This window comes from Dendronephthya gigantea, unplaced genomic scaffold (assembly GCF_004324835.1).
Source record: "Dendronephthya gigantea isolate DGI-Jeju-01 unplaced genomic scaffold, DenGig_1.0 000052F, whole genome shotgun sequence".
Lineage (NCBI taxonomy): Eukaryota > Metazoa > Cnidaria > Anthozoa > Malacalcyonacea > Nephtheidae > Dendronephthya > Dendronephthya gigantea.
In genome coordinates this window covers 1-267532 of record NW_021163062.1, presented here as the reverse complement: position 1 = coordinate 267532, position 267532 = coordinate 1, and the positions used below count along the sequence as shown (strand labels likewise).

Below are 267532 nucleotides of genomic sequence, written 5' to 3'. Positions count from 1 at the left end.
GTAAAATGTAATGTTTTCGGTCCTAAAAATATTATCATGTACCTCTTACATATAGATGTAATTTTGTCCTATAATACTAATCAGAGTGAATAAAGCTATCAGACGCTAAAGTTGTCCAGTAAAATTGCACTAAGTTGAAGCAGTGGAAAATCGCTGCATCGGCTTTTATCAGTGCCAGTGTTAACTTTTTCGGTTAATTTTCACAAGTAAAAAAAAACTTTAAAATCACCTAGCGCCAAGTATAGTTTGGAAACGAAGCACGTGGTGTCCCCCTAATACTCAGTTATTCACTTAAAGAGAAAAACTAGAATTATATTATAAATTTCGCCGGTTCTCTCGAGTAATGTTTTTTTGCATTATAATATATTCTTTTCCGTGCCGGAATTCGTGGAAGCGGGATAAAAATGCATGTAAAATTCAACATCGTAATAACGCTAGATGACGACAGCAACTGTTCACGTCAGTCATTCTGGAATTTTTTCAATTGGTTATATCCAAGTTCTAGGGGAGGGTTTTATATTATAAATATATTCTTTGGATCAATCGATCGGTATAGGAAAAAACATGAAAAAACAGAGGAAGGGAAATGCCCGAAAGTGTATCTAATTCACAATGCTAGGAAATTTCACAAGTTTTTACAATTCAAGGAAATTTCACAATTTCACAAGTTTTCACAATGCAAGGAAAATTCCAGTTGCAATTGACAACCACAAGGAAGGGAGGGATCTGTGTTGATAGGATACATTATACATTCTTTTCAAAAATTCTTTGTTTCTCTTTTTTGTCATCATGCTATCCCCCTATAAGGACAGTAATAATGTAACTTCATTATCATCACATTGTGCATTGTATGAATTGTATTCGACACGACCAAAATACCCGGGCGTACATATACAGGGAGGTTGAGCCCGCATTTTCAAAAGCATTTGTCACTAGTCATGACTCATACAAGACCAATCTTTCGACCAAACTTTACACGGGCGCTCACCTCAGGGCTTTCCTTATAAATTTATAATACTCACTCAGATGAATAATTAAGACTTGCCATTTCCTTGAAACTCAATTAAAATATCCCACACATGCAGCCAAACGATTTTTCATTTCAATGGAACTGTGTATCGTGTATTGGCGCATGGACATGATAAAATATTAATACGTACAAAAAAGAAGTGTGGCCAACATCCTCTGGGAAGCTAGTCCAAAATTAAAGTAGTACTTCGAATCGAAAGTGTGAAACAGCACGTATACGTGCACGCACGGAAAAGTTTAAAACCTTCGAAGTTGTTGTATAAATAGAGTTTACTTCATGGTTGGCGAGTACCGGAGTACGTACGATTTTTATGCGCGAACGAGTGAGTTTGCGATCTTTTACAACGAATTCATAATAAAAATCGTACAAACGAGCCAACCATGAAGTAATTTGTTTATTAAATATGTATAGAGATCAATTTGACAACGACAAGCTTTTAATATACAAAAAACAGCAAACAACAAAAATCGAAATTTTATGCATTTTTTTCACACGTGATTAACATCGTACGTCCAGTCAAATTGCCTGAAATTAATTTACACAGTGAAATACGATTTTAATTTTATCATTCTGCTGTGCATAAATCTCTATACACCTATAAAAATTAATCTTACGCCAGAAAAAATGCACCAAATCATCAAGAATCATTCATTGATTTAAAGAACTCTATATAGGTATACATACATATACTATATACATACATAAACAATATATTTAATGACGCATTTCTCATCACCATTGAATTGATGTTCTTCCCGAGAAGCGTCAAAGGAATAAAACATTTATTTTTAGAAAAATGAACACATAGATATTGATAAAAAACAAACAAACAAGAAACTTTGAATAGAAGGTTTCTTGCATGCAAACTTGCAACAATGTTATTTTTGTTCCTGTTAGCAACAGCAACGTTCGCAGTATGCCGAATTTCTAATCTTGTTTTTAAGCTTTTTCAGTGACAAACGAAAACCTATGCTCCAAAAATAATACACGACAGGATCTATGATTGTGTTTAAAACTGGCAAAGAAGCAGTATAACAAAATGCACGATAAAACTGAACGGGATCTTTCTTGCGGTCAATGGTTATAGCTTGAATTGTTATTGGCAACCAACATGCCCCAAAACTTCCAGCGATTATGAACAACGAACGTAATTTTTGAATTCATGTGAAGCCGTGAAGTTGACCGGTGACAGCAAATGCCTGTTGAGCCAAACTTTTGCGTGTTTTCTGCCCAAATTGTACATGTATACAAAGAGTACCGTTGATGAAATTATGTAGAATGAGACAATGTAGCGTTGAATATTCAGATCAGGTATCTCGTCAAAGATCCAAGTTCAATACAGCCAGAACAAAGACAAGAAAGGCGACCAACCATATAACGCCGGCCATGGCAAGAGCTCGTTTAAAAGTTACAATGGTAGGATACCTTAAAGGTCTAACCACAGAGATGTACCGGTTCACAGTCAAGAGGAAAACACTTCCGGTAATCGTTAAGGCAAAAAAAATACTTATTGCCCGTGAGGTACTGAAGGTGGAATAATACATATTGCATGCATACAATGGACCTAACACACAGGCCATTGCAGCATCTGCGCAAGCCAGGCTCAATACAAATACATTCGCGGGGTTGTCTGCAAAGCCCTCCGTTGAAATAACTGACAATATCAGTAAGAGATTCAACACGAATCCAACAAATGCAAATATCACAACAACACCAAGAAGGGTTATGGTTTCTTCTTCACTTAAATATTGCGACAACATTTCAATTCACCTGAGACAGATTGAGCTGGTAGACGTTTCTGAAGATGATTTTCGAAATGAGTCTTTATACATGAACTGGGCAATTAGATCCGATTTTTAATTAAATAGGATGTTGTAATTGCTGGGAATTTGAAAGCCGCTTAATAATTCATTCACTTGTATAATAATGGCCTGATATCGGTCATGTTTTTTCGTTGCCCCGAGCTGAATTTTCATTCGACGAGGCTGGGCAAATATCCATCGTGTAGCCACCAAGGTTTTTTTAGGCGGTTCTGGATAAGGATGACGATTTTACCCGGGCGTACATATACAGGGAGGTTAAGCCCGCATTTTCAAAAGCATTTGTCACTAGTCATGACTCATACAAGACCAATCTTCCTGACCAAACTTTACACGGGCGCTCACCTCTTCATCAGGGCTTTCCTTATAAATTTATAATATTCACTCGGATGAATAATTAAGACTTCCCAGGTCCTTGAAACTCAATTAAAAAATCCAACATATGCAGCCAAACGGTTTCTCATTTCAATGCAATATGTAACTAGTCGGCATAGGAAATAGCGCGATATCGATTAAGAATCGTTATTGAAATATTGCACGCGGTATATACCAGGAATTACGGATATTTCGGCAAACGCAAGCCTAATTTGTTTCTTCAATGTTATCAATAACAATTTTACACGGAATTGGTGACAAATGATTATTTACTGAATTTTTCAACCACGATTTTTACGAAATGCCTCCACGGAATGAGTTTTCCTTCCCGCTAGAAATTCGCTTCGGTAGAAAAGTCAATGACGTATAAATTAATTACCGGTATTATTTTTGCACAAGTGAATATAAAAAACCTACATTCTGATTGGTCAAATTGACGTATTTGCTGTTATATATTCACCTTCAAAATAGCAGCTAGCCGTTTTGGACGTTTCTTACAAAGAGATAAGCAAACAAATTCTGGACTTTCGTCTCGGTAAATATTTCCCAATAATCACCTCGCCTTCGGCGAATAATTGTTAAATGTTCAGCAATTGCTTCCTCTTATTTGAGCTAACCTAGTCAAAATGCGTTATTTCGCTAAGGTTTTTTTCATGTTAGTTAGTATAAGTGAAAATAATGAAACATAACCCTCACAATTCGGCTTCAAATTGTCAAGAATTAGAATAAGGTAAATAGCTAGCTTTATACCGTTGTATTCTAATGAAAAGTTGAAAAAGGAAATAAATCACCAGAGCTAAAGAGAGAATACCGAAATTAGTATAATTGCCAAGTTTGGGCGCAAAATGTCCAGTATTACGGAAATATAGCCATGGAAAGTGGCCAATTTTGTATACTTTTTTACTACGACCAGAAGCGTTTAACTAATTTACTTACACGCTTCCGGCCGTAGTAAAAAGGTATACAAAATTGCCAACTTCGCATGGCTTTATTTCCCGTACTTTACAATATTTTGCAGCCAATATTTCGGGGCATGTTGGTAATTTTACTAAATTTAGTACGCTCTTTTCGGAATCTTCCTTTTTGTTGATCTATTATGCAAAAGGTCCATTGAAGAAAGCGATTTCTTTGTGTCGCAGGCTTTTTCTCTTATTGACTCTTAATGACTAAACTAGATTTAGCAGATGGTTTAAACTCAATTAAAACTTCCGACACAGCTTTTAAAACGTTTTTAAAAACGATTGTAATTGTCTTGAATATATTAATCGTTTTCGTTTGTGTCAACCTCGTTCCCAGGGCATTTCCTTCCCTCCCCAATGACAAACTGAAGGGAGATGCCCTTGGAATGAGGTTGCGTTGGTGTCGTTTATTTTTATCTGTTAATATACATTTATTCATTATTATTATCTTTTGAAGACCTGGAGCCCGAGCGGAAGGTCTATAAATTATATGTTATATCGAAACAACGTGTAGGCAGCGCAAAAGCTGCGTGAAATGGCTTCTTTTGCCTCCATTTTGAAATTGTTGACAACCTCGAGTCGTGTGCGAGGCATCCACGCGTGGTACACGCAAACTCGAATACCCCGCTGCAGCGGGGTATTCGACTTTTATAGCATAATGTGAAAAAATTCGATGGAACTCCATGATTAATTTACTGATCACGTGGTACAAATCGAGCTTTCTGATTGGATGATTTACAGTTGAGATATAATATTAACATTTATAGTGTGCGCGTGCCGATTGGTCGGGAAGCGTATTTCTATAACTATATAGAAACACGGGACATTTCCCGTCGAACTTGACAAGCGAAGTAATGTAATGAGAATTTGTAATTGAATCAAATTATAATATTTGTACAAAATTTTTTTATTGAGTTATATTATAAAGAAATAGAAAAGTTGTTTCCTGTGTTTCTATAAGGTTGTAGAGACACTTGTGGGAGTTTGGGAGAACTCGAGATAACGTGAAAAAACTCGCTCTACGTGCTCGTTTTCCTACTGATTATTTCTCGTTCTCCCAAACTCCCACGCGTGTTTCTATAACTGTATAGAAACACGGAAAATGTTTTCTATTTCTTAATTACAAAAGTGTAAATACGTGGACTCCTTGTAAAATTTTACCCGTTTTCATACATTATACAATATATACTAATTTCACTTTGTATTACTACAGGTATTTCATAAGGATGATTTTACTAGCTCACTCGATATATATGTTTAAAAAATTAATTATGTTTAAAGATTACGAACACAGACTCTATCACTTTATCATTTCAGCCGATGACATACTAAAATTTGGCTACATTCACCCGTTTTTCGGAAACATGGCAGTGATGGGATATGTTTATTTGTAAACACAATACACGCACCTACATAAACTGAAATACGAGTTTTGTGACTAACAGGACACCACAAATAGCAATATTTTTTGTAAGTTTTGTTCCAATAAGGCAAACCGGATGAAACACTGATTGGCAAAATGAAGAAGGCTCTATTTAAACTGTATAGATACACGGATTTACGCGCGTGTCGTAACGTTTCCGTTTAAGGCTGCTTTCCACCTACGCGTTTTTTATACGCACGTACACGTGCGGAAAATTTTAAATGCTTTTAAATTTTCATTATTTAACATCTAGGTCAACTAATGCATACTAAAATAAGCAGGAAACTAAGTTCCTTCGATTTATTTACTTAGTTTTTTTAAAGATATCATGCAAAAGGATTTAGACTTTTACGTGCGTGTACGTGCGTATGAAAAACGCGTAACTGGAAAGCAGCCATAAGAAAGGAAACCTGACCTGACAGGCGGAACTGAATATTAGTTTCGTTACTAACTAAATTTATAATTTTTCTTTCCCAATTTAGTCCTGCCTGTCGCCATTGGACGTCAGTCTTTGCAACTGTTTGGCACCGAAGAAACGACCATTACAACTTTCTGACTTTTCCAGACTCTACCTGAAGAATATGCCTGATATAGATATGTCACTCCAGTGCAATAATTCATCCACGTGTATGCATGGCAATTAATTTAACTTTATTTATACGCAACCTTCGCTTGGGAGGAAAAACACCACTAATACCTGTATTACAGAAATACATTTTTAGCATAATTATGTCATTTTCCAAACCAAGCGGAAATAAATCTTCAAGCTGGCTGTACGGCCACAAAAAAAGCTCAACCTTTGAATCTAAACATACACAGTAGATAGAGATTTGCATGTATAATGCTGTACCTTACCTTTCATTGGGCTTGATGTTATAGGAGGCTTTGTTCCTGAACAAAAATATCTTAAATTTCAGTGGAATGAGGCTTCCTCTGATTTTCCTGATTAGTTCTAGAAAAGGGGGATGGGGGCGCACAACGAAGCATCTGTCTCCCTCCTAACTTTTGTGTTACGGTCTGCCTACACAGGGCCGAAGCCAGAATGATAATTGGAAGGGGGAGGAAGGGATGGAAGCGTGTTTATTCATATATTGAGTTTCGCCCAATTGAGTTCTTTCCTTTGTAAGTGAAATAGCTCACAGAAGAAATCCGTCTATATAGTATATAGGGGTCAATCCCTGTATGAAAAGATTTTCATTCCCGCGGAACATTACTCATTACAACTCCACTCCAGCTGGCAAAGAGTTACATTTAAGTAAAACTTTAGAAGTGCAACAAACTATCTAGGGCCAGTTGTTCAAAAGCTGCATGCATGGTTAGCTTAATTAACTCTGGGTTGAAAGCAAATTTTTACATGAATTTTTTAATCGCTTGTTTGTAAAGTTGAATAAGTTTTTCATAAATATTTTTTAGACCGAAAGATGTAATATTTTCTAAGCTTTCAAAAGTCGTATTTCGTATTTCGAGTTAATCCCCGGGGCTAAACTCGAATAATGAAATCGTGTTTCGTACTTCGAGTTAAGCCCTCCGCAAAAAGGGTGTGTTGGGCATTGTCGGGGCTTAACTCGAACTTTACCGACCTGTCTAAGTTGTTTTATAAAATCTTACGCCAGAAAAAACGCACCAAATCATCAACAGAATCCAACCCAATGGCGCTACGCATTTATTCAATCGTTGATTTAATAAGTATCATTAAAATGATTTCAAACTTTTACGTGCGAATACGTATACGTCGCATACAAGAAACACGACAGTGGAAAACAACTCTTTATATCAATCTGTTTCTAGTTCATCGCTGCTATAGCTTAACCCAGCTATGGTTTATGGCTCTATTATTATCTTTTAAAAAAGATATTGATATAATGAAGGAACTCCAGGTATAGCTATAATTATTATATATACAAAAACTTGTATGCTCCGAACAAAAAATTAAATTGTTAACGTTGTTCGTGCAAGTTTGCAACAATGTTATTTTTGTTCCTTTTAGCAACTGCAACGTTCGCAGTATGCCGAATTTCTAATCTTGTTTTTAAGCTTTTTCAGTGACAATCGAAAACCTATGCTCCAAAAATAATACACGACAGGATCTATGATTGTGTTTAAAACTGGCAAAGAAGCAGTATAACAAAATGCACGATAAAACTGAACGGGATCTTTCTTGCGGTCAATGGTTATAGCTTGAATTGTTATTGGCAACCAACATGCCCCAAAACTTCCAGCGATTATGAACAACGAACGTAATTTTCTGAATTCATGTGAGGCCACCTGAAGTTGACCGGTGACAGCAAATGCCTGTTGAGCCAAACTTTTTGCGTGTTTTCTGCCCAAATTGTACATGTATACAAAGAGTACCGTTGATGAAATTATGTAGAATGAGACAATGTAGCGTTGAATATTCAGATCAGGTATCTCGTCAAAGATCAAGTTCAATACAGCCAGAACAAAGACAAGAAAGGCGACCAACCATATAACGCCGGCCATGGCAAGAGCTCGTTTAAAAGTTACAATGGTAGGATACCTTAAAGGTCTAACAACAGAGATGTACCGGTTCACAGTCAAGAGGAAAACACTTCCGGTAATCGTTAAGGCAAAAAAAATACTTATTGCCCGTGAGGTACTGAAGGTGGAATAATACATATTGCATGCATACAATGGACCTAACACACAGGCCATTGCAGCATCTGCGCAAGCCAGGCTCAATACAAATACATTCGCGGGGTTGTCTGCAAAGCCCTCCGTTGAAATAACTGACAATATCAGTAAGAGATTCAACACGAATCCAACAAATGCAAATATCACAACAACACCAAGAAGGGTTATGGTTTCTTCTTCACTTAAATATTGCGACAACATTTCAATTCACCTGAGACAGATTGAGCTAGTAGACGTTTCTGAAGATGATTTTCGAAATGAGTCTTTATACATGAACTGGGCAATTAGATCCCGATTTTTAATTAAATAGGATGTTGTAATTGCTGGGAATTTGAAAGCCGATTAATAATTCATTCACTTGTATAATAATGGCCTGATATCGGTCATGTTTTTTCGTTGCCCCGAGCTGAATTTTCATTCGACGAGGCTGGGCAAATATCCATCGTGTAGCCACCAAGGTTTTTTTAGGCGGTTCTGGATAAGGATGACGATTTTACCCGGGCGTACATATACAGGGAGGTTAAGCCCGCATTTTCAAAAGCATTTGTCACTAGTCATGACTCATACAAGACCAATCTTCCTGACCAAACTTTACACGGGCGCTCACCTCTTCATCAGGGCTTTCCTTATAAATTTATAATATTCACTCGGATGAATAATTAAGACTTCCCAGGTCCTTGAAACTCAATTAAAAAATCCAACATATGCAGCCAAACGGTTTCTCATTTCAATGCAATATGTAACTAGTCGGCATAGGAAATAGCGCGATATCGATTAAGAATCGTTATTGAAATATTGCACGCGGTATATACCAGGAATTACGGATATTTCGGCAAATTTGTTTCTTCAATGTTATCAATAACAATTTTACACGGGTGACAAATGATTATTTACTGAATTTTTCAACCACGATTTTTGCGAAATGTCTTCACGGAATGAGTTTTCCTTCCCGCTAAAAATTCGCTTCGTTAGAAAAGTCAATGACGTATAATATTAATTAGTATTTATTTTTGCACAAGTGAATATAACAAAACCTACATTCTGATTGATCAAATTTGACGTATTACGCTGTTATATTCACCTTCAAAATAGCAGCTAGTCGTTTTGTGGACGTTTCTTACAAAGAGATAAGCAAACAAATTCCTGGACTTCGTCTCGGTAAATATTTCCCAATAATCACCTCGCCTTCGTCGAATAATTGTTAAATGTTCAGCAATTGCTTCCTCTTATTTGAGCTAACCTAGTCAAAATACGTTATTTCGCTAAGGTTTTTTTCATGTTAGTTAGTATAAGTGAAAATAATGAAACATAACCCTCACAATTCGGCTTCAAATTGTCAAGAATTAGAATAAGGTAAATAGCTATACTACCGTTGTATTCTAATAAAAAGTTGAAAAAGGAAATAAATCACCAGAGCTAAAAAGAGAATACCGAAATTAGTATAATTGCCAAGTTTGGGCGCAAAATGTCCAGTATTACGGAAAATACAGCCATGCAAAGTGGCCAAATTTGTATACTTTTTTACTACGACCAGAAGCGTTTATAATTAACTAATTTACTTACACGCTTCCGGCCGTAGTAAAAAGTATACAAAATTGCCAACTTCGCGTGGCTATATTTCGCGTACTTTACAATATTTTGCAGCCAATATTTTGGGGCATGTTGGTCTTTTCGGAATTTTCTTTTTTGTTGATCTATTATGCAAAAGATCCATTGAAGAAAGCGATTTCTTTGTGTCGCCGGCTTTTTCTCTTATTGACTCTTAATGACTAAACTATAGATTTAGCAGATGGTTTAAATTCAATTAAAACTTCCGACACAGCTAAACGTTTTTAAAAACGATTGTAATTGCCTTGAATAAATTAAGAGGAGATTTTTTTTTATGTCACATATTTTGGTGGGAAAACGCTCAAAACCTAAAATCTTTTCGGCGTACCACTCAAAATCCATTTATTTTACCTTTATTCTTTAGATTATGTTGTGAACTAAGTTTCGAACTGTATTTGGTGAATGCAAAACCGGCAAACAAAGGAGTTATTACAAATTATAATGCGGTGGCTATCAACAATGTTATAATGTCAACGCCATTATAACTGAAATGAATACAAAAGAAGCTTCGATTCAACTGTCATTTTCTTCTCGGCGTACCCCGAGAAATCTTTTCATTTTCACAATATTTTGAGATTATACAGTAAGCATACTTTCTGGATGCTTTTCAGGTTTGCAATTTGCAAAACATTTTTAATGCTGAAAATTTTAGTGCTGTTGCATGAAGATATAACTGAGGTTTTGAGCATATACAGGGTGTATCAAAAAAAATTTCCCAAATGTAAAATTTTCGTTTTTCAGGATATTTTACAGAATTTGGCAAATTTTTCTGTTCCTAGAGATAGTTAAGACTTATCTGGTATACCTAGGCCAAGTTTGGTTTTTCATTAACAAAATTACGTTACCGGGGGTGGTTCCTTTCCACTGATATTGAGAGGGCTTGCGCGCGAAAATGTGAAGCTGAAATTGAGATATTATTTAGCTGTCTAAAAGTAGGAAAGCTTTTTAATAAACTGTCAAAGTTTCAGGAAAAATAATGCATACTGGGAGCAACGCGCGACGCCTAAAGGTGACAAATATTTCATTGCGCGCAGTGGATTAAATGCATGGTTGATTTTAGCGTGACCGATCTCATGTAAGGCTGGGAAAATGAATAAATTAAAGTGAGAAACTGAACACAAAAACAAAGCGATTTATTCGTGATGTTAATCCTCAGCATGTCCACCATTTCATTCTAAGCAACTGAACTGCGGCTTGTCTGAGCATACTGAACACTGAACAGCGAACCATTTGTCTGTCCATTCGCCTAGATTTGCCGGTGGTAGCGTAGGCGATTTGCAAGAAAGAATTTCAAACGAAATGGAGAATTTGAGGCAAGACAGACAAATGGTTCGCCGTTCAGTGTTTATCATGCTCAGACGAGCCGCAGTTTGCTTAGAAAGAAATGGTGGAAATGTTGAGGATTAACATCAAGAATAAAAATCTTGTTATTAAATCGCTTCGTCTTTTTGTTCAGTTTCTCGCTTTAATTTATTCATTTGCACAGCCTTGCATGAGATCGGTCACGCGAAATCAACGATGCATTTAATCCACTGCGCGCAATGAATTATTTGTCACCTTTAGGGGTCGCGCGTTGCTCCCAGTATGCTTTATTTTTCCTGAAACTTTGACAGTTTATTAAAAAGCTTTCCTACTTTTAGACAGCTAAATAATATCTCAATTTCAGCTTCACATTTTCGCGCGCAAGCCCTCTCAATATCAGTGGAAAGGAACCACCCCCCCGGTAACGTAATTTTGTTAATGAAAAACCAAACTTGGCCTAGGTATACCAGATAAGTCTTAACTATCTCTAGGAACAGAAAAATTTGCCAAATTCTGCAAAATATCCTGAAAAACGAAAATTTTACATTTGGGAAATTTTTTTTGATACACCCTGTATTACGCGATATAGAAAAATATCTCCTCTTAATCGTTTTCGTTTGTGTCAACCTCGTTCCCAGGGCATTTCCTTCCCTTCCCAATGACAAAAAGGGAAATGCTCTTGGAATGAGGTTGCGTTGGTGTCGTTTATTTCCATCCGTTAATACATTTATTATTTATTATAATATAAGTATGATATAACGAGCAATTTGATTGGCTACCGCGCGTGCATTGTGAGGCCATAATGCACTCTTCTGGCTTTTGAAGTTTTTGTTGCTAAGCAACATTTTAAATAACATGTACGGAGAATTTCATTGTTGATCAAATAAATAAATTTTGTTGTTGCCCTATAATTTCTTCTTATATTATAAAAGAATTAAAAAAGCTCGTCGCGTGCCTTTATGGTGTAATAATGCACTCGGGGAAATGTTGGGAGAATACTCGAGAAGTTGGTTTACAAGCTTCTCTCGTATTCTCCCAACTTTCCCCCATCGTGCATTATTACACCATAAAGGCACGCGACTCGTTTTTTAATTCTTAATTATATAACATTTATAGTGCGCGCGTGCTGATTGGTCGTGAAGCGTAATTCTATAAGTACTATTTAAAACACGAGTAGGAGTGTTTTATGCGGTATAAAACGCGAGGCGCAGCCGAGCGTTTTATAGCGCATAAAACACGACCTACGAGTGTTTTGAATAGCTTAAAATACGACATTAATATTCAATAGACGTTGCGACCAATCGGATTGAACATGAACTTTATGTAAAGCCACATGTGTCTTTATATAAAACAGTGTCCTGATAGTGCTTTATCGAGTATAAAAGCCTACTCACGTGTTTAAAAAGGTTCATTGGATTGGTCAAAACGTCTATTGAATATTAATGAGTTTTTTAACTATATAGAAACACGGGACTTTTCCCGTCGAACTTGACAAGCGAAGTAATGTAATGAGAATTTGTAATTGAATCGAATTATAATATTTGTACAAAATTTTTTTATTGAGTTATATTATAAAGAAATAGAAAAATTGTTTCCCATGTTTCTATAAGGTTGTAGAGACACTTGTGGGAGTTTGGGAGAACTCGAGATAACGTGAAAAAACTCGCCCTACGGGCTCGTTTTCCAACTGATTATTTCTCGTTCTCCCCGGAACTCCCACACGTGTTTCTATAACTGTATAGAAACATGGAAAATGTTTTCTATTTCTTAATTACAAAAGTGTAAATACGTGGACTCCTTGTAAAATTTTACCCGTTCTCATACATTATACAATATATACTAATTTCACTTTTTATTGGACCAGGAACTGGTCCCCACACGCGGCTAATCTTGTTGTTGTTGTTGTTGCTGTTGTTGTTGTTGTTGTTGTTGTTGTTGTTGTTGTTGTTGTTGTTGTTGTTGTTGTTGTTGTTGTTGTTAGGGGGTGACGCTCTTTAAAAAAGCCTAAGGCTCCGTCAATTCGCATCAGATCGCAATTAAACTTCGCACAACTATCCTTAGCGATATTCCCCATCGATTGACGGAGTTATAATTTTGATTTTTTTATTTTAAAGAAATTTAGAAGCAACTCAAAATTGTAGCGTAGTAATCCGTATAGATTATATTCAATATTAGTATGCATAACTGAAGCAAGTTCAAATGGCTAATTAAGGCTCCGTCATTTCGCACCAGATCGTGATAAAACTTCACACAACTATCTTAAAGGTTATTCTCTATCGACTTACGGAGTTAAATTGTTTGTGCTTATATTCTTCAGACGATTTGCAAGCCAGGTCAGATTGTGGCGGGAGGCAAATTTTAATATTATTAATATTCATATACTATGAGTTCAAGCTAGAAGGTCGTGTATTTCCTTTGTTTTGTACACAATATATATTCATGACTATAGGACCATTGCGTTGAATGCGTTTCTCTCTGGGGCATTACTTATTTTTTACTTATTTGTTTAGGCTTTGTCCAGCATACATAAAGGCCGGCGCACACTAGAGCTATGTGCTTAGCAAAAAGTCATTCGTGGCCATTAGCGCAAGCCAGTTGCTCTCGTGTGCGGGCGACTTTTCCAGTGACTGTCGTCATTCGTGCCAAAAGTCGCCCGCACACGAGAGCAACTGGCTTACGCCGATGGCCACGAATGACTTTTTGCTAAGCACATAGCTCTAGTGTGCGCCGGCCTTAAAAAAGGACTCTAATGACAGTGGCACGGTGCACGCAACGCTAGCTTCTCACCAGCTAAAGCGGCATAGATTAGGACATAGATGTGCAACTCGGCACATTTTAAGTGTCCTTGCAGATGAGAAAATGTAGAAAAACGACAATTTTAACATAACCGTTCGCAAGATTGCCTAGGTTCATAAATATTTGAAATTTCATCCTGGAGAGAAAGATTGAATCTAAACTATATATATATACACCAGTTCCTGGTCCAATAGTACGATCGTACTTGTTACTATAGGCATTTCATAAGGATGACTTTACTAGCTCTCGATATATATGTTTAAAAAATTAATTATGTTTAAAGATTACGAACACAGACTCTATCACTTTATCATTTCAGCCGATAACATGCTAGCTAAAATTTGGCTACATTCACCCGTTTTTCGGAAACATGGCAGTGATGGGATATGTTTATTAATTTTGTAAACACGATACACGCACCTAAATAAACTGAAAAACGAGTTTGTCACTAACAGGTCACCACAAATAGCAATATTTTTTGTAAGTTTTGTTCCAATAAGGCTAACGGATGAAACACTGACTGGCAAAATGAAGAAGGCTCTATTTAAACTGTATAGATACACGGATTTACGCGCGTGTCGTAGCGATTCCGTTTAGAAATGAAACCTGACCTGACAGGCGGAACTGAGTATGCCCCCCATCACCACCAATAATAGCATTAGTTTCGTTACTAACTAAATTTATAATTTTTCTTTCCCAATTTTGCCCCGCCTGTTGCCATTGGACGTCAGTCTGCAACTGTTTGGCACCGAAGAAACGACCATTTACAACTTTCTGATTTTTCCAGACTGCACCTGAAGAACATGCCTGATATAGATATGTCACTCCAGTGCGATAATTCATCCACGCGTATGGCAATTTAACCTTATTTATACCCAACCTTCGCTTTAGAGGAAAAACACCGCTAATACCTGTATTAAAGAAATACATTTTTAGCATGCATATGTCATTTTGCAAACCAAGCGGAAATAAATCTTCAAGCTGGCTGTACCGCCACTAAAAAAAGCTCAACCTTTGAATCTAAACATACAGTAGATAGTAGATAGGGATTTGCATGTATGATGCTGTACCTTACCTTTCATTGGGCTTGATGTTGTAGGAGGCTTTGTTCCTGAACAAAAATATCTTAAATTTCAGTGGAATGAGGCTTCCTCTGATTTTCCTGATTAGTTCTAGAAAAGGGGGATGGGGGCGCACAACGGAAGCTTCTTTCAACCCCCCCCCCTAACTTTTGTGTTACGGTCTGTTTACACAGGGCCGAAACCAGAACGATAATTGGAAGGGGGAGGAAGGGATGGAAGCGTGTTTATTCATATATTGAGTTTCGCCCAATTGATTTCTTTCCTTTTTAAGTGCAATAGCTCACAGACGAAATCCGTCTATATAGTATATAGGTGTCAATCCCTGTATGAAAAGATTTTCATTCCCACGGAACATTACTCATTATAACTCCACTTCAGCTGGCAAAGAGTTACATTCCATAACTTAAGTAAAACTTTAGAAGTGCAACAAACTATCTAGGGCCAAGCAGTTGTTCAAAAGCCGGTTAGCTTAACCCAGGGTTAAAGCAAATTTTTATGTGAATTTTTGGACCAGGAACTGGTCCCCACACGCGGCTAATCTTGTTGTTGTTGTTGTTGTTAGGGGGTGATGCTCTTTAAAAAAGCCTAAGGCTCCGTCAATTCGCATCAGATCGCAATTAAACTTCACACAACTATCCTTAGCGATATTCCCCATCGATTGACGGAGTTATAATTTTGATTTTTTGATTTTAAAGAAATTTAGAAGCAACTAAAAATTGTAGCGTAGTAATCCGTATAGATTATATTCAATATTAGTATGCATAACTGAAGCAAGTTCAAATGGCTAAGGCTCCGTCATTTCGCACCAGATCGTGATAAAACTTCACACAACTATCTTAAAGGTTATTCTCTATCGACTTACGCAGTTAAATTGTTTGTGCTTATATTCTTTAGAAGATTTGCAAGCCATGTCAGATTGTAGCGGGAGGCAAATTTTAATATCATTAATATTCATATCCTGTGAGTTCAAGCCAGAAGGTCGTGTATTTTCTTTTTTTTGTACCCAATATATATTCATGACTATAGTATGACCATTGCGTTAAATGCGTTTCTCTCTAGGGCATTACTTATTTTTTATTTATTTGTTTAGGCTTTGCCCAGCATACATATACATAAAAAACGACTATAATGACAGTGGCACGGTGCACGCAACGCTACCTTCTCGCCAGCTACAGCGGCATAGATTAGGACATAGATGTGCAACTCAGTACATTTTCAGTGTCTTTGTATTGAAAGCAGATGGGAAAATGTAGAAAAACGACAATTCTAACATAACCGTTCGCAAGATTGCCTAGGTTGATAGATATTTGAAAATTCATCCTGGAGAGAAAGATTGAATCTATACTTCACCAGTTCCTGGTCCAATAGTACGATCGTACTTGTTTAATCCCTTGTTTGTAAAGTTAAATATGTTTTTTCATAAATATTTTTTAGACCAAAAGATGTAATATTTTCCGCTAAGCTTTATAAGTCGTATTTCGTATTTCGAGTTAATCCCCGTGGCTAAACTCGAATAATGAAATCGTGTTTCGTACTTCGAGTTAAGCCCTCCGCAAAAAAGGGTGTGTTGGGCATTGTCGGGGCTTAACTCGAGAAGCGCTTAACTCGAACTTTACCGACCTCTCTAAGTTGTTGTATCAATAATCTTACGCCAGAAAAAACGCACCAAAATCATCAACAGAATCCAACCCAATGGCGCTATGCATTTATTCAATCGTTGACTTAATAAGTATCATTTAAAAGATTTTAACTTTTACGTGCGAATACGTACACGTCGTATACAAAAAACACGACAGTGGAAAACAACTATTTATTACTTTATATCGATCTATTTCTAGTTCATCACTGCTATAGCTTAGCGCAGCTATGGTTTATGGCTCTATTATTATCTTTTAACAAAGATATTGATTTAAGAAACTCCAGGTATAGCTATATATATACAAAAACTTATATGCTCCGAACAAAAAGTTAAATTGTTAACGTTGTTCGTGCAAATTTGCAACAATGTTATTTTTATTCCTGCTAGCAACTGCAACGTTCGCAGTATGGCGAATTTCTAATCTTGTTTTTAAGCTTTTTCAGTGACAAACGAAAACCTATGCTCCAAAAATAATACACGACAGGATCAATGATTGTGTTTACAAGTGGCAAAGAAGCAGTATAACAAAATGCACGATAAAACTGAACGGGATCTTTCTTGCGGTCAATGGTTATAGCTTGAATTGTTATTGGCAACCAACATGCCCCAAAACTTCCAGCGATTATGAACAACGAACGTAATTTTCTGAATTCATGTGAGGCTACCTGAAGTTGACCGGTGACAGCAAAGCCTGTTGAGCCAAACATTTTGCGTGTTTTCTGCCCAAATTGTACATGTATACAAAGAATACCGTTGATGAAATGATGTAGAATGAAACAATGTAGCGTGGAATTTTCAGATCAGGTATCTCGTCAAAGATCAAGTTCAATACAGCCAGAACAAAGACAAGAAAGGCGACCAACCATATAACGCCGGCCATGGCAAGAGATCGTTTAAAAGTTACAATGGTAGGATACCTTAAAGGTCTAACAACAGAGATGTACCGGTTCACAGTCAAGAGGAAAACACTTCCGGTAATCGTTAAAGCAAAAAAAAACTTATTGCAAGCGACGTACTGAAGGCGGAATAATACATATTGTATACATACAATGGACCTAACACAGAGGCCATTGCAGCATCTGCGCAAGCCAGGCTCAATACAAATACATTCGCGGGGTTCTCTGCAAAGCCGTCCGTTGAAATAACTGACAATATCAGTAAGAGATTCAACACCAATCCAACAAATGCAAATATCACAACAACACCAAGAAGGTTTATGGTTTCTTCTTCACTTAAATATTGGGACAACATTTCAATTCACTTGAGAGAGATTGAGCTGATAGCCGTTTCTGACGGTGATATTCGAAATGAATCTTGATTATCTCCAAAAAAGTTCTGTATTTGTAGTGGTATTTGTAAGTATTTGTAAAGAAACGATAACTTCTGACAAACTGTATATCTAAAAACATATCATGCATGCCCTTGGCGATAATTTATACATGAACCGAGCAATTAGATCCTGATTCTTAATTAAGTAGGATGTTGTAATTGCTTGGATTTTGAATGTCGACTGATATATTACACATTCACTTGTATATTATCAGTATTTATTGAACAGCTTCTGAAATGTTTTGTTATATAAATAGTTTAATTTTCAATTAAAGAACAGGAATAAGATATAGTTTTAGTCATTCACAAGATGTATAAGAGTATTCATTTCTAAACTTTGGCTTATCCACCGTTCATGCTAAACGCCTTTCGAACAACCGGCCCCAGGCTAGTAGATTTTTCACGTGCCCAGCGAAGTCTTTGTAGATCTGGGGCCGGTTGTATGAAAGCCAGATATAGCGCTATCCACTGGATAGTGATTTTTTCAACCGTTCTAAAAATTCTTGAAGAGCAATACAACTTCAGCTTTGGAGCTAGCAATTGTTAAAAAAGAACTTCAATTTAGATTTTTAAGCGATTGAAAAAATTGCTATATACTCCGGCTCTCATGTAACCGGCTTTTGACTTTCCTTATAATATACACTCAGATAAATAATCAAGACTTTGCCAGGTTCTCAAAACTTAATGAAAACTTCTCACACAGCGAAATGGTTTTTCATTTTCAATACAATATGTAACTAGTCGGCATAGGAAATAGCACGGTTAAGAGTCGTTATTGTCAATATTGAGAAATTGCACGCGGTACCGCTACGAATTACGGATATTTCGGCCAACACAAGCCTAATTTTTTCTTCAATATTGTTCAATAACAATTTTACACGGACTTGGTGACAAATGATTATTTGAATTTTTCAATTACGATTTTCTTAATTTATATATTTTAATCACATAATGAATAAATTATGAAGGAAAATATCATTGCTGACGTGCTGAACTTAGCGGTAGTCAGGAAGAGTTAGGCTGGATTTCCACTTGCAGAAAAATGCGAGCTGCATGCATATCGTCATATCACAACCGTTTCCTTGCATGTCCGCCAGTTTTGTTGGTCAGAATAGATGATCAACCATGCAATTTGTATCGGAAAATACTCAACTGTACTGAATTAAAATCGTTTCAAACGCCATTAATACTAAATTAGAAACAGATTTTTCTCGTATAGTTACCATAAAGACCTATTTATTCCAGGTTATACTAACATGCTGCTGTTCACTCATTGCGAAAACAATCAATTTCTAAAGAAATGAAAAATTACGAAAATTTTGCATTAATTTTCAAAATTATATTAGCGCGCTGGCCTCATATAACTGCCAGGCTAAACAAATATATGACTTTTAACATTATTGATTTCCTGACATGTGCAATGTGACTTTAAAAAAGTGATATCGCGTACGCGCGCATTCTAATACAACAACCGCTGACAGTTGACAAATTGCTATATATTATTCACTACGTTCTTTTAGATTACGTGTGATTTCGACATATCTGCTCGGAAAATAGGCAATACGTCCACTTCACTGATAACTGATGTTCTGCAAAGGTATAAGATTTCTTTTATCTAACGGAGGCTCTTGAAATTAGGTAAAAATTCTCCAAGTTTCCCTTCTCGCTAGAAATTCGCTTCGGTAGAAAAGCCAATGACGCATAATATTAAATGTTCAGTGATTGCTTTTTCTCATCTGAGCTAATTTAGTCAAAATGCGTTATTCCGTTAAGGTTTTTTCTGTTGTTAGTCAATTACAGTATAAGTGAAAATCATGCAACATAACCCTCACAATTCGGCTTCTAATTGTCAAGAATTGGAATTAGGTGAATAGCTAGCTATACCGTTGTATTCTAATAAAAAGTTGAATTTTGATATATTTCTCCAGGAGAAAAAATACCGACGTTAATTGAAGAAAGCGACTTCTTTGTGTTGCCGGCTTTTTCTTTTATCGACTCTTAATGACTAAACTAGATTTGGCAAATAGTTTGAACTCAATTAAAACTTCCGACACCGCTAAATGTTTTTAAAAACGATTGTAATTGCTTTGAATATATATTAATCGTTTTCGTTTGTGTCGTTTATCAGTTCATCCGTTATTACTATTTTTAATTATAATATAACATTTATAGTACGCGCGTGCTGATTGGTTGAGAAGCGTGTTTCTATTTAACAATTAGACACGAAGGCAAGTTATCTAATTGTTTTAATATACACCCTGTACCTAGTTATATTAATTTCGAGAAAATAATCGATACACCGCAATTACAACGAAAAATAATTTAATTAAATCAATTTTATACATTCGCGCGAGCAAATTTTTCCCAAACGTTCACTATCACGACTAGACAATGGTGAGTAGCCAATCAGAATGTAGGATTTGTATAGACAAGAGTCGGGTGTATCTAAAACTGTAAAGAAACACCGAATGTTTTCTACTATCTTAATTGAAAAGTGTAATTAAGTGGACTCCTTGTAAAATTTTACCAGTTTTCATACATTATACAATAAGTTATATGCTAATTTCACTTTGTATTTTGTATTACTATATAGGCATTTCATAAGGATGACTTTACTAGCTCATTCGATATATATGTATATATAGATAGATACTCGAAATCTAATTAGAATTGCATATATGCTGTGTAATATGATTGAAATCCCATGCAAATGTAATCATATGCAATTCTAATTAGACTTCGAGTATCTATCTATCTATCTATCTGGGGCCAACGTTTTTGCAAATGGGTGTATATATATATATATATATATATATATATATATATATATATATATATATATATATATATATATATATATATATATATGTATAGGTTATCACATGAGGGGCGAGGTGATATCAGTTTTATCGCTTGAGGGACGATATCATAAATGTCACGAGTGAGCGCAGCGAACGAGGGTCATTTATGATATCGTCCTGAAAGCGATAAAACTGATATCACCTCGTCCCGATTGTGATAACCTGTTTATCACATACTTCCTTTTTTTCTATAAAGCAATCGACATCGACTGAAACAAACCTCGAACTGCTCGAGTCAGCCATCTTTGTTTTGAGTTTTGACAGCGGCAAATGCAGCGGGACAAAAAGCGATATCAGTGACAAAAAGCGATATCAGTGACAAAAAGCGATATCAGTGACGATATCGTTTTTATGTCACCCTGTTATCGCCCTGATAAAGGCACAAGTATGTGATAAATATATATATATATATATATAAGTAGCGATACCGTTTAGAAAGGAGACCTGACCTGACAGGCGGAACTGAATATGCCCCCCCCCCTAACAAACACGCCAATTATAGCATTCTTAACTATATTTATACTTTTTCTTTCCCAATTTAACCCTGCCTTTTGAACTTTTCCATTGGACGTTAGTCTTTGCAAATGATTGGCCGCAAGAAACGACCATTACAACTTTCTGATTTTTCCAAACTGTAACCGAAGAAAATGAATATAGATATGTCACTCCAGTGCGATATTCATCCATGCGTATGGCAATTTAACCTATTTTATACCCAACCTTCGCTTCGGAGGAAAAACGCCGCTAATACCTTTATTACAGAAATACATTTTTAGCATATGTCATTTTGCAAACCAAGCGGGAATAAATCTTCAAGCTGGCTGTACGCCCCAAAAAAAAACTCAACCTTTGAATCTAAACATATACAGTAAATAGGCATTTGCATGTATGATGTTGTACTTTACCTTTCATTGGGCTTGATGTTGTAGGAGGCTTTCTTCCTTGAACAAAAATATCTTAACTGAATTTCAGTGGAATGAGGAAATTTTATTTCAAGAGTCTGATTTGACTTCCCCTGATTTTCCTGATTAGTTCTAGAAAAAGGGATGTTAGTTACGGTTATACCATTGGATGTTAGTATGCTACAGAAGTGCTTTTTCACGAAAATCTGGTCCCCTTTGCCCTCGCATCGTTCCAGGGTCCCTGGGAAAAAACCCCTCAAAAGTCTCAAGCTATGCAATTCTTTAAGTCGACATTTTATGCTAAGTGGAAGCACCAAAAGTTTCTGTGATAATTCACGTGACTGCATGAACCAATCATACGATGGATTATTCTGCGAAAATTTGGCGCCTTCGAACATTCTCTCGAGTTCTTTTGCCGTCATTCCCGATCAGAATAAGACCTCGTGTTTATTTTTCCTGCTCATCCTACATTTCTTCAGCACAGTGTCCTTATTATCTCTTGTGAACGCTGCTAGCTTGTCATCTAATAAAGGTACGTTGTTTATAATACCATAATGTAAATAAAAAACTCGCTGCCAGAAACCGATCGTAAGTGAACTTGTATAAAATGAATATATACAGTATTTATATTAAAAATACAAGATGTACGTTTGTACAATTATTTAGTGTAGACTGTAGTGTACAGGTATGTACAATTACGATGAATGTGAATAACAAGGTACAGGATGGTTATTTGCCTGAACGACTTCATGTACCGTTAATAGGTCATCCCGTGGAAATTTTTCTGTGATTTACCACCATAAAAATACAAGTTTTGTATTAACCTGGTGGCTGGTGACCTGGTTCGGGTTTGAAGAGTTCTTCTTGAATTACAAATATGTCTGTTGTCTAAGGCCTAAGGGAACAGAAAGTTAATATTACGATCTAGTTTGAAGAACGCAACGGTTGTGATTAGGTTAGATTATGTAAATAGATAAGTATTTAGCACCTGTGATATACAAGATTTGAAATATAGAGTGTAACTGGCATGCAAATCATCTTAAATATGGCAGCTATGAATATAGTGTCTTCCTGTTGTAAAAATCCAGTTGTGTAGTCACCCAAATTAGTGACAGTCAACAGCAAATGCCACTGCCAATGCTGTCATTATTTGTTTTCTAATCACAACTGCCAACAAATTGGGATATCCTAGTTTAGGACTGAGCAACATTTTATGTAATGAATTTTTTATTGTTTTGAAAACAATAGTGATACAAATTTTGTACTGTTAAACATGTAAATGATGGGGGAATATTTCACGGTAATATAAAAGAAAACAAACTTGGAATTATATATTCTTGCAACTTAAAGATTTGAGAACATACACAATGCTGAATATTTCGACTTTATTTCAAAATCATTGTCAAACCAATGATCAATTAAAAAGTTAATTATAAAGAAATTGATGTAAATGGTAAGATGGCATGAATTATGAACTATTTATAATGTGACAAGAAAGGTCTACAGAAGTAGCAAATGCCTTGAACCTGACAAACCCTTCCCCAAAGAGATACTGGTTGGAAAAACAATATGAAAATACTACATTCACTTCAAAACTCAAACACTATTCTTGCCTTCCCAGGAGGTGCTTCATGTTGAGTTTAACTAGGAGACTTCAGCCCTCATTGCTGGTCTCAATTAAGCCTCTAAAGAACTTATTTTTAGCAGTGTAGTTTCACATTTCCTACCATCTCTGCATTGATGTCACTTTACTTCATTCAACTGGAAAAATGATCTGAGCACTCATAAATAGCATATTGGTTTGACAGTGACTTTAGAGTGAAGTTGAAATACCACCAGAATTCTGCTTCATGTGTGTTTCATAACACAAATCTTTGCAAAATGTTATTCAAAGTTTAATTTTACATTTCATCAATTAAGTTGCCTGCTGGTAAAGAATTCTTAGTAAAATAGCTAGACTATAGTCGAGTGAAAAAGGATTGTTAGAAAGTCATGAGACAAAAGTTATTTCTGGAAGTTCACCACAAAATATTACAGATCTTGATTGGAATTCCATGTATCATAAAGTCTCTATTGTTGCCAAAATCAGGCAAGATATATATAGCCACTGCAGTAAATTTGTTTTCTTTTCTTAAGGGAAGTGATGGGTGATAATATAGATTCAGCAGAGGGAAGCTCACCCCCAAAACGTAAGTCAATGTTTTATTTTGTGTCAGGATTCTATGTTTTAGGACATTAGAAACATTCTAGTTTTTCTTATTTTAGAGGAGAGCATTGTTGCAAATATGATGCAAAATCCACAGGTTTTAGCTGCACTTCAGGTAAATACCAATAATTAATCATTTTGGTCTATAATTTTTGTTCAATCACAAAAATGTTCAAGCTTCCTAGGGAGATGTGGGACAAAATATCAAAGTGCCCATGAGTTCTGAGGGGTCTGGGAGCAGAAAAACTCCATGCAAATAAAGGCTGCTATGAGCAGAATTTGGTTTTGCCCAGGCTGTTTCAACAGTCACTGAAAACAAAAAATGCTCATTCAATTGTACATACATTTCTTTAATATAGTAAGACAGTGGGGGGTTGGTCAAGTTTCATCCGTGTTAAAGTGCCTTTCAGCCAACCCTAACATCTGGTGTTTTGTTAGAATACAAATGCGAAAATAAATTCAGACATAATTGTGATCCAGGTTTTTTTTGCTTGTTTTAAAAGGAACAATTAGGAAGAGTTGTTGGAACATCATCAGGATATATTGAAAGGTAAAATATAAACTTTCATATTTAATTATGAAGGCCTGATGTTTGCAGTCATGTCAAGTTGATAGATGTATTCCTGGTGTATGCAATATCATCAGTGGCCATTTAAATAAAAAAAAAGTTCCACATGAAATGGTCAAAATGATTTGTTTCAGACAATTTTGACTAAATGGAACCCAGGCCTAACCCCATTACTGAATTTCTTTCAGACTAAACTGGTATACTAGTTTCTCTGTATTAAATTTGTATCACCTTTACATCCACATTTAACATTGCAACTAGTGAACCTAAATGTTGCCCTGCTATATACGCTAAAAAACTAGTCATAAGTACGCTTTATATTGTGTTGTCAAATGATTTGCATCAAATGTGGTATAACGTTGTAGAACTGTCTAAAATAGACAAAAAAACACTTCTTGAGTTTTCAACCTGAGGGCCTTTGTCAGGAGAGTTAGTGAAATGATTAATTATATTTCTTTAGCCTACCAAAGGCTGTTCAAAGGAGAATAAAAGCATTGAAGAATATTCAGGTATATCTCACATAGCTGTTAACTTTTTAACAGTATAAACGTACAATGTTTGTATCTTGGTATAAATATAGTGTGTTTGCCAAAAAATTCTAACCATGATCTCCAAAGATTCTCAAGTGATTCACATAAATGATAAATTACTGATTATTTTAAATTTTGTGTCTGTTCGTTCATTCACTTTCCTGCATTTCCTGATACAGAGTACAGTACATATAGTTTAAGCAGCGACATCTTCCTTTCTCGATATATTTAATATAGGTGTCTTGCATGAAACTTGAAGCTGAATTTTACAGAGATGTCCATGCTTTGGAATGTAAATATGCCGAGAAATCTAAACAACTTTATGAACAGGTACAGTTTACCTACAAGATTTTTATAATTGTTATAGATAACACGATTCGGGTTGGTATAATGTAAACTTCGGGTATCAGAGCCCATAAAAAATCAGAGCCATATGGAAAGCCGTACGTAAAACAAATTAAAACTGGGTTCCTAACACTATTGGCTGTTTTCATGCATGTCACATCCGCGCCGAAGATTTGATGCATCTTACATAAGGTCCCTATTAATTGTTTTCACAGCGAGATTCTGTGATCAATGGCGATTATGAACCGACTGACGAGGAATGCGAGTGGGCAAGTGATGACGAAGATGAGGAAGATGGTGGAGACAATGAACAAAAATTGTCGGTAAGATTAAGTGGAGATATGAGCCCTATTTTACACTACACTCAATTTATCCGCACGGCCGTATTAGTAGCCTCAGCACTAATACAATTGGGCACGGACATTTCTATCGCACAAGACAGCGCGAACAGGAAATAAGAATGTCTTTAAAGGGAAATTTAGACAGATATGAAGGGATTAGAATTAAAGTAATTCCGAAAAATGAAATCATAATACAAATTTATTCTGTATATTTCGAATCAAGATCGATTCATCTTCAGCAGAATGGTGTGTCTAAAGAAAAAACTTCTGCGCTGCCTTAACGTTAACGTACAAATAAGAACGAAAGTAACAACAACAAAATTGAACTTATTTACAAACACCAAAGACAAAGTTCCTAAACAAAGCAAATCCAACATTGTCTACGAGTTTACTTGTCCAAAATGTAACAAATCCTACATTGGTAAAACTGACAGAACGCTACTAGAACGGGTACGAGAACATGCATACAAAGACGAAAATAGCGCTGTCAACAAACATCTAAACTCCTGTTACATCGCAACTGATTTGGACTCTAAATCTAACAATGAACTGACAGAACTTGTTCTGACAAATACTAAAATCATCGACTACTCAAACAACTGGAACTTGTTACTTTATAAAGAAGCATTGCACATCAAAAGACGCAAATCAATATTAAATAATGGATTAAAGGCTAGTAGAGAACTGCAGTTATTTAACTAATGGCAAATATTGCTGAACAGAAGAATAGCGGTTAACATTTGAATCCGTTGTACGTCAAAATTCGTTTTAATTGTTTACGCGTGCTACGCTCACGCATGTTTTAAATTGTACACGCTTTATAGTTACGCAAATCTTGTAAACCATTCTGCTGAAGATGAATCGATCTTGATTCGAAATATACAGAATAAATTTGTATTATGATTTCATTTTTCGGAATTACTTTAATTCTATATGTGCTAAAACTATCAGCTGGTAAAGGATTATGAAGGGATTAGGAACGTAAAATATGGTTATCGCCCAGTAGGTCAGTTGATTGATATTGTACAAAGCAAAAAGACATGAAGTGGGCAGTGGACTGGGTCCAGTGTTATGTTTGGGAGGGCAAAAATAAGTAACATTTTTCCGGTTGGGTTACTGAAAATGTGAGCAAACTTGCTGATATTAGTTTGAAACGAAACTCCCCCTTGTTGAATTCCTGTCTGCATCCTGTCGCACGAAAGAGTGTGTTTTAAAAAAATGAAGGGACTTACATTTTCAAATGTGTTTTTTGATCGTTTAAGCAGAACGAGCTAAAAGATAAGGCAACATTGGACGAAAATAAAGTAGATACAGAAACTCTTCCAGGTAAACGTTAAACCTTCTTCCATGCAGTTTACCTGGGTATTTCTTCTAATATATTGCCTTTAAACTACCAATTGCATTTTTTGGATAAACTAGTAATGGTGTGGACCGTGGAGGAACTTACGTGCATGAAATTGTGTTGTATTTCTGTTGACCCTTGATGAATTGTTTTACTGTAGAAAATGTTCGAGGTATTCCAGAGTTTTGGTTAACTGCGATGAAAAATGTGGATCATATTGCGGATATGATTCAGGTACTATAATATACTCATTTATTATTTATTAAACAACTTAGCATCAAATGTGCTATAACAACTGCCTAAATAGACAAATTACTTCTTGACGTTTCGACCTGAGGGCCTTATACCACAGCTGATGCTAAGTTGTTTGAAGACGCTGCCACGCTGCTCCTTGCTATATTAGAACTTATTTATTAAACAAATTGATAGAAAGAACACCGCAAAGAACATTTGAGAGTCCGAGGTGCAAAAGCATACAGCAGTCGAGTTATTAGAATTATTTATGTCTTTAGAAATTTATTGTTTTCACAGTCAATGAACAGCAAAATATTAGCATAGCGGGACAAATCGTCAGGCTGGCTACTACTGTTTGCACCGATGGAAAAACCAACAGAATGAGCGAAGCTACGTTAACACGGACCGGACGAATTTGGGACCGTGCCTAAATTCGTCGACTGGTTTTCTCGTTTGAACACGTAGAACCAGTCAAATTTTCGCGTTTTTACCTTGTGAAGGCCTGGGGCGGGTTGTTCGTTCGGCGTGTAGCTTAAACGGTGAATAAGTTCAAAATGCAAAACAAAATAATCTATTTATTGGACAACTGAGCCAAAATATTTCGGTGTAAATAGTTTAATTTTCAATGGAAAGAACATTTTTAAACACAAGATGTAGTTTAAGTCATTCACAAGATATATGAGAGTATTCTTTTTAAACTTTGGCTTATCTACCGTTAACGCTAAACGCCTTTCGAACAACCGGCCCCTGAACAGGACGAATTCCAACTTCGTCCAGTCCCGTGTGAAAGTGGCCATATTTTGAGGCCTGGTTTTAATACTGAATGCATGTATAACATAATTCATCGGTATGGCTATTGTGGCTGCATAAAATGCTTTGCATGTCTATCGGAAGAAATTATCTACATTTTTTATCACCGAAAATGGATCGTATAAAAAATGAAGAAGGAACTTCACCGATTAATCAAACCAGGGTTAAAAACCAGGGTTAAAAAGCACCATGGATCATGCAATCGTTTTTCACTCACTTAATGCGAGTGGGTGGAAAAATGCTCTGCTTTAATTTCTTTATGAATTACCATTAACTATCAAAATAATATAAGTTATTTATGGGAATATTTTATCGCACTCTAGGAACACGATGAACCCATTTTGAAAAACCTAACGAGTATCGATCTGAAGTTTATTGACGAGGAGAAGACCTCGCAGGAAAGCGGTGAAGGAGAGAAAGAAGTGACTATGGTATGGAGGTTATGGGATAACATCTTTGTAGCAATATAGTGTAGACCCTACCATTCCTTTTTATAAAAATAACGCGTGTTGTGATTAGTCGAAGCCCGTGTTTGGATCAGGCCATCCAAACATGCACAGAAATTTAAAGTTCTAAAGAATTTAAATTTAAATTCAGGCCTTGTCGTTGTTATTTTATTTCGAGTTAAGAAAAGCTAGCAAAACATACGCCTTCGGCTCGTGACAACTCTCGCAACATTCCCGCGTGTTTGGATCAGGCCATCCAAACATGGAAACCTGAAACCATGCATTAGGTAATTGTATATTATCTTTCATGCGGCACAATCAGTTAACTTCTATATGTTAATTTGTTTTGCGAGAGCTGGGCATAACTAAATGCTATTTTGGTTTTTTTTGATTTCACAAGAGTGCTAACCTAATGTTTAACCATTCCTCTTTACCTTTCATGCGGCACAATGTTAACTTCTATGCTTTTAATTTGTTTTGCGAGAGCTAAGAATGACTAAATTCTATTTTGATTTTTTTGATTTCACAAGAGTGTTAACCTAATGTTTACTTGGTGAAATTATTCTTGCTATTATTTCTTTGGCGAAAGTCATATTTGACATTCAATTATATCGCATTATTTCATTTTATAGGGTTTTGTTTTAGAATTCCACTTTGCTCCAAATGCATATTTTAATAATTCTGTAAGTATAGACAATTGTACTCGTATATACGTTTTAAGCCCCTTCCACACTACGTGCTTTGACCAGGCCTAGACCTGGGCTAGGCCACAAAATCCAGGCTAACAGAAGAGGTGGCCTGGACCTGACCTGGAACACGATTTTTGTAATATGAACGGGCTTAATTTACCTAGCCCTGACCAATTTTCAACATATAATACTATTTGTATAGGATTCATAATAGTATTACCAATTTTTGGCGTGTTTTGGCCCTTTTGGGTCTTGTTCCAATTTTGTCAATTATATGTTGGCTTTCCGATACAAGAAAGACAGTGTGAACGTGGCACATATAACCTAGACTTGTCTTAGACCTGGTCCAGGCCAGGTCTGTAGGCCCCTAGTGTAGGAATATTCTTTTAGCATTCTCAATTAAATAACATTTGTCTAATGCTTCTCTTCCGTGTCATTGTTTGCCAGGTATTAACGAAGACGTACAAATTATCTTGTGAAATTGACAAGGAAGCACCGTTTGGATTTGAAGGACCGGAAATAACTCACACGACAGGGTAAATTTTGTTCTATGTACTTGCTAACGTCTCTGAGTTGCCAATCTAAATGTGTCCAGCATATCCACTGCAATACAAGATGGTTCATGGGCCGCCTTAATTCGCACTAGCTCGCAAAGAACAACAACCTTGAGAGCTTACTGTAAGATTCGTGTTTTAGATGTACGATAGATTGGAAGAAAGGAAAGAATGTCACTGTTAAAGTGATAAAGAAGAAGCAAAAGCATAAAGGTAACTCCTTTTTCACCATTGTGTACAAATTGATCGATTTTCTAAAGCGTGATATGTTCTGTCTTTGGCCTCTGCAAATCCTGTCATGAATTGCATAGACTTTGCATTTAAATTCGCAGTAAGTATCAAGATTAATACGTAATCGAAAAATGCAGTAAGGCAAAATCGTTGTTATTATTCCCACAAATAGATTTTGTTTGATTTCGTGGATTTATATAGGAAAAGGACAAGGAAAATATGTGAACAAGACAGTAAAAGCTGATTCATTTTTCAATTTTTTTACTCCTCCTGAAGGTAATCCCGTTATTAAGGGGCGTTGCATAGTTCACGTTATGTATTTGTGATGAAAGTGAGCTTAAGCAAAGTGGCGTTTTTGACAGAGCGTACGTTGACCGGAAGTAAAGTTTTTTTTTCACCAATCACAATCCTTGTGACCCAGTCTTTTGACGTTGCTCATGCATGCCGTTTGTGTTGTCACAAAAACATCACTTGCTTAAGCTTACTAAAAACATGTTAAACCCCCATCAATTCAATTATTCTTTAATTAAGAATTAAAAAACGAGTCGCGTGCCTTTATGGTGTAATAATGCACGATGGGGGAATGTTGGGAGAATACGAGAGAAGCTTGTAAAACACGAGGCGTAGCCGAGTTATTACACCATAAAGGCACGCGACGAGCTTTTTTAATTCTTTTAATAATATAAGAAGAAATTATAGGGCAACAACAAAATTTATTTATTTGATCAATAAGGAAATTCTCCTTACATGTTATTTAAGATGTTGCTTAGCAACAAAAATTTCAAAAGCCAGAAGCGTGCATTATGGCCTCACAATGCACGCGCGGTCGCCAATCAAATTGCTCGTTATATCATACTTATATTATAATGCGTTTTAAAACCTCTTTGCTTAATATATACTTTGCTGCTGTACTGATTATTTATCTGATTGCAATAAGAGCAGCCGGATTGTGATTTCACTATTGTGTTAAATTTCTTTTATTGCTCTATGTATTGATGCAAGAAATATAGTATTGTAAAGTAATGAGGCACAATTGTATGGTCTCATGGTGGCCCACTGTCGATTTAACATTTGAAACTTATTCTTACTTTTGTATTTGAATTTGCAGTACAGGAAGAAGAAATGGTACGTATTTTGAAAATTGGTTTCCAACCAATATTTAATTGTTTAGATAATATAAGGCAAGGGTCTTGCCATTGAATCAGGAGGACAGCATACCAAGTCTGCTCTGGCAAGACATCTGTAGTAGATCTCGACCCCCGGGCCGTATCTAGGGGGGTATTCATGTTTACATACCGTTGAAACAGAAGCTTTCAAAAGAAATACAATTTCAAAAGGAATGGGCATGCTCGACCCACATTTTTCTGTCGATGTTACCCAATAACTCCAAATTTTAATTTTGGAGTCAAGTGCGTAAACCGACTGAATGGGTTCAAAGTTTAAACATAACTATATTCAATTCCATTCCATTCCGGGAGAACGAATTTTATATAGTAACACTGTGATACTTTTGTTCAGGATGAAGAGACCGAACAGCTGTTAGAAGCAGATTTTGAAATCGGACATTTTTTCCGAGAAAACCTCATTCCAAAGGTACAGGCAAATGGAAGTGCGAACAAATTATAGTTTTACCAGATCTTTCTTTGTGTGAAGAAATATAACTAGGATATAAGTAATATATAACGTTTTGTAATTCTAGGCGGTTTTATTTTTCACTGGTGAAGCTATGGATGACGAGGTATTAAACTGGTTTATTTCATTATTTTGTACCTTTTTGCGTTAACTGTGGGAAAAGGGAGGGACAATTTTTTTAAAGTATAACTTAGATCCTCAAAAACAAACGTCCGGTTAAGTTCAATTCCTTTCATGTGGCATAGAGGCCGTGCTACACGATGCAATTTTTCTTGCAACTTGCAATGCAATTAATTCTACTTTGGAAAGAGTTAATTAACGGGGAAGTAACAAAGCTTTTCAAATCTATTCTTACTGAAAACTGTAAGTTATAACTTACAGGAACCACTTAGTATTTTTGTCAAATAAAAAGGTTACGCTGGTCGCTGGTTTAACTGCATTAATGTGGTTTTAATGAATATATGTGTCGATTTTACTCCTGCTCATCCATTGCAGGAAGTTCGAGTTCAGTCGGCAACGTTGATTTATTGTCATTGAAACTACAAAATGTTTTTCCGAGTTTATCTTTTTTTGTGCTGTATAGTGTAGTCAATGAAATCGTGACATGATAAATCATGGTCTTTGAGGAAACGACAAAATGTCACTGATTTTCTTGCTGGTTCTTTGCTTCAATTAATTGTTAATTTTATTTCAACAATTTCTTGTTTTTAGTTTGACGAGGAAGAAGAGGTTTGTAGCTACTCTCGGATAAATGATAAATGTATATCTGTATACAGTAGAGACGATAATGTTGGCATGTAATATAGACTAAAGTGAGACGTGCTTCTGATTTTCAACCTGGAGTGATGTTTTTTAATAATCAGGAGGACGAAGATGACGATGATGACGAGAATCAAGGAGAAGACGATGAAGATGACGACCCAGATTTTAAACCACCTGAGGTCAGTGTGGCAAACACCTCTAGCAAACTAGGGGCTCGACAGAACCGGCTTGAATTATATTAATTATTGATAACTGCAGATACTGGGCAGGCGAGAGAGTATCGAGGATTTGGGAAATTCTTACAAATCAGTGCTTTGGTTCAAAAATTTACTAGCAAATGTACTAGACTCTATTATAACCAGTCAAACATTTTTATATAGTTACCAGTTTATATAGTTACCAGTTTTGTTTTTGAGGTACCAACATTTGAACGGATTTTAACCCGCCGAAGGAATAATTCAGTCATGAACTGCGAAAGAAAGGAATGGAATTACCGGGGCGTGTTACCTAAACCCTCAAACTATACCCGGCAACTGCACTTTCCCTGCGAACCCCCCCCCCTGGATCCATCCCTATTTCTACCATTTCAAACGTGATCGCATGAGGCCTTGAATTTAGCTTTAGAAATGTTCGGACAAACTGATATATATTTTCTTAGTTGCCATGTGTTTTATGATGTAGACATTGAATTCTATCGAACTTGCTGTCATTGTTTGCAAAGACTTGAAAATGTGGTTTTTTTTCGCAGGAAAATCCTCCAGAATGCAAACAACAATGAAGGAAGCCACTTCAAGTGGTACTCTCTGGAACTGTTGCTTCGAACTTCGTGCAGAACCTTCAAGATAGAAATTCTTAGAAAAAATTCATTCGTCGTTTTAGACTCGAGATGGGTTTTCTATGCATATACGAGTATCATAGTATGCACATTACAGTCGAATAATTTAACAGAGTACTCAAATGTTAAATAGTAATTTACTACACATAGAGTCTGTGTTAATTTCTCTTTGTTTGCATGATTGTGTTATTTATTGACCGTACGCAAGCTAGAGTGGTATTTTTCAGTTGCTGTTTCAGAACGCACTAAACAGGGCTTGCGGAGCGTATCAGAGAGTGAGTGAGGGGTGGTTAGTAAGGAGGGGGGGGGGTTAGTAAGGAGGGGGGGGGGTTAGTAAGTCCTAAATAGAACCTCCCCAGTGAAATTTTAATCTTCTAGACCGATTAACTCTTTAGTACTAATTTTATTCAACTCCCAAAAATGTGGGGAGATCTACTACGTCGGTTCGCATTCGTACTAACAAGCCATCAAAGTATTAAGTCCGTAATGACAAGAAACCAAATACATGTTCGCAACAAAAGTCGCTTTAAGGCTGCTCTCCACTTACACGTTTTTTATACGCACGTACACGTGCGGAAAATTTTAAATGCTTTTAAATTTTTATTATTTAACATCTAGGTCAACTAATGCATACTAAAATATGCAGAAAACCAAGTTCCTACGATCTATTCACTTGGTTTTTTCAAAAGTAACATGTATAAGGATTTAGACTTTTACGTGCGTGTACGTGCGTATGAAAAACGCGGAAGTGGAAAACAGCCTTTATTTGAGGGCAGATTCAGCCTCGTTCCCGGGCGCTTTAAATAAAATAAGTATAGATAGACTACAGGCTCTCTACTGGAGGAGAGAGGACTACAGGTTTGCGTCAGTGGCTTGCGCTCGCTCAGCTTAGCCACTGATCTATATAAAAGCCTGTGGTGTTCGTATATTTATTTTATTGAAAGCGCCTGGGAACGAGGCTGGGGCAGATTACTGTGCAAACAATTTTGTAAAGCACCACTGTAAAGTACACTCGGGTTGGAATGCTAAACAGAAAGTTCTAGTGTCAGTAGTGTGCGCCAGACGATCGATAAACGTTCGCGAATACGGTATTTATTATGGATGTAACAGTGACACTCGCTGGTGAAACTTTACACCGCTTCCGCTGCAGCACTCGCTGAGGGCCAGACGTGCTAACGACGACCAATCAGAACGAGCGAATTTAGCGGAAACACTGGGTGCTGACTGCTGATTGGTTAAGTCAATGCCATGCCGGAGCATATGTTTATTGCTCACCTTGCCCCATACTTAAGCTGGTTTGTCTGCTTTTTCTCTGCGTTCCGCAGCGCTTCTTTACATTATTTGCGAAATGTAAGTATAAACTGTATAATCATACTATAATGTGTGCTTTAATTGTGTTTATCGCTGTAATAAACAATATATTGCCTAAACAAGATATTTTCTATTATCTGTAGCGTTGATATCTGTCTTGACTTGGCAGTCTTGAACGATTTGACTTGCACGTGCATTATTTCAACCTTTGAAATATATCAACTTCTGATCAATAACAGTTACTTTTATGTAAGTATAGTAAATATATATTTATGTATTATGGATTGACATAATGTGCTACGATACAAGCTCTATCATTTAGACGTTTTAGTCAAAGTGAAATGTTTATAGCCACAGGGCTTAGCTTTCACTAATGGTGCACGCATGAAATCTTTTGGCTTTGATGATCATGCTTCTGGCTTTACCTAAGTAAGGAAGTTTATATATGTCTGCTGAAATAACTATATTTTTGGTTCGCGCTGAACAAGCTTGACCAGTTTGCTTAATAACTTGAAGGTATAAACTATAATGTAAACTAGGAGTCTATATTTATTGATATATACAAGGTTTAAGGTGTCATGGCGTTTTGCTAAACATGCTACTAGCGGCTAAATCTAGGAATGCAGTCACTGCACATTTTTATGACGCCTGGGGCGATATTGCTACAGGATAACTTGAGATTATCGTGGATAATGATGGATTAGTAAAATAATTTCACAAAGGTCATGTGACTCATTGATAATGATCACTGAGCTACGATAATGTTATGATAATAATGGTAAAATAATTTCACAAAGTGCATGTGACTCATTGATAATGATCACTGAGCTACAATAATGTTATGATAATGGTAAAATAATTTCACAAAGGGCATGTGACTCATAGGTACCTGTCACTGAGCTATAATATAATTCAATTACTGAATTATTATATAGCTCAGTCTGTCAGTCATTAGTGGTGTGGTACCCTACTACCCATTCAGCTAGTGTTCATATTTGTCCACAGTACGGTACAGGATGTCAAACACTGAGCTAGTGATTTCAAATTATTAAAGTCAGTAAAAACAATATAATAAACAAAAGAAACAAAAGGCAAGTGTATAAAGTGCTAGTGTTAAAAGTATATATATTTTAAATACCTTTTAAGAAATATATTTAATAATAATGCTCTCTATTTCTCCATTATATATAACATAATTATATTACATAAATATGAGTGCCAATTGAAAGTTATTGACAATTGTCTCCCTAATTGTCAATTCTGATTGATTTACCAATTGTGCAGGTATAACCTATTGCTAATTGTCTACCTTATGAATTCTTTTGTGTGGATGAAGAATCATGAATTACCATTGAAATATATATTTTCACATACAGTATTTGACAATACCATTCATCATGTTCACTTTTGATTTTTACACATTCCCTAGATGTTTGAAAGGTAAAAAATTAATGCATCTATGTCCAGTGGCAGGCTGGAAACTAGCTAGTGGTCCAAGGTGGCATAACTGAGGGTGTCTTTGTGCTCCTAAGCTAGGGGGTTAGGCAAAGACAAAAAAATTTCAATAATGCTGTACCGAGATAGGTTAGGAATTCTTTAGTACAATGCCCTCACCTTTGCATTGGTAAAAAATGTGGGGATGAGTTAACATTATGCCACATTAATAAAAATAGTGTTTAAAGCTAACTGTAAGACACTAAAAATATAAAATTAATTTAATTAATTAGCTTTGCCAATATAATGGCCATGTTTTTTTATCCAAGTACTATTTGATGGATATTTAGTTGAAATTCAATGATTCTTCTCATTGATGTTTTTTGTCAAGGTGGATGTCTTTCTCTAAAAGAGGCTTGTTTGTCTCTCATCTTGACTAATTTGTTTGAAACACCAAAGCAACTAAGCAAGTCCTGAACTAGAAGTTATGTATTCATATTGTTAACTGTCAGTAATACTGTATTAAGCCATACAGTTGTCGAGAATTTGCCTCCAAATGTCATCCTCAACAAGTCACATAGTTTTCATAGTATATTTATATATTAACGAAGTAAAGAATTCCAAATGTCTGTTACAAATTTCCAAACGAATCTCACTACTCACACCGTCAGATAGATAGCACACGGACTATAACTTTCTCTCTCTTTCGCTCACTATAGTTCCTCACTCACTGAATGTCTCAGTCCGACTAACTCTCTCGCTCTCGTGACCACACCACATACACCTTCATCCTATCAATCACTGTTACATAACTAGAATATAATTAATCAAATATCGAATATTCGAATATTCGAACTCAATTAATTAATCGAATATTCGAACTCAACAACGAACGTACAACTAATAAAATTTAATCAACTAGAAACAAGGGCCTTTGAACCGGTATAGCACGATGTGTAACTCGTAGGTTAGGCGTAGATAGTATACTGTATAGATGCGTAGAATTGTAGCTAAATTTTTGATTGATGAATAGACGCAGACGTAGATATAGATGTGGCAGGTAGGTGGCAGGCAGGCAACTAAAATATGACAGTAAAAACTACTAAGCTAAACTGCTTAAACCATGCAGCAAAACACAATGTCAATGTCATTAACAAACTAACTATAAACAATAAAGAATATAACTATTAAATTTACGTATTTTGGTTTACACTTGTGCTCCAATTGTCGTAGAAAAATTTTAGTTGAATAATTTGCGCGTAATTAAACGTCTTTACTATACGACAGTCAAACGTAGATTTAAATGTGTGACCTGTGTCACGCAAAAGCTACCAAGGCAGTGTAGCCTGAAGGCAATTAGCTATACAATAGCACAATAAAGCACAATGCTGCATTACTTCGAACTAACATACAATGCTTGTGAAACAGCCCATCAAAAGGTAATTATTATTACATTCCATCATTAGTTTTTGGAAAGAGTGAAAGGATATCTTCTTTGCTTGGTTTTGTCAATTTGGATTCGTTGGCCGTTTTGGCTTTTTTCTTGGTTGATCGAAATCCTTTTTGCTTTTCAATATTTTTGTTAGCTGGTGTGTTAGATATTGGTTGGAGGCATGGTTGCTTTTGCAGCGATGAAAAGAGGTTCTGTGCAGCATTGATTTGTTTGTCTAACTGTTGCAATGCCTATTTGTTGATACATGACTCCGTTTGTTCTGACAATGTAAGAAGTTTCCTTGATGCCTTGTATATTATTTGGCACGTGGAGATGTGATGCTAAGAGTCCCAATTCCTCAGGTGCATATAGAAATCTTGTGATTGTGAACTGTTTAAAACTTTCATTGCAATATCATTTGTCTGTTTGGTGTCAACAGATAAAAAGTGTTGTAACAGGTGTATGTGTTTGCATATGGTGTGCTGAATGAGATAGTCATGACAGGTGCATGTATACTGGTGTATGCACACTGAAATGCTACATTCTGTGCATCTCAACTGACACGTGTCTATGCATGTATGCTGATACTGTATATGTGTCGGAACCATTTTCCTTTTTTATCAGCCATTTTGATTCGTCAACGATTAAACACTATCAATTTTGAATTTTCAATCCTTTGCTGTTGTTGTGGGGATCTTGTATGGTCTTTAATTTGTTAGTGCTCTTTCCTTTTATTAACCTCTTTTATTAACCTCTGAAACAGTTTGTCTCGGGTGTACTTAAGGAGGTTGAACAAGCAGTTGTCAACTCTTCTGTGTATTTCCCGTCCAGGTACTTATACTTGAAAACACGATGAAATGCCTTCACAAGCATATTGGTATTAATTCCCATTCCTTTCCTGTAGCAATATGCCCACGATTCTTCCCTGCCTTACCATTTATTTTGAAAATATTGACAGAATTCCAAGCTTAGTGATGGCAGGCGCTCAAGAAATTAATGTTCATCTAATGCATGTGCTTAGCTTGAAAAATTATTACTTTCTAAACATTTTTGATACTCTTTATTTGATTTGACTCCTTTCAGAATCACAAACTGTATATGGTTTAAGGTGTCGGCAGTATATAAATGAAAAAAAAAAGTTTCGCTCTGTATCGCTCTATTGCCGTCCTTTACTTAGTTTCTGACTATTTTCTGGTGCGAATCAATCAATTTTTTCGCCACTAGAAATGGCATAACTAATTTATCTACTATAATTAATGTATCCTAAACAACTTACAGTCTTTCTTAAAATGATAGAACAAGTCTCTCTCCGTTTAACGTTTGGCACGAGCTTATTATCGCCGTCTTTTGTGCCCAGTAATTTCAGTTGTTGATATGTTAATGTGATCTAGAAAATAAAAACGGAACTGCAGGTTGTCGGTACAATATTTTGTATACGTGGTGAGAAAGGTTGAAAAATCTGGTTACCAACATATGTCATGTACTTGGTATATTTGTACACAATATTAACCTCTCAATTGAGGTACCATAACTGTAGCAACCCACCACCGTGTTTGTACACCTACCTCATCCTGAAAACTCATTTCGTGACGGAAGCTCCCAGAACTGTTGTGCCTTGATGCAAGCCATAAAGCTCCCTCGTCTGACAAACCAATAAACAAGCGTGCATAACGCCCTTTAAAAATAGCCTTGCCAGGATGCTTTATAGATAATTCCTTAGTTGCCAAGATATTGTGGGTACCGCCGAGTACTTCATACACATATTCATTGATCTTGTTTGGGAAAAATTCATCTTTACCCTTCAAACCAACAATAGACAAGTAAAGAGGCTCATATGATCCATTTGGGTGTCTTTCCATATTCGCCTTTAGTTGGGCCAAGAAAACCTCATCAACTCTTCTGATCATTCGGGTAACAGGAGGCATTTTAATTTGAGAGACCAAAACATAGAACTGACCACCTTGGTAATTTAGCAAACAAAAATGTACAGTTTATATATGCATTAAATAACCAAGATTTCAACATTTCTGGTGTTCTTTATAAAACGTTTAAGCTGAGGTATATCTTTTTTCTAATATAGAAACACCTAATTAATGCAGCATGTTCAAAAAATTGGAAGGGAAAACTGAACATTGCATTTGCTTTTTCTGTGTTTATGTTAAATACGTTGCGCTACAGCTCATAACAGGTCATCGTGTCTTTCATTAAGAAGAAAGGAACAAATTTGATAAATACATACCAACTTCGCATTCACATGTTCTGTTTTGAAATTCTGTTTCTTTAGCTGCTAAGAGGACATCCGGTTCACACTTTTTCATCTATGCTTCAGTCTCGTAAACAGGAGTAAGCTGGTCCACAAGAGTCAAAGATGATTTTCGATTTTCCACTTCGCTTTGCTTTTCAGACGCACCAGTATCTGTTATATCCTTACTTTGCTGCGAAATCGTATCAGGGGAGAAGAGGTTCATATTGTCTAATATTTCATTGCACCTTCTTACCCATTCATAAACATCATCGACCGCAACTAGCTCTTTAAATTCACCATCACTTGTTGACCAGTCATATTTTTTATGCGTAAGATAAGCGGTCTTTCTTTTTTGCTCACGCCTAGGTGCGAAAGACAGCTATAGAAATAAAGAAATATTAGCCTCGTTTTGTTCGATATACAGTATCTCACGAAGAGCAATGTGTTGAAATTCAGCTTGGCGCCTTTCTGGTATTAAAGCGTCAGTTTTTATAATATTCCCAACAAATTTAAAGTGATCAACTAAAGTTACGTTTACGCTAGTGCAATTTACTTGCATGACCATGCTGTTGTAGCTAAAGCATCTCTCGCGCGCATAGGAGGTCACTTAAATCCATTTTACGATACAACGAATGTAGACCAATCATTGTTTTGCTTCGTTAAACAAGTAACTGTGCAGTAAAGGTGAGCAAGAAACATCATTGCGGCAAATCCATGGATGCTGCAGTTGCCAACAGCGTGTAAAAAACCTATGTGCATGTGAGCAACGCTAAGCCTAAGCAATAATATCATGTAGTGCATGAATATGCATGTGATTGAACATGCATGTTCAGTTTCATAGTGCGGCACGCACGCGGCATGCTGATATAGTGGATATTAGTCTTAATTTCGAGTGGAATTATACACACTTCAAATTCAAAGTTAAAGGAAAAATGAGTCAACAATAGGTCCCTGGCAGGAATCGAACCTATGCTTTTACGTGCATGTCGAAACCCCTAAAATTTACGTGCATCGAGTAAAAATCACAATTGATTGTGGATATACTCCACAGACTGGAACAGTCAGGAACACACACCCAATGGTGGGCGGTTGTCCAACAAATTAGTAACTATTCCATCTGTTTATTTTTATTTTTTACGCCCCTTAATTTACAAAAAACTTTTCAAAAAGTTACTCATGACGTTACCTTTTTGTCCACAAAAACCTACAGGTTATAACATACGTAGTGCGCGTAATATAGCACCACGATAGCTGCGATAGAGCCTACATTGACCCGTTCTGTTGAAATAATAATAATAAAATGGACCCCGTCCGGTAAAAAGGGGGACACAGACGTTTGCGCAAAACCCGTATGCTTCCAAGAAATAGCTTGAGCCGTCGTCTCAAGCACAACGCGCATAAATTGATTAAGGAGCGCGGCTTTATCGTTAAATTTGCCATGGGTATATGCGCGGCGTTTCACCGTCGCGCGTGGGGTAACTTGGAACCATATGACAAGACGTACGGAGTACTTGGATATCAAAAGCTGAATCAGTTCTTTTATTTGGGAACCTGTGACTTCGGGAGGCAGATTAGCCAAGTCATTCGTCCCTAATTCCAGGATAACAATATCAGACGCAAACTCCGACACAACGCCCAGATCAAACGCGTCGACTTTCTGCACAGTGCGTCCCCCACCCCATGCAGGCGAATGGACACTGTACCTTGCAAACCAAAGTCCGCCGCGGTACGCGCATCAAAACCAATATGCAAAAACACAATATAAAAAACGTTTTTGTTAAGCAATCGATTCTTGTCAGTTAACTTTGGCGACTGATTCTTCTAGCTTATGAGTCACCTTATTTTACCGTTCTGGTGATGCCGAGGCTCCTCTCTATCCGGATATCTGCCGGAACGCCATTTCTCGCCATCTTTACACTTGTCTAACACTATTATATAATCCTCACACTATCTTGACCCCTTAACCCAAATATCTTAACCAGCATTAATAAAGATAGATTCTATGTCTTCAAGTAGTGAACACGGGTTTAGCAGCAGCTCTTGCAGCGAAAGTGCCACAAATGAAAATTGCCTGCATGGTATAAAGTATATATCAAATATATTTTACCTATACATATGTAGGATCCTAGGTATGTGTTACCTCGTACCATGTGCAGGTTACTTTGCCAGTTTGCGTATCGCCAAAAGTGATTCACAACGTTGACTTTATACTCCAAAACTTTATTTAATTATAGTTATCAAAACTTTAACTCTAATAAATCTGACTTCGTATATAGATGTTGCTCCTTCAACGACCTGTGTCGATTCATTCATCCTCTATATATCTCATGCACTATTTAATTACTGATTAACTATTATTAACAATTACTACCTTTCTTCCTATTGGGTATGTTCTATAGTAATAACGTCATAGATTTAACTTATAAACATAAAAGACATTATTATGAACACTGTCTAACATATGCAGCATCAGAGCTTGATTACGTGTATTGCATGTTTATTTTGGTATTACATAAAATATTGCTCGATCCAAATGTAAGATAAAGATTACTCCAGATAAAGATGAAATAAATGTTCATGCATGTGCTTACCCTGAAAAATTATTGTACTTTCTAAGCATACTTTAAATTACTTTTTATATTAGATTAACTTTTTCTTGTTCCGGCACAGGTTTCTTGCTTTTGTTGTCTTTTTGCTCCACGCAACCTTCCCCGCCTTCCCGCATTTCTTCCGTCTGTCCCTTTGAAAATCTAAAATTTATAGAGTTTAGAAAATAAATAGTCGCATGATTGTTGAATACACCAATTTGTCATAATGTACAATTGTACACCAATTGTGGATAGTTCAAATCAGTGAAATGACTGTTGTTTTGTCAAATGAAATGATTGTTATCTTACAAATTCAGAGTCGTCAGTTTTCGAAATGTTTTCCGCTTCCATCACTTGAACATTGGCTTGTCAACATTGAGGTGGCCCTAAAATTTATACAGTAAAAGGCTTCAAATCTTCAGTGCGAGTATTTAAATAAACTAATGATTTAATATTCAGGGTGACCGGTGACTGCAAATGCTTTATTATTCAGGGATTGTGCGAACTGATTGGAGACTAGATTAACTGCAGGTCTATATCCTCGTGTTTCCTTCTTTTTGGTGTTTGATCAAGCTGCCTCCTTTCAGCGTGTGAAGACTTTTCCAAAAGTTTATCCAATTTATTTGAAATTGCATCAAGCTTGTCAACAATTTCCGCCATAAAATCCTGTGTGTGCGGTGCATGGCTTGGTTGACTCTATGCATCTTTTTAATATGAAATTTACAGAATTGGCGAGTCAATAACGCTTTCTTTGCCCCGTCGTCGAGGGATGGGTCTCCCTACAGCGTAGTCTTCTCCAGGTCTAAGCGACCGTGCTTTGAATTTCCGATAAAATTTCTCACGGTGCGCAGGAGGACACATAACTTCGGTCGAACCTTTAACGGCATCCTCGTAAGTCTTACGATCGTCTGCGTCGATGGCGTAAAAATGGCTTGCTGCCGGACCACGGAGAAACGCTGGTAGTCTTCGGGCTTCCAGCTGTTGGCATCGCAACATGCATCAAACTCTCTCAGCCACGTTGCCAAATCAGAACTACCATAAAATGTTCTTGGTAGAATAATACTCATCTTGTATAATTGTCTTTATTCCATGCGGAGATGTGATGCTAAAAGTCCCAATTTCTCAGATACAAAATTTTGTGATTGTGAACTGTTTAAAACTTCGATTGCCATATCATTTGTTTCTTTGGTGTCAAAGTACAAAAAATCTTTTTGGTCAATCTTGGCACTAAAATAGTTAAAGTTAAGTGCAGTTATGTGGACTCATTTTTCTTACAGTTCCACAACCAAATTTATTTTGTCAAATCAACCCACTTCACTTGGCAATGGACAGCGTTACCTGCATCTGGTTTCATAGATTTATGCAGAGTATTAGATCAGGCTTTGTAAGCTCATCTAGAATTTTCGATTACAATATTTACATAGCATAAAGAAGGAGTTATATTTGCTTTCCTTTGCATGCCGTCAATTAATTTTGATCGCTAATTTTTATTTTAAAAAAAATTATCGTATTTTGCTGTTACGAACTGTATCATTGACGTGTCATGTCGTTTCATTGGTCACGCCGTTCAAGATGGAAGTTAGTAGCAGAATCCTTACCACTAGCGTTCTGCGTTTGTTGGAATTGATCTCTTCCCACGTCGATCGCAACGCCGCCACCTAGCTATCGTCTAAAATCTTCCAATCGTTCATCGCTCCCCAGAATAATTCCAATTCTAGGTGATTTGGGGGCTCGTCTTTCTTTCGGCCGCCGCGAGCCTTTGCATGAGTTGCACTCGCTTGGTTCCCGTGTTCGCTTTTACGGCCTGCGCACAGAGAGGCTTTCTCTTCTCTGGCTGCTCAAAATGCACTTTTTTAGGTGGTGGTATTGGTGGTGGTGGTATTGGTGGTGGTGGTATTGGTGGTGGTGTCGTGGTGGTCTCCGCCGATTCGGTTGGTTTCGGGAGTAAATTTCGTTTCGGAGGCGTTCCCTCTACTACACCTGTGCTTGAGCCGGTCGTTGTCGACTTGCGCTTACGGCCGACGAATGCTTCGCTCGTGCGCGTCCTCTCTTGGCGTTTCGTCACCTTTTTCGCCAACTTCATTACAACATCATACCCAAGGCCATGAATTGATGGTGTATCATGCTTTGACCTGCCAATATACACATTGAAGTCAATTGTATACCCATTTGAGCTATCCTCTAATAGCAGAGCTTTATCTGCCATTTTGTGGGCTTGTCCTACCTTTGCATGCAACTATGTGTCCTGAGGAGCTAAGGGCGCGATCCCCAATATTACGATATTTGAAAAGGTATTTATGTATTTGTCATATTCAAACAAAGAATTGTGTTATATTTCGAATTCTGATCAGCGCTGAAGGCCAAACTTCAAGATTGCGTCGTATGTAAATATGACCCGTCATCCATGACACAACAATATCTGTTCGCTAAAAATACATAAATACTTGCCTTCGATCGCTATCAGAGTCAGCCTAAAGATGATTCTAAACATCTTCTTTATCACTGGATAGACCTTCGTCATTAGATTTATGATTTCTGAGGTGTAACATATCGAGAATATCGTTCGTCGATATAGCCATTTTCGCAATTGGAAAGCAACAAAAATGGCAAAGCATCACTTTGTGCGCAACGCCCTTATAGTATAAAAATAGTCACATATAGGGCTGAAATGCTTGGTCTACACAACTCAAATTTGCCAGGCTTGTTTTTCCATGACTTTTCATTTTGTGCCATGCTTTAACGCTGTCCTTCACCATGCATGCTTTACATCCTTGGTCATGTTACTTGCCAATACCCGATGGAAACAGTTGGCAAACAAAACAAAACGCAGCATCTTTTTTGACTGAATATTCCACATGTGAATATGTTTGAAACCACGAGGATGAAAAATGACACTGCTTTGACTGAGTTATATCAGGGTTTCGTGGATACTTAGCAAGTTTTGGTTGGAACGGATCTTGCTGGATGACATATACTCTATCTTTATCCGTCAGATTGGTTCTCCTGCTGCCGGGATCACGATCAACTGGGATAAACGCAGTAGCCGTTGACATTTCTTCGTTCTTGTACTTGTGTAAAAGACCATAAAACACACGCCTTACATATATATCCACAAGTGAAAACCTTCCGCAGCTCAGTTTTCTGAGCATTAATAATGACACATTAAATTTCACGCTGTTTTGGGATAATTTTTGCTAAGAGTAATGGTTCCCCTAGCCGCTTTATTTCTGTCAAACAAAACGATATTTATTAATACATTCCATTAAAATTCCAAATATTTATGCTCAGAAAAGGGTGGAGGCAAATTACCGCCAAAACAACGAAGCAAAGCAAGTTGAAAATAATAATTATATAAAATAATAAAATAATGATTATAAAAATAAAATAATGATTATAAAATCAAACGTTAGCAGGATGAACATGGCAGATCCGAAGATCCCCGCACCATTCACCCTATGGCCAAAAAAAAACTCACAAAAAGTGTGAGAATATAGATAAGAGATAAAGATAAAATAGATAAAGGCGCTAAAGCGCTACATAAGAAGTGATCACTAGTAAAGTTTGTCAATTGTCAAGGTTAGATAAGTAAATGTAACGTAGGACAGCTTCTTATATATAGATTTTTATAACATTTTAATTGCTTGAAGAATTCTCCCCCCCCCCGATAACTTCGGTATAATTTATATTGCCCGCTTCGATTAAAATGGACCCCGTCGGGTAGAAAAATGGCGTCACGGAAGGTCGTGTAATGCCATGGTGTGTCCATAAAACACTCTCGGTGCCTTCTTTAAAACTGTACCTGTAGATAATTATTCAGCATTAAACGCTGCTTTTCAAAACGAGGGTTTTTCTTTCGCGGGAAAAGCATGCATACGCATACCAATTTTACGCGATATTGATCTAGCATTAGAGCAACTAAGTCGTCAATGCGTTAACCGACTTTTTCGGGCCTTAAGGCGGACAAATCGTTTGTGCCTATTTCCAGAATAACAATATCTGAGACACACCGAGAAACTACGCCTAAATCAAATTTGCGGATCTTCTCCACTGTTCTACCCCCTATACTTTGTAGAGAAACTCTCGCTGTGCCTTGAGTTGAAAAGTTGGCCACATGCGAACATCCCGTTTACGTTTCAGATCGGGTGCCAAGATAGATAGGGCGCCAAGCCCATCATATAAGAGGTTTAATTATCGTCGGCAAGACGTATCCCCTTGGGGGCCTGTTGCAATGTAGCTATATTTTTTAACGAGGGCTAATTTCCCTAGTTTCATATTTCCGGTTCATAAAAAGTATTCGGTTAGTCGTTTCCAGTATGCTTGCGTATTCTGGGTTCAAGAGACGTCTTTAAGTGTTTAATCTAAGTGCATGTATTTTATTTTGTATACTCATTGTTTGTTGAGACCACCGTCTTCTAAGGGTAAAGCTATAGTGTATCATTTACCGCTGTTTTCACTAACGCGTTTCTCTTAGGTAGGTTCATGGCATATTTTACGATTTTCCCGCTATTTCTCAACAAATAACTGCTTTGCCTCTTTAATGGTATTTCTATTTTGAAGTATTCTTCTTCGTCAAGTCTTGACATATCTATAAAAAACAATTATTTATAACAAATATAGTTGACGTCGTACATCATACCATTCACTGTCAAATATTACCCAGGGTGGGTAGGGGCATGCATATATTAGTGAGTGTGTCATTAATATGCATTAATAATATACATATAAATTAATATGGAAAGCTCGACATAAACTTACACCAGCGAATGATCCTAAGGGTGGACAATTCTTCACAATATCAACAATAGGTGATATCTTATTTGTGATTTCATGTACGTCTGCAAGGTTATTTAATTGGCCTTTTGTTCCTGAAATGGAAGATTAACTTGGTTGTCCGACTGCGTGCGGCTCGAGGCATGATAAGAAATTTTTCGATTTGACGTAAATAGAAATTTTTCCATTTGACGTAAATAATACCTTTAAATTTTGCAAACTGTGTCTTTGAGCAGAGCGATTTGCCAAGTGAGAAGATCGAGCTTGTGCATGGTGCTTATGCGTGACCCTCTGAAATGGTGAGAATATCGTCATAACTTCTGTCTGTGGTCAAACATTTTACCTTTCTGATCTAATGCGTGTTTCGCCGTCCGTTCGCAGGTAAACCTTGTTCGGCGCAACGTTCTCGAAGAGCTGTTAAACTGATCTCGCTCGGTGGCTGATGTAGTTGGCGTTGTGTTGTTCGACTGTGTGCGGCTCGAGGCATGATAAGAAATTTTTCGATTTGACGTAAATAATGCCTTTAAATTTTGCAAACTGTGTCTTTGAGCAGAGCGATTTGCCAAGTGAGAAGATCGAGCTTGTGCATAGTGCTTATGCGTGACCCTATAGTTGACGTCATACATCATACTATTCACTGTCAAATATTACCCAGGGCATGCATGTATTAGTGAGTGTGTCATTAATATGCATTAATATACAAATTAATATAAATTAATATGGAAAGCTCGACATAAACTTGCACCAGCTAATGATCCTAAGGGTGGACAATTCTTTACAATATCAACAATAGGTGATATCTTATTTGTGATTTTATGTATGTCTGCAAGGTTATTTAATTGGTCTTTTGTTCCTGAGATGGAAGATTAACTTGGTGAAAAAGTAAAAAAACCCTTTTTACTGTCATCATAAAAACTTTACTATCCTAAATATTGTTGTATCTTTGGCTTTATTTACGGAGCGCTAAACCTAGGGCTATTCATCCAGCCTGCGTGTTTTTACATCCCTAGCCTTTGCCCAATTTGTAACTCTTCATCATTACAAACTACAAATTTTCTCGCAGCCACTGAACACATTTCTTCTTTTTCATTCACTGCCAAATATTACCCAGGGTGGAGGTAACCCGAGGCATGCATTATTAGTGGATGCATATGTCATGTGTATACATACATATAAATATAAATATAAATATAGAAAGCTCAACATAAATACTTACACCAGCGCATGTTCCTAAGGGTGAATATCTTTTTACAATATCAACAATTGGCGAGATTTTATTTGTGATTTCTTCTTTTCTTACATCATAAGTTGTTTTCATAATCTTGGAAATTTTTACCACGTTTGGCTTATTTAGCCGAGCTTCCTTCTGTATTGCCACTACAAGTTCTGAGTGAGTGGGACTGTGGACTTCCTTGCCTTTTTAAAACGCTCTCAAATGACAGGTCAGCAGGATGTAATAGCCTTTCTTTTTTAGTGTCATATTTGCGAATGTGTTTGAAGCGGTTCTTTATCGCCTCTCACCGAGAACCCTCGAATATTTTAGGAATATACGTTTTACAATTATGCATGAGTTGCCGCAGCTTGTATCTATGGAAATACATGCATTGGCGAAAGAGGCCAGCCTACATAGTGCCCCTATTTGCACATCTGTAATTCATTGTGTCGCCTCCAATGTTGTGATCTGTCGAAATGTATGTCTCATGCCGTTTCATTGGTCACGCCGTTCGGGATGGAAGTTAGTAGCAGAATCTTTTCCACTAGCGTTCTGCGTTTGTTGGAATTGATCTCTTCCCACGTCGATCGCAACGCCGCCACCAGGCTATCGTTTAAAATCTGCCAATCGTTCATCGCTCCCCAGAATAATTCTAATTCTAGGTGATTTGGGGGCTCGTCTTTCTCCCCGGCCGCCGCGAGCCTTTGGATGAGTTGTACTCGCTTGGTTCCCGTCTTCGCTTTTACAGCCTGCGCACAGAGAGGCTTTCTCTTCTCTGGCTGCTCAAAATGCACTTTTTTAGGTGGCGGGGCTGCTGGTTGTGGTGGTGGTATTAGTGGTGGTGTCGTGGTGGTCTCCGCCGACTCGGTTGGTTTCGGGAGTAAATTTCGTTTCGGAGGCGTTCCCTCTACTATACCTGTGCTTGAGCCGGTCGTTGTCGACTTGCCCTTACGGCCGACGAATGCTTCGCTCGTGCGCGTCCTCTCTTGGCGTTTCGTCACCTTTTTCGCCCTAGGCCGAGGCACGCCCGGAGAACCCTTGCCGAGGCCTTTCTAGCCTGTCTTGTAACTACAACATTTGGTTCTGGGTATTATCTTTATATTTTGTGACTTCAAAAGCAAATATTAAAATAGAAAAACACCAGACAGACAACCAAAATCACAATTGTCAAGGTTAGATAAGTAAATATAACGTAGGACAGCTTGTTATATGTAGAATTTCATAATATTTTAATTGCTTGAAGAATGGCCCCCGATAACTTCGGTATAATTTATATTGCCTGATTCGATTAAAATGGACCCCGTCGGGTAGAAAAATGGCGTCACGGAAGGTCGTGTAAAGCCATGGTGTGTCCATAAAAAACCCGATTATTTATAACAAATATAGTTGACATGCATATATTAGTGAATGTGTCATTAATATGTATTAATAATATACATATAAATTAATATGGAAAGCTCGACATAAACTTGCACCAGCGCATGATCCTAAGGGTGGACAATTATTTACAATATCAACAATAGGAGATATTTTTTTGTGATTTCATGTATGTCTGCAAGGTTATTTAATTGCTCTTTTGTTACTGAGATGGAAGATTATCTTGGTGAAAAAGTAAAAAAAAACTTTTTACTGTCTTCATAAAAACTTTATTATCCCAATATTGTTGTATCTTTAGCTTTACTTACGGAGCGCTAAACCTAGGGATATTCATCCAGCCTGCGTGTTTTTACATCCCTAGCCTTTGCCCAATTTGCAACTCTTCATCATTACAAACCACAAATTTCCTCGCAGCCACTGAACACATTTCTTCCTTTTCATTCACTGCCAAATATTACCTAGGATGGATGGAGGCAACCCAAGGCATGCATTATTAGTGCATGTGTCATGTGTATACATACATTTATGTCTGTCATCTTGCGCGAGTAATCTTTGTGTTATTTCCTCACATGTCGCCCCATGGATGTTGCATTTCCGTAGCTCGTTACTGGGCATTTTTCCCGCGGTCTTAATTACGATTGAAAGAGCCAAACACGAGTTTGGGATATTTTGAGCTAGGGGTTACAATTACCCCTAGCCATTTTATTAATAAAATGACGTAATATTTATTAACTTTAACAGAACTGATTAACTATATAACTTTACATATGTATCACATTGTTTTGCCCAGTAAGGTGAGGGTAAAATTTACAATAACGCCCCCCCCCCTAGCCCCGAATACCATCACAACCAGGTTCATGGATGCAGGCATGGGGAGGAGGTGGGATGTATGAAATTGTTTCGGAATAGTTTATGACTTGCTTCGCCAGCTGACTTTTAGCGACTAAGTTGAAATGTTTGAGTGTGTCTTATGACAGCACCCTGAAAATATAAATAAATATAAATGTAAATATAGAAAGCTCAACATAAATGCTTACACCAGCGCATGTTCCTAAGGGTGGGTATCTTTTTACAATATCAACAATAGGTAAGATCTTATTTGTGATTTCTCCTCTTCTTACATCATAAGTTGTTTTCATAATCTCGGAAAGTTTTACCACGTTCGGCTTACTCAGCCGAGCTTCCTTCTGTATTTCCAGTACAAGTTCCGAGTGAGTTTTTTCGTCGTGGGACTGGGGAGACCTTCTTGCCGTTTTCAGAACGCTCTTACATGACAAATCAGCAGGATGTAATAGCCTTCTTTTTTAGTGTCATATTTGCGAATGTGTTTGAAGCGGTTCTTTATCGCCTCTCACCGAGAACCCTGGAATATTTTAGGAATATATACGTTTTATAATTATGCATGAGTTGCTGCAGCTTGTATTTATGGAAATACATGCATTGGCGAAAGGGGCCAGCCTACATAGTGCCTCTATTTGCAGATGTGTAATTCATTGTGTCGCCTCCAATGTTATGATCTGTGAGCCGAAATAACGCAACCATCCGTTGGCTGTGCCATTGCTAAATAATATGTCCCCAGGCTTTGGCATTTTCTGACGTGTTTCGTTTTCGAGTTCGTTTGTCCAGCGTGTTTTTTGTAAGAAGACAACATCATATCTTTGTCGTTTAAAAAGGTCGAGGGCTGTTTGTCCCCTTTGTCTGTCTTTGTCTGTCCAGTCCTTGTGCGTTTATAGTTAAAATACCGACTACACATTAACACTTAACTGATTTGATATAGTCCAAAGATTGAATCTCAAAAAAATACCTGAAGCCTCTCCTTGTTTCTTCGTATTGTTTTATCTCCATTCTGGGCTGCTTGATTAGTAATTTTTTGCCGTTGCCTGTTTCGTCGTCCATTAGGTGAAGCGGTCATTCTCCAAGCCTGTGTTGTTGTCTGTTGAGTTCGTTTCGTTCGGTAAGACAACTGGGGTTTTGTTATTTTCTTCTACGTTTCTATTGCATGTTTTTCGCTAGAACTCTTCTTCGTCTCTCATCTTGTTGTTCCGCCTCAATCCTTGGGTGGTTCGTCATTTTCCATGGACTTTTCATCGGTTTGATCCTGGGGTTTAATTGGTTTTGGCTCTTTGTAGGACAATTAATGGCGATATGCATGCCCTAGTTCTTAAAGCGTCGGAACTGGTCAGCGCGCAATTTCTCCGACTGTGCCCGAATTCTTTGCATGTCGCACAGTATGGTTGTTGTCCAGAGTGAATTACTTTACCCCACTCTTCTTCTAGTTTAAACCGAAAGTACATTTTTAACCAAACAAATGCTATTTACTATTTTTTTCTAAAGTTTATTTGGGAGGTTATTTGTGAGAGTATCGATAATGTTTTAGGATGAATGAATAGTAAAGTGTTTGCATTTTTAAATAAAGATCGAATGATTCCAGTAAGTTGCGTATAGTTTTCAATGTCGATCAATTAATAACAAAACATTCAAAACACAAAAATTTTATTTCTATTCATTTTTATGCCAGCTCTACGTTATTAGGGATTTATTAAATCAATGTCTGTAATCTATAAAAAGTCAATATCTGTAATCTACAATACGAGTGATTTTAATACTCATTTAAAGAATTTATGCAACCTAAAAAGTTCGTTGCACTAAAAGACCTGAATTTTTTGAAAATAACAACCAACATTCTGCAATGGAATCACACTAAAACAGTACTATATATAGCAATTAAGTTAATGCGTTCTAAATTGAATTTTGAAAAAGTATTGTGATAGATGCCACCTAGCTCTTTGGTCATAAATGTAGTACTTGGGCGTGACCAGTTAATTCCTAAAACTGCTAGGGAGAGCATAATATCACGCTGTATAATATAAGAATAGTCATTCAAATAGGTTCTGTTTTAAATTGTGTATGATTCGGTACTCATGGACGTCGTCAGCTTCGAGTACACGCAAGATTCAATGAACAAGCATATTGAGCGTGAGTATCCGTATATGACTTGTTGCTGTGTGAGTTAGTCTAAAATACTCAGGACGCTAATATAATTTTGATATAATATAATTTGTTTCACATAGAAATTCGTCGATACAATCAATAGTTTGAGGAGATGTTCTCTTGAGAACATAAAGCGAGACTGTATGCTTACAAAAATTTTACAAGTTATTTTATACTCTAGTTAGTAAAGGCGAGGCGGAGAACAATTAAGATTAGTGTCAAGATAATTAAGGAGTGTTGACACCATTAGGCAAGAAGTGATAATGAGCTATAAATATGTACAAGTGTTGCTGCCAAGAGGAAATATAAGGTGAAAGATTAAGCTAGGCGTCTATTTCAGAATTATAAACTATAATCTAGGCGAGGCTATATCCTAAAAGAATTATACATTTAAATAATTTTGTTAAAAGTTCCTTGCGCGCCGTCCGGAAACCACATAGGAATGCGCAAAGTTATTCGGTGACAAGGCGCAACAGTAGCCCCATGCTCCCGGGTAGTGAGTTTGGTGAGGGAGTCGTATGGAATCGTTTGCAGCCGAAGCACTTCTTGATGACACGTCTGGAGGGTCTTCTCAGCCGTGGAATCCAGCATCTCTCGTACTTTCGTCATCGTTTGATTCACTCCCCGTTGAGGGAGTGAATCCATCCATCTAAGTACATCCATCTAAGTACTAACTTCACCCGACTTGTTTTAATTTCGGTGATCAGACGAGAACCGGTTTTTTTCCTATTTTATTTGTTATACTACATATTTACAGTTGTTTGTGTTTTACTACGTTATCTCGTTTGCCTTCTTTCTGCTAAGTTTATGGTCATAAATTATTTACATTTCTTTTCGCTATTCCTAATTGAGGCGTCGATCTATTTTACATGTCTTGTCTTTTAATTTTTTCTAATTTTTTTCCAAGTGTGGTTTGAAATATTAGCTTCCTATTTACAATTTTTGCGATCGCCTTTTTTATGCACCATTGTTCGTTGAAGGTGTTAACGTTCTGTCGTTTTTGTGCCAGTTTGTATTGGTATGTTACGTGGCTCTTGGCCGATGTGACAAAAAGTGAAAGGGGGAGAGTAGTTTCACCCCTCACATAGTGGTCTACAGTGGTAGACCATCTTTGTTGATGAGACGAGAATTGGTGCTTTCCAAGTGGTATGGACGTACCAAAAGAAGATATTGTTGAACAACACAAAACCAGATTAAACAAAAAACAGTGAAATACTTGTTCTTTTGGTGAACTGGGAGTCTTTGTTTATTGTGATGGTGAAGTCAAATACCTCAAATATTAAGACTGTAACAATAAAACTATTCATCAGGAAAATGAAATCCAACAAACACAAAGTCATCTTCATCACCTGGTGGTGGATAGTGTGCTCGAATACAGCTAACAGTACAAGATGGAAGAACAACTCGTATTTTTTCCCCTACTACTCCCCAACACCATCGTACTAGCTGACGGTACGCGACATGCCGAAAGACTTTATGTTCGGGACCTTCATAGCCTCTTCTTTCATACTTCTTTTTGTATTGTAACCAAGCGACCTGTAAAACCCATCGAATTAAACAGACTGCATGAAAACCTGGATTATCTGTTCTGCAGTGATATGGCGTGGTTGGCTTTTCCTGTACGAAAAACTCATCATTTTTATAAGCGACATGCTCAATTTCATGGCAGCAGACACATTCTTCCTCCCTATCAATTATCTGGCAATGTTCGCATAAACACCTAACAATAACAAATGATTATGCTGGCAGTGGTACACTTAAAGGACAAGAAGACTTAATTTGCCAAATATAAACTAAAAAAGTACGGTGTTTTACCAGTCAAGGTTACCCAAACGTTCTTCATTGTCAATCGACATACGCTCGTCTTCTATGTCAGCCGATGATTCATCACTACTGCTATTTGAATTTCGTCTTGGTTCGAACTGATAGCCCAGAACATCGCCCGTTTGTAAAATATTCAAATGAAATTCGTCTAAACTCTCAACTGAAGAACTAGAACAGCTTGAATCCCATGAATCCTGGATTGAGGAACTTAAAACGTGTGCATTCATGACAAACTCTATACAAAACACTTGTAAAGCGAAGCAACAACAAGCGTCGAAGCACGCAATGACGTCAAAAATGAGGGCGCTGACCGAATTCGCGTCTGCACTGGAAATAACAAAATTGCGTCGAAATATGCAAAAATCGCGAAAATTTGACGAGCGATTTCTGCTTTACTATAAAGAATTAGACCGAAATACTTCGGGAACAATCTGTTCAAGGTATTATCTTTCAAATAAACCCAACTTGTTTTTGGAGTGGAATTTCACCTTTAACCTCGATAATCAGACGAGACATTTCCTGAGAGAAAACAAAAGCTTTTGACGCGGCAAAGTCAAACAAATTGCAACAAAAGCTTCCCAGGTAACTTAATTAGTACGTTGGAATAATTTCCTGCCAATAAATGAAAAAAAGTCTACGACAAGAAGTATTCACAAATTGTCACCCATAACTTCGCCCGACTTCGCTTTAACTTCCATGATCAGACAACAAGCGGTGCTTTTCAAGTGGTATGGACGTAGACATTCCTAAGAGAAAACAAGAGCTTCTCGTGAACATTTCTCGGGGAAGTTAGGCGAACTGAAATAAAATATTCGCAGTTACTGTAACTTCATGAAAACGTGAGAATGATTTCCCACCAATAGATAAATAAATAAGTGGTTACCCGACCAAGTACTATCTTCGCCCGACTTGTTTTATCTTTGTTGATGAGACGAGAATCGATGCTTTCCAAGGGATATGGAGTAATGACGTACCAAAACAAGATGTTATTGAACAACACAAAACCAGATTGAACAAAAAAACAGTGAAATACTTGTTGTTTTGGTGAACTGAAAGTCTTTGTTTATTGTGATGGTGAAGCCAAATACCTCAAATATTAACACTGTAACAATAAAGCTATTCATCAGGAAAATGAAATCCAACAAACACAAGTCATCTTCATCACCTGGTGGTGGATAGTGTGCTCGAATACAGCTAACAGCACAAGATGGAGGAACAACCCGTATTTTTCCCCCTACTACTATCCAACACCATCGTACTAACTGACGGTACGCGACATGCCGAAAGACTTTATGCATGTTCGGGATCTTCATAGGCTCTTCTTCCATACTCCTGTTTGTATTGTAACCAAGCGGTCTGTAAAACCCATCGAATTAAACAGACTGCATGAAAACATGGATTATCTGTTCTGCAGTGATATGGCGTGGTTGGGTTTTTTACTGTAGGAAAACCTCATCATTTTTTTAAGCGACATGCTCAATTTCATGGCAGCAGACGCATCCTTCCTGCCTATCCATTATCTGGCAATATTCGCATAAACACCTAACAATAACAAATGATTATGCTGGCAGTGGTACACTTACAGGGCAAGAAGACTTAATTTGCCAAATATAAACTAAAAAAGTACGGTGTTTTACCAGTCAAGGTTACCCAAACGTTCTTCATTGTCAATCGACATACGCTCGTCTTCTATGTCAGCCGATGATTCATCACTAGTTCTGTTGGAATCTCGTCTTGGTTCGAACTGATAGCCCAGGACATCCCCCGTTTGTAAAATATTCAAATGAAATTCGTCTGAACTCTCACCTGAGGAACTACAACTACTTGAATCCGATGAATGCTGGATTGAGGAACTTAAAATGTTGGCATTCATGACAAACTCTATATAAAAAACTTGTAAATTAAAGCGAAGCAACAACAAGCGTCGAAGCACGCAATGACGTCAAAAATGAGGGCGCTGACCGAATTTATGCTTTACTATAAAGAATTAGACCGAAATACGTCAGGAACAATCTGTTTAAGGTATTATCTTCTATATAAACCCAACTTGTTTTGGGAGTGAAGTTTTCCTTTAACCTCGATGATCAGACCAGAACCGGTGCTTTTCAAGAGGTATCGACGTAGACATTTCCTGAGAGAAAACAAAAACTTTTGACGCGGGAAAGTCAAACAAATTGCAACAAAAGCTTCCCAGGTAACTTAATTAGTACGTTGGAATAATTTCCTGCCAATAAATGAAAAGAAGTCTACGACAAGAAGTATTCACAAATTGTCACCCATAACTTCGCCCGACTTCGCTTTAACTTCCATGATCAGACGACAAGCGGTGCTTTTCAAGTGGTATGGACCTAGACATTTCCTAAGAGAAAACAAGAGCTTCTCGTGAACATTTCTCGGGGAAGTTAGGCGAACTGAAATAAAATATTCGCAGGTACTGGAACTTCATGAAAACGTGAGAATGATTTCCTACCAATAGATAAATAAATAAGTGGTTACCCGACCAAGTACTATCTTCGCCCGACTTGTTTTATCTTTGTTGATGAGACGAGAATCGATGCTTTCCAAGGGATATGAAGTAATAACGTACCAAAACAAGATATTGTTGAACAACACAAAACCAGATTAAACAAAAAACAGTGAAATACTTGTTCTTTTGGTGAACTGGGAGTCTTTGTTTATTGTGATGGTGAAGTCAAATACCTCAAATATTAAGACTGTAACAATAAAACTATTCATCAGGAAAATGAAATCCAACAAACACAAAGTCATCTTCATCACCTGGTGGTGGATAGTGTGCTCGAATACAGCTAACAGTACAAGATGGAAGAACAACTCGTATTTTTTCCCCTACTACTCCCCAACACCATCGTACTAACTGACGGTACGCGACATGCCGAAAGACTTTATGTTCGGGACCTTCATAGCTCTTTTCCATACTCCTGTTTGTATTGTAACCAAGCGCCTGTAAAACCCATCGAATTAAACAGACTGCATGAAAACATGGATTATCTGTTCTGCAGTGATATGGCGTGGTTGGCTTTTCCTGTAGAAAAACTCATCATTTTTATAAGCGACATGCTCAATTTCATGGCAGCAGACACATTCTTCCTCCCTATCAATTATCTGGCAATGTTCGCATAAACACCTAACAATAACAAATGATTATGCTGGCAGTGGTACACTTAAAGGACAAGAAGACTTAATTTGCCAAATATAAACTAAAAAAGTACGGTGTTTTACCAGTCAAGGTTACCCAAACGTTCTTCATTGTCAATCGACATACGCTCGTCTTCTATGTCAGCCGATGATTCATCACTAGCTATTGAATTCGTCTTGGTTCGAACTGATAGCCCAGAACATCGCCCGTTTGTAAAATATTCAAATGAAATTCGTCTAAACTCTCACTGAAGAACTAGAACAGCTTGAATCCATGAATCCTGGATTGAGGAACTTAAAACGTGTGCATTCATGACAAACTCTATACAAAACACTTGTAAAGCGAAGCAACAACAAGCGTCGAAGCACGCAATGACGTCAAAAATGAGGGCGCTGACCGAATTCGCGTCTGCACTGGAAATAACAAAATTGCGTCGAAATATGCAAAAATCGCGAAAATTTGACGAGCGATTTCTGCTTTACTATAAAGAATTAGACCGAAATACTTCGGGAACAATCTGTTCAAGGTATTATCTTTCAAATAAACCCAACTTGTTTTGGAGTGGAATTTCACCTTTAACCTCGATAATCAGACGAGACATTTCCTGAGAGAAAACAAAAGCTTTTGACGCGGCAAAGTCAAACAAAATTGCAACAAAAGCTTCCCAGGTAACTTAATTAGTACGTTGGAATAATTTCCTGCCAATAAATGAAAAAAGTCTACGACAAGAAGTATTCACAAATTGTCACCCATAACTTCGCCCGACTTCGCTTTAACTTCCATGATCAGACAACAAGCGGTGCTTTTCAAGTGGTATGGACGTAGACATTCCTAAGAGAAAACAAGAGCTTCTCGTGAACATTTCTCGGGGAAGTTAGGCGAACTGAAATAAAATATTCGCAGTTACTGTAACTTCATGAAAACGTGAGAATGATTTCCCACCAATAGATAAATAAATAAGTGGTTACCCGACCAAGTACTATCTTCGCCCGACTTGTTTTATCTTTGTTGATGAGACGAGAATCGATGCTTTCCAAGGGATATGAGTAATGACGTACCAAAACAAGATGTTATTGAACAACACAAAACCAGATTGAACAAAAAACAGTGAAATACTTGTTGTTTTGGTGAACTGAAAGTCTTTGTTTATTGTGATGGTGAAGCCAAATACCTCAAATATTAACACTGTAACAATAAAGCTATTCATCAGGAAAATGAAATCCAACAAACACAAAGTCATCTTCATCACCTGGTGGTGGATAGTGTGCTCGAATACAGCTAACAGCACAAGATGGAGGAACAACCCGTATTTTTCCCCTACTACTATCCAACACCATCGTACTAACTGACGGTACGCGACATGCCGAAAGACTTTATGCATGTTCGGGATCTTCATAGGCTCTTCTTCCATACTCCTGTTTGTATTGTAACCAAGCGGTCTGTAAAACCCATCGAATTAAACAGACTGCATGAAAACATGGATTATCTGTTCTGCAGTGATATGGCGTGGTTGGTTTTTACTGTAGGAAAACCTCATCATTTTTTTAAGCGACATGCTCAATTTCATGGCAGCAGACGCATCCTTCCTGCCTATCCATTATCTGGCAATATTCGCATAAACACCTAACAATAACAAATGATTATGCTGGCAGTGGTACACTTACAGGGCAAGAAGACTTAATTTGCCAAATATAAACTAAAAAGTACGGTGTTTTACCAGTCAAGGTTACCCAAACGTTCTTCATTGTCAATCGACATACGCTCGTCTTCTATGTCAGCCGATGATTCATCACTAGTTCTGTTGGAATCTCGTCTTGGTTCGAACTGATAGCCCAGGACATCGCCCGTTTGTAAAATATTCAAATGAAATTCGTCTGAACTCTCACCTGAGGAACTACAACTACTTGAATCCGATGAATGCTGGATTGAGGAACTTAAAATGTTGGCATTCATGACAAACTCTATATAAAAACTTGTAAATTAAAGCGAAGCAACAACAAGCGTCGAAGCACGCAATGACGTCAAAAATGAGGGCGCTGACCGAATTTATGCTTTACTATAAAGAATTAGACCGAAATACGTCAGGAACAATCTGTTTAAGGTATTATCTTCTATATAAACCCAACTTGTTTTGGGAGTGAAGTTTTCCTTTAACCTCGATGATCAGACCAGAACCGGTGCTTTTCAAGAGGTATCGACGTAGACATTTCCTGAGAGAAACAAAACTTTTGACGCGGGAAAGTCAAACAAATTGCAACAAAAGCTTCCCAGGTAACTTAATTAGTACGTTGGAATAATTTCCTGCCAATAAATGAAAAGAAGTCTACGACAAGAAGTATTCACAAATTGTCACCCATAACTTCGCCCGACTTCGCTTTAACTTCCATGATCAGACGACAAGCGGTGCTTTTCAAGTGGTATGGACCTAGACATTTCCTAAGAGAAAACAAGAGCTTCTCGTGAACATTTCTCGGGGAAGTTAGGCGAACTGAAATAAAATATTCGCAGGTACTGGAACTTCATGAAAACGTGAGAATGATTTCCTACCAATAGATAAATAAATAAGTGGTTACCCAACCAAGTACTATCTTCGCCCGACTTGTTTTATCTTTGTTGATGAGACGAGAATCGATGCTTTCCAAGGGATATGAAGTAATAACGTACCAAAACAAGATATTGTTGAACAACACAAAACCAGATTAAACAAAAAACAGTGAAATACTTGTTCTTTTGGTGAACTGGGAGTCTTTGTTTATTGTGATGGTGAAGTCAAATACCTCAAATATTAAGACTGTAACAATAAAACTATTCATCAGGAAAATGAAATCCAACAAACACAAAGTCATCTTCATCACCTGGTGGTGGATAGTGTGCTCGAATACAGCTAACAGTACAAGATGGAAGAACAACTCGTATTTTTTCCCCTACTACTCCCCAACACCATCGTACTAACTGACGGTACGCGACATGCCGAAAGACTTTATGTTCGGGACCTTCATAGGCTCTTTTTCCATACTCCTGTTTGTATTGTAACCAAGCGGCCTGTAAAACCCATCGAATTAAACAGACTGCATGAAAACATGGATTATCTGTTCTGCAGTGATATGGCGTGGTTGGCTTTTCCTGTAGGAAAAACTCGTCATTTTTTTAAGCTACATGCTCAATTTCATGGCAGTAGACGCATCCTTCCTCTCTATCCATTATCTGGCAATGTTCGCATAAACACCTAGCAATAACAAATGATTATGCTGGCTGTGATACGCTTAAATGGCAAGAAGACTTAATTTGCCAAATATAAACTAAAAAAGTACGGTGTTTTACCAGTCAAGGTTACCCAAACGTTCTTCATTGTCAATTGACATACGCTCGTCTTCTATGTCAGCCGATGTTCCTTCACTAGTTCTGTTGGAATCTCGTCTTGGTTCGAACTGATAGCCCAGAACATCGCCCGTTTGTAAAATATTCAAATGAAATTCGTTTAAACTCTCACCTGAAGAATTAGAACTGCTTGAATCTGATGAATCCTGGATTGAGGAACTTAAAATGTTGGCATTCATGACAAACTCTATACAAAACACTTGTAAATTAAAGCGAAGCAACAACAAGCGTCGAAGCACGCAATGACGTCAAAAATGAGGGCGCTGACCGAATTTGCGTCTGCACTGGAAATAACAAAATGGCGTCGAAATATGCAAAAATCGCGAAAACTATGAAGAATTAGACCGAAATACTTGAGGAACAATTTGTGCAAGGTATTATCTTTCAAATAAACCCAACTTGTTTTGGGAGTGCAGTTCCCCTTTAACCTCGATGATCAGACGGGAACCGATGTTTGTTGTTTTATCTTTGTTGATGAGACGAGAATCGATGCTTTCCAAGGGATATGGAGTAATGACGTACCAAAACAAGATGTTATTGAACAACACAAAACCAGATTGAACAAAAAACAGTGAAATACTTGTTGTTTTGGTGAACTGGGAGTCTTTGTTTATTGTGATAGTGAAGTCAAATACCTCAAATATTAACACTGTAACAATAAAACTATTCATCAGGAAAATGAAATCCAACAAACACAGAGTCATCTTCATCACGTGGTGGTGGATAGTGTGCTCGAATACAGCTAACAGTACAAGATGGAAGAGCAACTCGTATTTTTGCCTATTACTCCCTTACACCATCGTACTAACTGACGGTACGCGACATCCTGAAAGACTTTATGTATGTTCGGGATCTTCATAGGCTCTTCTTTCATACTCCTGTTTGTATTGTAACCTGTAAAACCCATCGAATTAAACAGACTGCATGAAAACATGGATTATCTGTTCTGCAGTGATGTGGCGTGGTTGGCTTTTCCTGTAGGAAAAACTCATGGCAGCAGACGCATTCTTCCTCCGTACCCATTATCTGGCGATGTTCGCATAAACACCTAACAATAAGAAATGATTATGCTGGCAGTGATACGCTTAAAGGGCAAGAAGACTTAATTTGCCAAATGTAAACTAAAAAAGTACGGTATTTTACCAGTCAAGGTTACCCAAACGTTCCTCATTGTCAATCCACATACGCTGGTCTTCTGTATCAGCCGATGATTCATCACTAGTTCTGTTGAAATCTCGTCTTGGTTCGAACTGATAGCCCAGGACATCGCCCGTTTGTAAAATATTCAAATGAAATTCGTCTAAACTCTCAGCTGAAGAACTAGAACTGCTTGAATCCGATGAATCCTGGATTGAGGAACTTAAAACGTTGGCATTCATGACAAACTCTATACAAAACGCTTGAAAAGCGAAGCAACAACAAGCGTCGAAGCACGAAATGACGTCAAAAATGAGGGCGCTGACCGAATTTGCGTCTGCACTGGAAATAATAAAATGGCGTCGAAATATGCAAAAATCTCGAATTTTACCGAGCGATTTCTGCTTTACTATAAAGAATTAGACCGAAATACGTCAGGAACAATCTGTTTAAGGTATTATCTTTTATATAAACCCAACTTGTTTTGGGAGTGAAGTTCCCCTTTAACCTCGATGATCAGACGAGAACCGGTGCTTTTCAAGTTGTATGGACGTAGACATTTCCTGAGAGAAAACAAAAACTTTTGAAGCAGGAAAGTCAAACAAATTAAGCGGTGCTTTTCAAGTGGTATGGACGTAGACATTTCCTGAGAGAAAACAAGAGCTTTTAATCAAAGAAAATTCACTCGGAAAAGTTAAGCTAAACAAACTAAAACGAATGCTTCATGCAGGTAACTTATTGAGAACATTGGAATATTTGCTATACAAAAAATCAAAAGTGGCCTACGACACGAAGTATTCCCAAGTGGTCACCCATCCAAATACTAACTTCGCCCGACTTGTTTTACCTTCGGTGATCAGATCTTACCAAGTGGTATTGGAGTATGGACGTAGACATTCCCTCAGACAGAAGAATAGCTTTGATCCAAGAACATAACAAACTGCAACAAAATCTTCGCAGGTAACTTGATGAGGACGTGAGAATGATTTCCTACCAATAAGTGAAAAAACGCCTACGACACGAAGTATTCCTAAGTGGTCACCCATGAAAGTACGAACTTCTCCTGACTTGTTTTAATTTTGGTGTAATTTCCAAAAGATATGGTGGACGTAAGTATTTTATCAGAGAAAACAAGAGCTTTTGATCAAGGAACATTGGTCGAGAAACTCAAACATTAAATGAGAACATTGAAATGATTTCCTGCGAATAAATCAAAAGAAGCAAACGATACGAAATATTCTCATGTGGTCATCCATCAAACTATTAAGTTCGCGCGACTAGTTTTATCTTTGGTGGACTTTCTAAGTGGTATGGACGTAGACATTCCCTCAGAGAAAACAAGAGCTTTTGATCCAGGAACATTTCTTAGGAAATTCAAACGAACTACAACAAAAGCTTCCTAGGTTACTTAATGAGCTTTAAGCTTTAACTTCGATGATCAGACGAGAAGCGGTGCTTTTCAAGTGCTATGGACGTAGACATTTCCTCAGAGAAAACAAGAGCTTTTGGTCTAGGAACATTTCTTGGGGAAGTTAAGCAAACCGCAACAAAATATTTGCAGGTAACTTGATGAGAACATGAGAATGATTTCTATACAAAAATTCAAAAGGAGCCTACGGCACGAAGTATTCACAAGTGGTCACCCATCCAAGTACTAACTTTGCCCGACTTGTTTTATCTTCGGTGATCACACGAAGCTTTGATCCAGGAACATTTCTCGGGGAAGTTAACAAACTGCAACAAAATCTTCGCAGGTAACTTGATGAGAACATCAGATTGATTTCCTGCCAATAAATGAAAACAAGCCTACGACAGGAAGTATTCCCAAGTGGTCACCCTTTCAGAGCTTATACGTTCCACCTACTCAGAGTCATGGTTTCTAAATGCTAGACAATTGCATGTCTATAGACTACCATCCAAGTACTAACTTGGCCCGACTAGTTTTAATTTCGATATAATTTCCAAGAGATATGGTGGACGTAAACAATTTTCTCAGAGAAAATAAGAGCTTTTGATATAGGAACATTTCTCGGCAAATTCAAACAAACTACAAGAAAACTTCCCATGAAACTTAATGAGTACGTTGGAATAATTTCCTGCCAATAAATCAAAAGAGGCCCACTACAAGAAGTATTCACAAATGGTCACCCATACCATACAAGTAGTGACGTCGCTCGACTTGCTTTAATTTCGATGATCAGGCGAGAACCGGTGTTTTCCAAGTGGTATGAACGTAGACATTTCCTGAAAAAGAACAACAGCTTTTCATCCAGAGACATTTCTCGGGAAAGTAAAAACAAACTGCAACCAAAGGTTCCGAGGTAACTTAATCAGTACGTTGGTATAATCTCCTGCCAATAAATGAAAAGAAGTCTACCGCAAGAAGTATTCGCAGGTGGTCACCCATGGACCCAAGTCAAACACACGAAAACAAAAACTTCTCAGGTAACTTAATGAGAACGTTGGAATATTTCTATATAAAAAATCAAAAGAGCCATACGACACGTATTCATGGACATGTAGTCACCAGTGGCGTAGCCAGCCTGACGATTTGTCCCGCTATGCAAATATTTTGGTGTTCATTGACTGTGAAAACAATTAATTTCTAAAGAAATGAATAATGATAATAACATAAAATTTGCATAACATGACTAAATCGTCAGGCTGGCTACGCCACTGGTGGTCACCCATCCAAGTACTAACTTCGCCCGATTTGTTTTATCTTAGGTAATCAGACGAGAATCGGTGCTTTCCAAGTTGTATGGACGTAGACATTTCCTCAGAGAAAACAAGAGCTTTTGATCCAGATACATTTCTCGGAAAAGTAAAAACAAACTGCAAGAAAAGCTTCCCAAGTAACTTAACGAGTACGTTGGAATAATTTCCTTTCAATGAATGAAATGAAGTCTACGACACGAAGTATTCTAAGGTGGTCACCCATGCAAATACCAACTTGCACAACTTGCTTTAACTTCGTTGATCCGACGAGAACCGGTGCTATCTAACTGGTATGGACATTTCCTCAAAGAAAACAAGAGCTTTTGGTCCAAGAAAATATCTCGGGAAAGTCAAACAAACTAAAACAAAAGCTTCTCAGGTAACTCAATGGGAACGTTGGAATATTTTCTATACAAAAAATCAAAAGAGCCATACGACACGAAGTATTCATGCACATGTGGTCACTTATCCAAGTACTAACTTCGCCCGATTCGAGGAACATTTCTCGGGGAAGTTAAGCAAACTGCAACAAAATCTTTGCAGGTAGCTTGGTGAGAACATGGGAATGATTTCCTGCCAATAAATGAAAAGAAGCCTACAACACGAAGTATTCCCAAGTGGTCACCCATCCAAGTACTGACTTGGCTCGACTTGTTTTAATTTCGGTGTAATTTCCAAGAGGTATGGTGGACGTAAACAACTTTCTCAGAGAAAACAAGAGCTTTTGATCAAGGAACATTTCTTGGGAAATTTATACAAACTACAACAAAACTTCCCAGGAAACTTTATGAGTACGTTGAAATAATTTCCTGTCAATAATTCAAACGAGGCCTACGACAAGAAGTATTCACAAATGGTCACCCATACAAGTACTAACTTCGCCGGCTTGCTTTAACTTCGATGATCAGGCGAAACCCGATGCTTTTCAAGTGGTATGGACGTAGACATTTCCTGAAAAAGAAGAACAGCTTTTGATCCAGAGACATTTCTCGAGAAAGTAAAAACAAAATGCAACCAAAGCTTCCGAGGTAACTTGATGAGTACTTTGGAATAATTTCCTGCCAATAAATGAAAAAAGTCTAGGACAAGCAGTATTCTCTTATGGTCACCCATGCAAGTACCAACTCACCCAACTTGTTTCAATTTCGATGATCAGACGAGAACCGGTGCTATCCAAGTGGTATGGACATAGACATTTCCTCATATAATAAACAAAAGGTTTAGGTCGAGAAACATTTCTCGGGGAAGTTAAGAAAACTGCAACAAAATTTTCGCAGGTAATTTGATGAAAACATGAGAATGATTCCTACCAATAAATAAAAAGAGGCCCACGACACGAAGTATTCACAAGTGGTCACAAGTGGATATAGACATTCTTCAGAAAAACAAGGGCTTTTCATCCAAGAACATTTCTTGGGGAAGTTAAGCAAACTGCAACAAAATCTTTACAGGCAACTTAATGAGAAGATTGGAATATTTTCTATACAAAAAATCAAAAGAGACCTACGATACGAAGTATTCACAAGTGGTCACCCATCCAACTTCGCCCGACTTGTTTTATATTCGGTGATCAGGCGAGAATTGGTGCTTTCCAAATTGTAAATGAAAAAAACAAGACCTGTTGATCAAGAGACATTTCTCGGGAAAGTCAAACAAACTAAAACAAAAGCTTCTCAGGTAACTTAATGAAAACACTGGAATATTTTTTAAACAAAAAATCAAAAGAGGGCTACGAAACGAAGTATTTACAAGTGGTCACCCATAAAAGTACTAAACTCGTCCGATTTGTTTTATCTTCGGTGATCAGACAAGAATCGGTGCTTTCCAAATGGTAAATGGAGCATGGACGTAGTCATTTCCTAAGAGAGGACAAGAGCTTTGACCCAGGAACTTTTCTCGGGGAAGTTAAGCAAACTGCAACAAAATCTTCGCAGGTGATTTGATGACAACATGAGAATGGTTTCTTGACAATAAATCAAAAGAAGTCTACGACAAGAAGTATTCTCAGGTGGTCACCCATGAAAGTACCCAATCCCGCTAACTTGTTTTAACTTCGATGATCAGACGAGAACCGGTGCTTTTCAAGTGGCACAGACGTAGACATTTCCTGAGAGAAAACAAGAGCTTTTAACCAAGAAAATTGCTCAGGAAAGTCAAACAACAAACTAAAACGAAACTTTACAGGTAACTTATTGAGAACATTGGAATATTTTCTATACAAAATATCAAAAGAGGCCTACGACACGAAGTATTCACAAGTGGTCGCCCATGCAAGTTCTAAATTCGCCCGACTTGTTTTAATTTCGGTGCAATTTCCAAGAGATATGATGGACGTAAACATTTTATCAGAGAAAACAAGAGCTTTGATCGAAGAATATTTGTCGGGAAACTCAAACACTTAATGAAAACATTGAAATGATTTCCTGCGAATAAAGTCAAACAAACTGCAACAAAAGCTTCAAAGGTAACTTAATGAGTAAGCTGGAATAATTTCCTGCCAATAAATAAAAAGAGGCCTACGACAAGAAGTACTCTCAAGTGGTCACCCATTAAAGTACTAACTTCGCCCGACTTGTTTTATCTTCGGTGGTCAGACGAGAACCAGTGCTATCCAAGTGGCATGGACGTAGTCATTCTTCAGAAAAACAAGAGCTTTTGGTCCAGGAACATTTCGCGGGGAAGTTAAGCAAACTGCAACAAAATCTTCGCAGGTAACTTAATGGGAACATGGAAATGATTTCCTGCTATTAAATAAAAAGAAGACTACGATGCGAAGTATTCTCAAATGGTCACCCAACCAAGTACTAGCTTCGCCCGACTTGTTTTAATTTCGGTGCAATTTCCAAGAGATATGGTGGACGTAAACATTTTATCAGAGAAAACAAGAGCTTTGGATGAAGGAACATTTGTCAAAAAACTGAAACACTTAATGAGAACATTGAAATGATTTCCTGCGAATAAATCAAAAGAAGCCAACAACACGAAATATTTCCATGCAGTGGCGTAGGAAGGGGGGGGGCACTGGGGGCACGTGCCCCCCCAAGATTTTTCAAGGGAACAAAAGTGCCCTTTTTGTGAAAAAAAATGCCTTTTTGGGAAGCGAAAAGAAAGAAAAAAGTATCTCCTATTTCCCAATAATCCCTAAATTGAGAGGGATTTACGGCCATTTCAGAGGCCTATATCTCAACATTTTCTCGGGGGAGCATGTCCCCGGACCCCATAGCAGTACGAAGCCCAAGAAATACGAAAAATGTTCTGCGGTCGGCGGTCCCTGAGTCAAACCGTCCCTATATATATATTTTTATTAACCATTTTAACCGTCATTTTTATTAACCAAAAGTGCCCCTAGAAGCTGGTGCCCCCCCAACCTCTGGATGCTTCCTACGCCATTGTTTCCATGTGGGCATCTATCAAACTATTGAGTTCGTGCGACTTTTTTTATCTTCGGAATTTCTAAGTTGTATGGTCGTAGACATTTTCTCAGAGAAACCAAGAGCTTTTGATCCAGGAACATTTCCCGGCAAAGGCAAACAAATTCCAAGAAAAGCTTCCCAACTAACTTAATGAGTGCGTTGGAATAATTTCCTGCCTATAAATGAAATGAAGTCTACGACACGAAGTATTCTAAGGTGGTCACCCATGCAAATACCAACTTGCCCAACTTGTTTTAACTTCGATGATCCGACGAGAACCGGTGCTTTTCAAGTGGTATGGACGTAGACATTTCCTCAGAGAAAAAAAGAGCGTTTGATCCAGGGGCACTTCTCGGAAAAGTCAAACAAACTGGATCAAAACCTTCGCAGGTGCCTTAATGAGAACATTGGAATAATTTCATACTTATAAATCAAAAGAAACCTACGAGAAGAATTTTCTTAGATGGAGACCAATTCATTTACTAATTTGCTGGTTTTCACTTCGGTGTTCACACGAGAACCGGCGCTTTCAAAGTGTTTTGGTCGTAGACATTTGCTGTGAGAAACAATAGCCTTTGATTCAGAAATATTTCTCTGAAAAGTCGAACAAACTACAACGAAAGCTTCCCAGGTAACTTGTGATGAGAACATTGGAATAATTTCCTGGCAATAAATCAAAAGAAGCCTACGACACCAAGTATTCTCAAGTGGTCACACATCCAAGTACTAACTTCGCCCGACTTGTTTTAACTTCGATGATCAGACGAGAACTGGTACGGTGCATTTCAAGTGGTGTACACGTAGATATTTCCTCAAAAAGAACAAGAGCTTTTGATCCTGAGACATTTCTCGGGAAAGTAAAAACAAACTGCAACAAAAGCTTCCCAGGTGATCAGACAAGTACCGGTGCTTTTCAAGTGGCGTGGACGTAGACAATTGCTCAGAGAAGACAAGTGCTTTTGATGCAGGAGCATTTTTTTGGGAAATCTTCGAAGAAAATCTTCGCAGGTATGTAACTTAAGTGGAACATGAAAATGATTTCCTGCCAATAGACGTCTACGACACGAAGTATTCCCATGCTAGTGGTCCCCCAACCAAGTAGCTACTAACTTCGGCCTACTGGTGGAAGTAGACGTTTCCTTGAAGAAAACAAGAGCTTTTGATTCATGGACATTTCTTGGAAAAGTCAAACATGCTACAACAAAAGCTTCCCAGGTAACTCATTTTATTACAGTAAATATACCAAAAAAAAATTTTAAATATGTTTCCATAATCTGTTTAATAGCATTTTTGGTGGTTTCCAAAGTTTTTAACTGTTTACATTTTTGGAAACTACTTAAACTTAAACAGAAAATATATAAATTCGATTTCCATCACTAGATTCCTTGTGTTTTACGGAGTAGATTTCAAAATTCTGTCCTTTGCTAGATATTGCATATAATTATATATTAATATTTTTTGTTGTTATCGTATAGTGACAATTAACTATTTATATTTAGAAATGACGGACACGTGAACAGTGCATGCATATAATTTGGACAGAAATATGGAAATCGAGATATAAAGTGAAAAAAGAGAATGTCGATACAAAATCATTGCATTACGCGACAGTAGTGAATAACTTTCAAATCCTCATGGACTTAAGAATTTGGCAAACAGAGACGAAGTGAGGTGCTGTCCGAGGTCGCTCGTCCAGTCAAACGGCAGAATATTTTGTATTCACCTTTGGCTTTATAATTATATTAATTTCTATTGAATGATCAATTTCTAATATTCGTATTGACATCCTGGGGCCGGTTGTTTAAAAGCCGGTTAATTTAACCCAGGGTTAACGCAAATTTTTTCATCAATTTTTTTCATCACTTGTTCATAAAAGCTGAATATTTTTACCATGGGTATTTTCTGGTTCAATATAGAAATCTTATTTTGTAAAGTTTTGAAACAAGCGGCGGTGTTGAAGCAAATAAACTAAAACAGCGGATTAAAATTTAACCCAGGGTTAGCGCTAACCTCGCTTTAAACAACCGGGCCCTGGTTTTCATCAGCGAAATAGGCATAAGGAGAGAACTTTTGAAAACAAGGAAACGCATTAACGCAGGCACATGCACGCGAAACATACATACATACTTACATAATATGCGCAAATATATAGTGTTATGGTCGTGAATTGTATATGTATTGTTAAAGGAATTATTATATGTAAACGTAAGTTTAGTATTATACAGGGTGTCCCAAAAAACCCCGAAAACTATTGAAATGACTCATTGTTAAAATTTGAATGCCGTGTTCACGAATTTCAGCCCGTGCGGATTTAATGCAACTTTTAAAATTCTAAATGCTTTGTGTTGCTAGAGAAAGGGGACATGTCGAAAGTCATGGTCCTTGAGATGCAATTTAAATATTGTTATCCATATTTGTAAATTGTAAATATTGTTAATAAATATCATTTTTGCGAACAAGCAAATTTTACTGCATCATATGCATGCATAAAAATGAACATCTAAACACCTGTGGGTCCCAACAGAGTGCTTAGGCATTCAAACTCTAACAATTGCATTGTTATGGGTGATTTCAATAGTTTTCGTTTTTTTTGGGACACCCTATATAGCATAGGAAATGGAGGTTTTGAGGTAGCACGTAGTAGCAACCGCGAAACCAATGTTCCACATAATAACGTAAGCGGACGCAAATGTGGGCTGTGGTGGAGCGAAAACCACAGATTTTAACCGAGATGCGTCAGGGAAATGCATCATTGTTTGGTAAAGCATCCTGTTTTGTTATTATAAATATAGGTTAGAATCATTGCTGTAAGTTAGTTGTGTATTAGAGCGTGAATTGTTGTAAAGTGTCGATTCCTGAATAAATGTAAAATTATATACAGGTTTTGGACCAGCGAAGCGGAATTTCCACTGCTGTAATTTCTTACATCATTCTGGGCCAAACTAAATTTAAAAGAAGATATAGGCATCCTTTCAACTATAAAGCTATAGCAGCCCAAATTTGCGTGATAATTTGAACGCGAAACTTTTTCTGGCAATATGTCATCATGGAAGAAACAGTTGTAAAATCCACAAGTGTCTTAGGTACGACAATTACAAGAGACTTGAAATGGATCAAGCACGTAAGGTAATGTCGTTGAAAAAGCTTCTAAACGACTTTATTTATTAATTAAGGGAACTAAAACGCGCTGAGGTGGAACCCAGTTCTTTATATAAATTTTACGCCGCGTGTATCAGATCCGTTGTCGAGTACGCTTGTCACGTTTTCCTTTCAAGTCTTCCCAACTACTTGTCATGGGAAATTGAAAATGTGCAGAAACGAGCATTACGGATTATTCACCCTGAGTTGACGTATAACGAAGCTTTATATCATGCAAAGTTGGATTCCTAATATGAAAGAAGAGAAAAGTTACGTATATTAAACTTTCTCCAGGGTTGCGTTCACACGATATGAAAACGGATGGTATAAAAACGGAATGCTACTATGATATTACTCTAGATTCCATTTTGTCGTTAATGCAAAATCTGCTCACAATATCTTTTCTTTTCGCGAACATTGCATTCGAACTTTGAGAGTGATTGATTTAATAATTTTCGTTCGTTTTAGACCTTGGATATTTAGCTAACATATATTTTACACACATTTTTCATCAAATGATTTATCGCTGTGCATGCCACTAAATTTGATTGAAAAAGACAACCACACACACTGCACGTTAATGACTTATACCCACTCATTGCTATTGTCAATATAAAATTATGAAGAATTGATTTCGTAGTAAAATGTTTTTAAAGAAAAATGAACTCAAAAATCTTTCGCAACAGTAACTGCTACTCCAATGCTCTCGATTGACAATTCGTCTGTACCACGTCGAATCCTAAAATATCCATCTTCTCCCCATCCAGTACCCCAGCTGTTCTTAACAATCCAGTATTTCATTCCAGATTTTTCATCGACGCCATAGCCAACTACAACGACAGCGTGGTTGGTGATTTCAAATGGATTAAATTTATCTTTCAAACCTGCAGATATATAATATAAAACACCATTAATACAAATACACAAACATTCCTATATGAATTAGACATGAAAACGTGAAAATAGACATTTATAATAGCGCGCAGTTTACGTATAGTTTATAGACCATATAATAAAAAATATTTTGGGGGCAAATCATGTTTTTTTGCGGACAAATAACTTTACCATGTAGTTGACGAATTAAGAACGCGCTTGTCCGCCAACGGTATATCACAGATATCACAGAAGATTATTTAGAACTGCTTTTCCGAAACATGGCTATGGGAATACCACATTGTATTGGTGAATCTTCGCAGTTTGAGTAAGAATAAGCGGCAAATATGAAACAAAAATGGAGTTCAGTGAACACTTATTTGATTGATGGAACTATTTCAAACGTGGCTTTTAAGAGGCTTTGTATGACATGTTACATGACAATCAGGTGGTATGATTACAAGTATGACAACAAGTTTCAACAGCGTAAGCAAGTAGTTGATGGTTCGACAACAGTGCAAACAACACTGCTCACAGGATGAAGCACACGCACAACATTGTTCACTCCTGCTGCTACAACCTGATCAATTTTTGCCGTGTATCACAACTTCACCAGTTCAAGCAATTTAAGCGTCGACATGAAGACTTCAGGGGGTGAACTACATCAATTAATCACAGGGACCTTAAAATACACCAAATCTATACGACGTGGACGTGAAGTAATACTGTCGTCATTTTCACAGTTTCTAAATGTCTTATAGTTTAATCCGTGTAGTGTATGCCTGATTATATGTCATTTACTAAATAATATATACTGCTTCTTGTTCTTTATAGTGACATATAAGGAGAGGAATAAAAATTATGGACTCCTTTTGGTGATCAAGGTCAGTGCTGCACGTAAAACTAATAAAAACTTCGTTTTCTAACGCTACCGGCTGATTTCATGTCACCTCTATACGTACGTAGATTTGTGCATCTTCTATTAGATCCCTAATAGTAACTGTGACAGCCCGCACTCGCGATAGAAGATTTTTTCATCCGTCTACTTACCTGGATTGACATATATGCCACTTTTGTAGTGCATAAAATCGGAGGTCACTTCAAAACTTACGGAAAAAGGCCCGTTTTTTACGAGTTCTAACCGCATTAACGGCTCATTGCAGGCGCCATAGAAGCCGCCAACGTAGTGATAGTCGTTATTGCCATAATGACGAGCACATGAGGATGATTCGGTACACTTGCTGTCTTTTCCTTCATAAGGATAGCAAGATTCTTCAACCAAACCAAAGTCAATACCATATTTACTGATGAGATAAGGAAAACCTTAAAAATATAATGATTTTCTCGTTTAGCCTTCCACCATAGGAATTGTAGTTCCACTTTGATTTATAAAGACACTTTTGCGCTTTACTTAGGGGCTGTTCACATGAGCCTGACTACCGAGATCGAACTTGGCGTAAAATGGACTTTAAGGTATTGAAATGTGTAAATAACTCGATTTTGGTAGTCGTGTAATCATACTCACAATAGTATGCGATTGTTCTGTTTCAAAAAGACATTTTTCAATACTTTAAAGTTAATTTTTTAAATCTCGGTAACCAGGCTCATGTGCCCTAAAGACTGAGTTGAGGATTCAATTCCAAAAGTTTTATATTTGAAGATCTGTACTAATCCAAAATTAAACCATGGGCATGGGAAGGAAAATTTTCACGGTCATACTAATTACTCTGCTTCTTGTCGGTGTTTCTCAGCTTCTTGTCGGTTTTTGTCGGTTCTTGTCGGTAATTAGTATGACCCCATGGGAAGGAAATTTTGAAGCGGTAGACGAACGATTTCAGGAAAAGTTTTTGGAATTAGGTCAGCGCAAATTGCCGATTTATGCGAAAATTTGCCCGCATTTTAGTAGAATTCGATAGAAATTTGCTTAACTTCAAATGTTTCTAGGAGGCTCAGTACCTATAAAGCTAATCGGCTTTTAAAAACCCAGCACAGGTTATGAAAAAAATTACGCGTCACCTCCTTCACATCCTTGAGAGTACTCAGAACAGCTGACGATATCTTGGGTGGACAAAATGTAACCAGTGGTGAGATTAGAGCTAATACGTGACCGGGCTTCAAACATTCCCATGGTAGAAACGCATAACAACTGCCACATTGCAACTGATTTCGTATAGGACTGACGTAGTTTACGCCATTTACATCCCGCCAGTCAAAAGAAGTTGGTAGTTTATCAGCGGCCTCAAGGTCTTCTTTTTTGACGGGTCTAAACAAAGAAATGATGAGGCAAATGTGTTTTGGAACAGCCTTGGAAAGTAACCACAATAATAGTAGGTTAATAAATAATAATGAAAATAGCTAAATAATAAGAGTAGCAAAAACAATAAAAAATAATAAAATAATAAAAAAAATTATTAATAAAAGCAGCCAAAATAACTGCCAAAAGTAATAGCCATATAGTAGCTAAAATAATGAAAATATAGTAGCCAAATAATAGCCATAATAATAAAAGTAACCTAAGTCATAATTTAAGGCTTTGAAGAACAACTTCATTGAATCAACTGTACATTTATAGGGATTAAAGAAAAATAACCTACATGCCTAAAAATGATCAGGTTGATGCAATATTGATATGACCAGGATGGAGCAATGTTTTACTGACCACATTGTTCAGAGTTGTCATCAACATTGGAGTTGTTATCAACATTGAACAATATTGTTACACCTGATTCATTTTCAACATCATTGTTCAATGTTGTTGACAAGTGTGAACAATAATGGCAGCACAACATTGTTGCATGTTGATAAACTATAGGCTCAGAGTTTTTGCCTATGTAGGTTTAGTACATTTATTGCTATATATACAACTTCCTATCGCTACTTAAAGTAACATCCAGTGTAGTATACTTTTGGGAGAAGTATTTTGCCATACAGGATAGACTGTATGTAAGATGCACACCAACACCATCAATTACTACTGTACCTTGGAGGAGGTGATTGGAACTTCTTTGGTCCTCCAGCTTTATACATCATTTCTCGCAGTGTAAGTTTTTCATACTCCCTATACACCGTGGGAAACCAATGATTTTGTTTCTCAATGATGGCTACAATGAAGTCATTGTTTAGTCGGTATGGTTTGTCATATTTAGATGAACTCAGGAATGCCATGTTGCTAACTTTTGGAGCTTGAATGGAATTTATCTTTTTTCCTGTAAATCAACAAAAATATTGCGAGATAAGACTGTGCAAGATAAGAAATAAATTGGAAATCAACACATACAGGTTAGTATGGATGAAACCTAAGAAAATAATTCAGGACCAAACAATATGTTAACACAATTTGGCCCAAAATGATTCACCCAGACCCTAACAACATTGAAAACTGTTGTCATTAAGAGTACCACAAGGTTGGAAATCTAGTTTACTTACAAGTGGGGTAACAGTAAAATGCTATTTAAACCTAACACCAACCATTAGGTGACCTTGTATTGTATGATGACAATATATCCTGTCTAAAATAAATTGACAGTCTCGATCATGATTTCCTAGAGTAAAAATTGGGTTGAAGTATAGGTTAACGTTACACATGCTATCATTTGCCATCATCAGGCTGTCCGAAAATAAGCATGCTAAACATTGATGGCTCATGCTTACTTTTAGGCTGCCTATGACTTTACTTGAACTTACCATAAAACATGCCCAGTTCTTGCTAACATCTTGCGCATCATGTGACCAACCTGGCATTGTTTGGTCGCAATAACTCGTAACCTTACTTCCCGATGCAACATATTTTGAAAAAGCGAAAAATTTGGTGCCATTTATGACAACTTCAAAGCCTTGATTATATATCATTGTCCAGAATCCTTTGTTATAGTCATCATCTAAGGCGATGTCTGGAAACAGTAAGTGAACGCGCAGTTGGGTGACAGCTTTCCAACTTGTATTACAGTTCAATGTATTATCGTGGCCATTTTCACCGATATAAACGTCCACGTGCCCTGAACATCTTCAAATGTGCAATTTGCAGGGGTATCAGCTCGAATAGTCGTGAAAAATGTCGCAAAAACGAGAATCGTATTCAAAAGCATAATGAAACAATTCGAACAAAGGAGAAATCTTCAAAAATGTACAATCACAGTACAATCATGTGCCGAAGCAAACCGAATTTATGCAGAACAGATGATTGCAACATTGTTGCTTACATGACGTTTCGGATTGTAACTACATTTATTTACTTTTCTCCTCTGACTTTTTCCTGAGCTTTGTTTTGAATTCTCGGGCTCAATCGTAATGAATGAATAACTTTAAAAAATCCATAGTATTTATATAGAAATATCGTGACTTCTTTGGATGATTTTTAATAAAAGAAATCATAGGCTTTTAAGACAAAGATAATTCTGAAGTTAAACTTCAAGCTTATTTAACCAGCAAATCGTGCCAGTAATTTTCCCAGGTCGTAACACTATCACATGGAACACTGATGAAACAATTGCGAACACGTGTACCATAGCAGGCATACTGGCATAGCACTGAACCACGGACTGCTGCAGTCACGTACAGAATTACTCAAGGTTAAAGTGCAAAAGTTGAGGTGGAAAGCTCTGTTTAAATCTAAAAGAATGTTATGTAAGATGTAAGTAGATATCGCGTGTTATATTAAATCTTTCCTGATACTATTATAATATATATTTGTATAACGGAGTATCAAGTTGTCCCTGTATTTCAGGGCCTGACAACAGGTTCAAACCGGTTTGATTATTGAATAGAATTTCGAGGTTTGCATTTCGATTGCAATTTTATATTTATATTTGACGAATAAAAAAAATTACTCATAAACAGGGGCCTGTACATTTTTGGAAGATTATTGTAGAGCACTGCCAAGAGCTGTGTGTATTTTATTTTAATACGGCTAACGCAATTCACATTGATTGTGGTGAAACAATAGTTATTTGAATATTTCACATTCGGATACAACCATGTCCATGCGTTGCTTTGCATCTGCGTGCTTTTCTGACCCATCTGGTGTGCCTAATCTGGTCTGGAAGCAAACAAAAGGCACATTAATACCGTGTTTTTTTTAATCATTATTGGTAATTTATGACACACATCACTCCTGTCATATCCAATCATAATGGCTGATGTAATCTTACATCTACATTCAATATATGGTTGTTTTGAAGGTCTGGGTCTCTTCCTCCAACAACATCTTCAATTTTTCATTGATTTTTGTATCATAAGATGAGTATTAATATATATTCATAAAATGGGGGCTTTACTTTATTTTTTAGGCCAAGGGGTTAGTGAACTAGCATATGATATATGTTTGTATGTGTTGTAATAGTTAATTATCACAGAAATCATATCAGTTTAAAAAATTTCTGGCTTTATTCTAGATTTTAGACTCAATATTAGACAAACATAGGAATTTATTGTTTCATTCTGATACTGTTTGTGACCAAATAGAATACACATATTATTATACTCTTAATGTATGCTCCCAAGGGAAATAGCGAGTTTTGTTTTCCCAAGGGTCTGAAAACATTGAGACTCGAGGGAAAACAAAACTCACTATTTCCTGAGGTAGTTTACATTAAGTGTTTTGTTATATAGGAACAAAAACATGCATGTTACACAACTGAAACTTCATTTAAAAAGATCCCACTTTACTTTTTTATGACAAGAAGCAGCCATGCAACAATTTTTTTACAGCACTTGAGGATTCTACAAATCCTTAAGTGCTGTAGTTTAAAGGAGAACCATTGAATGCTTATATTTGACTCATTTGTGAACACTGTAACAATATACCATCATTACATCTGAAAATGAACATCTTGAGATTTAACACATTGTACTATTAAGCAGGGTATTTGATCAGTGATGAACTGCACAGAGTCCATTAGGATTGTCAGAAGGGACATGGAAGACAAATCCATCCATAATTATATTGCCTTAGGCATTGCATGACTTGTTATTTAAAGCCATGTCAATACTATATACTATACTGAATTTTATACTATATACTATACTGAATAATACCTAGGTGCTACATTCAGGGTGAAGTATTTTTGTTTAATGGGCCGCTTAAATGCTCCTCATAGTCTTAGCGTAGCCAGCCAAATGGAGAGTTATAAAGCGAAGACTTACTTTAGAGAGTTATGATTTTGGAGATTTAAATTTTGGCCTGGTCCAAACCACACCTCTTTTCCCAATGACCATGCCTAATTTCAACTCTGCCGATGATTCCTATCTCTAACATAAGTAACTCTCTTTTTAACAGTATAAAAATTTTAGAGAATCACAGAAAATTTCTAAAATGTTCTAGCCTTCACAATTCTGACTATAAAGAGAGTGATGATGTCAGTTTTGGAAAGTCTGTAACGTTTTTGCAATATTTTCCTTTAAAAAATTGTAGTGTCAAAGTTGACAGGAATAGAAAGTATCTATAATTTATCTGCCCCTTTCACTAAAATGTAAGACTGAAGTTACAAAATTTGGAGGTTTTTGGAAACAACTCTCTTCATAAACATATTTGTGAACACAAAGTTATTGCAAATGGTACTGCAGAACCCTCATTATATATGACCTCATGCGGAGTAATTCTCATTGGGAAAAATGGGCGCCGCCGTTGTGAAGAGAGGACGATGTTTAGGCGTGATCTAAACTACTTTTCGGTTATAACTCTCCTGTTAGTAACTTCCTCTTTTGCCATACCAGAGTATGTAAAGCAGAGTAATGCCTAATGTGAATTAAGTCCCACACACACGTGTGTATTACTTCAAGTTATCGCATTATGAACACGCGCTTGATTAAAAATCGGATGACACATTGTGGTTAAGTCAAAACTTTGAATAACATCCCACGCAAACACGAATGTGTTAATTTGTTAAAACTTAAATAACACGTGTGTGAATGAGGTGTAAAATTATAGAATTGAGTACTTTATTTAAGCTTGAAATTGCTTATCTATGTATACAAACATAATTTATCATTCTTAACAAAAAATAATTTTAGCTATAAGTTTTTCAGTTTGAAAGAGAACTTTCCAGTAGTATTTCGTGTTTAGGACATATTTCAGTATGCCCCAAAGCTAATTAGGATTTAAAATTTGACCGTACTGTTTTATATTCCGTAATAATCTGGGATTACAGACTTAAGCCAAGGCTTTATAAGAGCCGGATTTGCCTGAGATAAAAACTAAGTCGTCAAATATAACGTATGAGTTCACGATCAGTCTTGGTGAATAGGTCGTCCTAACGCTGGCTTTGTGCAGGTATCAACTTTATGTTGGCTTTCTGCAATGAAAAATCATTGATTGCCTGCATCCCAATGTATAGGACTGCTGTACTGATGCACGCTACACGCTATGTCTACATAATTTCATCTTTATTTTCACGCGTTAGCAGTTCACAGAGTAATCAACGGAAATTCTAGTTAAAGAATTGATTAAATGCGACTTCCTAAGAAAACACAGCGTTTTGTTCTAGCACAGCCCGGATTCTGATTTAGAGGCGTTCAATCATAATCCAACAGATGGTAGCAGCTTCGCACCATTGTCTTTTCAGGCAAGTGCATGAGCCAATTGTCTGAATCTGCGATTCCTTTCGTACTGAGCAGGAATTACTATTGCAACAACCATTCATTTAGACTGTCTCACGACGGTCTAAACCCAGCTCACGTTCCCTATTGGCGGGTGAACAATCCGACGCTTGGCAAAATCTGCTTCGCAATGATAGGAAGAGCCGACATCGAAGAATCAAAAAGCAAACTATGAATTTGCGGCAATGAAACAGCGCGGTATATTATCTTAAAGTTACATCTATAGTATTCATCAGAGGTAGTTATTGATCATTTTGGTTTTCTTTGTAGAGTTTTCTAAATGATGGTACAAGACTCATTCGAAAGTGGTGTCCTGACGAAGAGAAAATGTCCCTCGCCGTCGTCAGGAACATCGACACCACTCTCTCTCATCGAGAAAATCAAACAAAGTATGGGATTAGAGAAGAAATTCTTCTCGCTGGAGTTTTTCCCGCCAAGAACGCCAGCCGGGGCGGCAAACTTGATTGGAAAACTAGAAAAGTACGGTTAAACTAATATGACAGTTCAAATCACAGTTCAATTTCCGTTTTTCGTAAAAAAGTATACAAATTTGCAAACTTTGCCAGGCTATATTCCCCGCATTTTAAAACATCTTGAAATCAAACTTTGCAATGATATTTTCTGAGAGCCTCGGATCTATACAGTTACTTATTTTTTGTTGGAAATCAGTTCTCTTTTTTTATAAACTCCAAGAAAATATTAGACACGATGGAGTGAAGGATTATCTCTAATAAAAAATGTCGAAAAGCGAAATCCCTTTTGCATTGGTCGGCAAGGTTTTGAATGGTTATTGGAACTTTAAACTATATTGAGATACAACTATAACTCTAAACTTAAACCTCGGTCTAAACCTGTAACCCTGACGTGTTTAAAAACAAAATGGTAATTGCTTTTGTTTTATAAAACAATGTGCGGAACAAAACCAAAATACACTCCCAAGGATAGAGTTCACACCGCCTGCCTCTATATTCACCACCTTCCGTGTGGTGTGCATGGTCGTCGCCGGCGACCGAGCTTGTTGCCAGTGGATAACGAAAATTCTAGGTTGTTAATTGAGAAAACGAACTCTTGTACTCCTGTATAAATTTTCATTATTGCATGGATGCATGCATAAAAAAATTCAGATAAAAAACACATTAATACGAAATGAACGTAACATACATGGTTTCTTAACGATATTGTATGGCAAGTATCACTCTCGGTGAGGTGATACGCCTCGAGATTTGTCTAAAGTAATTTTCAGCAGCCATTAACGACCAGTAATCGAGCGGAACTTCCGGAATGAACCAGCAATCCATTGAGGGATGAAAAACATGGCGAAATGAAAACGAAAATGGCAAAAAAATTTGAAATCAAATTTAATTCTAACATGAATTCATCCTTTTTTGTTTGCAGTGCAAATGATTTCTTTATTGCCGTATAATATTATAATATTATATATTCAAGATATAGCTTTTCAGTAGATAAATTTAACGCATGTTCTCTATTTTTCTAAATTTATTTTTAATGTATAAACTAGGTAAATTGAATATTTTAGCTTAATTCTTATAATATTATTATTGTATAAGTATATTGTAATGCGCGTTTGATTATTATTATTATAGATATTCGCACAAAATAAGAAAAAAATTGTTATTGTTATATTATTACTGTTCATCCTATTATTCTCATAAAAATGTTAGATTTTACATCACGTCCAGCAAATCTCTAATGATGTAAAGATAAGTGCCGCATGATATTGTGGTATGCCATGCGAGTTTTATTTACCACTTTTCCGAGACTATTTTCTGTTACTAGGTTTTCGGCAAGCTCTCCATTATTTTGTGACATCACGTGGCATGCCGCTGGTGACCCAGGCGGTGATAAGGAAACAAGCTCAATGCAAATTGCTGGTGCTGCGTTGAACTACTGTGGCGTGGAGATTATGTTGCATATTACTTGTGCGAATGAAACGAGGGAAACTATTACGAAGCATTTATACAAAGCGAAATCAATGGGCATAAGAAATATTCTTGCTTTGAGAGGAGGTGCGCTGAGCGGTTGTTTTATCATCCAGTGGAAATCATACACATTTCACATTGAAGCCAGGAACAGTTCATGAGAAAAAAATGTCGACTGTCCTCCTTCGGTCTGATTCCTGCCAGAGGGTTTTTGACACATTTTTCTCAAATGTTCTGTGCGTGAATTTGAAATGTGTATCATTTCCTCTCGAAAGGAAGACCCTTTAATTTCATCCAGACAGGTTCGCCCGGGTGATTTAAATTGACAGAAACGCAGAATTCTACACGCAGTGTTACTCATAAAAAGAACATCAAGAGTAGAGAGGCTCAAATCCCCAATGCATTTGACATTGCAGATATCCTGGTCAGTATTCGTGCCAGTCGATATTGCAAAACTTTAACCGTTAGCGCGTGTGCATGTGTTAAAGAGAAAATTACCGATATACGCAATACTTCAAATTTGATTGTGATGCATTTATAATATTTCTCAGACTATAGCAAAACCTGTAGACTGTCTGTAATCATAGCTATCCGTAATTGCGCTTTTTTGAATTTTTCTTTTCCATTTAAGACCCCCCTCATGGTGAAGATTTTGAAGTGGTGGATGAGAATTTGGTGTATGCTGCTGACCTGGTAAAACACATCAGACAAGAGTTCGGTGATTCTTTTACGATTTGTGTCGCAGGTTAGCAATGATTTAGAATCTATTTGATTAACACAGAGGGGGGGGGAGGCAGGCTTTCTTTCGTATGAAGTAAGCACGAAGTGGTACATATATAACAATACATTTAAAATACACGTCTGCGTAGGGGTCTAGTAGGCCATTCTAGGCTATTTATGAGGCTCGTAGACTGGCAACTTGCTAATGTTACTTCGAACATTTCAACATCAAAGAAAGATGTGAAGAAATAATAGTAGAAATAAATTATTTTTGGATAACGCCTAGAATTTACTGCCAGCAAGAAAGCAAGTACGACATACTACGGTTTATATACAGACCCTTCCATTTTACTTATGTATTTGAAGGTAATCATGCGATGGCGAGTACAATAATTATTAGGGATTAATAGTACCCGTGATGTTTTAAAATTTTGCCAGTTTGGACTCGCCACCATGATTATTTGTGTATTATTAGCATAATAATAATCCTACAACTTTCGTTTCGCTTTATCGCGAACTTTTCGGACGTAATTTTTAATGCAAACACGATAGTTTCTTGTGGGATTACAGTCCTGTCGGACTTTTGTACATTATTTTGTACTTTTGGCAGCATTTTCGTTCACCTTTCTGGCCTCTTTTAGTTCCTCCAGGGCTGTTTAGGTTGTATGTTTAGTTTAGCAAAATCTGTTGTATCTATGTACTGCAGTACAATTAATGAAATAATTGTACTCCATAGCGCTATCCACTGGATAGTGGATTTTTTAATCGCTCTAAAATCGCCCGTTGTTGGCTGAAACTTTGATTAAAACTTCGTATTCCTAAATTAAGGATCCTTTTTACTAATTGTTTCTTGTAAAGTTAAAAAAATCACTATCTGGTGGATAGCGCTATCCATGCAGCCTTCGTAGAACCGGCCCCAGCTAGTTAAAGTCTAAAATCTACATGACCATACGTTGGATATCAGAAAATCTAAAAAGCAATATCTAAAAAGTGAAACATTTTCCAGGTTACCCGACAGGCCATCCTGACTGTAGTAGTTACGAGGAAGATTTGACACATTTAAAGGAAAAAGTTGACGCTGGTGCGGACTTTATCATTACCCAGCTTTTCTTTGAAGCCAAAACATTTCTTAAGTTTGTTGAAGATTGTCGTGAGATTGGTATTGATGTACCTATCATACCCGGAGTCATGCCTATTCAGGTTTGTTTGACTCACTAAAGTTCGTGGATTATAAACTAATGGATTGATTTAGCTACTTACCCACAAGAATCATTGTTTTTATTGTAGACGGTTTTAGATGATTCTTTCCCGGCTCGTTTTTCTCCTATTCAGCTAACTTTTTTTTTATAAAGTCGCTACAAATATGCCGTATCTATAGATGTACTTCAATATTTTAACGGATCTTTTAGAGTTACGATTCTCTGCGACATCTAGTTAAACTATCGAAACTCGATATACCAAAGGAAATTCTTGAAGCAATCCAACCAATCAAAGACGATGATTTGGCTATCCGTACATATGGTGTAGACTATACCATTAAAATGGTCAACGAACTTTTCTCTAGTGGGCTTGTACCTGGGATTCACTTCTATACTTTGAACCGCGAGGTATTTCACAATAGCGATTCAACGCCATTATTGTCTTCACGAGTACCTGGTAGTTCTTTTTGGTATAATTGTTAGAGGCTGGCGTACACTTTAGTTGAGTTTAAAATGGAAAGCAAGTCTATCGTTTTATTTAACAATCGAACTAAATGTTTTTAACCTTTTACAAAGATACTGTTTACAATTACATATTCAGTGCATAATATTCAAGTTGACTCATTCAAGTAAGATGTATAAGAGTGTTATTAACATTTGACTTATCCACCGTTTAAGCTAGACGGGCTTGATACATCCCGCCCCGGGTGTCGAAAGCTTTGGTTTTTGTTAGTTTGGGAATCTCCGTGCCCTTTCAAAGACAATTATTATTATTTAAAGATATTTCTGATATGAAAAAATGGCTAGTGATAAAAAATATTTTTAAATACAGTTAATTATTGTGAGGAAACGATTTGTAGTTTTAATTTGTCGCAGTCATCCTGCATGGTCGGGGTTCAATTAAACCTAAGATTGTATACTTATAGGTTGCAACGACTGAAATTTTGAAACAGACTAAATTATGGTCACTTGAGCCACTGTACGCACGTTCGTTACCTTGGAAACCTTCAGCGAACGTGAAGCGAATCAAGGAAGAAGTTCGTCCAATATTTTGGGCATCGCGAACAAAGAGTTATGTACATCGCACGTCCGAATGGGATGAGTTTCCGAACAGTCGATGGGGAGACTCGGCTGCGGCATCATTTGGTGATCTCAGTGATTACCATTTGTTCTATTTGCGAAACAGAACGAAGAAGGAGACCTTGTTAAAAATGTGGGGTGAAGAGTTGAGTTCTGTTCAAGATGTTTATGATGTCTTTGTCTGTTATATCAGTGGAGAGAAGAATGTCAACGGATCAAAGGTGTCTGTCTGTTATTCCGTCTGTCCGTGTCTGTGTCTGTCATTCTATCTGTATGTCTGTTTACCTGTGTCTGTCATTCTATCTGTTTGTCTGTGCCTGTCATTTTATCTGTGTCTGTGTCTGTCATTCTATCTGTACCCTATGTCTGTTTATCTTTGTCTATCATTCTATATGTATGCATGTCTGTTTGTCTGTGTCTGTCATTCTATCTGTATGTCTATCGAACTATTATTCATCAACTCTTCATCACAGAATGATTTGACATAAACGGTTTTGATGGTTTTCAATAATTCAGCCGTTTAAATCCGCATCTTTAATTAATTTGGTTGTTCTTTAGGTAACCATGCTTCCCTGGAATGAAGATGATTTGGCACCTGAGACGTCAGAGGTTTCAGATGATCTTGTGGAGGTAAATCGTAGTGGAGTGTTGACTATTAACAGTCAACCACATGCTAATGCTGCCAAGTCAACTGATCCAGTTTTCGGTTGGGGAGGAGCTGGTGGATACGTTTATCAAAAGGTAGCAAATCAGTAAATACAAACGTATTATTTTATCATTTATGTGATTTTATGCGAGTTTTAAATAGAGAATAATACATGGATGCGCGGAAATATGGAATTTTTTTGAGTGTTGAGAATGATATAAATGAAAATTTTTTTATCCCCCTTAGTGATTCCAGATCGATGGATCAAACACGATAATCGCACATGTTTTACTATCATGAATAATCGCAGATGTGTTATTATCGCTTTTCAAAATGGCGGATTCGTCAATAAAACACTGCATATTATATAATGATAATTATTAATAGAGCTAATCATAACAATACGATCGTAATGATTAAGAAACATGCATTTGCACAGTACAGTGTGTGTACTGGAGGTTCTCAGTATTGCCTTATATGTGCGAATAAGCAAAAATAATTTCGCCTTCAAAGCTCGACGTCTAAGTGTAACGTTTAAGGAAAACATTAAGAAAACATTGAATGAACTACGTTTAAAATTCTATTTTAGGCGTATTTGGAGTTCTTCACGAGAAAGGAAGTTGTTGACAAGTTATTGGAAGTTTTAGAAATGGACTATCCTGGTGTCAGTTATCATGTTGTTGATCATAAAGTGAGAAATTTATTAATAATTACCATGATAAAAGGTTTCATAATATCTTGATTCTCTCGATGGTCTGTCACTGTCTGTAACGGCTTTGAATTTAACCGTTGTATTTACTAAAACATTCAAAAAGACCATATTTTGGAGGGACCATTATGGGGCATCGTCAGGGAAGTGTATCAACTTTCTTGTCCAAAGAAATGTTAATAATGGTGACTGCGAGTCGGGGTATCACTTGAACTAACATTCCGGACTTTGAACTAAAATTCCTGCTAAAATGAGTTACTGTAACATCCCTGCTGCCTTGAGCTAACATTCCTGCTGCCTTGAGCTAACATCCCTGCTGCCTTGAGCTAACATCCCTGCTGCCTTGAGCTAACATCCCTGCTGCCTTGAGCTAACATTCCTGCTGCCTTGAGCTAACATTCCTGCTGCCTTGAGCTAACATTCCTGCTGACTTAAGCTAACATTCCTGCTGACTTAAGCTAACATTCCTGCTGAATTGAACTAAAATTCTTGCTGACCTGAGCTAACATTCCTGATTTTGAACTAAAATTCCTGCTGAATTAAGCTTCTATAACATTCCCGCTGACTTGAGCTAACATTTCGGCTGACAGCGCAATATTTTGTTTTCCCGTGAATATACACAATGAAGTTGCAATTCTATAAGTTTTTTTTGTTGTGTTTGCAATAGATATGTTTTGATTTATTCGTTTATCTTCTGTTGCTATGTTGTTATATATATTTTTTACGTCCGGTGTTTTATTTTTATTATTTTTTGTTCAGTATCGTCTTTTGAATATAACTATATATCTCTGCTCACTCTCTTTTTGGTCCATTTTAATGTTTGTAGGGGGAGATTGACATAATCAGTGAAGAGTTGGCTTCCCCTGTTGCCGTCACTTGGGGAGTATTTCCTGGCAAAGAGATTATTCAACCCACTGTTGTTGATCCTGTTAGTTTCCAGATCTGGAAGGTAATATGAGTTAAAGAGATTATTGCTTTTATCGTCATTCGTCAGGTATTTTCGAGGTTGGGTTTTGAAAGCTCGCTCGCTCAAAGTGTTTCAGCTGAAATGCTGACATCTTTTTCGAGTAGAAATATCTTCACGGATTGGTTATAAGATGATTGATTGCATGCATGCGATCCCTTCCGTATAGTGTCCAGCGGGTGTAGTATTTGTTTGATTTATACTTCATGAGGTAAAATATAAATTCCGAATTTAAATCTATTATATACAAAACCAAAAGAACAACTTGTTCTAGAAGCAACTAGTCCTAGAGCGATCAAGCAAAGCGGGAAGTTTATTTTTCAATGTCCTTAATATAATGTAATATTAAAAAAGAAACGCAAGTAGAATATTATTATATATTACATTATTACTGCATATTGTCTTATATATTTGGGTCTTAAAAAGTTTTATTCGCTAAAGTATTGCGTATATTCGCATGATACATGGCATTGCAATCATGACCTCACATCACTTCACTTGAAATTAAAATCTTTCACTACATTTTCGCCTTCCTTTTTCGCTGAATTAATAAAATAATACACAAGTCATGTTGTAAAAATGTTTACCGTACCCAAATTTAATAAAATTTTCTCCAATAATCGTAACACTAAAGTAGCTAAAAGAAGGATGTTCAATTTTCTTGTAAAGCATTTCTGAAACTTAAAGGACTGTTAAGAATTTCAAAAATCTGTCTTTGCATATGTCCCTTAAAGACTGGCTAAAGCTGTCTTTTTTACACTCTACAGTCTACATATAAACTTGCGGTAACTTCATTCGTGTCATTGATACAGCAAGTCCTATAGATTGTTTCAGGCTAATTAATCTATTTAAGTATATACTCTTTAAATTTGGATCTACTAATCATAATTTTATATTATATTTCATTATTATGTCGCGTATAGACACACGGTCACTACTTTAAAAGCTGCCATCGTACGTATTATTCACAACTCCTGAGCTTTGTGATGTAGAATTACTCTTTTATGCAGTTCAGGAAACAATCTGCATTCTGTGTATGTACAAAGCATATCTAAACAGAATATGAAAATTCGGCGGAATATTAGTTGTGATTTGGAACAGTAAGAAGATTTCTCAATTAAGTCTTTATTTCTGATGGAATATCTCACGTGAGTGAGCAGCCGTGAGCAGCCAGAGAGAAGTCGCTTGGCTACACTGTATAGTATTCGCTACACCATCTATCGGCTTTACAGTTTATTTAAAAATATACCGACTTGTATTTTTGAAAGTTTCAGTCCATTTTGTGAAAGAATCCTTCCGTAACCTTGCGATTGCTTCGTTTAATACCATTTCTTTATTAAGATCCCAAGAGGTGTCTATATGTGGTAGGAACAGCCTGTGCATGGACATTTAAAAATTACTCACGAATATGCCAAGTAGCACAAAAGTCGTGCTATCGAAAAATCATGTAATAATACAAAATTTTGCACAAGCTTCCCATGCAAACGAAAATACTTCGTATAACGCAGAGCGAAATGTCTCGTGGAGAATATCCATATTTACAAGACAACATTTCGTCGTAACAAGCTGCACTGCAGCATTTATTTTTAGGAATAAATAACGTTGAATGTTGTAAAGTTGTGATGGTTCGCAACTTCAATGTCGAATGACGTCGGAGTGTCTTAATTGAAAAAGGATGTCTTGTTGGATATCGTGTGTTGCAGAGCATAAATACTATGTTGATTTCACAATGTTGGTGAAATTTGAACTCAATTTGTAAATACTGTTTGCCAATTACCTGATTTACCAGCATAATCACAATGATTTTGGTTACATGTCGATCTTAATATGTAAATAAATAAAATATAAGATGATATATGAGGTAATATATTCAAGCCTGCAAGCTAGGTATATAGCGTTTTATTCGGTTTGTAGATTGTAAAACACTTGCAGAACTTGCATGTATGTGCCTGAACTTATCAACGGTTTGAAAACTAAAAAAAGCAGGTGAAAAGGACAAAAGACATGTTTTAAGATTCTGGAATCTTTAAAGTAACTGTTTAAAACAAGCTACAAAAATTATTTAAATTCCATTGTTTTATAAAATGTCAGTTAGAAACTTAGAATAAAAACATTGTTGGTTTAAAAAATAACGAAAATAAAGTTTAAAAGTTTGTTAATTGGGATAGTCTGCAATCGCAGCAATCTGCATGTAATTTGTTATTTTTTATACCTAATTTTATAGTTTGTAATATGATATAAACCTATTCTTCGGCAACAGCCAAATTAGGGATCGATGAATTGGACGATTTAGGTTTTAAACAATTTTCACTGTATTGAATAAGTTTCACCCAAATCAAGTATGCCGAATTCGGTGTTCTGTGTATAAATTATGTAAGGAAGCCCTTCTTTTCCGATTAACTCCTGATTTATTCACGTAAAAACTAAAACACAAACTCACAATTCTACAACATCTCAAACTACTTTCAAAGCGTCCCCCTCACATGTCTGTTACCTATCTTATTAACATTACACCTATTTCAAAAGATGCTTAAATATCATTCAAATCACACTTCTTCCGAATGACAAAAGTCGATTTTATTCAATTAATCTCCCTGCTCTATTGAAAAAAAACACGTTTAATGTGTTGTATCTTTGCTATAGACCTAGGTCGATTTCCCTTCTTTCGACAAAAAGCCTCAAAAAACCGACAATCAATATTTCATAATTTTATAGTATCGTAAAAACATTTACACTTCCTGATTTTTCACATCATCACGGCTCGAGCATACCACAGAATTGGTCCATACCGGCCAAAGTATGCTTATTAGGTCAACATCACTTAGAGCCTGCGGTTTGAATAACAGTATTGAAGGATAAAAAAGGTTCATTAAAAATCTTCCCAAGTTTTCTATAGTATGATGTTATTTTGATTGCATTGTTTTAAAAAAAGAAAATATATCCTGAGAAAATGCAATTTGTTGCTGAGTTGTCTGTGTATCGTGTAGTTTGATGACACGGGGAACATGCATGTGCATGTATATAGTCAACAGAAGCTGTGTTTATAAACTACATACTAGCGTAGGTCTGGCTTACACGAGTTTGGATTTTCTTAGTGTAAATTTGTAGCTAACGTCTTTGCAAACGACCTTTTACTTCACGTTATAATTTTATTTTTTCTACTTTCAGGATGAAGCATTTGCTCTGTGGAAACACCAATGGGCAAGGCTATATCCCGAGGAATCAAAATCACGTGAGATAATCGACACTATTCACGATAGCTACATGTTGGTCAATTTGGTTGATAATGATTATGTCGCTGGGAATTGTTTGTTTGAAGCAATAAAGAAAGCAATCAAGCTAGCAGAAATGAAAAAAGAAACAAATCTTTCCGTCGAATCTCATTCAAAGACACTTACGTCGGGGCAGACTAGAGTATAACTTGTTATAGTTGCCTATAGATAAATATATTCAGGGGCGTATAGGAAACAGAGGGTACGTGCCCTCCCCCCTTAAATTTTTCAGGGGACGAAAAGTGCCCTGCATGTATCAGTGACAATTGTCACGAATGACATCTGCTCGTGCTAAGTTCACCACTGGGCGCCAAGCACATTAAAGTGGAAGTCTAGTCCAAACAAACGGCTCGTTTACATTTTGAACCTCATATTGTCTTTAAAATGCGACGTGCTGCAGTTTGAATATCTAACACAATTTAGGTTCGATACGCTTTTATGGCCCGGGTTAAACATCGCAGTTAAGTCGCGTCCAATGCAATTCGAACAGTGGAGCTGAATGAGGTTTATCACCTCATTATCATCTCATCTCATTATCTACAATTTTTGAATCGACGCGTCCAAAATGCATATATACATATTAAGTGTAGAAATTATGTTCAGAAAAATTGAAAACATGTCGTCACATTGTTATAAGCAGAACGGACTTGACTGCCACTTTAATCAAACCAAACCGATGCTGATAAAATTAATACGCATAACGTTCGCGTTTCTGTACCGACGAATGCGTTTCTGTACCATTTGTCGCAAAAATTTGCTTGCAGCTTTTTATTTGGACCGTTGTGGGAGGGTAGTGAACTGCACTATATTCATTGAAACCCACTATATACATGCATGCAAAGTTTGACTGTATTCATGCATGCAGATAACCATGCACACTGATCATGTTTTTAGCCATATTATGTAAAACGTCTCATGCATAAGTTATATCATTGTACGTATTCACAAATGTTGGCATTTATTTTATACCAAGTGCCCAAAATATGGTTTAGTATAATTATTAAAAACATTGTTTTAAGTTGTACGAGTTTTAATAAATCTGAGAATTGTAGCATACGGCTTACATTTTTGCATGCGATTTCAGTAGATTTTTTAAGTTCTGTATCTGCAATTAGGGCAGTCAAAAAATATGTACAAAATACAAATGGCATGTAATATACCAGCGTAAGTTTTGATACCTGTTTCCAATAATTCGTCTTAGTTTTGCGTCACAGTTGTGAAACTTTTAAAAACGAAGTCATGTAGTTCTATCGCTGGGAATTACTGAACGTAAGCCTTCAAATTTCGACAAAACGAGTTACAATTTAACTAATTTACATCATTTTGCGTTGCTTTTGCAAATTTGTACAGGAAGTTATTTTATTCTGTCTTATCCAAGATGGATTTCTTTCTTGAAGAGTGTCAACAGTTAAGCCAACCTAACAGACCTTTTCATTCTTTTGAAATGTAAATAAAACAGGCAAATTAGTAAATTACTGAAACCTTCGTCCAGTTTAAAACAATAGCGTGCATGTATTCCTTTTCCGACCAATTAGGGCCAGAGAATTTGATGACGTGAGGAGGGAAATTTGGAAAGGAGTTGGGCGTGCTTTGATACAGAAAGTCGTTATTGAACATTTGCTTGTTAGGGCTAGACGTTTTGGACATAGTATTGTGAAAAATCTTCAAAACCGCGAGAACGTGGGGGGATAACAAGGCGTCTATCTTGTTAGCGCTGTTGATGACTACGTCTCTACAGGTATTTATACTTAAAAACAACCTATTTCTAAATGTTCTCCGCTATGGATCAACGCGTTTTGTTGAATTTGAATGCATGCTAACCTTTGTAATACAGACTGCCTTTGTAAAAATACAGATCTTCTAAATATTGGACTAGTTCAACCATCATACGTTTTCTATAACTCACACTGGCATTTCTTGTCACTTTAGAGCAAAAACTGGAGAAAAAGCGCAAGATTTGAAGGGAAATGGCAACGTGTAAGGTTAGTTCATGCGAGACCAGATTTTAGATATAATTCTCTATGACTATGGGCCTTGGGCATGCATGTAATCGGTTTGTCGATTTGTCTTCTTTGTAAATACAGGGTGTCCCAAAAAAAAGTCCCCGCTATTGAAATGAAGCTTTTGTTGGAATTTGAATGCATGATCAACGCAGTAGTGTGTAAATAGCATATTTATTAGGTTGAGGCATTCAAATAAAGCGTCTTGCTTTCAATTGGGTTTATCATAATATTAAGGCAATCAGATTCGAACAAAAGCTTGATTTCAATAGAGGGGACATTTTTTTGGGACACCCTGTAGATTATTTATGCGGGTGATGAGAACTTATAAATTGGTTTCGTTTGAGTTTGAAGATCAAAGCGAACACTTTGTATTCTGAATCGTGATATTGTCGTCTTTAAGTCTTTAGTAATTTAATTTCAGTGTTATGGGCCTACTTCTTCCAATTCGCGCGAGAATTTGGAACAAAAATTTATATTATATCAGAACAAGATACACGATGTTTTATATCGGTTTTAATTTCAGACAAGACTGTCTATAATTCTGTCAATATAGACTCTGTAAATCGGTTTCACAAATGTAAACCTCGTTAAAACAACTCGCCAAAACAGCGGGAATGTTGTAGGCGCAAGATTTATGGTTTTTGACAAATCCAATGCACAACGTGCCACATCTCGATATTTGCTTTGACTGTTCTTCGTCTGTACATCCGTACAACCCAGACCGCCAAAAGGGGGGGGGGGCAGGGGGGCGTTTATGCTCTAAGAAAAGTGATTAAAGGCGATCCTTAAGTGCACGCAAATGCGTCAGACGTTTTCTAATAAAAATTGCAGGTGCCACTTTCAAGGGCAAGGAAATTGATGATAGCAAGTTGGACTTCAATGGGGTGAGGGCATGGGGATTATTTCATTTTTGTCCATTGTTGTCCTTTTGTGCAATTTCTGAATGCTTTCGAGGTTTCAGTTGTGCTTTTGAAGTAGGAATCTTCGTGTATGCTCCAGTGACTTCGAAGTTCAGTCGCCTGTACCGGAGCATGCTTTGAATGATTGACTGTGATGTTGATTTTCTCCGGGTGTCAGTTGTGTGCATGTGGGGGGAGGCGCCGCCGTTCGTGTGTTCATCTTTTGGGAGGCCTGTGGGCTCGACTGATATTCGGGGAGAGTTCACAGCCGAGTGTCCGGGGCGCGTCCAAGCAACTGAGCTATGAAGTTCCTGGAGTGTTCATGAAGGCTCGTACTTCAAGAGCACATCTGGAACCTCGAAGGTATTCGGAAATTGAGCAGAATGTCTCACATGTTTGAATTTTTAGAGATGTCCTTTTGACTGGCATTTGTACTCGTTCCCAGACCTTTGCTATAGATGCGTACGGGTCATGGCTAAGACTCGCTGTAAAAGCAAGCTATATGCTCACGACCAGATTCTAGACGTGCTTTTTGTACTTCCTGAGTTTTGTACTTCCTCGTATTTTGGACCTGACTTTGCTATATGCTTACAGTCATGTTATGTCCTTATTTATCGACCTTGCTATATGCAGAGGGTCGGAATTTAACAACGCGTCATTTCTGAAGGGAACGCAAGCAAGGGGTTTACATTATAATGCTCAAGTCTGCATCGGTTTAAAGTGAACAAAACACGCAAGCATTCATGATTTCGCTTGCACCAAAAACAAACATTTAAGCTAATAATTTTTAGGATTAATTTGTTTCCTGACTATATGCAGGAATAACAGCGTCTTTAAGGAATTGAATATAATTTTCAATACGATATTTGGATTAGTTTTTTTGGACAAAATTATATACAAGCTAAATTATGCTTTTGCGTGCGAATTGTTATTGCCTTTATGATCCAATCTTAACATGAAGTATAAGCCATGATGGAGGATCAAAAGCAAATGAAGTCCTCCATTAAACAACATGTGAACAATCAGATCAAGATATTGGACAAAATGAAATCATCTTTGTTCTGATTAGAAGTTTCCAATCGCTTAAACTGAACATTCTAATTAACGCAACCACATGCATGCATTGATGATCTTCCTACGCCAGAGTGACCGTTGGTGTTGATTTAAATCGTACGCTGTAAGCTGTTCTAAAAATCTGGAGTTCAGAAGTGAAAATCGAATTGAGGTTCTGAAAACTAACTGAAGCCTGAAAACGACTGAATTCGAACTGAAACTGAGGTTCTGGAAACGACTGAACGGAAGTTCAGAAGGACGAACTGTGCAAGGTTTATTTAATCATTGACTTCGAATGTTCATCGGATTGTGTAAAGATGAGACAAATGACGGATTAATACGTCGAAGACGACGACGATGATTTCAAGGGACGACGTGACGACGACGACCGATCGACGACCACTGATATGTACAACGACCACTAATTAAGCTGCTGCATTGGATTAAAAATGAAGAGGATGACTAAAAACTTTCAGGTTCATACTATAGGTACTATAGGTACTGTAGTTCAATCTCGAATCCAGAACTTCCATATAAGCTTTGCATAAAATATCAAATAGATCATTAAGTCTGGGTTCGAGATCTCCTGGTCGTGCCCATGAAATTTCAAAATTTGCTGCATGATTTTTCACGTTAAAATCTGAGATGAAATAATGAAGTGAATAAACAATATTCACACTGAAAGTTCAGGTCTAATTGTTAGGTGCATGATTCCTCGGTCGCATGTGCGAGGTTTAAATTAGGGTGCATAATACCTCAACTAAGTTTGGCATAATACATTTTGATCTGAGAAAATTAGGACCATCAATAATGATGGCTGTTTTCACAACAAAAACGTGACAAAATTTAAAATTATAAATCCAGGCTTTCAATTTCGATCGCGCAATAAGAGTTGGCGGATTTTGATTCCAACTTGGTAATCGACGACGACTCTTCAAAATAAAAGCAGCACACGCAGTCTTTCCAACCACCAGGAGCGTCTGATGAAGACTAAGAACACATGCAGCTTCCAATGTTCATTGATTTTTTTCCCGAAAACTGCATGGTTTCTAATATCCAGTTTGCATGGCTATTCTTGATCCTCAGTTGGACGAGCGTTATCGCAGTGCACGCGTACGGTTAACGTTGTGCTCCAAGATATTTTTCACTTAGAATTCAGATCTAAACTGAAAGCTGTCTTATGGGGGTCCACGTTATAAGCGCCGGTTAACAGCGTTTTTCTATTTGAAAAATTGTTGTGGCGCTAAGTACCATGTTGTAATTATCTTTCGCGCTGAGGCACCTGTTCTGTATTCTTTTATATGGAACGGAGAGTCTTCAGCTGCACGCTGCGCACTTTCGGATGAAGATTTTTGCCTTTAAATCTTCGCCGGAGTAAGTGGAGTTCGCACGGTCTGAATTAGGAACAACTGACGGACGATTAAAACACAGCTTTAATTTCTGTTTCGGCCGACAACGACATTAATGCATGATCTGGGTTCATTCAGACCGTTAAAGCGTCGTCGATGAACCAACTTTAAAACGCAGCGCTCGCAATCGCGGCGAAAAATGCAATGAAATTGAAACCGATGCTGAAATACGTGATGTCAATACATGGTACTTAAATACTTCAACAAATCGTAATTCTGCGGGAACATAAGATTGTGTTAACGTTGGAATGAAAATGCGTTAAAGTATGCGACGCACTATCATGCAAAAAGAGCGACATTTTTAGGCTTAAAATGTTGTCTCTGAGAAGGTTGGATGCGAGTTTGACTAACGGACAATCGTATAGGGGCATGCAACCCAGTTTGTGGAGGATCACCAGGGTGCGATATAGGATGCACCATAGGTTAAGTTAGGTTTAGGGCATGATTGAGAATCCACATCTGGGTTTATCTGACACGACATTGCGCGCGCTAATTCCCATTTCAACCTTCAAATATGGCGTTTCAAATATTCGGCGGCGACATTTGTTTTTTAATGATCATATTGTTCTTTTTTTAGGTTATAAGTTGTAAATAGATGTATTTTGTAATAGGAGTAAATAGTTAGGTTGAGGGGCCCCATTAAGTTTCGGAACTTCGGCTGTTTCGGAAATAGGATTCGGAACTTCGGCATTTCGATTTCGGTGGAGGGTTTTTCTCCGGGTACTCCGGTTTCCCTCTTACCAAACTTACCAAAGGCCACATTTACCTCTCGAGAGATCTATGGTTAAAGATTGTATAGATAAGAAATTAAAATTTCGTTGCAAATACTCGAGAAATTAACTGGCCTCTGGGTTCAACTTCCAGAACACTGGTAAAAATCACTGCGAAAAAAAAGACAAAAGTAAATTATAGGTGCAACCAATTAGCAGACTTCCAAACGAAGGGGGGCATAAAACGTTCAGTGAAATTAAGGCACGAGACGAGGTGAAGATTAACTTCAATTGCCTCTTGAAGACCTGACTGCAAAACCGAGCAGTGCAATAACTTTGGAAGATAAAGATAAGACAAATGACAAATCAAGTGATAAAATATCAGTTTTCCCAAAGAAAAAGCTATTTGCCGACACTTAATGGTCTTCCTTCGATAGAAGAATGTTTTGTCTAAGAAAAACGACCACTTTAAAAAAAACACCACAATTGTAATAATAAAACAGTAAAAGATTAAATATTAAATACTTCAGTTAAAATAGGATAAAGTTGTACATTATGGTACATTGTCTAGAAATTGCACATTGCCACCAATCGGATATTGATCCAAGCATGCTGAATGATCTGGGTCTGGGCATTTTGCAGGAGCGTCGGGTGGATAGTACGACTTCTTCCGAAGATACTCCGAACTACTAAAATACTGAGCGAGAAATTTTCCTCGTGCCAACCTTCCCGGATTTCGCGGAACCGTAACCCAGTCCTTACCTATGCGAATTTTAGTAGGTAGTTGATTCTGTTGTGACATTTGACTGTCTTCGAGTGATTCACGACCATACATATTAACTTGCCAGTTTTTAGTTGATATAGTGAAACCTGTTGTTCCATATTTGGTCGACTGGAATGAAAAACCAGCGTTCTCGAACTTCGGGCGAATTTTTTCGAAGGCTTCGGAGTACTTTTTTTGGAAATAAATTACGGCATTTTTGCTCCAAGCATGCGTAGAACCAAAGTGCACGGCACCTAAAATACAGACAAAGGTTTTAATAGGGTTTTAATAGGCTAGCCAATAATTAAATACCATATTCCAATTTAAAGATTTCATTGGTTAAGAGTATTTCGATTTCAGCATTGAGATGGTCCAGTACACTAAAAATCACGATTTACCCTGTTTTAAAAACTTCAACAGTATAATCATAAATGTCCCCTAATCGATCCCGAATATTTATTCTTTAAAAATACATATAAGGAAGGCGAGAAATAAATGAAAATTATTATTTCGAGTTTTACCCTGAGCAAACAAAGGGGGCGATTGGCTTATTCAATTGTATTCCGTCCAGTCTAAGTGAGATCTTTTATATTTATTGCCTGCAAAATGTTTATAATACTGCAAAAGTTGTAGACTCTAAATAAAACGAATTCCTTCGTTCTGGTGTTAAAACCTGGTTAGTTATCGTGTTAGAAAAAATCGTCCATTCTCCATCATTTGGTGTGTCTGGTGAATGCACTTTCATGTAACCCTTAACTATGATGAATGCACTTTCATATAACCCTTTTTTTCTCAGAAATAGAACGCCTGTTCTGGTGTTAACTCCGGCGTGCCGTGCACGTGCCAGTCTTCAATATAAAGCATCGGAACATAAACAATCAACAGTTATTACTCATTTAGATCAGCCTCGTCCCCGGCGCGTGTTTTATTAATCGGTGTTTTATTAATATTAATCGCGTAGTAATGTTTGTCTCGCGGGAGGACACGCACGAAGCGACAGCGTGGGGGAGAACGCGCCTGGCAGAAAATGTTTCGAAAAGTGAAATTTGTGTCGAAAAGTGAAATTTCCATTGTTGATAATCTTTGATACCTTGAATAAGAACAGCATTACAGTATTAAATGGTTGAAGAACTTAACAAATCGTTTGAAAACGTGAATATTGAAGGTAAATTCTTATATTTTCTGTATTTTCTGCAATCGCGCATAATACATCTTCGGATTCTTTGAATGTTTCTTCCGCCATCTTGAATACATTTTCTGCCAGGCGCGTTCTCCCCCACGCTGTCGCTTCGTGCGTGTCCTCCCGCGAGACAAACATTACTACGCGATTAATATTAATAAAACACCGATTAATAAAACACGCGCCGGGGACGAGGCTGCATTTAGATCAAAAGGTTGTTCGATCGCGAAATTCAGAAGCACATCGTACATTAAAAAGTATTCTAGTTCAATTGTTCAAAAATGTAGCTAAATAAACCGCATGATACGTTCACTTTGTCTTACACTTTGCCTTTGGAATTCGCGCTTATGTATATTTATATTGAATCTTCAATCCTGTGCAAACTGCGACGTGTCAACACGCCCATCATCTTGTAAACGGCGAAATAGCAGCGATATTATTAAAATAGGACCAGAATCTACATGTATTAGATATATTTTATGACCCCAATTAAATCTAAACTTAATCGAACAGCATCAAAATTCTTTGATTTAACAGAAATAATAACTTTAAATTTTGTGAACAATGTCTTTGAGCAGAGTGATTTGCGAAGTGAGAATATCGTTATAACTTCTGTCTGTGGTCCAACATTTTACCTTTCTGATCTAATAGAAATTTTCTTAAAATTGCATCGTACAATTTCCTAAGAGAATTTTCTATATGACACCCTTCATTTGGTTTTTTGGGTGTGATTGAATTTAGTGAAAAGAAACTAAATTTAAACCTATCATGTATGGGATCAGGGGTGTTATATAAAAAAAAATAATCATCTTTTTACCTACTATATCCCCAGCAGCGTATTCACATCCTATTTTCTCGTCTTCGCAAGCTTGCATTATAAATTTTACCACTTCACCTAAAAAAGGAGAAAAAACTTTTCATAAGCTGTATTAACATTCGATAACTGAGGTGGTCTGATATTTCGGTCAGTAACCTCATCATAAAGTTGGCATGACATAATACAACCATATTACACTACATTTTTACCTCCCTCTACAAAAGTCCATGCGAAGAGAAGAAAGGATTTAATACCTGATCCTTTAATAACAACTTATAGGGATGACAAAAACACTTGAAGAAAATATAATATAAGATACCTAAATTCCAGAGGTCACATGGTGGTACTCCAATACCATTCTTCCATAAACACCCAATCTTATTGGTATAGTTCAGACCACGTCTACAGCCATACCATTTCACCGTGCCATCGCTGGTAATAATCTTCTTGATGCTATGCTTGTTAGCCAAGCCTACCAATGCTTCGTTGGGTATGAGTTGTGTGTCCATATTGAACATTACATCTGCACATACGACAGCGAGGTTCCGTTCTTTTTAAATCTCCAAAAGAGGTCATGAAATACTCCTTCTGAAAGACTGTATTTAAAATAAAGAACATTCTCGTTGGTCAAGAAACAAAAGTCATTGAAATACAACAGAGGCTGCAAAAAGCATGTTTAAAAGAGCAAAGTGTCCCTTTCCCAATTTTTCGTTTCGAAAGATATTGAAAAAGACATTCAAAAAACGAGAGCGGGCTTTGCCTCATCTTGTTCATCCCATGTTATTTAGAGACAAATATTTAATTGAATCCAATCTCAGGACCGTATCAAGAATCCAAATTGTGGGTTACATATGTCTTATGCCTGAAGGATTAAGTTATTGCTACGGTATGACCTAAACATGAATATCTGAATATACAACCCCCAAATTACGCGGTGTAGCTATTGCTCGGCTTGATTTAGCTTGGACTGTCATTGTATGATGGTAAGGAAATTTTCAGGACAACACGTTTTCATCTCAAGTTTTGCGCTGAGAGCACTCGGGCAAAAAATATGAGTCGCAGTGTACTAATACCTTGTATCAAACTTCAGTGATCGCAACCATTCTGTTTTGGCTGCAAATGGTCCTGGGAGGTAATCGCATACCACACATTCATTAAAGGACCTATGATATCCTGCAGTGTACTTAGCCGTCCAGTAGTTGAAGGATAACTGTCGACATCCAAGTTCCCAATGTCCCGTTAAATTCCGATAACTTCCTCCTGCCACTGATATGTCATCACGATAGCTTAAAACTCGCAGCAATCGATACAAATCAATATCATCATCAAAGTGGGTTAGATAAGGTGCTATTAATACATATGGTGTTGCCACTTGCTCAAGTAATTTTGCCCACATGCTTCCTTTATTTCCTTTGATCACATCATTTTTGAACTGTATTTTTAGGCCGGATATTTTTTTTATAGTTTCCTTATCCAACTCTTTCTCAGTTGCTAAAATAACCTGCACTTCAGGGTAGTCATTGGAGATTGTTGTCATCATGCTAAGGTAACTCATAGCAGGTTTAGGATGTTCACGTGGGACGTACATTAGTAGGGTTACCAGTTGATTGATAGGGACAAAGGTGTCACATTTGACGCGAGCATAGCCTAAACGATAATATGGTTTACCATAACCCAAATCTTTTCCAGCGAACTTTTCAGGGCAAACCACTTGGCTTTTTGCGTTAGTAACTGGTCCTTGTGGTGGCGGACTGGGTCTACTGATCGTATCCTGACCAATAAAATTTAATAGACCATTCACTTCATTAAATTGAAAACCTAATAAATATGAGTTAAGTTCTGTAGCATCAAAGTCTTTTTGCACATCCAGAATGTTCTTGGCAACGCTTCGCAACGTATTTCCCAATGCAACATCGAATGAAACGCAAGTTGTGTTTGGTTCCACAAAATGAGGGCGCGGGGTGTTTACTGTAAAATGGAAGCTTGCAAAACTTGTTTTATAGTAGGTATACCATTCTCTGATTAGAACCAGAAACACTGCTACTATCGTGGCCATGCCAATATTTCGAGTTGATACCCTCATTTCAAACCAACCCTTAAATTATAAAATAAAAATAAAAATTATTAATACCTATCGCTGCTGCGATGTTTGCGCGCGGCGCGATAGTCACTGCATGACCTACAATCCTGGTCAAAACATTGACGACGCTCAGTGTTAACTGACACTACAGTCAGTAGTCACGGAATATATTTCAAAATTCCCCCCTTTCCCCCACAAATCAATGTTGGGTGATGTGTCAAAACCATTGAACTGTAAACAAACTGGAACGATAACTCAGAGGGGGAAAAGTCAGTGCGTTTTACTTTTTCTTATAGTTTTGAGCTGAAATACTTGACGCCAAATGTTGGACCGTATATGAAATTAAAGCTATTAAAAAGTTATATTTCGTGCAGAAATTTCGTGACTTTAGCTCAAAGGGAAATATCTAAAAAATATTTGAAAATTTCCCGGTTTTTTGCCGGTTGGTAATTGTTTTTTTATATATTTCCTTTGTAATTCAAGTCTTGAAATTTCTACATCGAATATAACTTTTCAATAGCTTTAATTTGACACACAGCCCAACGTCTGGTGTCAAGTATTTCGTCTCAAAACTCAGAAAAACTATTTTGGCTTCAAGCTGAATAGGGATGTTTGTCAGGAGTTATTGTTCCAGTTGTATATAAGTTCACTGGTCAAAACTTATTCAAGTATTTAGCCGATGGACTCGACATTGATTAGGGGGGCGAGGGGGGAAATTGAGACAGAAATGATGATGTTTTGCATAAAAAAACTACAAATCATTTTGAGTGTAGTCAATGGTTTTGGCCAGGATGTAGCTCACGTGCAGGAATAGTCGATACCTATTAAGGTACATAATAGTCAGTACTACTAATAAGAACTCTACTTGAAAATAGATAAATTTACTATGAAAACGACTCGTCCTCTTGAACCATAATTTTAGGGGCTGGATATATTGAAACTCGCTTTCGGCGGGAAGCCGCCTTTGTTTATATTTCTTCTTACAGTCTGGCGTTGGCAATTTATATAATTATATAGGCTCATTCAGACAGGACGCGATTTGGCAACGCGGCGAGACTCTTAAAGTTTTTCACTTTCCACTAGGAAATAGATTTTAACTTTCAATCATGTTCTTGTAGATTATACTTAACGGTAACACATTTATACTGCTCTGGTGTCCATAGATTAAAAATTTTACCAATACCGCAAGGTGTTGATTTGGCACCTCGAATTAATTTAACAGACCGAGTGTAAATCCAGGCAAACTGTAAAATCTATCACGGCAAATCTATCCTTTCGACGATTTTTCTTGACTCTCTACATTTTTTATTTATCCTTGACCCTCGACATTTTACTTTCGACCCTTGAGTCAAACTCGCAGATAAATTGTGTTGAATGTTTCAGGCCCTGTTTACCCAATACAGGATTCGCATACATTGTTATAAAAATTAGCCATAAAAAATTACTCAGTATCAAAGCTAGTTTTATACCCCCGAAAGTATAATACTATGATTCAGTTTTAACATTATCTGTCAAATGGAAAAGTTCTGGAGACAAAGATAACTTAAAACGACTTAAACTGTTGTCGCGACATTTGATTAATCTAATTCTTAGAACCAAAGATATATAATTAAGTGACCTTGATCGCGGACGTTTGAATATGGTAATTTTGTTGGTATAAAGACAAAAGTTATAGCTATTTTTGGTAATATGCTATGTTCAGTGAGCTGCACGATATCTAAGAAAATCCAACAATTCGCACATTTTTGCCTTGATCGACTTCGTGTTAGTATCTTAACTGTATATTATATACCCATGATAGCTGTTTGTTTTCGAGGAACTCTGTGCAGTCAATAAGTCAATGCTTGTCTGTTTCCATAAAGAAATTTTATTTATCAGCTTTGAATCGACTGGGCATTGTAATGTGAATTAGTTAGTTTGTCCTAGAAAGAGCTAGGAGTGAAGGAATGAGAAATTTAGGGTTATCATATAGCCATAGGAAAAACAAGAAAGGGAATCGAAGCAGTTATAATCGAAGTATTTAGTAGGTATAACTGAAAATAGAGGTTCTTTGTTACTTTGATAGAAGCACTTATACCGTTTATTTATATTAATTAATTAATATACATATATGATATATAGCCGTTCATCGTTTGTATCTCTTTACTGTAATCCGTCGAGTGAATGCATGGCGTCGAAATAAAGTGGTTTATTCTGATTGCTTACTTTTATGAAATGACAAGTGACGTTGGCAAGTCCTGTTAAAATCCGAACCGAGACTGTTGAGAGATGGTTTGAACACAATTGCAATTATGGAGCATTCCAAACAACTCTTCATAAATAATTTCGCAAATAGGTAACTGCCATACAATGCAGTTGTTAAATAGACAGTATTAGCGTTGCGAAAAATTTGGACTCAAATAAATTCGTTTAGTAGTTTTATTATTCACACTACAGAAGTAAACAAAGATGTCTCGCCACTTGTCTATAGCATTCTTATTGGCAACTTAAATACTTGTTTTCGTGACATATATAGCTATATAGTCTATACCACAAGAATATAAGGATAAATGATGTAGACTCACCACCGCAGTCCGTTTGCTTTGGCCCCCAAACGTGTATAAATGATAAAAAACAGAGGAATAGATGAATATGAATGATGTTTCACTATCATGCTGTTCAGTACAAAATCCCTTTTCTTAGGTATAATACAATTTACAATTTTAGGCATTGTTTTCCTCCATTTTGTTATGCAAAGTGGACACGCATACCTTGCTAGCTTGCTGGAGTGTAACAAAATGCTCAATGGAACTAACCAAGAGCATTATAAATTGTGAAAAACGACTCGACAATTTGCAGTTGGCATCTTTATTACACTCAGTGGCGTAGCCAGCGGCCAGCCTGACGATTTTGTCCTGCTATGTAAATCTCATGTTATTATATAATTATTCATGTCTTTAGAAATTTATTGTTTTCACAGTCAACACCAAAATATTAGCATAGCCGGACAAATCGTCTGACTGGCTACGCTACTGATTACACTTGGCTACATAATAGTTTCTTACCACTGATGTGGCACTCGTCAGATAAATCAGCCTACTCTTTATCTTGACATGCTACAGCTGTAATACGCTGAACACTCAAAATTATAGGCTCCTAAACTTATATAGCGTGTCACATGAAGATGTAAATTCATAATTCATTGTGTTTATATATATACGTGGACTATAGCCTTTTGTGGTTAAAACAAATCGAAATACCTCTCCCATAAGCATAAGTTTAATTTCAAGCTGGATCGTATGCATTGTCTTGCCTTATTCAATGGATGTATAAAGTATACTTCACTAATCACTAAAACATTGCAACCACACGCTGAATTACGTTTACAAATTACAAAAGGTATCGTTTGAAATCTATTAAAAGTTTATGTGTAAGGCGGCGTACGACGAAAGGGACCAATTCAGCAATTGATGATGTTTCTTGGTATGATGTTGATGATGATATACTATAGTTATTATGCATTTCACGCTTTTTGATTCTTTCGAGATCGTTTAAGAGGTACACGAGATCTCACTAGTATCACTTGAATGAAAACTCTAGGGCAGTTCTGTCAATGGACTGCCTTACGAAGTGCTGCAATGTATAAACAAGAACGAAGACGACAAGTCAGAGAGAAATTAATGCTGAACGCCAGGAGACAAATAGCGATTATATCAGTGTCCCTATCAGTGTGGCTCACAGAGAGTTCTTTATATTAAAAATATTCACCATAGCAACTTTTGTAGTATTTGTTTTATTCGTTTATTCGTGATATTTGAGGGATAAGATGTTTATGCATTGTGTTCTATGTATCAGTAAATACCATGATTCATGCGATGTTTTCATGTAAAAGTAAAACTTAATTCATAAGTTCGAAAACGCCAACACTTCTGTAGTCAGTCAACAAGACCTCAGACCACGTCACGCTAAATTTCTGTATGAACGACGCGAGCTTAACGCCTAGCTGCATGGCGTCTTGGTTTCTTTCAAATGCCATAATCAGTATAGATACTTGGACCACTTGCATAATAGATCAACTTGTGATCTTGGTAACAAGAAGAAAATAAATCACCACATGTCTCGTAGTACGGAAAATATAGGCGAAGTAGGCAATTTTGTACACTTTTTTACTGCGACCGAAAGTGTTACACGTCCGGTCGTAATACAAAAGTATACAAAGTTTGCCAACTTCGCTTGACTATATATCTTCGGCACTTTACAAAATTTCGAAGCCAAGTTTAGCATGCACCTTTCGGAAATTCCCTTTTTGTTGCCCAAATCAAAAGTTTAGGCTGTTATGCAAGTGGTCCATTCTGTAGCGCTAGGCTTTTCATAAAATAATTTTATTCAAATAAGCCTTACAAGCCCCGTTTACACTACACTCGATTTTTTGGTACGGCGCGGCTAAAATGGGTTCTAGAGCCCATTTCATTTGTGCTCGGCCTTTTGGTAGGTTGAACAATAAAACAATTGGGTACGCGGGTATCAATTTTAAATGTGCCGTGCATGACAATAAATTGAGTGTAGTGTAAAGGGGGTTATAGTTAGGGTAACTAGTTTTAAACGTATTTTCGGTGAGTCCGATCTTCAGGGGTTACGGACTACGGTTAAAAAATTTGTGTAGTAAAGATGCGATTTTTGACACTCGGAAATGTCTGCCTGATATTGGTCATAGGATAAGCGTAGATAAACAAGATAATGAGTAGTCTCCTGGGTTTCCACAACTTATTTGCATATGACTGTGCAGTATGACTATTGCATATGTGCATATGTGCATATGGCAATGACATAAAAGAGAAACAAAGAACTTTTGAAAAGAATACAGTCATAACATATCTATTAAAACAGATCCCTCCCTCTCTCGTGGTTGCCAATTGCAAGGAGTTTCTTTGCATTGTGGGAGTCTGGTAGTCTCCACTCATTTCTCGTTCGATATTGCCGATTTATATTCATCAATTTCGACCGATTTACTCAATTTTGCACTGGACTTTTCTGCATTCTAACGCTTCAGGTCGGATCAACACAATGTTATAAAGTCATTAAAGAACCAACCGAGACACCAAACGAAAAATTAGGGGTGGGAGAACGGGTCTTTCGGGAGAAGTGCTCAAAATATATTGTAAATAAGGTCAAAGTTACCCCTTAGACTCGTTACAGCTTTGTGCATGTTGTTTATGGTACAATTAATTATGCAGTCCTGGCCAAGGACTCTGATGTCCTCAGTGGTCGTGGATCCCCATGTTGGACGTCCTCGGCGGTTTAGCAACGCTACTCCGTGCCGTAATAAATGCCTTAGTCTTTAGCAAGCTCTATTACTGTTCATTACTGTTCAACCATATGGGCAAATTCGCCGAAAAAAAATATTGCAAAATTACAAAGAGTTCAAAATTTTCCTGCACGTATCGACACGGGTAAAAGAAAATTCGACCATATTACTCCATCTTTTAAGGAGTTGAATTGGTTACCAGTTAACTTGACATGTTACGTTTAAAACGTAAGGGGCTGTTTACATGAGTCCGGTTACCCGAGATACGACGAAGCGTGAGAAGAATTTGAGATATTGAAATAAGTCTTTTAAGACACCAAACAAGCACATGCTATTGTTGTGGTGATTATACGACTGCCAAGATCATATTATCAGCTCATTTTAATACCTCAAAATCATCAAACGCTTCGTTGAATCTCGCGGGTAACCGGGCTCATGTAAACAGCCCTAAGAGACACCGTAATGGTTTTTAAATGTATGAGAGGTATGGCTCCATCTTATCTGTATTCCATGTTTCAAACAAGAATGGCATTCTTAGAATGCCATGAATGATCAACAAACTGCATGTAAACAATATTTATAAAATAACATGTATATATATAACGCGTGTTCTGAATAGTCGAAGCCCGTGTTTGGATCAGGCCATCTAAACACGGAAACCATTAAGTATTTGTATAATCTCACACTGAGTATGCAACGGAACTGAAGAAAAGAATTACTGAAGCGTTTGAATGCCTGCAGCAGGGAAACGCTCGAGTCTTCGCACGGAGCACACAAAAACATTATTACGACAGGTGGGCAAAAGGAAATGTTCAGTACAAAGAAGGAGATCAGGTAAGGTGGAAAGATCGGAAAACCAGGAAAGGGAGATGTATGAAGTTGAACAAACCTTGGACGGGTGAATGGATTGTGGATTGTCCATTACAATCAGTTAAAAGGATTTTACGAGACGAGGAAAAAAAAGTACAATCACAACAAACCTCTAGACAACATGTAGTCAGGGACAGTAATAAAGATCGTGTATATATTCATGTTACGGGCTGTTTATACATGAGCCCGGTTACCCGAGATTCAACGAAGCGTGAGAGGACTTTGAGGTATTGAAATAAGTCTTTACGACACCAAACAAGCACATTCTATTGTTGTGGTGATTATACGACTGCCAGGATCATGTTGTCTGCTCATTTCAATTACTGAAAATCATCTCACGTTTCGTTGAATCTCGGGTAACCGGGCTCATGTAAACAGCCTCTTATAGCAGACCGTAAAAACAATCAATTTCAAAAGGTACTCATCATGCTAAACATGAATTAAAATATGAATATCAGCACCACCCTCACATAACTATCTTCCGTCGTCGTTTCAACAGTAGACAGTTTACGATCTTACGACGCGTTAGCTCGACGTCCCTATAAATATTATAGTCACTGATTATTTTGCCAGAAATAAGCTACGGGAAATTAATTACGCTGCTAGGAGTTTGAAATAATCATACAAATGCTTCAATTGCAAATTTAAAAAATGAAAATTAAAAAAATAGAAAAAAATTAGCAAAATCGGATATCTGGCTGATATTGCAGTTTCATATAAGCTATATCAAACAGCTATCATGTTGTCGCTACTTTCAGATCATCGAGAGTCGTGAAAATACCTCAATTGAAGGCGTCGTAAGAATGAGAACGATGTCATTAAGCACACGTTATGCATACCTATTGTATCGCGTGTGGAGTGTTTTTGTTTTGCAAGTGCGTCGTCGAGCTGGCTGCGCTATTAATCGTAAACTCCCTAGTAAGCAAATTTAGTTGATTCTCTTCGCCACCATTCGTCATTCAAATCCACCATTGAATGCTGACTAACACACTTTGGAATAGCTTCTTCTCCCAAAATTTTATTCAGGAACCCGATTTTGGTTCAGGGTTGTCAGTTTGCTGAATAAAAAAACCAAACATTGTCGTAGTCGACCCTTTTAGAGAAAACAAGGATTATGCGTGGTAATGTAATATTCGGCTAATTTATTTAGAAATCTGGCAACCCTGGTTCGGATTTGTTGATCGAGGCTGCAAGCTATAACGAGATTTATATGATATTTGTCAGTCACTTAAACAGACTAGAATAGTCTTAATTATAATTATTAGAGTTGCAACAAAGCGAGTTTTAAAAGTTTAGAATGTGACAAACAATTTAAAAAAACGCTGGCGCCAGGCGAAACCCAGCAATCGACCATAATTACGAATAACTAGTAAATAGATAGATGGGGTAAAATTAGAAACTTGAAATCACAACATGTTTACATTTTACCATGGAGACCTGCAAACAATAAATGCCAGAAATTGAAATGAACCAGCAGGGAATTCTTGTTTTCGATCCATACACAATAAATTGAGTAAATGCATGTACAGCTTTCATTTTGCTTTACAGTGTTTACTTACTTGAATCAAAGATCAAAAACAGCGATAACAGAAATTGAAAAGGTGGGTCATTTTTCTCAATCAACCATTATTTAGTTAGAGGTCTGTAAACTCTTTTTAAACGAAACCAGTACGAGTTTAATGTTTCAAATCGATAACATAGATATTATATTGCGTGTACGCATTGTTATCGTGACATAAACATAACGGACCAAGTTTCTAAAACATTTGTACTACCCTAAATTGCATGTAAGGTGTATAAAAATCTAATTGCTCGTTTGCACACGCAATTTTTTCGCAATTTTCCTTTTCTTCATCGGTTTAAACGAGTAAGAAAGTCACGGGGGCGTGTGCATGTAAGGGCTAGTGCTTTGAATCATACTCGCTGGATTGCGTATAACAGAAGAGAAAAATCCGGACTGAATATTGCATCAAAGATATGATGGGAAATTGGTAAAAATTATTTGTCAGATGACTAGAATCGATGACTAGAAGTACGAATAGAAGTACGTATACGTCTTTTGATCAAGTTTGTTGATCAACTTCGATAAAACAACAAACTAAACAGAACCGGATTTGGCGGGAATGACAAATTTCGTATACACAGTGGTCGAAGTTATAGTCACGACCAAAAGCTTTTTTAATATTGTAGCAGCAAGATATATTTTTAGGTTTGATTTCAAAGCTTAGCACTTGACTAAATAAAAATTATCACTACCAGTAGGGAATCCGCGTCGGTTTATTAAAACGATTATTACTGCGCCTTCTTTAGTAAAGGAATTAGGAAATTTGAATTGCTGAATGCTCATCAATTACAGTTAATAATTGTACTCTGATTCAGGGTTCGTTCTTTTGACTCAAACGGTCGAAATGTACAAATTTGTTATGACTCTCTTTCTCAGTGGGAGCGTGCATGACGAGCTGCATGACGTAAAGTCTTCCTGCTTTATAAAACTCAACTGAAGCAGGGGAAAAATTTAAAAGCAGAATAAGGTAGCTACCATATTCTAAAGCCTAATATATCATCAAAGTAATTACTTTAAAGTTTGTTCAAAAGTCGTTGATATATAAGTGAATATTTGCAAATCGGCAAAATGTAAAATGAATCAGCATTGACATGCATGCATTGTTCACCTCTGCGGGGAGAGGATGCCGATTATAATAAATAACGCGTGGAGTCTACAATGGATAAGGGCTATACGACAATTAAAAATGTTTATTTTTCTAAGAATTGTTAAAAGCTTTGAACAGATAATTTAGATATGCATGCAATTGAGTTTCAGACGAGAGTCGAGCGGCAAGCAGGTAAGGACTGAGCTACTGACCGAAGTAGGCCACGTTGAGCGCCATGGAAGCTATATGCAATTACCAGCCTGCTGTTAGGAAAAACCCCGTCGACGTAAAGAAATGCCAGAAATATTTTTACTTTCGAAATAAATGTGGATTGTACTGTAGATTGTAAATTGCTTTGATAAATGAACAACATATACGAACAAAGCACGACTTGCAACCGTCATTAGAGACCTTTAGCTTAACCAATATGACAAACCGCGAACAGCAAACGGTTAATTTCAAATAACATTTAAAATTAGATTTTTGACACATGCTCGCCCACAATTTATCTCAGTAATCATTCTATGTTTGAAAATAATGCATCAATTTTCGCGGCCTCAGAAACCTAGCATTTGTTTTGAAAATTCGACTGAAATGAATTTTTCTGTTTGCCGTTAGAGGGTTATCGTCAACGTCAAGCTAAAGGTCTCTAATAATTTGTTAAAAAGCGGCACAATTTCTGCCGTAACTAACACATACTAAACTTGTGTGTAAAAATATTGTCTATCAAAATATGAAACATATATGAAATATGAAATATATTTACGATATTATGGGCGGAGAAATGGATTTTATGTTCAAGTGAGCGCAGCGAACGAGTGGGAGATAGACTTATAAGGCGTTGGAGATAGACTTATAAGGTTATACACATGCAGGGTTGCTAGATTACTGATAAATAAACCCTTTGATTTGTTTGTTTTAAACAAAGAAAACAACGATTATGGTAATATCATTACCAGAAATTTGGTAAGAAATTATCAGAATATGGTAATATCATTACCATGGTGATTTGCATATAAACTAATTTGAATCTAACTTCAACAATAATGTCTTTAACTTTTACTATAAAATACATATAGCAAAAGTACAACACCTAAAATTGCCTTTACCCTGGATGTTGCCTACTGTTTGCAGACCTCTGGATTAATAGAACAGCCGTTTTGCAACGTTTTGATGATCGAATTACTTACCTTGGGTGTTTCTTCGTTCCGCCAACTGACTGTGTTCAAATGTGTATATACGCTTTGTATGGTTGAACTGCCTTATGAGATTGATAATATTTTTAATGTGCAACTGCAGAAAAAATCCGGGCCGCACAGGAAAATTCATATTAGGAATACGAAAGACAATACCTTTAACAAAATTTTTTAGTATATTACACGTCAATTCGTCAAGAATCAGCCGAAAATTTCGTCATAAAACGCCTAGAAAGAACGCATTTGAATTAGTGCAATTGCAAAGTTTGGCTGCAATTTTTGTAAAATACGAAAAATATAGCCATGTGAAGTTGGCAAATTTTGTATACTTTTGTATTACGCGCGGAAATGTGTAACTACATTGTATTTAGTTACAAACTTCCGGCCATAATACAAAAGTATACAAAAATCGACAACTTCGCACGGCTATATTTTTCGTAATTTACAACAATTCGCAGCCAAACTTTGCAGTTTTACTAATTAGTAAGCTCTTTTACCGCCGAGATAAGAAGTTAGTCTAAAGGTCGACACAGACCGGACGCGAAGCGGCAACGCGGCGCGAATTTTCAGTTTTCAGAAGCATATAAATTAAATTCTGGCATCAAAATTTAGACTCTATGGACGCTAGAGCAATCAAAATTTATTATTTTTATGTAATCTACAAGAAAATTTTGATAAGTTAAAATTTATTTACTTTTGAAAAATATAAAATGTTGAAAATTCGCGCCGCGTTGCCAATTCGCGTCCTGTCTGTGTAGGCCTTAAAGCGCAAGTCATCCATTAATTACAATTATGTATTAAAGCATTACTATATAGAGACCAACATTGCAAAGGAGAAGGGGGGGGGGGTAGTTAAAACCTAATGAGACATAGTGCTAGTCCGCACATGCAGTGCCATCAACTTATGGCCATGCAAGATTGTAAAAGCTTAATTGGGGGGGGGGGGGGGAGGGCATATTCATATATTCGTCTTATGCCGGACTGATTTCTTTTGTACGATATTGTTACCTTTGAGGTGCCTACGTCACGCGACGGTCAAACAATTAATTGCAATGCAATGTGGGAAACATGTAGGAAAATTAACCTCATTTTACATAGTGTGACGTAAGCACCTCTTAGTGTCTATTAAGTGGTCTAGTTATGGTCCTGAAATTTATGCCTCTTTCATGCTCCGTACGACTACTTACGAGTAATATTTTTACTTTTATCTTTTGCAAAACATATTGCAGAAGACAGTATTGTGCCAGCAGCCAATTGCCATTTAATGCCAGAGAGTGATGACAAATGTAAATATATCTCCTGTTTTTTGTAGATATGCGCGGTGTTTGGGTTTTCACCCTACTCATCGTCACTCTTTGGCAATTGTTTCCAGTAGAAGGTAACGTACAATATAGTTATACATATTAGTCGATGTAGTTGCATCTATATCGCGAACTGCACAAGTCTATTGCACGGCACTGCACACATTTCTGCAATATTTTTTCTTCAATGCTTCACTGTTGTTTATAAAATCAGTGTTTCATTTTGCCATTACAGAATAAAAATCGTGCCCGCAGTTTTCATTTCATTTGATCATTTTCTGTGATCACACTTGGCATTTTTTAACGACAGATCGCAAGGGATGCTTTCCACTTTCGCGTTTTTTAAACGCACGTAAAGCCTAAAACGTTCGTATATATAGTTTATTATATCATTTGAATTATTTTAAACCTTTACGTGCGTATACGTAGCTACGTACAAAAAACGCAACAGTGGAAACATGTCCCAATAACGTTTTAACACTTGCATGATTTAAATAATAATCCTGATATTCAAAACATGCAAAACATTTAGGGGCTGATTACATCGAGTGTTTTCAGCGCGGGCTGAGTTTCAGCCCGGGGTTGTTATAAATCCTAACAAAATCGCGCACGCGATTACATGACAAGAATTTAAGCTCGGGCTGAAACTTAGTATTGTTGCATGTCATGTTATCGTAAATAAGCTTAAACCCGGACAGAAAAATTCGCCTTGACAATGCTTTTTCGTTCGTTTATTTCATTTTTATATGTGCAGCTTATAGTCCCTAAAAAGGTCAAGTTATTGTCATTCGGGATTTTAAACCGCTTGAAGAATTGAAATAGGTCTATACTACCAGCCTTTACAAACTCAGCCCGGGCTGACACCATGTAATCAGCCCCTTAGAACTTGAAGTTGACCAATTTAAATTTCCAACTGTGAACGCAGAAACGTTTATATAGCGTGAACCGGGCTGAATGAAAAAAATACAAACCTTCACGCTCAGCTTCGCTTCAGCAAATAACTTTGACCTCGGTCTGAATAATTCTTGATATCATGCTCAGCCTCATCCGGTAATTGCTGCCAGTGATATTATAATGCCTGCTCTTATTTGATTAAAGCTTCAATTACCCAATCAATAAAAACGCACTTCTATTGCACGCAAAACAACTGTTTAAACCTTGGGCGTATTATAAAGCATTGTTGCTGTAGTTATTATGATCGGCGAAGTTTGCCCACAGGTTAAAAGATGCTTTGCCTACAAGGAATTGCTTTTCTGTTTGCGAAAACTTACACGTTACCGAAACTTATATATTCTGCTGTTTGCCTAAGGGCCAAGTTATACGCCGCATTTTGGTGGCGTCGAATGTAATTCAAACGCTAGATAATGAAATCGGATAGACCTCTACTTTTCCAGTTTGCACCACTTTTCTTTCAAATCATGCATAAAATTAACTTTTCATAGGAAACAATGGAGCTGAAATTGAATACATCTTCTATTCAAACGCCACTCACATTTCCTATGTTTCTATTGATGGTGGAGAATCTAAAGCCTTGGTGAAGACACCAAGCGCAACCCTTGCTTACGACGAACTGAACTACCGTCTTTGGTATTATAAGGACGGTGAGAAACTGTACAACTCAAATTTGGATGGGAGTGATTTGAAAAATGTTTCGGTTCCATCAAATTTCGGTCCCTTTGCTGTTGATCCAGCGAATCAAACTGTCTATTATCTCACCAAGACTGATTTTAACCTTAAATTGATTGACTATGATGGGAACGACTTACCAGATATTGGTGTGTCACCAGACGATGATTTCAGAGATTTGCAAATCGACCCTTATAACAGGTAAATTAAATTTTAATTTCAATTAATTTTGATATATCTATTTATTCAGTAGTAATGGTTAAAATGGTTAAAAGTTGAGCCTTCGAATTAAGAACAAATTGACATGATAGGTTGACGTTCTCAATATAAAAACTCTTAAACAATCAGAACGTTTATTTATTTATTTATCTGTTTATTAAATTTTGTCAGATACACACAAATTTATACAGTACAATAATAAGCACAAAAGATAGACAATTACATGTCAGGGTATACGCTACACCTTACGTCAATTACAGCGGCCTTTGACAATAATATACAACGTACACAGAATATATATATAAATATATATATATATATATATATATATATATATATATATATAGATATATATATATATATATATAGATATAGATGATATATTAGATCACTCTTGAATGAGTCAACTTGAATATTATGGACTGAATATGTAGTTGTAAACAGTATCTTTGTATTAAGCCTTAAGGTAAAAATAATTTAGTTCGCTTGTTGAATAAAACGGTAGACTTGCATGCTTTCTATTTTTAACTTATCCACCGTTTAAGCTAAACGGGCTTGATACAACCGGCCCCTGGATAAGAGCGATTTCTTAAATGTATTATTAGCAGTCTTGCACTTTGTGGTGAGCAACATTAAACAGTTGGCGTGAATTGATCTTTTTGTTCTTTCTTGGTTTTGAGTTTGTGGCAGAACGTTGTTGTCAACGTTTACCATCCCATCGGTATAGTTTCGAGCGAACAAAAGCAAAATAATTTATATAAGTATAATGTCTAGAGTAACTCTTCTAATGTAGCAACATTTTTGTTGCTTGAGCACAGTGTACCTCAATATGTTCGGAACATGTCAGATTGGATGTGGTCGATCCACATGTTCGTGATCAGTTCTTTCAGGACAGAATTACGCAGCTTGTAAGGGAAATCTATTTTGGTGAGCTTTCTAGTGATTCGCAAGACTTCAGATTTCTCAGCGCTCAGTTTAAGGTTCACATTGCTAGAACTTTCTTGGAAGTTTGTCAGATCTTAACGACGACGCGTCAGCAACAGAGTTTATATATAGGTTTGTAAAGTTTTGTATCGTCCGCAAAGGCTGCAATGTTTGAGGTGCTCACGGTTTCAGATAGGTGATTTTCATATAGAAGAAAGGGCAAGGGACCGAGGATAGAGCCTTGGAGCACACCAGATTTCACCGCAAGTGGTCGTGATGTTGCTCCAGCAAGTTACCAGATGTTGGTAACCTTTCCTTAGATATAACGAAAATACAGTCGATGCATTAGCTTAGTGTGACTATAACTTTATCGAATGCCCTCGACATGTCAAAATAGTTAACATCGTTAAAATAGTCAAAATAGTTAACAAGTATCAAGTTCTCGCGTTATAGCTTTTTTCCATATTATTTTTCAAAATTAAAAATTCTTTTCAAAGCATGCGTTGAAGAAGAGTGTTTTACATCTGCACATGCATAGCTTTTGAGAGTAAAACTGAAAACCATTTAGGTGTTTCTAAATTCCATACGATAATTACCGGTCTATTGTACTCACCATCATTAATGTTAAACAATCGAGTTTAAACACCCAGCAATTGAAGAAGTCGGAATTAATAGATCACGGCACAATTATTGTGCAAATTTTCGTTCCCCCCCCCTAATTAAGCGTCTATTATCTCAGCGACTGCAAAATCGTGCTGCCAGAGTTATAACGGGGTCTACTTTTGATATTCGATATGTTGATGTACTGAATATGTTACGCTGGGAATCTTTAGATAAAAGACGCAACTCTACTAAATCTATTTATACATATAAAATAATCCATGAGTCTTTGTATCTACCTGTTTAGTTTCTGCATGCTTTATGTAATTTTTGTATGTAACCATGATGTATCTTTTAACACGCTCCTATGAAAAAACAACTATGTTGATGAGGCTAGCGTGTCTAAATAAAGTTTTATGTATGTATGTATGTATCAGTGAACTCAAAAGAACTGGAAGGCTACCTCTGGCCGGAGATTTGAAGCCAAATTTTTGGGTCATGCCTAGTCTTTTCACGCAACTACACACGCGGTTTTTTGAAACTTCAAAAATAATACTTCAACATGCAAGCACTAAAAACATCTTTTAGAGAACATAAAGTGCGTTTTGCACAGTATTTTTGCGATAAAAGCATCCGTAAAAACTACAGAGTAAAGTATGCTAAATTTATCTGTATCAAACTCGCAATTAAATTGCCCTTTCTTATGAAAAACGTTGAACGAGGAGTAAAGCCGGGACAATTCAAAAGTGTTTGTGTGAATTCACTTATTTAATTTCATTAAGAAGTAGTGATCGTTTTCGAACAAATTGTTTACATTTTCCTTATAATTTCACCACGCCGCGGTTCGAGGTATGCTTTAGTCAGCATTGATTACAAAATTATAGCCTAAATCGTTAAAATAAACAATAAATCCGAACGAATGTAACTTCGCCGCTAAACAGTTCATGTTTTCCTTATGTTCACTCCTGAAAAGGCCCTCGCAAGAATGTCTCGCAACATGTATACGCGTGTCTGGAGGTAAAACACACGTGTGACGTGTCTGGAGGTAAAATTTGGCTTCAATAATTTTGGCTATTTTAATCAGGAGGTAGCCTTCCAGTTCTTTTGAGTTCAATAGTATATATGTATATGTAGCAATTTTAGAGCTGCGTAACTATGATAACACAACTGGATAATAAACGCATGAATATCAAATAATTTGATGTCGAATTTTTTTCAACCTAGATCAATATTTTTCACCACTGATATTACAAACAATCGAAATCTCATCCGGTACAGTCTTGCTGATGGAACTGATCAAACTCTTCACTCTGGTGTCAATGAAATAGGCACTCACCTTGCGCTTGATACCGTGAATAAAACCGTATATTGGATTCTATTCACTTCTGAGACAAATTACAAGATATTGAAAACAACGTACGATGGTCAGACTACACAGATAGGAACAGATCAATCAGGCAGTATTACAACCGTGGACATTGCAGATGGAAAAGAATATTATTATATCCTCGATACAACAGCATCAAAAATTCATAAATATAATAAATCGTCAGATGAAGTGGCTACTACGATTTCACTTTCAACTGAAGCAACACGAATGATTGTTGTATCGGGTAAGTTCCCGCAGAAATTCACTTTATATTCTTTTGAGTTCTTTTTCAACTAATTTTGATAGAATGATAGTATATGATTTTTGCATGCTTTTGCAAGTATTTTGCTTTTTAAAAACGACTTTCGCTTACCTCTATAGCTCTCGTTGTTTTGGAAATTAGCTATATAGAGGCTATCTACTCGATCCAATGTAAAATCCTATAATTTTTCGTATATACGTGCATATATACGTGTTTGAAAATGGCGGTTGCGTGACGAGTAGATATAATCTAGAGGAATAAAATTATACTAATTCAGGTAGTTTCCGAATTCTCGGCTAATTGCGTTTCCAAAACGAAGCGTGAGATGATTTTTAGGCTCTAAAATAAGCATACAATCATGGAATGTTTCATGCGCTTGTTCGGTTTCATAAACGGACTTATTTTAAAAACCTCAAAATTATCTTTCGTTTCGCTCAATCTCGTGTAACTGGGCTCATGTAAACAGGTCTTGAGTTGTTTTCTTCCTTTAGATAAAGACCATTGTGCTTTAAATAATATGTGTCCTGCAAACTCGACATGTACGAACTCTCCTGGCACTATTGTATGTACATGTGACACTGGATTCACTGGAAATCAAACATATTGCCAAGGTATACGGAAAGTGGAAGTTGGAAAGCACCAAACAGTACCGATTATAAAGGAAATTCTATCTAGCCTAATTTTAGAAGAATTCTCTGTATGAGGAGTGTCCATTAGACGACAAGTATTTAATAATTTTTTGAAATTTCCAAAATTGTAGCAAGGATTAGAACTGCATGATCACTATGACTCACCTTACCCTGATTTCAATATAGAGGTATTATTGAAATATGTACAAGTATAAACACAAACCTGTTGTTGTTTTCGGTAACAAAAATGTGTCAGTTGCACCCTCACGCATGATTGTTAACGCCTTACAATAATCGCCTAAAGTTCTACTAGTTTATGCAACTTGTTGACGCTCAAGTCCATGAGCAGCACAACATTTTCAGTCGTGTTTTAATTAATCAGGAACATATTGGTTGTTTTTAGAGTTGACCAGAAGTAATTTTGTTTTTTCTTATAAATTAAATATCGCATTTTTGTCCAAACTTCCTAGATATCGATGAGTGTTTAAATAGTCCATGTGGATACAATACAAACTGCACAAACACCTTCGGTTCTTATATGTGTGAATGTCAAACAGGATATGAGGGAAATGGAACAAACTGTACAGGTATAGCACCACTTTCTGTGGGATTGATTTAACATAATACTCAGCCGCACCTTTACGATTTTTAAGATTATGTGACACTGCACTCCATGTAGAATAAAGGTCATTAAGGGTCTTAACTAAGTTAACTTCAATGAACAACAGTTCAGCAACTTCTGTGGCTCAGAGGCAAGAGTATGGAATCAGCATTGCAACACTGAGACTCATCTTCGTTAAAGCAATGTAGCGTGATTAATGGATCAACTTGCGATCTATAGGTAACAAGAAGGAAATAAATCACCACAGCTAGAAAGAACACACCGAAATTTGTATACAAAAAAGTATACAAAATTGCCAACCTCGCATGGCTATATTTTCCGTTATTTACAATATTTTGCAGTCAAACTTGGTAATTTTACTAAATTTAGTACGCACTTTTTGGAAATTTCCTTTTTGTCGCCTAAATCAAAAGTTGGTCTGTTATGCAAAAGGGCCATTAATAAACCGAAATGATCAGCCAAATATTATCCACACCTGTGACTATATAACATATTCAATTGTTGGTTCCGTAAATACTTGCAAACATGAGAAATAATTATAGGATGATTTAAATAAAATTGCAACTACGTATTACGGAACTTGTGGTTAGAGCATTTTCATTGAGTGAGGTGATCAAAACATCAACGTCTAAAAGCTGTTCCTGAATGAAAACAAACTACTTTTCAAGTCGTCCGAACACTGGCGTTACCTTAAGACGAGTGATTAATCATAATCTAACGGACTTGCATTTGCTTGACAATTTTGATGACGTCAATTTTTGTATAACAGGTTATATTATATGGCTTTTCTAAATCCTCTATTCTGATTGGTTGAAGAGCTGTGCGTAAAAACCTATATCCGGGCCGTGGTGCGTATATTCCCTATATTTGGACCAGTATCCCGGATATCTCATGCAGTTCAGCCATATAGTAAACAGATTATTGCCCTCGCTTGTTCGATCTGTACTATGGAATATCAGACCGAGGCTAATCACACCTCACGCTCGGTCAATAATCGGTTAATATCCAGATAAATTCGTATAATTCCAGGACTGGATTATCTGACCTTGTGTGATTAATGGAGTGTAGGCTGAGAATAGATTTAGTAGAGTAATATTAAAAGTAAGCGATTAATAATTTCGTCCTTTTTTTCCTGTTAAAGATATTGATGAATGTTTGGCTAACCCATGTGGTTTCAATGCAAACTGTACAAACACTGGTGGTTCGTACCTTTGTGAATGTATATCCGGGTATGAAGGAAATGCAACAACAAATTGTACAGGTAAGAACTGGTTATCAATTAATATTTTCCATAGGCATTTGCAGGTATCTGGTTTATTGCCACAATTTTTCTTTTAAAAGCTTATGCGCAAGTTCAGTGTATTCTTCTTCAAGAGTTATTCACATGATTCCTAAACACCTATATTTCTAAACCAAGCCCAAAATCTTAAAAAAAAGAAAATGGTATTCTTATTGCACTGAGTCGTATAAAAACAGAAACTAATTTGCAATTATTTTCGAATTAGAAAAAAACGCTTAGATACGAAGTCGCGACAACCTGCTAAGTGGCATTCGCTTTCACAATTTCACAAATTATGTTCGATATATATTTTAATGGCCTTCCAAAACTAGCCTGCACGCGCGCTGACACGTCTAACGGGTAAAGGCGTTACTCCAGTACCATGCACCCGCTTCATCCGCGCGGGCAAAGCGGCTTTTGAAAATTTGCCCATGCGACCGTGACGGGCCTTTGAAACAAATCGCGCGTACGTAAAAAAGCCCTCGCGCGTGTAGAGGAAATTATACGTTTTTATATTAGTGCAACATTTCATTACGTTCTGGGCCATCAATTGTTTTTTTTAGGTCGGATAGTCAACACTGATTGGCTAATAATTGGGATTGTGTAAATCTTATTCCGATTACATTTGACGCCAGCCAATGAGAACGCACTGCCCAAGTGCACTGCGCACGTTTATATGCGCCCAGACTATCTTAAAACAACTTGTATTTTTACAGATATTAATGAATGTCTGGCAAACCCTTGCGATGTTAATGCAAATTGCACCAATAACAATGGTTCGTATGACTGCACTTGTCATGTGGGATACGAAGGCAATGGCACAATTTGTTCAGGTAAATCATTCTAAAACTTAAATAAAAAATCAATGCTGGCAAATGTTATATAGAACAGGGCAGTCTTTGGGAAAATCTCAAAGAGGTTGCGGTGAACTTCCTACCTTCCTATCTGATGTGTTTTTAAATAATCTCTCGAGCTTCTCTCTCCTTTAAGCAAATTCCCCCTACCGTTTTTAAAATTTAGGGTTGTCACGTATACGCATCTCAAATTATCACTGAATTATCACGTATACGCATCTCAAATTATCACTAAAGTTGCAACAGAGATATATAGAGATTACTTCATGGTTGGCGAGTGCGTACGATTTTTATGCACAAGTTGTGAAGGATCGCAATACGAACGAGTGAGCGTAGGGAACGAGTGAGTTTGCGATCCTTCGCAACGAGTGCATAATAAAAATCGTACAAACGAGCCAACCATGAAGTAATTTGTTTATTAAATGTGTATAGAGATCAATTTGACAACGACACGCTTTTAATAAACAAAAACACAGCGAACAACAAAATCGAAACTTTATGCATGAAAACATATTTATTACCGTTCAGTTTCTTTGTAATTTTGCTCAATAGAAGTTAGACATTCATTCCGAAAGATTTGAGAATGTGTTGAATGTGAAAATATCTTGAATATGAGAATTATGTTTTGAATATCACTCCTATATTTCGACGCTATCTTGAAAGAAAATGTTAACAAATTGCCGCCAAAATGACATACGACAATTTTTCACGTGTGAAGAATATCGTACGTCCAATCAAAAGCCGTGTATGGCATTTTTTCACACGTGAAAAACATCGTGCGTCCAATCGAATTGCATGAAATTAATTTACACAGTGAAATACGTCATTCTGCTGTGCATAAATCTCTATACACGTATGATAAAAATATATGTATTAATATATTTCATTATTATTATTATTATACATTCCATATTATTTGTCGTAGATCGTCTATCATAGAGCAATAAACATGTGGTTTTTAATTCGTATTTAAAGGCAAATCAGGATACTATTATTAGAGACGCCGTTTCGGCATAAGAATAGTCCAAAAATTTGTTGAAGATGTAAGCAAAGAGATCGAAGCTCGAACAATAAAAAGAGTGAAACATGATGAAAAGTGAATAGAAGTAGAATAGAAAAAGAAACATTGAGAGGGGAAAGGATGATAGAGATTCAAAACGGTTTCATTATCGCAAAAGCCACTTTTAGTGTGAAAAGTAGCGTTATGTTATTAAGTAACTGCTGAAATGCCTGAATTTGCTACACCTTGTGATACATTGTTTCTCAGATGTCAATGAATGTGAAATGGATGCATGTGGTTTTAATTCTAACTGCACAAACACCAATGGCTCGTTTATTTGTGAATGCCAAACTGGATTTGAAGGAAGTGGAATAAATTGTACCGGTAAGACTTTATTCAATATAGATATATTAAAGGTTTTGATGTACGGGTAAGGTTATTGCCATGTTTTTACCACTTTCTGTTTTAAAGTAAGGCGAGACAATGCACTTTTTGACGTCTCGACGTAAAGACAGCAGCATATTTGCCACTTGATGCAGAGCTATTTACATATGCAGGATAAGCAAAAAATTATCTCATCACAATGAATATTTACAATGTGTAATTACAAGATATCGCCAAAACTGGATGAATTAAAGAATTCAATTTTTTTTTTCAGACATAGATGAATGTCAGTCATCCCCTTGTGGTTACAATGCAAATTGCACCAACATTGATGGTTCTTATGAGTGTGAGTGCCAGACTGGATATACAGGAAATGGAACAAACTGTACAGGTATATAATTATAAGCTAGGTGCATCGCCTTTGTACAATTTTGTAGTCAACATTTCATGCACAATGTGGAAAGAACTTTCTTGTGCTATCATATTGTGTTGACAAAGATATATTTATATGATTAATTATTAAAAAAAGGTTTCTTGCACTAAAATCATTCATTTTCTCCCTACAGATATCAATGAATGTCAAACAAATCCTTGTGATGGAAATGCAAATTGTACTAATAACGATGGCTCATATCTGTGTACCTGCAACGAAGGCTATTCTGGAAACGGCGCTAGCTGTACAGGTAAACATTGGGTGATATACGAGAGCGTATCAATACAATATACTTTAAGATTTTAGCAAAACTTTGTTGTTTCATTAAAAATCCGGAATTGCATTGTACGAAATGTTGCCTCAGTTTTCCTAAGTGTTATGAAGAGTGTGCTATGCATACACCATGCTAGCATTCCTTCACTTCCAACACTTTCTTGGTGTGAAAAGAAAAATTCTCTACCTACACAAACTTAGTGTATGTTTACATTTAAACGGTGTAATTTTACCTAAATCTTTAGGTAATATTATACTTTACGATAGGGTTAATGTACACCTACATAGTGTTATCCCTTAAAATTTCGTATAACATTTCACCTATGAAATAGGAGTTTCATATATGAAATGAACATGTTCATATATGAAATTAAACACTTCATACATGAAATTTGATTTTCACATATAAGAAATGCTACTTTCATATTATATGAAATTTATTTTTTTTAACATGAGTTTTCGTATGTAAAAAACTATTCACAAATAAAATTTTTGGCTTCAACAAATGAAATAATTTAAACTGTGTATGACGTTCATTTTCACATGTGAAAAGTAAATTATATATAAATGATTTTGGTTTCACATTAATCACCACATGTAAAATTTTGGTTTCCCATCAATCAGATATGAAATTTTGGTTTCACATACGAAATTTTTGGTTTCACATATGAAATTATTTAAATATCGATATCATATGAAATTTTACGTTCGCATGTGAAAAATATGTTTCATATAACACGAATTGTTACTTTCACATATGAATTTCAATTTTTTTATATGACATTTTCCTTTATGTAACACGATTCATATACATGAAATCTTGCATCTTTTCATCTTGCATCGATCTGGCTTCTTTGATAAAATGATTTAAATCGTCACCATTCATGTCATTAAATTTCACCTGTACATGTGAAAAACAAAATTCATATATGAAATGCTAGCTTCACATGTGAAATTTGTTTCACATATGAGTAATTTTAATCTGATACATATGAAATTTCTTTCACATGCAAAATTGCAAAAAGATCATAATTTAGTAGTTTTCATTTTCATAACATTATTGCGTATTTTTTTTCGTGATATCCATCTTTAATGTATAAGGAATTTTGGTTACCTATGAAATTACTTTCGAGCGCAAAGCTGTTTATGAAATGCCTTGGTCTCTACAGGGACATTATCAGAAGCGGAAAACACGCGTTATATTTAAAACTAGGAAAATTATAAGTACGGCAGTTGTATCTCAAAACACGTAATGCGTCAAAATTGGACGCCAGTCCCGATTGCTACCCGGAGAGTGCTAGATCGGTATGCTCATATTACATCACGTCTCAAACTTTTTGCTGGCTATGGTCACAGCTATGGTGGTAAATGCCAATGGTAATTGGTAAATATGGTTTGGGAAACTGGTTTTCGCATCAAAAATTTAATACATATCCGTGTGGAATAGTCGAAATATCGATGTAAATCTGTGGATTAAGAAGCATTCTTTGCTGATGATGTGTTTATGTGGTCTAGTAAAGAATGGTTTTAAAGAAGTTAGTCAGGTATTTAATATTGTTTGTGTTGATCACTTGATCTTTATATATATATTCGCTTTTATAACTCGTCGCCCAAAATCACGGTAATCACAGATGAATCACGGGGAATTTGTTCAATTTATATTGATTACTCTTAATTCTTTTTCATATAACAGTAACATGAAAATACGAGGGAATTTATATTGTTCCTTATGTTATTTTTTACACATGAAAGTATTGACGGGAAAGCCATTTCTTGTCTGAGTCTGACTCAGACTGACTTAAAATCATTACATACAGTAATCAATCTCCAGGATTAACAATCAGTGGAATAATATTTTTAAAATTTTTGCGGTTTTCAATTAGCTGAAAATTAAGATTTGTTCAATATGAACTGACTAAAGTACTGTTATTGCAAAATAATGTTGAGAATAATAGTAATGCAATTATTTTTTTTTACAATTAGTTGATGCCTACACCACCTGCTTTGGTTGAGGTGGACAGAGCCAAAAATTAATAAAAATGGACAAATATACTGTTGGCGGCCATTGATTTAGAAACACACAAGGAATCATCTTTGGCTGGCAAGGAAAATAAAGACAAACAACTTGATCACTACTGTGAAGTACGCACCACATTCAACACAACATTAAACAAGATAATCAACAGGATATTCAAGATCACTGTAAATTATGACTAATTTCTATCATTCAAACGTTCGAAATTCAAATATTGTTTAAAACTCTTTCCAAACATTTATTAAAAGGATTAATGCTCTAAATTCATCAATTGGAGATTAAACTTTATACCTTAATTGTAACAACACAGATGAAATCAACTGCCCCAAAAAAAGAGATTTTGTACCAACATTTTTATCCATAAAAATGCAAAATGATAAAATGATAAAATTAGCAATAAAAATATTGGTGCAAAACCTTTTTTTTGGGCACATGTTGATTTTGTCTGTTTTGTTAAAACCTATAAAGTTTCAACCCCAATTGATCGGTTTCAAAAAATATTTGAATGTCAAACGTTTGAATGATGGAAATAAGTCATATGGTGATTTTGAATATGGTGTTGATTATCCTGTTGAATGTCATGTTGAATGTGGTGTGTACTCCACATTGGTAAGTTGATCTGGCTAAAGTTCAAATGATAAAAGGTATGTAAATACACTTTATAATATGGTTAATATGTTTGACCTCCTGTAAATTTAATAGCAACTAGCATGATTTTACCTTAGCCATAGAAGCTTAGTATACTAAAGTCGTGATAAAGCTGGTAAAGTTTTGTGTAGCTACATAGCAAAATAGTCTTGTATGATGAAATTAGTTTATAATATTAAAGTGAGATAACATGAGTGCATTCAAATGAACTGATATATTTACTTTTTATTAAGGCGGATTTCCACTTACAGCGAAATCGTTCGCCAGCGAAATATTTGCATACTTTCTTTTGAATTTTAACAGCATAAATAAATTAGTTCGACTTGACTGTTCCGAATTCAAAAGAAAATATGCAAATATTTCGCTAGCGAACGATTTCGCTGTAAGTGGAAATCCGCCTTTAGAATGTGTGAGGCAGAGCAGAGCAGCGAAGATAGTGAAAAGGAATGCTATGTGTAAACAGATAAAGGATGAAATCATGAAAAATGGCATGCAAAGGAAAAATAAAATTAAACTTGATAAATGTTGTTCTTGAGGTGTTAGCTAAATATTTTTTTTTAATTTTATAGGTAAATATATCTATGTATTTAAAATGGTTATCTTTTGTATTTAGATTTTTTCAATAAATTTTCAATCCATATATTGAAATTCACTCATGCAGTCATTTTATTATCTTCTAACTATTTCATATGTGAAAAATTTCATATTTGAAATCATTTGATTTATAAATATTCTTGGATAAAAATCATATAAATTATATAGAATGATTTCGCATGTGAAACAATTTCACATGTGAAATTTTCATATAGGAAGTGTTTCAATTCCACATGAGGTTTCATATATGAAACCGTTATGTGAAATTTTCATAGGGGTAGATATGTTTACACTTGAACAATAAAAATCTACACATAATATGTTGTATGATTACTCAACATACCTGAATCTGAATCAAATACCAAAATATGTCAATATACATGAAACTGGTGCACTTGGTGCAAAGTAAACACCCGGGTATAAACAGCGAAATCATTGTAAATTTACTTGCTAAATATGTATCTTTATCTAATCATAGTGTTGAAGATTGCAATGCTATAGCGTCAACTTACACCTAAATAATTGTACATGTGTACGAATTACGAAATGCGGTCAGTCATGTTAATGTACTCGATGTAATATAATAGAGTACCATTACACCTTTTACAGTGTCACAGCCACTGATCTGGGTTAAAATAGAAATCAGCGCGCAGTAAGCCCTGATAGAAATATATTTTTGTTTGGCACTGTATAGTCGTGACCGCATGTCAGTCGCATTTGATGCAAATCGTCTCGATTTGTACGTCTCGTACATGTTCAAGCGACGTGTCCCTAGCTAATTAGAAAATATTTAGATATTTTTTTTGTCATTTTCGTTATAACGATTTGTAATATAAGGTTAGAATGCAAAAAGAGATTGCTTGTCAGTGTCAGTTTGTCACTGCTTGAAGCTTCATATTGTTGCAATATTTGGACACCCAGAAATCTTAACGCGCGCCGCCTATTTTCCGAAGTGAGCAGTTTTAACGGAAAATGGATCGTTCTTACCTAAAATGTGCAGTTCAAAAAGTGACGCTTTCGACAGAAAATATCAAATTCTCAATTGTAAAATTTAAATGATATCATTGGGCACTTTACAAACTCACAGGTTTTTCATCGGGATATCCCTAGGCTAGAACTCCCTTTACTGTGGAATTATATTGTAAGTAAAAATGATCAACGCTAAATTCGATATTCAGATAATAATATTATTAATGTTTTAATTAAGAAAAAATTGGATTAGGGGAAGAACGGTGTATATCCATTCATATCACAGTTATTAGAATATACATGGTTTGGAGACTAGATAAAAGTACAATGCAACTCATTATCTATGTTATTGTCCAGGTTTATGCAAAAAATGGTTCCTTATTCGTCACATGTCTATTGTATTTTAGCCCAACTAACCAATAGCAATGGCTTGGCTTAGCTCTTCAACCGTGACTTGAACAACATGTTAATTCAGATCTTACTATTGGTTTATTTGTTCAAAATACAATAGACACGTGACGAGTAAGGAACAACTTTTTGCATAAATGTTCCCCGACATAGATAATGAGTTCTATTGTACTTTTATGTAGTCTCCAAACCATGTATATTCTATTAACTGTGTTCATATCAACCTAATTTAATTAACCTCATCATTTTAAATTTCGACAGACATCGATGAATGTGCGGAGGGTGATCCATGTGGTTTCAATACGAACTGTACGAACACAAACGGTTCTTACACGTGCGAGTGTTTATTTGGGTTTGAAGGGAATGGAACAAATTGCACAGGCAAGTTCTAGGGTGGTCATATTTTGAACATTTCTCATTTTCCAATTGCATCAAAGTTTTAGAACACATCACAAAGATTTATGTTACAGACCACTGTCTTTATAAACGCCCGCGACTGGCAACTCCTGCATTGTGTATGATAATTATACGATGTTAAAATGCTAAATCTGTTAACTAGCTATACAGTCATATATGTTTCAGTCTTTTTTCTTTCTTCAAGTGAGAAATCCTGGATTATTTAATTGGATTTATTTATTCAAGGGGATCATTTCGTAAATTTGTACAATTATATCGAATATAGATATCAACGAATGTGAACGAGATGCTCCGTGTCATACAAATGCAACTTGCACAAACGTGGATGGATCATACTATTGCGCTTGCAAAGCAAACTTCAGTGGAGATGGCTTCTTTTGTGAAGGTAATCGCAAGGATTTAGCTGTCATAAGGGCCGGATTCAGCTGTTATGTTATCTAGGGCGTGTTCTCGGAATGATGTAAAATGCATAATTTTATGAAAAAATTATTGGACGAGATTGAGCGTGATATTGAAATTTAATTATCAAGCCAAAGGTTAGGCTCGAGTGGCAGATCCAGGATTAGGGGGAATAAATTAAAAGACTTAATTTTAAATTCAAAATACTTTAATAACAACGCTATTGGTCATGGATTTCTAAAGAATATATTTTAAAATATAAAATCTGCCAATTCGATTACAATTTTGAGGTCTAGTAATTTATTCTGCCGCTAGCCCTGAATCCGTTAACCTGGGGCGCTTTCCTTTCTACGGTAAAGACGGTCAGATCGGTCCTGTTGTATTTCAGTACAGACAGATTACTGGTATTTTAGAGTGTTTCAAGAAATCTGCATTCAGTTTAAATGTTATTTACATCTGATTAGCAGGGAAATGCAGTTTCACCGCTATTTTTTCAACGAAATGCTTTATTTCAATTCAAAATACCACCGGTCTGACCATTTTGGGCGCTTCATGGAAAGCGCCCCTGGTTAGCGTTATCTCCCGAAGCCGTGGACTGAGGCAGATAACGCCAAGCGAGAAACAATTCTAAATATCACACGAAAACCGAATCCAATAATGTTTTATTACTCTCCTAAACTAACTAAGATAAGGGTAGTGATAACGAACTATTTTATTGGGTAATTATTTTCTTATTTATTGATTTTATATTGATTTTAGAAACTATTAATTTGTAGTTAAGAGTTAATAATTACAGAATGCCAGGAATTATTTGTAGATTTGGCGCCATAATTATATAGTCATAATCACAAATACTGGGAGTTATTATATTTTATAAATTTGACGTCATAATTATTTCTAGGTGGCTAACCAATCAAAGCGGAGATTGTGTATAAATTACAGTGAATAATAATTATAGATATGGGTTCTTAAAGTCTTTTTAACGTTTAACGGCGAGTATTGTAGGTATTTTGAGAGTACAGTGAGAGTTTGCCTATGTATTCTGTATAATAATTATTTTTTGTAATTTGGGTAGTGTTGACGTGCAAAGTGGAAGCCATATACTATGCAACAACCGATGCTATCAAAGGCGTATTCTCTGACGGTAACACAACAGTGACCATATTATCCGCAACCAACGTGAAACTAAATTATGATTCTGGGACTAAAAGACTCCTCTACTACGATGGCACCAGTCTTATCACAGTTAAATTGGACGGAAGTAATTCAACCACGATAGCATCTCTCTCGACCATCTTTCGGTTTACAGTAGATCATATAACAAGAAAGGTCTACTACGTTACTGAACTATTCAAATCACTACATGTTATTGACTTGAATACAGGAAATATAACGAAGCTTAGTCCAACCGATATTGCTAATGTTGTCGACTTGGATAGTGATCCAGATAACAGGTGCGCAAATAATTACCACGTGAATAAATAAAATTAAGTTATAATATATAATAAAATATAAATTTTGATCTACTTGCTCAAAAATTTGTTGCTCGTCACTTTGAGAGATGCAATGTAAAGTCCCACGTTTGTTGTGACTCCTTTATGCAACATTCTAATTTTAATAAAGACTTATACATACATATACATACATTTATAGTCGGTGCTACGCGCCTTGTCGGCAATCAGCTAATAGATAAATTAACTAGAAATACATGCATGCAGCAACCCCTCGCCTCAGTTAAACGAAATTAGTTAAGCATAGGGATGGTTACATGAAAGAAAATTTATGTGGGTTGAGGGTTTGGAGGGTCCGTGGTATGTGAGAAAATAAGTTTATTTGTAGTCATAGCGACTCGCATTAACCGCCGTATATTTTCAAAGAATAAAAGTTTACCGTCATATTTTTGTGAAAAAATGGCAAAAATACGACAATATGTTGGTATCTTTTTCTGCAAGTTAAGTTACTCATCTATATAGTCAGTGGTTTGGTAAATTATTTTAATTATTAAATACCATGAAAAATAACATCAGACGTCTCATACAACTTCCGAAGTTTTATGTTACGCCTCGACTGGTTTTTGCACTGGTATTTTGATTTCATTTTTTTTGTCATTATGCATGAAAACGGAATTTATAAATGAAATTATAATGTCATCAGCTCATTTTTTTGATATGGTACGAAGGTCATATCATTCAACAGAGAAAAGCAATCTGCAGATATGAATGGTTCGGCGTTCAACGCCTCTTCAGTGCAGCTTGGTACATCTATATATACACATGCATGATAACGACCGTATTTACGTGTTTCAACAAGGAACCATCAAAATTTACAGCAAAATTTGTCGCAATGTTTCTGAAACTTATAGAGGAATCAACTCGGACGAATTCGATTTCCCAGGACCTAAAAATTGAGTTCCGGGTTTTAAATGCATGCGGCGAAGTTAAACGCGATCAAAATTTTAAAAGAATGATGATCCCAAATTGGTTTCGTATCAACTCTTTTAAACTACAGGGGCCGGTTGTATGAAAGCCGGATAGCACTATCCACCGAATAGTGGTTTTTTTCAACCGTTCTAAAAATACTCAAAGAGCCATAAAATTTCAGCTTCGTAACCAACAATTATTAAAGATGATTCTCAATTAATTAAGGAATACTAAGATATAATCAAAGTTATACCCAAAAACGGGCAATTTTAAAGCAATTGAAAAAATCACTATCTAGTGGTTGGCGCTATCCAGTTTTCATACAACCGGCCCCAGATTGATAACTTGCACTATACACGCGTGCAAGGATTACTTTCAAAGTAAAATGTGTGAAATGGTATAATTCGTCCAAATTATGGTATAATGGTATAAATGGTATAATTCGTTAATCTGTGTATCTTTACGACCCCACATCCCTGATGTCATCTTAAACTGCATGCATGGACATACTCTAGCAAACATACCAAACCAATATGCAGAAAGAAAAAAAAATTATCAAAGTCTGGCGATCAAGTTAAAAAAAATATATTGCACCAACCCCAAGATGGGTCAATGCCGTTTTAAATCACCAAATTCTTGCGTTCATGGCGACGCGCAGTGTTTTTTTTTCATTTTTTAGATGACTGGAAGTTTATCCGTGATTTTCTTTTATAGAGATAGGGCCCAGCTATATATAGTGTATCATAACCACTGTCCAGTATCAATATATTGTTCAGCGAATCGCTCTATAACTCGTGCGATAGGCTTATTATTTCATAACTAACTAACATACTTCAATAAAAAGAAAGAAATACTGTGATTATCATAATCACATTGCTAGGATTTGCATGCCTTTTACCATAACTTTTAAATTTGGATTAATGTCTCTCCGTTTTAGTTCCCTTGTGTTTGCTGACGCCAACAAAGGAGACATTGTTCGCTATTTTCTCGACAAAGACACAAATGAAGTTGTTTACCACAACGACACATCACCAAAATACCTGACAGTTGATCCTCAATATGAAGTTATTTATTGGATTGATTATATCGTTCCTAGTGATAGTTATTCTCTTATGAAAACATATTTCAATGGTTCAACGTCTGAAGTCAAGTTCTACCCTGGTACAACAAGTTCAGTAAACGTTGCAATAGGGAAAGATAATTTCTATGTAATGGATAGCACAAGGAAACGTATAGATGTGTTTGACAGACCCAATGCTACTTTCCAATATTCATTTTTTCTCAGTGATTCACCACAAGAAATAACTGTTGTTGAAGGTGAGTGAAACTTTAAAAAAACTTTATTCATAAAAACAATTACCAAGAAGGGTTAAAGTGCCTATATCACTCGTGGGATCTTTATGCATTTGTAAAGAACGTAAAAAGTTAGTTAATATATTAAAAAAGTTTTTTGATTTAGTGCAATAATTTCGAAGATACAAGCCTCTAAACTACCTGCGGCTCCAGAGTCCCAACCTCCTGGGTTTAAACACGGCCATTCAATTTGAAACTGCCCATTGTTTACAGGAGCCTGGGACTCAGGAACTGCAGGTAGTTTAAGGGCTAGTATCTTCAAAATTGTTGCACTAAATCAAAAAACTTTTTTAATATATCAACTAACTTTTTACATTCTTTTCAAATGCATAAAGATTCCACGAGTGATATAGGCACTTTAAAAGGCGGCAGGTTCATTTGGTATATAAACACAGAAAAATCATAGCTCCATTTATATACGCTACAGTCAATTTTAATAGGGTTCAGGCTACTAATACAAAGGCCGAAATGTGTACGGGTACCCATGTAGCCGTGCTGTGTCACGCCAATAAATCGAGTGTAGCGTAAACAGGGCTCACCAGCAATTTAACTTTATTTGTCGCTAAATATAAAGCACCAATATAGAATAAAGTACATAATTTTTTAACATGTAGCCTAGCTAGTTTCATATGTAAAAATTTAAGAATTAGCTTTCTTAGGATAAGAAATAATTAACATCAGTAGCGTAGCCAGCCTGTCGATTTGTCCCGCTATGCTAATATGTTAGTGTTCATTGACTGTGAAAACAATAGATTTCTAAAGACATGAATAATTATAATGACTCGAAATTTACATAGCGGGACAAAATCGTCAGGCTGGCTACGCTACTGATTAACATTCCTTTTTAAACTTACATATAATTTACATAACTTACATACTCCGCCAAGTATTGTATTTTGATGTGCAAATGATTATTGAAAAATAATTTTGAGTAAGTGTTTTTGAAAGTATTTAAGCCTTTTATGATCCAAATCAATCGATCCTAAACAAGTTTAGAAGGAAGAATAAACACTTGATTGACGCACCTCACAACTTATTTTTTCAGATTTGGATGAATGTTGTATTGGTGGATATTGTCATGATAATGCAACGTGTACAAACACACCAGGAAGTTATTTCTGCACATGCAAGGAAGGCTATACTGGGATAGGAACTAATTGTGAAGGTACGCAGAGATTTTGTGTAATTTGTTAGCGAAACAAACACAAAGAACGCCAAGCCACAACGTTGTGAAACTCGAAATTGGGAAAATAACGAAAATTTCATTACGATCAGCATGCAGCTAATCGGTAGTGCAGCATATGGCTAATGCAATACTGGTTTTAAAACTCAAAATAAATAAACATTTTTGTTTAAATTTAAAATATGTCCGTTCGGTTTCATATAATATCGCAGACTAAAGCCCGCCGCTAACGAGGGCTAAATTAGCTGAGCTAATTAGCTAATATAGCTTTTCGTGTGGCTGTTAGCTCAATGGTATTATGGATCTGCCCATACGTACGATTTCAGTGTGTTTTGGGCTAACTGATGGGAAATTGCTTTTATAAGTACTAAAGGCATGCAAGTGCATAGAAGACAGCAATTGCTCCCTGTACGCCATGAGAAATAGGTGCAGAAAGGTGAAGACAGCTGACAGCCAATTCTCATATGCTGTGTTCTTTCGATCATGCAGATATAGTTCCGAAAAAAAATTCTCACTTTTTTGGAAGAAACCAAAATTGTTCAGTATTTTAGAAAAAAAGAAGTGATTTACACTGTCGGAGGAGTTTGATAGGCCTAATAATTAAATGAGTGTAGCAACCGAATTCTTTTCTATGGTCCATACATGGTTATATACTACCTAAAAGCCTTCGCATTTAAAAAATTCTATATCAAATGGAATGATTATAACATAAAAAACGGAAAAGATGTATTATAACCCTCGAAAACGTACAACCAATTAGTTCTTAAAGAGTAGTGTCTAGTGAATGGTTAAATACAGTAATAAAAGTAAAGTAAACATTACCCGTTTTCCAGCTGCAGTTTATAGATTTTCACAGCTTAAGTAAAAGTTATATACTTTAATAACCATGCGATACACCCAGCTTGTTAATAATTATTTGATTAAATATTTTTGTTTTGGGAAAAAGTATAGAAAAAGATTTCTACAGATTATCAAATCAAACTCAATGTAATCCTTGCGAATGTCATCTGTAATATATTTCTAGACATCAATGAATGTGAAAAAAATCCTTGTGATGTGAATGCAAATTGCACTAATACTGATGGTTCATATAATTGTACTTGTAACATGGGCTATAAGGGCAATGGTCACAACTGTACAGGTAAGGTGAACACAGAATATAGGCATAAACAAAATTATCTGTTATTCTACCATCAAATTTTCTTTTTCTCTGGTTTTCTATCGCAAATCCAAGTTCTGAAAGAAAGCGATATTTCTAATGCTGTTTCCCCGACAGCTATCTTGCTCACACGATTAGTTTAATTTCCTTGTTTGCTCTAATATAGTTGAATAATTAGAACATTTATTAGTCTTTGGCTTCGTTCCAACAAGCCTAAGTTGAAGAAAGAAAGAGGATTTTAAATTCTTTTTCATTTGCAATTGTTCATCATGCCATATACTTAGCTTGTTAATAATTATTTGATGAAATATTTTATTTTGGGGAAAAGTACAAAAAGATTTGTAAAGATTATAAAAATCAAACTCATTATAATCCTTGCGAACGTCATCTGTAATATATTTTCAGATATCAATGAATGTCAAACAAATCCTTGTGATGTAAATGCAAATTGTACTAATACTGATGGTTCATATAATTGTACTTGTAACATGGGCTATGAGGGCAATGGTCACAACTGTACAGGTAAGGTGAACACAGAATATCGGCAAAAACAAAATTATCTGTTATTCTAAAGTTAAATTTTCTTTTTCTCTGGTTTTCTATCACAAATCCAAGTTCTGAACGCAAGCGATAGTTCTACTGCTGTTTCCCCGACAGCTATATCTTGCTCACACGATTAGTGTTATTTCCTTGTTTGCTCTAATAGTTGAATTATTAGAGCATGATAATTATTATAGTGTTTGGCTTTGATCTAACGTGCCTAATTAAGTTGAGGAATGAGAGAGAATTTTACATTTTCATTCCAATCCTACGTCCAATAACACAAATGGATCTTATATCTGCATATGTAATTCTCGATATACAGGAGACAAATTTAATGGAACAGATTAAAGGCCTACACCAGAAATAATGTTTTTCGCAAATGTATGAGTAAAGGACAGTAAATGAAAAATAAAAAAGCAACAACTGTCATTTCAGATGTTGACGAATGCCAAACATCTTCCCCATGTCATTCAAATGCTACGTGCAATAACACAGATGGATCTTATATTTGCACATGTGATTCTGGATATACTGGAGATGGATTTAACTGCGCAGGTAAGACAACGGAAATATTATTTTTAACAAATATTTTTAACAAATGTTTGAGAAAAGAATAGTAAATGAAAGAATAAAAATTTTGCGACGGTCATTTCAGATGTTGACGAATGCCAAATATCTTCCCCATGTCATTCCAATGCTACGTGCAATAACACAGATGGATCTTATTTTTGTACATGTTATTCTGGTTATTCTGGGGATGGATTTAATTGCACAGGTAAGACAACGGAAAGAATATTTTTAACAAATATTTTTTAAAAATATTTGGGAAAAAATATTACATGGAAATATGATAATGGTTTGACAGCTACCTATCTCACACTACCTAACTCAGCTACCCCGACAGCAACCTAGCTCACACGATTACTCTAATTTCCTTGTTTGCTCTAGTAGTTTAATATTTACACATGAAATAGTCTTTGCCTACCAAAAAGCCTAAGTTGAAGCGGGAAAGAGGATTTTTGATTCTTTTTCATTTGCAATTGTTTACCATGCAATACACCCAGCTTGTTAATAATTATTTGAAAAAATATTTTTGTTTTGGGGAAAACTATAGAAAAAGATTTCTACAGATGATTAAAATCAAACTTAATGTAATCCTTGCGAACGTCATCTGTAATATATTTCTAGATATCAATGAATGCCAAACAAATCCTTGTGATGCAAATGCAAATTGCACTAATACTGATGGTTCATATAATTGTACTTGTAACATGGGCTATAAGGGCAATGGTCACAACTGTACCGGTAAGGTGAACACAGAATATCATCATAATCAAAATTATCTTTTATTCTATAGTCAAATTTTCTTTTTCTCTGGTTTTCTATCGCAAATCCAAGTTCTGAACGCAAGCGATATTTCTACTGCTGTTTCCCCGACAGCTATATCTTGCTCACACGATTAGTTTAATTTCCTTGTTTGCTCTAATAGTTGAATTATTAGAGCATGATATAGTGTTTGGCTTTGATCTAACGTGCCTAAGTTGAGGAAGGAGAAAATTTTACATTCTTTTTTCATTTACAAGTGTTCACCATGTTATATACTCAGCTAAGTCAGATGGTTGATAATTATATAATGAAATATTTTTTATGGTAAAAAGTATAGAAAATGATTTCTACAGATTATCAAAATCAAACACTAAATGAGTGTATCAACCGATTTCTTTTCTATGGTCCATACATGGTTATATACTAGCTAAAAGGCTTCGCATTTAAAAATTTCTATATCAAATGAAATGATTATAATATAAAAACCGAAAAAGATATATTATAACCCTCGAAAACGTACAACCAATTAGTGCTTAAAGAGTAGTGTCTAGTGAATGGTAAAATACAGTAATAAAAGCGAAGTAAACATTACCCGTATCCCGGTAGTAGTTTATAGATTTTCACAGCTTAAGTAAAAGTTATATACTTTAATAACATCAAAACAGCTCAAACTAAATCCCGAACTGGCAACTGAAGGGCTAAACGCCGAATGTTGTTTTTTACAAAATATAATACACAGTGATTTCATTGTTTTATCAAAAACTTCAAAGTAATTGCACTTTCCAAAACTCTTTTTCAAGTTAACATAGCTTTTAGCCAATCAAAGGCTCTGAATTTTCTGAAATAAATTATAATTTAATTTATTCAATCTATTCAAAATATAGAGAATAACAAACCAAAAATGCCATATTAGATGTTGACGAATGCCTAAAAACTCCCCCATGCCATTCCAATCCTACGTGCAATAACACAAATGGATCTTATATCTGCATAAATAATTCTGGATATAAAGGAGACGGGTTTAATGGACCAGATTATAGGCCTACACCAGAAATAATGTTTTTCGCAAATGTATGAGTAAAAGACAGCAAATGACAAATCAAAATGCAACAACTGTCATTCCAGATGTTGACGAATGCCTAACATCTCCCCCATGTCATTCAAATGCTACGTGCAATAACACAGATGGATCTTATATTTGCACATGTGATTCTGGATATACTGGAGATGGATTTAACTGCGCAGGTAAGACAACGGAAATATTATTTTTAACAAATATTTTTAACAAATGTTTGAGAAAAGAATAGTAAATGGAAGAATAAAAATTTTGCGACTGTCATTTCAGATGTTGACGAATGCCAAACATCTTCCCCATGTCATTCCAATGCTACGTGCAATAACACAGATGGATCTTATTTTTGTACATGTTATTCTGGTTATTCTGGGGATGGATTTAATTGCACAGGTAAGACAACGAAAAGAATATTTTTAACAAATATTTTTTAAAAATATTTCAGAAAAAATATTAGATGGAAATATGATAATGGTTTGACAGCTACCTATCTCACACTACCTAGCTCAGCTACCCCGACAGCAACCTAGCTCACACGATTACTCTAATTTCCTTGTTTGCTCTAGTAGTTTTAATATTTACACATGAAATAGTCTTTGCCTACCAAAAAGTCTAAGTTGAAACGGGAAAGAGGATTTTTGATTCTTTTTCATTTGCAATTGTTCACCATGCGATACACCCAGCTTGTTAATAATTATTTGATAAAATATTTTTGTTTTGGGGAAAACTATAGAAAAAGATTTCTACAGATGATTAAAATCAAACTTAATGTAATCCTTGCGAATGTCATCTGTAATATATTTCTAGATATCAATGAATGCCAAACAAATCCTTGTGATGCAAATGCAAATTGCACTAATACTGATGGTTCATATAATTGTACTTGTAACATGGGCTATGAGGGCAATGGTCACAACTGTACAGGTAAGGTGAACACAGAATATCGGCAAAAACAAAATTATCTGTTATTCTAAAGTTAAATTTTCTTTTTCTCTGGTTTTCTATCACAAATCCAAGTTCTGAACGCAAGCGATAGTTCTACTGCTGTTTCCCCGACAGCTATATCTTGCTCACACGATTAGTGTTATTTCCTTGTTTGCTCTAATAGTTGAATTATTAGTCCATGATAATTATTATAGTGTTTGGCTTTGATCTAACGTGCCTAATTAAGTTGAGGAATGAGAGAGAATTTTACATTTTCATTCCAATCCTACGTCCAATAACACAAATGGATCTTATATCTGCATATGTAATTCTCGATATACAGGAGACAAATTTAATGGAACAGATTAAAGGCCTACACCAGAAATAATGTTTTTCGCAAATGTATGAGTAAAGGACAGTAAATGAAAAATAAAAAAGCAACAACTGTCATTTCAGATGTTGACGAATGCCAAACATCTTCCCCATGTCATTCAAATGCTACGTGCAATAACACAGATGGATCTTATATTTGCACATGTGATTCTGGATATACTGGAGATGGATTTAACTGCGCAGGTAAGACAACGGAAATATTATTTTTAACAAATATTTTTAACAAATGTTTGAGAAAAGAATAGTAAATGAAAGAATAAAAATTTTGCGACGGTCATTTCAGATGTTGACGAATGCCAAATATCTTCCCCATGTCATTCCAATGCTACGTGCAATAACACAGATGGATCTTATTTTTGTACATGTTATTCTGGTTATTCTGGGGATGGATTTAATTGCACAGGTAAGACAACGGAAAGAATATTTTTAACAAATATTTTTTAAAAATATTTGGGAAAAAATATTACATGGAAATATGATAATGGTTTGACAGCTACCTATCTCACACTACCTAACTCAGCTACCCCGACAGCAACCTAGCTCACACGATTACTCAGATTATTCTTTTTCATTTGCAATTGTTCACCATGCTATACACCCAGTTTGTTAATAATTATTTGATAAAATATTTTTGTTTTGGGGAAAACTATAGAAAAAAGATTTCTACAGATTACCAAAATCAAACTCAATGTAATCCTTGCGAATGTCATCTGTAATATATTTCTAGATATCAATGAATGTGAAACAAATCCTTGTGATGCAAATGCAAATTGCACTAATACTGATGGTTCATATAATTGTACTTGTAACATGGGCTATGAAGGCAATGGTTATAACTGTACAGGTAACGTAAAAATAGAATATCGTTATATTCAAAAGTATTTGTTATATGCATTGCCAAAATTTATTTTCTTCCGCCTTTCTTTTGGAAACGTAAATCTGAACCCGAGCGATTTTTACCCGCTGTTTCCTCGACAGCTACCTAGCTCACACGATTACTCTAATTTCCTATTTTGCTATAATAGTTGTTTTATGTACCCAAGAATTAGTATTTTCCTTCCAGCATGCCAAGTTGAACGTGGAAAGAGGATTTTAGATTCTTTTTCATTTCAATTTTTCACCATGTCATATACTCAGCTTGTTAACAGTTAGCTATTTAATGTTTTTGTTTTGGGGAAAAGTATGCAAAAAATTTCTACAGATTATCAAAATCAAATTCAATGAAATGCTTTTTAAGGTCATCTATAATACATTTTTAGATATCAATGAATGTCAAACAAATCCTTGTGGTGTAAATGCAAATTGCACTAATACTGATGGTTCATATAATTGTACTTGTAACATGGGCTATGAGGGCAGTGGTTATAACTGTACTGGTAACGTAAAAATAGAATATCGGCATATTCAAAAGTATTTGTTATATGCATTGCCAAAATTTTTTTTCTTCCGGCTTTCTTTTGGAAACGTAAATCTGAACCCAAGTGATTTTTACCCGCTGTTTCCTCGACAGCTACCAAGCTCACACGATTACTCTAATTTCATTTTTTGCTATCATAGTTGTTTTATATACCCATGAATTAGTATTTTCCTTCCAGCATGCCTAAGTTGAACGTGGAAAGAGGATTTTAGATTCTTTTTCATTTGCAATTTTTCACCATGTCATATACTCAGCTTGTTAACAATTATTTAATGTTTTTGTATTGGGGAAAAGTATTGAAAAAGATTTCTACAGATTATCAAAATCAAATTCAATAAAATGCTTTTTAAGGTCATCTATAATACATTTTTAGATATCAATGAATGTCAAACAAATCCTTGTGGTGTAAATGCAAATTGCACTAATACTGATGGTTCATATAATTGTACTTGTAACATGGGCTATGAGGGCAGTGGTTATAACTGTACAGGTAACGTAAAAATAGAATATCGGCATATTCACAAGTATTTGTTATATGCATTGCAAAATTTATTTTCTTCCGGCTTTCTTTTGAAAACGTAAATCTAAAGCCGAGCGATTTTTTTGCGCTGTTTCCTCGACAGCTACCTAGCTCACACGATTACTCTGATTTCCTGTATTACAAGTATTTGTTATATGCATTGCAAAATTTATTTTCTTCCAGCTTTCTTTTGGAAACGTAAATCTAAAGCCGAGCGATTTTTTTGCGCTGTTTCCTCGACAGCTACCTAGCTCACACGATTACTCTGATTTCCTGTATTGCTATGGTAGTTGTTTTATATACCCATGAATTAGTATTTTCCTTCCAGCATGCCTACGTTGAACGTGGAAAGAGGATTTTAGATTCTTTTTCATTTGCAATTTTTCACCTTGTCATATACTTAGCTTGTTAACAGTTATTTAATGTTTTTGTTTTGGGGAAAAGTATGCAAAAAATTTCTCCAATTATCAAAATCAAATTCAATGAAATGCTTTTGAAGGTCATCTATAATACATTTTTAGATATCAATGAATGTGAAACAAATCCTTGTGGTGTAAATGCAAATTGCACTAATACTGATGGTTCATATAATTGTACTTGTAACATGGGCTATGAGGGCAGTGGTTATAACTGTACAGGTAACGTAAAAATACAATATCCGCATATTCAAAAGTATTTGTTATATGCATTGCCAAAATTTATTTTCTTCCGGCTTTCTTTTGGAAACGTAAATCTGAACCCGAGCGTTTTTTACCCGCTGTTTCCTCGACAGCTACCTAGCTCACACGATTACTCTAATTTCATGGTTTGCTATCATAGTTGTTTTATATACCCATGAATTAGTATTTTCCTTCCAGCATGCCTGAATTGAACGTCGAAAGAGGATTTTAGATTCTTTTTCATTTGCAATTTTTCACCATGTCATATACTTAGCTTGTTAACAGTTATTTAATGTTTTTGTTTTGGGGAAAAGTATGCAAAAAATTTCTACAGATTATTAAAATCAAATTCAATGAAATAGCTTTTTAAGGTCATCTATAATACATTTTTAGATATCAATGAATGTCAAACAAATCCTTGTGGTGTAAATGCAAATTGCACTAATACTGATGGTTCATATAATTGTACTTGTAACATGGCTATGAGGGCAGTGGTTATAACTGTACAGGTAACGTAAAAATAGAATATCGGCATATTCACAAGTATTTGTTATATGCATTGCAAAATTTATTTTCTTCCAGCTTTCTTTTGGAAACGTAAATCTGAAGCCGAGCGATTTTTACCGAGCGAATTCTTTTTACTGTGTTCCTTTACAGCTACCTATAGCTCACACGATTACTCTAATTTCATGGTTTGCTATCGTAGTTGTTTTATATACCCATGAGATTAGTATTTTCCTTCCAGCATTCCTAAGTTGAACATGGAAAGAGGATTTTAGATTCTTTATCATTTGCAATTTTTCACCATGTCATATACTCAGCCTGTTAACAGTTATTTAATGTTTTTGTTTTGGGGAAAAGTATGCAAAAAGATTTCTACAGAATATCAAAATCAAATTCAATGAAATGCTTTTTAAGGTCATCTATAATACATTTTTAGATATCAATGAATGTCAAACAAATCCTTGTGGGTGTAAATGCAAATTGCACTAATACTGATGGTTCATATAATTGTACTTGTAACATGGGCTATGAGGGCAGTGGTTATAACTGTACAGGTAACGTAAAAATAGAAGATCAGCCTATTCAAAAGTATTTGTTATATGCATTGCCAAAATTTATTTTCTTCCGGCTTTCTTTTGGAAACGTAAATCTGAACCCGAGCGATTTCTACCCGCTGTTTCCTCAACAGCTACCTATAGCTCACACGATTACTCTAATTTCATGGTTTGCTATCGTAGTTTTTTATATACCCATGAATTAGTATTTTCTTTCCAGCATGCCTCAATTGAACGTAGAAAGAGGATTTTAGATTCTTTTTCATTTGCAATTTTTCACCATGTCATATACTTAGCTTGTTAACAGTTATTTAATGTTTTTGTTTTGGGGAAAAGTATGCAAAAAATTTCTACAGATTATCAAAATCAAATTCAATGAAATGCTTTTTAAGGTCATCTATAATACATTTTTAGATATCAATGAATGTCAAACAAATCCTTGTGGTGTAAATGCAAATTGCACTAATACTGATGGTTCATATAATTGTACTTGTAACATGGGCTTTGAGGGCAGTGGTTATAATTGTACAGGTAACGTAAAAATAGAATATCGTTATATTCAAAAGTATTTGTTATATGCATTGCCAAAATTTATTTTCTTCCGGCTTTCTTTTGGAAACGTAAATCTGAACCCGAGTGATTTTTACCCGCTGTTTCCTCGACAGCAACCAAGCTCACACGATTACTCTAATGTCATGGTTTGCTATCATAGTTGTTTTATATACCCATGAATTAGTATTTTCCTTCCAGCATGCCTAAGTTGAACGTGGAAAGAGGATTTTAGATTCTTTTTCATTTGCAATTTTTCACCATGTCATATACTCAGCTTGTTAACGATTATTTAATGTTTTTGTTTTGGGGAAAAGTATTGAAAAAGATTTCTACAGATTATCAAAATAAAATTCAATAAAATTCTTTTTAAGGTCATCTATAATACATTTTTAGATATCAATGAATGTCAAACAAATCCTTGTGGTGTAAATGCAAATTGCACTAATACTGATGGTTCATATAATTGTACTTGTAACATGGGCTATGAGGGCAGTGGTTATAACTGTACAGGTAACGTAAAAATAGAATATCGGCATATTCAAAGTTTTTTTATATGCATTGCCAAAATTTATTTTCTTCCGGCTTTTTTTTGGAAACGTAAATCTGAACCCGAGCGATTTTTACCCGCTGTTTCCTCGACAGCTACCTAGCTCACACGATTACTCTGATTTCCTGGTTTGCTATCATAGTTGTTTTATATACCCATGAATTAGTATTTTCCTTCCAGCATGCCTGAATTGAACGTGGAAAGAGGATTTTAGATTCTTTTTCATTTGCAATTTTTCACCATGTCATATACTTAGCTTGTTAACAGCTATTAATGTTTTTTTTTTGCGGAAAAGTATGCAAATAATTTCTACAGATTATCAAAATCAAATTCAATAAAATGCTTTTGAAGGTCATCTATAATACATTTTTAGATATCAATGAATGTGAAACAAATCCTTGTGGTGTAAATGCAAATTGCACTAATACTGATGGTTCATATAATTGTACTTGTAACATGGGCTATGAGGGCAGTGGTTATAACTGTACAGGTAACGTAAAAATAGAATATCCGCATATTCAAAAGTATTTGTTATATGCATTGCCAAAATTTATTTTCTTCCGGCTTTCTTTTGGAAACGTAAATCTGAACCCGAGCGATTTTTACCCGCTGTTTCCTCGACAGCTACCTAGCTCACACGATTACTCTAATTTCATGGTTTGCTATCATAGTTTTTTTATACCCATGAATTAGTATTTTCCTTCCAGCATGCCGAATTGAACGTCGAAAGAGGATTTGGATTCTTTTTCATTTGCAATTTTTCACCATGTCATATACTTAGCTTGTTAACAGTTATTTAATGTTTTTGTTTTGGGGAAAAGTATGCAAAAAATTTCTGCAGATTATCAAAATCAAATTCAATGAAATGCTTTTTAAGGTCATCTATAATACATTTTTAGATATCAATGAATGTCAAACAAATCCTTGTGGTGTAAATGCAAATTGCACTAATACTGATGGTTTCATATAATTGTACTTGTAACATGGGCTATGAGGGCAGTGGTTATAACTGTACAGGTAACGTAAAAATAGATATCGGCATATTCACAAGTATTGTGTTATATGCATTGCAAAATTTATTTCTTCCAGCTTTCTTTGGCGTTTTTAAAACGTAAATCTAAAGCCGAGCGATTTTTTTGCGCTGTTTCCTCGACAGCTACCTAGCTCACACGATTACTCTGATTTCCTGTATTGCTATGGTAGTTGTTTTATATACCCATGAATTAGTATTTTCCTTCCAGCATGCCTACGTTGAACGTGGAAAGAGGATTTTAGATTCTTTTTCATTTGCAATTTTTCACCATGTCATATACTTAGCTTGTTAACAGTTATTTAATGTTTTTGTTTTGGGGAAAAGTATGCAAAATTTCTCCAAATATCAAAATCAAATTCAATGAAATGCTTTTGAAGGTCATCTATAATACATTTTTAGATATCAATGAATGTGAAACAAAATCCTCCTTGGTGGTGTAAATGCAAATTGCACTAATACTGATGGTTCATATAATTGTACTTGTAACATGGGCTATGAGGGCAGTGGTTATAACTGTACAGGTAACGTAAAAATACAATATCCGCATATTCAAAAGTATTTGTTATATGCATTGCCAAAATTTATTTTCTTCCGGCTTTCTTTTGGAAACGTAAATCTGAACCCGAGCGATTTTTACCCGCTGTTTCCTCGACAGCTACCTAGCTCACACGATTACTCTAATTTCATGGTTTGCTATCATAGTTGTTTTATATACCCATGAATTAGTATTTTCCTTCCAGCATGCCTGAATTGAACGTCGAAAGAGGATTTTAGATTCTTTTTCATTTGCAATTTTTCACCATGTCATATACTTAGCTTGTTAACAGTTATTTAATGTTTTTGTTTTGGGGAAAAGTATGCAAAAAATTTCTACAGATTATTAAAATCAAATTCAATGAAATAGCTTTTTAAGGTCATCTATAATACATTTTTAGATATCAATGAATGTCAAACAAATCCTTGTGGTGTAAATGCAAATTGCACTAATACTGATGGTTCATATAATTGTACTTGTAACATGGGCTATGAGGGCAGTGGTTATAACTGTACAGGTAACGTAAAAATAGAATATCGGCATATTCAAAAGTATTTGTTATATGCATTGCCAAAATTTATTTTCTTCCGGCTTTCTTTTGGAAACGTAAATCTGAACCTGAGCGATTTTTACCCGCTGTTTCCTTTACAGCTACCTATAGCTCACACGATTACTCTAATTTCATGGTTTGCTATCGTAGTTGTTTTATATACCCATGAATTAGTATTTTCCTTCCAGCATTCCTAAGTTGAACATGGAAAGAGGATTTTAGATTCTTTATCATTTGCAATTTTTCACCATGTCATATACTCAGCCTGTTAACAGTTATTTAATGTTTTTGTTTTGGGGAAAAGTATGCAAAAAGATTTCTACAGAATATCAAAATCAAATTCAATGAAATGCTTTTTAAGGTCATCTATAATACATTTTTAGATATCAATGAATGTCAAACAAATCCTTGTGGTGTAAATGCAAATTGCACTAATACTGATGGTTCATATAATTGTACTTGTAACATGGGCTATGAGGGCAGTGGTTATAACTGTACAGGTAACGTAAAAATAGAAGATCAGCCTATTCAAAAGTATTTGTTATATGCATTGCCAAAATTTATTTTCTTCCGGCTTTCTTTTGGAAACGTAAATCTGAACCCGAGCGATTTTTACCCGCTGTTTCCTCAACAGCTACCTATAGCTCACACGATTACTCTAATTTCATGGTTTGCTATCGTAGTTTTTTTATATACCCATGAATTAGTATTTTCTTTCCAGCATGCCTCAATTGAACGTAGAAAGAGGATTTTAGATTCTTTTTCATTTGCAATTTTTCACCATGTCATATACTTAGCCTTTTTAACAGTTATTTAATGTTTTTGTTTTGGGGAAAAGTATGCAAAAAATTTCTACAGATTATCAAAATCAAATTCAATGAAATGCTTTTTAAGGTCATCTATAATACATTTTTAGATATCAATGAATGTCAAACAAATCCTTGTGGTGTAAATGCAAATTGCACTAATACTGATGGTTCATATAATTGTACTTGTAACATGGGCTATGAGGGCAGTGGTTATAATTGTACAGGTAACGTAAAAATAGAATATCGTTATATTCAAAAGTATTTGTTATATGCATTGCCAAAATTTATTTTCTTCCGGCTTTCTTTTGGAAACGTAAATCTGAACCCGAGTGATTTTTACCCGCTGTTTCCTCGACAGCAACCAAGCTCACACGATTACTCTAATGTCATGGTTTGCTATCATAGTTGTTTTATATACCCATGAATTAGTATTTTCCTTCCAGCATGCCTAAGTTGAACGTGGAAAGAGGATTTTAGATTCTTTTTCATTTGCAATTTTTCACCATGTCATATACTCAGCTTGTTAACGAGTATTTAATGTTTTTGTATTGGGGAAAAGTATTGAAAAAGATTTCTACAGATTATCAAAATAAAATTCAATAAAATTCTTTTTAAGGTCATCTATAATACATTTTTAGATATCAATGAATGTCAAACAAATCCTTGTGGTGTAAATGCAAATTGCACTAATACTGATGGTTCATATAATTGTACTTGTAACATGGGCTATGAGGGCAGTGGTTATAACTGTACAGGTAACGTAAAAATAGAATATCGGCATATTCAAAGTTTTTTTATATCCATTGCCAAAATTAATTTTCTTCCGGCTTTTTTTTGGAAACGTAAATCTGAACCCGAGCGATTTTTACCCGCTGTTTCCTCGACAGCTACCTAGCTCACACGATTACTCTGATTTCCTGGTTTGCTATCATAGTTGTTTTATATACCCATGAATTAGTATTTTCCTTCCAGCATGCCTGAATTGAACGTGGAAAGAGGATTTTAGATTCTTTTTCATTTGCAATTTTTCACCATGTCATATACTTAGCTTGTTAACAGCTATTAATTTTTTTTTTTTGCTGAAAAGTATGCAAATAATTTCTACAGATTATCAAAATCAAATTCAATAAAATGCTTTTGAAGGTCATCTATAATACATTTTTAGATATCAATGAATGTGAAACAAATCCTTGTGGTGTAAATGCAAATTGCACTAATACTGATGGTTCATATAATTGTACTTGTAACATGGGCTATGAGGGCAGTGGTTATAACTGTACAGGTAACGTAAAAATAGAATATCCGCATATTCAAAAGTATTTGTTATATGCATTGCCAAAATTTATTTTCTTTCGGCTTTCTTTTGGAAACGTAAATCTGAACCCGAGCGATTTTTACCCGCTGTTTCCTCGACAGCTACCTAGCTCACACGATTACTCTAATTTCATGGTTTGCTATCATAGTTGTTTTATATACCCATGAATTAGTATTTTCCTTCCAGCATGCCTGAATTGAACGTCGAAAGAGGATTTTAGATTCTTTTTCATTTGCAATTTTTCACCATGTCATATACTTAGCTTGTTAACAGCTATTAATGTGTTTTTTTTGCGGAAAAGTATGCAAATAATTTCTACAGATTATCAAAATCAAATTCAATAAAATGCTTTTGAAGGTCATCTATAATACATTTTTAGATATCAATGAATGTGAAACAAATCCTTGTGGTGTAAATGCAAATTGCACTAATACTGATGGTTCATATAATTGTACTTGTAACATGGGCTATGAGGGCAGTGGTTATAACTGTAGAGGTAACGTAAAAATAGAATATCCGCATATTCAAAAGTATTTGTTATATGCATTGCCAAAATTTATTTTCTTTCGGCTTTTTTTTGGAAACGTAAATCTGAACCCGAGCGATTTTTACCCGCTGTTTCCTCGACAGCTACCTAGCTCACACGATTACTCTAATTTCCTGGTTTGCTATCATAGTTGTTTTATATACCCATGAATTAGTATTTTCCTTCCAGCATGCCTGAATTGAACGTGGAAAGAGGATTTTAGATTCTTTTTCATTTGCAATTTTTCACCATGTCATATACTTAGCTTGTTAACAGTTATTTAATGTTTTTTTTTGGGGAAAAAGTATGCAAAAAATTTCTACAGATTATCAAATCAAATTCAAGGAAATAGCTTTTTAAGGTCATCTATAATACATTTTTAGATATCAATGAATGTCAAACAAATCCTTGTGGTGTAAATGCAAATTGCACTAATACTGATGGTTCATATAATTGTACTTGTAACATGGGCTATGAGGGCAGTGGTTATAACTGTACAGGTAACGTAAAAATAGAAGATCAGCCTTTTCAAAAGTATTTGTTATATGCATTGCCAAAATTTATTTTCTTCCGGCTTTCTTTTGGAAACGTAAATCTGAACCCGAGCGATTTTTACCCGCTGTTTCCTCGACAGCTACCTATAGCTCACACGATTACTCTAATTTCATGGTTTGCTATCGTAGTTGTTTTATATACCCATGAATTAGTATTTTCCTCCCAGCATTCCTAAGTTGAACATGGAAAGAGGATTTTAGATTCTTTTTCATTTGCAATTTTTCACCATGTCATATACTCAGGTTGTTAACAGTTATTTAATGTTTTTGTTTTTAGGAAAAGTATGCAAAAAGATTTCTACAGATTATGAAATTCAAATTCAATGAAATGCTTTTTAAGGTCATCTATAATACATTTTTAGATATCAATGAATGTCAAACAAATCCTTGTGGTGTAAATGCAAATTGCACTAATACTGATGGTTCATATAATTGTACTTGTAACATGGGCTATGAGGGCAATGGTAAATACAACTGCACAGGTAAGGTGAACGTAGAATATTTGCATAAACAAAATATGACATTCTTTTTTGATTTACAATTGTTCACCATTCCATATGCTCAGCTAAGCTAGTCTGCTTGTTATAATTATATAATGAATAATATTTTCTTTTTGAAAAAGTATAGAAGAGACTTCTACCGATTATCAAAATCAAACTGAATTTAATCCTTGCCAACGTTATCTGTAAAATGTTTCTAGATATAAATGAATGTCAAACAAATCGTTGTGATGTAAATGCAAATTGCACCAACACTGATGGTTCATATAATTGTACTTGTAACATGGGCTATGAGGGCAATGGTTACAACTGTACAGGTAAAGTGAACATACTAGGATATCGGCATAAACAAAATTTTACATTCTTTTTTGATTTACAATTGCTCACCATGCCATATACTCAGCTAAGTCTGCTTGTTAATAATTATATAATGAATAATATTTTTTCAAAATAAAACTCAATGTAATCTTTCAAACGTCATCTATAATATATTTCTAGATATCAAAGCATGTCAAATAAATCCTTGTGATGTAAATGCAAATTGTACCAATAATGATGGTTCATACAATTGTACTTGTCACATGGGCTATGAGGGCAATGGTTATAACTGTACAGGTAACGTAAAAATAGAATATCGGCATATTCAAAAGTTTTTGTTATATGCATTGTCAAAATTGATTTTCTTCCGGCTTTCGATCTCTACGAAAGGTGCTATTATATTTATCCGAAGCTTCCTCGTCAGCTACCTAGCTCACACGAATACTCTAGCTAATTTGCTTTTTGCTCTAGTAGTTGCTTTATATACCCATGAATTAGTCTTTTCCTTCCAACATGCCTAAGTTGAAAATGGAAAAAGGATTTTAGATTCTGTTTCATTTGTAATTATACTCAGCATGTTAACAGTTATTTAATACTTTTGTTTTAGGGAAAAGTATAGAGAAGATTTGTACAGATTATCAAAATCAAACTCAATTTAATCCTTGCCAACGTTATCTGTAATATGTTTCTAGATATCAATGAATGTCAAACAAATCCTTGTGGTATAAATGCAAATTGTACTAATACTGATGGTTCATATAATTGTACTTGTAACATGGGCTATGAGGGCAATGGTAATTACAACTGTACAGGTAAGGTGAACGTAGAATATCGGCATAAACAAAATTTGACATTCTTTTTCGACTTACAAATGTTCACCATACCATATGCTCAGCTAAGCTAGTCTGCTTGTTATAATTATATAATGAATAATATTTTCTTTTTGAAAAAGTATAGAAAAGATTTGTACAGATTATCAAAATCAAACTCAATTTAATCCTTGCCAACGTTATCTGTAATATGTTTCTAGATATAAATGAATGTCAACCAAATCCTTGTGGTGTAAATGCAAATTGTACTAATACTGATGGTTCATATAATTGTACTTGTAACATGGGCTATGAGGGCAATGGTAATTACAACTGTACAGGTAAGGTGAACGTAGAATATCGGCATAAACAAAATTTGACATTCTTTTTTGATTTACAATTGTTCACCATGCCATATACTAAGCTAAGTCTGGTTGTTAATAATTATATAATGAATAATATTTTTTTTTTCAAAATAAAACTCAATGTAATCTTTCAAACGTCATCTATAATATATTTCTAGAAATCAATGCATGTCAAACAAATCCTTGTGATGTAAATGCAGATTGTACCAATATCGATGGTTCATACAATTGTATTTGTTATATGCATTGTCAAAATTGATTTTCTTTCGGCTTTGGATCTCTCCGAAAGGTGCTATTTATCTGCTGCTTCCTCGTCAGCTACCTAGCTCACACGATTACTCTAGCTCATTTGCTTGTTTGCTCTAGTATAGTTGCTGTATATACCCTTGAGTTAGTCTTTTCCTTCCAACATGCCTAAGTTGAAAATGGAAAGAGGATTTTAGATTCTTTTTCATTTGTAATTATACTCAGCATGTTAACAGTTATTTAATACTTTTGTTTTGGGGAAAAGTATAGAGAAGATTGGTACAGATTATCAAAATCAAACTCAATTTAATCCTTGCCAACGTTATCTGTAATATGTTTCTAGATATCAATGAATGTCAAACAAATCCCTGTGGTGTAAATGCAAATTGTACTAATACTGATGGTTCATATAATTGTACTTGTAACATGGGCTATGAGGGCAATGGTAATTACAACTGTACAGGTAAGGTGAACGTAGAATATCGGCATAAACAAAATTTGACATTCTTTTTCGACTTACAAATGTTCACCATACCATATGCTCAGCTAAGCTAGTCTGCTTGTTATAACTATATAATGAATAATATTTTCTTTTTGAAAAAGTATAGAAAAGATTTGTACAGATTATCAAAATCAAACTCAATTTAATCCTTGCCAACGTTATCTGTAATATGTTTCTAGATATAAATGAATGTCAACCAAATCCTTGTGGTGTAAATGCAAATTGTACTAATACTGATGGTTCATATAATTGTACTTGTAACATGGGCTATGAGGGCAATGGTAATTACAACTGTACAGGTAAGGTGAACGTAGAATATCGGCATAAACAAAATTTGACATTCTTTTTTGATTTACAATTGTTCACCATTCCATATACTCAGCTAAGCTAGTCTGCTTGTTATAATTATATAATGAATAATATTTTCTTTTTGAAAAAGTATAGAAAAGATTTCTACAGATTATCAAAATCACACTCAATGTAGTCCTTGCCAACGTTATCTGTGATATGTTTCTAGATATAAATGAATGTCAAACAAATCCTTGTGATGTAAATGCAAATTGCACCAACACTGATGGTTCATATAATTGTACTTGTAACATGGGCTATGAGGGCAATGGTAACAACTGTACAGGTAAAGTGAACATAGAATATCGGCATAAACAAAATTTTACATTCTTTTTTGATTTACAATTGCTCACCATGCCATATATACTAGCTAAGCTAAGTCTGGTTGTTAATAATTATATAATGAATAATATTTTTTCAAAATAAAACTCAATGTAATCTTTCAAACCTCATCTATAATATATTTCTAGAAATCAATGCATGTCAAACAAATCCTTGTGATGTAAATGCAAATTGTACCAATATCGATGGTTCATACAATTGTACTTGTCACATGGGCTATGAAGGCAATGGTTATAACTGTACAGGTAACGTAAAAATAGAATATCAACATATTCAAAAGTATTTGTTATATGCATTGTCAAAATTGATTTTCTTCCGGCTTTCGATCTCTCCGAAAGGTGCTATTTATCTGCTGCTTCCTCGGCAGCTACCTAGCTCACACGATTACTCTAGCTAATTTGCTTGTTTGCTCTAGTATAGTTGCTGTATATACCCTTGAGTTAGTCTTTTCCTTCTAGCATACCTAAGTTGAAAATGGAAAGAGGATTTTAGATTGTTTTTCATTTGTAATTATACTCAGCATGTTAACAGTTATTTAATACTTTTGTTTTGAGGAAAAGTATAGAAAAGATTTCTACAGATTATCAAAATGAAACTTAATTTAATCTTTGCCAACGTCATCTGTAATATGTTTCTAGATATCAATGAATGTCAAACAAATCCTTGTGGTGTAAATGCAAATTGTACTAATACTGATGGTTCATATAATTGTACTTGTAACATGGGCTATGAGGGCAATGGTAATTACAACTGTACAGGTAAGGTGAACATAGAATATCGGCATAAACAAAATTTGACATTCTTTTTTGATTTACAATTGTTCACCATTCCATATGCTCAGCTAAGCTAGTCTGCTTGTTATAATTATATAATGAATAATATTTTCTTTTTGAAAAAGTATAGAAAAGATTTCTACAGATTATCAAAATCAAACTCAATGTAGTCCTTGCCAACGTTATCTGTAATATGTTTCTAGATATAAATGAATGTCAAACAAATCCTTGTGATGTAAATGCAAATTGCACCAACACTGATGGTTCATATAATTGTACATGTAACATGGGCTATGAGGGCAATGGTAACAACTGTACAGGTAAAGTGAACATAGAATATCGGCATAAACAAAATTTTACATTCTTTTTTGATTAAATTGCTCACCATGCCATATACTAAGCTAAGTCTGGTTGTTAATAATTATATAATGAATAATTTTTTTTTTTCAAAATAAAACTCAATGTAATCTTTCAAACGTCATCTATAAAATATTTTTAGAAATCAATGCATGTCAAACAAATCCTTGTGATGTAAATGCAAATTGTACCAATATCGATGGTTCGTACAATTGTACTTGTCACATGGGCTATGAAGGCAATGGTTATAACTGTACAGGTAACGTAAAAATAGAATACGGCATATTCAAAAGTATGTTTATGTGCATTGTCAAAAATTGATTTTCTTCCGGCTTTCGATCTCTCCGAAAGGTGCTATTTATCTGCTGCTTCCTCTTCAGCTACCTAGCTCACACGATTACTCTAGCTAATTTGCTTGTTTGCTCTAGTATAATGCTGTATATACCGCTTGAGTTAGTCTTTCCTTCCAGCATGCCTAAGTTTAAAATGGAAAGGGATTTTAGATTCTTTTCATGTACTTTTACTCAGCATGTTATTATTTAATACTTTTGTTTTGGGAAAAGTATAGAAAGATTTCTACCGATTTCAAAATCAAACTCAATTTAATCCTTGCCAACGTCATCTGTAATATGTTTCTAGATATCAATGAATGTCAAACAAATCCTTGTGTGTAAATGCAAATTGTACTAATACTGATGGTTCATATAATGTACTTGTAACATGGGCTATGAGGGCAATGGTAATTACACTGTACAGGTAGGTGAACGATAGAATACGGCAAAACAAATTTTGACATTCTTTTTTGATGTACAATTGTTCACCATTCCATATGCTCAGCTAAGCTAGTCCTGCTTGTTATAATTATATAATGAATAATATTTTCTTTTTGAAAAAGTAAGAAAAGATTTCTACAGATTATCAAAATCAAACTCAATGTAGTCCTTGCCAACGTCATCTGTAATATGTTTCTAGATATAATGAATGTCAAACAATCCTTGTGATGTAAATGCAAGCACCAACACTGTGGTTCATAAATTGTACATGTGACATGGGGTATGAGGGCAATGGTATCAACTGTACAGGTAAAGTGAACATAGAATATCGGCCTAAACAAAATTTTACATTCTTTTTGATTAAAATTGCTCAATATGCCATATACTAAGCTAAGTCTGGTTGTTAATAATTATATAATGAATAATATTTTTTTTTTCAAAATAAAACTCAATGTAATCTTTCAAACGTCATCTATAATATATTTCTAGAAATCAATGCATGTCAAACAAATCCTTGTGATGTAAATGCAAATTGTACCAATATCGATGGTTCGTACAATTGTACTTGTCACATGGGCTATGAAGGCAATGGTTATAACTGTACAGGTAACGTAAAAATAGAATATCGGCATATTCAAAAGTATTTGTTATGTGCATTGTCAAAATTGATTTTCTTCCGGCTTTCGATCTCTCCGAAAGGTGCTATTTATCTGCTGCTTCCTCTTCAGCTACCTAGCTCACACGATTACTGTAGCTAATTTGCTTGTTTGCTCTAGTATAAATGCTGTATATACCCTTGAGTTAGTCTTTTGCTTCCAGCATGCCTAAGTTTAAAATGGAAAGAGGATTTTAGATTCTTTTTTATTTGTAATTTTACTCAGCATGTTAAAAGTTTTTTAATACTTTTGTTTTGGGGAAAAGTATAGAAAAGATTTCTACAGATTATCAAAATGAAACTCATATTAATCCTTGCCAACGTTATCTGTAAATTTTCTAGATATAAATGAATGTCAAACAAATCCTTGTGATGTAAATGCAAATTGCACCAACACTGATGGTTCATATAATTGTACATGTAACATGGGCTATGAGGGCAATGGTAACAACTGTACAGGTAAAGGGAACATGGAATATCGGCATAAACAAAATTTTACATTCTTTTTTGATTAAAATTGCTCAATATGCCATATACTAAGCTAAGTCTGGTTGTTAATAATTATATAATGAATAATATTTTTATTTCAAAATAAAACTCAATGTAATCTTTCAAACGTCATCTATAATATATTTCTAGAAATCAATGCATGTCAAACAAATCCTTGTGATGTAAATGCAAATTGTACCAATATCGATGGTTCGTACAATTGTACGTGTCACATGGGCTATGAAGGCAATGGTTATAACTGTACAGGTAACGTAGAAATAGAATATCGGCATATTCAAAAGTATTTGTTATATGCATTGTCAAAATTGATTTTCTTCCGGCTTTCGATCTCTCCGAAAGGTGCTATTTCTGCTGCTTCCTCTTCAGCTACCTAGCTCACACGATTACTCTAGCTAATTTGCTTTTTTGCTCTAGTATAAAATGCTGTATATACCCTTGAGTTAGTCTTTTCCTTCCAGCTGCCTAAGTTGAAATGGAAAGAGGATTTTAGATTCTTTTTCAGTTTAATTATACTCAGCATGTTAAAAGTTTTTTAATACTTTTGTTTTGGGGAAAAGTATAGAAAAGATTTCTACAGATTATCAAAATGAAACTCATATTAATCCTTGCCAACGTTATCTGTAATATGTTTCTAGATATAAATGAATGTCAACAAATCCTTGTGATGTAAATGCAAATTGCACCAACACTGATGGCTCATATAATTGTACATGTAACATGGGCTATGAGGGCAATGGTAAAACAACTGTACAGGTAAAGGGAACATAGAATATCGGCATAAACAAAATTTTACATTCTTTTTTTAAAATTGCTCAATATGCCATATACTAAGCTAAGTCTGGTTGTTAATAATTATAATGAATATATTTTTATTTCAAAATAAAACTCAATGTAATCTTTCAAACGTCATCTATAATATATTTCTAGAAATCAATGAATGTCAAACAAATCCTTGTGATGTAAATGCAAATTGTACCAATATCGATGGTTCGTACAATTGTACGTGTCACATGGGCTATGAAGGCAATGGTTATAACTGTACAGGTAACGTAGAAATAGAATATCGGCATATTCAAAAGTATTTGTTATATGCATTGTCAAAATTGATTTTCTTCCGGCTTTCGATCTCTCCGAAAGGTGCTATTTATCTGCTGCTTCCTCTTCAGCTACCTAGCTCACACGATTACTCTAGCTAATTTGCTTGTTTGCTCTAGTATAAATGCTGTATATACCCTTGAGTTAGTCTTTTCCTTCCAGCATGCCTAAGTTGAAAATGGAAAGAGGATTTTAGATTCTTTTTCAGTTTAATTATACTCAGCATGTTAAAAGTTTTTTAATACTTTTGTTTTGGGGAAAAGTATAGAAAAGATTTCTACAGATTATCAAAATGAAACTCATATTAATCCTTGCCAACGTTATCTGTAATATGTTTCTAGATATAAATGAATGTCAAACAAATCCTTGTGATGTAAATGCAAATTGCACCAACACTGATGGCTCATATAATTGTACATGTAACATGGGCTATGAGGGCAATGGTAACAACTGTACCGGTAAAGTGAACATATAATATCGGCATAAACAAAATTTTACATTCTTTTTTTGATTTACAATTGCTCACCATGCCATATACTAAACTAAGTCTGGTTGTTAATAATTAATTAATGAATAATATTTTTTCAAAATAAAACTCAATGTAATCTTTCAAACGTCATCTATAATATATTTATAGAAATCAATGCATGTCAAACAAATCCTTGTGATGTAAATGCAAATTGTACCCATATCGATGGTTCGTACAATTGTACTTGTCACATGGGCTATGAAGGCAGTGGTTATAACTGTACAGGTAACGTAAAAATGAAATATCGGTATATCCAAAAGTATTTGTTTGCATGTCAAATTGATTTTCTTCCGGCTTTCGATCTTTCGAAAGGTGCTATTTATCTGCTGCTTCCTCTTCAGCTACCTACGATTACTCTAGCTTTTGCTTGTTTGCTCTAGTATAAATGCTGTATATACCCTTGAGTTAGTCTTTTCCTTCCAGCATGCCTAAGTTGAAAATGGAAAGAGGATTTTAGATTCTTTTTCATTTGTAATCATACTCATCATGTTAACAATTGTTTAATACTTTTGTTTTGGGGAAAAGTATACAGAAGATTTGTACAGATTATCAAAATCAAACTCAATTTAATCCTTGCCAACGTTATCTGTAATATGTATCTAGATATCAATGAATGTCAAACAAATCCTTGTGGTGTAAATGCAAATTGTACTAATACTGATGGTTCATATAATTGTACTTGTAACATGGGCTATGAGGGCAATGGTAATTACAACTGTACAGGTAAGGTGAACGTAGAATATCGGCATAAACAAAATTTGACATTCTTTTTTTGATTTACAAATGTTCACCATTCCATACGGTCAGCTAAGCTAGTCTGCTTGTTATAATTATATAATGAATAATATTTTCTTTTTTAAAAAGTATAGAAAAGATTTCTACAGATTATCAAAATAAAACTCAATAAAGTCCTTGCCAACGTTATCTGTAATATGTTTCTAGATATAAATGAATGTCAAACAAATCCTTGTGATGTAAATGCAAATTGCACCAACTCTGATGGTTCATATAATTGTACATGTAACATGGGCTATGAGGGCAATGGTAACAACTGTACAGGTAAAGTGAACAAGAATATCGGCATAAACAAAATTTTACATTCTTTTTTGATTAAAATTGCTCACCATGCCATATACTAAGCTAACTCTGGTTGTTAATAATTATATAATGAATAATATTTTTTTTTTCAAAATAAAACTCAATGTAATCTTTCAAACGTCATCTATAATATATTTCTAGAAATCAATGCATGTCAAACAAATCCTTGTGATGTAAATGCAAATTGTACCAATATCGATGGTTCATACAATTGTACTTGTCACATGGGCTATGAAGGCAATGGTTATAACTGTACAGGTAACGTAAAAATAGAATATCGGCATATTCAAAAGTATTTGTTTTGTGCATTGTCAAAATTGATTTTCTTCCGGCTTTCGATCTCTCCGAAAGGTGCTATTTATCCGCTGCTTCCTCGTCAGCTACCTAGCTCACACGATTACTCTAGCTAATTTGCTTTGTTTGCTCTAGTAAGTTGTTTTATATACCCTTGAGTTAGTCTTTTCCTTCCAGCATGCCTAAGTTTAAAATGGAAAGAGGATTTTAGATTCTTTTTCATTTGTAATTATACTCAGCTTGTTAAGAGTTATTTAATACTTTTTTTTTGGGGAAAAGTATAGAGAAGATTTGTACAGATTATCAAAATCAAACTCAATGTAATCCTTGCCAACGTTATCTGTAATATGTTTCTAGATATCAATGAATGTCAAACCAATCCTTGTGGTGTAAATGCAAATTGTACTAATACTGATAGTTCATATAATTGTACTTGTAACATGGGCTATGAGGGCAATGGTAATTACAACTGTACAGGTAAGGTGAACATAGAATATCGGCATAAACAAAATTTGACATTCTTTTTTATTTACAATTGTTCACCATTCCATATGCTCAGCTAAGCTAGTCTGCTTGTTATAATTATATAATGAATAATATTTTCTTTTTGAAAAAGTATAGCAAAGATTTCTACAGATTATCAAAATCAAACTCAATGTAGTCCTTGCCAACGTTATCTGTAATATGTTTCTAGATATAAATGAATGTCAAACAAATCCTTGTGATGTAAATGCAAATTGCACCAACACTGATGGTTCATATAATTGTACATGTAACATGGGCTATGAGGGCAATGGTAACAACTGTACAGGTAAAGGGAACATAGAATATCGGCATAAACAAAATTTTACATTCTTTTTTGATTAAAATTGCTCAATATGCCATATACTAAGCTAAGTCTGGTTGTTAATAATTATATAATGAATAATATTTTTATTTCAAAATAAAACTCAATGTAATCTTTCAAACGTCATCTATAATATATTTCTAGAAATCAATGCATGTCAAACAAATCCTTGTGATGTAAATGCAAATTGTACCAATATCGATGGTTCGTACAATTGTACGTGTCACATGGGCTATGAAGGCAATGGTTATAACTGTACAGGTAACGTAGAAATAGAATATCGGCATATTCAAAAGTATTTGTTATATGCATTGTCAAAATTGATTTTCTTCCGGCTTTCGATCTCTCCGAAAGGTGCTATTTATCTGCTGCTTCCTCTTCAGCTACCTAGCTCACACGATTACTCTAGCTAATTTGCTTTTTTGCTCTAGTATAAATGCTGTATATACCCTTGAGTTAGTCTTTTCCTTCCAGCATGCCTAAGTTGAAAATGGAAAGAGGATTTTAGATTCTTTTTCAGTTTAATTATACTCAGCATGTTAAAAGTTTTTTAATACTTTTGTTTTGGGGAAAAGTATAGAAAAGATTTCTACAGATTATCAAAATGAAACTCATATTAATCCTTGCCAACGTTATCTGTAATATGTTTCTAGATATAAATGAATGTCAAACAAATCCTTGTGATGTAAATGCAAATTGCACCAACACTGATGGCTCATATAATTGTACATGTAACATGGGCTATGAGGGCAATGGTAACAACTGTACAGGTAAAGGGAACATAGAATATCGGCATAAACAAAATTTTACATTCTTTTTTGATTAAAATTGCTCAATATGCCATATACTAAGCTAAGTCTGGTTGTTAATAATTATATAATGAATAATATTTTTATTTCAAAATAAAACTCAATGTAATCTTTCAAACGTCATCTATAATATATTTCTAGAAATCAATGCATGTCAAACAAATCCTTGTGATGTAAATGCAAATTGTACCAATATCGATGGTTCGTACAATTGTACGTGTCACATGGGCTATGAAGGCAATGGTTATAACTGTACAGGTAACGTAGAAATAGAATATCGGCATATTCAAAAGTATTTGTTATATGCATTGTCAAAATTGATTTTCTTCCGGCTTTCGATCTCTCCGAAAGGTGCTATTTATCTGCTGCTTCCTCTTCAGCTACCTAGCTCACACGATTACTCTAGCTAATTTGCTTTTTTGCTCTAGTATAAATGCTGTATATACCCTTGAGTTAGTCTTTTCCTTCCAGCATGCCTAAGTTGAAAATGGAAAGAGGATTTTAGATTCTTTTTCAGTTTAATTATACTCAGCATGTTAAAAGTTTTTTAATACTTTTGTTTTGGGGAAAAGTATAGAAAAGATTTCTACAGATTATCAAAATGAAACTCATATTAATCCTTGCCAACGTTATCTGTAATATGTTTCTAGATATAAATGAATGTCAAACAAATCCTTGTGATGTAAATGCAAATTGCACCAACACTGATGGCTCATATAATTGTACATGTAACATGGGCTATGAGGGCAATGGTAACAACTGTACAGGTAAAGGGAACATAGAATATCGGCATAAACAAAATTTTACATTCTTTTTTGATTAAATTGCTCAATATGCCATATACTAAGCTAAGTCTGGTTGTTAATAATTATATAATGAATAATATTTTTATTTCAAAATAAAACTTAATGTAATCTTTCAAACGTCATCTATAATATATTTCTAGAAATCAATGCATGTCAAACAAATCCTTGTGATGTAAATGCAAATTGTACCAATATCGATGGTTCGTACAATTGTACGTGTCACATGGGCTATGAAGGCAATGGTTATAACTGTACAGGTAACGTAGAAATAGAATATCGGCATATTCAAAAGTATTTGTTATATGCATTGTCAAAATTGATTTTCTTCCGGCTTTCGATCTCTCCGAAAGGTGCTATTTATCTGCTGCTTCCTCTTCAGCTACCTAGCTCACACGATTACTCTAGCTAATTTGCTTGTTTGCTCTAGTATAAATGCTGTATATACCCTTGAGTTAGTCTTTTCCTTCCAGCATGCCTAAGTTGAAAATGGAAAGAGGATTTTAGATTCTTTTTCATTTGTAATCATACTCATCATGTTAACAATTGTTTAATACTTTTGTTTTGGGGAAAAGTATACAGAAGATTTGTACAGATTATCAAAATCAAACTCAATTTAATCCTTGCCAACGTTATCTGTAATATGTATCTAGATATCAATGAATGTCAAACAAATCCTTGTGGTGTAAATGCAAATTGTACTAATACTGATGGTTCATATAATTGTACTTGTAACATGGGCTATGAGGGCAATGGTAATTACAACTGTACAGGTAAGGTGAACGTAGAATATCGGCATAAACAAAATTTGACATTCTTTTTTGATTTACAAATGTTCACCATTCCATACGGTCAGCTAAGCTAGTCTGCTTGTTATAATTATATAATGAATAATATTTTCTTTTTTAAAAAGTATAGAAAAGATTTCTACAGATTATCAAAATAAAACTCAATAAAGTCCTTGCCAACGTTATCTGTAATATGTTTCTAGATATAAATGAATGTCAAACAAATCCTTGTGATGTAAATGCAAATTGCACCAACTCTGATGGTTCATATAATTGTACATGTAACATGGGCTATGAGGGCAATGGTAACAACTGTACAGGTAAAGTGAACATAGAATATCGGCATAAACAAAATTTTACATTCTTTTTTGATTAAAATTGCTCACCATGCCATATACTAAGCTAACTCTGGTTGTTAATAATTATATAATGAATAATATTTTTTTTTTAAAATAAAACTCAATGTAATCTTTCAAACGTCATCTATAATATATTTCTAGAAATCAATGCATGTCAAACAAATCCTTGTGATGTAAATGCAAATTGTACCAATATCGATGGTTCATACAATTGTACTTGTCACATGGGCTATGAAGGCAATGGTTATAACTGTACAGGTAACGTAAAAATAGAATATCGGCATATTCAAAAGTATTTGTTTTGTGCATTGTCAAAATTGATTTTCTTCCGGCTTTCGATCTCTCCGAAAGGTGCTATTTATCCGCTGCTTCCTCGTCAGCTACCTAGCTCACACGATTACTCTAGCTAATTTGCTTGTTTGCTCTAGTATAGTTGTTTTATATACCCTTGAGTTAGTCTTTTCCTTCCAGCATGCCTAAGTTTAAAATGGAAAGAGGATTTTAGATTCTTTTTCATTTGTAATTATACTCAGCTTGTTAAGAGTTATTTAATACTTTTGTTTTGGGGAAAAGTATAGAGAAGATTTGTACAGATTATCAAAATCAAACTCAATGTAATCCTTGCCAACGTTATCTGTAATATGTTTCTAGATATCAATGAATGTCAAACCAATCCTTGTGGTGTAAATGCAAATTGTACTAATACTGATAGTTCATATAATTGTACTTGTAACATGGGCTATGAGGGCAATGGTAATTACAACTGTACAGGTAAGGTGAACATAGAATATCAGCATAAACAAAATTTGACATTCTTTTTTGATTTACAATTGTTCACCATTCCATATGCTCAGCTAAGCTAGTCTGCTTGTTATAATTATATAATGAATAATATTTTCTTTTTGAAAAAGTATAGAAAAGATTTCTACAGATTATCAAAATCAAACTCAATGTAGTCCTTGCCAACGTTATCTGTAATATGTTTCTAGATATAAATGAATGTCAAACAAATCCTTGTGATGTAAATGCAAATTGCACCAACACTGATGGTTCATATAATTGTACATGTAACATGGGCTATGAGGGCAATGGTAACAACTGTACAGGTAAAGTGAACATAGAATATCGGCATAAACAAAATTTTACATTCTTTTTTGATTAAAATTGCTCACCATGCCATATACTAAGCTAAGTCTGGTTGTTAATAATTATATAATGAATAATTTTTTTTTTCAAAATAAAACTCAATGTAATCTTTCAAACGTCATCTATAAAATATTTCTAGAAATCAATGCATGTCAAACAAATCCTTGTGATGTAAATGCAAATTGTACCAATATCGATGTTTCGTACAATTGTACTTGTCACATGGGCTATGAAGGCAATGGTTATAACTGTACAGGTAACGTAAAAATAGAATATCGGCATATTCAAAAGTATTTGTTATGTGCATTGTCAAAATTGATTTTCTTCCGGCTTTCGATCTCTCCGAAAGGTGCTATTTATCTGCTGCTTCCTCGTCAGCTACCTAGCTCACACGATTACTCTAGCTAATTTGCTTGTTTGCTCTAGTATAGTTGCTTTATATACCCTTGAGTTAGTCTTTTCCTTGCAGCATGCCTAAGTTGAAAATGGAAAGAGGATTTTAGATTCTTTTTCATTTGTAATTATACTCAGCATGTTAACAGTTATTTAATACTTTTGTTTTGGGGAAAAGTATAGAGAAGATTTGTACAGATTATCAAAATCAAACTCAATTTAATCCTTGCCAACGTTACCTGTAATATGTTTCTAGATATCAATGAATGTCAAACAAATCCTTGTGGTGTAAATGCAAATTGTACTAATACTGATGGTTCATATAATTGTACTTGTAACATGGGCTATGAGGGCAATGGTAATTACAACTGTACAGGTAAGGTGAACATAGAATATCGGCATAAACAAAATTTCACATTCTTTTTTGATTTACAATTGTTCACCATTCCATATGCTCAGCTAAGCTAGTCTGCTTGTTATAATTATATTATGAATAATATTTTCATTTTGAAAAAGTATAGAAAAGATTTGTACAGATTATCAAAATCAAACTCAATGTAGTCCTTGCCAACGTCATCTGTAATATGTTTCTAGATATAAATGAATGTCAAACAAATCCTTGTGATGTAAATGCAAATTGCACCAACACTGATGGTTCATATAATTGTACATGTAACATGGGCTATGAGGGCAATGGTAACAACTGTACAGGTAAAGTGAACATAGAATATCGGCATAAACAAAATTTTACATTCTTTTTGATTAAAATTGCTCACCATGCCATATACTAAACTAAGTCTGGTTGTTAATAATTATATAATGAATAATTTTTTTTTTTCAAAATAAAACTCAATGTAATCTTTCAAACGTCATCTATAAAATTTTTCTAGAAATCAATGCATGTCAAACAAATCCTTGTGATGTAAATGCAAATTGTACCAATATCGATGGTTCGTACAATTGTACTTGTCACATGGGCTATGAAGGCAGTGGTTATAACTGTACAGGTAACGTAAAAATGAAATATCGGTATATCCAAAAGTATTTGTTATATGCATTGTCAAAATTGATTTTCTTCCGGCTTTCGATCTCTCCGAAAGGTGCTATTTATCTGCTGCTTCCTCGTCAGCTACCTAGCTCACACGATTACTCTAGCTAATTTGCTTGTTTGCTCTAGTATAGTTGCTTTATATACCCTTGAGTTAGTCTTTTCCTTGCAGCATGCCTAAGTTGAAAATGGAAAGAGGATTTTAGATTCTTTTTCATTTGTAATTATACTCAGCATGTTAACAGTTATTTAATACTTTTGTTTTGGGGAAAAGTATAGAGAAGATTTGTACAGATTATCAAAATCAAACTCAATTTAATCCTTGCCAACGTTACCTGTAATATGTTTCTAGATATCAATGAATGTCAAACAAATCCTTGTGGTGTAAATGCAAATTGTACTAATACTGATGGTTCATATAATTGTACTTGCAACATGGGCTATGAGGGCAATGGTAATTACAACTGTACAGGTAAGGTGAACGTAGAATATCGGCATAAACAAAATTTGACATTCTTTTTTGATTTATAAATGTTCACCATTCCATATGCTCAGCTAAGCTAGTCTGCTTGTTATAGTTATATCATGAAAAATATTTTCTTTTTGAAAAAGTATAGAAAAGATTTCTACAGATTGTCAAAATCAAACTCAATGTAGTCCTTGCCAACGTTATCTGTAATATGTTTCTAGATATCAATGAATGTGAAACAAATCCTTGTGGTGTAAATGCAGATTGCACTAATACTGATGGTTCATATAATTGTACTTGTAACATGGGCTATGAGGGCAATGGTTACAACTGTACAGGTAAGGTGAATATAGAATATTGGCATCAACAAAATTTTACATTCTTTTTTAATATACAATTGTTCACCATGCCATATACTCAGCTAAGTCTGCTTGTTAATAATCATACAATGAAGAATTTTTTGGGGGGAAAAGTATAGAAAAAGATTACTATACAGATTATCGAAATCAAACTGAAGATAATTCTTGCCAACGTTATCTGTAATATGTTTCTAGATATCAATGAATGTCAAACAAATCCTTGTGATGTAAATGCAAAGTGCACTAATACTGATGGTTCATATAATTGTACTTGTAACATGGGCTATGAGGGCAATGGTTACAACTGTATAGGTAAGGTGAACATAAAATATCGGCATAAAGAAAATTTTACATTCTTTTTTCATTTACATTTGTTCGCCATGCCATATACTCAGCTAAGTCAGCTCGCTAATAGTTATACAATAAAATAGTTTTGTGTTAGGAAAAAGTATAGAAAAAGATTTCTACAGATTATCAAAATCAAACTCAATGAAATGCTTTTGAACGTCATCTATGATATATTTCTAGATATCAATGAATGTCAAACAAATCCTTGTGGTTTAAATGCAAATTGCACTAATACCGATGGTTGGTATAATTGTACTTGTCACATGGGCTACGAGGGCAATGGTTACAACTGTACAGGTAACGTAAAAATAGGTTATTCTCGTATTCAAATTATTTGTTATATCATGCAGTGCTAAAATTTATTTTCTTCTGTTCTTTTGTCGCAAAGTCAAATCTGAATGCGAGCGATATTTATCCGCTGTATCCGCGACAGCTAGGTAGACCACATGAATAGTTTAATTCCCGTTTTTGTTTGCTATAATAGTTAAATAATTAAAACATGAATTAGTCTTTGGCTTGGATCTGACGTGCCTAAGTTGAGGAAGGAAAAAGAAGTTTACATTCTTTTTTCATTTACAATTTTTCACCATGTTATAAACTCAACTAAGTCAGATTGTTAATAATTATATAATGAAAATTTTTTGTTTTGGGTGAAAGTATAAAAAAAGATTTCTACAGATTATCAAAATCAAACTCAATGAAATCCTTTTGAACGTAATCTATAATATATTTCTAGATATCAATGAATGTCAAACAAATCCTTGTGATGTAAATGCAAAGTGCACTAATACTGATGGTTCATATAATTGTACTTGTAACATGGGCTATGAGGGCAATGGTTACAACTGTATAGGTAAGGTGAACATAAAATATCGGCATAAAGAAAATTTTACATTCTTTTTTCATTTACAATTGTTCGCCATGCCATATACTCAGCTAAGTCAGCTTGCTAATAGTTATACAATAAAATAGTTTTGTGTTAGGAAAAAGTAAAGAAAAAGATTTCTACAGATTATCAAAATCAAACTCAATGAAATCCTTTTGAACGTCATCTATGATTTATTTCTAGATATCAATGAATGTCAAAGAAATCCTTGTGGTTTAAATGCAAATTGTACTAATACTGATGGTTCATATAATTGTACTTGTCACATGGGCTACGAGGGCAATGGTTACAACTGTACAGGTAACGTAAAAATAGGTTATTCTCGTATTCAAATGATTTGTTATATCATGCAGTGCTAAAATTTATTTTCTTCTGTTCTTCTGTCGCAAAGGCAAATCTGAATGCGAGCGATATTTATCCGCTGTTTCCGCGACAGCTAGGTAGACCACATGAATAGTTTAATTCCCGTTTTTGTTTGCTATAATAGTTAAATAATTATAACATGAATTAGTCTTTGGCTTGGATCTAACGTACGTAAGTTGAGGAAGGAGAAAGAAGTTTACATTCTTTTTTCATTTACAATTGTTCACCATGCTATATACTCAGCTAAATCAGATTGATAGTAATATGTTTTATGTTCGGGAAAAATACAAAATTTTGTACAGATGATCAAAATGAATCTTAATATAGTCCTTGCGAACGTCATCTGTAATAATTGTATTTCTAGATATCAATGCATGTCAAACAAATCCTTGTGATGTAAATGCAAATTGTACCAATTCTGATGGTTCATATAATTGTACTTGTCGCATGGGCTATGAGGGCAATGGTTATAACTGCACATGTAACGTAAAAATAGAATATCGGCATATTTAAAGGTATTTGGTATAATTGCATTGTCAAAACCTTATTTCTTCCGGCTTTCTTTCGGAAAGGCAAAGCTGAACCCGAGCGATCTTTACCCGCTATTTCCCCGACAGCTACATAGCTCACACGATTACTCTAATTTCCTTGTTTGCTTTCGTAGTTGTTTTATATTCCCATGAATTAGTCTTTACCTTCCAGCGTGCCTAAGTTAAAGATGAAGTGAGGATTTTAGATTATTTTTCATTTTTCATTCACTTTGCCATTGTTCACCATGTCATTTACTCAGCTTGTTGATAGATATTAAATAAAATATTTTTGTTTTGGGGAAAAGTAAGGAAAAAATTAATCTCTCTACAGATTATCAAAATCAAACTCAATATTCCCCTTGCCAATGTTATCTGAAATATGTTCTTTAATGTCCCCTTCGCTGATATGTAATAACTCACACAAATCTTTAGCTTTTCTACAATCGCTTTAATACAAAATACACAAACGATACAAAACGAAAGAACACACTTCAAACGACAGCCTCGTGATAAGTTGTCACGTGACTTTAATCTAATACAAATAAATCTAATCAAGTATCCCGATTCTACATCCCTTCCTTTCCAGTCAATTTAGTGTTCGAACAACCAATCATAACTTCAACTACACGAACTATCGTGTTCATACTGTTTCGTAATATATTTGTATCACTTTGGTTTGTCCATGATAAAATCATTGAATCGCTCGGGTAATCTAATCTCCCGCTTAAGTCTATTGGTGATAACCGTTTCGCTATCCGGTTGCGGCTGTTGTTGGGACTCGCTTTCCGTAGCTGACTCCACTGGATTATTATATGGTTTTACAAATGAACTGTCTCTCCTAAAGATCGAGCCATCGTCCGCCTCTACCATCACTTCGTTCCCCTCCTTCGTGACCACCGTATACGGCTCCTTTTCGTAGTTGGCAGCTAACTTCCCTGACGTTTTAGTGTTCCGTAGTAGTACTTGGTCTCCTGGTAGAATAGTGCTATCATTTGCCCTCCTTTTTTCATCTGCATTAGCTTTTTGTACTAGCTTGTTTCGCCAATCGCGATCCCTTATGTTCTCATCAAAGTCGTCTATATCTCCCCTAAGTTCTGGAAGTTTACTTCTCAGTTCACGTTTGAACATAAGGAACGCTGGTGTTTTTCCAGTTGTGACTTGCGGTGTTGTTCTATACGCAAGAAGGAATTGTGGTAACTCCTTTCTCCAATCCTTGCCTTCAACTTGGGCCACTTTTAGTGCCTTGAGAAGAGTGCGATTTTGGCGCTCCACTTCACCGTTAGCTTGTGGCCAAAGTGGTGGTGACGTTCTGTGTTCAATATTCACTTGTTGTAAAAACCTCTTGAACTCCTCACTAACAAACTGTCTCCCGTTGTCTGATTTCAACGAGTAAGGAAAACCAAATCTAGCAAAAATTTCGTTTAGCGCTTTGATAATCTTTTCTGAAGTTGTTGAGTGCATAATGGAAACTTCGTAGTATCGACTATAGTAATCCACGACTACCAGCAAGTATTCTCCGGTTGGCATTGGCCCCATCAAGTCTACTGCGACATCTTGCCATGGGCCTGTAGGCATCTCGGTCCGTTTCATGGGTTCCGGTACATTATACTGGCTGACTACTTGACATCCATGACACGATTTACACACTCGTTCAGCATCTATGTCCATCTTGGGCCACCATACTTTCGTTCTTAATCTGCTTTTCGTCTTTACAATTCCTTGATGGCCTTCATGTGCCGCTTCCAAAACCTTTCTTCGCAACATCTGAGGAATAACGATTCGATTCCCCCGTAAAACAAGTCTACCAATCATGCAGAGCTCATTCTTTACACACGCATATGCCGACAGTTTACATTTAGTCCAATCTCCCGATTCGATATAGTATCGCACACTTTGTAATTCAGCGTCGATTTCTGACGCTCTCTCTATTTCTTTAGTCGTTAAGGCCACGGGTGTCGCTTGTATGGCAACGAAACGGATGACGTCCTCTTTCTCGCTGCTGTGGTCTTTTGGATCTTCTGGTTCATTCTAGACAAAGCATCGGCAATGTTCGTCTTTCCAGGCCGGTAAACGACCTTGAAGTTGTGGCACTGAAGCGTAATACCCATCTTTCGATCCTTGCTGAGGGTTTCGATGTCTTGTTGAAAATACACTCTAGTGGCTTATGGTCAGTTTCCAGTTCGAATTCACGACCATACACATATATATTAAACCGCTCGCAAGCCCACACGAGTGCAAGTGCTTCCTTCTCTGTTTGGGCGTATCGCCGCTCTACGTCCGAGAGGTTCCTGGAGGCATACGACACCGCTCTCCACTGGTCTCCTTGCAGTTGTAGCAACACAGCTCCAATTCCCTCCGGCCCTGCATCCGCGACGATTCTCGTTTTGCAGTCGTTTCTAAAATAAGCCAGGGCTTCAGCCCTAGTCATCATCCATTTCAGCTTCTCAAACGCCTGCTGTTGCTCTGACCCCCAAACGAACGACTGTCCCTTTCTTAGTACACGACGCAACGGCTCTGCAATCTGCGCAAAGTCCGGGATAAACTTTGCCGAATACTGTACTAACTGTACGAACGACCTAACTTCCGAAACATTTTGCGGTGGTCTAGCGTTGACTACAGCAGCAACTTTCTCTTCACTTGGTGCCACCCCTTTGGCACTGGAGCTTGTGGCCAAAAAAGGTCAAGGCCGGAAGTCTAAACTGACATTTGTCCCCATTTACGGTAAGACCTTTCTCTCGCAGACGTGTTAGTACTTTATAAAGATTCTCATCATGCTCGGATAAATCAGCCCCGTAAACAATAAGATCATCCGCAATATTTGCCACCCCATTGCACCCTGCCAAAACATCTGAGATTATTTTCTGGTACTTCTCTGGAGCTGAAGTAATTCCGAACATCAGTCGACGATATCTATATAACCCCCGGTGTGTCACGAACGTCGTAATGTCCCTTGAATCCTCTGTGAGTTCCACTTGATGAAACCCCCATTTGAGGTCTATCTTACTAAATACCGTTGCTCCATTTAAATCATACAAAACTTCTTCTATGGTCGGAATAGGATGTCTTTCCCTTACAATCGCCTCGTTTGCCCTTCTCATATCGATACAAACTCGAATATCCTTTCCATCTGCTTTTGGAACAACCACTAATGGTGAAACCCACCTTGTAGGTGTTGCTTCTGGCAATTCTTCGATAATACCCATGTCGAGTAACTCGTCTAACTTATCGTCTACTTTGTCCCTTAGACCGAATGGCAGTCTACGCACCGGCTGAGCAACTGGTATAACATCCTCATCGATATGCAGTTTCAGCTTGTAATCCTTAAGTAGTCCGACTCCAGTAAAAATATCAGCAAACTCCTCACGAATATCTGAATCACTTCCCTCTTGTGTGACCGTGTTAACAGTTCTTATTATTTCTTCAGGTCCAACCCTGAGTACTTTCAATTGTTCGGCTGTTTTCTTCCCCAATATAGGCCTTCCGTTCTCTTTAATCACAGTGAAATCGTCTACACATCTTTCACTGTTTGCCTCGCACACAATCTCTGCTGTAAATGTCCCTACAACGTCGATTGGCTCTTTCTGTCCATACGCAAACAGTTTCTTGTCTGATACCCTTGACTCGCACCTAACATGTTTTCTTTTAAGATAGTTCCAGAGTTCACAATCAATTACATTACATGTTGCACCTGAGTCAATTAAAATACTTTCTAGTTTCACTCCTCCAATAATTAGATCCACCTGACCCATATCTTTTTGTCCATGCCCACCAATAACAAAGGCATAGTCATCTCTTGTTGGTGTTTTTCCTTCTTCCTCAGAGACTTTATATGCTCTTTTCTCCTCCTTTTTTTCTTTCTCCTTGTTGTGCTTCTCCCCTGCTTTTTTGCAGCAAGCTGAGAAGTGACCTATGATTCCGCATTTATTGCAGCTCTTGGACTTTGCTGGACAATTTGCGTCTCGAGCAAAGTGCCCAGTTTTATTACAGTTGTAACATCGTCGTACGTTATCCTTGTTGTCGTGCCCAGTCCCCTTGGCTGAGTATCTGCGCTCTTTCTGATCTGTGTTGACCTTTTTCTCTTTTCGTCCGCTCCAACGCGATTTATGACTCACAACGTTTACTGTATTCGAACCTTCCATTGATTTCAACTGCTCTTCTACCGCCTCATATGCCCGCGCAATATCTTGTAAATCCTTGAGTGTTGCATTAACGCGTTCAAGAAACTTCCGTCTAAGCTTTGAGTCGCCACATTTCTCAATTAGTTGGTCTCGAATTGCTTCTTCCACGTTCTGAAATTCGCACGTAGTAGCTTTTTGCCTAAGACGCGAAACAAAATGATCCACTTTCTCGCCGTTCATCTGACTCATTTGACGAAACTGGTGTCTCTCAAACGGTAGATTCACTTTAGGGACGAAATACTCATCCAAGACCTTGACGCAATCCTTAAACTCTTTCTCTTCGTCTTCGTTTACTAACGTAAAATATAGTTCTTGCAACTGCAACCCCCCCGTATGCAGAAGTAATGCCACTTTCTGTTTGTCATTTATTACTCCCTTTGCCGTTAAAAACACATTAAATGACCGCTTCCAGCGCTTCCATCTCACAGCCAAATTCGTTGGGTCTTCCCTGGGGTTAAAGCAAGGAAGCCCTTTGACGTCGCTTGTCAATAAACTTGCTTGAGCGCCTGCCGGATTGCCGTTTTGTCCTGCGCCATCTTCGTCCGCGACAGACATTTCAAATATTTTCGCTAAATACTACACTCCCGATTGGTAATCTTGCCAAAATCACGGCTATAATGTTAGACGAAGTTCCATCCTCGTCGCCAATGTAATGTCCCCTTCGCTGATATGTAATAACTCACACAAATCTTTAGCTTTTCTACAATCGCTTTAATACAAAATACACAAACGATACAAAACGAAAGAACACACTTCAAACGACAGCCTCGTGATAAGTTGTCACGTGACTTTAATCTAATACAAATAAATCTAATCAAGTATCCCGATTCTACATGTTCCTAGATATCAACGAATGTCAAACAAATCCTTGTAATGTAAATGCAAATTGTACCGATACTGATGGTTCATATAACTGTACTTGTCGCATGGGTTATGAGGGCAATGGCTACAACTGTAACTTGTTATCTCCGTTGTTCAAATATATTTTCTCTGAATTTCTATTGCAAGGCGAAGATCTGAATGCGAGCGATATTTCTATTGCTGTTTCACCGACACCTACCTACAGTAGCTCACACGATTATTTAATTTCCTGGTTTGCTAAGTTTGCTTATAATTATTTAGAATGTTTTATTTGGGGAAAAATACAAAAGATTTGTACTGATAATCAAAATCAGTCTCAATTTAATGCTTGCAAACGTGAAGCTTTGCAGTCTTTAGAGCTTTGCCGAGAGGTCGAATAAAGCATTCTATAATTGTGTTGCCTTGGAGCCACTTTGGGCGTCGAAACTCGGCTTTTATACCAATGGTCTGTAAATAACGGGAGTAGTCTTCCCCAATGAATGGCGGTGCTTTGTCGGATCGAATGGTTTTGGGGATGCCGTGCACCGTGAATATTTTATCAAGTTTGGCTGATTATCACGGAAGCTTTTGTAGAGTTTACCACCTTTTTCTCTGGAAATCGTAAATAACGAACAATGACTACAAGCAGATATACTCTCCGGCCGCGAGTGGCCCGTAAAAGTCAATACTTTTATTAGGCTTTCGGCATCTCTGCGATGGTAATTGGTTCTGGGTGGGTTTGGACTTGCAACCGCTTGACCGGTGATGCACTTATCCATAGTCTTCTTTATCATGTTTTCGATGTGGTGAAACCACGCTTTTTCCCGAAGCAAAGCTTTTGTTCTCCGTATACGTATACCTAAGTACATGTTCATGCGCGATATGAAAATGCTCTCTGTCGTAAACTGTGTTGTACAACTATGCGATTTCCTCGTAGTATTGTCCATAGGAAAAAAATCGAATGTTCATCTTTTACATGTTTATACTCGTTGACGACTTGAGATTCCCAATGGTTAAGTCTTATTGCAGCACGTAAACCTTTTAGTGTAGGATCTCCATTTGTTTTTTCGATAGCCTACTTGAATTTAATTACAGTAAAATATTTATAGCTACACCTCTGTCATTTTCTCTTGTTCGTGTACGCTATTTGCAGTGGGATGTCTTGATAAATAGTCTGCGGGGTTCTCCGCGCGAGATTTATACACTACTTTAAAATGGGCTATAATCGTGAAATCTACCGCTCTATGCGTGTAGAGGCCTTTGCATTTCTCTTTCCATATATTATCTCCAGCGGCTTATTGTCGGTAATTAAGATAAATTCGCCACCATATAAAAACAAGTGGAATAGCCTTACAATGACATTACAATAACTAATCTTATTGACGATTGGTTTTCCACTGCGTTTGGAAATATTTTTTTATAAACTGCTCATGGCGATTGAAGCCCTAAGGGACATTAGTGATCACAAGGATATTATAACACAAAATATCTCAGCTGCTAGCTTCACTGGAGAATCAGTTGACAAAACCATCCTATATATGCACGCCCCTATTGATGCGTGGGCATAAACCTTAAATTGAAGGCATAAACCTTCAATTTTGTGCTCAAGCAAATCCAATTAGTGATGAAGGCCACACTGCTAAAAGATGTAAATGAGCGCGTGAATCAGTTGAAATTCAGTTGAAAGTCTAGAACGTCTGGCAGAATCAAACTGACTCAAAATTCCTTTCAATGCATATTCTGGACATCCGTGCAACTACCATGCAGATAATTATATATACTCTCATTAAGAAAAGTGTATCAAGTGAAAAATAACGAATTGCCGTATGAACAAAATGTTCCAAATCGCTAATAACCAAAACTATAATTTACGTTGTAAGGGTAATGATTTTCTCTTACAAAAACAAAAAAAAACAGGTTATATGAACGTGGAAAAGGACGTGCTTTCCGTTACCATTTTGTTATAGTTTTGGTTAAAATTTAAATTTCTTAAATCGGCATTCTTAAATTGGCACAGGTATATAATATAAACAGCTCGGAAGATAATAATCCGTCATCAGGTAGACATTTATACTTCATAAAAGGAACAACTATACAATCTAATTGGGCTTTATTACATATTAAACGTACGTTGAAAAACCCAGCTCGTTCGTTAAATCTTCAATTATATATATTACGTTTAAAGATGTTGATGAATGCAGACTTGGGAATCACACCTGTCACAGTCAGGCAACGTGCAGAAATACCAATGGGTCGTTCACTTGTACCTGCAATGAAGGTTATACAGGAAATGGAACCACGTGTGAAGGTATGCAATTAACAATACAACTTTGCAACCACTGGCACGACAATTATCCCGTTCGTTGATCAGCTCTATTGTATTATTGGGCCATAGCTTGAAGCTTCATTAAATTGGGATAGAGTATATTCAAATATTTTACCTACTCCCAGCTGATTTATTTTGTACGCTATTGTTCCTATGATATGTAAACGTAAATGTATATAAATATATTTAACCTCCTCCCAATTTAGTCCTAACCGGACTATAAACCGTCACAGTCCAGCAACGCGGCAAAACTTGCAAATGCGGCACTAGCTTGTCGATTTAAAAGTAAAGAAAAAAGTCAGCTGTGCACTTTGGGCAACAGTTAGTGGACCAGGATAAAAAAAACTGTTTTCCCGAGATGTCAGTATTTGTTATTATATTTAGTGTCAAAATGATAAAAAAACGGTGTCCAAGAAGGAATAAATTTTAATACCTTCACAGATTAGAATAATACAAGGATACAACGATAAAAAGTTAACTTTAAAAACGCTAGAAAGCAAGTAATGTCTAAGAAATAAACAACGTCAATGTCAACAGTTTACTGAATGAAATTGAGCTTTTGCTTTTGTATGATATTTCAGGGACACGTTGCTAGGGAAAGCATAGCGATGGGCCCAGGGTTTCCACAAATGCGAGGGAATCTCCTTGCAATTGACAACCACAAGGGAGGGAGGGATCTTTGTTAATAGGATACATTATGCATTCTTTTCAACTTTTAGTTAATATAACCAGAGAGCAGCGTCTTCAAACAATTTGGCATCAAAATTAATGTGGTATGACAACTACCTGAAATAGACAAAACACATCTCGACGTTTCGACCTGAGGGCCTTCGTCAAGAGAATTGTTTTTAAAAAACCAACTCTCCTGAAATACTAATACTAACTTTTATTAACGTCTATTAATTTTTAGGGAGTTGTTGTACCACATTTGATGCTAATTTTTAGTTAATTCTGCTTTTCTACAATATTAGGCTAAATGGATTTCCCATTTCTATCTTTGCAGACATAAACGAATGTGTTGCAGCACCGCGAAAATGTTCAGGTGCAGGTCAAGAATGTTTCAACTTTCCTGGAGCATTCCGTTGTAATTGTTTTAGTCCAAGACAGCAAATTATTGATGGAGAATGTACTGGTAAGTCTCGCGTACATGAAGCGTAACATTGTTGGCAACCTCGGCCACCTGCATGTGCCTGCAATTCCTCTTCGTTTCATTACCTTAAAACGAGATATGGACACCCGTGTTCTGAATGTAATACAAAAATAACCAATCTAGGTGTTACTAATTACAATTCCGGTTCATATTTCGCGCATGGTCCTGATTAACAAAAACGACCAACTTTACCGTCTAATGTCAAGTGTATGCACACTGTTCAAAAAATTAGAACTTAAACAACTTTTGGTTCTGTATATTGTGTGACACAATACCCGGGTGTAATTAGAATATCTGAGCAGAATTATTACCTCGTGTTCCGTCACGTGGTTAAAGGAGTATTTCCATTGGGTACAAAATGTCACGCGATCGACTTTTTGCGATCGCTTTTCTAATAGACCTTTCCGCACGTGGCGCGTTGGTTTTGCGTGGAAAGATTTGACTGGCTAATTTGCAGAGCGGGATAGAGTTCGGACAAGCAAAACATTGAAAGCAATATATACTACAAGCCTATAACAATAGATATCACGACGATAATATATGTCAATATATATGGCAATATATGTCAATGAAAGTATACCACTAAAAACGCGTGATGATTTAAACGATCAACTGTTTGAATGCTTATGGATTACTATCCGCCCAAAGTGGTTACCAAGATCAATTTCAAGGATTGCAGTAGGATGCGCATACCTTCCACCAAACCTAAATGTATCTGAAATTGACAATTTCTATGATTATATCAACAATTGTTATGACCAGCTTTGTCTAGAAAGCCCACATACGGCAATTATTCTAGGAGGCGATTTCAATCCAGATAGTAATGGGTTCCAACAAAACCGTTTAAAGAGGCATTGTCATCTTAAACAAATTGTAACGCAACCTACCAGAAACAGAAACATCCTTGATTTAATATTCACTGACATGGCTGACTGTTACGAAACTCCGGAAATCCTAGCCCCACTGTCAACGTCGGATCATAATATCATCAGCTGGAAATCCAAGTCTCATATTACGGAGAAAGGAACTACGATTAAAATCAAAGTGAGAAAAATCCGACAGCAGCAGTTAGAGAATTTCGAATCTCTACTAGCAAGTTATAACTGGTCTTCGGTTCTTTACACCTCCGACATCAATGAAAAAGTCAATACCTTTCTTCAGGTCACTGAGAATATGATTTCTGAATATTTTCCGGAAAAAACGGTTAAAGTTTATAGTAAGGATAAACCTTTTATGACAGCTAAAATAAAATGGTTGATTCTTAAAAGGAATATGGCTTTTAAAAATAAAAAAGTTGAGCGTGTGAAAAGTCTCAGAAGACAAGTCTCGGCAGAAATTCGGAAAGCGAAAATCGATTTCTACGAGAATAAAGTAAGTCCAAACTTTAAAAACCACCCTAAATCTTGGTGGAAACAAATGAAGGGCTTGATCGGCAAGAAAACTGCTAAACCAATAATGTTGGATCCCAATACTGGGTTTCAGATGGATGATAAGCAGTCTGCTCATTATATAAACGATTATTTTGCAAACTTAACTAAGAATTATCCGAAAGTGAACGAAAATTGGTTGGAATTTCAATGTATAGAAAATCTACCTCTAATTACTGTCGACCAGGTACAACGAGAATTGCGTAAAATTAACCTTAATAAAGCACCTAGTCCTTATGATCCCTCTCTGAAGATCTTGAAGATTTTTACAAAATATTTTGCTGTACCTTTTACCGAAATCTTCAATGAATCTTTTCAATCAAAAACTTTTCCTGAGATCTGGAAAAAATATAAGGTATCTGGAATCCCTAAATCTGTACCATGTACACATGTTGAAGAGTTAAGACCAATTGCTTTAACTAGTGTCCTAGCAAAGGTTCAAGAATCTTTTGCTGTTCAGTGGATATATGAAGATACCGATGAAAAAATATCTGATTCTCAATATGGGGGTCTACCACGATCATCGACAATTAATGCGCTGGTTAATTTAATACACAAGTGGCATAAATCATTGGATGAACTGCACAGAGTGATAAGAATAGTCTTTTTGGATTTCCGAAAGGCATTTGACCTTATCGATCATAATAAACTCTTAGAAAACATGCGAGAAATTGGTGTAAGACCTGCTCTGATCAAATGGTATGCATCGTACCTGGACGAGAGATCTCATTTTACACAGTTTGGAAACGGAGTATCTGATTTTGCGAATGTTATGGGAGGCGTTCCGCAAGGCAGTAAGCTGGGACCTATTGCTTTTGTGGTTAAAATTAATATGTTACCTAGTGCTATAGCAGAAGCTGTTGTAGGAAATGGAAATAATGATGTCGTTGTGGATGAAGATACGATTCTCTTCATGGACGATACCCAAAAAAGTGCAAAGAGATGATTATCGACTTTCGAAAGGATAGAACAGCTATTCCTGCAACAGAAGTCGATGAATGCATCCTAGAAAGAGTAAGCTCTTATAAATTACTTGGATTGTGGTTAGACGATGATCTAAAATGGAGAACAAATACGGAATACATTGTCAAAAAGGCAGCTAAACGATTATCTCTTTTAAAAATTTTAAAAGGATATAATGCTCCGCGAGATGATTTGAAAACTATTTATACTTCGGCAATTCGATCAATCGTAGAATATGGAGCTCAAATTTGGCATGGGAGTTTGACAGAGGAACAATCTAGGGATATAGAGAGAATTCAAAAGCGTGCAATGAAAATTATATGCCCGGAAAAGAATTATGAACAAGCATTAACTGAATGTGGTATTAAAACTTTAGAAAGTCGAAGAGAGTTAATGTGCATAAACTTGATAAAGGATATAAAGGACCCTTCACATAAACTCAATGATTTGCTACCACCAACTGTAGGTCAATTACGGGAGAGAGACACGAGACTTAATGTAAATAAAATTTACAATTTTAAATGCAGAACAGAGCGCTTTAGAAATAGTCCTCTAGTATATGCGATTCGTAAGTACAATCTCAAAATTGATGATTCTTAACTATTTTATTAGTTTCTTAATATTTAAAATATAGTTTTTGTAATTTACTTCTAGCTTTGTAATATAGATTAGAGTATGAATTATTGTAATTCTAAAATGTAATATTTCTTAAATTATTTTTATGAACCTGTAAATCACATTGTAATTTAGCTGTCTAAGCTACTTTATGTGTATTTTTTAATAATAATAATAATAATAATAATAACAGATGAAACGTTGAATGTGTATAATTTGAGAAACTTTCTCCTAGACAAAGGAATAACAGCAGCGAACTACGAAAAGGCAAATTTGTTGTTGTTTGCAAAGTCAGCCGTATAAAAATGAAGCTTTCAACCAATGTTTGATTTCCACAAAGATAAGCTTGACCTGAAAGATCGATTGCAAATTTCCTGATCCTTTCAGTTTTCAAGCGTCAGAAATGTCTGGACCCCTTGAAAATATTCCACGTTCATCAAAGATATATTCAGCTTTTTGATATTTAAATCAAGCGAATACGAATAATCTGAGTTATGAGATGAAATACTTAACACCAAACCTTTAGCCGTATACGAAATTAAAGCTATTAAAAAGTTATATTTCATGTAGAAATTTCGAGAGTTAATCTTAAAGGGAAATAATTATCTAAAAAAGATTTTTTAGCGGTTGGTAATTGTTTTTTTAAAAAATTTCCTTGTAGTTTAAGTCTTTAAACTTCGAAATATAACTTTTCAATAGCTTTAATTTTACACCCAGCCCAACATCTGGCGTCAAGTATTTCAGCTCATAATAGGGTCCCAGTTTACCTGCAGTTCAATGAAGAAAATCCATCTCAGTGTCATGGCAGCCATTTTGAATTTTTGTTTTAAATTTCGCATGTTTTGTGTATCGGGATTGAAAATTGAGCTAAATTGTCGATCACGCGACATTTTGTACTGAATAGAAATCCGCTTTAAGGGGATATTTCCGATCAAAGTGTATATAGATACATTATGACAACGAAACGATCTTATATTGGAAAACAAAATGTTGATTTTACAATACTTGTATAACTTATTAGTACCTGATGTAGGTATATCATTTCGGTCGATTTTTATCCAAGATTTTCTACTTTCTCTAATATTTTTGCCTCTCTTGGGAATTACAGGACTGTTTAGTTTTTTTGTGCAAATAACGCGCCATTTTTTCATTTTGTTATTCTTACTTTGTATCCTGAATGCCGATTGGCTAGTTGTATATATACTGCAGTGGTTTTTATTAGATATAATATATCCCTTATTGGCAAGAGTGTAATTACACATTGCAAAATGTGCAATTAAAATCATGCGACTGCGAGTGCAATTCGAGATTAATAGTAGGAGTAATGTTTGAAAATTTTACCAAAGTTGGACGAGCCGCTCAAATCCCACTCCTCTTAGCCAATGATAATACAGTATTTGCCGATGATTTCAGAATGTAATAATCAACGAAATGTATCATTACTGAAATAAATCGGCCAATTAGCACGCCGTCATTTCAACATTACATTAATAACATTATACAATTAAAATTTTACAGTACATGACTGTCCTACCCCACCTAAACGATCAAACAACAACTTTCATGCGTCTTCTCTTCCTCTTAGATATTCAGGCCTCTGTCGAAGGTCAATTTGTGATTATAAATCGCGTCTACAAACCCGCCTATAATGATACACAAAGTTTAGAGTACTATGAAATTACTCAACTGTTAATCATTGAGGTATGTACAACTACGACATTCTGATAAATATTCATTTACAGTGTTGGAGGTATAGCTAAATTTGGTCCTCGCAACGCGTTTATACCAATTAAAATTTCCTGTAAAGGATGTTAAAATCTTCAGCGATAGGAGAACCGACGTCATGCATGAACAACGAAATATTATGTTTAATAGTTACATATGAGAGACTTCCTTTTTTAAAAAAAATACTAAAAAGTTTTTTTTTACTAAAATCATCAATTTGTGAACAACACCATATAAGCAGAGCTTTCGATCTTTTACTCGGGCCCGTGTCAGTGCAATATTCACCATTGAACTACATAAGCCCCGGGGTAACCGACCGAAAGCAAATTGATGATTCATCATGTATTGATTACCCATGCAAAATATCAAGAATGTTATTAATATGTGCATAAAAATACAAGAATACAAACATATAATTAGTATATGCATAATTATCTATAATAGTTTATATTTTGTCTTTCTATAGCTTACGAATCTCTACACGAGAACAGCAAGGCTACGTTTTACCTTTCAGTCAATCATCATTTTACGACTATTGTAAGTTTTAACAGCCTTTGAAATTTTCCTCAACTCTTTGTTCACGGCCGTAGCTAGAAGGTGTAAAGGTGTCACAAAAAAACACAGAATTTTGAAATCACCGGGCTGCTGTTAAAATTTATTTATTTATTTATTTATTTATTTATTTATTTATTAGGCTTTGCCAATTATTCAAATACAATTACACTTAACAAATATATACAATTAATGATATACTGACATGGCCGGGTATCGCTACAGCTTTTACAGCCAGTTACAGCGACCCTTAGAAAAAAAATTAACAAACATCTGTACAATACGACTAACTACAGCACGATGGCGGACAAGACAGGTTACGAGACACATTACAACATAAACATATTGTCTTCCAAGTTCTGGGATCTTCTGCATCAAAGACATGTTGAACAGCGTGTTCATAGTATTTCAGAAGTCCTCTCTTAAACGCGTTAAATGTGATATCTTTTTGTCGGAGATCCTTTGGAAGCACGTTCCACACCCGTGCTGATCTCACCAGGAACGATTTCTGGTAGGTGGTGGTTCGACATTGTGGTGTGTTGAATGCCACGCAATTTTGATCCGTAGAACGAGTTTGTCTATCACGGTTCTGGGTTGTGGGTAGTAGCTCGGTGTTAAGAGAAATGATGTCATGAGTACATTTGAAGAAGAAGACCATGTCGAGAAATTCGTGCCAATAACATATCGGAATTAATTCTAATATTTCTAGTCTCTGATTGTAGGTGAGGTCACATCTGAAGGGGAGGTCCAAGATATACTTAGTGGCTCGTCTTTGAATTCTTTCCACACGTTTGATGAGGTTGACATATTGAGGAGCCCAGACTTGGGAGCCATAACACAACTGCGAGCGCACCAATGACAAGTAGAGTGTTCTTCGAACGGAGACAGATTTTATGTCAAGTGTTGATCTTCTGATATATCCTAACATTTTATTTGCTTGGGCGCATTGAGTCTCAATGTGTTTGGTCCAGGTGAGGGTCGATGATGTCCACACTCCCAGGTCACGTTCAGAGTCGGTATTCTTTAACACAGTGTTGTTAAGTGTGTAATTATGTTCTATTTTTGCTTTTTTTCTGGTTACTCTCAGAACTTTACACTTCTCTGCGTTAAGCATTAGGTCTACATTGCTAGAATTACTTTCAAAGTTCGTAAGATCTTCTTGAAGCAATGATGCATCCGATGAAGAACTGATAGTACGGAACAACTTCGTATCGTCTGCAAAGCTGGCAATGGTTGAATTGTTCACGGAGTTGGAGAGATGGTTCTCATACAACAAAAACAATAAAGGACCAAGTATTGAACCTTGCGGCACCCCAGATGTAACGGCTAACGGTCTTGATGTTGCTCCATGGACTGTGGTTTGTTGGCGACGGTTACTTAGATACGATGAGAACCAATTCAGAACATTCTCACGGAACCCAAATTCCCAAAGTCGATCTAGTAGCTTAGTATGGCTTACTTTATCGAATGCTTTTGACATGTCAAGATATATGACGTCTATTTGTTGCCCACTGTCAAGTTTGCGCCCTATCTCTTCAAATACTTCCACAAGTTGCGTTACACACGACTTCCCCGGTATAAATCCGTGTTGGGATGCGTTGATTTGTTGGTATACATGGTATTGATGTTATTGAACACACAACGTTCCTGTACTTTGGAGATCAACGACAGTAATGAGATTGGCCGATAGTTCTCTACGAATGATTTCTCACCTCGTTTGTGAACGGGTACAATGTTAGCCAATTTCCAATCATCAGGAAGCATGCCTGTACGAAGAGATTTGTTGAAGAGAGCGCAAAGTGAAGGTGCAATCTGAAAGGCGGTTTCAGTCAGCAGTCTTGCCGGAATACCATCAGGGCCAAGTGCTTTGTTGGTATCTAAACGTCTCAGCTCGGCAGCTACTTCCTCCTCCGTTAGTGTTATGTTATCCATTATGAAGTCAGTTTCCGTAAGACTTTGTTCAAAGTGTTGGGTATCAGAGTCATGCGTAAAAACCGAGGTAAAATACGTGTTGAAAGTATTCGCAATGTCCACGTTGTTGTTGGCAGATAGTCTTTCTGTAGTATTTACTTTCATGGAGACTTCTTTTGGGATGACCGAGGTTTTTGTTTTGGTTTTGAAGAATGTCCAGAAACGTTTGGGATTTTTCACACCCGACGAACAGATTGAAGAAATGTAGCTTTGCCGACTTTCACGTAACATTCTCTTAATTTCTCTTCGTATCTCTCGAAATCTTTCTATGCAATGTTGACTGGACGACGATGATCTTTTTATTCTTAGCCTTAAGGAATTTTTTTTCTTGATGTTATGAAGAATCTCACTGGTCATCCAAGGAAGGTGGTTGCGAGCTCGAAGTAATCGCGTTGGAACAAATTCTGATACGGCAGAGAGAAATGTGGTTTTCCAGTTACACCAATCCTGGTTACAATCGCCATCGCTTGATATTAGTTCAGCAAGGTCTAGAGAATTAAGATGTGCACGGAGACCGTCAAAATCTGCTCGTCGGTAGTCAAACACAGTTCTTACTATCTTTGGGACAGCGTTATACGATGTGGAAATGTCAAAAATAACGGCGCTGTGATCAGTCGAAATTCCAGTATCCTGCGGCTTTAAAACTTCACTTATTTTGAGGCGATCAGGAATGCTAGTGATGACTAGGTCTAAAATGTTATCTCCTCTAGTAGGATGGATGTTTTTTTGCTCTAGGAAAGCATCATTTAGTATTCTAACAAGGGCGTGTTCATTCCCGCCATTTTCATTTTCCCGCGAAGACCAGCTCGCGCGCGGAAAATTGAAATCGCCAGCAATCACGATCTTTGAATGACGCACGCAAACATCGTGAAGAAAAGCTTCAAAGTTATCCAACCAACGTTTTTCTGCGTCTGGAGGACGATAACACGAGCAAACTACTATTTTAGCGTTAGACGAGGTTATAAGTTCTACCAGTGCAATCTCTATATCGTAATTGTGTTCAATTTCCCTCACAGATGTGAATGAGCATGTTTTGATCCCCAACATTACTCCACCGCCGCGCGTCTCTCGATCTTTCCTGATAACTGTATATCCCGCATGAAGAATTTCTGAGTCGTAAACGTTTGAAGACAACCAAGTCTCATTAACACAAATAATGTCAAAGTCTTCTGAGTATACAAAATTTTTGAAAAGTTGAAGATTGTTCTCCTTGTTCCTGCTGTTATTGTTCCCACTAATCTTTACTGAACTCGTTAAACTCCGAACATTGATTGTAACACATTTAAGAAGTCCGTCCTTAAGACTGGGTCCAGGATTAAGTTCGACATCACCAGATAACAGGATAAGAGATACTGAGTAGAAGACGTGGAGCACAAAGCGCAATCCAGTAACCAGTTTCAAATAATTCGGCAACGGTCGTTGTTTTATTTTTCGTCGACGGTTGGAACGTTTTTCAGAGATTTTAACCCTCGTTTCTTGTAAACAAACGTATAATTGCTCCCAGAAGGAAATGCTTGATCTATCACACGTATTTGGATGTAATATACCACAAGTTGCCACATATATGTAGGCAAAAAGTAGCAATTTCCAGGAGCCGTAAAATTTCCGCATGCGCGCCATGATGGCGTCGTTATTTGATGTATATTGTATAATATTGTATAATTATAATTATGTGGTTATTAAAGGTCATTAATTTTCTGGGTAGGTATTCAAACTCTAACTATTACATTGTGTGTAAGTCTTTTGAGACTGTTTTTTGAACGGATTTCCTCTATAAGTAGAAATCCACCATTATTCTGATTTGCCCTTGATCCGCCACTGTTTTGGGACACCGTATATCAATCGATGATATTTTGGTGATGATTGACTGTGAAAGCAATTAATGAATATCTAAAGAAATGAATAATGATATAATAAGATAAAATTTTTATAGCATGACTAAATCGTTTTTCAGAGATTTTAACCCTCGTTTCTTGTAAACAAACGTATAATTGCTCCCAGAAGGAAATGCTTGATCTATCACACGTATTTGGATGTAATATACCACAAGTTGCCACATATATGTAGGCAAAAAGTAGCAATTTCCAGGAGCCGTAAAATTTCCGCATGCGCGCCATGATGGCGTCGTTATTTGATGTATATTGTATAATATTGTATAATTATAATTATGTGGTTATTAAAGGTCATTAATTTTCTGGGTAGGTATTCAAACTCTAACTATTACATTGTGTGTAAGTCTTTTGAGACTGTTTTTTGAACGGATTTCCTCTATAAGTAGAAATCCACCATTATTCTGATTTGCCCTTGATCCGCCACTGTTTTGGGACACCGTATATCAATCGATGATATTTTGGTGATGATTGACTGTGAAAGCAATTAATGAATATCTAAAGAAATGAATAATGATATAATAAGATAAAATTTTTATAGCATGACTAAATCGTCAGGTCAGCTATAGGTTTGCTACGCCAAAATATACTTTCGCAAATGGCGAAAAGATCACGAGTTTCAAAGTATCATTTGTAAGGAACAAAAGTTTCTGGAGACAAATAGATGACAATAAGACGTGCACGAATCTTGCATCGTATATCTAGTAAAGTCTAATTTCTCTTTTTTGCGATTTCAGCCCAGGATCTGTTGGTTTTGATTACGTTGCAACATTCAATGATTCCGCTGGAATAAACAATGAAAATATTCAAGAAGAGTTAGTCGAGTCAATGAATGTAACGCAAAACGGCACATTTCTTGGAGCAGATTTCCAAATCAGCGAGAGCACAAATCTCACTGAAGTAAAAGACCAATTTAGTGTGAAAGGTATTTAACTCCCAAATAATAATATTAACGCTTTATCCAATATTTTCGCTAACATATAACAAAAGCATTGCTAAATGGGTTGCCGAGTGACACACCAGCTCGTTCAATAACGAATTTTTATTGTCTTGAAAGACTTTCCAGTAACAACTACCCTCGTCCGCAGAGGCGTTTGTGCATGTAAAAGTATTAAGATTAATAGCGGGCGGCAGTCAGGCAGGCTCAAGTTAAGAAAAAAACTCGAGAATGTCATATAATCTTTCTAATATGGTTTTAAATTACAAGATATTGCGTTTCTATAGAATGATGTAATAAGGTTGAAGCAATTAGTAAGATGAACATGATACATAATTTCACATAACTGATGTAAATTCAAAAAGAAATTTGCAGGGGCAACTGAGCTCCCCCCCCCCGTTACCAGCCGGGCAATTGGGGCTAAGGTGCCCTCACACGACCCAATTTTGTTCGATCCAATTCACTTTTGACGTATGGGATGTAGCCTATTATCGATGAAGCAATACTGAATTGGCTTCAGTGTATTTGCTGCCCATATTCATTGCAAGTCAACTGAACAAACTATTCAACGACTTTCAGAAGTGAATGGGATCCAACAAAATTGGATCGTGTGAACAGAGCTTCAAGTAGAAGTTTCACGAACGAGTATGAAGAATATCACAATCGTCTAATCATGACACGAGGTTTAATGGGTCAAACAATGCTTTGCAAACATTCTATATTTCGTTTATTATGTATTGCTACAGGAGTGCTTTTTTACCAAAATCTGTCCCCTTTGCCACCTCGCATCGTTCCGGGGTCCCTGCTTATATTGTTTTAGTGTTGTGGTGAGTGGAACTGCCACTTTGCATGAGCAACTAAAATACAATTCAATAATGACAACATTGCGCCTAACGTACATTTGATTGTCCTGGATTCACATGCAACTATACAACGAACGAAATTATTTGAAATTACAATTGTAATCTAGCCTGGTAAATGAAGCGTTCAAATTACACGATGATTTTAAGAGCAATCGAAATATTGAAAATGAACTTTCTGCTTGAATCAGCAATCAGGTTTTTGTTAAACCGGGTTCTTTAGATTTTTACTGGCAGAAGTTAAAACCCTGATTCTGTTATTATGGGACAGACGACACGTTGCTCAGGTATTAGAACTTTGCACTGTCTATGGATTCCTAGTTTGAAAATCATGACCAAAAAGACATGTCATATTCACAACAGAATAAGCACATGCGTGCATATAAAAGGTTTACACTGGTGAAGGGATTCCGCTCATTATTTGCTCAACTTGGTGCCCAGGCAGAGAAAATAGCTTAGTCTTAAGAATATCGGCGAGGCAATATTGATTTACAATACTCGCCCCCAAGCCATTGTGAATTAAGCTTGCGCATGGTAGCGAAAACGTAAGCAGACAAATTATGGATTAGGCGCAATAATTATTATTATTAATTAGTATAGGCGTGCGATAGCGACTACAATTCGCGGGATTAAAATATGAGTGATATTTAAAAATTTTGCAAAAATAGGACTAGTCGTCGGGGAGAGTTCATCCCCAATTGTACGAGCAACATTACTTGTTTATTACTATCATAAGAAAATCGTACAACTTTGGCAGCTTTGTTGCGAACTTTTGTTTACCTTTCTGGCTTTTTTATTTCCTCCAGGGATGTTTAGTTTGTTTTCAAAAAACTTTCCGCCATTTTGTTCTTTTTACGGTCGCTAAATGGGATACTTTTTTTCCTTTCAGATTATGACGAATGCAATCCACAAAATAGTATCCATACTCCTGATTGTGGTAACAACGCGTTATGTAGGAACACAAACACAAGTTATGAATGTATTTGTCTTTCTGGATATGAAAAAAATAACACAGGCTGTAATGGTAAGCATAAACACGTTTGATATCTATTTGTCTCAAAATTGTGCATTTTCATTGTTTATAATGCAGATTTGCGACAAAGTAAAAATCTATTGCTAAAATCCTAAATTTGAAGGAAATGCATTATTGTGCTTATGTTAAAAGACATAAAATGGCAATGAACCGTAAAAAAGTGTTATTGAATTATCAAGGGCAAATCGTGTCCATCCTAAGTTGTTCTTGGAAAGGTATTTAAGTTGTTTTAAAGTATTTTTTTCCTAATAATGTTGTTTGCATGCAGTGAAATCGAGACTTACCAACCTGCATGGTATATGGCTTATACATAAGTGTTTCCTGTTTTAAATATGGATGCGTGCGCTACTTCATGCGATGCAAATTACGAATGAAATGTTATAGATGGTTTTATGATATAATATATTCTGCAATATTTCTTCAGTCCTTCTTATTTCTCCAATATTTTTCATTCGCTATCCAATTAGTAATCGCAGCTCAAAAATAGTACTCTTAACCGAATGTACGCATTCATCGAAACTGCCCGTCTTCTTCGCCAAATATTCATGATTTATTGCCTTTAAAGATGTTGATGAATGCGCACTTCGCAAGGACAACTGTGACAATCAAGCAACGTGTAAAAACACAAATGGGTCGTTCACTTGTCTCTGCAATGAAGGGTATACAGGAAACGGAACTACGTGCGAAGGTATGTGTTTTCTATTACTATTTTGTTTGTCATAAAATACATTTTTATTTCATAAAAAGAGGGATTATAACTTCTACAGTCTATTTGTACGTTACAATATATGAGCGTGCATTAAATATTCAATCTTTGTTACTTTAGAAGATGTTGACGAATGCAAACTTTGAACTTATAATTAATGGTCACTGATGAGATTTTCAAACCAACAGTCATAATTACGACAGTGAAATTTGACACTGCTATAATTATGAACATAATATGCACATCGAGTTATTAAACAGTGTCGGTCATTTAATCTTCAATTATATTACCTTTGAAGATGTTAACGAATGCGCACTTGGGACTCATAATTGCGACAGTAAGGCAACGTGCAGTAATACCACCGGTTCGTTCATTTGTACCTGTAACGACGGTTATACAGGAAATGGTACTGCATGCGAAGGTATGTGCTTTGCATTACTATTTTGTTATAGTTTTGGTCTAAATTTAAAATCTAAATTCCTGGAATCAGAATGCGAACAACACTAACAACATTGCTGCTTTGGCACACTTACAACTATAATAATTATAAACTGCTCAGCAAGATTATTAATAACCCGTTAACAGTTAATCATTAAAGAAAACCAGCTCCTTCGTTAAATGTTCAATCTTTATTACCTTTGAAGATGTTGACGAATGCTCAGTTGGGACTCACAATTGCCACAGTCAAGCAACGTGCAATGATACCACTGGGTCGTTCAGCTGTACCTGCAATGAAGGTTATACAGGAAATGGAATCATGTGTGAAGGTATGGAATTAACAATACAACTTTGCAACCACTGGCACGACAATTATGCCGTTCGTTGATCATCTTGAATACAGAGCCGTAGCTAGAAGCTTAATTGCGCCGGGAATGTATATTCATATATTACACCTATTCTTGACTGATTTATTTTCTACGCTATTGTTCCTATGGTATATAAACGTGGATATATAAATTGATAACGGTCCCCCAATTAAAAATTCTGATTTCATAAACGAGGTTTTCCAACAAATTTTCATTATCTCTATGCCAGTCGTCCACATTTATTTCAGCTATAAATTTATCTTCATTTGCAATAAAGATTTATTTAATTCAAAAGAAACCTAAGATCATATAATTATTTGGAACTCGTTTTAATTACAAAAACTTTTTCAGTCCTTCTTATTTCTCAATTATTTCTCAATTGCTATCCAATTTGTAATCGCAGCTGCCTCGAATGTACGCATTCATCGAAACTGCCCGCCTTTTTTGCCAAATATTCATGATTTATTACCTTTAAAGATGTTGATGAATGCGCACTTGGCACTGACAACTGTGACAATCAAGCAACGTGTAAAAACACCACTGGTTCGTTTACTTGTACCTGTAATGAAGGTTATACAGGAGATGGAACCACGTGCAAAGGTACGTACTTTTGCATTTATTTAACTGCTTATGATGTGAATTCATCAGTCGTTTGGGAACAGAGTCTAAAGTTCCAAGATCCAAAGACTGGGAAAGGCACGACGAGCACGCACAAAATACTGTCTTTGGCCACAAACAGGCATATGTAAGCTGTTGAAGAAGACAATAATAATTATTATGCAATATTGCAATTTAATGTACTCTATTATGTGCACGTATCTCGGAAAAAGACGACGCGGTGGTTTAAAATTCATCATTTATCACCTTTAAAGATGTTGATGAATGCGCTCTTGGTAGTGACAATTGTGACAAACACGCAACGTGTAAAAACACCACTGGCTCGTTCACTTGTACCTGTAATGAAGGTTATACAGGAGATGGAACCACGTGCAAAGGTACGTAGTTTGCATTACAATTTTGTTATAATTTTGCTCTAAGTTTAAAATCTAAATTCTGGAATCGGACGAGACCACTAACAGGCATGCAACACTGTCTTTGAAAAAAACAATAATTATACTATAAACGTCTAAGCAAGATAATAACCATTAATAGTTAACCATAAAAGGCATTTATACTTCATAAAGTGACAATTATAAATAAATTATACAGTCTAATTGCACGTTATTATATGAACGCACGTGCATTAAGGTAAACCAACTCGGTCGTTTAATATTCAATCTTTATTGCCTTTGAAGATGTTGACGAATGCACAGTTGGGGCTCATAATTGTCACAGTCAGGCAACTTGCAGTAATACCACTGGGTCGTTCAATTGTACCTGCAATAAAGGTTATAAAGGAAATGGAACCATGTGTGAAGGTATGCAATTAACAATACAACTTTGCAACCGCTCCCACAACATGCAATTGCACCCGTTCGTTGCTCATCTATTGTCTAAACGCGGTTTGCCAACAAATTTAAATTATATGTATGCAAGTCGTCAACATTTACTGTATTTCCGTTTAAAATATTAACAGTTAATCATAAAAGACATTTATACTTCACTGAAAGTGACAATAATGACTTATACAGTCTAATTGGACGTTACTATTTAAAAAAAAACAACTTTGATTGCTTAAAGTGCATATACCATGCATGTTGTGGATTTTCAATATATAAATAGTTTAAGGCATTATAAAAAAATACAATACATTTTGTCATAGAAAAATCTTGATGGATTTATTAGCCGTAAAAGTTAACCGGCATGACTCAAATCAGGAATTGCAAATCAGTTTTCTTTTGTTTCATCGATTTGAACCCATATCCGGCAAATGTAAGGGTTAAAGTGCCTATATCACTTGCGGGATCTTTACGGAATTGTATAGAGCTTTAAAAATTACTTTATAAGTTCTACCACCCTTTTTGATATAATTAAATAGTTTCGAGAATATGTCGGTTGGGGGGACTGGGACTCAGAAATGATTTGCAAACACGCCGTCTTTTATAATGTCAACATGAAGAGTTTCACTGGCGATATAGTTTGCGCTTTTCAAGAAAAAAATGCGAGAACGGTGCGTTGTGTATGGCTCTAGCAACTGGGCGAGTTTTTCCCAAAATATTTACGCTATTGGAAGATCAAAGTAAAATTATAATTGATTATATTATTTTTGACAAGAACTCGGTTCCTGAGTCCCAGGCCCCAGACTACGACGGAAATTTAGGCAAATCGTCATGTTTAGATAAGAATATTTCCGAAACTATTTAATTATATTAAAAAGGGTTGTAGAACTTATAAACGAATTTTTCAAGCTCTATTCAAATCCGTAAAGATCCCATGCACAAGCGATATAGGCACTTTAATAAATCCATCAAGACAATTTTTTTCAATTAAAACAAAATGTATTGGAATGTTTTTTAAAATAACTTGAACTTTTGATGTATTCAAAATCTACAACAAAATATGGGCAGTTTAATATTCATAATTCATTATTTGGCTGTTAAAAATCCTCCATTCTGATTGGTTGACGAGCGGTCCGCAAAACCCATTTCCGAGCGTGGTCCGTATACTCCGTACCTGGACCAGTTCAGCCGTATAATAAACAGATTGTTGACCTCGCTTGTTCAATCTGTGCTGTGAAATTTTAGACCGAGGTTTTTGCATGGATTATTCATTATCTATTTACGTTTAAGATGTTAAAAGTTAATCATAAGAGGCATTTATACTTCACTAAAGTAACAATTATAACTACAGTCTAAATGGGTGTTATTATATTAACATACATTAAAGAAAACCAACTCGGTTGTTAATTTTCATGATTTATTACCTCTGAAGATGTGGACGAATGCATATCTGGAACGCATAATTGTCACAGCCAAGCAACATGTAAAAACACCACTGGTTCGTTCACTTGTACCTGTAATCAAGGTTATACAGGAGATGGAACCACGTGCAAAGGTACGTAGTTTGCATTACAATTTCGTCTTAATTTTGCTGTAAATTTAAAATCTAAAATTCTGGAATAGGACGAGACCACTAACAGGCAGGCATGTAACGCTGTCTTTGGCACACCTATAATTATACTATAAATTATGCTCAGCAAGATAATAACCATTAATAGTTATTAATAAAAAGCATTTATACTTCAAAAAGTGACAATTATAAATTAATTATAATGTCTAATTGGACGTTATTATATGAACGCACGTTCATTAAGGTAAACCAACTCAGTCGTTTAATATTCAATCTTTATTGCCTTTGAAGATGTTGACGAATGCACAGGTGGGGCTCATAATTGTCACAGTCAGGCAACGTGCAGTAATACCACTGGGTCGTTCACTTGTACCTGCAATGAAGGTTATTCAGGAAATGGAACCATGTGTGAAGGTATGCAATTAACAATACAACTTTGCAACCGCTCCCACAACAATTGCACCCGTTCGTTGCTCATCTATTGTCTAAACGCAGTTTGCCAGCAAATTTGCCTTATATGCATATGAAAGTCGTCAACATTTATTTCCGTTTAAAATGTTAACAGTTATTCATAAAAAACATTTATACTTCACTGAAAGTTACAATAATGAATTATACAGTCTAGTTGGACGTTATTATTTAAAGAAAACAAACTCGATCACTTAAAGTGCCTTTAACATGTTGTGGATTTTGAATATATAAAAAGTTTAAGGCATTATAAAAAAATACAATACATTTTGTTATAGAAAAATCTTGATGGATTTATTAGTCGTAAAAGTTAACCGGACATGACCTCAATTCGGGGTTTGCAAATCAGTTTTCTGTTGCATTGTTTCACCTGACTAATAAATCCATCAAGACAAAATTTTTCAGTAATAACAAAATGTATTTTAAAGTTTTTTTAAAATAACTTGAACTTTTGATGTATTCAAAATCTACCACAATGGTATGGGCACTTTAATATTCATGATTTATTATCTGGCTGTTCAAAATCATCTATTCTGATTGGTTGACGAGCGTTCCGTAAAACCCATATTCGGACCGTGGTCCGTATATTCCGTACCAGGACCAGTTCAGCCATATAATAAACAGATTATTGACCTCGCTTGTTCAATCTGTGCTGTAAAATTTTAGACCGAGGTTTTTGCATGGATTATTCATTATCTATTTGCGTTTAAGATGTTAAAAGTTAATCATAAGAGGCATTTATACTTCACTAAAAGTAACAATTATAACTACAGTCTAAATGGGCGTTATTATATCATTTTTATGAACATACATTAAAGAAAACTAACTCGGTTGTTTAATATTCATTATTTATTACCTTTGAAGATGTAGACGAATGCATATCTGGAACGCATAATTGTCACAGTCAAGCGACGTGTAAAAACACCGCTGGTTCGTTCAATTGTACCTGTAATGAAGGTTATACGGGAAATGGAACAACATGCGAAGGTATTTTTCATTACAACATTTCTAATGGTCCAGACCATTGCATGCTCGCGTAAAGTTGCGTTGGCTGCTCATGAGTTGTAAATCTTGGTTGCACCATTTTAAATTTACCGAGTGTTAATCCACCGGCTATAAATACGCTTTCAGTAAATACGCTAGAATTTATCGGATATTAAAAGCTTCTTGTAACTTTTATTTATCAGGAACCATTGTTATGATTTCACGCTTTTGCACAGTCTAGTCTTGCAGTGTATTCTCTTCCAAATTCAGCATTAGTTTGTCGATTTGATAGTAAAGCATTTTTCAGGGAAACCTCATCACTCTAAGCGCAAACGGCGTCTTTCTTTTTTCGCACAGTGCTTGCTTCATACCTAAATCACATGTGAAATTATCCAAAACGATTTTGATGTCTTGATCTTGTTAAACCTTTCGTATACAGTAGCCAGTAGGGGGCAAAAGTTTGAGTCCAGTCGTTGTAGAATTCCAGTATTAAATCCTGGCAGGGTATTCAAGTACGTAGCGTATTATACCCTAGTCGGCTGATGATTTTTCCCAAATTGCTAATATTATTTTGGTGTTCAATGAGTGTGAAAATAATGAATTTTTCCTTGAAGCAATGAAGAAATAATAAAAGTAAGCTAAATTTTAATTTGATATCCTGACTAATATGTCTTTTCACATTCAATGGGGGGTTATTCCAGTTCAACAGCTTTAATTTTTTTCACGTTATTGCAAATAAGAATTTTTGGTACATCCCATGTAACAATAGATCTTTTCAGCTTGTGTGCAATTGACCCATTTCAAATCACATGGTCTGAAATGGTTAAGTTTTCTTGGTTATTCCATGGTCGCAACGTATGAAATGCGTTAACTTGCATGCAAGCTGAAAAGGCCTATTGAGGTCGATTGGAATCCAATCATAATACATGAAGGTGTGAAATTTACTTCTATAAATACGCTTATTTATTGTCTCTCTAATTCAATTCTACTCTTTAAATAAAACCAAACGATTATTACAACCTCGTACCCGAGGCAAATAAGTGGCATGAAAAAATGAATTTTCGCGCTAGATAAATCACAATTTTAATTGACTGCAATGACGTGAAGACGCAGAGTATCGGCGCAGTTCATTAGGATTAGTTGCACTTACTGCATTCTGATAAAAAATCTCAAGATCAAAAATCCTAAGATCAAAATCCATCGGATCGCCTTCAATTTAGATGCAGCGGGAGGTTTCCAAAACAGGTTAAATTTAATTCCAGTAAATCCAGCTATAGGTCAGCGTTAACCGGTTTTTACGAAACAACTGGGGGACCAGGATTCCTTTGAAGCTGCTCAAACTTTTAGTTGGAGATATTATGTCACAAAGTTTTAAATTTAGATCCACTTTAAATGAAATTTTTACTCTCCCAAACCACGTGCAAAGATGCAAAACATCCTTTTTGACAAATGCATGAAAAATGTTTTTTGACAAATAAATGTAGAAATAAGCCATAACATGAGAAAGAGGCTCAGGGGCGAAGACTGCAAGCCTCGTTCTCGAGTTATAACTTACTTCCATACTTATTTATCAAAATGAAAAATTATTTTTCGTCAATGCGTTGAAGAAGGATGTTTTGTATCATTGCGCGGCTCGTGAGAAATCCATCTCATTTACTTAAGGTGAAACGATAATGTTGTGACGTAATTACCGAAAGGTCTATCGGATTTTCCATATTTTTCTTTCCAGATATAAACGAATGTGTTGGAGCATCGCGAAAATGTTCAGGTCAAGGTCAAGAATGTGTCAACTTCCCTGGAGCATACCGTTGCCATTGTACCAGTCCACGACAGCAAATTATCAATGAAGAATGTACTGGTAGGTTTCGCGTGCATGTAGCTTAACATCGTTGGCAACCCTGGCCACCTGCACTTGCCTGAACTTAGGTCGATTGTTTCTCTATCTTATAACGAGATATGTACACCGGTGTTCTCAATACAATACAAGCCTAGCCAATCAGGGCATTGCTGATCACCAGCCTTGTTTATATTTCGCGTATGCGCCTAATCAACAGAAACATCGACTGTCTAATATCCAACATACACTGTTCATAAATTTAGAATTTAAAAAATTTGGGTTCTGTATATTGTGCGACACAATGCCCTGGTATAATTAAAATATCTGGGCAGAATTAGTACCCCTAAAAAATAGTTAATCATCACGAGTACTATTAATCCCGAATCGTAGTCGACATCACATGATTACCTCTACAAATTACACATTTTGTGAGTTCTAACTAAACTCTTGCTCATAACCAATAAAAAACACTCTACTATATACAACTAGAGAATCGCCATTCAGGATACAAAATAAGAAATTTATCAATTTATATCATTGAAATTGTACTTATTACCAAGTACTGAGAATTTTGAAAATTATATTGGTTGATTTTGTAACCACCTAAATGATTTTGCAAAAATAAATAAACCACGCGAAGTTATTTGCACAGAAACGAAACAGTCCTGTAAGTACTAACAAAAGCCATAAAGTTAACGAAAATACTGGAAAAGGTAGAAAACATTGGATAAAAATCTGACAGAGCTGTGTACTAAAAATTCTGTCTTAGGGTGGTCTAGTAAGGTGGTCTTTAATTTTTTTTCTCTTATTTTGAAAAATATAAAAATATTTTCATGCCATATTGCAAGCCAAGTTGCTCTGAGTGAAAAAAGACTTGTAGGAATCTTCAATCACTATAGTTACCCCGAAAAACGTTTTGCATATATTCATAAATCATAGAGAACCATACAATGGAACAATGAAACAATGGAATACGCCAATTGACTCCTTTTTGTTTGCTCGGTGTAAAATATAATATAGACCTTATAGACCTTATAGACGTTATAGACCTTATAGGCCTTAATAGACCTTTTTCATAATGACATCAAACGCGGAAAGTCTGATGTTAAACGAAGTTTGATTGGCTCGATAGTTTTTTCTTGCGTTTTTTATATACTTTTTCTGAGAAAAAAATTTCAGGATCGATTACAGAAAAATTTAAGTTTGACTTTGCATCCCTGGAAATCTTTAAAACAGAATAAATCGTGATTTTTAATGTTAGTACATTTAAAAGAAACAAACATTTATGCCATGTCGCTTTATATTTGGGGTAATGGGATGAGTGGTGCAATGCATGAATATGAACGACTTAAATATGAATAAAGCTCTACTAGACCGAAAATACATACTTACATCAGGTACTAATACGTTATACAGGTATTTTAAAATTTCGTTTTCCAATATAAGATCGTTTCGTTGTCATAATGTATCTAGACATTGATCGGCAATACCCCCTAGGTTTAGAGAGTGTTGTAATCAACTTGTGAAATGAATTTGTAATAAATAAGATTTGAATGCACATGCAAATCAGTTACAAACACTAGTGGTTGTATTTTTCCGGTACAGTCAATCTAATTTGAATGTGGTATACAGGGTGTGAATTTCACCTTATTCACGAAATTTGGTTGGGTAAAAATGTCATTAGCTAATTATTCGTGCTTTCGTATGATAATACAGTGTTTGCCAACCCATTCACTCATCTCGCATTCATTTTAGTACACGCATACAGTATGCATGACTCTGTTATTAACACAATTAAAATTTTACAGTATACATGTCCTGTCCTACCCCACATAAACTAATTCAATTGAACCACAACTTACACGCTTTCTCTTCCTCTTAGATATTCAGGCCTCTGTCGAAGGTCGGTTTGTTATTATAAATCGCGTCTACAAACCCGCCTATAATGATACACAAAGTTTAGAATACTTTCAATTTACTGAACTGTTACTCATAGAGGTACGTCAAGAACGTCATCCTGATAAATATTTATGAATCGTTTATGTGCTTTTTGCCTGGAATGTCAATTATGTCTTGGTGAACTGATTGCCCGTCCCTTCTGAAAAATTGTGCAAATTTGTCGTATATATGCATGGTTGATAGCCAACTCGCAACTCATGTGCTACGCACCACGTCGGATATCAGATATACGACTCGAGCTCGTGGTGTAATTTTTAAACATATATAATATATATATATACATAATTATGTATAATAATTCATATTTTGTCTTCCTATAGCTTACGAACCTCTACACGAGAACACCGAGGCTACGTTTCACCTTTCAGAAATGCATCATTTTACGCCTATTGTAAGTTTTAACAGCCTTTGAGATTTTGCTCAACTCTTATACAGCGCCGTGGTAGCTGTACAGGTGCATATACAGGGTGTCCCAAAAAAACCCACAAAACTTTTGAAATCACCTCTTTGAATTTCACGTGTAAGATTTGAATGACCTACGGATTTCTGCCTGCGGGGATTTAACGCAAATCATAAAAAAATGCTATATAAACAAAAATGTACAATTTGCCAGAGAAGTGGGACATGATAAAAAGGTCATTTGTGGGTATTATGTATTTAAGCATTCAAACTCTAACTATTTCATTGTTTCGGGTGATTTCGATGGTTTCGGGCTTTTTTGGACTGTATGAGTTTCAGTCCGAGGTTGTTATAAAATCCTAAACTGAAACTTCAGCCCAGGCTGAAACTTAGTTTTGTTGTGTAATCGTAAATGAAATTAAACACGGACAGAAAAATTCGCCTTGCGAATGCTTTTTCGTTTGTTTATTTCATTTCTATGTGTAGTCATAGTCCCTTAAAGGTCACGTTATTGTCATTTTGGATTTGAAAGCGCTCAAAGAATCGAAATAAGTCTACTATCTTTACAAACTTAGCCCGAGCTGAAATTTCAGCCTGGTTTTAAAATAATTCTGACGTGTCATAACGCAGCCCGGGCTGAAACTTGCCATGTAGCTAATTGAAAAATACTTTGGCTTCTGTTTGCCGGGCTGAAAAAATACCATGTAATCAGCCCCTTAATAACAACGCTATTGCATGGTCATTAATTTGTAAAGAATACTTTTACAAAATTTTACTTTTACAAAAAAGTTTAGCGGCATATTTTTCAGACTTTATCCGCCACTGTTTTGGGACACTCTGTATTCTCATGCATTCATGTTTACATATCGAAGAAACAATAGCGTACAAAGGAAATCAGTCGGGCATAAGACGAATATATGAATATACACCCCCCCCCCCAAATTAAGCTTCTATAGCTACAGTCCTCTCTTTATACACTTCTCTTTAGGCGTTTTTGGTTTGTTTAGTTTTCGTTCATTACAGAAACTGACGGAAGCCCTGTTTACACTATTCACTCAATTTTTTTGGTGGTTTCATTTCATTAGTGCTCAGGCTGACAATACAAAGGCCGGGAAACAATGAAATGGGCAATGGTATACTCTTTTAGCCGTGCCGTGCCGATAAACTGAGTATAGTGTAAACGGGTCTTGAGCCATCGTGTTTGCAAGGCTCATGAGCCTTTGATAACCGCGTTAAACTTAAAAATAATATATACAATATAATTATATTGACGAAAGAATTTTTTATTGGCTTGGTGAAGACGCCGTGTTTGCGAATCTCTATTCAGTGTATCGAACAAATAAAAAATCCCCCTGACACAGTCCTCGCCAAACGCTGTGCGGGAGACTATGAACCCCCAGAGATTTAAGTAACTCTCAGAGATTAAAATTACACTAGTGTGAATTTTGAATTGCAACAATGCGATTTACACATCAGCTCTATGGTGTAGCCTCCTTAGCGAACGACTCGAAATCCGAACCGCTATAATTATAATTATTATATGATTCACAGACATTTTCCGTGGAATTTGCCTAGATCATTCACAAAAATAATTGTATTCTGTTATCGTAATTTCTACTTTGGAATGTCAAACACATTTTCCGAGCAAAAATACTGTTTCAAATACTGTTTCAAATACTGTTTCAAATCTAATCCTCATATAGAACTGATAGAAAATATATTAATCACGATGAAACTATCAAAATGCCATTTGTAAAGAACAAAAGTTTCTGGCGGTAAAGTCACGAATCTTGCATTATATATTTAGATAAGTCTAATTTTCTCTTTTTTACAATTGCAGCCGAGGATCTGTTGGTTTTGATTACGTTGCAACATTCAATGATCCCGCAGGAATAAACGGTGACAATATTAAGCAACAATTAGTTGATTCAATGAATGTCACACAAAACGGCACATTTCTTGGAGCAGATCTCAAAATCAGCAACAGCACAGATCGCACTGAAGTAAAAGGCCTTTTCAGTGTGAAAGGTATGTAACTCCCATGCAAAGATATTTATATACGTGTTATCGAATATTTTCATGCATGCAAAATCCCCTTAGTTACGGCAATTAACATATAAATATTTCCAACAGTGAAATTTTATAATAGCGAATTCTTGGTAGAGAATTCAACTATGTATGATCACAAATTCAAATAATGTCACAACTGTTTTACGAATGTTCTTAAATACTGCAATTTTTTTTAACCAGATTTAGTTTTAAAATAAATGCTTTGAGGTGGCTCCCTACGGTTTTAAGAATATTGAAAAATAATGATTTAGATAGAAATTTTTCGCAGAATTTTTTTGCTAAACGAAATGAAATTTTCCACATATCTTAACCAACATTCTAACAGTCGAAAATTGTCTTTGAGTATAACGTCATTACCGTTGTTATGGTAACAATGGCGATTCAATATGGCCGTCATTTTACTTATTCACGCATTTTACTCGAAAACAAGTTCGGTTACCCTAATTTTTTATTTTATAAAACGTTTTCTTACGAAAAAAAAAGTTAATTTTGAGTAAGTTTAAAAAAAATTCTACAAAGCCAAAAAAATTTTTTAACGAAAAATCACGTTTTTTAATTTTTAATAACTTTGGCTCTACAGAATTTTTTTTAACTGGCTCAAATTTTCCATTTTTTTGTAAGAAAACTTTTTATAAAATAAAAAATTGGGGTAACCGAACTTGTTTTCTAGTAAAATGCGTGAATATGTAAAATGTCGGCCATATTGAATCGCAATTGTTACCATAACAACGGTAATGATGTCGTGCTTATGGGGAATTTCTGACTGTTATATCTAATATATCTGGGGAATTTCTTCTTCTTAGCAAGAAATCTTGTGCTAAAATTTTAAATCAAAACCACAAGTTTTCAATATTTTAAGAAATTGTAGGGAGCCACCTTAATAATCAAAATAATTTTAACGTAATTGATAAAAATTGATGAATGTGATGAAACTTTCAAAATACGTGCATGCTTTAAAATAAAAAATCTTACGTTTCAAAAACATGTAAGAACAAATGATTTATCATGCAGTATCTAAAAACTGTGTAGTACTGTACTTGTGAAATTTTATTTCGTTCTTTCACTTTTAGAATCGTACATTTTTACCATCAATTTGCATCAAAGTTTTTCTATCCGAAGGCATCATTTACATTCTCTTTTAATAAATTTTACGAGTCAATTTATGGTAAATTTTCAAGATCATCCAAGTAAAAAATATTCTTTCGTAAAAAAATTCAAAATATCAGTTATGTTGACGCAAACCGATATTTTATTTTAGCCAATTAATAGCACGTTTCCAAACGTTTGCTGGTCACCAGTCTCAACTCGTCTTAAACTCGCGCATGCGAAACACGTCCAGCGTCCATGACATAATGACGGATTACTTCAATTTAGCATTTGCATTTAAATTCCCCGGCCGGAATTAGTACCCTTGCCTGGGGCTTTTAAAATTTCAAACATTGCTCTCTGTGGTGTGTGGGCTTTGTTTAAAGGGAAATACCCCCAGATGACGATGGGTAGAAACAACGAACCTCGGGGTGCATGACGATTAAAACATTATTCCCGACGGGTAAAATGGAGTAAATCCTCAAGAATATATATAATCCGCAATTTATAAACTTGTGTTGTGCATTACAAGCATTCAACTAAGCACAGGTATAATTTCGACGGTATTTTCATCGAACAAAAAGCTAGGAGCTTAGGAGGAAACGAAGCTTTGTTGTTAATGTATAGACATCTCTTACGTAAATACATATTATCATATTGGATGGTAGGATCGATTTACGCGTCGTGGCATCCCATCATGCATAGAAATAATACGTGCAGTTTTATATATAGCTAACATATAGATTATTTACTATTATTTACTATTTACTAAAATAATTGGAGGATAAAAATTTTTACATCATATACATGTGGTTACACTTATTTGACAAAGAGACGCGGTGTATTTTGTATCTGTGAACTGAGAAAATTGCATGAGCAACTAAACGACTAAACGTTTTGTTTATTCTGGATTTTAAATTTTTACTGGCAGACGTCTGGTTGCTTAGGGCATGGGAACTTTGTATTTGTATATATAGTTTATCGATATGTTTGCCAAAAATAACTTTTCGTATTTTATTTTGTTGAATGTTTTTAAAGTCGTCAGCAATTTAACTGCCATTTCGTGAACTCTTTTGTAAAAGCTTTTTCATAAACTTGTTTCAAAATAAAACGAGAAGAAACAAGACATAGGATGGCAATAGAAAGCGGTGTAAAAGAAATAAATCATAATTCATAATGTGGAAACTTAGAAGTGTGCATCAACATTTTTTACACTAGTCTTTATTAATTACCGTATGATTATTTTATTTTAATTATATAACATATCACTATACCTTAAAGAAGATATACGTACAGTCTTTTTACGGCCTTGTTTTTTCTTCACAGATTATGATGAATGCAATTTACAAAATAGTATCCATACTCCTGATTGTGGTAACAACTCACTATGTATGAACACAAACACAAGTTATGAATGTGTTTGTCTTTCTGGATATGAAAAAAGTAACGGAAGCTGTCTTGGTAAGCATAAACACGTTCTGCTATATGGTTAAATATTCTATTTGTCTCAAAATTATGCATTTCTAATGCCTTTAGTGCAAATTTGCCAGAAGGCGAGAATTTATCGCTAAAATCCCACGTTTAAGCCTTAATTTTAATACACATAAAATTTCCTAGAATATCCAGGACATAAAATGCTTTTGAAATATCCAAGACAAAATGTCCTTGAATTATCCAGGACAAATTTCAGTTAGAAATATCCAAAAAAATATCCTTGAAATATTCAGAAATGAGCAAAACTTATACAAATTAATAGATGAATGTTTACGATAATAAAACTCGTTCATTTGCTTTCGTGTTTAAATGAAAATTGCAAATTCATTCACCCGCTTTTGTTTTTGAGACGATGACGTCATTTCAAAAGTATCAAAGGTAAAATTCGCCTTTCATCAACGTATCATTTGCGAGGCCATGTACAATTTGAACATGATGATTTCAAACGTGGCTGTTAGCTAATCAGAAGCTGTTAATTCTTTTTAATATATCATTAATATCAAAAATCATATATGATAAACCTATCCTAAAACTAGCTTGTAAAAATACGCCCCTCATAATTTACCGGTGTCGCCAATCAACTTAAGTTGATTAGATTTTAATTCGTAACTCATTTTAGTAGCCATTGCGGTTGACAAAGATGATGTCAATATCGTCAGGAATTTGACGATCGCAGTCATTTTATGGAGTACACTGTGTTTTACGATCGCCATTATTCTGGTTCTCATCGCTGGATTTAGGTAAGCCACATTTACACTTGTTGCACTGAGATTTTTACTTTTCGTCGTTGAAAAAAAATTCTATTGATGCCCGTTAATTGTTCATCAAGGACGGTTTTTAATATCCACCTATATCAGGAATCAGGTGTACGCGCATTGGGGTGAAGAACTTTATATATTAACAGATTTATATTATACAATAAAAACAAAAATAAATGGATGCTTTGAAATACGAAATTTATTTCTCGTTCGCGGCGCTCACTTGTTCGATATTATTCTCAACACTCGAAATAAATACCATAACACTGTGCACGAGAATGTTATAGAATTATAATGTCAATTAATAAACAGGTGTTGTTGTATTGATCCTCGATAATTGTTCATGAAGAACAGGTTTTTTATTCTACTTCGCCGTATCTCATATCTCAAACTGTGGCAAACCAATTGCAGCTAAGTTTGGTAGCCACGTATACAAGGGCAGCCGATCTGAGATCATGACGTCATGAGGTACCTTGACAAACCTGAGTAATCATGCGCCTGGAGATAATTGTTGCTGTTCTTCTAAGTAGTAGCACAAAGAGCGAAAGCATTTCATTCCAATTTACAGTTGGGGAAAAAGGCATATAGATAATAGAATTCCTTAAAATTTTGAAAAGTCATATGAAATGAAAAATTTAATATTCAATTTTTGCTGTCCACTGTCAATGCCTATCACGTCTACCTCCAGATCGAGAAATCATAAATAAATTGCTTTGCTTTTTATTATTTTCACATTTGAAATAAAAAATCGTAAGCAAATCTTATCGAATGTTGTTAGATTCATGATAATTGTTACATTTCGCTTGGCTTTTCTGTGTTCCATATAGCTAGTTAGTTCAGCCTGGCTATAGCTATGTTATAAATCTGCATAATCTCGCACGTAAAACAATTGAGCAATGAAGATTAATTTTGCATACCTCATTGAATAATACTTATGAATGCATATAGGTAGCGAAAATTAACTCAATTTAATATTTTTTTTATTAGCATGTGTTCAGAAATGTATGGTGAGAAACATCATTCGCAATTTGAGACAGAATTGCAATCAATGCCAGAGACTGTCACTTCTCCCGTCTACACGACATATCCTGCCATGGAACATTATTATGCAGGCAACGAGTAAACATACTTTTTGAAATAAGGCCTATGAAAATGTATTGCGATTTTATGCACATCATAAACATTTGTCCCTAAATTTAATTATCTATATGCACTCACATAAAGTACATACTTAGATTATTGATTTCACGTAATATTACTACTTTTATACAGTATGTATTTTTTATTCACTTCCGTGTATACATAGATGTTAATGTTTAATCAAAATTAGGAATAAATAAATCACAGTTGAATTATTAGATGTGGTGGACGATCTTTTGTAATCATATTTAAAAACAAATATGGCCGGCTATCAGCTCATATACGACTCGAGCTCGTGATATAGTTGTTTTACTAGAAATACTTGTATGCAGCAACCTCTTGCCATTTCAAACGAAGCAAATTTTTTTCCTGAGCTTGCCAGATCCATCTCCTTACTATAATAGCTGATGCTTCACATTTTTCGCAAACAAACACAGTCGTAAGGGTGAAATGAAATCAACGTTTACCTGCTGCATAACGTTGCATGCAGTTATAGTCATATAGACTTATTTAAAACTTCACTATAGCTAAACCTTCAAAACAGCAAAAGAAAAGAAATCCCCAAACACTAAACGTCGAATGATGTTTTTCGATTATTGAAATCATGCAGTGATTGCAGTCGACTCTATAAAAGCTTCAAAGTGATATTTGTGGGACATGTTGCAGTGCTCGAAAACTTTCGTCCAATTGGATGATGCATTTCTTTATATAAATAAAAATAATGGATGAGAGAAATAAACATTGCATAAAAAGGTTAGAGGTTTAAAATTGACAAATTTTGTAATAAAGATAACAAACTGGGTTTTAACGCTAGAACGGCGGAATTGGTTTTATTTAGTTCTAAATATTTTTGCCTCGGAGCCTCCGGAGCCTGACGTACTGAACCTCTAATAAAGCATTTTACAAACTATAAAGATAAAACTTCTACGATCTATCTGAAATAAACAGTCGTCTTTTACTCTGTATTACATTGCAATATTAGAAGTTTGGCAGCTAATTTCGATAATTTTCACAGTATGCTACATGATTTATACTTTCCTTTTTCTCTTGTGGGGCTTACTGAAATTAAAATTAAAGTTAATCAAGAGTTTAACTCTAACATAACTCTACCTGGGTACATCTTTACGTCTCAACTAAGTAATTCTAATGCTGGAGGTGTGGGTTTTTACATTGAAGAAAATTTAAAATTTAAAATAAGGTCTAATGATAGTGTCACCACAAATGACTTTGAGACTTTGTGGATAGAAATTGATAATGAGTTGCAATCTAATATTGTGTGTGGTGTGATTTATAGACACCCTAATGGAAATATTCAAAATTTTATGGAATATTTGAATAAAATTACAGATAAGATTCATAGAGAAAATAAGTATTGTATTATGATGGGTGACTTTAATTTGGATCTTTTAAAGTTTGAAACACACCATGATACTGATAATTTCCTTAACACTCTCAATCTGTTTTGTTTTCAACCATTTATTTTAAAACCAACTAGAATTACCGATCATTCAAGTACGCTTATTAATAACATATTTTTTAACTCATTAGATCACTCCACCTTAAGTGGCAACATTATTTATGACTTAACTGATCATTTGCCTAATTTCTTGATTATTACTAAAATTTCTATTAATAAAAAAAATACCAACATTTATAAGAGAGATTTTTCTCATATTGATGAGCAACTTTTGAATGCAGAAATTCAATCTTTTGATTGGGAACAAATGATAAGTGGTTATTCCAACACTAGTCAAATGTTTGATCTGTTTTATACCTAGCTTTCTGAAATAATCGATTCACATATTCCTATTAAGAAATTATCTAAACGAGAATTGAAAATAAAAAATAAGCCTTGGATAACTCCTGCAATTAGGGCTTCCATACAGGAAAAGAATAGAATATATAAGAAGTACCTAAAAACTAAAACGGCTTATTATTATGCTAAATTTAAGCTTTATCGTAATAAAATAAATCATTTATTAAAACTTAGTAAAAGGCAATATTACAATGATTATTTTAATGTTAATATGTCCGATTCTAGGCGTATATGGAAAGGTATAAGACGACTTGTTAATCCTTAAGCCGCAAACCGTATCCAAGCCAACTAAACTAATTTTAAATAATTCTGAAATATGTGATCCTAAGTCTATTGCAAATGCTTTTAATGATTATTTTGCTAATATTGGAAATAATTTATCATGCGCTATTCCCAAGGTGAATAGATGTCCATCCGATTATTTAACTAAACCCTTATTAAACAGTTTCTATCTTTATCCTACCACATCCATAGAGATTGAACACGAAATATCACGACTAAATATTAAGAAATCTACTGGCCCTTATAGTATACCAACGATTGTTTTAAAATCTCTTAAGAGTGTACTATCAAAGCCGTTGGAACTTATTTTTAATAGTACATTTACTACTGGAATAGTACCAAATAGTCTTAAAATGGCAAAAGTAGTTCCTGTATTAAAAAAGGCCTACAAACTGATATAACTAATTATCGTCCTATATCTCTTCTTTCAAATTTTAATAAACTTTTAGAAACATTAATGTATAAAAGATTGTTTGCTTTCATAGAAAAAGAGAATATTATAGATAACATGCAGTTCGGATTTCGTGCAAGACATTCTACTGATCATGCAATTCTTAATATTATTGATAAAATCCAACATGCAATTGATAATCGCGATGTTTCGTGTGGTATTTTTTTGGATTTGAGTAAGGCTTTCGATACTGTTAATCATGAAATTCTTATTCAAAAATTAGAATACTATGGTATTCGAGGAATAGCAAATGATTGGTTTGTTTCTTATCTTAGCAATAGATATCAATCTGTTTCTTTGGGAGATGTTACATCTGACGTACAATCCGTTGATTGTGGTGTTCCACAAGGATCTGTACTGAGTCCATTACTCTTCCTATTATACATCAATTATTTCAATTGCTGTTCTGAATTTTTGGATTTTCATTTGTTTGCTGATGATGCTAACTTGTTTTATAAGCACAAAAACCTAACAGCTCTTGAAATTACTTTAAAAAGTGAATTGATTAAAGTGCATAATTGGTGGTTCGCAAACAAGCTTTCATTAAATGTTAAAAAGTCAAATTTTGTTGTTTTTCACCCTCCACAACGAAAGTTACCAGCCAATTTCGAACTATTTATCTTCAATCATAAATTAAAGCGGGAGCATTTTATTAAATATTTGGGAATCTTGATAGATTCCAATTTAAATTGGAAAAATCAAGTAAACAATATTATTAAAAAAGTTAAGAGAAATGTTGGTATACTTTCCAAACTTCGATATTTTGTAAGCTTGCATATTTTAATTAAACTATATTATGCTTTGATTTATCCGTTCCTAATCTATGGAATAATCTCATGGGGTAATGCATATAATACTACTCTCCAGCCTTTGTTTATTCTTCAAAAGAAGGCTATACGAATAATGACTTTTTCAAATTTTGACGAACATTCTAGTCCACTTTTTAAACAAATGAATATAGTCAAGTTATATGATCTATTCGCCCTTCATAATGTAGTATTTATGTATAAGTTTCATAACAATTTATTGCCAACTGCTTTTGACACATTTTTTACGCGTGTGAGCGAGATACATAATTATAACACTCGATTTTCTTCTAAAATATCTTATTCCTTACCTAAAGTTAGAACAAATTATGGGATTTTTAATATCAGATTTCTGGGACCAAAATTGTGGAACTCTATTAGTGATGATACTAAAATCCTATCGATCTGGAAATTTAAAACAAAAATTAAATGTGATTATACAAAAGACTATTAGAAAATTATACTAGTTAGATTATTTATTTACGAATAGGACTAGTATGTTATTTATTATTCAAGTGTTTTATTTTTGTTTTGTTTTGTTTTCTTTCTTTGTGCTTTGTCCTGTTTGTGTAACGTTCTGTTTTGTTTGTCTGTTTGGAAATCATGTATCGACTATCATTTAAATATTTCTATCACTAAAATCGTAATACTGTGCATTATAGCTGCCAAACTCTGCTAGCCCTTATGGTTATTTTAGGTAGCGTGTACTCTTTCTATGTAATATTTATTTGTAATGATTATGTATGCGATTCTTGAGTATAATAAATTGTTGTTGTTGTTGTTGTTGAACGAAATACAACACTTTTAGGTTCACGTCCGACCCAATTGTCTTTAAAGTCTACTATGAAAATTTTATCAAGTTAGCTTTATTACTTTTTCAGTTATTTTTTCCCAAAATAAGGGGAATAAGAGTTTTAGTTTGCTAGGTAAAGCGACGAAAAATTTTTTGCATATATTCATAAATTATAGAGAACAATACAATAGAACAATGAAACAATAAAATAAGCTAATTGGACCTCTTTTGTTTTCTCGGGGTAAAACCCGGATTAATATCACTTTATTAATAGCACCTTATCTCACTTTTATGATGATATTGATTTGTATCGAATTCTGCGAGTTTTAAGCTATCGTGATGACATATCAGTGGCAAGGTAAAGTTATCGGAATTTAGCTGGACATTGGGAACTTGGATGTCGACAGTTATCCTTCGACTTCTGGACTGCTAAGTACACTGCAGGATATTATAGGTCCTTTAATGAATGTGTGGTATGTGATTACCTCCCAGGACCATTTGCAGCCAAAACAGAATGGTTGCGATCACTCAAGTTTGATACAAGGTATTAGTACACTGCGACTCATATTTTTTGCCCGAGTGCTCTAAGCGCAAAACTTGAAATGAAAACGTGTTGTCCTGAAAATTTCCTTACCATCATACAATGACAGTCAAAGCTAAATCAAACAGAGCAATAGCTAGACCGCGTAATTTGGGGGTTTTATATTCAGATTTTATGTTTAGGTCATACTGTAGCGATATATATTATGTATAAATAATCCTTTAGGAAGACGTATATCATGAATATTTATCCCACAATTAGGATTTTTGATGCGGTCCTGAGATTAGATCCAATTTTAAAGGTTGTTGTCTTTATAAAAAACATGGGATGAAGAGGATGAGGCAAAGCCTGCTCTCGTTTTTTGAATGTCTTTTCCAATATCTTTCGAAACGAAAAATTGTGAAAGGGACACTTTACTCTTTTAAACATGCCTTTTGCAGCCTCTGCTGTATTTCAATGACTTCAGTTGCTTTTGTTTCTTGACCAACGACAATGTTCTTTATTTTAAATACAGTCTTTCAGAAGGAGTATTTCATGACGTCTTTTGGAGATTTACAAATGAACGAACCTCGCTGTCGTAGGTGCAGATGTAATGTTCAATATGGACACACAATTCATACTCAACGAAGCATTGGTAGGCTTGGCTAACAAGCATAGCATCAGAAGAGTATTACCAGCGATGGCACTGTGAAATTGTATGGTTGTAGACGTGGTCTGAGCTATACCAACAAGATTGGATGTTCGTGGAAGAATGGTACTGGAGTACCACCATTTGACCTCTGGAATTTAGGTATCTTATATTATATTTTCTTCAAGTCTTTCTGTCAACCCTATAAGTTGTTATTAAAGGATCAGGTATAAAATCCTTTCTTCTCTTCGCATGGACTTATGTAGAGGGAGAAAAAACGTAGTGTAATGTGGTTATATTATGTCATGCCAACTTTATGATGAGGTTACTGACCGAAACATCAGACCACCCCAGTTATCGAGTGTTAATATAGCTTATGAAAAGTTTTTTCTCCCTTTTTTAGGTGAAATGGTAAAATTTATAATGCAAGCTTACGAAGATGAAAAAATAGGATGTGAATACGCTGCTGGGGGTATTGTAGGTAAAAAAATGATTATTATTTTTTTATAACACCCCTGATCCCATACATGATAAGTTTAAATTTTAGTTTCTTTTCACTACACAAAAAAAAACCAACGAAGGGTGTCATATCGAAGGAAATTGTAAGATGCAGTTTTGAGAAAATTTGCATTAGATCAGAAAGGGAAAATGTCGGACTCACCCCAGAAAGATAGGAGTGCAATTAACGCAAACAAAATAATACGATTGCATGGTTACAAAGTCAACTGGTCACGTAAGTTGATTTGTTAACTATCGGTATACGTAAAAAATATACATAAAAAGTCTCTCAATTCTGATTGTTTTAGAGCAGTGTAATATTTGGGATATTCCAGTGCCACGCAATAATAGGAAATCCCAGCTCCAAAAATAGGAAATTCCAGTGCTGATTTCTTTAACACGTTTTTGATAGGGCTCCTGATTGGTTAGTCAAGCAATGAAGCAGTCATGCATAAGAGCCAATTAAACAAAATATTTCACAAGTAAAATTGAATTATCAATCTCACAAAAAGCAATAACAATGACTGGCGTCTTAAATACATTTTCTTTGGCGACCGAGTCTACAATTCAGGATTTGCAGGACAGTTCTAAAAATGCAAACACTGCCAAAAGTACCTTGCCTCAGCCTCGAAAACGCCTGGCAGAAAATGACCGATTTCTGGCAAATCGTGACCGATTTCTGGAAAACGCTTGTATTTTGCAGTTTTTATTTTCATTATTATAATTTTTTTACTGGATCGACTGTCGACGGGCTAGCCAAGTATTATGAACGTTTCCTTTGGCGAAGAATCATCTGAAGGTACTTTTATTTAAATATTTTCCGTCGGAGTGACTATATTAGTAGTACTCGAATATTATTAAAATCGCATGCCGTATTTACATATTACTATTGAGAAAAAGCGAGCGCATTTACAAAATATTAAGAGGTTTCTGTTCATGAAATAAAAAATAAACTCATATTCCTTTGTTTACAGGTTTAATAATCCGATAATGAATTCAACGCGATATGGCAACAACTTGATTTTTAAAAGTAAGTATGATTTGTAACATGAAATGTTCAATATTAATCAACCTATAACATTTTAAAAACCGGTGTATCAGTAAAAACTTGGATCTAATTCAAGTAATTATAGTATATAATTATATTGTATTGTATTATATTGTATAATTCATGCGATTGTTTCCATGTTGAATTCATTTCCCCGCGCGCTCGCGTTTATTTTGGCCGACCTCTATACAATAACTGAATGCAACATTATTTTTTACTATTAAAGCGCCTGGGTACGAGGCTGACCTTGCCTACGAGTGTGGAACTAATCCGGGGTTTTGAAAAAAAATATCCAACGAAATAAAAAAATATGAGCCGGTCGATTTAAATAATTTGCTGAAGTTAAAAATCAACAGGGTGAAGATTACCAACCAGACAGCCTCAAAGTAATGATAACTTCCCTTGACAGACATCTCAGAGAAAGGGGATATACTTTTTCCATAATACGAGATAGAGTTTCACGACATCCAAGAAAGTTTTAGAGTGAAAAGCTAAATTGCTTCGAGAAAGTGGTCGAGGGAAAAGACCAAATTAAGCACGACGGCGATCGCAAGAGGAAGAAGAAATCCTTTGGGAGAAAGAAAAACTCGGCTACAAAACACCAGAGGTACTCGTGCAAACAATGTAGTGGTTACTTACTCAGTAGTTTGGTCTTCGGGGCAGGCAATAGCATCACCAATGGAAATGGACGACTTTAACATTGTCGAAGCGGACAATGGCGTTGCGATACAACACAAACTTCTTTGCTAACGAAGACCAGACAAGGTGGTTTAAATTGCAAGCCTCGGAATTTCAAACCACGAATGTTTTAAACTCAAGGAGAAAGTTTCTTCGGGAGTACGTAAGCCGAAGGCCTTATTTTATCTCTCGGTGAAAACCAACAGACGAGACGACCACGCGGACAATCAAGGAAACGATGATTCCACATAATCGAGAGTGATTCAGATACTGACAAAACGTTCATCGAACTGTTATAATTGTTATTGTAAAAAGTTGAAACGTTAATTGAAACTGTTTTATTTAGAAATTTAGTTGAATTTTGTGACTTGAACTCACGAGTGCGGAGTGCATGTTTTTTTCCAAATTGCACTCGAAACTATGCACGATTATTGTTTATTAATTATATATTTTCTTTAATCTTTTGAGCATGGATATAATTACTAAATTTTTATCCCAACAACACTTGGAAAATAGTAAATTTAGAATTATTATAATTTAACTTCCGCTATTTACATTTTGTATTTTGAACGCTGATTGGCTAGTTAGAGTGAGTTTTTATTGGCTATGAGGAAAAGTACAATTACAACTCGCAATTAAAGAGTGGGATTAAGGAAGTCTGGCAGTTTCTTCTTTAAATTCGGATAACTATAAATTTAATCCTTTCTATAGTACTACGCAGGTTATTCTGAGAAAAAAAGTTACGAACACCAGACGTACCAAATGATGCAAAATGGACGATTTTTTCAAACACGATAACTAACCAGGTTTTAACGCTGGAACGAAGGCATTCGTTTTATTTAGAGTCTACAAAAAATAAAACTTTTGCAGTATTATAAACATTTCGCAGGTAATAAATATAAAATATCTCACTTAAACTGAACGGAATACAATTGACTAAGCCAATCGTCCCCCTTTGCTCAGGGTAAAACTCGAAATGATAAAACTTTTCATCTATTTCTCGCCTTCCTTATATATCTTTTAAAGAATAAATATTCGGGATCGATTATGGATTTAAGATTATACTCTTGAAGTTTTTAAAACAGGGTAAATCGTAATTTTTAGTGCACTGGATCTCAATGCTGAAATCGAAGTACTCTTAACCAATGAAATCTTTAAATTTGAAATTGATGTTTACTTGGCTAGCATATTGAAACCTTATTAAAACCTTTTTTTGTATTTTAGGTGCCGTACACTTTGGTTCTACGCATGCTGGAGAAAAACGCTGTAATTTATTTCCAAAAAAAATAGAAAAATAACAAAGAGAGAAAAAAGAGTGAAAAATAAAAACTTTACAGCGGGCCGTTGGGACATTTTGACATCTGTGCCTGATTTGCCGAGCACTAATTCTGCTCGGAGATTGTACCCCAGGTTATTTTGACAGAAAATAGTCGAAATGTAGCAAAAAAATTTTCGTTTCAATTTTTTTTTCTTGTATTCAATTTTTACCTGCGAAAATTTTTTCTTGTGTCCAAACTTTTTGCTTTAAACCTTTTTCGTGTTACAATTTTTTGCAGGTTATTTTGACAAAATGGTCGCATTCAAAGTCGCCAATGTTCTTAATCATAGACGGTAGAGTTTTTTTGTCAATTTTTTTTTCCTGTGTCCAAATTTTTTTCATCTCGATTTTTTCCTCTATCCAATTTTTTTCCTTTCCTTTTTCTTGTCCAAATTTTTTTCCACCCAAAATTTTTTCACGTGTCCAATTTTTTTTCATATGTCCAAATTCTTTTTGTGTTAATTTTATTCTTGTGTAACAATATTTGTGTGTTTACAGCGCGTTGGTTAAACGGTTTGAGACCTGCGCCTTATTTGCCGTGTAAGAGTAGATTGCCCGGAGATTGTACCCCTCGTATCAATTTTTTTCTTCCCTGCCAATTTTTTTCGTCTCAATTTTATTTCCTGTGCTCAATTTTTTTCATGTCAATTTTTTTTCTTGTGGCAAAATATTTTTTCAGGTGTCCAAATTTTTTTTCCTCTTAAATGTTTTCTTCTTTCAAATTTTTTTTGCATGTCAATTTTTTTTCATCTCAATCTTTTTCTTATGACGAATTTTCGTCCAATTTTTTTCCACCCAAAATTTTTTTACGTGTAAAATAATCTTTTTCATTTGTCCAATTTAATTTTTTGTTGTGTGACAATTGTTGTTGTGTAAATGTATTGTAAATCTAAACCTAACGTATAGTAAATCTACATAAAACCGGTTTGCCAAGGTTAAGTGTGAACTAACCTATATATCTCAGATTCTTATCCTAGATTGCAACGGCCATGATCAGACACACCTTTTTTCCCGACATTGGCACCGCATTTCTTCTAAAGAAGGTTGATTAACATCATCTCCGTCACGATCTTGGAGTTTTCGTGCCCTGGGGAAAACGATCATCTCCCTGACTTGTTCTAGGTGCAGGACTATGGGCAGCTTTCATAGAGTGGAAACGTGCGAGTTTCATAAAATATCACATCAAAACATGCACGGCAACAGGAAAATTATAAATTATTGATGTAACCCTCGATCTGTTAAATATAATGGAGAATTCCAATCGTGTTTGAAGCCAAAAAATATTCAACTTTATGTGCATAAGAATTTCAACCATATTACGTAACATCCACATTGCAAAAAACGGTGGTGTCAGACGTTGTGCAACAACTTATTTTTATTTAGGATATTTTTATTTATAGTAACGATATACTTCATGATTAGTCTTTAAAGATTGCTTTAAATTCGAAGGCTGTCTCTACTGCACCAGAAGTCTCTGGAAGTGTTATAGTGCTTTCATCGCAGAGATAATGATCGTTTGCAGTAATACGGAGTTTACGATTCACGACGCGGCTAGAGAAGACGCGTTAAAAGACGCGGCTAGAGAAGACGCGTTAGAGAGGCTTGGTAACAAAACGCGGCCCAAGCCAAATCCCATTCTGTTCCTTACGTTACCAAACACAATGCGCTAGCATAATATAAATGGAAAACGATTATATTAAACGAACTTCGTGATTGAACTTTTCGAGAAACAAACCGGCAGTCCAAATTGCACTAGTGCCTCCTGTACTGGAAACACAAAAGGTTCAGCCAAGAAGAAATAGAAAATGATGAGCTTGTGGTTGTAATTCGTTGTTTATTAATTTATGCAATCTCGGATATGCTTTTTGTAATCTTCCAGTTCTAGGATAAAAATGTGGACGCTACTGATAAATTACTAAATTTAACGATCGAATACTACAGAAAATGTAGTTAAAAGAATAAAAAGAATAAATTCATTACACAACAAAAGATAAGATCTTATATTCACGTTTTGAATGAAAAAATATACGATATTCGATATTGAAGTTCGTAGCGTAGTGATCACAACGTAAAATAGACAAAATTCCGTTGTAGAATCGTAGAGTACGCGTCGGAATCACACGCGACGCATTGGCCGCGCTTGTCACCAAGTCTTTCTAACGCTCTTTCCTAGCAACGTAGTGAATCATAAACTCTCTAATACCCTATCCTACGCCCGCCTGCAGGTGGCGAAGATACGATTCCAATGCATCTCTGAAGCGCAAAGATGTGCAAAGTGCCCTTGAAAATCTAGATAGCATTAACCCCAACATTCATTTCACCGTCGAGTTACCTACCATCTTAAAAAGCAGACAATCTATTGTCGAAAAGCTACAAAGTTTTTTGATCAAGGAGAAACAATTTCCTCCAACGTTCAAACGCGAATTCGTAGGGTGACAACTTCATCGCGAAAGTATCACGACTGAAGAGCTTGACAAACCAGCAGAACTCACTAGCATTCCAGGTAAATTCTGTCATCCAGAGAAACCGTAGAATAGTCTGTCGAAACGGTTACGGTAGCAACTACCATAAAGGGGACAGTAATAAACTTTAATAAAACTGGAACCATATATAACTCCCTATTACTCCCTATTACTCCGCTTCTAGCAAAAACAAAATGGCCAACAGTTATGCTTAGGAGTAATAAAGGAGATATTAAAACACTTTTTGAAAGTTTAGTTTCCACATAAATTATTTAAAACAAATCACCAAAATTTTTTTGTTAATAAAAACGCGTTTTTAAATTAAATTTGATAATATTTTCAGCGAAAGATCGACTGAAAGTAAATCAATAGCGAAACTGGTTAATTTTTTTACGCAATGTTTATTTCTTTTATAAAATGGTGTTTATAGCATAGCTACATTATAAAAAAAATTACCACGAGCTCGAGTCGATTACCATGAGCTGATAGCCGACTAAATAGTGTATAACTGTATAAAAACTGTATAAAAGTAGTAATATTACGTGAAATCAAAAAGTACGTTATGTGAGTGCATAGATAATTAAATTTATGGACAAATTTTTATGTTGTGCATAAAACCGCAATACATTTTTAAAGGCCTCATTTCAAAAAGTATGTTTACTCGTTGTCTGCATAATAATGTTCCATGGCTGGATATGTCGTGTAGACGGGAGAAGTGACAGTCTCTGGCATTGAGTGCAATTCTGTCTCAAATTGTTCACGTTTTTCACCATACACTTCTGCACACATGCTAATAAAAAAATAAAACCATGTTAAATAGGAGTTTTCGTTGGCTATGCATTAGTAAATATTATTCAAGGAGGTACGCGAAATCAATCTTCATTGCTCAACTGTTTTACGTGCGAGATTATGCAGATTTATAACAGCTATAGCCAGGCTACATCACAGGTAACCCGTTATTGTGTTGCTTTACATGAAGTATCCTCATCCTTAATTCAACTGCTGACATACCAGCGCAGGCGCCGCCATTTTTTTCAGTGCACTTCACTTGAATTATGTATTATATATATGTTTACATAAGGTTGGCAACTCTAGTCAACTGGCTTAGTTTTGAATTTTGAAATTTGTTTACGTCAACGGGACTCAACCAGCCAAACATATTGCGTATTTGCTGTGACGTAGGGCAGGGTGATGGGATCCCGATAGCTTTTCAAAAAATTCAACCGAAAAGAGTTTGTATTTTCGCAAATTTCACATATTTGCAATGGCTTTTAAAACAAAAAAATGTTTCGGAAAAAATTTAGGGAAGTCGGTTGCCAAATAGATTTAGTTTTTTGTGTATATTTTTGTATTTATGTACGAGTATTTTGATGAGTTTGTGTATGTAGTTCGTAAATGTGAAAATACGACTGAGAGTTGCAAAATTTTAAGATATACATAATACATAATTAAAGTCAGTGCACTGAAAAGATGGCGGCGCCTGTGATGATATGTGAGCAGTTGTATTAAGGATGAGGATACTTCATGTGAAGCAACGCAACAGCGGGCTACTGTGGCTACATGGAACACTGAAAGGCGAAGCGAAATGTAACAATTATCATGAATCTAACAAAATTTGAAAAGATTTGCTTATCATGAAAATAGTGAAAACAAAGAAAATAAAGTGAAAATAAAGAAAAACTAAGCATCTTATTTGTGATTTCTTGTTCTAGAGGTAGACGTGACAGGCATTAACAGTGGACAGCAAAAAATGAGTACTGGATTTTAGAAAATCCGGCTAGTCTGAGTAATAACTTCGATAAATCAGAAGCCATATCCTCGACAAAACTGAATTTAAATTTTCCATCTCATATGACTTCGGCACTGGAAAATTTTAAGGAATTCTATTATTTTTATGCGGAAAGACGTTTGTTTGTCTCCAACTGTAAATTAGAATAAAATGCTTTCGCTCTTTGTGCTATTACTCAGAAGAATAGCGACGGGCCTCATGTCGAGGTGCCTCATGACGTCATGATCTCAGATTGGCTGCCCTTGTATACGTAGCTACCAAACTTAGCTACAATTGGTTGACGACAGTTTGAAATATGAGATGGCGTGAAGTAGGATAAAAAACCCGCCCTTGATGAACAATTATCGAGGATCAATAGAACAACTCCAGTTTATTAATTATCATCATCATTCTATAACATTCCCGTGAACAGTGTTATGGTATTTAGTGTGAGCTATAATTCTTACCACGAGAAATAAATTTCATATTTCTCAGCACCCTTTTTTGTTTTTATTGCATAATATAAATATGTTAATACTAGGAGTTCTTTACCCCCAGTGCGCGTACACCTAATTCGTGAAATCGTCTTGCATGAACAATTAACGGGCATCAATAGAATTTTTTTTCAACGGAAAAAGGAAAAATCTCAGTGCAACAAGTGTAAATGTGGCTTACCTAAATACAGCGATAAGAACCAGAATAATGGCGATCGTAAAACACAGTGTACTCCATATAACGACTACAATCGTCAAATTCCTGACGATATTGACATCATCTTTGTCAATCGCACTGGCTATATAAAAATGAGTCACGAATTAAAATCTAATCAACTCAAATTGGCGATATTCGTAAATTATGAGAGGCGTATTTTTTCAAGCTAATTTTAGGATAGGTTTATCATACGATATTTCATATTATCGATATATTAAAAAGAATTAACAGGTTCAGATTAGCTAACAGGTTCAGATTAGCTAACAGCCACGTTTGAAATCGTCATGTCCAATTTGTCCTCACAAATGATACGTTGATGAAAGGCGAATTTCATCTTTGATACTTTTGATATTACGTCATCGTCCCAAGGAATTTTCTATTAATTTGTCTATTAAGTTTTGTTCATTTCTGAATATTTCAAGGACATTTTTTTGGATATTTCCAGCTGAAATTTGTCCTGGATAATTCAAGGACATTCTTCTGGAAATTTCAAGAGCAATTTATGTCCTGGATATTTCAAGGACATTTTATGTGTATTAAAATTAAGGCTTAAACGTGGGATTTTAGCAAATCTGCATTAAAAGCATTAGAAATGCATAATTTTGAGACAAATAGAATATTTAACCATATAGCAGAACGTGTTTATGCTTACCAAGACAGCTTCCGTTACTTTTTTCATATCCAGAAAGACAAACACATTCATAACTTGTGTTTGTGTTCATACATAGTGAGTTGTTACCACAATCAGGAGTATGGATACTACTAACATTGCATTCGTCATAGTCTGTGAAGAAAAAAAAGAACGTAAAAAGACTGTGCGTATATATCTTCCATAGGGTATAGTTATATGTAATATATAATTTATATAACATAATTATAAGCATTTACTTATGTAGTGGTATCATTGGTATAGATATTTTTTCATTAAATAGTGTACTACACACAACATAACCTAGAAATACAGGCATGCAGCAACACCAACAGCAATCCCTCGCTATTTCAAACAAAGTACTCAAACCTCTGAGCTAATCTGACCTAAACATTTTGTTTATTATGAAATTACCCAAAACTGGAATCAATTAATATTATATTTTATCGAGTATAATATATATAGCTAACGCTCCCATCATTCGGTAATACAAAAATAATCATACTGTAATTCATAAAGTGTAAAAAAGAGAGACTGAGGAAAATGATGCACCCTTTTAAAACACTTATAAGTTTGCACATTATGAATTATTTCTCTTACACCGCTTTGTATTGAAGTGTGTCCATGTTTGTTATCTGCCATCCTATATCTTGTTTCTTCTCGTTTTATTTTGAAACAAGTTTATGAAACGCTTTTACAAAAGAGTTTACGAAATGACAGTCAAATTGCTGACGACTTTAAAAACATTATACAAAATAAAATACGAAAAGTTATTTTGAGCAAACTTATCGATAAACTATATAAGTTATACAGATGATGGTGAAAAAGGAACGATAGATACAATTTTGATTATTTTGTATTTGCCGAGATCCAGTTTATTTTGATATGTCATTTTCCAAAGACATAATCGATTACTAAAAACGAGCACAACATTGCTCTTACTGTTTTTGAAAGTGTAAATTTGAATTTTGGTAAAAAATCTCACTCTAATGTTTTTAACGTCGACTACCGAGAAAATGCAAATATTCGCTAGATGAATATTCGAGGAATAACATTTGACGTACTGTTTACTTGGGCTGTATAAGAGTCCATAATATTACCTGGCGCTTAATGGAGCAGAAATATGGGTGATCTTTTTTCACTTTTATGAGAACTATTATTAGCTGTCAATTCATTGAAGTCGTTTTCACAATATAACCTGAGGTCTGACTAGCTCGGAAGAGCATTTACTTGACTTCGAAATAGCGAGGATTGCTGCATGCATGTATTTTTAGTTAAGATATAAGCCATTTTCTCTCTTGCATAATCATATTCTGTTGTAAATAACATTTCTCTTTGGTCATAATTCTGAAACTAGGGGTCCAAGGATCGTGCAAAGTTTCCATGCTTTAAGCAACCAGACGTCTGTCCCTATCTAACAGATTGAGGGCTTTGACTGCTGCCAGTGAATTTTAAAATCTAGGTTAAACAAATCACTGAATGAAGCAGAAGGATTATTGCTAATATTTCTATGATTAATTTAGTTGCTCGTGCAATTTTCTCAGTTCACAGATACAAAATGCACCTTTGTCAAATAAGTGTAACCACATGTATATGATGTCAAAAAATTTTATCCTGCAATTATTTTAAAGGATCCGGAATAGCCAAAATACTTGCATAGTAAATAATCTTAATGTTAGCAATATAAAACTGCACGATCCATCCAATATGATATATATTCACGTAAAAGATGTCTATACATTAACAGCACAGCGTCGTTTCGTCTGAAGCTGCTAGATCTCTGCTCCATGAAAATATATTTTCAGTATACTGTCGAATTATACCTGTGCTTAATTGAATGGTTGTTAATGCATAATAAAAGTTTACAAATTGCGTATATTCTTGAGGATTTACATGCAAATGCTACTAAATTGAAGTTGTCCGTCATTATATCATGGACGCTGGACGTGTTTCGCACGCGTGAGTTCAAGACGAGTTTGAACTGGTGACTAGCAAACGTTTTCAAACGTGCTATTATTTGGCTAAAATGGAATATCAGTTTGCATCAGCTTAACTTATCTTTTGAATTTTTTTTTTAAACAATATTTATTTCTTCACTTGGATGATCTTGAAAATATACGATAAATTGACTCGTAAAATTCATTAAAAGAGAATGTAAAAGATGCTTTAATTCGAAGAGCTAAAATCTACGATCCTAAAGTGAAAGAACGAAATAAATCTTCACAGGGACAGTATTACACAGTTTTTAGATTTTGGTAAATTATTTGTTCTTACATGTTTTTGAAAAGGTAGATTTCTTATTTCAAAGCATGCACGTATTTTGTAAGTTAGATATGATGTGGATTTATCAACAAATGTATGACACCTTTTTGAATTATTTTCATGCATCAATTTCGTTAAAATTATTTTGATTAGTAAAGCATTTATTTTTAAAGTTAACCTGGTTAAAAAAATTGTAGTATTGTTAAAAATTGTTCAAACTATTCGCAGAACAATTGTCAACATAGTTGAATCTGCAAATGAATCGACTTTATAATTGTACTTGATCATAGCTATTGGATTTTACTTATACGCGCCTTCGATCATTCAGCAGAAACGAGCATTAGCCGAATTCATATTCGAGGGGAAAGTCGATGGTAAATCTTCGTCAAAATATGAATAGGAATGGATAAATTTATACGTCTGATGATTCGGGTAATGTCAAAAAAGGTATCGTAATTGTTACGGTAAAAATTTTGTTTGTTTTCTTGTTCCGTCTTTGACCGTGTTATTTCAGAAACTCGTCTCATTTAACCGTCAAAATGCGAATTTAAGACGAGTTTCTCGTCCAGACGGGATTCCCGTCCAACTTACCCGTCTGTTTAGACGGGAAAGTTAGACGGGTAAATTCAGACGAGAAACCCATCTGTGACCGGATTCACATTAGACGAGTTTCCCCTTTTATAGACGAGTTTCCCGTCTCTAATATGAACTCGGCTATTATAAAATTTCACTGTTGGAATTATATTGAGATTTTTGGCACTTCACTCGATGCAGGTAAATTCTAGTGGTTTTAAAGGGTCTAAATTCGAGTGGTATTATACACACTTAAAATTCAAGCCAGAAACAGTTGATGGTAAAATGAGTCAACTATAGGAGGGTCCTGCAGGAATCGAGCCTACGCTTTTGCAATGCCGGTGCAATGCTCTTGCCACTGAGCTACAGAGGTAACTGACAAGAGCAAGCGTGGTTGGAAAATGCTGGAAATATATGTTAATTGCTTCAGGCGAGCGGATTTTGCATGCATGTATTTCCTGTTGCAAAAATATTCAAAGAAACGAAACTATAATTGGGATTTACATACCTTTCACACTGAAGAGGCCTTTTACTTCAGTGCGATTTGTGCTGTTGCTGATTTGGAGATATGCTCCAAGAAATGTGCTGTTTTGTGTGAAATTCATTGCATCGATCAATTCGTTTTGAATATTGTTACTGTTTATTCCAGCGGAATCATTGAATGTTGCAACGTAAACAGAACCAACAGATCCAGGGCTGCAATTGTAAAAAAGAGAAAATTAGACTTATCTAAATATATAATGCAAGATTCGTGACTTTACCGCCAGAAACTTTTGTTCTTTACCAATGGCATTTTGATAGTTTCATCGTAAATAATATATTTTCTATCAGTTTTATATGAGGATTAGATTTTGAAACAATATTTTTGCCCGCAAATGTATATGATTTTGCAAAAGTGGAAATTACGATAACAGGATACAATTATGTTTGTGCATGATCTAGGCGAATTCCACGTAGAATATCTGTAAATCATATAATAATTATAACCGCGTTCGATACGGATTTGGAGTCGATCGCTATGGAAGCTACAAAGCCGGGGGAGTAAGCAACTATCCAACGCTACATATCCAAATACATATCCACAACCCCTAAAAATATACGGCTATATTCAAAAAACAGTACACAGTGAAGTTATTACACATTTTTAAGTTTAAACGGCACGGCACGGCACGGCAAAATGATTATACCATTGCTTATTTTATTCTTTCCCCGCGCCTTTGTATTGCCAGCCTGAGTACTTATGAGATGGGGTACGCGTATCCATTTTAGCCGTGCCATTCCAAGAAATTTACAGTATAGTGTAAACGGAGCTTCAGTCCGTTTCTGTAATAAATAAAAACTGAACAAACAAAAACCGCTAAAGAGAGGACTGTAGCTACTTAATTGGGGGATGGGGTATATTCATATATTCGTCTTATGCCGACTGACTTCTTTTTTACGTTATTTTTCCTTCGATATGTAAACATGAATACATGAAAATACAGGGTGTCCCAAAACAGTGGCGAATCTAGTTTTTGAAAGTATTTGCTATCACCCATAACAATGTAATAGTTAGAGTTTGAATGCTTGAATATACATAATACTCACAAATGATCTTTTAAACTGCAAATAAACAGTATTTTACAAATTTATAAATATGCATAAAATATTCAAATTTAGATCTACAACTTAAGCCCTACGACCTTCAACATGTCCCTCCTCTCTGGCAAATTGTACATTTTTGTATTGAGCATTTTATGATTTTGCTTTAAATCCCCGCAGACAGAAATCCGTAGGTCATTCAAATTTTAACAGCAGGCGATTTCGAAAGTTTTGTGTGTTTTTTAGGACACCTTGTACAAGCACCTGTACAGCTTCGGCGCTGTATAAAGAGTTGAAAAAAATCTCAAAGGCTGTTAAAACTTACAATAGTCGTAAAATGATGACACTCTGAAAGGTAAAACGTAGCGTCGCTGCTCTCGTGTAGAGGTTCGTAAGCTATAGGAAGACAAAATATGAATTATTATATATAATTATGTGTATATATGTTTAAAAATTACACAACGGGTGTCCCAGAAGAAAGCAATCTGGTTTGATTCATAATAACTTCTAAACTAGCTGAAATAACTTTCATGATATATTTCAGTTGTATTTTATTTAAAAAATTTACGCAGAGATTAATGTTCAAAATCGGTTGCATATTTCGGTAGCACATATTCTAAATTATGCAAAAAGCGCAAAAAAACTGCTATTAGCAGTAAATAAATGCCACTTGTCAAATTGTTTATCATAAAACAAAGTATTATTATATACAGAAAACCAGCAAGATTCATTCCTTCAGAGGAAATCGCGGGTTCTGTTCAACTGTATCGACGAGTTGGTTACAGAAATTCAGCCATTCGTTGTACCGGATCACCTTCCATTAACATCTGCCGTGTAATCATAACATATGGATGGACTTTGATGCCAAATTTAACAATACGGTGAAATGAACTTTGATTTCGCGTTCAGAAATTGTGCATTCTCTACTAAACACACCAAAACTCTTTGATCTTTACTTAATCTTGGCATGTTCAGAATAAACTCAAAATAAAACCATAACTCCATAAGACACAACATGCAAATCCCAAGAGGCATCCAACATTTTTGAAATAAAACGTAACAATAGCGCTGATACTGTAATGTGTGATTGCAAAAAGGCTGTATTATTTTCTTCATTAAATAATAATAATTCGTTTCATAATAAACAATTTGTCAAGTGACATTTATTTACTGCTAATAATGTATGTTCCAGTTAAGAAAAGCTTGAATAATATTTCATACGGCGTTTTTTGCATAATTTAGACACATCCAGAAATGTGCTACCGATTTTGAACGTTAATATCTCCGCGAATTTTTAAATAAAACACAACTGCAATACATCAAAGTCTATGTTCATCTTCCCTCATCTAGTGAAAGTTATTTCAGTTTATTAATAGCTTAGCTAGTTTAGAAGTTATTATGAATCAAACCAAAGTACTTTCTTCTGGGGCACCCGGTATATATGAGCATATACACTGGCGGTCAAAAAAAACTGCACAAATGTTGCTATTATCGTATGTAACAAGAATCGTAACAATCAATCTTTTATTGTACACTAGCGGTCAAAAATAATTACTGTTTAGATACAAATTCATAAAGAAGAAGCGAATATAGGAGAGAGCTTCATAGGCATTTTGTATAATTCTCTTATTCCAAACAATATTTCAATAATGTAATGCAACCTGTCACACTTCCAAGATAGTCAAACAATGATTTCATGGGAAGAGGGAGTGGCTTGCACAGTCAAAATACCTTAACCCTATTGAAAATCTGTGGGACAATGTCAAGGGAAGAGTGCAAGAAAGGAATTAATTGATAAAGCGTCCATGATTTATGGGTTGCTGTAAAGACTGCCCATAGGATGAATTTCTTTTGATAGCCCAACATTACCACCTTAACAAAAATTATGCCACGCCGGTGTAAGGCCGTATTCAATTATTAGGCCAAAAGATGGTCAACAAAATATTAATATTTCATATAGCTTAGCATGTAATCAAGTCTATATTTACTCGTATATATTGTAAGAGGGACACATACGTTCATTTGAGAGCATTTTAACTTGTTTTAAGCAGTTCTTTTTGACCGCCAGTATATATATATATATATTAATATATATATATATATATATATATTATATATATATATATATAATATATATATTATATATTATAATATATATATATATTATAACAAAGGTTTATAATTGATATATATATATATATGTATATATATACGCAAATTTGGATCTGTGCGTAGTAAATCAGAGTGCTCAATACCAATACAATAGTAGAGCAAATAAATCAACAAATTACAATCTTAAAATTTTTTTTAAAATTTTATTTCGCTACACTGTGTTTCACGTACTTCTACCGTGTACGATCATCAGGCGATTACTAACACGCAATTAAGATGTAACGGTTATGCACACGCGTTTCTGATTGTTAACGCAAGCGCTTAAATGTACCAGCTTGCGCGCGCTTAACATAACAGGCCTTAAAGCCAAATCTATGTCGGCATCTACTGAATATTTCAGATCTTTTGTTCAACGACTCTTCTTTATTAGATAACATGATAAGCCTTTTTTCCTCAATACACAGCGGGCAAACATTCATTCCGGGGTTCGCCGAGGGAACTTGTTTCATTATCGACCATTTTATTTGGAATGGTTCGTGTTGCGCTTTAAGCTTCCAAATATATTTTGATAGTTCCGTTTCACCGGAGTAACATTCATGCTTGAATGATTTTAGATGGTTGCTGTATCTTAGTTTGAAGCTGCCTGCTGTCATACCAATGTAGTGCTTGATCTCTTTCCCATTGTTAGATCGGACTTCTGCTTTGTATACGATGCTTTTCGTTAGGCAATTGCCGTTTAATGGGCATTCGTCTTTAACTCGACAGTTACATGGTTTCAAGGTAGGTTGAGAGCTAGTATTTTGTTGCTTTAGAATTCTATGGTTGCTGCTTGATATTGACGATCTGACATTTTTCATACAGGAGTAACTCACTTTCACCGAGTTCCGATTGAAAATTTTATGAAGAGGGCACGATTTTGGAAAATGCTTATCAATCAGACGAAGAAACCTTCCCGCTACGTTTGTTTTTACGTTCTTACTATAGGGTGGGTTGTACCAAATAATGTTCCTTGAACGCGTTCTTCTTGTTGGTTTAGAATCATTAGTATTCTGCTCGTAACTCAATGTGGTGTTAAGACTACTGTGTCTCAGTGCATCTTCATAAATTGGTGCAGCCAAATCAAAACTGGATTTATCAGATGAAAGAGAGGATATTCGCTTGTTGATAGCTCTGGGGAGTTGTCTGATAATGGATGGTGGGTGATTGGATCGGCTGTCGATATAAACTGGATTGTTATTAGGTTTCCGATAGGGGGAGAACTTGTCTTCTTTTAGATTCAGGGTAATATCAAGGAAGTTCACTGACTGGTGACAAACTACACCAGGTTAGGTACTAGGTGAAACACAGTGTAGCGAAATAAAATTTTAAAAAAAATTTTAAGATTGTAATTTGTTGATTTATGTATATATATATATATATAATTATATATTAATATATATATATTAATATATATATATATATATTATGTAATGTTATACATTTATATATTTATATAATTATTTATATAACTATATATATGTATATAATTCAAAATTGTTTTTATTGAGCTTTCGACTCGGTAGTTCTATTCTTCAGAATATCTAAATTATTTACATGTGTCTGTAGTTTTATATATTTATATTTAGGTTTTGCGCTGTTCTTTAAGACTCTGTAACGTTGACAACGTCTGATTGGTTGTTTTGAAGTTGATCTGATATGAGTGGTAGTTGAGGGATCCGTTGTCATGGTTGACTGCATTTCGTTGTTGTGTATCAGATGCGGGTGGGTCAAGCTTTAAGTTATTATTATATTCATTTTAACTTATTATTGATAGAATCCTTACATTTTGTCTTAAGTTGCAGATAGACTGCAGGAATGTTGATTTGTCCGTTAATAGTATGGTCGTCTGAAACCAAGCTTCTTTGAATTCACGTGCGTGTTTTGTTTGTGCTCGTCCCAGTGGTTCAGTTTTTTATCCAGGCGAAGGTGTGAAAGTTGTCGTATGTGTGTACTGCGGGTAAGGATTTAAGGTCGTGTCGTTTTATAGCGTTCTTGTGTTCAGTTATGTATCTATACCTATGTATAGTTATGACCTATGTATCGTTGCATGTCGGGATAGTCTTTGCAAGGATTCAAGTAGATGGCATTTCTTGTTTCAGTGGTTGTCGTTTTGTCCTTGTGTTTTGTAAAATATCCCCTAAGTTTGTGCGCTTGTTTACGTGCTACGTCAATATTACAAGGTCGAAGTAGTCTGAATGTATGGTAAGGCAATTGTTTTACAGATCAACTTCAAAACAGCCAATCAGACGTATACAGAGTCTTTAAGAACAGCGCGAATCTTGAATAAATATATAAAGCTAGACACATGTAAATAATTTAGATATTTTGAAGAAGACTCGAAGTACCGAGTCGAAAGCTCAATTAAAAAAAAAATATTCTGGGGAACATTTGTATATTCATATATATATTATATACCACTTTTCAAAGTATGGTGTTAATTCGAAGTGTTTCATTGGTCGAGAGCGAATCATGCGAGAGTGACGAAATTTTGATGTCGCGGGAGATAACACGCTTTTTTTTCAAGGGAAATAACAACTTTAATCACGTGCGGCGCATATTTCAATTTTAAATTGTTGTTTGGTTCTTCTTTGACAAGTGATGTATAATAATTATAGAATAAAAAACTTATTAATATATACCTCAGAGACCTCAGAAAGCATTATGTTTTGTGGACTTTTTCACTATATGTGGACTTTTTCACGACGCTTTGGAAGTCCAAATGAATTTGAGCACGGAGCCCTACCTCCAGACATAGTACTCCACAAGGGCGCTGTGCTCAGCACGTCTTAAGCCTGGTTTTCACCACTCGCAGATAGACGGCAATGCTCGGCGATGCTGACTTGGTAGCAGTCGGCGAGTATCGCAGAAAGGCGGTTTTCATAAACGTAATCTGTCTTCGTGTATTTTGGACAAGAGGGCCCGACAAATTAGAACACTGGGTTCGAAATTAGGATGATTAGCATTTTACGATTGTCGGCAAAGTCCGTAAATGCGGTTTTCATAGTTTTATCAGTCGCAGCCTATCTGCGACAAACGCCGATCGTCGTAACAAAACAATTTTTTTCGTTTTGCTGCGATCGTCGGGGACATTCGCAGGTGCATTACGATAAGCGGTTTTCAACAATAACGATGCTTGGCATCTGTCGTAATTTTGATATCGGTGATGCTCGCCGACTATCTGCGAGTGATGAAAACCAGGCTTTATGAACCAGTTTTGACTTTGGGCACCAGTGCCGGGCACTCAGTCTGAATGCAGCCTAAAGCGCCTAGGTACGAAGCTGTCATTGACATTCGAAGCAAAAAGCACAAGAGCGATTACCATGAATATTTATAAGAATGTCGTAGTTGTACATACCTCAATGATTAACAGTTGAGTAAATTTAAAGTATTCTAGACTTTGTGGATTATCATAGGCAGGGATGTAGCGGTAATTTATAATGACAAATCGACCTTCGACAGAGGCTTGAATATCTAAGAGGAAGAGAAGACGCATGAAAGTTGTTATTTGACCGTTTAAGTGGGGTAGGACAGTCATGTATATTCAAAAATTGTTATTAAACAGTTACAAAGGTTATTATGGTAATGTTAAAATCACTGCGTTGCTGATTGGCCGAGAGGAGTACATTTATTTCATTAATTATAAATTCATTCATTATTATATTTTGTAATTATCGTACTATTAATCCCGAATTGTACTCGCCCTCGCATGCATGATTACCACCTATACAGCTATACTAATTGCACATTTCTAATAGTCTACAGGGTGTATCAAAAAAGTTCCCCCTATTAAAATGAAACTTTTATTCCAATTTGAATGCCTTGTTATTATGCCAGACTCGCAGGTGCTTAAAATGTAAAACAAGACGTTCAATTCGAATGCCTCAAGTTAATTACTATGCTTACCAGTGCATCAAATTATAATAATGCATTCAAATTCTAACAGAAGCCTTATTTCAATAGGGAGTACATTTTTTTATACACCCTGGGGCCGGATTGAATAATCACGTAGTTAACTTGCGTGGCGCTTGGGTGGGGTTGTTAAACACAGAAGAAGCATGAAGTATCTCGAAATCATTCACCGCTGTTATTGATTTGGAACAAGACTGTGGACTCGTATTTCCAAAAATCACAGTATTTTGATCTAAAATATTGGAAAAAATGCAACAAAACAAGGAAAAAAGTTCAAAATAATTCAACGAAAAAATAAAAAGGTTCCTTTGAGTCAAACTACCGGTTGCAGTTGAAAATATAGTCTGCTTGGACTGTGTGTTAAAAATTATGCTTTAAAAGACTGCGATAAAGCGTTACGATGATTTACGATGTACGATTTACCGAACAATAAACAAACATTTACCAAAAAATAAACAAACATTAATGACATATCGCTCTTACTATTTAGGTTAATAGAGTTACTAGTGCAACGCATGATTATGAACGATTTAAATAGGAATAAAAGCTCCACCGAACCGAAACGATATACTTGCACCAGGTACTAATAGGTTATTGATCGGCAACATCCCTTAGCCCCGTGCCCAGATATTTTAATTACACCATAGTATTCTGTCGCACAATATACAGAAACCAAAGTGGTTTAAATTCTAATTTTTTAGACAGTAGAGTTGGATGTTTTTGTTGATTAGGGGCATGCGCGAAATATGAGCAAGACTGGTAATCAGTAATAGCAAGATTGGCTAGGTTTGTATTACATTGAGAACACCGGTGTCCATATCTCGTTATAAGATACAGAAGCTATCGGCTTAAGAGGAAGTGCAGGCACATGCAGGTGGCCGAGGTTGCCAACGATGTTATGCTAAGTGTACGCCAAACCTACCAGTACATTCTTCATCAATAAGTTGCTGTCGTGGACTGGTACAATGGCAACGGTATGCTCCAGGGAAGTTGACACATTCTTGACCTTGACCTGAACATTTTCGCGATGCTCCAACACATTCGTTTATGTCTGCAAAGAAAGATATGGAAAATCCAATAGACCTTTTCGGTAATTACGTCACAACATTATCATTTAAATATGGAACCACCTTAATTAAATCAGATGGATTTCAAGTTTTACTCTGACAAGCCACGTGCAAAGATACAAAACTTTCTTCTTCAACACATGCACGAAAAAGAATTTTTCATTTTGACAAATAAGTATGGAAATAAGTCATAACTCGAAAACAAGGCTCGCGGTCTTATGGCTTATTTCCACATTTATTGGTGAAAATAAAAAAAAACTCATGCATGTGTTGAAGAGGAAGTTTTTGCATCTTTGCACGTGGCTCGTGAGAGTAAAACTTGAAATCCATTTCATTTAAGGTGGTTCTAAATCTAAAACGTTGTGACGTTAAAATGTTGGGCTGTAATTACCGAAAAGAACTATTAGCCTAATATTTTAAAAAAGCAGAATGCATCATCACTACAATTCTTGATAACAAAATGAAATATTTCCTACTAAGAGTTTGAGCAGCTTCAAAACAATCCTGGGCCCCAGTTGTTTAATAAAAACCGGTTAACGCTAACGCAGCTTGAGTTAAATTTAACCTATTTTGGAAACGTCCCCCTGCACATAAACTGAAGGCGTCCGATGGATTTTGATCCTAGGATTTTGGATCTTAGGATTTTTGATAAGAATGCAGTGAGTGCAATTAAGTCTATACTGAACAACCAAGGACGACGGTTGTAATTATATACATTCTCGTTTACATATCATAGGAACAATAGCATAGAAAATAAATCACTCGAGAATAGGTCGAATATATGAATATACATTGACCGCGCAATTAAGCTTCTAGTTACGGCTCTGTATTCAAGATGATCAACGAACGGGATAGTTGCAACCACTGGGGTTGCAAAGTTGTATTATCAAATGCATACCTTTACACAGAATTCCATTTCCTGTATAACCTTCATTGCAGGTACAAGTGAACGACCCATTGGTATTACTGCACGTTGCCTGACTGTGACAGGTGTGATTCCCAAGTCTGCATTCATCAACATCTTCAAAGGTAATAATGATTGAATATTTAACGAGGGAGCTGGTTTTCTTTAATGATTAACTGTTAACGGGTTATTAATAATCTTGCTGAGCAGTTTATAATTATTATAGTTATAGGTGTGCCAAAGCAACAGTGTTGTTAGTGTTGTTCGCATTTCGATTCCAGAAATTTCGATTTTAAATTTAGACCAAAACTATAACAAAATAGTAATGCAAAGCCCATACCTTTGCATGTAGTACCATTTCCTGTATAACCGTCCTTGCAGGTACAAATGAACGAACCGGTGGTATTACTGCACCTTGCCTTCCTGTGGCAATTGTGAGTCCCAAGTGCGCATTCGTTAACATCTTGAAAAGTAACATAATTGAAGATTAAACGACAACACTGTTTAATAACTCGATGTGCATATTATGTTCATAATTTTAGCAGTGACAAATTTCACTGTCGTAAATATTAGTGTTGCTTTGAAAATCTCATCAGTGACAATTAATTATGAGTTCAAAGTTTGCATTCGTCAACATCTTCTAAAGTAACAAAGATTGAATATTTAATGCGCGTTCATACAGTAACGTTTAAATAGACTGTAGAAGTTATAATCCCTCTTTTTATAAAATAAAAATGTATTTTATGAAAAACAAAAATAGTAATGGAAAGCACATACCTTCGCACGTGGTTCCGTTTCCTGTATACCCTTCATTGCAGGTACAAGTGAACGACCCATTGGTGTTTTTACACGTTGCTTGATTGTCACAGTTGTCAGTGTCACGTGCGCACTCATCAACATCTTTAAAGGTAATAAATCATGAATATTTGGCGGGAATAAAATTGAATATTTAACGAAGGAGCTGGTTTTCTTTAATGATTAACTGTTAACGGGTTATTAATAATCTTGCTGAGCAGTTTATAATTTTTATAGTCATAAGTGTTCCAAAGCAGCAGTGTTGTTAGTGTTATTCGCATTTCGATTCCAGAGATTTAGATTTTAAATTTAGACCAAAACTATAACAAAATAGTAATGCAAAGCACATACCTTCGCATGTAGTACCATTTCCTGTATAACCGTCCTTGCAGGTACAAATGAACGAACCGGTGGTATTACTGCACCTTGCCTTCCTGTGGCAATTGTGAGTCCCAAGTGCGCATTCGTTAACATCTTGAAAAGTAACATAATTGAAGATTAAACGACAACACTGTTTAATAACTCGATGTGCATATTATGTTCATAATTTTAGCAGTGACAAATTTCACTGTCGTAAATATTAGTGTTGCTTTGAAAATCTCATCAGTGACAATTAATTATGAGTTCAAAGTTTGCATTCGTCAACATCTTCTAAAGTAACAAAGATTGAATATTTAATGCGCGTTCATACAGTAACGTTTAAATAGACTGTAGAAGTTATAATCCCTCTTTTTATAAAATAAAAATGTATTTTATGAAAAACAAAAATAGTAATGGAAAGCACATACCTTCGCACGTGGTTCCGTTTCCTGTATACCCTTCATTGCAGGTACAAGTGAACGACCCATTGGTGTTTTTACACGTTGCTTGATTGTCACAGTTGTCAGTGTCACGTGCGCACTCATCAACATCTTTAAAGGTAATAAATCATGAATATTTGGCGGGAATAAAATTGAATATTTAACGAAGGAGCTTGTTTTCTTTAATGATTAACTGTTAACGGGTTATTAATAATCTTGCTGAGCAGTTTATAATTTTTATAGTCATAAGTGTTCCAAAGCAGCAGTGTTGTTAGTGTTATTCGCATTTCGATTCCAGAGATTTAGATTTTAAATTTAGACCAAAACTATAACAAAATAGTAATGCAAAGCACATACCTTCGCATGTAGTACCATTTCCTGTATAACCGTCATTACAGGTACAAATGAACGAACCGATGGTATTACGGCACGTTGCCTTACTGTCGCAATTATGAGTCCGAAGGGTGCATTCGTCAACATCTTGAAAGGTAACATAATTAAAGATTAAATGACCGACACTGTTCAATAACTCGATGTGCATATTATGTTCATAATAATATACATGAAAATATTTCTTGACTGTGATTGGTCGATTTCAGTGCAATTAATCCGAACAGCAGTGCAAAAATCTGTAACAACAGTGCAAAAATCTGTAACAACAGTGCAAAAATTTGTAACAGACCAATCTGATTGGCTGTCATAAATATATCAGCCAATCAAATTTGAGCTACGTTTTGGCGGGAAATATATGCTTGCCCCAAACAAAACAAACCAAGATGGCAACGGAAATCAAGCACGGAAATTTGGATTTTCGCGACTTTTTAACGTTAAAACAATGGTTTCACAACAAAATATTTAAGAAATAATTATAACGTCGCTAAAGGAAATATTCAATATAAGGGAAAGATCGATCAACAAAATGTACATGGGGACAAGAAATACAAGAAATACTCGTGTACTAAGTGTGTTTGTCTCGAACATTTTCATGTATATTATTAACAAGTAATAGTATGGTTTCTCGTGCAATTTGGAAAAAAGAATACACTCGTGAGTTTTCCAAAGCCCTAAAATAGCACTCGTCCTTCGGACTCGTGCTATTTTGAGTCTTTGAAAAACTCACTCGTGCATGTTTTTTCCAACTTGCACTCGAAACCATACTATTACCTATACTAATTATAGCAGTGTCAAATTTCACTGTCATAATTATTAGTGTTGCTTTGAAAATCTCATCAGTGGCGATTAATTATGAGTTAAAAGTTTGCATTCGTCAGCATTTTCTAAGGTTACAAAGATTGAATATTTAATGCACCCTCATAATTATAGTAACGTCCAAATAGACTGTAGAAGTTATAATCCCTCTTTTTATGAAATAAAAATGTATTTTATGACAAACCAAACAGTAATGGAAAGCACATACCTTCGCACGCAGTTCCGTTTCCTGTATACCCTTCATTGCAGAGACAAGTGAACGACCCATTGGTGTTTTTACACGTTGCTTGATTGTCACAGTTGTCCTTCCCAAGTGCGCATTCATCAACATCTTTAAAGGTAATAAATCATGAATATTTGGCGAAGAAGACGGGCAGTTTCAATGAATGCGCACATTCGGTTCAGAGTATTATTTTCGAGCTGCGATTACTAATTGGAGAGCGAATGAAAAATATTGGAGAAATAAGAAGGACTGAAGAAATATTCCAGAATATATTATATCATAAAATCATCTATAGAATTTCATTCGTAATTTGCATCGCATGAAGTAGCGCACGCATCCATATTTATGTAGCAAACAGGAAACACTTATGTATAAGCTATATACCATGCAGGTTGGTAAGTCTCGATTTCGCTCCATGCAAACAACATTTTTGGAAAAAATTCTTTAAAACCAATTAAATACCTTTCCAAAAACAACTTAGAATGGACACGATTTGCCCTTGATAATTCAAGAATACTTTTTTACGGTTCATTGCCATTTTATGTCTTTTAACATAAGCACAATAATGCATTTCCTTTAAATTTAGGATTTTAGCAATAGATTTTTACTTTGTCGCAAATCTGCATTATAAACAATAAAAATGCACAATTTTGAGACAAATAGATATCAAACGTGTTTATGCTTACCAATACAGCTTGTGTTGTTTTTTTCATATCCAGAAAGACAAATACATTCATAACTTGTGTTTGTGTTCCTACATAACGCGTTGTTACCACAATCAGGAGTATGGATACTATTCTGTGGATTGCATTCGTCATAATCTGGGAGGAAAAATCCCATTTAAAGAAGAAAATGGCGGAAAGTTTTTTGAAAACAAACTAAACATCCCTGGAGAAAATAAAAAAGCCAGAAAGGTAAACAAAAAATCGCAACAAAGCTACCAAAGTTGTACGATTTTCTTATGACAGTAATAAACAAGTAATGTTGCTCGTACAATTGCGGATTAACTCTCCCCGACGACTAGTCCTATTTTTGCAAAATTTTTAAATATCACTCGTATTTTAATCCCGCGAATTGTAGTCGCCATCACACGCTCGTACTAATTAATAATAGTAAAAAACCTTAATGAAAAACTATTTTGCGCCTAATCCATAATTTGTCTGCTTATTTTTTGCTTAGCAAGCGCAAGCTTAATTCACAATGGCTTGGCGGCGAGTATTGTAAATAAATATTGGCCGATATTCTTAAGATAAGCTATTTTCTCTGCCTGGACACCAAGTTGAGCAAATAATGAGCGGAATCCCTTCACCAGTGTAAAACTTTTACATGCACGCATGTGCTTATTCTGTTGTGAATATAACATGTCCCTTTTGGTCATGGTTTTTAAACTAGGAATCCATGCATATAGATAGTGCAACGTTCTAATACCTGAGCAACGTGTCGTCTGGCCCATAATAACAGAATCAGGGTTTTAACTTCTGCCAGTAAAAATCTAAAGAACCCCGTTTAACAAAAACTGACCTGATGGCTGATTTAAGCAGAAAGTTCATTTTCAATAATTCGATTGCTCTTAAAATTATCGTGAAACTTGAACGCTTCATTTACCAGGCTAGATTACAATTGTAATTTCACATAATTTCGTTGGTTGTAAAGTGCCAAAGATACCAATGAGATGGTATTTAGATGCCTGTATGTACCTGGACTGTGAAAATTTACTCTTAAAGTGTTCGCTTGGAAAAATCACAATCACTGAATCCAAGACAATCAAATGTACGTTAGGCGCAATGTTGTCATTATTCAATTGTATTTTAGTTGCTCATGCAAAGTGGCCGTTCCACTCACCACAACACTAAAACAATATAAGCAGGGACCCTGGAACGATGCGAGGTGGCAAAGGGGACGGATTTTGGTAAAAAAAGCACTCCTGTAGCAATACATAATAAACGAAATATAGAATGTTTGCAAAGCATTGTTTGACCCATTGAACCTCGTGTCATTATGTTTAGACGATTGTGATATTCTTCATACTCGTTCGTGAAACTTCTACTTAAGCTTGAAGCTCTGTTCACACGATCCAATTTTGTTGGATCCAATTTACTTCTGATAGTCGTTTAATAGTTTGTTCAGTTGACTTGCAGTGAATATGGGCAGCAAATACACTGAAGCCAATTCAGTATTGCTTCATCGATAATAGGCTACATCCCATACGTCAAAAGTGAATTGGATCGAACAAAATTGGGTCGTGTGAGGGCACCTTAGCCCCAATTGCCGGGCTGGTAAGGGGGGAGGGAAACTCAGTTGCCTTTGCAAATTTCTTTTTGAATTTACATCAGCCATATGAAATTATGTATCATGTTCATCTTACTAATTGCTTCAACCTTATTACATCATTCTATAGAAACGCAATATCTTGTAATTTAAAACCATATTAGAAAGATTATATTATGACATTCTCGAGTTTTTTTCTTAACTTGAGCCTGCCTGACTGCCGCCCGCTATTAATCTTAATACTTTTACATGCACAAACGCCTCTGCGGACGAGGGTAGTTGTTTGTTACTGGAAAGTCTTTTAAGACAATAAAAATTCTGCTATTGAACGAGCTGGTGTGTCACTCGGCAACCCATTTAGCAATGCTTTTTATATGTTAGCGAAAATATTGGATAAACGTTAATATAATTATTTGGAAGTTAAATACCTTTCACACTAAATTGGTCTTTCACTTCAGTGAGATTTGTGCTCTTGCTGATTTGGAAATCTGCTCCAAGAAATGTGCCGTTTTGCGTTACATTCATTGACTCGACTAACTCTTCTTGAATATTTTCATTGTTTATTCCAGCGGAATCATTGAATGTTGCAACGTAATCAAAACCAAGAGATCCTTGGCTGAAATCGTAAAAAAGAGAAATTAGACTTTACTAGATATATAATGCCAGATTCGTGTCTTAACGTTTACCGCCAGAAACTTTGTTCCTTACAAATGATACTTTGAAACTCGTGATCTTTTCGCCATTTGCGAAAGTATATTTTGGCGTTGCAAACCTATATAGCTGACCTGACGATTTAGTTATACTATAAAAATTTTATCTTATTATATCATTATTCATTTTTTTAGATATTCATTAATTGCTTTCACAGTCAATCATCACCAAAATATCTTCGATTGATATACGGTGTCTCAAAACAGTGACGGATCAAGGGCAAGTCAGAATAATGGTGGATTTCTACTTATAGAGGAAATCCGTTCAAAAAACAGTCTCAAAAAAACTCAAAATTGAAATCACAAAATGTAATAGTTAGAGTTTGAATACCTACCCACAAAATTAATGACCTTTAATAACCACATAATTATAATTATACAATATTATACAATATACATCAAATTTTAACAGCAGCCCGGTGATTTCAAAATTTTGTGTTTTTTTTGTGACACCTTTACACCTTCTAGCTACGGCCGTGAACAAAGAGTTGAGGAAAATTTCAAAGGCTGTTAAAACTTACAATAGTCGTAAAATGATGATTGACTGAAAGGTAAAACGTAGCCTCGGTGTTCTCGTGTAGAGGTTCGTAAGCTATAGAAAGACAAAATATAAACTATTATAGATAATTATGCATATACTAATTATATGTTTGTATTCTTGCATTCTTATGCACATATTAATAACATTCTTGATATTTTGCATGGGTAATCAATACATATGATGAATCATCAATTTGCTTTCGGTCGGTTACCCCGGGGCTTATGTAGTTCAATGGTGAATATTGCACTGACACGGGCCCGGGTAAAAGATCGAAAGCTCTGCTTATATGGTGTTGTTCACAAATTGACGATTTTAGTAAAAAAAACTTTTTAGTATTTTTTTTAAAAAAGGAAGTCTCTCATATGTAGCTATTAAACATAATATTTCGTTGTTCATGCATGACGTCGGTTCTTCTATCGCTGAAGATTTTAACATCCTTTACAGGAAATTTTAATTGGTATAAACGCGTTGCGAGGACCAAACTTATAGGTATACCTCCAACACTGTAAACCTTATAATCGATTACTTACAATCGTGGTTTAAATATTGTGTTATTTCGAAAAAGTAAGGCTAATGATCCGAATTCAGAACACTTGAAGTGTTCGACATGAAGTGTTCAGACGCAATTTCCATTGACCAAATTTATCTCAATTCCTTATTGAAACTGAAAATGTATATGAGTGTTGATGAATGGAATAAAAAAACAAAAATATCGAAGCAAAAAACACATGAGCGATTCATGAATATTTATGAGAATGTCGTAGTTGTACATACCTCAATGATTAACACTTGAGTAATTTTAAAGTACTCTAAACTTTGTGGATCATTATAGGCAGGGATGTAGACGCGATTTATAATCACAAATTGACCTTCGACAGAGGCCTGAATATCTAAGTAGAAAAGAGGACGCATGAGAGTTGTTGTTTGATCGTTCAAGTGGGGTAGGACAGTCATGTACTGTAAAATTTTAATTGTATAATGTTATTAATGTAATGTTAAAATTACGGCGTGCTAATTGGCCGATTTATTTCAGTAATGATACATTTCGTTGATTATTACATTTTGTAATCATCGGCAAATACTGTATTATCATTGGCTAAGAGAAGTGGGATTCGAGCGGCTCGTCCAACTTTGGTAAAATTTTCAAACATTACTCCTACTATTAATCCCGAATTGCACTCGCGGTGGCATGATTTTAATTGCACATTTTGCAATGTGTAATTAGACTCTTGCCAATAAAAGATATATTATATTTAATAAAAAACATTGCAGTATTATATACAACTAGCCAATCGGCATTCAGGATACAAAGTAAGAAAAACAAAATGAAAAAATGGCGCGTTATTTTCACAAAAAAACTAAACAGTCCTGTAGTTCATAAGAGAGGCGAAAATATTAGAGAAAGTAGAAAATGTTGGATAAAAATCGACCGAAATGATATACCTACATCAGGTAGTAATAAGTTATACAGGTATTGTAAAATTAACGTTTTGTTTTCCAATATAAGATCGTTTCGTTGCCATAATGTATCTATATACACTTTGATCGGCAACATCCCTTAAGGCGGACTTCTATTCAGTGCAAAATGTCGCGTGATACACAATTCAGCTCAATTTTCAATCCTGATACACAAAGCACGCGAAATTTAAAACAAAAATTCAAAATGGCTGCCATTACAGACGGATTGTATTCATTGAACTGCAGGTAAACTGGAACGCTATTATGAGCTGAAATACTTGACGCCAGATGTTGGGCTGGGTGTAAAATTAAAGCTATTGAAAAGTTATATTTCGAAATTTAAAGATTTAAACTACAAAGGAAATATTAAAAAAAAACAATTACCAACCGCCAAAAATCGAGAAATTTTTAAATATTTTTTAGATAATTATTTCCCTTTAAGATTACCTCTCGAAATTTCTACACGAAATATAACTTTTTAATAGCTTTAATTTCGTATACGGCTAAAGGTTTGGCGTTAAGTATTTCATCTCATAACTCAGATTATTCGTATTCGCTTGATTTCAATATCAAAAAGCTGAAGATAAATTATCTTCAATGAACGTGGAATATTTTCAAGCGGTCCAGACATTTCTGACGCTTGTAAACTGAAAGGATCAGAAAATTTGCGATCGATCTTTCAGGTCAAGCTTAACTTTGTGGAAATCAAACATTGGTTGAAAGCTTCATTTTTATAGGGCTGACTTTGCAAACAACAACAAATTTGCCTTTTGGTAGTTCGTTGCTGTTAACCCTGTGTTTAGGAAAAAGTTTCTCAAGTTATACACATTCAAGGTTACATCTGTTATCGTCGTGAAATCCATTGTTTGGCTTGTAATATTTATTGTTTAGAATGTTTTGCTTGTCCGAACTTTTTCCCGCACTGCAAATTAGCCAATCAAATCTTTCCACGCAAAACCAACGCGCCGCGTGTGGAAAGGTCTATTAGAAAAGCGATCGCAAAAAGTCGATCGCGTGACATTTTGTACCCAATGGAAATACTCCTTTAACCACGTGACGGAACGCGAGGTACTAATTCTGCCCAGATATTTTAACTACACCCGGGTATTGTGTCGCACAATATACAGAACCAAAAGTTGTTTAAATTCTAATTTTATGAACAGTGTATGGTTGACTTTAGAGGGTCTAGTTGGTCGTTTTTGTTGATTAGGCGCATGCGCGAAATATGAACCAGACTGGTAATCAATCACACCCATATTGGTTATTTTTGTATTACATTCAAAGCACCGGTGTCCATATCCCGTTATAAGGTAATGAGGAATTGCAGGCACATGGAAGTGGCCGAGGTTGCCAACGATGTTATGCTTCATGTACGCGAGACCTACCAGTACATTCTCCATCAATAATTTGCTGTCTTGGACTAATACAATTACAACGGTATGCTCCAGGAAAGTTGAAACATTCTTGACCTTGACCTGAACATTTTCGCGGTGCTGCAACACATTCGTTTATGTCTGCAAAGAAAGATATCGAAAATCCAATAGACCTTTTCGTAATTACGTCACAACATTATCGTTTTAAATTTAGAACCACCTTAATTAAATCAGATGGATTTAAATACTCTCACGAGTCAGGTGCAAAGATACAAAACATTCTTCCTCAACACATGCACGAAAAAGAATTTGAAAGGTTTAACCAGATCATGACATCAAAATCGTTTTGGATAATTTCATGCATGATTTAGTTGTGAAGCAAACACTATATATGCGAAAAAAGAAACAAGCAATTTATTCTTAAAGTGATGAGGTTTGCCTGAAAAATGCTTTACTTTCAAATCGACAAACTAATGCGGCATTTTCAAGAGTATACAATGCAAGACTAGACTGTGCAAAGGCGTGGTCATAACTATGGTTCCTGATAAATAAAAGTTACATGAAGCTTTTAATACCCGGTAAATTCAAGCGTATTTATTAAAAGCGTATTTATAGCCGGTGGATTAATGCTCCGTAAATTGAAGACGGTGCCACCAGGATTCACAAATGATCAGCAGCCAACGCGAGCAATGGTCGCAGTAGCATTAGCAAAGTTGCAATGAAAAATACCTTCGCATGTAGCTCCATTTCCTGTATAACCTTCATTGCAGGTACAAGTGAACCAACCAATGGTGTTTTTACACGTTGCTTGGCTGTGACAATTATGCGTTCTAAGTATGCATTCGTCCACATCTTCAAAGGTAATAAATCATGAATATTAACATTCGAGTTGTTTTTTTATTGTATTTTCATATACTAAAGTCCAATTAGACTGTTTATCTATAATTGTCACTTTATGAAGTATGAATGCCTTTTATGATTAACTATTAATGGTTATTATATTGCTGAGCAGTTATAGTATAATTATAGGTGTGCCAAAGACAGTTTTGCATGCCTGTTAGTCGTCTTGATGGGTTTATTAGCCTTTAAAGACCTGGGGTCAACTCGGTTAAACAAAAGAAAATTGATTTGCAATTCCCTATTTGAGGTCTTGTCCAGTAACTTTAAAGGTTCATAAATCCATCAAGATTTTTCTATAACAAAACGTATTGTATCTTTTTTATAATGCCTTAAACGTTTTACATATTCAAAATCCACAAAATGTTATAGACACTTTAAGCGATCGAGTTGGTTTTCTTTAAATAATAACGTCCAATTAGATATAAGTCATTATTGTCACTTTCAGTGAAGTATAAATGTCGTTTATGATTAACTGTGAACATTTTAAGCGGAAATAAATAAGGAATAATTATCAGGAAATATTGTTGCAAATAAATTATCTGAAATAAATGTTGATGACTTGATAAATATAATGTAAATTTGTTGGCAAACTGCGTTTAGACAATAGATGAGCAACGAACGGGTGCAATTGTTGTGGGAGCGGTTGCAAAGTTGTATTGTTAATTGCATACCTTCACACATGGTTCCATTTCCTGTATAACCTTCATTGCAGGTACAATTGAACGACCCAGTGGTATTACTGCACGTTGCCTGACTGTGACAATTATGAGCCCCAACTGTGCATTCGTCAACATCTTGAAAGGCAATAAAGATTGAATATTAAACGACCGAGTTGGTTTTCCTTAATGCACGTGCGTTCATATAATAACGTCCAGTTAGACATTATAATTAATTTATAATTGTCACTTTATGAAGTATAAATGCTTTTTATGATTAACTATTAATGGTTATTATCTTGCTGAGCAGTTTATAGTATAATTATAGGTGTGCCAAAGACAGTCTTGCATGCCTGTTCGTGGTCTCGTCCGATTCCAGAATTTTAGATTTTAAATTTAGAGCAAAATTATGACGAAATTTTAATGAAAACTACGTACCTTTGCACGTGGTTCCATCTCCTGTAAAACCTTCATGGCAGGTACAATTGAACGAGCCAGCGGTGTTTTTACACGTTGCTTGGCTGTGACAATTATGCGTATTAAGTGTGCATTCGTCCACATCTTCAAAGGTAATAAATCATGAATATTAAACATAGTACGAGTTGATTTTCTTTAATGAATGTTATATAATAACGTCCATTTAGACTGTAGTTATAATTGTTACTTTTAATGAAGTATAAATGCCTCTTATGATTAACTTTTAACATCTAAACGTAAATAGACAATGAATAATCTATGCAAAAACCTCGGTCTAAAATTTCACAGCACAGATTGAACAAGCGAGCTCAATAATCTGTTTATTATACGGCTGAACTGGTCCTGGTACGGAATATACGGACCACGGTCCGGATATGGGTTTTACGGAACGCTCGTCAACCAATCAGAATGGACGATTTTTAACAGCCAAATAATAAATTATGAATATTAAACTGCCCATACCATTGTTGTAGATTTTGAATACATCAAAAGTTCAAGTTATTTCAAAAAACATTGCAATACATTTTGTTTTAATTGAAAAAAATTGTCTTGATGGATTTATTAAAGTGCCTATATCACTTGTGCATGGGATCTTTACGGATTTGAATAGAGCTTGAAAAATTCGTTTATAAGTTCTACAACCCTTTTTAATATAATTAAATAGTTTCGGAAATATTCTTATCTAAACATGACGATTTGCCTAAATTTCCGTCGTAGTCTGGGGCCTGGGACTCAGGAACCGAGTTCTTGTCAAAAATAATATAATCAATTATAATTTTACTTTGATCTTCCAATAGCGTAAATATTTTGGGAAAAACTCGCCCAGTTGCTACAGCCATACACAACGCACCGTTCTCGCATTTTTTTCTTGAAAAGCGCAAACTATATCGCCAGTGAAACTCTTCATGTTGACATTATAAAAGACGGCGTGTTTGCAAATCATTTCTGAGTCCCAGTCCCCCCAACCGACATATTCTCGAAACTATTTAATTATATCAAAAAGGGTGGTAGAACTTATAAAGTAATTTTTAAAGCTCTATACAATTCCGTAAAGATCCCGCAAGTGATATAGGCACTTTAACCCTTACATTTGCCGGATGTGGGTTCAAATCGATGAAACAAAAGAAAACTGATTTGCAATTCCTGATTTGAGGTCATGTCCGGTTAACTTTTACGGCTAATAAATCCATCAAGATTTTTCTATGACAAAATGTATTGTATTTTTTTATAATGCCTTAAAATATTTATATATTCAAAATCCACAACATGCATGGTATATGCACTTTAAGCAATCAAAGTTGTTTTTTTTTTAAATAGTAACGTCCAATTAGACTGTATATATAAGTCATTATTGTCACTTTCAGTGAAGTATAAATGTCTTTTATGATTAACTGTTATCATAAATACAGTAAATGTTGACGACTTGCATACATATAATTTAAATTTGTTGGCAAACCGCGTTTAGACAATAGATGAGCAACGAACGGGTGCAATTGCATGTTGTGGGAGCGGTTGCAAAGTTGTATTGTTAATTGCATACCTTCACACATGGTTCCATTTCCTGAATAACCTTCATTGCAGGTACAATTGAACGACCCAGTGGTATTACTGCACGTTGCCTGACTGTGACAATTATGAGCTCCAACTGTGCATTCGTTAATATCTTCAAAGGCAATAAAGATTGAATATTAAACGACTGAGTTGGTTTACCTTAATGCACGTGCGTTCATATAATAACGTCCAGTTAGACATTATAATTAATTTATAATTGTCACTTTATGAAGTATAAATGCTTTTTATGATTAACTATCAATGGTTATTATCTTGCTGAGCAGTTTATAGTATAATTATAGGTGTGCCAAAGACAGTCTTGCATGCCTGTTCGTGGTCTCGTCCGATTCCAGAATTTTAGATTTTAAATTTAGAGCAAAATTATGACGAAATTTTAATGAAAACTACGTACCTTTGCACGTGGTTCCATCTCCTGTAAAACCTTCATGGCAGGTACAATTGAACGAGCCAGCGGTGTTTTTACACGTTGCTTGGCTGTGACAATTATGCGTATTAAGTGTGCATTCGTCCACATCTTCAAAGGTAATAAATCATGAATATTAAACATAGTACGAGTTGATTTTCTTTAATGAATGTTTATATAATAACGTCCATTTAGACTGTAGTTATAATTGTTACTTTTAATGAAGTATAAATGCCTCTTATGATTAACTTTTAACATCTTAAACGTAAATAGACAATGAATAATCTATGCAAAAACCTCGGTCTAAAATTTCACAGCACAGATTGAACAAGCGAGCTCAATAATCTGTTTATTATACGGCTGAACTGGTCCTGGTACGGAATATACGGACCACGGTCCGGATATGGGTTTTACGGAACGCTCGTCAACCAATCAGAATGGACGATTTTTAACAGCCAAATAATAAATTATGAATATTAAACTGCCCATACCATTGTTGTAGATTTTGAATACATCAAAAGTTCAAGTTATTTCAAAAAACATTGCAATACATTTTGTTTTAATTGAAAAAAATTGTCTTGATGGATTTATTAAAGTGCCTATATCACTTGTGCATGGGATCTTTACGGATTTGAATAGAGCTTGAAAAATTCGTTTATAAGTTCTACAACCCTTTTTAATATAATTAAATAGTTTCGGAAATATTCTTATCTAAACATGACGATTTGCCTAAATTTCCGTCGTAGTCTGGGGCCTGGGACTCAGGAACCGAGTTCTTGTCAAAAATAATATAATCAATTATAATTTTACTTTGATCTTCCAATAGCGTAAATATTTTGGGAAAAACTCGCCCAGTTGCTACAGCCATACACAACGCACCGTTCTCGCATTTTTTTCTTGAAAAGCGCAAACTATATCGCCAGTGAAACTCTTCATGTTGACATTATAAAAGACGGCGTGTTTGCAAATCATTTCTGAGTCCCAGTCCCCCCAACCGACATATTCTCGAAACTATTTAATTATATCAAAAAGGGTGGTAGAACTTATAAAGTAATTTTTAAAGCTCTATACAATTCCGTAAAGATCCCGCAAGTGATATAGGCACTTTAACCCTTACATTTGCCGGATGTGGGTTCAAATCGATGAAACAAAAGAAAACTGATTTGCAATTCCTGATTTGAGGTCATGTCCGGTTAACTTTTACGGCTAATAAATCCATCAAGATTTTTCTATGACAAAATGTATTGTATTTTTTTTATAATGCCTTAAACTATTTATATATTGAAAATCCACAACATGCATGGTATATGCACTTTAAGCAATCAAAGTTGTTTTTTTTAAATAGTAACGTCCAATTAGACTGTATAAGTCGTTATTGTCACTTTCAGTGAAGTATAAATGTCTTTTATGATTAACTGTTAATATTTTAAACGGAAATACAGTAAATGTTGACGACTTGCACACATATAATTTAAATTTGTTGGCAAACCGCGTTTAGACAATAGATGAGCAACGAACGGGTGCAATTGCATGTTGTGGGAGCGGTTGCAAAGTTGTATTGTTAATTGCATACCTTCACACATGGTTCCATTTCCTTTATAACCTTTATTGCAGGTACAATTGAACGACCCAGTGGTATTACTGCAAGTTGCCTGACTGTGACAATTATGAGTCCCAAGTGTGCATTCGTCAACATCTTCAACGGCAATAAAGATTGAATATTAAACGACCGAGTTAGTTTACCTTAATTCACGTGCGTTCATATAATAACGTCCAATTAGACATTATAATTAATTTATAATTGTAACTTTTTGAAGTATAAATGCTTTTTATGATTAACTATTAATGGTTATTATCTTGCTGAGCAGTTTTTGTATAATTATAGGTGTGCCAAAGACAGTGTTGCAAACCTGTTAGTGGTCTCGGCCGATTCCAGAATTTTAGATTTTGAATTTAGAGAAAAATTATGACGAAATTGTAATGCAAACTACGTACCTTTGCACGTGGTTCCATCTCCTGTATAACCTTCATTACAGGTACAATTGAACGAACCAGCGGTGTTTTTACACGTTGCTTGGCTGTGACAATTATGCGTTTTAAGTGTGCATTCGTCCACATCTTCAAAGGTAATAAATCATGAATATTAAACAACCGAGTTGGTTTTCTTGAATGCATGTTTATATAATAACGTCCAATTAGGCTGTAGTTATAAATGTTACTTTTAGAGAAGTATAAATGCCTCTCACGATTAAGTTTCAACATCTTAAACGTAAATAGTCAATGAATATTCTATGCAAAAACCTCGGTCTGAACTTTGACAGCACACATTGAACAAGCGAGCTCAATAATCTGTTTATTATATGGCTGAACTAGTCCTGGTACGGAATATACGGACCACGGTCCGGATATGGGTTTTACGGAACGCTCGTCAACCAATCAGAATGGATGATTTTTAACAGCCAAATAATAAATTATGAATATTAAATTGCCCATACCATTGTTGTAGATTTTGAATACATCAAAAGTTCAAATTATTTTAAAAAACTTTGCAATACATTTTGTTATTTTTGAAAAATTTTGTCTTGATGGATTTATTGGCCGGGTGAAACAATGCAAAAGAAAACTGATTTGGAAACCCCGATTTGAGGTCATATCCTGTTAACTTTTACGGCTAATAAATCCATCAAGATTTTTCTATAACAAAATATATTGTATTTTTTTTTATAATTCCTTAAACTATTTATATATTCAAAATCCACAACATGGTATATGCACTTTAGGCGATCAAAGTTGGTTTTCTTTAAACAAGTACGATCGTACTATAGGGACCAGGAACTGCGTAACCGAGTTTAATTTCTGAACTGCATCGTATTTATAACAATGGAGAGGACAATGTATTTCTAATCGTTTCCGTTTACTTATACAGGGTGTCCCAAAAAAACGAAAACTATTGAAATCACTCATTGTTAAAATTTGAATGCCGTGTGCACGAATTTTAGCCGATGGGGATTTAATGCAACTCAGTAAAATGCTAAATGCTTTGTCTTGCTAGAGAAAGGGGACATATCGAAGGTCATGGTGATTGAGATGCACATTTCAGTATTGTTGATAAATATCATTTTTGCGTACGAGCAAATTTTACTGCATCATATGCATGCATAAAAATGCTTATGGAAAACATTTACACACTTGTGGGTCCCAACAGAGTGCTTAGGCATTCAAACTCTAACAATTACATTGTTTTAGGGGATTTCAATAGTTTTCGGTTTTTTGGGGACACCCTGTACAGGGTGTCCCAAAAAAAGTCCCCTCTATTGAAATCAAGCCTTTGTTAGAATCTGATTGCCTTAATATTATGATAAACCCAATTGAAAGCAAAACGCTTTATTTGAATGCCTCAACCTAATAACTATGCTATTTACACCCTATTGCGTTGATCATGCATTCAAATTCCAACAAAAGCTTCATTTCAATAGCGGGGACTTTTTTTTGGGACACCCTGTATATAGGCTGAATATTAATGATATGTATATATTATTTGCTGCAAATATATCAAGAATTGCTTGTAACTTGCTTCAAAGGTCAAAAGTAAAAATTCGAACTCCGTCAATCGATGCGGAATAATGCTTAGAATAATGCTTAGAATAATTGTGCCAAGTTTCATTCCGATCAAACAAGTAATGAAAGAGCCTTAGGGTTTTTTTAAAGAGCGTCGCCCCCTAACAACAACAACAACAACAACAACAACAACAACAACAACAACAACAACAACAACAACAACAACAACAACAACAACAACAACAACAACAACAAAAACAACAACAACAACAACAACAACAACAACAAGATTAGCAGCGGTTAGGGACCAGTTTCTGGTCCAATAATAACGTCCAATTAGACTGTATAAGTCATTATTGTCACTTTCAGTGAAGTATAAATGTCTTTTATGATTAACTGTTAATATTTTAAACGCAAATAAATGTTGACTACTTTCATATACATATAATGTAAATTTGTTGGCAAACAGCGTTTAGACAAAAGATGAGCAACGAACGGGTCCAATTGTTGTGGGAGCGGTTGTAAAGTTGTATTGTTAATTGCATACCTTCACACATGGTTCCATTTCCTGTATAACCTTTATTGCAGGTACAATTGAACGACCCAGTGGTATTACTGCAAGTTGCCTGACTGTGACAATTATGAGTCCCAAGTGAGCATTCGTCAACATCTTCAAAGGCAATAAAGATTGAATATTAAACAACTGAGTTGGTTTTCCTTAATGCACGTGTGTTTATATGATAACGTGCAATTAGACTGTAACTATAACTTATTTATAATTGTCTCTTTTTGAAGTATAAATGCTTTTTATGATTAACTATTAATGGTTATTTTCTTGCTGAGCAGTTTATAGTATAATTATAGGTGTGCCAAAGACAGTCTTGCATGCCTGTTAGTGGTCTCGTCCGATTCCAGAATTTAGATTTTAAACTTAGAGCAAAATTATAACAAAATTGTAATGCAAACTACGTACCTTTGCACGTGGTTCCATCTCCTGTATAACCTTCATTACAGGTACAAGTGAACGAGCCAGTGGTGTTTTTACACGTTGCGTGATTGTCACAATTGTCACTACCAAGAGCGCACTCATCAACATCTTTAAAGGTAATAAATGATGAATTTTAAACCACCGAGTCGTCTTTTTTAGAGATACGTGCACATAATATAGTAAATTAATTTGCAATATTGTGTAATAATTATTATTGTCTTCTTCAACAGCTTATATATGCCTGTTTGTGGCCAAAGACAGTGTTTTGTGCGTGTTCGTCGTGCCTTTCCCAGTCTTTGGATCTTGGAACTTTAGACGCTGTTCCCAAAGAACTGATGAATTTACATCATAAGCAGTTAAATGAATGCAAAGTACGTACCTTCGCACGTGACACCATCTCCTGTATAACCTTCATTACAGGTACAAGTAAACGAACCAGTGGTGTTTTTACACGTTGCTTGATTGTCACAGTTGTCAGTGTCAAGTGCGCATTCATCAACATCTTTAAAGGTAATAAATCATGAATATTTGGCAAAAAAGGCGGGCAGTTTCGATGAATGCGTACATTCGAGGCAGCTGGGATTACAAATTGGATAGCAATTGAGAAATAGTTGAGAAATAAGAAGGACTGAAAAAGTTTTTGTAATTAAAACGAGTTCCAAATAATTATATGATCTTTAGGTTTCTTTTGAATTAAATAAATCTTTATTGCAAATGAAGATAAAGTTATAGCTGAAATAAATGTGGTTGACTTGCATATACGAAAATTTGTTGGTAAACTTCGTTTATAAAATCAGGATCTTAGCTAGACTGTTTAATTGGGGGACCGTCATAATTTATATATCCACGTTTATATATCATAGGAACAATAGCGTAGAAAATAAATCAGTGTAGAATAGGTGTAATATATGAATATACATTCCCCGCGCAATTAAGCTTCTAGTTACGGCTCTGTATTCAAGATGATCAACGAACGGCATAATTGTCGTGCCAGTGGTTGCAAAGTTGTATTGTTAATTCCATACCTGCACACATGATTCCATTTCCTGTATAACCTTCATTGCAGGTACAAGTGAACGACCCCGTGGTATCATTGCACGTTGCCTGACTGTGGCAATTGTGAGTCCCAACTGTGCATTCGTCAACATCTTCAAAGGTAATAAAGATTGAATATTTAACGAAGGAGCTGGTTTTCTTTAATGATTAACTGTTAACGGGCTATTAATAGTCTTGCTGAGCAGTTTATAATTATTATAGTTATAGGTGTTCCAAAGCAGCAGTGTTGTTAGTGTTTTTCGCATTCCGATTCCAGAAATTAGATTTTAAATTAAGACCAAAACTATAACAAAATATTAATGCAAAGCACATACCTTCGCATGTAGTACCATTTCCTGTATAACCGTCGTTACAGGTACAAATGAACGAACCGGTGGTATTACTGCACTTTGCCTTACTGTCGCAATTATGAGTCCCAAGTGTGCATTCGTCAACATCTTGAAAGATAATACAATTGAACATTAAACGACGGACACTGTTAAATAACTCAATGTGCATATTTTGCTCATATAACAGTGTCAAATTTCATTGTCATAATTATGACTGTTGCTTTGACAATCTCATCAGTGACAATTAATTATGAGTTCAAAGTTTGCATTCGTCAGCATCTTCTAAGGTAATATAATTGAACATTAAACGACGGACACTGTTAAATAACTCAATGTGCATATTTTGCTCATATAACAGTGTCAAATTTCATTGTCATAATTATGACTGTTGCTTTGACAATCTCATCAGTGACAATTAATTATGAGTCCCAAGTGTGCATTCGTCAACATCTTCAAAGGTAATATAATTGAACATTAAACGACGGACACTGTTTAATAACTCGATGTGCATATTTTGTTCATATGGCAGTGTCAAATTTCATTGTCATAATTATGACTGTTGCTTTGACAATCTCATCAGTGACAATTAATTACGAGTTCAAAGTTTGCATTCGTCAGCATCTTCTAAGGTAGCAAAGATTGAATATTTAATGCGCGTTCATACAGTAACGTCCAAATAGACTGTAGAAGTTATAATTCTTCTTTTTATGAAAAAAAATTATTTTATGAAAAACAAAAATAGTAATAAAAAGTACATACCTTCGCACGTAGTTCCATTTCCTGTATACCCTTCATTGCAGGTACAAGTGAACGACCCACTGGTGTTTTTACACGTTGCTTGATTGTCACAGTTGTCAGTGTCAAGTGCGCATTCATCAACATCTTTAAAGGTAATAAATCATGAATATTTGGCAAAAAAGGCGGGCAGTTTCGATGAATGCGTACATTCGGGGCAGCTGCGATTACAAATTGGATAGCAATTGAGAAATAATTGAGAAATAAGAAGGACTGAAAAAGTTTTTGTAATTAAAACGAGTTCCAAATAATTATTGATCTTAGGTTTCTTTTGAATTAAATAAATCTTTATTGCAAATGAAGATAAAGTTATAGCTGAAATAAATGTGGTTGACTTGCATACATATAACGAAAATTTGTTGGAAAACTTCGTTTATAAAATCAGGATCTTAGCTAGACTGTTTAATTGGGGGACCGTCATAAATTTATATATCCACGTTTATATATCATAGGAACAATAGCGTAGAAAATAAATCAGTGTAGAATAGGTGTAATATATGAATATACATTCCCCGCGCAATTAAGCTTCTAGTTACGGCTTTGTATTCAAGATGATCAACGAACGGCATAATTGTCGTGCCAGTGGTTGCAAAGTTGTATTGTTAATTCCATACCTTCACACATGATTCCATTTCCTGTATAACCTTCATTGCAGGTACAAGTGAACGACCCCGTGGTATCATTGCACGTTGCCTGACTGTGGCAATTGTGAGTCCCAACTGTGCATTCGTCAACATCTTCAAAGGTAATAAAGATTGAATATTTAACGAAGGAGCTGGTTTTCTTTAATGATTAACTGTTAACGGGTTATTAATAATCTTGCTGAGCAGTTTATGATTATTATAGTTACAGGTGTTCCAAAGCAGCAGTGTTGTTAGTGTTGTTCGCATTCCGATTCCAGAAAATTAGATTTTAAATTTAGACCAAAACTATAACAAAATATTAATGCAAAGCACATACCTTCGCATGTAGTACCATTTCCTGTATAACCGTCGTTACAGGTACAAATGAACGAACCGGTGGTATTACTGCACGTTGCCTTACTGTCGCAATTATGAGTCCCAAGTGTGCATTCGTCAACATCTTGAAAGGTAATACAATTGAACATTAAACGACGGACACTGTTAAATAACTCAATGTGCATATTTTGCTCATATAACAGTGTCAAATTTCATTGTCATAATTATGACTGTTGCTTTGACAATCTCATCAGTGACAATTAATTACGAGTTCAAAGTTTGCATTCGTCAGCATCTTCTAAGGTAGCAAAGATTGAATATTTAATGCACGCTCATATATTGTAACGTCCAAATAGACTGTAGAAGTTATAATCCCTCTTTTTATGAAATAAAAATGTATTTTATGACAAACAAATTAGTAATAGAAAGCACATACCTTCGCACATAGTTCCGTTTCCTGTATAACCTTCATTGCAGGTACAAGTGAACGACCCATTGGTGTTTTTACACGTTGCCTGATTGTCACAGTTGTCAGTGTCAAGTGCGCATTCATCAACATCTTTAAAGGTAATAAATCATGAATATTTGGCGAAGAATGCGGGCAGTTTCGATGAATGCGCACATTCGGTTAAGAGTACTATTTTCGAGCTGCGATTAGTAATTGGATAGCGAATGAAAAAATTGGAGAAACAAGAGGGACTGAAGAAATATTCCAGAATATATTGTATAAAAAAATAATCTATAACATTTCAGTCGTAATTTACATCGCGTGAACTTACACGCATCTATATATTTAAAACGTGGAACACTCATGTATAAACCATATACCACGCAGGTTGGTAAGTCTCGATTTCACTGCATTATGGAAAGAATACGTTAAAGCACTTAAATACAGTAGCGTAGCTACCAAAGATATCAAATATCGAACCCTGTAGTGGAACGTGTTTATGCTTACCAGTACAGCCTGTGTTATTTTTTTCATATCCAGGAAGACAAATACACACATAACTTGTGTATGTGTTCGTACATAACGCGTTGTTGCCACAGCCAGTAGTATGGATACTATTTTGTGGGTTGCATTCGTCATAATCTGGGAGGAAAAAAAAGTATTATGCCATTAATTTTAACGATCGTAAAATGAATAAAAAGTTTTTTGCAAACAAACTAAACATCCCTGGAGGAAATAAAAAGGACAAAAAGGTAAACAAAATTCACAACAAAGCTACCAAAGTTGTAGGATTTTCTTATGATAATAATAAACAAGTAATGTTGCTCGTACAGTTTGGGATTAACTCTCCCCGACGGCTAGTCCTATTTTAGCAAAATTTTAAACATCACTCGTATCTTAATCCCGAATTGTAGTCGCCATCGCACGCCTGTGCTAATTAATAATAATAAAAGCTTTAGTGAAAAACAAAATATTTACGAAGAAAAAAAGAAATTTATGTAATGTGATTATAAATAGACTACAGAGGAAAGGTGTACCCCCAAGAGGATACGCCTTAGCGACGATAATAACTCTTCTATGATGGGCTTGGCGCCCTATCTAAGAGACCGTCAGGTAATTGAGTGCACGCAATATGGGAAAGGTGGCGAATGGCCAGCAGCAATTTGAAAACTAACAAAGACCGAATACCCAAGCCACAAACGGTCAGTTTAAGCGTGACATCGCAAAAGACAGCGCTCGTTTAAAGTTAAACCCACCTCCTCCGCAAAGCCTCCACTAACAATTAGGTACATTGGATGATTTACAGTAGCTGATATATATAGAGAGAGAACTGTTATATCTCAATATATAGGTGATGTTAGTAGGTGTATATATGTAAACATGTACTGGCGGTAGTTTGCCTCCACCCTTTTCTGAGCGTGAATATTTGGAAACTTAAGGGAATGTATTCATAAATATCGTTTTGTTTGACAGAAATAAAGCGGCTAGGAGAACCATCACTCCTAGCCAAAATTATCCCAAAACGGCGTAAAATTTAATGTGTCGTTATTAATGCCCTGAAAACTGAGCTAGCGGAAAGGGTATGCAAAATTCATGGCTGGCAATATATCTATGCGGAAATAAATCACATTACATAAAGGTATTTTGCGCCTAATCCATAATTTTTGGCCCTGAGAATTTTAAATCAATATTGTCTCGGTGATATTCTTAAGATAAAGTATTTTCTCTGTCTCGGCACCAAGTTCAGCAAATAATGAGCGGAATTCCTTCACCAGTGTAAACCTTTTATATGTACTCTTTGTCTCTTTGGTCATGATTTTCAAACTATAGGAAGCCATAGATAGTGCAAAGTTTCATGCCCTCTAATGCCTGAGCAACGTGTCGTCTGTCTAAAGAACCCGGTTTAACAAAACCCTGATTCAAGCAGACAGTTCATTTTCAATATAAACCTCGTGTCATCGTGTTTAGACGATTGTGATATTCTTGATACTCGTTCGTGAAACTTCTACTTAGAGCTCTGTTCACATGCACGATCCAATTTTGTTAGATCCCATTCACTTCTGATAGTCGTTTAATAGTTTGTTGACTTGCAATATGGGCAGCAAATACACTGAAGCCAATTCAGTATTGCTTCATCGATAATAGGCTACATCCCATACGTCAAAAGTGAATTGGATCGAACAAAATTAGGTCGTGTTAGGGCACCTTAGCCCCAATTGCCCGGCTGGTAAAGGGGGCGGGGGGCAGTTGCCCCTGCAAATTTCCTTTTGAATTTACATCAGCCATATGAAATTATGTATCATATTCATCTTACTAATTGCTTCAACCTAATTACATCATTCTATAGAAACGCAATATCTTGTAATTTAAAGCAATATTAGAAAGATTATATGACAGAGTTTTTTTCTTAAAACTTGAACCTGCCCGCGACTGCCACCCCCTATCAATCTTAATACTTTTACATGACCAAACGCATCTGCGGACGAGGGTAGTTGATTGTTACTGCATGGAAAGTCTTTTAAGACAACAAAAATTCCTTTATTGAACGAGCTGGTGTTTCATTCGGCAACCCATTTAGCAATGCTTTTGTTATATGTTAGCGAAAATATTGGATAAAACGTTAATATATTTGGGAGTTAAATACCTTTCACACTAAATTGCCTTATTACTTCAGTGAGATTTGTGCTCTCGCTGATTTGGAAATCTGCTCCAAGAAATGTGCCGTTTTGCGTTACATTCATTGACTTGACTAACTCTTCTTGAATATTTTCATTGCTTATTCCAGCGGAATCATTGAATGTTGCAACGTAATCAAAACCAACAGATCCTGGGCTGAAATCGTAAAAAGAGAAATCAGACTTTACTAGATATATAATGCAAGATTCGTGTCTTGACGTTTACCGCCAGAAACTTTTGTTCCTTACAAATGATACTTTGAAACTCGTGATCTTTTTGCCATTTGCGAAAGGATATTTTTGCCCGAAAATATGTGGTAACGGGATACTCTGTGGCGTAGCCAGCCTGACCTGACGATTTAGTCATGCTATGAAAATTTTATGTTATTATTATTATTCATTTATTGCTTTTATTCATTATTCATTATCATTATACATTTATTGCTTATTTCTTATTGCTTAGAAATTCATTAGCATCTAAATTGTCGGGCTGGCTGCGCCACTGGGGATCAGTAGCGTGAAAACCATAAATTTCTAAAGACATGCATGAATAATTATAATAACTCGAAATTTACGTATAGCGGGACAAAATCGTCAGGCTCGCTACTACGAACGTTTAAAGTGTATTAAAAATTGACAAATTAAAATATCCATACATCCTATATAAACGTCTTAATTGGCTAAATAGAGATTACTTCATGGTTGGCGAGTGCGTACGATTTTTATGCACGAGTTGTGAAGGATCGCAATACGAACGAGTGAGCGCAGCGAACGAGTGAGTTTGCGATCCTTCGCAACGAGTGCATAATAAAAATCGTACAAACGAGCCAACCATGAAGTAATTTGTTTATTAAATGTGTATAGAGATCAATTTGACAACGACACGCTTTTAATATACCAAAACACAGCGAGCAACAAAATCGAAACTTTATGCATGAAAACATATTTACTATCGTTCAGTTTCTTTGTAATTTAGTTCAATAGAAGTTAGACATTCTTTCGGAAAGAATGTGCTGAATGTGAAAATATCTTGAATATGAGAATTATGTTTTGAATATCACTTCTATATTTCGACGCCATCTTGAAAGAAAATGTAAACAAATTGCCGCCAAAATGACATACGACAATTTTTCACGTGTGAAGAATCGTACGTCCAATCAAAAGCCGTGTATGGCATTTTTTCACACGTGAAAAACATCGTACGTCCAATCAAATTGCATGAAATTAATTTGCACAGTGAAATACGATTTTTATTTCATCATTCTGCTGTGCATAAATCTCTATACACATATAATAAAGCTATTTTACAAATCTTAGTAAGAATATATCTTTGTGCCTGCATTCACTGATTAATTGGATTCTTTTGTTTAAAGTTGCGCTGCCATGCTTACATAAAATATACGGGGTGTCTCAAAAAACCCGAAAACTATTGAAATCACCCATAACAATGTCAGTTGTTAGAGTTTAATGCCTAAGAACTCTGTTGGGATAATATCACAATAAACACTCGTTGTTCCGCGGTCAGCTGTACTATTTTCTTTCGAAGCAATAACAAGGCTAATTTAAATGTAATCATATTCACAATTTCAACAAATATGTGTTTAGAATCATATATGAGTAGTGTTCGATATACCAAAGTATAGGGCTAATAAGCAGTGCTTGTTATACGAAACAAATTTGTAGTGAATAAAATCATATGAAGTAAACCAAGTTTATTGTAAATCAATTATGATTTTTGGCACTTCACTCGATGCAGGAATATTCTAGAGGTTTAAAGAGTCTTAATTTCGAGTGGTATTATACACACTGCAAATTCAACCATAGGTCCTCCGGCAGGAATCGAACCTACGCTTTTGCGATGCCGGTGCAATGCTCTTGTCAATGAGCTACAGAGGTAGCTGACAAGAGCAAGCGCGGTTAATGTGTATATGATGGTAATGCCGGAAATAGGTGAGGGTAAATCAATTATGATTTTTAAATCTTCCTGCATCGAGTGAAGTGCCAAAAATCATAATTGCGCTTGCTCTTGTCAGCTACCTCTGTAGCTCAGTGGCAAGAGCATTGAACCGGAGGACCTATAGTTGACCCATTTTTCAACGATATCATGTTTTATGATACGTAAAATCCGTTCAAAAAAACAGTCCCAAAAAAACTCAAAATTGAAATCGCACAATGTAATAATTAGAGTTTGAATACCTAGCCAAAAATGACCTTTTTTAACAAAATATAATTATTACAATACAAAAATATGGAAAAAATTAAATTTATAGACTACAACTCAATGACTACGACCTTCAACATGTCCCTCTTCTCTGGCAGATTTTACGTTATATTTTTGTAACTAGAATTTAATAACTTGTCTTTAATCCCCACTGTAAAAAAATTTAGGGTCATTCAAAATGCCGGTGATTTCAAAATTTTGTGTTTTTTTGTGACACCTTTACACCTTTTAGCTACGGCCGTGAACAAAGAGTTGAAGAAAATTTCAAAGGCTGTTAAAACTTACAATAGTCGTACAATGATGACTGCCTGAAAGGTAGAACGTAGCTTCGCTGTTCCCGTGTAGAGAGACGTAAGCTATACAAAGACAAAATATAAACTGTTATACATAATTATGCATACATTAATAATATTCTTGTTAATATTAATAACATTCTTGATATTTTGATGGTGAATCAATACATGATGAATTATCAATTTGCTTTCGGTCCGTTACCCTGGGGCTTATGCAGTGCAATGGTGAATATTGCACTGACACGGGCCCGGGTAAAAGATAGAAAGCGCTCTGCTTATATGGTGTTGTTCACAAATTGACGATTTTAGTAAAAAAAAACTTTTTAGTATTTTTTTAAAAAAGGAAATTTCTCAAATGTAGCTATTAACATCATAATTATTTCGTTGTTCATGCATGACGTCGGTTCTTTGATTTTAACATCCTTTACAGGAAATTTTAATTGGTATAAACGCATTGCAAGGACCAAACTTAGCTATACCTCCACACTGTAAACCTTATAATCGATTACTTACAATCATGGGTTTAAACATTGTGTTATTTCGGAAAAAGTAAGGCTAATGATCCGAATTCAGAACACTTTTTCTATTCACAGCACTTATAATGAATGATATACTAGTCAAATAACTAAAGCATATAAGTCCAACTAACGCATATGGGAGTGTACGAAATATGATGGATGATTCAACTAAAACGACATTTTAAATTTTTTACAGTTTCGACATGAAGTGTTCAGACGCCATTGCCACTGCCCAATTTTACTGAATATGTATATGAGTGTTGATGAATGGAATACAAAAACAAAAATATCGAAGCAAAAAGCACAAGAGCGATTCCATGAATATTTATCAGAATGTCGTAGTTGTACATACCTCCTTTTTTAACCGTTGAATAATTTGAAAGTACTCCAAACTTTGCGTATTATTATAAGCAGGGATGTAGACGTAATTTATAATCACAAATCGACCTTCGACAGAGGCCTCAATATCTAAGAGGAAGAGAAGACGCATGAAAGTTGTTGTTTGATCGTTTAGGTGGGGTAGGACAGTCATGTACTGTAAAATTTTAATTGTATAATGTTATTAATGTAATGTTGAAATTACGGCGTGCTAATTGGCCGATTTATTTCAGTAATGATACATTTCGTTGATTATTACATTTTGTAATCATCGGCAAATACTGTATTATCATTGGCTAACAGGAGTGGGATTTGAGCGGCTCGTCCAACTTTATTAAAATTTTAAAACATCGACCGAAATGATATACCTACATCAGGTACTAATAAGTTATACAGGCATTGTAAAATCAACATTTCGTTTTCCAATACAAGATCTTTTCGTTGTCATAATGTATTTATATAGACTTTGATCGGCAATATCCCTTAAGGTGGATTTCTATTCAGTACAAAATGTCGCGTGATCGACAATTTAGGTCAATTTTCAATCCTGATATACAAACATAGAAATAATAGACATAGAATGCGTACTGATACCTCTTCCCTTACAAAATTTGTCTCCAAAGATGGCGGATTTATAAGGGCATTTTTCCTCGTCTCAGACTCCTGCGAGGAGTTTTTTGTGCACGGTCGCGACGAGCGAGATACAAATATGAGTGAGTTTAAGAGAAAAGCTTTTTGTTTTGTCACGCACTGGAGCATCAATTGGTTTTGGTTTTGACTACATTGTTTCATGAATTGATTGATGGAGCTAGTGAGATAGCTGTTCCTAGCTTTCGATCAATCTTTTTTCAAGCGTACATAAGTCATAATACGGAAAAAATGGAATCCTGCTTCACTGTCGACATTATAACGCTGTCTTTTATAGTGGGAAAAATGAAAATTACCTACACAAAGACAAGGTATAACTTTTAAAATGTGGGGTACATAATTAACACTTGATCTCCTCTGGTACTGAGGTACGCTAAATGATGTTTTTGATTTTATTAAACTCGTTTTATGTGTTCTTATTTATTCACGAAATGCACGAGAAGCGAAATAAAATATAGTCATAGTCATTTCTCTTCCCACGGCTTCAATTATTTATGCAGAAATCGCTCGTTTTTACGTGAAAACCTGTTAAAAATCTATACAGAGTGATATGTTTTTCGTAGCTAGGCAAAAAGGTTTTTAACCATTTATCGTTGCATCAAAGCAAGGTCATCGGACAAATAATCAAGTTCAAGCCAATTAACAATTTATGTAAACAAACTGTTGCATATAAAAAACGCGAAAATCCTCAAAAAACAAAGCACAGTTGAAAAATTCGCTAGACAATGGTAACTGACAACCTATTACAATAAACATTATTCTCTACCAACTATATTTCCTACATAACAATAAATATATAAGGCGATAGGCCGGTGGTTTGTCAGTTGTGTGCTCAACGGTGAAAATCGACTCTTTCTCGATTATCACTTGTCGCTTTTTCTGTTTTTTTTTCTGTTCTGCAACTTAACGCCGAACTGGGTTTGGCATTTTTAACCTCTGTGTGCTAATAATTGACTGTAAAATATGCTTTTACCCAAAATTAAAGTTTTGAATTAAATGTTTTTTTGAAAGATTTCTCACTCCTCGCGAGATTCAAAATGGCGCGTTTATAAGGGCACAGCATGAAAAAATGTGGGACACGTATTCGTGATAAGTACGCATTCTATGTCTATTATTTTTATGTATACAAAGCACGCAAAATTTAAAACAACAATTCAAAATGGTTGCCATTGTCAGACGGATTGTATTCATTAAACTGTAGGTAAACTGGAACGCTAACTCCTCACAAATATCCCTATTTTAGCTTGAAGCCAAAATAGTTTTTCTGAGTTATGAGCTGAAAAGCCTGAAATACTTGACGTCAGATGTTGGGCTGTATGTCAAATTAAAGCTATTGAAAAGTTACAATTTATTTGGAAATTTAAAGATTTAAACTACAGAGGAAGTATAATTTATATAAAAAAAACAATTACCAACCGGCAAAAACTCGAGAAGTTTCCAATATTTTTTAGATATTTCCCTTTAAGCTAAACTCTCGAAATTTCTACACGAAATATAACTTTTTATTAAGTATTTCATCTCATAACTCAAATTATTCGTATTCGCTTGATTTAAATAAAAAAGCTGAATATATCTTCGATGAACGTGGAATATTTTCAAGAGGTTCAGACATTTCTGACGCTTGTAAACTGAAAGCATCAGGTAATTTGCAATCGATTTTTCAGGTGAAGCTTATCTTTGGAAATCAAACTTTGGTTGAAAGCTTCATTTTTAGGGCTGCCTTTGCAAACAACAACAAATTTGCCTTTTGGTAGTTCGCTGCTGTTACTCCTGTGTTTAGGAAAAAGTTTCTCAAATTATACACATTCAAGGTTACATCTGTTATTGTCTTGATATTTATTGTTTGGTTTGTAATATATATTGTTTTTAATGGTTTGCTTGTCTGAACTTTTTCCCGCACTGAAAATTAGCCAATCAAATCTCTCTACCCAAAACCAACGCGCCGCGTGCGGAAAGGTCCATTAGAAAAGCGATCGCAAAAAGTCGATCGCGTTACATTTTGCACCTAGTGAAAATACTCGTTAACCACGTGACGGAACGCGAGGTACTAATTCTGCCTAGATATTTTAATTACACCCGGGTATTGTGTCGCACAACGCACAGAACCAAAAGTTGTTTAAATTCAAATTTTATGAACAGTGTATGGTTGACATTAGATGGTCTAGTTGGTCGTTTTAGTTGATTAGGCGCATGGGCGAAATATGAACGGAAATTGTAATTAGTAGCACCTAGATTGGTTATTTTTGTATTACATTCAGAACCCCGGTGTCCATATCTCGTTATAAGGTAATGAAACTAAGAGGAATTGCAGGCACATGGAGCTGGCTGAGGTTGCCAACGATGTTATGCTTCAATGTACGCAAGACCTACCAGTACATTCTCCATCAATAATTTGCTCTCCTGGACTATTACAATAACAAAGGAATGCTCCAGGGTAGTTGACACATTTTTGACCTGCACCTGAACATTTTCGCGATGCTCCAACGCATTCGTTTATGTCTGCAAAGATAGAAATTAGAAATCCATTTAGCCTAATATTGTAGAAAAGCAGAATTAACTAAAAGTTGGCATCAAATGTGGTGTAACAACTCCCTAAAATAGACAAAGCACTTCTCGACGTTTCGACTCGAGGACCTTCGTCAGGAAAGTTAGTATTAGTATTTCAGGAGAGTTAGCTTTTCATACTAATTCTCTTGACGAAGGCCCTCGGTTGAAACGTCGAGATGTATTTTGTCTATTTTAGGCAGTTGTTATACCTCTGTCTATTGCTATGATTTCCCTAGCAACGCGACCCTGGGAAATCTTACACAGCAAAAACTCAATTTCATCCAGTAAACTGTTGCCATTGACGTTTTTTTATTTCTCAGTAGACATTATACTTGCTTTCCTATCGTTTTTAAAGTTAACGTTTTATCATTGTATACTTGTATTATTCTAATCCGTGAAGTTTTAAAATTTGTTCTCCCTTAGAGACCTTTTTTTTTCATTTTGACACTGATATAAAACCAAATCGCTTATTTACTGACATCTCAGGAAAAAAGTGTGTTTTTCTGATTCTCAACCGGTTACTGTTGCCCGAGGCGCACCACGGATTTTTTCCTTTACTTTTAAATCGACAAACTATAACGCTGCATTTGCTGCTGCTTTCCAGCGTTTCTGCACTGCATGTGACAGTTGTGAGTCCCAAGTGTACATCGTCAAGTGTGCATTCAGCAACATGAAAATAATAAAATTGAAGATAAACGACCGGCATTGCACTACCCTGATTATAAATGTTGCATGCTTTGACAATCCTAGTAGAATATTGAATTTTTCAACTGTTGTCGGTTTAATATCTCTTTAACAGTTATAATAATTTTAAATTTAACTGTTAACAGCTTATTATCTTCCTAAGCAGTTTATATTATATAGCTGCGATATATGTTCGTCAACATACTGAATTAAGCCTTTAAGGTCATAAATACTGAAAATTCGCACGTTTGGAGCAACTGTACATTATTCTAGAGCTACGATTACAATTTGGATGGCATATGAGAAATAAAGGAGAAAAAAGTGAGCAACAGTTAATATAACATAAAAACTAGAAATGAATGCATGCAGCAACCCCTCGCCTCGGTTGAACGAAATCAGTTAAGCATAGGGATGGTAACATGATTGTTAGAAAATTTATGTGGTTGGGGTTTTGGAGGGTACATCGTATAGAGAGAAAAAGAAATTGAGAGAAGTATGGAAATATTTTTCTGCACGTGGAAACACTGTAGTCATAGCAACTCGCGACGGCCGTATATTTTTAAAGAATCAAAGTTTAATTATTAATTACCATGAAATATAACATGAGACGTCTCATACAACTTCCGAAGTTTTATGTTACGCTTCGACCGGTTTTTGCACGGTTTTTTTCATTATGAAAACGAAGTTTATAAATGAAATTACATATTGTATATCATATAAAACATTCAGATTTATAGTGAAATACATTTGAAAATATTAACGTTGTGTTTACCACAAAAGAATGACTTTTTAAAGCTGTGCCGCATGAAATATTATCAAGTGGAAAATCTTCCAACTTCATTATACACTGTGAATTCGGTCGAAACTCGAAAATTTCGTCTTGTTATTTGTTAAACCGTGAAAAGTCCTTACCACATTCAAGTTTCCTTCTAATTTAATTAAAAATACGTATATTCCATATATATGAAAACATAAATTTAAAAATTTCATCAAAATTTTGCGAAATGACAGTTATTCACTGACGTTTGAAAATACAGATTTTTGTCTCGACCAATCAATCGCGCATAACGTAGAAGACCGTCCATGGCGTGAGGTCCATTGCATAATGGCGGACGATTTTGATTTCGCATTTGCACATCGTGGGTGTAAATATCCCAGCGGAATTAGTACCCTCGCACGGTGCTCCGCACCGGCTCGGGGATAAATGGGCAACAGGTGCTGGAGCAATTCATGTGCCAACGGTAGCAAAGTTGTATTGCAAATTGCGTACCTTCACACGTGGTTCCATTTCCTGTATAACCTACATTGCAGGTACAATTGAACGACCCATTGGTATTACTGCACGTTGCTTGACTGTGACAGGTGTGATTCCCAAGTGTGCATTCATCAACATCTTTAAAAGTAATGAATGATAGCTAAATATTGATGTAAACCGGTCAGTTTCTTAACGCAATTTTTTATGCCATATCGCTCTTACTATTTGGGAAAAAGGAAGTGAGTGGTGGTGATGACTATGAACGATTTAAATATGCAAAAAAGCTCCATTGACCGAAATGATATACTTACATCAGGTACTAATAAATAATACAGGTATTGAAAATCAACATTTCGTTTCCAATATAAAATCTTTTCGCTGTAATAATGTATCTATATAGACTTTGATCGGAAATATCCCCTAAGGTGGATTTCTTTTCAGTGCAAAATGTCGCGTGATCGACAATTTAGCACAATTTCCACTCCTGATACACAAAGCACGCGAAATTTAAAACAACAAGACGCCAGTTCTGGCGTTAACTCCGGCGCACGTGCCAGTCTTCAATATAAAGCTTCTAAACATAAACAATACAGTTCATATTCATTTAGATGCCTTGCGAGCCTAAATGTTCGATCGCGAAATTCAGAAGCACATCGTACTTAAAAAGTATAAAAGTTCAATTGTTCAAAAATGTAAATAAACCGCGTGACATACTCGCTTTGTCTTACACTTTGCCTTTGGAATTCGCACTTATATAGATATATTAAATCTTCAATCCTGTGCAAAATACGACGTGTCAACGCGCCCATACATGACCACATCTTGTTAAACGGAGAAATAGCAGCGATATTATTAAAATAGGACCAGAATCTACATGTATTAAATATATCTTACCCAATTCAAATCTAAACTTAATTCAACGGCATGAAAGAACGGTTTATTTGTTCCTCTTGGAGGAATTGCCGTCTCATGCGAGCGAATCGAATCGCGCATCGGAAAATCAGCCAAAGCTGTGCACCACAACTCTTGGGAGATAAGACTGGGACGTAGATAAATAAGGTCACATACACATTTCAAATACTAGTATATTTCGCGCCATTACACACTTGCGACGACAAAAAGTAAAAAAACAAACCGACCGCATTGCACTGCCCTGATTATAAATGTTGCTTTGACAATCTTTCAACAGCCTTTGAACATCCTTTTCACTTACGCGTTTTTTATACGCACGTACACGTACGAAAAGTTTTAAATGCTTTTAAATTTTTATTATTTAACATCTAGGTCAACAAATGCATAGTAAATTATACAGAAAACTAAGTTCCTTTGATTTATTCACTTAGTTTTTCAAAGGTAACAGGTAACTTTTACGTGGGTGTATGTGCGTATGAAAAATGCGTATGTGGAAAACAGTCTTGACGATACGATCGTACTATACGCCATGTAAATTTCATACTATTATAATTTTTCATTTCTTTAGAAATTTATTGTTTTCACAGTCAATGAACACTAAAATATCAGCATAGCGGAACAAATCGTGGCAACAAACTTGCTGGCAAACTGCGTTCATATAATTAGATATAAAATGAGCAACGGACTGTTAGCAATTTAGGCCGTATTCTGTGGCTCAGGAAATGTTTCGAATACTTGGTGTAATATACGACATATATAGCAGATTCAGCAGTATTAAATGAAGTTTCTCGCATTTTTGCTGTGCAACCAAGTTTCAACAAGGAAGCTTTGAGTGGAGTTTTACGAGGTTTTTCACAAATTTTCATAGTTTTTCAAAACTAAATTAGTCAGAGAAGACAACAATTAATCGAAAAAACATCCGACAATTTGCGATTTTTTTATTAAGGCATTCTGCTCTTGGAATTTACAAATAAAATAACTTGATTTACACGCATCAAAATCACCCAAGAGCGTTTTGTTTCTAGTCAATTTATGTATAAAATAATTCTTTTCCAGCATACCCTTTGTTTTTATATTAACTACTTTTTATATATACACGTTTTCTCAACAAAACTATTTACAACCTCTCAGTTTTTTGCCAAAGTTAATTACCAACGCCAACATCTATTTAATACGTGATTTGCAACGTACAACTACAGTACATGTTAAAATATTAAACACGCATACCAAAGTTGATATCAGCCTAATGTTTTAATGTTGCTGAGCCGGACACGAAAACCAGGAAAAACCTGGAACGTGTTCTCCCTCCCATGCTGCAGCAACGCTTTTGCAGGCTAAAAGCCAACACTTCTATTTCTTCTTAGAATTAAATTTTGGCAATTCTTTGTAATAATTATATTATATAACTTGATTAGAAACAAAACGCTCTTGGATGATTTTGATGCGTGTAAGCAAACTTGTCGGATGTTTTTCCGATTAATTGTCTAAGTCTTCTCTGATTAATTTAGTTTTGCAAAACTATGAAAATTTGCGAAAAACCTCGTAAAACTCCACTCAAAGCTTCCTTGTTGAAACCTGCTTGCACAGTAAAAATGCCTGAAACTTCGTTTAAATACCAGTATAAAACTGCTGAATCTGCTACATATGTTGTATATTACACCAAGTATCTCCAGCATTTTCAAAATGGCGTCGATGTATTGCAAAACATGCAAATTCACTGATTTTTCGAAGAAGAAATGCTCGAAAACTGCAGGTTTGTGAAGGTGAAAACAAGTAAAGTTATATAAACTTTCTATAATTTATCCTAATTTTCTATCGTCTTTTCAAGTTGTGCCCGAAGGAGGGCAACGAAAATCGTTTTCTAAACGACTTTTCGTGCCAGAGAAAACGGCCGAATTAATGTGCCAGCGGTAGCAAAGTTGTATTGCAAATTGCGTACCTTCACACGTGGTTCCATTTCCTGTATAACCTTCATTGCAGGTACAAGTGAACGACCCATTGGTATTACTGCACGTTGCCTGACTGTGACAGGTGTGATTCCCAAGTCTGCATTCATCAACATCTTTAAAAGTAATGAATAACAAATATTGATGTAAACTGTTCAGTTTCT

General features: G+C 35.4%; 7 protein-coding genes, 14 long non-coding RNA genes and 4 pseudogenes across 25 annotated transcripts; 19 read left to right on the top strand and 6 right to left on the bottom strand.

Moving 5' to 3' along the window:
• Positions 1 to 22183: 22183 nt before the first annotated feature.
• On the top strand, positions 22184 to 33448 carry LOC114528979 (nucleosome assembly protein 1-like 1). 2 transcript variants are annotated; one of them, XM_028550690.1, is made up of 20 exons: positions 22184 to 22310; positions 23915 to 23967; positions 24044 to 24099; positions 24488 to 24534; positions 25013 to 25061; positions 25320 to 25412; positions 25643 to 25750; positions 27034 to 27094; positions 27271 to 27344; positions 28478 to 28585; positions 29233 to 29283; positions 29737 to 29825; positions 29986 to 30056; positions 30276 to 30350; positions 31183 to 31199; positions 31593 to 31667; positions 31774 to 31812; positions 32418 to 32435; positions 32570 to 32647; positions 33217 to 33448. In XM_028550690.1, the coding sequence occupies exons 2-20, from the start codon at positions 23922 to 23924 to the stop codon at positions 33244 to 33246; spliced, it is 1185 nt and encodes a 394-aa protein (XP_028406491.1). In that variant the 5' UTR covers positions 22184 to 22310; positions 23915 to 23921; the 3' UTR covers positions 33247 to 33448. The 2 variants fall into 2 exon arrangements, with proteins under 2 accessions (XP_028406491.1, XP_028406490.1); XM_028550689.1 differs by having other exon boundaries at positions 27031 to 27094.
• Positions 33449 to 66861: 33413 nt separating this feature from the next.
• LOC114528996 lies at positions 66862 to 66980 on the bottom strand (annotated as a pseudogene).
• Positions 66981 to 67391: 411 nt separating this feature from the next.
• On the bottom strand, positions 67392 to 67510 carry LOC114528993 (annotated as a pseudogene).
• Positions 67511 to 68482: 972 nt separating this feature from the next.
• On the bottom strand, positions 68483 to 68600 carry LOC114528994 (annotated as a pseudogene).
• A 3257-nt stretch (positions 68601 to 71857) lies between these two features.
• Positions 71858 to 76450, bottom strand: LOC114528914 (dipeptidyl peptidase 1-like). Its single transcript, XM_028550625.1, is given in 7 exon segments — positions 71858 to 72313; positions 73353 to 73625; positions 74319 to 74435; positions 74438 to 74565; positions 75283 to 75515; positions 75987 to 76282; positions 76285 to 76450. Coding segments are annotated over 7 exon segments (1368 nt in total). The 5' UTR covers positions 76388 to 76450; the 3' UTR covers positions 71858 to 72095.
• A 148-nt stretch (positions 76451 to 76598) lies between these two features.
• On the top strand, positions 76599 to 91488 carry LOC114528959 (methylenetetrahydrofolate reductase-like). 3 transcript variants are annotated; one of them, XM_028550670.1, is made up of 11 exons: positions 76599 to 76932; positions 80166 to 80375; positions 81693 to 81922; positions 82467 to 82580; positions 83562 to 83755; positions 83965 to 84162; positions 84681 to 85055; positions 85393 to 85575; positions 86070 to 86171; positions 87016 to 87138; positions 90322 to 91488. In XM_028550670.1, exons 2-11 carry the CDS (start codon positions 80176 to 80178, stop codon positions 90571 to 90573), a joined length of 1971 nt encoding a protein of 656 aa, XP_028406471.1. In that variant the 5' UTR covers positions 76599 to 76932; positions 80166 to 80175; the 3' UTR covers positions 90574 to 91488. The 3 variants fall into 3 exon arrangements, with proteins under 3 accessions (XP_028406471.1, XP_028406469.1, XP_028406470.1); XM_028550668.1 differs by lacking the exon at positions 76599 to 76932 and adding an exon at positions 77939 to 79861; XM_028550669.1 differs by lacking the exon at positions 76599 to 76932 and having other exon boundaries at positions 79971 to 80375.
• A 5497-nt stretch (positions 91489 to 96985) lies between these two features.
• LOC114528968 lies at positions 96986 to 103980 on the bottom strand (annotated as a pseudogene).
• A 6313-nt stretch (positions 103981 to 110293) lies between these two features.
• Positions 110294 to 122808, top strand: LOC114528913 (pro-epidermal growth factor-like). The gene is made up of 9 exons (XM_028550624.1): positions 110294 to 110336; positions 114084 to 114468; positions 117235 to 117623; positions 118133 to 118252; positions 118741 to 118857; positions 120034 to 120153; positions 120888 to 121004; positions 122293 to 122409; positions 122684 to 122808. Exons 1-9 carry the CDS (start codon positions 110294 to 110296, stop codon positions 122806 to 122808), a joined length of 1533 nt encoding a protein of 510 aa, XP_028406425.1.
• Positions 122809 to 125582: 2774 nt separating this feature from the next.
• LOC114528912 (cubilin-like) lies at positions 125583 to 165752 on the top strand. Its single transcript, XM_028550623.1, has 18 exons — positions 125583 to 125742; positions 128031 to 128150; positions 128452 to 128571; positions 129661 to 129846; positions 129970 to 130039; positions 131943 to 132322; positions 133404 to 133523; positions 158395 to 158505; positions 158905 to 158964; positions 159539 to 159634; positions 160345 to 160440; positions 161150 to 161245; positions 162295 to 162405; positions 162805 to 162864; positions 163439 to 163534; positions 164583 to 164699; positions 165431 to 165490; positions 165664 to 165752. Exons 1-18 carry the CDS (start codon positions 125583 to 125585, stop codon positions 165750 to 165752), a joined length of 2148 nt encoding a protein of 715 aa, XP_028406424.1.
• On the top strand, positions 139131 to 139726 carry LOC114528910. Its single transcript, XR_003687561.1, has 3 exons — positions 139131 to 139141; positions 139242 to 139361; positions 139686 to 139726. It is a non-coding gene; the product is annotated as an uncharacterized LOC114528910 (long non-coding RNA).
• Positions 141959 to 143597, top strand: LOC114528897. The gene is made up of 3 exons (XR_003687545.1): positions 141959 to 142063; positions 143027 to 143143; positions 143558 to 143597. It is a non-coding gene; the product is annotated as an uncharacterized LOC114528897 (long non-coding RNA).
• On the top strand, positions 149826 to 150583 carry LOC114528907. The gene is made up of 3 exons (XR_003687558.1): positions 149826 to 149850; positions 150032 to 150148; positions 150544 to 150583. It is a non-coding gene; the product is annotated as an uncharacterized LOC114528907 (long non-coding RNA).
• LOC114528901 lies at positions 152379 to 153142 on the top strand. Its single transcript, XR_003687551.1, has 3 exons — positions 152379 to 152407; positions 152592 to 152708; positions 153102 to 153142. It is a non-coding gene; the product is annotated as an uncharacterized LOC114528901 (long non-coding RNA).
• On the top strand, positions 153537 to 154262 carry LOC114528903. Its single transcript, XR_003687553.1, has 3 exons — positions 153537 to 153556; positions 153736 to 153852; positions 154233 to 154262. It is a non-coding gene; the product is annotated as an uncharacterized LOC114528903 (long non-coding RNA).
• On the top strand, positions 154606 to 155405 carry LOC114528905. Its single transcript, XR_003687556.1, has 3 exons — positions 154606 to 154675; positions 154856 to 154972; positions 155364 to 155405. It is a non-coding gene; the product is annotated as an uncharacterized LOC114528905 (long non-coding RNA).
• Positions 155452 to 156183, top strand: LOC114528902. Its single transcript, XR_003687552.1, has 3 exons — positions 155452 to 155480; positions 155661 to 155777; positions 156167 to 156183. It is a non-coding gene; the product is annotated as an uncharacterized LOC114528902 (long non-coding RNA).
• On the top strand, positions 157058 to 157799 carry LOC114528909. The gene is made up of 3 exons (XR_003687560.1): positions 157058 to 157084; positions 157264 to 157380; positions 157759 to 157799. It is a non-coding gene; the product is annotated as an uncharacterized LOC114528909 (long non-coding RNA).
• LOC114528900 lies at positions 158186 to 160087 on the top strand. Of its 2 annotated transcripts, none has more exons than XR_003687548.1 (3): positions 158186 to 158214; positions 159539 to 159655; positions 160048 to 160087. It is a non-coding gene; the product is annotated as an uncharacterized LOC114528900 (long non-coding RNA). The 2 variants fall into 2 exon arrangements; XR_003687550.1 differs by lacking the exons at positions 159539 to 159655; positions 160048 to 160087 and adding exons at positions 158395 to 158511; positions 158905 to 158946.
• Positions 160136 to 160893, top strand: LOC114528898. The gene is made up of 3 exons (XR_003687546.1): positions 160136 to 160164; positions 160345 to 160461; positions 160854 to 160893. It is a non-coding gene; the product is annotated as an uncharacterized LOC114528898 (long non-coding RNA).
• LOC114528899 lies at positions 160942 to 162037 on the top strand. Its single transcript, XR_003687547.1, has 3 exons — positions 160942 to 160970; positions 161150 to 161266; positions 161998 to 162037. It is a non-coding gene; the product is annotated as an uncharacterized LOC114528899 (long non-coding RNA).
• On the top strand, positions 162103 to 162846 carry LOC114528904. Its single transcript, XR_003687554.1, has 3 exons — positions 162103 to 162114; positions 162295 to 162411; positions 162805 to 162846. It is a non-coding gene; the product is annotated as an uncharacterized LOC114528904 (long non-coding RNA).
• Positions 163231 to 163989, top strand: LOC114528908. Its single transcript, XR_003687559.1, has 3 exons — positions 163231 to 163259; positions 163439 to 163555; positions 163949 to 163989. It is a non-coding gene; the product is annotated as an uncharacterized LOC114528908 (long non-coding RNA).
• Positions 164380 to 165133, top strand: LOC114528906. Its single transcript, XR_003687557.1, has 3 exons — positions 164380 to 164403; positions 164583 to 164699; positions 165093 to 165133. It is a non-coding gene; the product is annotated as an uncharacterized LOC114528906 (long non-coding RNA).
• Positions 165753 to 166179: 427 nt separating the features above from the next.
• On the top strand, positions 166180 to 205078 carry LOC114528895 (fibrillin-3-like). The gene is made up of 23 exons (XM_028550620.1): positions 166180 to 166213; positions 174899 to 175021; positions 176043 to 176171; positions 180780 to 180895; positions 181386 to 181456; positions 186069 to 186256; positions 188018 to 188152; positions 188727 to 188849; positions 189166 to 189288; positions 189512 to 189634; positions 190151 to 190273; positions 190546 to 190668; positions 190969 to 191091; positions 192545 to 192667; positions 192974 to 193096; positions 194015 to 194137; positions 195864 to 195992; positions 197854 to 197969; positions 198251 to 198321; positions 200170 to 200357; positions 202812 to 202946; positions 203599 to 203719; positions 204725 to 205078. Exons 1-23 carry the CDS (start codon positions 166180 to 166182, stop codon positions 204858 to 204860), a joined length of 2799 nt encoding a protein of 932 aa, XP_028406421.1. The 3' UTR covers positions 204861 to 205078.
• Positions 205079 to 216635: 11557 nt separating this feature from the next.
• LOC114528893 (fibrillin-3-like) lies at positions 216636 to 267484 on the bottom strand (the record flags this gene model as incomplete). Its single annotated transcript, XM_028550618.1, has 42 exons — positions 216636 to 216988; positions 218642 to 218759; positions 219330 to 219461; positions 222670 to 222857; positions 224068 to 224138; positions 229249 to 229364; positions 230725 to 230853; positions 231768 to 231890; positions 232114 to 232236; positions 232551 to 232673; positions 232920 to 233042; positions 233357 to 233479; positions 233726 to 233848; positions 234786 to 234908; positions 235487 to 235621; positions 237497 to 237684; positions 238300 to 238370; positions 239094 to 239209; positions 241163 to 241291; positions 241880 to 242002; positions 242722 to 242844; positions 243145 to 243267; positions 244724 to 244846; positions 245147 to 245269; positions 246732 to 246854; positions 247154 to 247276; positions 249264 to 249386; positions 249690 to 249812; positions 250084 to 250206; positions 250730 to 250852; positions 251075 to 251197; positions 251849 to 251971; positions 252499 to 252621; positions 252845 to 252967; positions 253280 to 253402; positions 253799 to 253933; positions 255936 to 256123; positions 258473 to 258543; positions 259351 to 259466; positions 262395 to 262523; positions 264526 to 264648; positions 267362 to 267484. Coding segments are annotated over 42 exons (5240 nt in total), but the record flags the coding sequence as incomplete, so codon positions are not given.
• Positions 267485 to 267532: the final 48 nt, after the last annotated feature.

Excerpts from the sequence above, each read along its gene's own strand:
- LOC114528979 (XM_028550689.1), top strand. The coding sequence starts at position 23,922 with ATGGGTGATAATATAGATTCAGCAGAGGGAAGCTCACCCCCAAAAC. Across the intron at positions 27,095-27,270 it reads AGATACAGAAACTCTTCCAG|AAAATGTTCGAGGTATTCCA; the intron begins GTAAACGTTAAA and ends GTTTTACTGTAG. Across the intron at positions 29,284-29,736 it reads ATGCATATTTTAATAATTCT|GTATTAACGAAGACGTACAA; the intron begins GTAAGTATAGAC and ends ATTGTTTGCCAG.
- LOC114528959 (XM_028550670.1), top strand. The coding sequence starts at position 80,176 with ATGATGGTACAAGACTCATTCGAAAGTGGTGTCCTGACGAAGAGAAAA. Across the intron at positions 81,923-82,466 it reads TATTCTTGCTTTGAGAGGAG|ACCCCCCTCATGGTGAAGAT; the intron begins GTGCGCTGAGCG and ends TTTCCATTTAAG. Across the intron at positions 87,139-90,321 it reads TTAGTTTCCAGATCTGGAAG|GATGAAGCATTTGCTCTGTG; the intron begins GTAATATGAGTT and ends TTCTACTTTCAG.
- LOC114528913 (XM_028550624.1), top strand. The coding sequence starts at position 110,294 with ATGCATGCAATTGAGTTTCAGACGAGAGTCGAGCGGCAAGCAG. Across the intron at positions 110,337-114,083 it reads GAGAGTCGAGCGGCAAGCAG|GAAACAATGGAGCTGAAATT; the intron begins GTAAGGACTGAG and ends AACTTTTCATAG. Across the intron at positions 120,154-120,887 it reads TGCAACAACAAATTGTACAG|ATATTAATGAATGTCTGGCA; the intron begins GTAAGAACTGGT and ends GTATTTTTACAG.
- LOC114528912 (XM_028550623.1), top strand. The coding sequence starts at position 125,583 with ATGTTGATTTTGTCTGTTTTGTTAAAACCTATAAAGTTTCAACCCCAA. Across the intron at positions 162,406-162,804 it reads TGAAGGCAATGGTTATAACT|ATATCAATGAATGTCAAACC; the intron begins GTACAGGTAACG and ends ATATGTTTCTAG. Across the intron at positions 163,535-164,582 it reads TTGTCACATGGGCTATGAAG|AAATCAATGCATGTCAAACA; the intron begins GCAATGGTTATA and ends AAATTTTTCTAG.
- LOC114528895 (XM_028550620.1), top strand. The coding sequence starts at position 166,180 with ATGGGCTACGAGGGCAATGGTTACAACTGTACAG. Across the intron at positions 194,138-195,863 it reads AAATGGAACAACATGCGAAG|ATATAAACGAATGTGTTGGA; the intron begins GTATTTTTCATT and ends TTTTCTTTCCAG. Across the intron at positions 195,993-197,853 it reads TATCAATGAAGAATGTACTG|ATATTCAGGCCTCTGTCGAA; the intron begins GTAGGTTTCGCG and ends TCTTCCTCTTAG.